This window comes from Lampetra fluviatilis, chromosome 7 (genome assembly GCF_964198595.1).
Source record: "Lampetra fluviatilis chromosome 7, kcLamFluv1.1, whole genome shotgun sequence".
In the NCBI taxonomy this organism is placed as follows: Eukaryota; Metazoa; Chordata; class Hyperoartia; order Petromyzontiformes; family Petromyzontidae; genus Lampetra; species Lampetra fluviatilis.
Genome location: NC_136281.1, coordinates 7,364,181 through 7,588,417, shown reverse-complemented (window position 1 = coordinate 7,588,417; position 224,237 = coordinate 7,364,181). Strand labels below are relative to the sequence as shown.

Genomic DNA, 224,237 nt, shown 5'->3' with positions numbered 1-224,237 from the left:
TTTGCTATGTACGTTGAACTTTTTTCGCACCGTACGTAGCCAACCGTGCCTAATCGGAGGTTGTGGAGGGAAAGACAATAAACTCTTACCTATCAAATTTCGATTTAAAGTTTTCGTGACTGCAGGGATTCATCTTTTTGGTTCTTTCGGCAAAGTCACGTAGAAGGGAAATAATAAAATAATAAAAATAAAACATTAGAAAATCTAATTCTCACGACGTTTCGGTCACAACGCAAGCAGCCGTCCTCAGGTGAAGAACAGGCTGTCAGACGCCGTCTTTCCGACAGCCCTGTTCTTCACCTGAGGACGGCTGCTTGCGTTGTGGCCGAAAGGTCGTGAGAATTGTATTTTATTACGTTTTATTGTATTATTTTATTATTTCCCTTCTACGTGACTTTACCGAAAGAACCAATAAGATGAACCTATCAAGCAAAACGCGGACTCAACCCTGCTCTAACATCCGAGATCTAACGAGATCGGTGGGATTCAAATCCGGGTGATTTGGTCACGGGCAAATGTTGTATTTGCTTGAAAATAAATCCTGCACCGCCGCCGTGGTTGGGACGATCGCTCCGTCTGTCCGCGTAGAACTCTGCATTGCGCAATCTTGACGCGGCGAAAGCACGTGTTTAGCACACGTCGGGGACAACGTTAGATGAAACACATACACACGGTGAAACATTCTTGCGAGACCACAAAATTGTACCAACGTGTTAAAAAAAAACGTTCTCACGTTGTTTTCACATTGCATAAACTCGACGTACGGGTATATATGTTTCCTATATGTTGCACACTATATATTCTTGGTTCTTTCGGTAAAGTCACGTAGGTAGAACATAAAAAATAATAAAATAAAAATTAAGAATCAATTGAAAATAAAAAAGCAAAAAACCACAATGAAAATTTGAAATAGTAAAATTAAATAAAAAAGAAATTCAAAATAATAAAAGCTAAAAAATGTTACACACTCTATCGATAACTGCGGTGCGATTGTCAATAGATGTGCGTGATAGTCTGTAGGTTGAGGATTACCGCTCAATTAATAGAACAAATGCAATACATGTACACGTGAATATATATCCGTTGTGATGAACATACATTGTACGTGTTCCATACGATGCCGTTTTCAATTTAAAAGCGAGCATCACACGATGAAGTAACGTTTGAACCACACACTAATCATAAGCACGGTTGGCTACGGAACGGTGCTAATTGAAGTTGAACATACTGTACATGTATTAAACTAACATCTAAGCGTGCTAATTACATAGTTTAACACGAATCGTCTGTTACTATCCTTCACGCTGTAATACAACAACAACATCTTCGAGCAGCAAATGTGACGCGTGTCTGTGGTGTATTCACAAATAAATTAACTGCAGTAATAGCCACGTCATCCCTATGACTGCAGAACGATTGTACAAGTGCATTGTACAACCGGCAGGCCTCGAACGCTGACAAATAAAACTCGACAAAACAAGCTCCCAGTTGTTTCAATTCAACACGACACAATTCACGTGGATGGCGACCATCTCCGCTATGTTGGGGCACATTTCAGAGTGGCCATCTTGAGACCAAGGACTGAAGATTGAACACCAAATCGCCGTATGATTTGGACATTCCCAAGCATCGCGCTTTTGAGAAGACAAAGAACAATTCTCGCGCTCGATCTTCGGGTACACTCGAATGTGCGTCAAGTCTCGACGCACATGCTGCGTCATTGTTTCTTTTAAAAACCATCTTCGCCTGACGTTTTCGTGCGTTGTCACTATCAAGCGGAATGTTTAACAAGCAACTCCAAATTGCCTACCTGGCGTATTAAGCCTCCAATGAACGTCATATAACATCGACAAAACCAAAGACGAATTCAGCTCGCCTCATTGATCCAGTTCACGTATTTCGCAAATAAATAAACAAATATTAAGTACGCATACCGGCGAACTTAATGTCTCCACGCGAACAATTTCGAAAATAAACTTCTAAATGAAATATTAATTTTAAACAATTCCTTAATCCCGCTGCTGCTGCTGCGCTATATGCATCCGTTGCATCGGCACCGTCCACGAAGCGAGACCTTGAAGATTCCTTCCACGCGTCTCGCCACAACCAAATTTGCGCCACCAGCAAACGGAGACACGTCCCTTTATAGCTGCAACACGGGGCCACGCGCACGACGCAGTGGCGGAATTCGCAGGCACGCAGCGGACACGTTACGATGCACGGCCATGCTCGAGCGCCGCGCATTGCAAGCACCGAGACTCCCGTGTGTGTGCGACGACGATGATGATGATGCATTGTGGGGAGCGGTGGCGCAGTGGTTAGCGCGCTGCGCTACGATCTCGGCCACCCGAGTTCGAATCCCGCTCGCGGCCAACACCAGCGGCACATATCTGAACCAGTCACTGGGCTTTCCCTAGGTCTACTCAGCCTCGAATGAGTACCTGGGGCGATGTGTAAACACCGCTATTAGGGAGACAAAGGCGGCCGGGCGTTGTACAGGCCACCCGCATCCCCTCGTGTGCCGTGCCGGCCTTCATAGGTGCTCGCTAACAACACTTTCCCCAACAGCTTCTTTGTCTTTTTGTCGGATGCATTGGGATTTCAGTGCACGCCCGACTCTCTGGGTTGGAACCGCCTCTCCAGCACGCGCAGGAATTTCTGTATGCGGACTGAACCACATGATGATGGTGGTGGTGATGATGAGAGCAAAACGCTCTTATTATTGCGAGAGCCACCATCAGGGAAAGGGTTAATCCTCACACTCCGCCCCACGCCCCCAAGCACGTCCATGGCGTTGCCGGCAGACGCACTCAGCAGCTTTCATCTGCTCGCCCGCTGAAGACGGCTTGCTTTCAGATTTGCAACGAGTGCAAAATATATTTACATATTTTTTTGTTCATTTATTTTCGTGTAAGGGATTGCTGTGGGTTAGTGTGGGTTTTTTTTATTTGAGAAAACATGGCCGGGAAAGAAATTGATCAAGGTAGCAGTCGTCTGCTGTTCGCACTCGGAGTGAACATTCTCTCGTTCCTGGCATGTGGTAAGAACTCTATTGTAATTTGCAGCGCGTGGTTTTGTGTGGTTTGTGTTATGCATATTGATGCAGCGTGCGCACCACCTGAATATCCAAACCTGTGTTTGCAGTGCAATGCACAGAGACGTGCACTCGTAGACTCGTGTTTGGTAGCGTTAGCTTCAAGGAATTCTGCTTGCCTTAATGAGAGAGGTGCAGATGATGCGTTTTAAAAGTATACTCGACTGAATATTAACAAAACTAAAAGTTGGCAGGTTATACTTTCGAATCAACAATTTAAAAACGCGCTGAGATAATTTGAATTTGATGGACTCAGCTCGTACAATTCTGTGGGGAAAAAAATATAACAAAGGTCTATGACTCTATGCCTTTCGGATTAGTTTTTTTTCCCGGTTGCACCGCGGTTTGTTTCGGCATGATGTCCAACGTTTCGCTCCGCGTGCTGGAAGCTTCTTTAGGAACTGTAATCAGTTCTCGAAAACACACCAACACTTCCGCAACAACAACAAAAAACTCATACGTAGCGTTCTAATACAATTCCCGTCTGTCTTTGTGTAGGATCCGGAGCGGAGGAAACTGAGAATCTGTCTGGGCTGGCTAAGATACCCGGCAAGGACATCTTTGCCGTGCGAGAAAACGAGACCACGTGCCTGATGGTGGAATTCGCCGCAAGGTTCCACATCCCTTACGATACCTGGGCGAGCAACTACGTGGATGTACGTGCTACCCCGGCGATTGTTTCTCACTCGAGATTTAGACGGAACGCTGCTAGGCTGCTTGGGAGTCCTGTCGTGATTATTGGCATATGGTACTATCACGAGAGAATTATGTACGCATTTTTTAAAAAATAATAATGATCCTGTATTCCTGCAATCGTACGAAGACGTTAATAGGATGTAGATTGACAAAATAAGGCGAAATGGATTCGGCGTGATAAAATACTAATTTCCCCGGAACAGCGTTCCAGACTGTTTCGGTTAAAATGAAGCGTGCTGTTGCCTTCAAGCACTGTCTATCCAGTTGAGGAGAACCCTTCAACTAGCTTCCCTCTGTCCCGCGACTAATTGCCGCAGTCCCATGTTAATTATGGCGCGGACCTAACGTTATGGCTGAGGATGAGAGGTGGGGCGGTGGTGCAGTAATTAGCACACTGCGCGATTAACCCAGCGATGTGAGTATTTGGATTCCTAGCCACGGATAACATCTGTGGCGAGTAAAATATCAAATTGTTTTTGTTGCCTCCCCCCCCTCCCAGCACGCACTTCACCAACCCACAATGACCATCGTGGTGAAATATGTTCGAACACAATTTCCATGACCGACACGGGGTGGGCGGCCTTTCTTCAGCGACGGATTGACAAAGGGCTGCACATATTCTCATGTTAATATTGCATAAAGCACGCCTGCATGCAGGTATACATTATCTCATGTTAATATTGCATAAAGCACGCCTGCATGCAGGTATACATTACTGGATTTATCTGGAATTTTCTATTAATCCGTTTTTTTTTTCCATTTGCGCACGACAAATTTTTTTATGATGCAACGTCAATATGACAGGAGGTCATGCAAAGTTTGGACAGCTAATCTGCGTGGGACACTGCAGCGAGTACATGTCTTTTATTGAATGAATTCCACTGCAAATTATGTAACCATTGCCTATGGCGAAGCCTGGGATGCTGCAGATATGCAATAGCAGTTATAGTTTTTTATTTATTTGCCTGATCTATGGGGGTTGCCCACTCGAGTACAAACCAGGATCAACCCGGTGAGCTTCCGAGATCTGGCGAGATCAATCGCATTTCTGGTGATTTGGAAGTATAATCCACCTCGCCGCTGACAGCGATCGAGCAGTAGGCGAGAAGCAACAGCACGATGAGGTGGACGTTATGGCCTTTTGATGTTCACCCTGAGCAAAAAAAATCACGATATATTTTTGTTTTCATGGGAAACTTACTCGGCGGAGATGCGAGTGGGACAACTCGTCGACCGTTTTCAGCTACCATCTCCAGCCGTGCACCCCGCGTGTGTCTCAGAGAGATGCGACAGTCACCTCTGAGTCTCGAGGTGTTGGTGGTATCAACAGGGAGTCGCGACCGTGATGACCTCTTGACCTTGACTCTGAATTTAGTAACAAACTGCGTGGCTCAGCGGAGATGCGAGTGTGACACCTCGAGCGCTCTAGCAAGCACCAACTCTGGCACCTCTGCGACTCTATATTGAGGTGTGGTCGCATCAACGGGGAGTCGCGGCCGTGTTGACCTCTTGACATTGGCCCCGAATAGAAATCTAACAAATGTTCTTGTTGTCATTATTGTTGTTGTTGTTGCAACCTTGGCACGGCTCAGCGGAGATGTGAGTGTGACACCTCCGCGGCTGCAGCTCCCACCTCCAGCCAACCGCACCGCACGCGTGTCACACCTCTGAGATGAGACCCGGTGGGTCCCGTGTGCGCGTGTGGGCGCGCAGCTGGTGACGGAGCAAGCCAGCGTGTCCATGCCTGGGAACGCGCAGGTGAAGGGCCGCTGTGCACGGGGGGCCACCGCACAGCCCGAGATAATCATCTCGTGGAGCGACGACTCCTACATACTCAAGCTCTACTTTGACAAGGTCTCCTACCGCGCGTTTGTCCCCGTGCTGCGTGCACAAATCCATAATCCATCCATCGGGATGTATTGATTCACGTGTGAGTGCGCAAACAAGCGTGCGGGCGAGATGCATGCGTGGAATTACATTGAGAGACGGTAAACGATGAACGCGTGGATGAGAGAACATACCCAGGTTAGTGACATCGTTCAAACTAGCTTGGGCAGGGCATGGCGCTAGATGGCGTGATGTGGACCTTTATTAAAGAATAATTTGTGGCGTGCGGGTGCGGGGTGAATTGTTACGTCGCAGGCTCGTGAGAGGTGGAAGCCTTCGTCCCCCGTCCCCCTTTTCCTGATGACGACCGCTTGTGTTGCAATCGAAACGTCGTGGTTTTTGTTTTTATTTTATTTTGTATTATTTGTATTCACTTTACTTTTATTATTATTTTTATATCTACGTGACTTTACCGAAAGAACCATAGAATATGAATTCCTGCAGTCACGAAAGCTTTAAGTCAAAATTTGACAACAGTGTTGTTCATTCGTATTCATGTTATGCGTCGCATTTCATTAAAAGTTTCTTTACATTCTACGAGCCAGGTGGGTCGGAAGAGTCGGGTGTCGATTTTCCAAAAAAGTCTATAACATACAGTATACATGCAGTGCAACTAAGATGAGAGACGTGAAACTAACTCAACTTTTAGGATGAATTTTCAAATAGCGTGCTAGTTTGAGCCGATTTTCAAACTAACGAATTCGCTTGCTTGGACAAAGGAAATCATCGACTCGCGAGGCTGGTTTACAGCTGAACAACCCAGTCGCGAGGTTGCGTTGAGAGCAGGGCTCGCCAACCTGCGTCTCCGGAGCCGCATGCGGCTCTTTGGCTTCGCCCATGCGGCTCTTTGGATGCCCCCATGCGGCTCTTTGGATGCCCCCTTGTGGCTATTTGGATGCCCCCATGTGGCTATTTGGATGCCCCCATGCGGCTCTTTGGATGCCCCCCATGCGGGTCTTTGGATGCTCCGTTGTGGCTCTTTGGATGCCCCCATGCGGCTCTTTTGATGCTCCCTTGCGGCTATTTGGCTGCCCCCATCGCGGGCAGCCGTTTTTTTATTTAACTTAAATTTTTAACATAATTTAACGTCAAGATAATTAATAAAATATGGCAGGGAATGGGTCACTATGGAATGTCTTGATGACAACAAAATGTACAGTCAACCTGTATTGTTAATGAATAACTCAGGAGGGCGGAAAAAAACGAAATAGACGCAGTTTATTCCATCACCTATTTTGGTGATTTAAGTCAGAATATGTTTGTCATCTGCCGTATATCTGCTTTGTTTGTGTACAAGTAGCTCTGCGTGTCTCGAACTATTTTGGTGGAAGACAAAAACAAACAAAGAATGCCTCTTCTTCTTCTTTGAAAGGTTGCCGACTCCTGGTTTCGAGTTTCGAGTCAGGCCCTCCATCGAGCGATCTGTTCTACTAAGCAAGGCTGACTCTGCTGATGGGACACTGAATGTCGAATCCGCTCCAGTGTATGCGTGCATTCAGCCAAGGCTGCCGACACAATGCCATTCCCCCAGTGAGGTCGTGTGGCCGATGGGTTGCTTGTAACCAAATACTAAAAATAAAACCGTGTACGTGGAGAGACGATCATGGCAAGGAATCGCATAGCGTGTGTAGTTATTGTGTTACATTGTTGACAACGACCCCCCCCCCCAATGACCCCCCCAATCATTGTTGTGCGCTTAGCGATTTGATGGCGCAGGTGACGGAGGTTGTGAACCCAGTTTGACGTGGCACACGAGGTTGGTAATTCCGCACGCTAAACTATTCTGGTACAAATCTTTATAGTAAGAACAGACAGATCGCACAATAATTCACCCTGACACTTAATAATGATACGGTAGTCAGTGCACGCAACGTTATAATTATGAATACGGTCAATATCCAAATACATGACATTAATTATTAGTTGCAAGGGCTGTAAGTGCCCGTTACCAATGGGAATTTACTAATATCCATGCAATCATGTTCTCCATTGTTTCACTTTCACGTTGGAAAGTAAAAAAATTGCGTTACAGTATCATTAACAAGCATTGGGTGAACGGTGGCGCAGTGGTTAGCGCACTGCTACGAACCCATTCAGTGATCTTAGCTCGATTATTGCGGCCACGGCCAACCTCAGTGGCGATATATAGGAACCGATTCTTGGTCCCGCCACCTTCACCGATGCGCACTAACCAGCGTGGTGAAGTATAGCCAAACAAATCCCTGCACCGATACGGCATAGGGAGAACCTTCATCCTTCAGTCGATTGACAACGGTCTGCAAATTATAGTGCGATTATTATTGTAAATGGATGCATAGACATTCCCGTTACGTGGAAACAATTATGGTTGCATTGTCGCAAGGACACCATGGTGTGTGTGCACGTTGTCACGGATGTGCTGTGTCGTTCGGCACGATGCCCGACGTTTCGCTGCACGTGCTGGGAGCTTCTTCAGGAATTGAATCCAGCTCGTGAGGACCACACATCGCAGAGCTCCGCACTGGAGAATTGTATTTTCTCGTTTGTTGTTCAAAAGCTGAGAAAAGAAATGGGCCCGGTGATGTTCTTTGTGCGTCGCGAGAATGCGTCTTTACGATGCTTTGATCTCTGGCGCGGTGAACTCAGCTCTCGCACGGGTTCAGAGCGCAGAGAAGACGCGATGGTATTTACTACTATAATGAGCCAAGGATGTCTGTGTGTCCCGCGCGTGACGTCACTCCACGTCGGCCTGCCCCCTTCATTAATAATAATGAACAGGTGACGTCACTCCACGTCGACACCCCCCCCCCCTCCATTCATAATAATTAGTGGCTGACGTCACTCCACATGGGGGGGGCGAGGCGCCTCCTCCCCCCTCCTCGGCGTCTACTCACAACCCTCACTACAAAGGCAGAACCCTCACGTCACACGATCTCCGTAACGCTGTTGAGACATCGAAGTAAAGAGGACGTCATGATGAACAAGGGATTATCACCTTCAAATGAAATAAGTCTGTGTCACCGCGCCCTTACAAATTGCACACGAATGGATGCAGTGAATATCACGTCGCGCTCTGCTTTTCGCTTGCAAGTTTCAGATTTACTGCAATACACCCGTCGTCCTTGGACGGGCAAACGGCTCGTGGCGAAGATGACCCCTCGTCGCTGCCCCCCCCCCCCCCGTAACACCGAGCGACTGTGTCACGCGCACACACAGGAGACCCGCAACGTGACGAAGAGACGGCAGCAGCATTTCTGGAAAGTCAGCAAAATTAAGTTCACCTATGACACCTCCGACAGCGCGCACTTCAAAGACGCCGTCAACGGTAAGAAACCGTGGATTCGCTCAATCGCAAAGCCTTCCAATTGGCTTCAAAAGGAGCCTCCTCTTTGATCTCGAACTGGTGCGCGAGGATTGCCCTGAAGGAGCGAGGGTAACGGGGGGGGGGGCGACGCCGCAGATGCTCAGTAGAATACGCGGACGTCTAAATCACGCGAACGCACGGACTTTTGTTGTGCTTTCAAAAATGCATTTGTCGTCGCAAGGATGAAAACGTTAATGATGAACGCGCGGACATAGCAGATGCATTTACGCTTTCGACCTTAAAACCCTTAGAGCCGAGGGGACAGGACGTGACGAAATGAACGCGCGAAACACGTGGGCATGAATGCCCTGGTCTCTGTGTTGTTTGTTCATATGTGACCCTCTCGGCGACACTTACTCCAAATGAGCGAAGCCGTTTTTTGTTCCCCTTAGAACCGCGCCTTTGCAAGTGTAACATCGATATTATGTTCAGGACAATGTGCGAATATCAATATATAATAATAGAAGTTGAAATTAAGCCAGTCGGCTTATACATACTCCCACGTCAATAGGAAATTATAGTGGGGGGCTAAGGTCTATTGTTTGTCCCCCCTCCCACGGACCAGTCTGCCAAGTCGGAGGGTTGAAATTGCCCTGCCTCCCCCTCCCTTTCCCCAATCCCTCTCCCCCCACTCCTTGCCAAACCCCCAACTTTGGTGCAGCCTGTGAGCGGGGGGTACCAGTGGGCAGGTGGAAAAACAACGTTTCGTTCCTTCCGTTGCGCGACGTTTCTGACGGGTTCTTATGCGGTATAATACATCCGTTGTTGATGATGACGACGACGACGACGACCACTGTCCTGCGTGTGTCTGAGCAGTCGGCAAGTTCACCGCCATCAGCAACCCACACATGGCGCTTTTCCTGACGCCCATGGGCCACTCGTACTCGTGCCTCACCACCGAGACGATCTCGCTCAGCGCGCACGACCGACAGAAAGTGGTCGTGTTCAAGATTTCCGAAGCCAAGATGCAGCCCTACGAGATCGCGGGTGACTTCCTCTACGGTCCAGGTATAATTCCACTCACGATGTCGATGGATGAATAGCAACGGTTTACCCTGATGACGTAAAGTATGTATTCCAAGGCCGTAATTATAATATATATTGGGGGGACACATCCCCCCAATATATATAAAAAATGCTCAAAATGTCCCCCCCAATATATTGCTATTAAGAAAAATTCCTATGCTATGTAAATAAAAACAACAATTTGCTAACCTTGGCCACAATATCTGGACTTGTCTTCATATAAATCAATGCATAGATTTCTGTTTATATGATTGTGGTTATGATTGTACTTTATTAATCCCTAATCTCTGCCATTACATACAATTAATCAAGTAATGTTAAAAAAGTAAATACAGAGCAATGTAGTACAACACACTATTAGACATTATTGTAAAAAATAAATAAAAAGTCCATCCCATGTGTTAGTGCATTTTTTAATAATTTAGACAGGAAATTCGTTTTCAAATTTAGATATTTTTCTGGGTTGGGACCCCCAGACACCCTGGAAGATTTGGTCCCCCTCGATGTTGACTTCATGGCCACGGCCTTGATGTATTCCCAAGGCCATCATACGGACACGTCGCAAATCAAAGTGTCTCACTTTATATGACAAAAAACCATAAATTAGCCACAGGGTTCTTTTTTCTCGCCGATGTTCCAGTGGAGAGATTGACCGAGCCCATTAAAAAGTGTTTGGCTTCATGTGGGAAGAAACAAAGTGCCCAGAGAAAACCCACGCATTTGAGTGGATATCCCAATACAGATAGATTCAATCTGTAGCGTGGATTACATCTCTCTGTCGACCAAACCCATTGTTTTACTGGCATCTCATACCTACCTCACAGCCCAAGCCTACAACATATGACACGCACTAAATTGCTCCTCCATTAATATTCTAACCATACTCAAATCAGCCTCGCTTCTGAGGTTCACGACATTAAATGCATATTAAGGGTGATTTAGTCGTACTCTCATTTTCTGTTTGTTGCCTTGAAGACAGCGGTGAAAATTCTGCATTACTATGGTGGGAACCAGTCTCTCCACGGCGCAACCATTGTTGATTTCCTACAACGTGACGCTCACTTATTCCACCCTGGAGCGTTAATAAGCTGAGTGGTCTCCTGAGCAGGCTTTGAACTCAGAACTTCGTGTGTTACGCATTTGAGCACTGTCGCATCGTGACTCAGCTATCATTATTAATTGTTAACATATGGTAAATGAGGAGATTACCAAAGGGACCTATGACGTACGATATTGCTCTTAACAAAATTTAACTGTGGGGTTTTTTTTTACCTGCAAACTAATTTACTGAAATAAATTGGTCTATTTTTTTTTCTGGAACAAACAATCAGGTTGACGTTTTCAATAGATAGCATCTTAATCGACTCTCACCATGTTCTAAGTATTGTAAGGAGATTCAATTAAAAAAAACAACCTGCCACGTTCGCTTATCGCAGCCTATACAACAATCCACTTGCTCCTACTCCCAAGTCATTTGGAGTGGGGTTGATGTATGAGACTGCACAATGCGATGGTGTTGATGTGTTTTTTTTATGCACTCACGACCAATTAAAATTATTTCCCCAACATTAAGAGTACATTTGTCCCGTTCGATTCATTCATTATAAATGTGATAGCAATCAAATTCAATTTGCAAAGAAAAGTTAAATACAAAAACATTTCACACAGGGGAGATGTAGACTTGTATTCATGGTTTAGAATTTAATGATACTCATGATTAACCAGCACACTACTTATAATTGCAATAATAATATTATTTATTTACCCAGGAAGGTCTGGGTTTTAAAAGTGCAGCCAGGATAATACATTTATTTGTATTGGCCTTAGCATTTGCCAACAACTTCATGATTTCCGCCTTCACCAACATTGACGGACCCGCGCGGTGAATTATGGTCGGATAACCCACACAACCCACCACAACATGCGGGAGACCTTTATACAACAATGCATTGACAAGTGGGCCATACATGTGTGCCGTATGTTAAAGATAAAACAAAGTAGTTACCAGCATACCTGTAACTTATGGGTTATGCAAAAGATGAGAAGCTATGCATCCAAACGGCATGGGAAATGCAACTGGAAACATTCTCCCGATGGGCTGTGCAACTATCCAGGTCATGGGGCGGGCAACGAAGTTCCTGACATTCCTCCGTGACCTCCTCGCTCACGAAGTCCCTGTTCTTCCCGTGCTTTCCACGATTGCATTCTCGAGAAGGATCAGCTGACATGCCTCGCTGTGGGAGTGCGTTTACGTTGACAAAGCCGCTCGGAGATCTGCACCGGCAGACAACGTCACGCCCAGTGCACCATGGAGCGAATATTTCGAGTTTAAATTTCGATTTAAAGCTTTCGTGACTGCAGGGATTCATCTTCTTGGTTCTTTCGGTAAAGTCACGTAGAAGGGAAATAATAAAATTATAAAAATCAAACATAATAAAATAATTCTCACATGACAATTATTTTTTATAATTCTCACATGAGAATTATTTTATTCTCACATGAGAATAATTTTATTATGTTTTATTTTTATTATTTTATTATTTCCCTTCTACGTGACTTTACCGAAAGAACCAAGAAGATTTCCAGTTTAGCCAGATATTTAACAGATATAATACTGTGAGGCCTATAAAAAAAATAATCTATTGCATAAAAGGTCAGAGCCTTGGCTTCGCGTTTATAAATTATGTGTAGGGCTGATGTCTAGAGGCTCGGCATAAAAGCGCAGTGTAATAGTGCTCTGTGCCGCGTGAAAGTGGGTCCGATTGGGCTCCCCCACGGTAATGTGAAAAATCCAACGGTGGCTCAGGATCGCCAGCGGTGGCACCCATCGCGACGTGGCCCTACGAGTGTTGCACCAGCATTGTCAAGACAAACAACGGGGCTACATTATGTCACACCAGTCGTGGCCTTTCCATATTTATGGGGGTTGAGTTCTCGAGCAGAATTCAAGGAAGAAAAAACACGTGAAATCATTACTCATTCTGTTTCGTGTTTTAACATTTTATTTAAAGATTGTTCACCACTGTGTCATGCCCCCGTGAGCTTTTGTAAGCAAGGTCATGCGCTACAGGGTTTCCCCTTCACCGAGGCTTCACTGGGGTAAACAAATAACTGACATAGTAATTGCTGAAAATGTAACATTTCGAACAGAACAGGGTCAACAATGATATCGTGTAATTCGTTCCGTTCTGCTGCGATGCTTGGTTCTCTTAATCGCCGCGAGCCCTATAATCGCGTGCCCCCCCCCCTCCCCCGACCCTGTGAGCAGAGAGCCAGTGCACGGTCGACCAGCGTGAGAGTCTCGAGGAGACCCTGCCGCTGGCTCTGGGGTTGGCCCTGGGCCTCATCATCGTCGTCATCATCGGCGTCTATCACCTGCAGCACCGGCTCAGCGGCTCCGCTCAGCCGCAGCAGGATCGCGCCAACTACAAGGAGATGTGAGCCCCGCGGCGGCTCCTGTGGTGCGGAAAGACGCCGGCATCCGTCGTAACGCCGACGTTGCATTATAGAGAGAGCTTATATGCTACGAACAACAACAACAAAATGTGCTGCTGTTGCTGCTGCTGAAACACCGTTTTTCATGGTTGCTATGATTACCACGCGAAAAATTTTATTCAGAAAAAAAATAGTTAAAGTATCCTGGTGAGGGCCAACTGCTGAACAGCGTTGAATCCACTATACATTGTTTTTTTTTCTTCTTGGTTCTTTCGGTAAAGTCACGTAGAAGGAAAATAATAAAATAATAAAAAAATATTGTATTATGTTTATTTTATTATTTTTATTTTTATTATTTTAATATTTTCCTTCTACGTGACTTTACCGAAAGAACCAATAAGATGAATCCCTGCAGTCATGAAAGCTTTAAATCGAAATATACATTGTTTCCTGCTGCGTGTAATGTTTTTGGCTGCGATTTGTTTATTCTCGAGAGAAAGTGTGAGGAAAAAATAGACGAAAGCCACTTGTTAGTCAATTTCAATACAACTGGATCACGTGGACGATAAATATAAATTGGTAAACTGACACCCCAGTCTTATCGTGTGGAAATGATGCATCGTTTATGCATCTACGCGACTGGCTGCCAATTTAACATTCTCACACCTTGTCATTTAGAAGTAAAGAAGAAAACTCTTCCGTTATAGATATAGATACAGTGCTATCGCTTAGTTGATAGGCAAGAAACGACAGTCTTATTGGACACAATGGCATTTTATATATATATTGGAGATTTCCCCCCTTATTTTTCAAGATGCTCATCTTACAAAATCCATTACAACCACTTCACAAAAAATGCTAATGTGGGAATACTGTATTATCTGATGCCACTGTTGTTCAGGAAAGATTCCATTCCACAGACCGTTAATTCATTTTTATCTCATCCGTGCATTAAGATGAACTCATGAATACATTAAATATGGGAATGCAACTGCCATGATTGTAATACCGTTGATAGTGATTTCTTCGAAATAATACTGTAGTCAGTGTGCAATTTGTTGTTGATGCCTGATTGTAAAGTGCTCCTAACTTAAATGCATTTGCGATATTTGCTTAATATGAACGTGGTTCCGTTATCATATCACATGTTTTCTACTTGCACAAATAATATGCGATTGAACTATATTGAAATGTAGCTACGGAATAATGAATCCGCTAGATTACGAGCAATGTGTGAGAATAGTGATCGTTGCTTCAGTGTTTTCAACTTGGATGCGAATATGTGTGCGCTAAGCCACTGAGACCAAAGCAAATCCATGCTGATGGCTACATTTCTTGTTGTATGGGAGTCTGGTGTTACATGGTTTATGTCATTTCAATTGGGCTATTGCTAATCGCTTATGTTTTGAATTTGTGATGCTGAAATGCAAACATTCATTGCTGCCGTTGAACGTGTGTGTCTGAGTCGACAGAAAGTGTTGAATAAATGACTAATCATTGACATCATTACTTTACTTTTTTTAAATCCCATTATAAATGCCTTACGTATGAAGGGCAAATAAATGAATATTGCTATCGAACATTTTGTACATTTTTGTCAGGGAAACAACACCAACGGATTTAAATTCCGATTTAAAGCTTTCGTGACTGCAGGGATTCATCTTCTTGGTTCTTTCGGTAAAGTCACGTAGAAGGGAAGTAATAAAATAATAAAAATAAAACATAATAAAATAATTCTCACGACGTTTCGGCCGCAACGCAAGCAGCCGTCCTCAGGTGAAGACCAGGTCTGTCGGGGAGACAGCGTCTGACAGACCTGGTCTTCACCTGAGGACGGCTGCTTGCGTTGCGGCCGAAACGTCGTGAGAATTATTTTATTATGTTTTATTTTTATTATTTTATTACTTCCCTTCTACGTGACTTTATCGAAAGAACCAAGAAGATGAATACCAACGGAGTTCTATTGAAGGAACTCAGCATAACACAGCAGGTAATTACTTTTACGTATAACACCTCATGCGCAAAGCGATTTCAGCAATATTATTTTTGCATATAAATAAGCGTCCCTTGCCTGTGGCAAGCCATGAACAGTTTCATTGCTGGCAAACTCGTCGTTGTTGTTGTTGTAGTTGTTGTTGTTGTCAGCCTCTTGGTAGCTCTTAATGATCTCTCTCCGTCATCACGTGGCAGTGCCGGTTAATGGAGCGTCAATCCATCCCCAGTCTGATGAAGACTGCAATGTTCTGGAACTGATCATCAAGAGTGTATATTTCCCCAACACCGCACCCGTCACGGCATACTAATGCATCGCAACCCAGACGATCTACTGTAAACGCCTCGGGGGAAATTTTTATTTTTACTGTAGCGTCATGTCTTTTTTAAAATTACGTCTAAACAGGCAATTATGGACAAAATCAAAGGCACGCAACTTTCTAGCATAACCCAATCTCATCAGTACAATTGTCGTACTCGCGTTGACAATACCCCAGTCAACCAGGCCAACGTTCCAAGCTCGCTGGGACGGTATATGTGATGACAAAACGTAAAAGTGGTCATTATTCAGCGGCGGAGGGAAGAAAAATTCCGATGAATTCGCGAAGTCTATGCTTCATCAACATTGAGCGGAATGCACTTCCTTCACCGATGTACATACGTACTACTTGCATACGCGCTCCACATGTCACCCAGCTCTTCACATTCATCGCTCTCAGTGGGCCATCCTGCACAAACCAACATCAATGCCCCCCCCCTCCCCCCACAGAAGGAGCACTGCGGCTACGATTCCGTGAAAAAGGTCGGAATATTGCCGCAGTGGAGCGTACTCCTCCTGAAGAGGCTTTTGCACCCGGCGAAATGTACGGGTAATGTGGCCCCATCTGTCTTCCCAACAGCAGCCAATAAATCTCTGTCCTCTGCTCAGCCGCTGTGAAAGGCGCTCGTGCTCCGCTGAAGGTTGTGCGCGTGTGTAGCCCTCGCCGATGAAAGCAAACTCTGAATTTCTAAGGAACTGCGAAACGGTGTTGTTGCTGCTCTTGGTATCGTTGTTGTTGTGGTTGCAGCTGTTGATTTTATGTTCGTTCCACTAACAAATGCTCGCACAATTCACTGCATCCTGCTAGGACGGCACATTACAGAAATGCACAACACGTTGGCATTTTTAAAATCATAATCTGTTATAAATTAACTATATTGTTGTTATTTGTCTTACGGGACAAACTCTCCTGGGATTATTCGCTAGCGGGTTTTAGATGACGTTAGGTATGCTGTGTAGTTGGGAGTAAACGTAGAGAGCCCCATCGTTTCGATGAAAGTGCTCTCTGCGATTACATCTGGTGATCCAACAGCATTGGTGAAACAAGTCCGAGTCTGCTGATGAGACTCAGAAGGTCAAAACCAGTCATGGGTTTGCTTGCTTAAGCAAATGCTGCGAGATAATATCGCTCTGGTAAGCCAATAGGCCGATGGAATACCCCACCCAAGCTCTGCGGTCCTCTATATATTCAGGCGTCATCAGCCAATTCAGAAGTGTTTACTTGGAACAGAGGTAGTCTCCATTCAGACTCTGTCTTTTCGACAGACCTGTTCTTCACCTGAGGACGGCTGCTTGCGTTGTGACCGAAACGTCGTGAGAATGATTTTATTATGTTTTATTTTTATTATTTTATTATTTCCATTCTACGTGACTTTACCAAAAGAACCAAGAAGAAAAAAAAAGTCTCCACGTTCTTCAAGCGAGTCCTTAACGCCCACGGGCAGGTAGTTTCACAACATGTCGCGTGACCCACCAACCCTCGCTGCCTCCGCAGTGCTGGATCGCAGGCGTGCGCCACCACCGTCCCGCTAAAGCACATGTTTACTTACATGTGGAGATAGAGGACAGAGTTGTGCTTATATATGCTTTGACTTATTATTAGTATTTTCTAATAAGTAGTAGCTCTGTAAAAGCTGATGTTTGTAAATAATTTTACAATTAATTTTAATAGGCTACGATAACGGCGAAGGTCACAATTTGTCGCTTCACGCGTCTAGAACTTCCCTGCCCCGATGTGATGGAAGAATACTTGCATTTCTGCACAACCCCGCTCTCCAAGGTTGGTGACATTCTGTAATTGAAATGCGACTGGCAGAAAAGAGGAGTTCACGTGTTTTCTCGGAAGGTCACGTGTGCAACGTCCTCGTTTGTGGCACCGCGTGCCAACATCAATTTTCTCTCCATTACACTGAAAGGCAGCAGCACCTCTGATCCAGCAAGCGGCAGTATGCGGTGGAGAGGCAGTGGGTCAGGATGCAACGCCTTGTCCACTGAGGCTTGAAATTGAGCCCATATCTGGCAGTTATTAATGACTGTAATTTCCCTCACCTTCTGCAATTGCTTTCCAGGTTGATGTAAACTTGTATTGTGGGCTTATGATAGCCAAAAATAATTACAAAATAAAAAAAATTGTTACATTTTTTTTAGGGGGAGGGGATGGGGGTGGGGAATTAACCCGGATGGTAGAAAAAGTATTCTCTCCCCAACGTTCAATTAATTCGTTATAAGATGTGTTCAATGTGATATGCCCAAAGTCACCCTGCCGTCTCGTGAAGCAAACGCACGAGGCAAATTGTCTACTTACAAAGCTCGTCTTGAAAATCATCAATTTTAAATTGACAAATGCTCATGATCGAGTTATTCAGTTCACCGTATTGGAGATTGCTATTACCACCGGGCCGTCATTACAAGATATTTACTGGAAGGAACAGGCCAGAGCAAGCGGAAGACGACTCTGCTAAATTCGATTTCTGATTTTACAGGCTCGGAGGGAGACAAGATTAATGGAGAAGAGATGTGCAGCTTCAGCGAAACTATCGGTTTCCTATTACACACCCTGTCGCATACTCCGCTGCCTCCAAACACCTGCATTTATCTCCTTTTCTATTAGGTGTTGTAATAAACACATAATTGAAATTCCATGGCACTTATGTCTAATGCCAGAGCAAAAGCCCTGTAAGGCCGCAAAATAGGATAATTGCTGTTATTACAGCGATCTTCTACCTACCCATTTTTCGTCTGTTGATTTTGCGGTCAGATGTCAGCTGCACTGTGCACATCTCTAAGGGTGTTTTTGTCATTTGATATTGTATCGCATAACCGTGTGGAATGATGCAACTAAAATAAAACCCGAGATAATTCTACTGAAAAAGGCGAAATTTTGCACACGGAAAAGGATGGCAAACACTTCAAAAAATGTCCTACGTTTAAAATGGACCTTTTTATAGTTATATAACAAAGTCAAAGATCCCCCATATAGCCTTAACAGACCGTTGGAGCAAGTGCTGTTAGCAAGTACCTATGAAGGGTGACCAACACCACGCCCGGCCGCCTTTGTATTTCCAGTGCTGACGTTTACACACCGCCACAGGCACTCATTCGAGGCTGAATCGACCGAGGAATGACCAGCACCGGTTCAAATATTCATCACGGTCATTGACCGTGAGCGGGTATACGAACTCATGTCGCCGGGTTTGTAGCGTACCACGCTAACTACTGCGCCATCACCCCCCACCTTCCCCACGTATATACATAGTACATAGTACACCATGTGAGACGCGTAGCTCAGCGCAATGCAATATAAAGCCAAGGACCTAAGTTCGATTCCCTACCATGGTTAACATGGGTGGTGAGATTTGAACTAGTCGGGGGTCCCCCATTCAATCACCCGCACTGATTCGGCGTGGTGAAGTACGGTCAATTAACCCTATGACCGACAACGCATGCATAGTAGGCCTTCATTCACCAGTGCACTGACACAGAGGTGTGAGTTATTCGTTCGTGTTAAATGTAGACATAATTTGATCCCTAGCACACCACAGGAAGGAGAGTAGAGTCGTGGATATAATGGATGGGAAAATAATCAGGAATGGGAAGAGAGAATAGGATGGCCGGGAAAAGGATGTTCGAACGGATGTCCCCAAAACGGACAAAGAGGGAGTCACTAAAGATGAGCAGGAAGAAGAAATAAGGAGCACCTGGTCGGAAGAGGAGAAGGAGGAGGAGGAGGGGGAGATGAAATTCCCAGGCCAATATGTTGGAGCTGAGAGGGTGATGGTGGGAGGGGAGGCAAGAGAGGTAGAGAAAGAGGGATGGGGTAAGGAGAGCAGAGCGTGAAATATTTTGTGAAATATTTCATTTAAAAGGGGGGAGGGCGGGTTAACATAAAGCAAAGCATTGAAAAAAACGAAATGATGAACGAAGCAAAGTGCCGACTACACCGAGCATCTTCTTGTTTCCTCTGATCTTAAACAAAGAGAGGGAGCGAGAAACAAGGCGCAAGTAGGAGGTGAGCTGCACGAAACAGCGTCTGTATTCACAGGGAGTGGGGAGAGGAGAGGGATTCAGCGTGGGGCTGGCCATACATAAGTCAAATGATTTGTGGGAGGCTTGAGCTGGAGATATGAGAGATGAGAACACATTCCTGCGGAGGGAGCTGGTAGGAGCGTTGGGTTGCTCGATCAATGGCCAGGGTCAACGGCGGTGTGGTGTATTTTGCAAATATGGCCGACTGTGAGGGCGGGCACAAGCCGGCGTGAGTAGGTTAAACGTTGAGTTTTATAAGGGCACCACGGGGTCACCAGCCCCTCCCCACCCAGCCCCACCCAGCCCCTCCCCACCCTCCCCTCCCCACCCAGCACCTACCCACCCTCCCCACCCAGCCTCTCCCCACCCTCCCCTCTCCACCCAGCCCCACCCCTCCCATTTTTGGATGCACGACGGACGAACGGACACAATAATCCCCTGTGGGCTGGTGTAACCAGGAGGTTCCTACCAGTATTAACGTTGTCCACTAAATACTACAGCGTGTGACTATGAAGTGGACGATACATCTATTCAAATAAAGTATATGGTGAAAGCGTAAGGAGGCCTTCATCCATCAAACAGTGGGTTGACAGATAATGTTATATTTTGTTTGTTGGTTATTGTCGCACATACACGAATGTGCAAGAAGGCGATAAAGATAATACGCTAATTGCCATCGTTCCTCTTCGTCCACTTTTTTTTATTTTGATTATCATTTCAGCCAAAAAAAGGGAAGAACGATTCACAACCACAAATATTTCAGACGACAATTTTCACCCGTTTTAAATATCATCCCAGGACCTAATCAAGGTGTAAAAAAAAGAGCAGGCGGCCAGGTGCACGGGAGAATGCAGGGGGCTGGCAATTGACACGACGCTGCAGGGGGGTTGGTTGTAGGATGGCCGCAGTGTGAGAGAGCGACGACGTTGCTCGCCGCTTATTGGTTTCCAGCCGCTGTGGTAGGAGTCGGTTGCTTTGGCGTCTGAGCGCGGACCGCCCAAGCCTGCTGCGGGGCCCTGCCAGTGGAGTAATGACGGGGTGAAATGAAGTGTGAAATTGAATTCTGGAGCGAGCGAGTGAGAGAGAGCACCGAGCCATCCGTCGCAAGCGCAACTCCGAAGGGCTGCAGCAATCAGCTGCTGCCCGCAGAGGCACGTGCGAACGTTCACTAAATTGTGGTAATTTACTAATTTAATTGAAAGCACGACTGATATGGATCAGAGAGCTCGGCGAAATGGACCACGCTGAATGCTTTATGTAAATTGAGCGCCGCCAAAAATGCAAATAAATGTTTCGAATAAAGCAGCAGCGCTGTTTTGTTCATTTAAAAAAAAAACGGTATAGTCCGAGATAAATTCGGAATTTTCTTAAAATTCTGCTAAGACCTTGCGAAACGCTTTGACAAATATAGTTTCATCATCAGCAGCCACTTCTGGATGAAGTCTGTGCATACAGTCTACCAATTACTGAATGTAATGTTGAACGCGGTAATACTGAAAATGTCTCATTTGCATGGATTTTGGCACCACTACAGTAATGTACTCATAATTACGAACAGTAGATACATCAGTTGTTATTTTAATTCGGAGCTTATAGAACATGTCGGCAACCTTCAATAATTTCAGTAGATAATCTATCAAACCTAAGATAATTTATCTCTCTCAGAATCATGCTTATCCTTTTCTGAAGAGAGTTATTAATACATAATGCGTGATTAATATTTTGTTATATCGCAGAAATTTAACAGTGGAGACACGAACATAAAATGACCTACCTGCAGAATAAACTATATATTCAACGATAGTGTTCATTTTTTAGATTTTAGTTTTACATTACAAGACTGATACTGAATTAAAGAATGATACACGATGGTCAAGAATAATTACCGAGTGGCAGCCAATGAGTGGAATGCGTCCGAAAGATGCGATAGGTTTATACTGGTAGGAACCTCCTGGTTACATCAGCCCACAGGGGATTATTGTGTCCGTCCGTTCGTCGTGCAGGGAGGGGCTGGGTGGGGAGGGGAGGGTAGGGAGGGGAGGGTGGGGAGGGGCTGGGTGGGGAGGGTGGGGCTGGGTGGGGAGGGTGGGGCTGGGCTTGTGCCCGCCCTCACAGTCGGGCATATTTGCGGAATACACCACGCCGCCGTTGACCCTGGCCATTGACCGAGCAACCCAACGTTCCTACCAGCTCCCTCCGCAGGAATGTGTTTATTACGTTCGCTGGACAATGAGAGATGGCCAAAGCTCATGCAGGCCTTTATCCAGCAGTGGATTGACCATGGCTGATGAGTATTGTAACGACTGTATATCAGGTCGCGACAGGAGGCTCGTGCCGAAGTGTACGTGTCGTGACAGATTTCGACTGGAATTTTCATTTTTTTTTAACGTGTTGCTAATTCTGTGTCCACCATGTTAATTATACGTAGAGCGAAATAAATTAAAAAGTCGCGGAAGGTTTGTGCAAAAAAATCGTCTTCTTTCCAGAAATGTTCTCCGACTTTATGAAGTAATGAAATGGTTAATAATAGCTGTTTATACTTACTGAGCACCAATGATGGAAAGGTCAGCGTCGTAAGGGGGCAAGGGAGACAGACAGCTGAACGCTTAAAATCGCGCACGCGGCACATTTACTCAAGCATTACGGCAGATTATTAGCATAATTACACGTGTGTTGCGTGCCCAGCGTAGATTGGATTGTTCACGTGTTACACAGAAGTGCGCTAAGTGCTCAGATTTGCACAGCTGTGCACGATTGCCAATTCTCCGTTCACTCTCTTCACCCTCAAATCTCAATCTGTGGAGGTGGAACAGCCATCTGCTTGCGAGAAATGCCCTCGGATGTCAACCAGGCACGGATTCGTCAACAAACAAAAATAATAACGGGGGAAAAAATGTGTAGAACACTGTGTAGAAGGGGGAATTTATATTAAAGTAAAGCGTTGTAAGCATATATATTATAATAGATGTTATAGCTTAATATTAATATTCTTTTTGGTACATTGCTCTGCTATGTTAAACCAAAATATCTTGTATTTTATACACATTACTATTTTAAGTGACGGCAATTCACGTGAATTTGATTTTACGCGAATCGCTCTGCGACGCATGCCTTTGTAATCTATGTTGCGCTATATGACCATTGATTGATTGGGAAAGGCGAGAGAAGGGGGGGAGGGGTGAAACAATCCAGTCCTGTTACATTTTATCTGCGATGTGATCTTAAATTTCCAAGGAGATCGATTGAACAGCTGTCATCGTGCGCCACGGTAGCCGGGGTTCAGGATCGGGGGTGACGACGAGGGAGAGGCCGTGGGCGACGGGGGGGGGGGTGGCTCGATGAGGGTTGGTAGGCACAGGAGCTGCACAAAAAGTGCCCAAGAAGAGCGGACTCAAGATAAATGTTTCCGCTTTGCTTTATTAGAGGTACAATGCTGGCAGGAGAATGGCTGTGTAGCGGGAGGGAGGTATGATAAAAACGGTGGCAGGCTCATCCATCTCGTCACCCTTTTTATGGAGCCTGCACCAGGCAGATAAGCCCCGAGTCCACACCACGAAATAAACGATTCCGGGGTATTAGTGCGGTGACTCTTGATTGCAGAGAAGAAGAAGAATAAGAAAACATCTTTGAAGACTTCTTTTGTGGTGAGCTACAGAGCGTCTCAATGCCTGGCATCTCTTATCTGGAAATATGCATGGTAATGCTCACAAAGAAAAAAGCATTGCTGCACACATGCATTTTTTTTCTTACTAATGACATTGATAACGTATAAAGGAAGTTTAGATTGTGGTTATTTTGAAGATAACCAGAAACAAACGTGGCAGTCCAACACAAAATTTAACATTGCTGCAGGTACACATTATAAATGATTATAATGTCTCATAACATTGAGCAATTAGTTTCACTTACTGATAGACCACAGTATTTGAAATGTTAACCTTGAATATCCTAAATACATTCACAATAGTAATCAGCCACATTACATTTCGAGTGTTTCAATGCCATTAAAAATAGTGCAATATTAATTCCATTACACTTTCTGGATTAATAATCCTAATGTTTGCAATTAAGATACTAAACCAATAACTTGGTACAATCTCTTTGCCATAATCTTATTGGCTTGTCTAGCATGCCTTTTTTCTGTAGTGTTGATATTTTACATGTCGAATGCTGTGTGATCTTGCAATAAAAGACGTATTGTAAAAAATATGAATTACTGTATTTGTAGTTTTACATTATTAACTGTTATTATTCAAGCTGCATTGTAATACAGAGGGCGTATGCACAAGCAGGGACTGCAAAAATATCTCGTAGCAATTTACTGTGAATTCGCTGTTAAGGAAATATTTATAAAGTTCTTTAGGTCTATTAAGCAAAGATATAGAATTGTGGGGAAATGGGGTCACAGTGCACAGTACGGCAGGTTAATCCAAGTTCTTGCGCTTACTCTGATTGCAATGTGAGAGGCCTTTTCATACCTTTAGACTCTTGGTCCAAGCAGGATGCGCGAAAATAAACGTTTATTTTCAGATTACTGTATATGAAAACAGATTCTGATTTTATATATACAAATAAAAAGCTTATTTTTATATGTATAGTTGAATGGGGGCATACTCGATGTTCTATTGCTGTGCCCTGACAGCCAAGTGAAACACTTACCCTACCTTCCACTATCGTCTATCCAGCTTGATGTGCAATATAAACAAACATTTAATTTATATATTCTTTATATTTTTTCCATGAAAAATACTAATCCAGCAAGCTTTTCAGGACACAATCTAATGACAGCCAGTAAAACCTAATTAAATTTTTGTTGTACTATTTAACCCCCCTCCCCCCCCACCTAAAAAAGTGCATGTATTATATTACTACAATACAGGCAATGTGCCTGTATTGTGACTGGTTCCTTGAAAAGAAATGCCATTTCAATTCTTTTTTTACCATGTGAAACATTGTTTTCAACCCTCTACAATAAATGTAAGGAACAAAAATATGCAGGCCGTGCCACTTTGCATGAACTGTATACCTTTTGACAGCTGATGCCCTTTGTGCCACAGCTTTGCGCATTGGGGGCAGACGGTCACAGGTGGAAGTGGGATTCGGCATCGAGACGTTGAGTTTCGAAGTAGGTCATCGCCTGGTGGATACAGCGGCAGCCTGCTCCTCCCAGTCTTGAAGGTCGATGTTTCCACGCTTCAAGGAGGACTTGAGGGTGTCTTTGAACTGCTTCCATTATCCTCCCCTCGTCAGCTACCCATTGGAGAGCTGGGAGAAAAGTATCCGGTGGGGAAGGTAGTTCTCAGGCACGTGAATTCAGTGGCCAGTCCATCTGAATTGTTTTTGTTTATAAGTATTGCTTCGATACTGGTGGTGTCAGCTTGGAGGACACTCGCATTGGTGCAGCGATCTTCCCACTTGATCCCCACGATTTGGCAGAGGCAGTGCTGATGGCGGCGCTCAAGCGCAGTGATATGGCACTGGTACGTTGTCCACGTTTCGCTGAAGTAAAGGAGTGTTGGGTTGACAACAGCCTGGTCAACTAGGAGCTTGTTGTTCTGCGGAGATGGTTGTGATCGAAGATGTGCTGGCGCAGTTTGTAGAAGGTGGTTCTGGTGCACAGGACTCCGTGTTGGATCTCCCCGTCGACGGTGGCCGTTTTGGAGAGATGACTACCGAGGTAAGGGAAATATTCCACGTATTCAAGGGCCTCTCCAACGATTATATCTAGTCGGGGGGATGCTTGACTGGTCCGATGGTGGTTGGTGGAGGACCTTGGTAGTATTAATGTTCAAGGTTAAGCCAAGTCTCTTACATGCAGAGTTGAATACAACGAGGGCCATCTGGATGTTCTGCGTGGAGTGAGCCACCACGCAGCAGTCGTCTGCAAACTGCAGGTCGTGGATGTCCTTCGTGAACAGCTTTTTCTTTGCCCAGAAACGTCCGAGGTTGAATAGCTTCCCGTCCTGACGGTACTGGATGCTGATGCCAGATGGAAGACGACCGTGGACGAAGAGGGTGACCACGACCAGATAGATGGTGAATAAAGTGGGGGCAATCACTCAGCCACAATTAACATCCGTTTCAGATCCCCCGCTCAGCACGGTGGCAGTCATGTCGTGCAGGAGCCGCAAGATGGTGACACACTTCTCTGGACAGCCAAGGCATTGGAGGACACTGCAAAGGTCTTCCCTGTTGAGGGAATCAAATGCCTTGGTTAGGTTGACGAATGCCAAGAACAGTTCTTGATGCTGCTCCCGACTCCTTTTCTTGAACCTGTCGGGCAACGAAGACCATATCTGCAGTGCCCCGGGATGGTCGGAATTCACACCACGTCTCCGGCAGGACCTCCTGGCTTAAGGTACTGGCATCAGCAAGATCGACAGGCAAAGTCAGGCACACAGAGGGAGCTCTAGGGAGAACCTGAGAAGGGTATCTGGTCTACCTTTATATGCTGGTCAGACATCTTGGAAGAAGTGGGAGTACCTACACTTTACCCCACCACACGCGACCTACCAATCGATTCATTCATACTCACATTTTACAGTACATTTAATTCCAGTTCATTCCGTTCAACTGCAAGGAAATGACTACATTCTTTGTTAACTGCTCTGGCTGGTATGGGAAAAGTATAGCTGAAATAAAAACTGCTAAGCACATAAGCTGATTTCCTTGTGTAAGTGATGACTGTCACTCAGATGTGGGTCTTATGAAATGCCAGCTGGAAAGCTCATTTTATTTGCCCTAAGCAGTGATCAAAATTACTGCGAAAAGATAAGCAGTGGCCTATTTACGACGAGGGCAACATCACGATTTGCTCCAAATATGGATGTTATAATTAAGATTAGAGTTGGAGTCCCATTGTGGAATCAATTCTAATTATCTGAAGCCAACACAAAACGTATCCGCACGTCCAGTAACTTGCAGCCCTTTGTCAATCCGCTGCTGGCTGGGGGAAGCAGGACACGGATCAGGTCTCACTCGCCACTAACGTCGTTAGTCATGGCTGGCAGTCTGATGAAAAACACTAATAAGTAAATAAATACGAATTCTCTTTCGTCGTAATTAGAGGTCATAAAGGTACGTGCGATGCCACAACTCACCGTGAAATATGTAAATATTTGCTTCCACGTGCCAACCAATCGAGAACTGGACGTCTCCTTCAGCTGTGAAACAACAAGCACGGCATGGAGGATCCTGTCTCTAAGAGGATTAGAAGAAGCCTTCGCGTTCTGTCTCTCACCTCTCCGCGCACGGATTAGTCGACGCAGTCGCTATGCTTTTCACAGTAACGCATTTAATTCATGCCTCGCCGAATGCAGCTTATCCCAATATTATTTCTGAATCATCCTGCGCAAATCAGCTCACATTTGCCTTGTTTGTATTAATGTATTGAAATGAATTGCGATATTTGGATATTTATACTGAATCACAAAGGATTTTTCTCCTTAATTTTAGCCAATAAATTTGGAATTATTTTCTACATTTAAATCAACATGGCTCAATAAATTAAGATCATGATGCCCATGTTTTCACGAAGAATCAGACTCGCACGCGTCTCTATCGTCTTGCCGCTGACGGCAGTCAACTATAAGAGGATTCTACTAAGACACCATTGTTGTGCCATATGCCTGCACCCTGTGCAACATGACAGGGAAAGAAAGAGAGATTTACCGAGGCAAGACATGTTAGTTTAATCAAGTGTTTACATGTACTACTCCTCAGCTGACTATAAATAGTTGGCAAAAGGTGCCAGACGGGCGAGCACCGCTCAGTTTTAACATGGAACGACCAACATCTGGCAATGTGAGTATGGGGTCACATGCATTATTAGTGATATTGCTTTGGATTAAACGTATTAACAGTGTGCAGATGTGAAAAACCGCTAACGTTTTTCAAACTCAAGACAGAGATACCATCATGTTTAAATATAATCAACCAGATGATGTAATTTAACACAATAATTCCATGTCCTTACACATTAATTATGCTTTGAATATTTAGTTTCAATCAAACTGTTTATTATTTATACTCACATCACCTACTTAACGTACAATTTACGTTACGGTGTATTACAATGTACCACGTATGCAATGTTATGCTATTCAAATTGATTACGATGAAAAAATATTTTATCTTCGTTTTTTTTAAAGCTAAGCATGAAAGTTGGGTCACAAAATATGATCAGCAAGGGTCACGCGTTGTTTTGAGGACGCCTTAACAAGCGGGTGTACGGACGCAAGATTGAGGTTTCAGGAATTAAGAACATGCCTGGTGCAGATGCTGAGATAAACAGTTCACAGTTCATAGAAGTCTGCCTGTTGGTACGCTGTTGAACTGAGTATCTCGACATCTGCCCTGTGCTCTGTCTACAACACCCAAGTGGTGAAGAAGATAACAAATATATCATTAAATTACATTCTGAAATGCAATTCGTTGCTTTACATAGGCCGCCAAATGAGAAATATTCTTAAATCCTCCACACCTCTTTACAGCAGTTAGTCATTCGGCAGGTCGCAAGATGTATTGCCAGCGTGGAAGAGTAGGTCAACATACCTTCTCTATAGAAACTCTAGATCTCTCTGAATTGAAGGTCCTTCTTCCAGCAGTCGTGTGAGCAAGCAATTGCATGGCTTCACCTTTACCTTTCAGATATATATGGTTTTGGTTCTTGCGTACAAGTGATTCAAGGCCGGCCTTTATACTGGTAAATTCATACATCTCCAAAAAGTGAGATGCAGTCATTTTCATATGTCCGTTCATAATATAAAAAATTTTGAACAAAATTTCCTTGATGCTGAGATTAATGATATACACATAGTATTTCGTATGGATATATATTTCAAGTACATACTGCCAAAAATGAAATGGTCTCTTCAATAATGTATCATAATCGTGACATCGCTGGAATGACTCATAACCTGAGTGTGTCTAGAACCATAGTTTAACTGTAAACCCTATCAATCAAAATTGTTGAACTATGTATCTGGATGCGTTCTTTATGATGAAGCAACAATGTTCATACTGCAAAATGACTACGCTCAATTTTGCATAGTGGTTTAAACCTTTGGTGTTACTCATTTACCTGAATCCCAAATTTGCACTCTTAATTTCATGTAATTAACTTTTTTGGTAAACGTTCAAGAAATCTGAGATGGTTACTATTTCTCAATTTTATCTGTGCCTTTTTTGCTATCCAATGTTTGTTAAACATATTGTCAATTGAATAGTTTTGGTAAAAGTGTGCTTTAAAGTCTGGCTCTCCGATCAAATATATTTTTGGAATGTATTCCTGCAACCTCCGTGGAGCTGTTCGATTTTTTTTTCCTAAATGTTTTTACTCAAGGCACGGTTCATGAGGTCTTGATGTCCACCGAGTAAAATGTCTTAAGTCCACGAAGGCAAGGTGAAATTGTAGCCTATGCATTCGTCTTTTTCTAGATCTGATAGTACTGTACCGTACGTATTCGAAAAATGTAAAAGTGTGCATGGAGCGGTGTACGCTCAGAATTACATATAAGACACATGGATCAGATAACATACGTGCGTTAGATACATCATATTGACTGTTTAAAAAAATTAAGTGAGGTTGAGGAGAACACATTGCTGTAGGGCATGGCTGTTGGTTGAGATGAATGATGAGAGTGGAGCCAAAGGAAGAACACGTCCCGGAGAATGACCACTGTCGAGATGGGAGCGATGAGATTGTTCTTGTGGAGGAATTTGGATAGATTTTTGCATCGAGACCACGTGGGATTGTGACAACTCTATCCACCAGCAGTGGAGAGATCATGGTTGATGAGTTCACGCATATTCCTTGACTCGTTTTCCAGCACAGTTGTCATTGGGAATTGGAGCATTTTAAATGCAGTTCTCAACAAAACATGTAAATTGTCAGCTTGAAATCAAAAGTTTGAAATGTTTAAATGTGTTTAAAATTACTATGTTCTGCAAAAAATAAAGCATGGGGAAATGTTGAAGTTTAACTACGATTTTTTTGTTTTTACAGAGTATAAATGCACCTTGCATTGTCTTATTTAATTAACGAGTTTACCAGCTGCTTTTACTTTAGGTCACTGTCTTTTTATTACCATATGCTGATGAGTACACGACAAGTGATCAGAAAGAACAACAGCCCATGGTCTAGCAGCAACAAGGTTAAGTGCAACTTTGCTTGAATCTGGAAGCTTTATTGGAAACACGTTCCAGCACAGCAAACCACTATGTGCTTCCATAAATACTTCCACTTATAAATGAAACAAGAGCATTCACATGCCCATGTCGTATTATCCTTAAAGAGAGATGCTAGGTGGTTGACTTTTATTTTTATGATGCTCAAAGCTTGCAAACCAGGCAAACAGTTTTATCATGTTACCGATTACGTTTTTTTTACCTTAGTGTTGAGCATGGTGGAAATCATACCAAATAAGTACATTTGTTGACAAGACAAAGCAATACTTTCCGACTTCAAATTACATTTTCCAAACATTTCTTCTCAGTACATAGTTATTTACTTTGAGGCCAATAATGGCCTAAATTTCACAATATCTTTAGATATTTCAGTAAATGTTGGTGTTACCTGCCCTACTAAAAACCCACATTCATAAGTATTTTTTTACAAAACAATGACATATTACGCAACAATAAGCGACCCACCACTTGCAGACATATTTAGTGATATGCACACTGATATTTTATACATTTGAGCAGACCAGAAGTAATATTCAAACGATACTGGGAAGCAGTCCTCCATTCAAATCAACACTCTCTGTCCTACATTTAAGCTATGTACTACAATGCAGTGTAGGACATTTTTAAATGTGCAAACATAAACAATATGAAAACACACAAGAAAATTAAACCAGCGGTAGCTGAAGCCATGTCGTAAACTGATATTCAGTAAATAAATATAACTGCCAAACTGATTAATTTTTTACTGCTACCAATAGATTTAAAGCATGTATTTGTTCATCTGTTACTGTGCTAGGACATTCAGATTGGCGAGCATAGATCTCCAACACAACCTCAATAAATCTATCTGCTTGAAAAGGCAATAAAAAAACAAGTCATACCACAACTCAAATTCAGCTGCATTATAAAAGTGGAGATATTGTTTTGCATATTAATGTGCAATGTATTACCATGTTAGAGTGTTGTTTCAGAAAATTTGTGACCATTAAAAAAATCTCACAAAACACAATGCATATATATAACTGCATTAAAATATTTTATCAAACAATGTTACATGTTGCTGTAAATGTACCTTCCTATTTAAAATAAAATGTACGTACAAATCGAAAATATAGATTTCCATTATTCCATTATGTTTTCACCCTTAAGTGTACAACATCATGAACAGCATTTTGTATTTTAAATCATACTGGCCAAGTTTGTTAAATAGGGCTGGGATGTTTTTAGATTGTACTGCGTGTTGTTTGGCATGATGTCCAACGTTTTGCTCCACATGCTGGGAGCTTCTTCAGGAAATGCTTAGAGCAGCTTGGTTTATCCATCAGCAATACTATATCATAGCTAGATAAATTGAGCTCGCAGTAAGTGGAGTGAAAAGTCAGATATTATGCTGAATAACATGCCATACAACCTCTAAGTGCTTTAGAAAACTGTAAAAACATACAGTAATTTTGCTATGTATTTTATTATGTGCACTATCCCATTCTGCAATCCGCACAAAGTAAAAGTTGACCGAGTTCCAGAATGAGAATTTTCAATCGATATTGATGTTTCAGAAATGTCTTAAGATTCAAATGTATGCAATAACTAGCACACAGCTCCAGTGCATTCAGCTTACATATTACACTGCAGATACAGAATGTTCAAGGCAAGCGCAAAACAAAATGTAGTTGATTAAAAAACATATAAACTTCCAGCAAGTCTTCCTTTTTTCTGTCATTCGAACTGACTGAGGTCCAACAATACACTTATTTTGCAAGTTTGCGAGTGAGAATGATAATGCAAAACAGAATTTAAGATACAAAACACTAAATACATCTTGTGTAAAAGATGCATGGCACTACATATATGAAGGCGCAATTAAAGTGAGTGTGCAGCATTTCACGCAGTCGCCATGGTTTGGTGTTCAGGTTCTTGATCAGAGGTCATCTAGCATCCCTACAAAGGGAAAAATAAGTCTTCTCGTCTTATCACACCTCACAAGAGAATGCAACCTATCTTAAAACAGTAAACATTTCATCTTGCAAAGCATTAAATGAAAGACATTTACAGTTGTTCATTTATGTACAAAAATGTCAGTGGTTGCCCAGTTCATGAGGAATGGGGGAGTACGTATCACAAGTTTACAGCTCTCTACAAATATAGTTAAATACTATAGCATGGGCAAGTCAAGCCATAGGATGACTGCTTACTTCCCACAAAGTGGTACTCAATTAAAGGACTCTAAAAGTAATAATGGCTGAGTGGACCCCTGAATGGGATTTGATCTCATCATCCTTCAAGATATGCAAGCCTTGTGCACTAATCACAGTGCTGCTTGCTATACTTTTTCCATCAATAATATATCTGCAGAAATGGTAGATGAAGAAACCAAGCAAGCCTTTTACAGGGAAATTAACGATTACCATTATGCATTTCAAAATAAATTTACATTTTTAAGTGACTTGAATAAAATTATGTTGAGCATGTGTAATCAGAAAACATACGTTTATCAACAAATAGCTTACCTGGGACTAAAATCAGTTATTTAATCGATAACCACAAGATTTTTTTTCATTAACAGTGTAACAATCACCCTGTTAAGAAAACAGAGGATGTGATAATATATGCAACATTAAAAGATAAATGTTCACAATAACCTTTCTGGCCCTGTGAGCTTTACTTCCAGCATGCCCACTGCTTGTCCTTGTCAGTGAGTGGCACGTAGATGACGCCCATCAGAGGGCAGTGTCGTACGGTACCGTCCTCCAGCTTGTCGTATTGTTCCATCGTCTGGTTTCCCCCTGCTGGCCCCACGGGCAAAATGAGCCGGCCGCCTGGCTTCAGCTGGTCTATCAACTGGGATACATGCCACGTTGCAACAAAAATAGAAAATAAGATCACATTACTGAAAAAAACCAAACAGCAGTTTCAAACATCCAATGGGACATTTTTTTTTAATAATAGCAATGAAAACAATCTTGTCATGGAATGCAAAGCTCACACCCAGGATTCTGCTAATGCTGCCCCGGTACTCTTGAAACATACAATACAGAAATGGCAATTGACTCCACTTTTTTGGTCCATTACTTGGGCCCTTTTAAAAATAATGGCTGTCCCCAGATTCTGCCACCCAAAACCCCCTACAAGCCATGCCCAGTAAGACATGGCAGATGATGCCAATAATATCAACTAGCCTTTTGCCCATCCAAGGACGGGTGTATTGCAGTACATCTGAAACTTGCAAGCGAAAAGCAGACCGTGACGTGATATTCTTTGCATTAATGCGTGTGCAATTTGTAAGGGCCCAGCGACACAGACCTATTTCATTTAAAGGTTATAATCCCTTGTTCATCACGACGTCCTTTTTACTTTGATGTCTCAATAACGTTACGGAGATCGCGTGACGTGAGGGTTCTGCCTTTGTAGTGAGGGTTGTAAGTTGACGCCGAGGAGGGGGGAGGAGGCGCCTCGGCCCCCCATGTGGAGTGACGTCACCCGCTAATTATTATTAATGGGGTGGGGGGTGTCCATTTGGAAGACGTCACTTGTTAATGATTAATGAGGGGGGCTGTTCAATAGAGTGACGTCACTTGTGCATGATTATTAGTGAGGGGGGGAATACTCCATATTGAGTGACGTCACCCGCTCATGATTATTAATGAGGGGTGGGGAGGTGTCCATTTGGAGGATATCACCTGCTCATGAATATTAATGAGGGGGGCTGGTCGATGAGAAGTGACGTCACGAACGTTAAGGACAGACATTCCTGGGTGATTATAGTAGGTATAAGCCTCCCTCATCATCTCCCATCCAGTTGCATAGGTGAGAGAATGTTTTTTCCAAGTGTTTTTATATTAACAGTTTAGTCAAGTGATCAAACTGAGAATAGGGAAGTAATAACCCAGCTCTAGTGCAATAGCCACACAAGCAGTCTGGCCAATGGACTTTTCATGCAAATAAACGTTGTGCATTGAGGCACTCATGGCTTGTTTACCGCCTGTGGAACTGTAGGTGCAGCAGCTCCCACATGGATGGCATCATAGGGAGCACCTTCTGTGTGCCCCTGCCTGCCATCACCAACTGCAAAGTAACAAACACCATTTAAAGTATGCAATAAATAGCAACTGCAATATGAGCTCTAAAGGACACTAAGTTTAACTATGTTATTTGATTTAAGCTAACATCGTACAACTAAGCATGTGTAAGTGTACATAAAAACCAGGGTAACAACGCAGGAAATAAGTTTTACTTTCAATGCGTATGGTAATGGCACTGTAAAACCAATGCATATATATAGTATCGGTAATGTCACTGCATATAGTATTTGCATATAGTAATATCACTGTCAAACCAATGCAGGCAATGGAAACCCACCTACAAGTGTCACTTGCCCCTTAGAGAGAAGAGACATGTCATCTCTGTTGACGTTTTTGACGGCTTCATCGACCAGCTCCTGGATGTGATCAATCCCAATGACCTTTCCTGAAGACCCCACCTACTCCAACAAATGCACATTCCCCACAAATCGTCATGTTTTTGTTGTCAAATATATGCCAAGTATTAAGTGACACTACGTATGTATGTTGAACTTCTTTCGCACTGTACGTAGCCTGCCGTGCTAATCGGAGGTGTGGGCGAAGGACGATACCCAAAAAGCAGTTTTAAAGTAGGCGTACTTTTAAAATATATTGATATATTATTTGGAAATTGTACTATTATGGTTAACCTACATACGCTCACATTTTTCAATAACACTGCTCTGGAAACAAACTTATCTTCGACTTGTGTTTCAATCAGTGACCCTTCTTCAGTAAAGAGAGGGCAGAAAAGAACTGACTTGTAGGAGGAGACTGCAATTTACACAGTAGGGCCCCTAAATAATTTTAAAACATTTCGCAAATTAACAGTATTTAATAGACCATACAAAAGTTTTCCATTCCAAAATACTGAGTATTAAATTCATAAAAACTTAACACTCTAATTTATAGGTGCGGCAATGTTTGCATAGTCAGCACATAAACGATTAATCAATTGCAATACATTATCATACAACAAATGCGTCAAACTGTGCAATAATGTATCATTTAAAAGACAGAAAATATGCAAATGACATGCACGTTTCCTTTAGACTAGTAAAGCAAAAGAAAACGGTGTCTAAAGTAGACTTTATATTGTTGTTTCACTAATAATTAAAAAAAAAACCTCTGTTAATCTCAGCTGTATTGCTGAGCATGTGCACATACCATTCTTGCAATGCAAGCAGTGAGATAGCCACTCCCAGAACCAACATCCAAGACTGAAGCCCCTTCAAACAAATGGTCTTGTAATATCTCCAGGGCATAGGCGTGCTGCAGACACGCACACCAAAATAACATCAGTGCATGTGCCAAAATAATTATGGCGGAGCTTCTTTTAACTCCACTCGTGCTTTGTTTTATTAAATGTGTAAACGTGGTGTTTGTAAACCTATATTATCAGCTGGTATGTGGAATACTTACCATGTGAGGTGCACTTATAGTTGCCTGATAACCTAAACAAACAAAACTAGTGTTAGAGTCATTCAATCTCTAAAGCCATAAAACACATGTAGGCGTTTTAACAATGCCCATTCGAATATCAACCACCACCAGCTTACCAATGGACTGTGGCGAGTCCATGTAGGCATTGTGCTTGGCGTATTTCCCTCTGTCCGTGGCAATCATTGCCTGGTAAACGCGGTCGGATTTAACGATGCCATTGCCTGAAAGACAAATCACCCACTCGATTAAGGTGCGTGTGCCTATAGTTGTCCCCCATACAGCGTTGTCCATACCCAGAGTCCTCACATTTCACTGTGAACGAACGCATGTCTCACCAAGTACCACCACGGTCAGATCATTGTATTCCTGATGAAAAACACAGGGGAAACACCCCTGTCACAGGAGTTCACATTAAAAATGTTCCCATTCTATTGCCCCCCCTTCTACGTACATAACACGTACTCCATTTATCACAATGATATCACTTTGCAGAGATAACCAGCAACGTCCACAGTTGTCCTGTAAAGCCTCGCTTTTCAATCCACGGGTCGTGGGGGGTTACTTGACCAGACTGAACCACGCTGGTCATTGCGGGTTGGTGAAGGGGGTGTTAGAAGTAGTGTACAACAATTGATGTTGCTGCAATGCCCTCTGCTGCCCACCACATGGCCACACAACGCACGAGTTCAAATTCAGTATTCATTGGCAATGCACAAATGCTGGAGATTGTACTGTATTTAAATTGCAACAGCATTGTACTGCAATAAGGCACGTTATATGGTAGTTCAACAATAGTTGACGGCTGTTTTCGTTGGGCATGTTTCAAGAATGTTCAATAAATTTGCCGATGCAGATTCAGGAAGGCGACGCCCAAATGCCTCATCACCGACAACAGCCACATTTGCAAAATCCCAAAATCCTTGCATTTAACGACTCGTCAACATCGTGCACCCCGCCCGAAACGGAAGAACACAAATGCATCAAATCCCCATAACATTTGCACGCTCAAAAATGCAGCCTTCTGCAGAGACACCCCCGGCTCGGAGCTAGGCCCCAGCGGTCTCGGATAGAAAGCCGGGCGGGAGAAGACGCGCTCAGCCCCGGCCAAGGGAGACGCGACGAAGGGGGTCGGGCTCGAGGCGGGAGTCGCCATCCCCCCACCCCGCACTCTTTTTCCATCAGGAGCGGTGGCTCCGTCCTCCTGTCCCCGCTCCTTCTCCTGCGGGGACACGGGGACGGGCGAAGGCGTGAGGTGCGGGCTCACTTCGCAGGTTTTTGACCAACTCGGCGTGGCTGCTGCCTCCGCACTTCCACGCCATGACGGCCTCGCGACGCGGGCTGCCTGCGAGCTGCGTCACGTGGGCTGATTCCTGACACCACCACCGGCATCATCATCACGCTCACTTAACAACAACGTCGTTGCCGTACCACACATGACGTCATGTCACCAATATCAAGGTGGCTCAAGAGCAATATACCAATATCATCATGCCACGAACAATAGACCACCATAACCGCACTGGCTCAATGGCATCATACCAACGTTAGCATACCACCAATATTACAATGGCTCAATAGCAGTATACCAATATCATCATCATACCGCATACGACTTACAACCACCAATATTTTAGCGGCTCAGTAATATTACACCAACATGATCATACCACAATCAATAAACCACCATAATCGCACTGGCTAAACGGCATCATATCAACAGCATACCACAAACGCCATACCACCAATATCACAATGGGTCAATATCAGTAGACCAATGTCATCATGCTGCATAGTCATACCACCAATATTAAAGTGGCTAACTAACATTTTACAGTACCAACATCATTCCACAAACAATACACAACCATAATCGCACTGGCTCAATAGCATCATATCAACATTATCATACCACAAACGTCATACAACCTATGTTACAATTGCTCAATATCATTATACCAACATCATCACAAAATTATACTGGCTCAACGTCATCATACCACCAACATGAGCACGTAGTACAATCATGCCAACATCATCAGTTTAACTTAAGACGTGAACATCTAACAACCCCATCCATAACCCAACATCAAATTAATCCACCGTCTCACTAACTCTAATAATCATTCAGCACATCAGTCCATGCAAGGCATGACTCGTCAGACCACAACATTTGTAACATCTTACATACGTTTATCAGTTTACCTCCCTGTGTATTTTAAGCAATGCAAAGCAAACAATCATCAACCATGGTCAATCAACTGCGCGACATAAGCCACTAAATTTTAAACTTAGTGGAGGCTTCTCAGAATCTCTGTTCGAATTTACAATGTATAAAGAACCTAAACCATTGAGTGCCCTTGCTATGAAGCATTGTGCTGTTCTGTGTGCATAAGCAAGTCCCATCCCGTCTGTGTAGAAGCAGAATAATACTCGGAAGTGCGTCAGCTCAGATGACTGGAGGCTGCACCCGGTGTCAACTCGCCACTCAGTGTGCATCTTGCCAGTTTCAGCAACATTTTCACACTTTGGGTCCATCACGGGTTCAACTTGTGGCTGGCCTTTGTTGAGCCACACACCGTTAACGATCCTTAAGAGAACGCATTTATTCCGAGATGGATGAGGAAATCAATCTTTTGAAAGAAGAAGACGACGAAAAGGTAACACAATAATGCGAACGTTGTTGGACTTTTGGTTACATTTTAATAGAATGTTGACTTTTAAAGGGATACCGTATGCCGAGGGCAGTGTTGGTGACCATGTTAAGCTGGATTTATGTACAATTGACAATACTTTTTCGTCAATTGCAGTTTTACATAGCAGTATTTCCATTAAATAGCTAAACAAATCCACCAACCTGTGTTATTTAAAATAACTTACAGTATTGTTAAGTGTTTTGGCCTATTGACCTTCCTATATTCATGTGAAACGACACGTGTATTTTAAGAAGCAAACACTGGACAGGTCTCGACTCTTAGGGTCTTACCAGTAGTAATGTTTACTCAATAAATATTGCTGGTCTACCAGATGTTATTGGCAGGAGCACTCCCTCTCAATATCCTGTGAGCGCAAGAAAAATACTTCTGTTGTCTACATGTATAGATTATTTGTTAACATAAGACAAAAAAGACAGATTTAAATATAGTCATACTGTTATTTACCATTACTTTGGGATGATGTAATTTTATTGTAGGGGACACGCATATAATTGGACTTCAAATGGCTATTGCTATATATATATTATTTGGTTATACTGCATGCAGTTGTGTACACCCTTAACTAATTGTTTCTGACAAACACTGCTGTGCTTTTCCACTTCCCGAATGCGTAATGTCCTAACAGAGTTCTAGAAACATAACTGAGTGTCAATTCCGTTAGGCTCGCTTAAAGGGTGACAGGTGATTGATTAACTCCTTGCACTAATACGAATCAGTGAGGTTCAGCAAGTTGCCCAGTATGTATAAGAGTAACGGCTTCATACCTGTGGTCATTGTGTTATCGCATCATCCGGATTATAAGACCCCTCTGGAAAGTAAGACGCATCCCCAAACTTGTGTCCGACGTCAATATAAATGATTCAAAGCTGGTCTCACACAAACCCACACCTATCGGATTATAAGTCGCATCCCAAACTTTTTTCTATTAATAACAGGAGGGAAATGTGCATCTTAGAAACCGTAGAATATGGTAAATGTGTGCAACAGTTTACAGGGTAGCTTAGGTCAGGGTTTTGAGCCGTTTTGTCCAATGCATTTTATAAAGAAACTCGTGAACGGACTTTGTCACATCACGGGACGAGTCTGTGTGTGTAACCACGTGTGTCAGGAGCGAGCCCACGTGCTTGTGTGCACGTGTAATGTGCCTCGAGTGAGTTCGTTCCTGCCCAGTGTGATGGTTATGTACACTACATCAGTATTGGGGCATACAAAAACGTCCGCACATGTTTCTGACCAGAAAGGTAAAACAATGAATGTCAAAATTCGGTCGGTCACGGCATGAGAACAATTGACGAGAGATTAGAGAGACGGAGGTAAGCACGGCATGGATACCGAGGGCAGGCAAAAGAAGCAGTGGTAGACATTGCAGCCGTTTGGTGAGACGAAATCCAATAATTCGGAGACCACTACGGTGCTTGACAGAAGACACGAAGGACAGGGATGGCATACACTGGGGGAAATTAATCAATTTGCCCGAGAGCGCGAAGTTACAGACTGACAAGAACAACAACAGACCCACATTGTGACCCATACTCTCACATGGAGACCCAGACACTCACTATGGAAAGGAAGGAATTGAAGGAAATGGGGGGGGAGGAGGCTTTTGCCCAGCAGTGGGAAGCTACAGGCTGACAACGACGACGGCCACTAGGCGCTCGCTACAAGCAATTGGCCCTCCCGTATCCCGCTCAACGGGAAATGCATCGAGTGTTGCTGATTGTGCTGTCAGGGCCGCTCTGTGAGCATCGACCTGCAGGGGGAGCCCGCGCTGCGTGTGTCGATCACGGACGCCGTGAGCGAGCGAGACCGGGTCCTCTTCACGGTGTGCACCAAGGTAACGTCACCTGCGCACGGGAGGCCACGTGCTAAAGTACCCACGTGTCAAACCCCATGTGTCACACGAATGTATAAAACCAATATGTCAAACTAAGGTAAAGGGAGGGGACACATCAGACCCACGTGTAACAAACTGTGGTTAGGTCCGATGTGTCAAAACCCATCTGTCAAATCCGCATGCATGGCAGCCCCACTAATGTAGGAATGTGTCAAACCAAGGTGTAATCGAAACACGGGGGCCACGTTAAAACCATGTGTCATATCCGGGTGTCAACGCCATGTGTCAAACCCATTTGTCAAACGAATATGTTAAATCAAAATGTCAAACCAATGTGTTAAACCAAGAGTCGGTAACCTGCGGCTAAAGAGTCGCGTGCAGCTCTTTGGCTTCCCCTTTGTTGGATCTTTGCATGCCCCCCTGTGGTCAGCCGTTTAAAAAAATAAATGTTAAACATAATTTAATGTAAAGTTAATTGATAAAATATGGCAGATATGGAATATCTTGGTGACAACAAAATGTAGTCAAACTTTCTTGTTAGAGTAAACTAAGGCGAAAAAAAAATAATAGTCGCAGTTTATTCCATCACCTATTTAGTTTATTTAAGTCAGATTTCGTTTGCCGTCTTCTGTCTACCTGCTGTTTTTCTGTATGTGTACAAGTAGCTCTGCGTGTGATGCAGCTCTTAAACTGTTTTGGTCAAACACAAAAACAAAAATGGCCCTTGTTCTTTGAAATGTTGTCGACCCCCGTGTGAAACCAATATTTCAAACCACCCATGTGTCAAAACCACATTTCACACCAAGATAACCCATGCAGAACTGCAACGTGTCAAATCCACTTGCCAAACACAGGTTTCAAACTACTGATAACAATCATCACATCACAATTGGCAATATCAAGGCATAGTGCTAGAAGGGATGTTGGCTGGTGGTTGGTTGGTTATGGCTAAACACAGAGTGGTAGCCAAAGGAGAGAACATCCCTGAGAGGACGTCCACTGCAGAGATGAAGCGATGAAATCAACTCGTGTGCAGGAGCTAGATGGATTGTTGCATCGCAAGACCATCGTTTTGAAGTGGTACACCTCGTGTGTCCGTGGGCCACTTTTACCCAAACCCCCAACAATACATTTACAAATGTTGTCTTGCTCTGAAATACAATGTTAGCAACTAAATGGTTCTGGTGACCCTATGACTACCAACATGTTCCTTCTATTGTGCCATCAATACTGTGCCGTATTGAGCAGATATCAAATATTACGCTTGTTTTCTGTTCTGCTATGGGGTTATTAGAGTAGCTTCTGGGTTCAAAATTATTTAACAATGTTTTCACAATTTGACAATAAAAATGTATGACCTTGCCAATTAAAATTGCATAGCATTGTACAATAAAGGCGAAAATGTGAGAGTTATTTTTATCGAGTGATGGCTTATAAAATCGTATTATTAAAATCTTAGAGAGGAACTGTTCCCATAATCTACCTCCGGTTGGCAGATGCACCCAGCATGTATGTGGGTACATAGGCACATTTTTCAAAGGTAAATCTAGGCCCATATTCTGCAGAGATCTATATATTGTATTTAAATTGCATGATTATACACCTGGTTCTGATTTAGATGTATCTGCTCTGTGGCTCTATGTTACACACAACTGCAAATGCACAAACAAACATGGCAGGTTTATTTGTCTAATTTCTTGGCAGCTGATATCATCTTGGCTCGAGTTGTCTTGCAAGAGTGGTTTTGTATCTTTTGATTAGCTTAAACATAGTTTTGATTTATTTAAGTATGACCATCGCATCGTGTTCCTTTCTCATTGTTTACCATGCATGCAAAACATACAAGGCCTCCGTTGGCCCTAAATCGAATGTTTTAAGCAATTGAAGCTCACCTGCCTGGGAAATCTTCAATTACATGCATCGCATGCAGCCTGCTGCTCATTCATTGCATGTTATTTATGTTATAAATTGCTCTAAACAAGAATACAGTAGTTTTCCATGCCTTTTAAGCAAACGGAACATTGTTAGCATGGTGGATGCTTTGCTAACTTGAATTTTGACTGCTGCCTTGGTCTTTAAATGCCTCACATACTTCATGTATATTAAAAAGGCTTAAAAGTTTGTGAAATGGCTTTGCACACTTCCATTTTGATTACTAATAAGCGGTCTGTAAATATTTAAACACATTTTCAGTAAATTAAAGTAATATATTCCTGTACTGCCATGGTTAGCACACTTAACTTTGAAATCCGGAGGGCACCGGTTCGATCTCCCAATCTCCCCACCTCTGACCACCAAGCAAGAAATGTGGGTACACCACAATTAGTCAAGTGTCAGGTCACGTGTGATGGTGTTGTGAAATGTGGACATTCCCACCTATTCCAAGAGGTCTGGTCGGTGTGATAGCGTAGGCCAAATACCCTCTATGTGGGTTGCCTTAGAGTACAGGCTTTTCTGCCAGTAGTGGCGTAAGCAGACAATTGCAGCGCTGCACCTCTACATTCATGTTATTCCTGTGCCGCAGACAATTTTGCCAGCCTTCAAGAACAGCAAGGTGTGTGTATCGCGCCAGTACGAAGACTTTGTGTGGCTGCATGACTCATACGTGGAGAACGGAACCTACGCGGGCTTCATTGTAAGTGCCGGATATGAAAATGCTCACTTGACTTTGAATGACTGATTTCTTTTTTTGCAAACCAACCGCACTTGATAATGTTAACCTAGATGATATATGCGCAATATGTACCATATGCAATTTGAGTGCAAGCTTCATAGCTTGTTGTGGTTATCGTTTAAATAATAATTGTTAAAGTGTGTATGTCCTGTGGTATGTGTGGCCCTGAGCTTTGCATGTTCCCTTGCTCTACGTTGCGTGTCCTCTGTGAAGATCCCCCCAGCGCCACTGCGACCCGATTTCTCAGCCTCGCGCGATAAGCTGCATAGGCTGGGTCAGTCCGAGGGAACGATGACAAAGGAAGAATTTTCCAGAATGAAACAAGAAGTGGAAGCGTGAGTTCTGTGTCCTGCAGATGTCATCGTCAGTTTTCAGGAATCATTTGGTGAAAAGTGTTACAAAATATTACTTGATGGTAATGCATATTTCACGTTTGGGAAACATTTTTTTATGCTCATCAACAGAATTAACTCTTATTCCATGTTGGCATTATTAAACATGTCATATAATTCTGCTGAAAAATATCAATATTTAAGCTGATAAGTAAATTTACATATAACATGATGTAAAAAATGTAAGCTGTCATTCCTTTACCACTGGATTGGCCATGGCTGATGGTGTAATATTTGAAATTAATCATACAAGTTTATGTAAAAATCTGCATGATTTTGCAGGTATCACTTAGTGTTGTGCTTTTGGCTTGTAGTGAGTATCTGGTGGTGTTTAAGAAGACTGTGGCCATGCATGAGGGCTTCTTGGTCCGGCTGGCTACACACCCTGTACTCAGCCAGGACTCCAACCTACAGGTCTTCCTCGAGTACACGCATGAGGTGTGACTCCAGTCTGCAGCTTTATCTGTCCATCTCGTCTATCCATCTCACCGTCTTATTGGCTTTTAGTTATAGAAAATGTCAGTATTGATGTGAGTAGCAGTTAAGGGTGAATCTGTCATAAAGTATTGCTTGGGTTCTAACAAACGGTTCAACTTAATCTTTTTAGTTTTCATGATACATGTTGGGTCAATGGAATCAGCTCATGTTGCAGGCGTTTGGTGGATTGTTATGGCGCAGGACATCAAGAAATTGTAATGACTTCGGGAGGCCTTCATCTACCAGTGTTTCGACAAAGAGCTGTAAATTATTATTTTAAATATTATTCTAAACAAAGACTGCTCCCCGCCATGGGAAGATGAATTTGAACCACTGGCTCAGAATTACTCACAGAGTCGAGCACTGCCCATCGCTTATTTGACAAACGTAGGCGCTTTGATGGTTAAAGTTAATGCATGCACATTACTTATGTTGAGCGCTCGGTAGGATAATCTTCAAATCAGATCTGCTTCCACAGAACAGTTGTGTTGTTCTTCTTTTATGACAGTTGAACGTGCGGGGCAAGAATAAGAAGGAGATGCTGGGAGGATTCTTCCGGAACGTGGTGAAGTCTGCAGACGAGCTGGTCGTCTCCGGAGTTGAGGTGTGTCACGCATCCTGTTATCGAAATTAGTTACTAGAAATATTCGTCGCCAAAAATGTGTTTTTTTGCCTATTTTAGTCCTTCGTCAACGATGACTACAAGTGGTATAACAATCATCAAGCATAAAGAAGACTATGACGACTCCCAATCAAAGACAAAAGCGCGACTGACTATGATGAGATTAACTTAAGGAGTCTAAATAAATACGTGCAGTCTAAGAACACATTCCTGCGGAGGGAGCTGGTAGGAACGTCGGGTTGCTCAGTCAATGGCCAGGATCAACGGCGGCGTGGTGTATTCCGCAAATATGCCCGACTGTGAGGGCGGGCACAAGCCGGCATGAGTAGGTTAAACGTTGAGTTTTATAAGGGCACCACGGGGTGACCAGCCCATCCCCACCCAGCCCCACCCAGCCCCACCCCTCCCACCCCCCCCCCAGCCCCACCCTCCCCACCCAGCCCCTCCCCACCCTCCCCACCCAGCCCCTCCCCACCCAGCCCCTCCCTCCCCACCAAGGCCCCTCCCTCCCCACCCAGCCCATCCCTGCACGACGGACGGACACAATAATCCCCTGTGGGCTGGTGTAACCAGGAGGTTCCTACCAGTATAATTTAGTGACGTTATTAGAAATTGTAGTGCGCTGAGGGAGACTAGAAATGGTACTTGACTATGTGCACATTCAAAAATATTTACTGAGTGAAGCGATTGGCTGACCTAATAATATAGAGGGTCGGTTGGAGGGTGGAATGGCAGTAAGAGTGGACTACATTTAAGGCTTCTTGAATCAACTAGCCTAAGAGACTGATTAAATACATTCCACAGACCAAGACTTAACGAACATTCCATGGGTTATCAAGTAGATTAAAACCATGACTAAAATAAATTAACACTAGTGCAAAAGAAACCCATATATACCCTTGTCTCTCAGCAACCGCACCCACCCACCATTAGCATAGTGCAACTATTTTAAAAACAGCACTGTGCAGAAATAGATTGAACCGTCTGTATTAGAAATGCAATGTTCAAAAACTATGCATGTATATTGTTGTTGGGGGAATGGTGGCGCATTAGTAATTCTACTGTGCTGTGTATGGCCCTGGTGAGCCGAGTTTGATTTCTGACCATGATTGGCATCAGTGGCAAGCGTTATCTGAAATGGTCCTGGGCCTCCCCTTTAGCAACCGCACAGACCAGCATGGTGAAGTATAGTCAAACCAACCCCCCTGACCGACACGGAATGTGGAGAATTTCACCAAGCAGTGGATTAACAAAGAGCTGAAAGTTATTCAATATGATTTTTGTTCAATAAAATTGTGCATAGCTTGCATGCAGTGCATGTATTGTTATAACTAACGAGCAAAAATGCAGTACAGTAAATGTATTTCCGGTATATATGGAATGAAAACACCGCCTATCACATCCTACTACACACCAAGCACATGACTTGTAGTTTGAATGCCACACGCACTTTGACCCGCACTTTTAGTGACGTATCAGGAGGAAGAAAGCAATAACAAAGTGCGGTGGCACCAGTGATGTTGGCTGTGATGACCTTTTGATCTTGACCTTTGAGTGGCTTTGGTAATATTCACTAATTATGGCATGGGGGGGGGGCTTGTTGACTCATCAGGGCGATCAATTGCAAATAACACTCCACGTGAATAAGGAACTCCGCGTAAATAACGAACTCCCCGTAAGCACGTGCATCGAACAAAATGGTGCTCCAACTGCTCTACCACTAGCACTCCCTCGCTTCCCCAGCCCCCTCTCTACCCCCCCCCCCCCCCATTATATTAGTTATCTTTCCCCTCATCTTTTCCTCCCCATATAAACTTTCATGTTCCCAATCGCGGTCCCCATTTGGGTGGGATAAAGAGCCAGAATGTCCCACCTCCTTAATAAGCCCTTGCACAGGTTTTTGCTCACAGAGTTTCTGTTCCCTCCTTGTACTGGACTCGTGTTGAGTCGCACTACAACAACAACAAAAATAGAACTGCCCATGCATTTACACGGGATGCATGGTCGTGGAGAGGGGTGGATGTGTAACGAACCCGGTTCACCGCTGTGGGATGCCGGTGAAGTAATCACGCATCGGCGTGCAGTGACGTCACATGGCAGTTAGCAAAACTATTATTCTCTAAGACTGTATAGTATGACATGTGGCAGAAAAAAACTCAACAAATACTTATATTCATGTTTGCTGCCGCTTTATTTTACAGGATATCGACGAGTTCATGGAGCATGAGAAAGTCTTCTTGGTGGATTATCATTCGCGAATCAAAGATGCCACCACCAAGGCTGACAAAATGACAAAAGCACACAAGAGTATGTGGACAACAACTGAGAACATTGTTCTAGATTTGAAGCTTTCGTGACTGCAAGGATTCATACTCTTAGTTATTTCGGTAAAGTCACGTAGGTAAAAAATTAAATTAATAAAAATAAAACAATAAAAATCACGACGTTTCGGAGGCAACACAAGTCTCCGTCATCAGGTGGGACCGTCACGGCCAGATTTGCTGCACCTTGATGCACTTGATGCAGCAAATCTGGCTGTGACGGTCCCACCTGATGACGGAGACTTGTGTTGCCTCCGAAACGTCGTGATTTTTATTGTTTTATTTTTATTAATTTCATTTTTTACCTACGTGACTTTACCGAAATAACTAAGAGTATGAGAACATTGTATTCTTTAAATTCACCCTTGATTGATTTTACTCTAGTCATTCCGGTTTCATTGTGTATTTATGTATTTTATTTTGTATAAATTATCATTGGAGCATAGCTGGCTTTACAGGAATGACAAAGACATATATCCAGTTCAGTCTACACAGACTTTGGGGCAAGTGCTGTGAGCAAGCACTCATTAAGGCCAGGACGGTGCTAGGTGGGGTGCTGTGGCAAGCACCACACCCAGTGCCAATGTTTATATACACCGCACCAGGGACCTCGGACCAGTTCTGATATTTGTCGCTGACGTTGGCCGTGAGTAAGTGGCCGGATTCTTAGCGCAGTTTTATAACCACTACACTCAACAAGTCTGCCACATCACAGAACCTGAACAACTGCATTGTGGCTCAGGAACAAGTGATGGGTTTTACATACTGCACACGGCTGGGGGCTTTTTGTACATGTTTCTTCGTGTTTATTTAAATTTAAGGTTTTATGGCCTGTACTGATTACAGTATGAAGTTATTATGTTTTTTTCCTCATAATTTACAACTTTATTACAGCAGAAAGTGTGAGATTATATTCATTTGAAACTGTAGTACTTTGAGAATAACCAATGGGAAAAGTTAAAAAAAATGAAAGAATAGTACAGTACTCCAGTTATAGTATCTTAACTTAGAATCTTGCAGCTATGATATTTTCTTCACGTATACTTTGAGGATTTCAGTGTTACAATCGTTTAACATCTTCCCTAGTAGGTGGCACTGCAGGCCTTGCTGTTGTTGAGGCACATTACCCTTGGTACTCTAAAGCTCCACACACTATCCACGAATGTATAAAGCAACTATTTAAGTATAAAAAAAATCGTTGAAACACTGTTCCAATATTGAAAGCACCTCCCAGCAATCATTGAGACAACAAAGGATGTTAAAATTGGTTCTGCACTTAATGTAGAAATATTCCTGCTCTGAGAATGAAATATAGGTTTGACAGTCATGTGGCAAAAACATTCCTCTCACATTGCAGAGTGGGTAGGAAGGGGCTGCCTTCTCTTGTGTGGACCAGAGGTCACTTGAAGAGGCTTTCAACTCCATGATATCCTCTTTCATTGGCGGTTCTCTAACATGAATGATTACACTGCTCTGCAGGAGATCCGACTGGCTAGTACGTCTTGTGATGCGATGCTTAAAGCAGAATTGGGATACATTTTGCAAGAGAAAAAAAGGACTTTATGAATTGACGTGATGTATTGGTTCTGGTACGTCTGTGTGTAGACATCGCAGAGGACTACCTCCACATCTCAGCCAGCTTCACCAGCCTGGCCACACAGGACTCCAGGAACTTTAGCAAGTAAACAAATTTTCCTGAATGGATTTGATTGCTTTACAAACACAGAGATGACAATTAACGAGTAACAAGTAAGCAATGCAACTGTTTTGTTCATCGTGAAAAGAAAGCACTGTGTGTCTTTCAGGTTATACCTTTGTATTGCTGATGTGCTGGAAAAAACAAGGGTAAGACTCTTCATTAGCATGGCAAATTATATTTATAGGAGTTTTGTATTTAATAATACGCAAGCCTATGTCAATAGACTACTGATTCAGGGCCTTTTGTTTGGCCAGACTTCACCACACAGGTCAATGCAGGTTGGTGAACGGGTGCCTAGGACCAGTTCAGATCTAACTCACCACTGGTGTTAACCATGGCCTGGAATGTTTAACTCAGGTTGCCAGGTTCAGAGTACAGTACGTGAATCACTGCGCCATTGCTCCACCCCTATTTTTCGTACCGTGTGTATCTTTTATTTCCCATTATAGCATTAAATCTGTAGATACATTCATGAGACTAAGCACCCTAACTCACAGTCTATTATGGTTTGTCGCACATCGGCCATTAGCATTCCATTGCTTGTGGTCAGTAAGCCTTGCTAACTTGTTAGGTTGTGCCATATCATATCCATAACATGCGAACAAGCCATTTTAATGTATCTCCTACGCACAACGCTTTTCTGTTAAAAGTAATAGCAACTGCAAAGGGATGTACATCACAGTGCGCTTGAATGCACGGCGTGGACAATTTTACACAGCCGCTTTGAATCCTCACGATGCTCAACTAGTGCACACTGAAGCTTTTTAAAGGTGCCGTATTTTTTTTTATGTTTTGCAAATAAAATTACAGTGCATAGTGTATCGTAATGCTATTGTTTACATTAATTCTCTTTATATGAAACACATTTTTAAAAAAATATGCCATAGTATTAAAAAAAATCACTTTCTTTTTTTTGGAAAAGATAAAATCACAGTGAAGTGCAATTTTTTGTTTTGTTCCTATGGCCTTGCCTCTAAGGCACACCATGACAGCTGTAACTCTTTCTCTGGTGTTTTTCGGGTTAGTGTTGGCACATGGAGTGAGATCACGCCAAACAACACGCAGAACGACCCAAAAAACTCACCTGAGAACAATACACCACGGCCGTGAAAACGTACGCAGTAGTGTGATATCACAGCCGATTTGCTGCACAACCAACGCAGTACTATGACATCACAGCAGATTTGCTACATATACTACAATGCGTATATCATTTCATCGATTGATATTATTTGTATGCTCACAATGCATGCACATTTTTTTGTTGTGGAATCGATTAGTAACATTGTATGAACATTGTTTGAAAATTATACAAGAGTGTTACATTTGGGTTGAGTGAACAAACCCCTATATAAGACACAAAAATAATACGAAACAATGCAAACGAAGGTAATGAATATATAGAAATATAACCTATTCTTGCGTCCAATCACAACCATGAATCATCACAATTCATTTAATCTTTGCTGGGAGTGAATGGTTATAAGTCCATTAACTACTACGCACAGGAAATGTGTTTACTGTCTTACAGAAACTAGAGGGACGGGTGGCTTCTGATCAAGATCTGAAGCTCTCAGACCTGTTTCGATATTACATGAAGGACTCGCAAGCTGCCAAGGTGACCAGTCATCACTTACACACATAACCACTGAAGGCACACTTACTTATGCTCCATAATTATCCTACCACCAGCCTGAGTGTGGTCATTGCCCATACATTTACATCACTGGCTGCCCACAGGACTTGCTGTACCGGCGGACCAGGGCTCTCGTAGATTACGAGAACGCCAACAAAGCGCTGGACCGCGCACGCACCCGCAACAAGGACGTTTCTGCAACCGAAAGCCAGCAACAGACCTCCCTCCAGCGCTTTGAAAAGCTGTCCTCTACTGGAAAGCAGGGTGAGCTATGTTCGTGTGTATGGCAATCTGGTTGTTCAGGAGCTAAATGGCAATGTTGAGGTCTGCTACGAACGAGAAGGTGGCTTCAGGAAAGTCAGCATAACTTTGCTAGAGTAGTTTCCTATGGGGTTCATAGTAGCAGGGTGAGTTATACCACTGACCTATGATGAAATCACGCTGCATATGCTCTATTTTGTCAGATTTTTGGATGCTTAGAAATTAAACAAGGTTTAGCCTGGTCGATACATACATGGGCCAGTTCCTTGCAACACTCGGTGGTTTAGGCGACCATAAGTACAGCAATGGATTTGAGAATCCATGTGTGGATCTTTGAATGTTACCGCCTCATATGCATGGGTTGTCTCCAGGTATTCTAGTTTTCTCCAACTTACCAAACATGCATTAATGAAACTAGCCAAACATCTAAATTCAGTACTGTCTTCAAAAATAATCTTCACAATCTTTGAGGTTTTCCTGCTTAAATATGTGTTTCTTAATTAAATATGGGCGATAGTGGTTAACGCAATGAAGTATGAACCTAGTGACCTGATTCAGGATTCAGTTTCACAGCTACAACTAACATGAGTGGCAAACGATAATTAAATCTGTCCTGGCCCCCTCCTATTACCAGCCCACAATTACTAGTGTGGTGAAGTATGGTTAAATCACCTCCATAACTAGCATTGGATCATAGTGGTTGTATGGATGCTATCAAAGATACAATGTGCCTACAATATACAAAGTGTTATGTTAATCTCGTTTTTACCCTATTTGTTTTTAATATTGTACACATTGAAAACGTGCTTTCCCATGCAGAATGTAATTTAGTATATGATCCTTATGGCAGTACCCCGGGGTACCAAATAATACAAAATGGCCGAGAAAATTAAATCTTTTATTTCTGGGACACTTTTTTCCAGGGGTGTACTTAACTCTGTGACTGGGGTACCAATCAATCCGAAATCAGTGCTACTCCGCGATGTCGAAACGCCAAACAGCATAAAAAATCCATTATCGAAAATTTCAACTTTGAATAGTGCATCGTGCACAGCTTGTCGAGATGACTCGATTGCCGCATCGTCGACCATCAACAGACTAAAAATGACTGCATCACGGACATTATGCGAGAGCCGGGTACTATGGTTCCCCAGGGTACCGCCATAAGGTTCATATAAAATAGCCTCTTGGAGCATCGGACTATTTGTATCATGGTATTTGTCGACACAGAGCTGAAGGATTTCAGGTGCAGGCGAGTGATGGCATTCCGCAAGGGGCTGGTGGAGCTCACAGAGCTTCAGCTCAAACATTGCAAGGTGAGCTGCCACCTTTAATAATCATCTAAGTTTGATAGAGTGCCCTTTATGGCAGGTAGTCTCAAGAGTGCTTTACACGTGGTAAGCGACTTACATCACTATTAGTTGGCAGTGCAGGAAAATGTTATTCTGCGAGTGGGCAGTAGTCTTCCAGTTGGGGGCAGTGACTGCTGTACGTAATCCCAATTGAGTGGTTTGCAGGAAATCTTTCGAATTTGGCATATTTGGACCACAATGGCATACGCGTTTCGAATGACGTCATGGTATCTATGTTTACATAAAGCAGACAATGCATCTTTATAGTAAATACACCCACAGTAATAACCATTGCTGCAGGAGTATCATTTTTGCATCCATTTTCACTTTCAACATTCAAAGGCTGTCAGAATTTATATATTTTTGTTATTATACTTTGCAAATCCCCAGTATGTAGTGATGCTGTATTTGGTGAGTTGCAAGTAGAGTTTGGTTGGTTTTGGAAAGCATTTTTCAATCACTTTACTCGTTGGCCCGTAGCCACACCTGCGGCTCTATTGGTATGCCAACTGCTGCACGTATTTTTTTTTCACGCTTTTACCTTAAATCAACAGGGACATTCAACTTCTCTAGGCCCTGGCCCTTCTTCTTTTGAATCCGGGCCTTCATCTTCAGGCCCTGTCTTTTCCCTATTTAAGCCCCTCCGACGTACTCTCTAGGCCCCCATCCCTTCCTGATGAGGCCACTGTCTCTTCCTCTTTGAGCCCTGCTCCTTTTCGGAACTGCCTCCTCTTCTTTAGGGCCCTGCCTCTTTCGTTTTAGGCCCTGCAACCTTCCTCTGGACTAATGCTTGGACTTGTTTGTGTAGTGGTGGGGGTTGTAGGGGGGGGGGGGGTTGTGGAGGGGATAGTGAGCAAGAGCTGCAATCGGTAGTCGTGGGAGGAGACCGTCGGCAGTAATATATAAAGGTACCTTTCTAAAAACCAAGGTAACCTTTACTTAAAATTATCCTCCATTAAAATGTTAAAACCATGCAATTAAAAAGTCATAGGTTTACCTGAAACCATACATTTAGTTACATTTATTATTTTATTTTATTATGTTTTAATTTTATTTTTATTTTATTTCCATTCTACGTGACTTTACCGAAAGAACCAAGAAGATACATTTATTTAGTTTTCGTCTGTGTAGTCATGCTGAGTAGAAATGTTCTGAGTTATTTTTTTTGTACTTTTGACAGTCAGGCATATAGTAACAACATCAACATCATCAGCCTTGGTTAATCCACTGTCAGATGAAGGCCTTCCAAAGCCACCACCATCTCTCACGACCATGCGGTGTAATAATCCAAATAACATCTGCAAATGAATGTGCTTAATTACTCCATCTCCTCGGTGCATGTCATCGGTTCGACGTTCCTTCGCTTGGCTGCCAATTCGTCACAATATGGAGTGTAGTGCATGCTTTACATATACCAATATCTTTTGTCATGAATGTATATATGATGCACAGGTGACAAACCTATAATCACAATTTCACAGTAGCATTATCAAGTTCTAAAATTGATTAATTGGTGGTTAAGTAAATACAGTATAGCCTATGACCAAATCACCCGAAATGCCTCTATCGTTAGATCTTGAAAGCTAAGCAGATGTAAGCCTGCATAGCACTGATTTGGGTGACCATCACCACTGGTGGTCATAGGGCTGCGGGGCGACATGATGGGCTGTAGAGGGCAGTGCAGCAAAATACTGTCCACTTGCTTTGGACTCCGATGCTTCGACTTCTCCCCCTCATCACTTTCAGCCTGCAGGAGACACTTTGGTGAAGTGTGGTCAAACAACCCCCATAACTCACTTGTGGTTGCAATTCATTTATTGTAGTAAATGTATTTTGTATGTTTAATTAAAGTAAAGTAATTATCGTTATTTATTTTAAATATCAGTATATGTAAAGTAGTATATGTTGGTAAGTATGTTCTAGGTTCTAATAATTAACCTGTGATGTATATTTTGTAATTTTAGGCAAATCTGCAAGTCCTACAAATCTGTCTGGGCCAGATACAAGATGCTAATTGACAGATGTCATCTTTGGGATAAATAAACGCATTCCAACATAAACTTTTAAAGTGCCGTCTTACTGCATCGGCATTAAAGTCTTCACCCAAAGACATGTTTAATTAAAAGAGGAAACATACATTTATATAAAATGCTCTCCATTGAAGTAACACCAACCCAGCTGTCGATCAAGATTGCGATAAAGGCCAGTACATTGCTCATATGTTTTAAACGCCCTTGAGAGTTATGCTTGATTACATACCGCATTGCCAGGCACCAAGGAGCACTCTATTGATAAGACATACATTCTGTTCTTTGGGACCCAGATAATGCCTGGACATCCGGTTTTTTAGCCATACAGCTGCATTCGTTATACTGTATAGCCAACCTATCCGTGCATTAAAGTCGTACACATTTAGATTTGTGCATATCCAATTTAATATTAACTTTCAATTTTTTTTTTACTAATAATGATCAATCCTTGAACTGCAATATTTCATTTATGTTATCAATTTAATTTTGTTTGCGTATACAGTATGGAATTTTTTTCAGTAGATTTACATGATTTGGTTTAATTCTACATTGACTATAAAAGGTATTAATAAAGACAAGAGACTATATGTTAAATTAATAAATAATTACGCGCTATTTCTTACGTGAAAACATACCATGTAGTACTATACTCCATTAGTTTTGAAGTAACAAAAACATTTTGGAAATAAGTCTGGAGTGATATTTGTCAAATAAAAACCGTGGAAACTACTTTCTGTTAAATTTTGTGATGAAGCTGCAGTTTGTGTTTGCTGAGTGCAGGGTGACCCAGGATGTGTGATCACGCTGCGACTGTTGTGAACAATACAAATGTTCTGCTAAAAATGGTCATGGTCCAATATATTGCAAGTGTAGAAAACCCTGCTGTGTAGGTTTTCACGGTTACGCTGCATAGCTCTCCCGTGTCTTTCGGCGGTGACATGGCCAGAGGTTCACGGCACGAATCCAGCAGCGGCCCTGATTACAACCACGGGTATAATAACATTCAGAGATTACTTTTGGCAGTTCCAATGCAATTTATTTTGAGAGTGAATTTTACTTTATTTCTTGAGGGAAGTAGTATACCTACAAAACAAGAGCTGCTCATTGCAAACATGTTGTGGGACGAAAATAGTTTTAGTATTTATAAAGTGTATTCGTGCAGAGATATATGCAGTGCTATAGTTAATATCCCCTTAGGGTATGTTGCACTTGAATGACTGTTACTAAGTGTAAAACAGCCACACCAATACAATGCAGTATTTTGCAATGAACTTCTCAATAATAGCACTCTTCCATAAACATCGCATCTAAAATAATGTAAATCATGCGTTTTGGATTAAGGAATGTGATTAAAAGCACATGTTTATCGTTCAAAGACAATGTTATAACTTTATCTGTTTATATGGTAGACGGTAAAGGCCCAGCCATGCAATTACTTGATCACACCACTGCTGGCAGAAAGCCCTCCGCTAGAGGGAACTCTAAAAGAGCCCATCTAGATGGCATTTAGCCTATTTTGTCGATTTCCTCGGCGAATGTCCTATTCTTGGACGGATTTGAAAAGGTGGTAGCAATCTGTAACCTTCCTCACTACGCGTGACCCACCGATCGATGAACTGTAGTGTCCCCATTTATACTCACTGGCTGGACAGAGGTGAGGGATTTAAGATACTTGTCCATTGTTTCAACTTTAGTGGCCACGTGCACTGGTGAAATTGGCCATGAAGTTACAGGACAAATAAGTTAAAATACATAGCCAAATAAGCAAGTACTGTACAGGACTGTATTTTACTTCAGTTAAGTTGCTGCTTGAAACATCAATAGGAATCTGTCAATACAATCCCAGCTGTGATTAATCCCATTACCAAGGGTCAAATGCGAACACAAGTGCAGACGGCATCTATGTTTATAAGAAGGATCATAGATTTGTTTGCAATGTATGCGTTCTGCATAGTTTACCAGCACTAACATGCCTCTTGTGTTTACATAGACTAAGTGCATCCTGGAATCATATTACATAAGTAACTTGGCTTAAAATATTTTGCAGCTAAACGAAAAGCCTGGTCTGGTCATCGTGAGCAGTTGGTAAAAAAATAACTTCATATTACATATATTTGGGCGAGTAGTGGCACAGATGTTGGTGCACTGTGCTATGAACTCAGCGACCTGAAAATTTGATTCCAGGCCACAGCTACCGTTAGTGACGAGTGATATCTGAACTGGTCTTGTTCCCCAACCCATCCCCACCCATCCCCACACCTTCACCAATCCACATCAGCATGGTAAAGTATGATCAAGCAATCTCCATTGCTGACACAGCATGTGTAGGCTTTCATCCAGCAGTTGATTGACAAAAGGGCTGAACGTTATTAGTAATTATAATCAATTATATTTGAGATATGACATTTTATGGTGTATGAAATAGATCAATGTTTAATGCATGACGTATAGCCAGTCAAATACAGTGGTGACTTGCTGGCACAGGATGGTTTGCATTTGCAGTTGTGCACGTGTCCTGTGATGTTATGCAAGGGAGAATTGCATAAAATAATTTTAGAAACAATCGCTTAAAATTCGTAAAAGTCATAGTAAAGCACCACTCTGACATTGTAAAGAGTGGAGAGCCGCCTTCTGAGCACCACTTGGTGAGAGGTTTGAGAGTGATAGTGCTTTGGATAGATTCGTCTCTGCCATAGAAACGTTTAATCTTACCATGAGAATCAATGCTACAGTACAGTACGAACAAAGATGAGCACCACTCACTGGCTGCACATGGGGAGAAATTCTTCCCCAAAATAAATTCAAGTATTAAAGTACATAAAATGTTCAACTTAAAGCACTGGCACAGTGGATAAGTGCACTGCACAGTGAACCCGAAGACCTGAGTTCAATTCCCGTCCACAGCTTACATCGGTGGCAAACTGGTCCAACATGCAATGAGCATCATCTAACCGTCATTGAGTATCGTGGTGAAGTATGGTCCAACAACCCCAATAACAGACATGACGTGGTTAGGGCTTTATCCAACCGGGGTTAAATCATTCTCATTATCTGTTATGTTAAACGAATTGGTTTTAATATATGACAACAGGAGTCAATGTATTTTTTTTATTTGGATTCTTCTTTAATCACACCGCTGGATGCAAAGTGCTCTTTAAACAATCTAGTATGCTATGTATTTAGCATAAATAATGTTTAACTTGGAAAGCATGACACATTTATGAGTGTGTAAGCAGTTAAACACGAATGTTTCATGGTTGCAACACCACTGGGAGTCTTGTGACGCTTGATTAATTGTATTAATGAAGTGTAATGTTAATTAACAGATTAATATCAAGCCCAAACATGCAGCCACAAGTATGCAGTGCCCACTACATTTAGCAGAAAATAATAGTTTTCAGCAAAAAATATTTGACCCCCTCAGAGATTAGGATGTTTGACAAAGTACAAAATGTATGCGATTCATATGGATCCATCAATGTCAATGAAAATGCATAATTCTTAGATCTTGAGGTCTTTGGAGATGCATTTATGAGGAATCATACACTTTAATGGCGTGAATAGTATTCACGAGCACACCTGTTCAGACGTGGGTGGCCCATAATGGTTGCCTGAAGTACGGCTTCAGTGATTACACCTGTTGACGAGTCAACAGGCATACAGATGTAATTTCAAGTGTGGATTTAAGAATACATGCTGTCGAGCCACAATTCTTAGTAGAAGAATCATTCTATTTTTAGGTCACAGGAGAATATTTATCTCCAAAAACGTGCTTTACATTAATATATATGGACGTTTTGTCAATCTACTACTGCATGAGGGCCTCCACATGTCATGTACGTCGTGTGGGTTATTTGAACATATTTCACCGTGCTGTTCAGTGCAGATTTGTGAAGGCAGGGATAATATATGCAGAAGTATATAAGTACCGCACAATGAAATTAATTACTCTACCCTCTGCTGCTCACAACGTTGCCCCACAGCCTATAACTGGAGCACCCAATTCCTACTTCACTGTATTGATATAATTAAATGTAAAGCAGTTAGGTTTATTGATGATCCAGCTTTCACCCATTCACTCCAGCCACTTGTTTGCCGGTGGTCAATCACCTCCTTATCACTCTTCTATAGCTACTATGTATGTTGAAAATTTTTCGCACCATACGTAGCCAACCGTGCTAATCGGAGGTACGGAGGAAGGACACAAAACTAAGCACAAAAAGGATACTGTTCCCATGAATCACTCCTTGATTCCGATGTTGAGGACTCGATCTATAAGGCTGTTTTGTCTCACCCATACTGTGTTCAACCACCGCACTACAGGTCAAAGTACTTCCTGTTGTGCTTCTTTGCTTGCACTGCTTGAGTTTGGAATTTCTTCACCTGCATGTGAAATTGTAGTTGTTGCTCTTATAACCGACTCTCCCTACCCTTCTCCTCTCGTGATCGTAACGAGGGGATAGGCCGGCTAATAAACACAATCATAGACGAGTTTGGAGGCTATGAGGGGATAGTCTGCGTTGTATTCTGCCGTCCTTCTGAGAATCGGATGACTCCACCAAGGGACACCAAAGGGTTGTGTAACCGCAACTCTTTATTTCAAAGGGTTTAAAAAAAAATTCTAGAAACGTGGTCCCAAAACAACCCCTGCCTGTCTCACTATTACAGCACATACACCTCCACATGCTGGAGGTCACTCGGCATTACAGTTCGGTGTCTATGGACACCATAAAAAGCGTATTATGTGTGAGGCTGAGTCCTGTAGAGAGATTACATACATATAATCCACTGCTGGATGAAGACCTTCCCCCATTGCGCGAGTCGTGGGGTGTTCTTTTACCATCCTTCACCAGCTGCTCGGTGCTGGTTGGTGAAGACGGGGAGCATAAACGTAGGTACACACATAGTACAGTACAATGTGTAATGACTGTACTAGTCACTGTATAGTGCCGGGGCTTGCGAAGCCACGGCCGGTAATGTGTTGTTATTACGGGCAGCCCGGGTTACGGGATGTAGTACCAGCCCTAGCGGGGCTTGGGTGAGTGCTGGTTAGCGCGGAGGCACCGCGAGCAGTGTGCGGTGCGGGCTCCCAGTGAGGGAGCGAGAGGGAGCGTCAGCCAGCCACGGTTACCTTGGGGCATGATACGCTGGTTGACCTGCTGTCACGTGACCGGATGATATTGGAGGGGGGCCACCGGTGGACAGGGGCCGTGGGGCGGTCACGTGGTCCAAAGGAGCTCTCGGGAACCTTCGAGAAGGAGCTCGAGAGACCTGGAAGGTGGGCGGGGCGTAGGGCGGAGCCAGCCCCAGCCCGGGGGCATTTAACGAGGGCCCCATGAGGAGCTCGAAGTTCTACGTGTGCTGGTGTTACGAAGATCCACGTCGGGGAGAAGAAGTCTCTAGCCACGTGGTCCAGGACCTTGTTTGTGGTCCGGACCGGGATAGCGAACCGTGTCTAGTTCTGCCGTAGCGTGGTTAGATGGGCATTCGAGACCCGAGTGTAGATCGTGTTGTGTTGCGTGTTAATGTGTAATAAATAGTGTTGCTCCCAAGATAACGTCTGCGACTCCGTTGGACCCACTACAAATGTATATACTGCACGGCCAATCAGCCGTAGCTCAAAAGTAGCCTACAACACACGTTATGCATGGTGCTCGCCCAAACACTATCCCGGCAACAATCTGCTGAGCTTCCGAGATCTGACGAGGTTGTGCGCATTCCAAAGGGCTTTGGTCAGAAGATGGATTATACGTTAATTATAGATGCAAGTGTTGGAATGTTGTGTATACAAATATATATCCAGAACTCCTCTTATCCGCAGTAGTAGTAGGGTCCATGAAAATTCACATGTTCCGCCGCCCTATCTCTTCCTATTATCCGCGAAGTTTTACTCTGCAGATAATAGGAACCGCAATATTTTGTTCCCCCACCACCGTAGCTGAGTTCTCTGTACGTGTACAACAACGTGGATACATTTGCAGAGGAGTAGTATGGAGACGTGACTTCATACGCGCTGTGAGGTGCGATGATGTCATGTCACCTCGGGGGTACTTAAGGGGGGCCCCGTGACGAAAGCGGGGTCGTTGTGGGAGCCCGGGATGGTGAGCGGTTGAAGAGAGCTTAAGAGACAGCCAGGGGTAGGAGATTCTAGATTTGAAGTTTTCGTGACTGCAAGGATTCCTACTCTTTGGTTTTTTCGGTAAAGTCACGGAGGTAAAATAAATAAATAAATAAAATCACGACGTTTCGGGCGCAACACTTAAGCGGTGTGCTTTCGCTAAGTTGTCCCCACCTGAACCAAAGGTAGGAGCTCAAGAAGTCTGTAGGAGCCGGCTGTACTTACGGGAGGTGCTGCTCTTCTCGGTCGGGCAGTGTTGGCTGAACCCCCGTCCTGACTCGAGTGAGAGAGCCCGAAGAGACAGCCCAGGCTAGCAGTAGATAGAGCCAAGGGTTCCACATGAAGGACCGAGTGTAGGACACTTACCCCAGGTGTTGACTTACCACCTTCATTGTTAATAAATCGCAAGCCCTTACCTAAAGACCTGCCTCCGCGTCGTCATTCACCACTAAACACATTTGCTGCACAATTAAACTGTGTATTTACACGATACGTTTCTAAACAATCTCAAGAGCTGTCAAAACCATACGGTTTACCCGTATTCTTGTATGGGGAAATGTGAGTTTTTAGGGCCATACAGCGTACTGCCGTTTCAATATGGGCAAACACATCGCAAAGCAACACTGCTGAAAGCGATCAGATTATTAAAACAATAAAAATACCATTTATCTCAGGAGTAACTGACAAATTAGCCCGTGTTTTGCAAAAGCAAAACATTACAGTAAGATTTGGTACAGTACACAAAATTCAACAACTAGTAACGTGCACTAAAGACGAATTACCTAAATTATCAACAGAAGGTGTATATCGGATTAATTGTGTATGTGGCAGATGCTATATTGGACAGACAGGGCGTAACGTTAGTGTAAGACTAAAAGAACACCAGAGAAATATTAAACTATCGCAAACACAACTGTCGGCAGTGGCAGAACATGCTTGCCAACAGGGACACTCAATTGATTTTGACAACGTTGAAGTGTTGTGTAAAACTAGTTACTACTGGCAAAGACTAATTAGAGAATCCATTGAGATTGAGAGAAACAAAAATAACTTCAATCGCTCAGACAGCTACAGGCTTAGTGCGGCCTGGAAGCGTATTATTAAATAAGATGCATTACAATTCCTTATAAGGGAAACAAGCACTAACTGATTATTAATGTAGCATAATCACAATAGAACACATTCCAAATGATTACTAATCTACAACTCACATCGTAACAATAGCCTTATTACTAATCAAGTATATAATTACAATAACCCCCCCTCAAATCTTTGCACCTGATGAGTTAATGAGTTAATGATGACGTCACCCTGCTGCTGCTCTATATAAGAACGGGAGACACAGCAGAGCCTCACCATTCTGGCGAATTGCCCGATGATGTTGGATGCAATTACCAGCGAAACGTCGTACTCAAATTGTAAATTTTGTGGTTTCACGCTTCAACACACCGATGGGCTAAAGCAGTGAACTATTTGTCTTTTGTCAATGTGACACTTTTTTTACTGATTGGCCGTGTCGGGTGGTGGAGGGTTACGACACATTTATAAATAACGCGATCTAAACCCAAAAATCGTTGATTATGAACAAACATTTCATGTCAATTTGTTTGTTTCTCCTTTGTGATGGGACTTTGTAGGATAAACGTTGAGATGTATAAGGGGCACTGGGTGATCAATCAGGTTTTACAACTAGTCTGTAATAAGGTAGGGAGGGCATTGATACGGAGTTGACAGGTATGAACTATTTACATGTAACTACTGTATATGTGTACAGTACATATATAACTAACATATAACAGGATAATTATGGCCAAGTGCTGTAAAGTACAGCATATATCACGATGTTGCACAGTACATAACTACAAGATGAAGACGCTGTACATATATGACAGTACAGCATATCTATTCTTGGTTCTTTCGGTAAAGTCACGTAGAAGGGAAATAATAAAAAATTCAACAAAAATTCTCACGTTTCGACTGCAACACAAGCAATCATCATCAGGTGTGAAATCCACAGCAAGAAAAACATTTTTCGTGAAAGCCACAGCAAGAAAATTTTCTTGCTGTGGATTTCACACCTGATGATTGCTTGTGTTGCAGTCGAAACGTCGTGAGAATTTGTATTGTTTTATATTTTTATTATTTTATTTCCCTTCTACGTGACTTTACCGAAAGAACCAAGAATATGAATCCCTGCAGTCACGAAAGCTTTAAATAAAAAATTAGTACAGCATATCTCAATTCATCATTATACATTGACGATGTACACGTGTATCTGCTGTTGTGCAGATGTTGCACATACATACACGATAGAAAGACTGGGCGCGTATTTGTAATTAAATATGAAAATTACGCTGGGCTGGCCCGCGGCCACGTGGCAGAGGGATCCACGTGGCAGTGATTGTAGAAGCGGGGCCAAGGCGACCCTGACTGTCAATCACTCCTGGAATTAAACTATCTTTAACTCAAAACAGGTCTTCCCACCTCCCCCTCTCACACACACACACCTAACAACGCGCATTTCTCATTCGCATACCGAGGCGTACACTTCGTATGCGTGCGTGCAGGTGAATTTTTTATTTTCTTTATTCCCGTCGAGAGCATCGATAAATAAATAATTAAAGCTCGCGGCGTGGTGACGTCACCGCGTAATTTGTACCGCCTCCTGTGGCTCCGACGTCACCGTGGAAGTTCGGGGGATGCAGCGCGCGCGGCTTTAAACTTTACGCGGTGACGTCACCGCGTAGTTTCCATCGCTCGCAAAGGCGGAACGAGGTGGTGCGCGCTGACGTCATCGCAAAGGTTCCGTAACCGTACGGGACGACGTCATCGAAACTGGTGGGAGGGCACGGGCGAAACGGTTACGCGCTGACGTCACCGCAGAGGTTTCAGGCATGAGAGGGGGCGTGGCTAAAAGGTACGCGCTTACGTCACCGCAGTGGTTGCAGACATGAGAGGGGGCGTGGCTAAAGGTACGCGCTGACGTCACCGCAGAGGTTGCGGACACCAGAGGGGGCGTGGCTAAAGGGTACGCGCTGACGTCACCGCAGAGGTTTCAGACTTGAGAGGGGGCGTGGCTAAAGGGTACGTGTTGACGTCACTGCAGAGGTTTCAGACACGAGAGGGGGCGTGGCTAAAGGGTACGTGCTGACGTCACCGCAGAGGTTTCAGACATGAGAGGGGGCGTGGCTAAAGGGTACGCGCTGACGTCACCGCAGAGGTTTCAGACATGAGAGGGGACGTGGCTAAAGGGTACGTGGTGACGTCACTGCAGAGGTTTCAGACATGAGAGGGGGCGTGGCTAAAGGGTACGTGCTGACGTCACTGCAGAGGTTTCAGACACGAGAGGGGGCGTGGCTAAAGGGTACTTGCTGACGTCACCACGGAGGTTTCAGACATGAGAGTGGACGTGGCTAAAGGTACGCGCTGACGTCACCGCAGATGTTTTAGACATGAGAGAGGACGTGGCTAAAGGGTACGTGCTGACGTCACCACGGAGGGATCAAACATGAGAGAGGACATACTCTTAGGCTTTTTCGGTAAAGTCACGTAGGTAAAAAAATGTAATATAATTAATAGAGGTAATAATAGAAGAAAAAAATCGTGATTTATTATTTTATTTCTATTACTACTTCTATTAATAACTTTTTTTACCTACATGACTTTACCGAAAAAGCCTAAGAGTATGAATCCTTGCAGTCACGAAAGTTTCAAATCTAGAATGAGAGGGGGCGTGGCTAAAGGGTACGTGCTGACGTCACCACGGAGGTCTCAAACGTGAGAGTGAACGTGGCTAAAGGGTACGTGCTGACGTCACCACGGACGTCTCAAACGCGAGAGTAGATGTGGCTAAAGTGTACGCGGTGACGTCACCACGGAGGTCTCAAACGCGAGAGTGGACGTGGCTAAGGTGTACGCGGTGACGTCATCACGGAGGTCTCAAACGCGAGAGTGGACGTGGATAAAGTGTACGCGGTGACGTCATCAGGGAGGTCTCAAACGCGAGAGTGGACGTGGCTAAAGTGTACGCGCTGACGTCATCACGGAGGTCTCAAACGCGAGAGTGGACGTGGCTAAAGGGTACGTGCTGACGTCACCACGAAGTTATCAAACGCGAGAGTGGACGTGGCTAAAGTGTACGTGCTGACGTCACCACGGAGGTCTCAAACGCGAGAGTGGACGTGGCTCAAGCGCGCGCGATGACGTCACCGCATAGGTTTCAGACAAGAGAGTGGACGTGGCAAAACGAGACGCGATGACGTCGCCGCACGCGAGTTGTTGGTGGTGGTGATGGGGGCGGGGCCGCGTGGGGGAAGGGGGCGTGGTCTCCGCTGAGTCTCCTCTCCGCGTCGGCGCGCGGAGTTTTGCACTGCGCGCCGCGGAGTCGTCCAGTGCCGAGGTAAATCCGCGATTCATCCCGCCCGCCTCTCTCTCTTTCTCGCTCAACAGCGACGGCCAAGCTCCCCCTCACTCTCGCCTAGCGTTCACGTGAGTGAGCGAGCGTGTGTCTGTGTGTGTGGACGGCGCGTTCGTTGTGAGCGGGCGGCTGCTTTGTGAGAGTTCCTGCAGGAAGTGCCGCTGCTGCTGCTTTGCTGCCCCGAGCTGCCCTCATCTCTCCTCTTCACCCCCCCACCCCCTGTCCTCCTTGGCTGCCCCCCCTCTGCCTTTTGCTCGTGGCCCACAACTTGGCCTGGTCTTTTATTCCATTGTCTTTCATCCAGCATGCCTGCACCCCCCCCCCCCATTTAACTGTTGCCTAATTACAACTTATTCAACAGTGCGGTTTGTTGCTGGCCACTTGGTGTTTTCCAGACTTTGGGCCCTGGGCTCAACAATCGCGATGTAAAAAAAATTAAAACCTTGCCTGCCTGCATATAATCCACGCCTGCACGTCTCCATTCCTGAGTTTTATTCCTTTGCCACTGCCCTCCCTTCTCTGCCCGTCTCTCTCTGTCCCCTACTTTCGTCTGCCCCTCTTATGTTAACCCATCTGATCGTATTTCACTTGAGCCCCCTACCCATCTCCCCTGCCCTGACACTGCCCCCCATTACCTGCCCTCCTGCCTGCCCCTTTAATGTTAACCCATCTGATCGTATTTTGCTTGAGCCCCCTACCCATCTCCCCTGCCCTGACACTGCCCCCCATTACCTGCCCTCCTGCCTGCCCCTGCCCTCCTCCTCGCCATCGCCTTCTTTACTCCTCCACACGCCACTATATAAACGCGGTTCGCTTTGCATGTAACGTACATCAATTACTCTTCGCAGAGCGGGACATCGGGGTTCGGATTACGCTTTGTAAAAGTTTGGACGTCGTGTAATTCGGTTTAAAGAGCGATCCTGAGATTCTCGATGTGTCCCCATCTGCGTAACAGGACAGTCTAAGCACTTATTCCATCCTCTCCTCCCTGTCTCAAGTCTCCACGCACTGTAATGGTGTTGAATTTTGGTGCTAAAGTTTACTTTTATCTGAGTTCATATGTAGATGGGGGACCCCCTTATTGTGTGACAAGTAAAGTGGGGGTGGGGGGGGCGAGTTTGGCGCTTGCCATTAACCGCACAGCACAAGTCAATGGTGTGGCAGGGGGACGCACACGCGCTCACACACGCAACTGTGAGTGTATATGTGGCACTGAGGCCATGAATGAGCTACGTGGACATTCGTGGAGTGGCTGGCTGGCTGGCTGCCTGCCTGCCCCCACCACCAACTTCCCCCTCTCCAACCCTACCCCACAAGTACCCATCCCTCCCTTCGTCTTGCCTAACCCAGACCTGCCCCTGCTGCAAACGCCTCTTGCGGGAAGGCTGCCCGGCTGCTTCCGCGCTGTTTGCATTGGGCGAATGCCAGCTTCTCTTTACGCTCCATGCTCTCTTGTGCTTCATGCACACATATACAGCCAATTAATTGATGGAGATTTGATTGGATAGTGTTCATACTGCATTAGTTGTAATCACAACCACATTGCTACGGCTGGCCCGTTATTTATTTTAAGTATGCCGTTTTCCTTGCCATTAAAATGATGTTCTATTTCAAGTCTTGTGATTTACTTTGCATTTTTCACATTCAACATACCTGTGGTGTGGCCAACAGTGCAAAATTCCACCGGCAGCAGCAGAAGTTTGGCACTCGAAATGGAATATTTATTCTTTTAAAACGTTTATACAGTAGAACGTCGAATTATAATTTGCGCTTAAACTTACGTGCAACTATTTTATAACTATCCACCTCCGTCCACAGAGCAGTATAAATTGGCATAACCAGAGTCGATCGTCAAATCCGCGCGTGCTGGGTGGGGTGAGGTGTTGAGTGCTGTTACCTATCCCAAGACGTCTTGGCCGGCCTGCAAGAGTAGGCCAAGTACCCTCCAGAAGGGCTCTCTCGAGTTCCCCCATCAGTAGTGGCGAGAGCAATTGTAGTGCTGCACACGTTAACTCTGTTTTCAATATGGGGCGAAGGTTATATAAACTGTGTACTTTGTTGGTCCTGTATTTTTTAATGTTATGTAAAACGGAAAAACTCTAATCTTGAACCTTTCATAATGGTTTTAAGATGCCAAAAATGTGTCGTAAAACCTCGAATAGTAAAAAAAATTGTACTGTACCTCTATGGAATAAAAACATAGATTGCACTGTTTTAATGACCACTTGTAGCCTAAATAAATGTACGTGTACTGCCCTTTTTTAAACCACTACTGGATGAGGTCCATGCCACACCGTGCAGGTCGTTGAGGTCACCACTCTGGTGAGTGTGGGATGGTGCAGCCGAGCATAGACGTGGGAGCATAATACAATACAAAATGGATGTAGCTGGACTGCCGTCTTATGTCTACAACATAAACCCCACAGCAGCTTGTATTATATTTATCATCAATACATGTTTCTTTTGGACCATTGCAGATTAATCTTTGCAGCAGTGATTTGAAGAGCTATCATCTTTGACAGAGAAGATGGACCTGTACGACCCACAAACCCTGGGCCTGGTAGTCTTTGGCGCATTCATGCTGGTGTCGGCGCTGGGAATATTTCTCGTCTCCACATTCTCAATGAAGGAGACCTCTTTTGAGGAGGCCCTTGCAGCCCAGAGGAAGCAAGACAAATCTCTTTTGTTTAAAGCTGGTGATAAGAAGAAAAAGGAGAAGGTGACGGACAAGCCCAAGAGGAAGAAGAAAGACGAGAAGCCAAATGGGCAGGTGGTGGATGGAGAGGCTGAAATGCTGGTGGTCGAAGTTGAGGAGGTCAAGTATGAGTCTGCACCCATTGTTTCCACACCACCGTCTCAAGACATGGGGGCCAAGGACAAGAAGAAGAAGCAAGCCGACAAGAAAGTTGGAAAGGCCGAGCAAGCTGCTGCTGAGGTTCCACCATCAGTGGGGCCTTCTGGAAAGGTTAATCACCAGACTGGACTAGCTCAAGGAAAGAAATCTGAAGGTACGTGTCAAATATGGTGAAAATATTAGTCTTTGGCAACATGATTTATTTTAGTGACGTACGCAACAGTTTTTTTATAATATCCATCTTGTAAATGTATATATTTTTTATCCATGAATGATTATACTAATTTAGCCTAAACTATTTGTCAAATTAAAAAAAAATGTTATCGTAAAGGTTGTATAGAAATACAACACTAAAATGCATTGGTTATTCTTTAATAGTGCCTCTGAAGAAGCAGGAAGTCGTGTCACAAGAAGCTCAAAAGAAGAGTCCTGACCTTGTCAACACCAAGAAGAAATCAGGTGCTGACAAAAAGGGAAAACCCGATAGTTCTGAACCCGCCCCTGTCATTCAAGCTAAATTGGCTTCCACTACGGCCTCGGCACCACCTTCGACCAAACCCCAGAACGCCTTCCCCCAGAATGTCACTCAATCTGCTGCACCGGCTAAGGTGCCACAGGTGGCGGAGAAGGCGCCGGTCGTGGCTCCCCAGCCAAAGTTGGAAAAGGTTGTGGCCCCCGTGACTAAAGCAGATGCACCACCAGCGCATGCCCCTGCTGTGGAGGAGATCAAGGTGGCCATCGAGGAAATCAAGGTGGCCGTGGAGGAAGCCAAGGCACCAATTGCCGCCGAACCTGCTGCGAAGAAAAAGTCGAGCAGCAAGAAGGGCAAGAATGAGACCGGTAAGGTTGATAGATTAATTCAAATCAAGACAGATTAATTAAGTTTTGATTTAAAGCTTTCGTGACTGCAGGGATTCATTCTTGGTTCTTTACCGAAAGAACCAAGAATATAGGTATAAAATAAATTATACCTACGTGTCTTTACCGAAAGAACCAAAGACTATGGATCCCTGCAGTCACAAAAACTTAAAATCTAGATTAAGGTTGTTAAATTGCCCACTGTGCAGTCTGGTTTTTTTGAAGACTGGGTTTGACTGGTGAATTGAGGTGATAAGTTTCTTGGATAATGACCGTACATTATAAAAGACATATTGGTCAAAAATTTGCAGTCTGATATCAAAGGCCAGCTTTGACGTGTAAGTCAGATCAGGATTCGAAACATTTAGTATTTAAATTTTGCGAGTATTAAATAAAGTGCTCACACTATCCGTTTGAGTATTTATTTTGAATGCGGTGGGAAGGTGGAACATCGACATAGCTATTATGGGAAGAAATGAATCAATCATTCATATTTCACGAATATATTGAAAGCCCAAAAGGACATTGCATGTAAACCTTAAATTGTGTAATTTAATGCTAACACTAACGTTACAGTAGGTTGGTTTGAGGTTTGGGTGTACATATTGGTTAGCCAGATGTGGCTTGTGCGTGCCATAGAATATCTTCCACATCCGCTTGTCTTGCCATACGGCATGCATCCAAATAGCTTTAGCTTATTGGACGCGACTACAATGGCCCCCAAGATTAAATAATACATTGTATTGGTTTGTTATGGTAGTGTATAGTGAATGTGATCAATATTTAAGAGAGAAAATAATACAACTGTACCAATGGTTTGTGACATTTTTTCTTGAATTCTGCTTAGAGTTTATATGCACACAGTACATTATATATAAAACTTGTATTTATATATCATTTTAATGCATCTGCATCTGAAATGCGTAAACGTATTGCTTATAATCGTTATTTGAAGCTTTCGTGATTACTTACATTACTTTTCTAACTCTTTACCAGTTTGTTGTTTAAACTTTTGCACAACTGTATATCGTGTTTGCGAAATATATTTTCATAATAATATAGCTAAAAGTAACTTGCTCATTTAATTCTTAAACCACGTGACATGTACTCGAGATGTTAAACGTACACGTAGTGGCCTTTAGGTGAAGGAGCTGCGGACATATGGAATAGATTCCGTACGAGCACTGACGTGGCACATTTGCACTCGTGGGACTGAGTGCAGACTCGCAGGGGAACACATGGTCAATGGAAAGAATGAGACCATTGCAAATAACTGGCATTTGTTTTAGCTTAGCTGTCTGGAAACATGTATTTTTTACGACAGTACTGCACTACACTATAAAATTATTTTTTACGTCTATTTGAATTTTAGATATTTGGAACAGCTACATGCATGGGTGCACTGTCATGTCATATAATGAACTGTGATTAAGAGCACATTTATATTTATGGCAAGCTTTTAAGAAAAGCATTCTTTCCCATTTATTTAAAATGTGTTAGCTTAGGCAAATATAGCCATGCCAGCCGGATCCATATGTTGCTATGAGACGGTGGATTGAGAGTGTCTGGATCCAGGATGTTTGCTCTTGGTGGTGAAATGTTTTGGCCTGCAAGCAGTGTGCATAAAATCCTCTTTATGCCACTCCATGGATTGCCTGTCACAAATTCTGCTCGCGGTACTTTTTTGTATTTTTTTTATTTCCCTTTGTGTGACATGAGGTCCGGTTTTCTTAGTTGCATTTCAAACCTGCCATGGTGAAAGATGCCAGTCTAAGTTCTTTGTTTTCCATTAAATGGTCACAACTCAATGGTGTCCTCACGTCACGAAATTGGTTTCTGCTGATGTCACGCTTTCCCGGAAAATGTTAATTAATTTCTCCACGTGGGTGCATGAGTTCAGCAGGCTGCATTGCACGATAATGTTTGCGTATTTGTACATTTCCTCAAGGGTAAGTGCATTTTTCTTGTAAGCCGTTTACATTTAGTTGCGTGGAAAGTTGTCTATTTTTTTTATTTCACTATTGCCTTTCGACGATAGGTCACTTTTTGAAATAGCGACCCTTAAGTACTGTAATTGATGTTCAAATATATTTACAAGCCATACATGAATGAGCGTGTCCAGTATTTTGTTGTATCAATGAGCTCTCAAGTTATGTGGCCACTAAGCCGGTGTCTCGCTTATGTGTTTGACAGTAATTAGTGGTGCAGGGCACTGGAAACAGGGTCACATGAGGAAGTTGATCAGGATACAGTACTACATAGTTGCAAAGCCTTGCCCTTTGTAAGCTCACATTTTTTTTTCAATGAATGGCTCTGTATAAGGGACGTAAGAAATGAAATGGCTTTTTTCAGATATAACCATACATTTATTTATCCTAATAAGTAACGTTTTGGCAAAAAGTGTTTAAAGCTATGAAGGATTAACCAATGCTTGGTCTACAAAGTGGATTAAGTGATAAGTATGTAGATTATACTATTAAAGTTCGTGTTTATGTGCTCCCATTATTAACAAATTCCAATCTATTTCATGCAGTGGGTTTCCTTATGTGTGAAAGCTAATTCAACACATTTATGCAACTTTTGAGAATGTAACAGTTGGCATTTACTGTTGGTCATATTCTGGCATCATTTGCATTTTTGGATCTGATTATCATCTAAATGAAATTTACGGTAATAGCCAAAATTTTTTTTTTCTCTTACATAGCTCCAACAAATATGTATTTTTCTTACGAAACTTTTTTAAAAGCGGTGATGGTTATCCATTATATTTGGGTTACATTTCCTCAATGCAAGCTATGTATATAGCTTATAAAAAGAAACCCCCCTCCGATATTACGTATTTAATCAGTGGTGGTTTGCTTTATTGTCTTTGGACAGTGTTTTATGATATCAGTTGCTAAAGTTAATGTTTAACGTAATGTACAAAGGTAAATGGAAGTAGGCTTACTTCAGCAGAAGATAAGGTACTGTATGTGGCGTGGCATGGCAAGAAGAATCCTTTCCCCAGTATGTTTGGCATGAGACAATTGAATTCAGCACTTAAAATCGCCACCACCATTGACCTTTTTCTTGCCATTTACAAGGAGACTATTTGACGTTTGGCATTTTAAATTGTATTTGTATGGTTGCAGTCAAATTTATAAATGTCTTGTTTAAAGTTTTGTGTGGACAGCCGAACCAGTTCTGTGAACACAATACATTTTACACGAGAGGTTTGTTTACTGAGATATGAAAAACTTGGGAGTGTTTTACAGCGTTAATCCCATTCTGTGTGCTTTGTATCACAGCAAACATTGACTGTGGCAAACATTGCCAAAATTCGTAGAAGTTTAAGCATAGTATTGCCACTGCTATCCTCATCTTTGACGAATGCAGTTGATGCATTTAAATGTGTTGAGCAGATACTATTAAACAGTACTCTTTGCTTTTTTATTTTTTAGTTAATACTATCCTGAGCATTTCCATGGTTGGTTACTCATTAAATCATAAACCCAATATTGTGGCCTGAGTTCCAGGTGATATGCCAACATTAACAAGTCATTTTGCCACGTAACTAAGCCTCGGATATAACGTATCGCTGAAAAAATGTAGTTTTGAATAAATTATGACGTAGCTTTGTCGAAGTTTTCCAATTTGACTGTATCATAGTTGGAAATCGGTTGCTTCATTGTGTAAATGTAATAAATTGGTATTACATTTGTAAGTTATCATTTAAACCAGTTGTCTCAACACAATTTCACCCATTTATGGCCCCTAGCTTATATATGGAAAGCATACCGTGAAGGGACTATTATTACAGTGTTAGCTACAGGTAATCTTCACTCGTGAAAATGATGCCGTAGTGAGTTTGACTACCACTTGACAGCACACGATGTGCTTTCTTAATAATGACGCTTTGTGAGCTTTGAGCCTTCAATCACAAGTAAAATATTTTACCCTTTACCGCCATCCACCCTAACCTACATCCACACATACTAACACTATCTTTATTATACCACGTATGTACAGATTTAACTGAAAGGGTATATACAAATGTATACCCGTACATGTCTGTGTTGTTAGGAATGCACATGTACATTATAGGCTCTGATGGAAGCTTCTGTTCTTTGTGGTCAGGAGAATGTATTGGCAGAGGAACCACGATTCTGTTGGTGTCCTTGATTCTTAGCCTGAATGTTGCATATTTAAAAAAAGCATAGTATCTGTGCTGGCCATACCCTGTCAATACTTGCTTGGAGAGGTTGGCTAGGTGACTCTTGAGGCCATTCTTGATTTGAAGCTTTCGTGACTGCAGGAATCCATACTCTTTGGTTCTTTCGGTAAAGTCACGTAGGTATAAGGCCATTGTTAAGCTGAAAATAGACGTTTAACAACTTGAATAGGGTGCATTGAAAAGAGGGTTCTTTCACACCAGTGTTCGAGACTGATGCTGAGGCCACTACACGCCTCACACTCCCATTTCCTCAATGGACCTGGCAAAATGTGCATATGTGTGTGTGAAATGTATTGTAGTTATGTTAGTGTTTGGTTGTGGTATGCTAGAAAAGGCAATAGAATGTATGGTATGGTAGACTGATGTTTTATTGTTGCCGTCTTTTGTGCAGTATAACGAGGAAGTGAAAAATAAGAATGCAACTTCAAACATTTCTTGAGCTGTGGCATTGGAGAATTGTCTTAAGTCACATGTACCTATTTCTAGTGTGTAGTTGTATGAACAGGGGCGTCCGTCCATTTCGGCGAACTAGGCATTCACTTATGGCGCCAAGTTAAGTGGGGTGCCAAATTCGAGGAAAAAAATACAAAGAAAAAATGCAAAGAAAATAACGACTGTTATTTCAATTCGCGTACAGGGGGAATATCAATTATAATATATTTCTCAAAATTTCTGAGAATTTATAGGTTGTACAGACGGACGGACAAACCGAATAATTATGTCTCGGTTTAAAAAAAATACGCTCAAAAACATAAAATGGAAAAGAGGGGCAAAATGTGTTCTAGTATACCAAAAACCTCAGCCGAGATCTGCTCTTGGGGTTTGGGGGTGGTGGGGGTGCCTATTGCACGGTTTCCTTAGGGCGCCAGTTACTGGACGCTAGTCTAGGGCCGCCCCTGTGTTTGAACTAATGTTTTCTAAAAAGTTTCCTAACCCCATCTTTATGGGTGAAGTTTAAGAATACCGACTCATGCCGATAATACATTTATTTCTAATTGGGTTCTTTTGGGTTCGATATTGTAGGTATACTGTAATACAAAATGTTTAACCAAATGCGCACCACATGATGAAGCCAATGAAATCAAGTTTTGGTGGTAGACTTCTGTGGCTTACTGCACTGTCCAGTTATCAACCCTCATTTACAATAATTCTGACACGACAGTTCTCTATATTTGGCAATTTGAATGTTACATGACTAATGCATGGTTTTGAATGAATCAGGACATCTTTTTTCTCAAAGAAACAACAAAGCACACCGGCTACATTCAGAAAGGCCGTGAACACTAATGGTTGTGTGTGCATTTTGATAGCACAACTGCCCTTTCATTGATGAATCATTCATTGAGAAATGCAGTTCATTAGCATGAACTCAAGGCCTTGGTTCTTAAGCAGTGTGACGTGCTTTAGTGTTAACCTTATTAATTTTAGAAAACCCAGCCCGTTCCTTAATAGTGTGGAGACAAGCTTTTGACGCATGCTATTGTGAATGAGGAACAGGAGCTTTATTGCCGTTGTTATTTTTAAGCAACTGTTAAAACCTTAAGCAACTCCTGCAGCTGTACTTTAATAAATACTGCGCAAAGTACAAATTCCAGTGTCGCCCCACGTTTATCTATTTAATACAAATGTATTTCAACAAGTATTGTATTAATTTTCTGTTGTGGAGTTGTATCCAAAAATACCACTGCCCTAAACATATACACTTTATGAGAATGTGTGTTTCCCTCCAGCGTTCTAAAGCTGAGTTTATTATTAGTACCTGGCGAGTGCACAGCTATGAAATAATCTACAGTAAATATTATCTACCACAGAAAGTTTAGTACGTAATGGTTATGTATACGGTAGTATGTTATCTGGTAACAAAAGGTCATATGCATTTATATATATAGTATTGTGCCAGTTAACATATAGAGTATGTATTCCTCTATGTGTACGTTTCCTCTGATTCTTCTTAACACATGTCGTATTACATTTATATATACGCAACAGTACTCCACTTAATGTATCATCATTAGTCAATATATAATCACTGCTGGATAAAGGCATCTCCACATTGTTGCCACCGATCGTGGCCTTCAGATACGAAAAGGGATAAAAAGACATTCACAAATTAACTTTGTAAAGCCATTTGAAAACGAATGAGAAAATTAATTGAAGAACACAACACAATATGATTAAACCTGTCATATTGTCTATGAATAACGTGTTTGCACTTAGTGGCAATATAGTAAGTAGTTGGTGGCTATATGTTTTAATTTGTGGTCAAAACTTGACGACAATTGCACTTCCTTAATACAGTATTATATAGAAATATATCTGTTAAGATTTTTTTAATCGACAAACCCATATATTTTGTTTGGTTACATATTTTAAATAAACTGCAGTGTATGGTTTGAATGTTTTACCTGCCAGAGAAAGGTCTAACAACCACCAACACGTGTAGATTCATATTTACAACCAGAGGTGTGGACTCGAGTCATGTGACTTGGACTCGAGTCAGACTCGAGTCATGAATTTGATGACTTGCGACTCGACTTGGACTTGCATAACAATGACTTTGTCCCACCTATGAGATGTGGACTCGAGTCATGTGACTTGGACTCGAGTCAGACTCGAGTCATGAATTTGATGACTTGCGACTCGACTTGGACTTGCATAACAATGACTTTGTCCCACCTCTGTTTACAACCCCTTAAACAAAAAGCCATTATAATGAGTCAACAGTCGGTTACATTGAGCAGTGTATGGGGGCTGTGCATTAGACAATTGTCAGTGTCTGAAGTGATGTCCTCTCACCTGGCTGTGCTCAGGTGCAGCAGAAGGCCATGTCGCCGTCCCGTACAGAACGCTGCTGGACATCGTGAGCGGGATGGTGTTCAGCCAGGGCGAGGCTGAAAGGCTCATGGAGGTGTTGACGGAGAAGACTGGAGGGCGGATGCAGGGCACCTGGCACATGGTAACATCAGCCGTAACAATAATAATAGCAATGTTTTTGTTGTTGTTTTCAGCCTACTGCTGGACAACTGCCGGACAAAGGCCTGTCCCAGTTTCTTTCATTTCCTTCATAAGTTGTGCCTGTCCAATAGTAGCCTCTGAATTATTTCATTTCATCTTGCCATTTTTTCAGCATTCTTCCTCTGCTTGTTTGCCTTATAATCCGTTTCCTGGTTCATTTTTTTCCCATCTTTTGTCAGTTGGACTCATGATGTGACCTGGCAATTTCCACCATTGGAGTGTTCTTTAACAAGTATCAATTTGGAGCTCTCGCATAACAATTCACACCCCATCCTGGTATGGCATAGCTAGCAGAAGGAAATATCATTGAATGACATCTGAAATGCTTCTTTGTTATCTTTTTTGTCTACACAATAGAGGGAACAATTAGCCGCATGCCCTGTTCTACAGAAATCTTTGTCACATATACATAAAAAACAATGTTTTAATTCTCAGCTCTTGAAATTAATCGGTGAAAAACCAAATTAGACATCGTAGCTTCTTGCAGTCGTTTAACTTGTTACACTTGAGAACCACTTAAATCACAGGTAGCCACGAGGATTTAAAGCCAGATCCTCAACAGTGCCAGCTCAGTATGTACTTATGTTGAGTTTAATTCGCACCGAACGTAGCCAACCATGCTTCTTTCGCTACCGCAGATGTGGAAAAATAATAATTTGGGATTGGCTTTGATAACATTTACCGCAGGAAGGTTTAACACTCCGAAGTCCTGTAGTTGACATGCTTTTGTCATTTAGCCTTAAAATTAAACGAGCAGCTGTGGGAATTGAACACATACACTGATCCTAAAACTTAATGAAAGTTAATAACAATGATGAAGATAGTGCTAATAGTTAAATACAAATATTTGTAACAAAGTACTGCGTGTACAAATACATGGAGCAGGCTCAGCACTGTAACACGAGTTGCTTACAGAATACACAACCGGTCAAGTGCTCTGAGCTGTTCCACTTTCTGTTCAAGTGCAAGTGACACATCAATTTCCCTTGCTTACTCATGCGAATGTATAAAAAGTTGCTTCTCACTCTTACTATAAATCTGACTGGTTGTCTTAAAAATGGTTACCGGTAAGGTGGCCTCCATAAACATTTCTGTACATTGTGTTTACTCTCCTGTGATCAGAGCCACTGTTGTATTCTACAGATGTAATGTATCTTGAACTCTAGTGTACATTGTGCTTCGATATACAGTGTTCTACTAGGTTGTGTAGAGACAAATGTTCAACACATGCACGGCTAAAAAAGAATCAACCACGATGAAGAAAATACACCTCCACTGCTCTTGTGTGACCACTGTGGTGTCAGAGGCACAAACGTATTGTTGTTTACTGAATTGGTTGAATTAATGTCATATAAAGTGGGTGTTTTATACTTGTGCTCGCAAACTGACAATGGAACCTTGCTATGCACACATACGCACAATGGTTTAGATTTATGGGAGGCCATTTAAATGTATTGTAAGGCGAGTCCTGCTGCCTCTGGTGACGTCAAACTGCTGTTATGTGCACGGCTGATTGTACTTCCCTTAAACATTTACTCACCTATTTTGCTTCGAATTCTATTCTCAAAATATATTTTAGTGTATGCTTTAATACATGTTAATATTATTGTTGTATATTTCCCAGTTCCTTTTTTTTGCACAAAGCTACCTTGGTAGATGTTGTTTGGGGTTACCATGGCCCTAAACTCCAAACAGTATTTAGTTGTAAGTAATTGTGCAGTTAATTGGCCCCTTGGGCACCTTGGGCTAATTTAAACCTTAGACTTTGGGCTGTACAGATACTATTCTCACCTTTGGACTGCGCAGGAACCAGCTTCTGCCTTCACCTGGTATTGTGGAGTATTATTAGACATGTGTCGTGTAGTAGAACGACACTACTGTATTGGCTCTGTATGGGGGCTGTATGTAAGCAGGTGTCACGGGGGTCGTGTCGGGCCGTGACACTGCATGAACCCAACAGGACACGTGACCGGATAAAGGGGGGCCAGGGGCCCCAGGGGGGTCACGTGGTTGGGGTTCAGGCCTTCCCGAAGGATCTGGAAGGGGGGCGTGGCGTGGGGCGGAGCCAGCCACGCCGGAGTGGTTGTCAGCGGGGCGTGGATGGAGAGCTGGGCTGTTCTGTGCTGTTCTGCTGGGTCATCTCAGGGATGAAGCTATCCTGGTCCAGTGATGTAGTACCCCCATGGGTTAGCTAAGTTAGGAACGGTGGCTACCACCTTAAGTCGTTATGTTAAGTGTTACCTGTTGTGTTAGCTAATAAATAGTGTTGCCTCCAAAGTCCAGTGTGCGCCTGAATTTAACCCACTACACATGTAACAATGCATCAATTAATCGATTTAAAGTATTTTACACTTTTTATGCATGGAATCATGAGTGTAGCAATAATGTATTTTAAATCATACATATAAGTCATGTGCAGTAAAAATTTGACCAAATGCAATCAATTCTGAAATTTTGTGACCCTAAATTATAGCAATTCATCAAATCATTGTGGAGGTTTTAGGAGTTTTAATCATTACATCTCTGATTATAGAGTTTAAGGTCTAGATTTTTTCAGATATAAAAATAATGCTTATTAATGTTGATTAAAAGGCTATGACTTTGGATGGTGGGTTAGCAGATGGGACCTCAACAAATACATATATATTTTCCTTAATAAAGACATGGTCTCCATGAACAAGCACCTGAATGTGCAGCGAACTACAGAATAAACCAGGTTGCATATGCGTGAGTACTGGGAATAGACAATTGTCATGTGTTACTTTCATGATGTTAAAGTATCTCATGTGTTTTGACTCTGACTCCCATGCTGACTGTGTGCGTAGGCTAGTGCCAAAGGAGACCCAGTGGCAGCTGTGAAGAAACAACTGGAGGAGAGGGAGAAGCAGCTGTCTACTGAGAAGGAGGAGGCAACTGCTGCCAAGGCCAGGCTGAAGCAGCTGACGCAGGTTAGCCACTAGACGTATGACGCAATTGTGTAATCGCGGTTTATTAGTGTGAGTTGATTATAAACTGTAGGTTATTATACTAATGCTTTCAGCTGTTTTTTTAAATTTCCTTAGTTACAAGGTAACTTACATTTTTCTTAGTGACATTTTGTGGTAATGCTCACAGTGGATTGTTCCAGTTCTATTCAATCATTTTGTAATTGCCAGCTATTGGGCATTGTTACCGTACAGAATGATGTAGTGTGCAGATATTTGATTTCATGCACTTTCATTCCACGTACCTTGACAGTGGGCCATTGTTGGTGCTTTTCATTTCTCAGGTGTCTTAATAGGTCCCAGTTCATGTCTAATGTTAGCTGGAAAATTGTGTCGGTGTGCGTCATTAGCGATCGCATGTGTTGCTTAATGGTTCTGCAGGAGATGACCACAGAGCGGGTGAAGTGGACGGCCCTGGAGACCAAGCTCCGTGAGCAGGCGAATGACAAGGAAAGTGAAGCCAAGGCCCTGCAGGCGCGCATGCAGGCCAGCTATGAGGATCACACGAAGGAGGAGCAGCAGCTGCAAACCAAGGTGTGACCCATACGGGGGGTGGGGCAGGTTGCTCTGCTTGCCAGTGCAACCTCACAGATGCATGTCTCCTCCTACAAGTGTCATGTGGCTGACCACACTGTTGTCTGAAGTTTCAAGTACAGCCGTGTAGCTTTTTGTAGAGCATGGTGGCACAGTGGTAACATTTGTGCCTCACAGCAAAAAGGGTCTGGGTTCGATTCCTGTGGAGCCTGAATGCTCTTCTCCTGGTGCTGTTTAGGTTTTCTACAGATTCTCCGGTTTCCTACTATTGCTAAAAGCATAGAATGCATCCCAAACGTAGGAGCCTCCTGAAAAGAGTCCCTTGGACTTAGAATGTCTCTCCTGGGTAATAAGTAATTATCGCAGGCAGCACATTAATTTTGCTTACTTGAATGTGTGTTTTGGCCTCAATACTTTAGATAACCAGTGTTTCAATTGTGTGCTGTGAATGTAGATGTAAAGGCAACTGAGTTTTCCTGGATATGTTCTGTCTGTGATGTCCTAGTAACATTCTAAACAAAATAATCCACTGTATTGATCAGCAGGTCGTGGGTGGTAAGGTAAAGCATAAGTACTTCCACCTCTTTCAAGATGTCTGGCCAGTGTGAAAGAGTAAGCTAACTACCCTCGAGAGGGACTCTCTAACTTTTTTGGAGACCCAGCAGTGACACGAGGAAGACAGTTCAGGGCTGCATCCATACCTTTATTCCTCATGGAAACCGTCAATATGAATGAGAATGTAATAGTATAATGTGGAGTTAATGTCTGTCACACTAGTAATATAAACACATTTTCTGTTGTTTTAGCACACCAATGAATATCAGTTCACATTTTTGTAGCTATATACTTTAGCATGTGGGATAGCCAATGCATAGCACAATTTCACATGCTGTACTGCACCATTAGATGTAAGTAACAGTGCTGTTTGCACCACAGTACATCTATTAGAAGGCTTGCAGTCACCTAAGTGATTGAAATGACAATTTAAGTGTTTTTGTGATGCAATGGGGAGCATTTAATGTTATTTATTTCCGAGCAAATTTCTGTCTGGCAACATTGAGCATTTCTCCTGCAGTCCATTTATGATTTTTGCACCAATTAATAGCTGTCGTTAAAACTTAATGTGCAAACAGTGCTGACGGTTTTGGTGAATAAAAATTGCAATAAAAAATAATTTCTTTATCTTAAAATATACACAATCGTTATCAATCCTGACCGTGCAACATCAGGGTATGGAAACAAACATCTACATCTATTCATCACTTCCAGCTATGTTCTTGGTCCATGTGGTTTCCTGTGTGCACCTTAGGGGGTATGTTGGTAAGCACAATGTTGCGATGTTCTTTCTTCAGAAGGACATGTTTAAAAGTGCTTTAGTACCTTGATGGATATGTCTATATTCACCATTCTATATTCATGCTAGACATGTTCTAGTGTTTATATACCACATGTTAGTGTCTGATCCTATTGTGTGAGTTTAGATGTGTTTGTGCAGTGTTGCATTCTCTAGGTTTAAAAGTTGGTGTTTGTATATAAGTGGTTGTAAACATGTATGTTGCTGTATAAATGTCTCCTGTGTCTGTTCTCAGAATGTCTTTGCAAATGACATGCGTGACATGCAGTCTCCTAGACAACCGTATCTGTTTATTAACATCAACAGGTTCCATAAACATGAGTCAAAGCACCCGTGCCCACATGCTATTGCTTTCTGCCATTTGCTGGTCCATCTTAATCAGGTATAACTTGACTTGCGAGAACGTGTTGGCTAACTAATAGTAATTTATTATTTTTTTAACAGGAGCTCTGGCTGTGATAGTAAAAATTGCACATTGATACTTATAATTATGGATGCAGCAGACCATGTTTAAAAGTTGACATTTAATTCAATAACACTGGTTTATATTTACCTTTTATAATCAGATAATATATATGGCACTAGTTGTGACTATTTTGACAATTATTTCAGTGACACGAAAATGGGCTGCAAAATTTATTTTTCATTTCAATAAATTAATTTTCCAGGGGTCATTAAACGTGATTGGCAGACATCTTTGGCGTAACTCACTGGCTCTTAGTCAATTTGGAAAGTCTGGCTCATTAAGTGATCCAAACATATTGTTTGTTCCCTTAAAAAGTACTTCCAAACACATGTATCTAGTGTATGTACACGTGTACACACATGGATAACTGTTGAGTGTTTTGTACTTGGCAAAATAAACTGCTTCCGTAGTGTTGTTCAAGCTAATGTGGTTGTAAGAGAAACTTAAAATCCTTCATTTCAAGTGGTATAAACTGGGAAGCAATAACGAGTGAAATACCTCACTGGAAATCGCAGGTGAATGAGGCGGGCCAAAGTGGCTGAGGAAAGGTAGTCGAGTGAGAAGAAAGCAAAAAGTCTGGACAAAAGCATCACAAACCTTGAGCAAAGAAAACAGCAATTTTTTCCTCTGGTGCCTCATTGTATGCGGCATGCATGATGTGCGACAGCTTGAGAATTACTCTCGCTAGCCACCCACAACACAGAGGGGGGACCTACAGTTGATGGACTTTTTCAGCACTGAAGCCATCATACTATGAAATGCACGGATGCCATTGATGATTGATGGTTGTGAAAAGGGTAGTGATCACGATGGTGTTGTGTATGTGTGTGTGTTGGGGAGCGGTAGTGTAGCAGTCAGTGTGCTGCGCTACGAACCTGGCGACCCGAGTTCGATTCCCGCTCACGGATAACACCAGTGACAATTATCTGAACCGGTCCTGGGCCTCCTCTAGGTCGACTCAAACTCAAATGAGTACCGGGCGTGGTGCTGGCCACTCACCCCCTCGTGTGATGTTCCGGCGTTCATAGATGTTTGCTAACAGCACTTGCCCTAACAGTCTGTTAAGCTTATAGGGGGATCTTTGTTTTTGTGTTGGGCTCTAGGTGCGAGAGCTGCAGGAGGAGCTGGATACGAGCTTAACCAACTTGCGCAAGGACAACACCATTCTGAGGGAGGCACTCACCAACTCGACCAGCCAATTGGATAGCAAGTAAGGCCTTCAGGCTATTGTACCATTGACTAAATTATGTGTACAGTCCTTTTCCTTAATATTAAGTTATTTGTGGAAGACGATATATACACACACTTATATATTACATATATATAGAAGAATCATATGTTTCATTCATACAATTGCATCTAAAAGTGCTGTACAATAATTACACAATTACATCAAAGAAGGGGATAATCCCAAAATAAGGAACTTATGAGCAAGGGTACTAAGTGTGGAAACCAACAAAATCATAAAAAGTCTTTAAAAAGTTTTCCGATTTAGCGGTGCCTTCTAAATGTTTAAACTCTTCACATCACTAGAATGTTCAATCATCATCAAGCCAGACAATAGTTTTCTTACAAGTGCTATACATACTCTCCTTTATTGTGTTGTCACATCCTTTAAACATAGCTACTTGAACCTTAAAGTATTTGAATTCATTAAATGAAAATTTTGTTTTAGATACTGTATGCCCATGCAGTCCACTAAGAACACTGTCCATCTGTCTATATCATCTATGTCACATAATATCGGTCGTTAGCATATAGTTGCTTGTGTGCATTGTAGGGCCAATGCAGAGCTGGCAAAGCTGCGGCAGGATTGCGCTCGGCTGACCAAGGAGCTGCATGACAAGACCATGAGCCAGCAGAAGGAGGACAAGCAGAAGGAAACCGTTGCTGGCTACGAGCAGCAGATCGCTCAGCTCAAGGTTTGTTTAATGGGCCACGTCTATGAGTCGTAGCTATGTGTGCCCCTTGCACCTACATTTATTTTACATCCAGTCTGTTTAGCCTTGAGGCTAGTGTCATGAAAGTTTCGTTGGCCTCTTGATTGTGTTTCCATTGATGCTGTTGAACCTTTTCTTATGTATCGTTTGTTTTTGTTATTTAGAAAATATGGTCAATTCACTTTCAAAATTGTCTATCACTTATTTATATTCATTCACAAATACTGATATGGATACTTTTCTTTACAATGTGTAGCACAATAAATTATCGTTGTATTTTAATTGAATGTAAGGTATGTAACAAAATTCCAACTTCCTGAAACTGCTTTTGTTTAAATACATTACGTACAGAGCGAAAGAAGTTCAACATACATAAATAGCGTAAATAATAATTTGTCCAGATCATCGACATTTTAACTCAAATTACAATTGTTGTGTGTGAGATACAAGTGTTGGCATTGTGATACATGCAGGAGTCAGAATTCGATTGGGATACTGGTTTCATCAATATTGGGTGTGTATCGGTTGAGACAGAAAGAACAGCAGGAGTCGGTGAGCACACTGAAGTCGCGTACGAGCGAAGTGGCGGCTGAGCTGCGCAAGGCCCAGCACAATGTGGACAGCCTGACTGATGACATCAAGAAGAGCAAGGCAGAGCTGCAATCTTCACTGCAGCAGTCCGGTGGTGGGTCACCCCACGTCTGTGTGCACACTCGATGACGCAGTGGTTATCGCACTGCGCTAAGAACCCAGTGACCCAAGTTCAATTCACAGCCACAACCAATAACAGTAGCTAATATTTGAACAGATTCTGAGCCTGTCATAGGTCAACTCAGCCTTAAATTAGTACCTGGTGCTGTGTGTAAACGTTGCCACTGGTGAGACAAAGGCGGCCGGGATTGGTGTTGGGCCACTCACCCCCTCGTGTGATGTGCTGACGTTCACAGATGTTCACTAAGAGCACTTGCCCCAACAGCCTGTTGAAGTCTACCAAGGGCTCTTTGTCTTTAAATAGAACATACAACAAACCATAGGTCCCCATCTGCTTGTGTACATGCATGCACACAACAGCCCATGGTCCTGCCTGTGAGTTTTATCTATACACACAGCAACCCACTCACAGGATGCACACTGTTTTCCCCTTCCCAGTCCCATACCAATAAGGGCTATTGGCGTTTTGTCATGAGATCCATTCGGCTTTCTCACAGCAGTGCAACCCTTTAATAATGGAGAATAATGGCCCACAGAAGCAGATATAACAGCGCTACCTCTCAGAAGATAAGTTTTAAGTAATGTTTCATCCTTGTTAGGAGTAATACTTTTCCACCTGCCCTGCCGCTGAGTAATGTTCACCTGATAGTCAAACTTATATTTTTAATTCAGAATTTTAGTTACATTAAGTGCAGAATCTTTATTTTGTGATGGAGTTTTTTTTCTGCCTTCATTTGTGACTAGGCTGAGACCATCAACTCACACAACTTGAGAACCTGGATTAACAAAGGCAGCTGCTTCCTGAATTAAAACTCAATATCTTTGTGATGCCAGCTCAGCACTCTGATCCACCCTCAGGGTGCACACTGCTCATCATATCTGTGATGTCACCTCATGACCTGCTGTGACCTTACAACCAGAGGTCTTGACTGACAACGTTGCTTTTTTTTGTCTTAATCGTCCCAATGGGTGCACCCTTACATGGATATATCTAAAGAGGCGTGGGTGCTGTTTGAGTAAGCTGCTTTGAATCATTTCCTTAGAAAGCATTTTTCAGTGCACTATTCATGTGCATACTTCATGGGTTAGGTCATGAGAAGACAATCATGGTATACATTATCTGAAATTGCTAGGAAAGATCCTGAAACATATTTCCTCGTCATAACATATAGAGGTATATATCTCTACATTAATATAAAATACTTTTTTTTTCTATTCGTTGGGAATATTGGTTGATTTGCTGCTTTCCAAACTAAAGCTTACATTGTTCTTGTCATGTATGTGAATGCTGTGATTTTGTTGGCTATGTTAACCACTAATATGTTTGAAATCTGCTACTCGGTATGGCTGCCAGGAATTCTAAAGTGTCGGTGCATGAAGACTTACTTTGTGCTCGGGACTTTGCCTGTGTGCGTTTCCCACTTTCGTGGCGACAGAGGTGCAGGGAAAGCTGTCGGCGGCGGAGCAGCAAGCGGAGCAGCAGAAGCGCGAGTTGGAGGGCCTGCGTGCAGAGCTGGCCAGCAGCCAGGGTGAGAAGGCGCAGCTGCAGGAGAGGATCTGCTCTGTGGAAGCCCTGCTGCAAGCCAATGCGAGCCAGGAGAAGGAGCCCAGCCAGAACGTTGACGCCAGTGTCATCAGTGAGCTTAAGGTCCGTGCCACTGCCATTTGTGTCCCCTCTGAGTGTTTTGAACCTGAGATTAATTATTGTTTTTTTTAAACTCTACTTTTTTCATAAATAATGATGAAGTTGATTTTTATTTTCAGTTGGATTCAATATTATCTTTATTTGTCCTTGTGAGAAACTGTGCTTGTTGTACATGTGATACATTTTCCCCTGGTAAACACCAACAATTTTGGGTCTTCACTAGAAAGTGGTGTTAACTACCTGGCCTGGTATACTGTAGGTCGTGGGTTCGATCCAAACCTTGATGCCTATGTTTGGAATTAGCATATTCTCCCTGTAAGAGTGTGGATTTTTATCCAGGTCCTCCGTTTTCTTTCTCCATATTTAGAAACATGCATTTAGAGTATTTGGCTGCTATAAATTTCCACATGATAAGCCAATTAATTGGGCTATAATTTGAGGCCAGGTCGTGTATAAAAAAGAGCGATGTAGCACAGTGGTCCTTACCATGTAAAAAACTAGTTTAACTTAAATAGTTTAATTATGGAACTCTGGTGGTACTGTCTATCCAATGTATAATTAATGTAAAATATTTTCGATTTGCTTACTTACAAACTAAGTTGTAATCCAAATAATTTTTGTATGCCGTGTACGTCATGTTATATATTTGACAAACCAAAAATGGTTGAGCATACTTACATGCGATTGATTGTTGCCCCCTTCAAAGAGGCTTATCATTTACTTGTAAGTGAAACGTTCAACACTATCATGTTAAATGTGAAATACTAAAATATAAATGCGATGCTGTTTCTCTTTGCCAAATACATTTATACACAAGGAGTTGCAGGAGGAGAATGATACCCTAAGAAATCTCTTAGAAACTCTACAAGAATCTCTGACTCCGTTTGCTGGACAGGTATCTGGAGCAGCTTTGGTAGAAGTGCTTTACCAAGGGATTTTCTGGTTCCATTGCTTCGTTGTAGAGTCTCATTCATTTCATCACGATTAGTAGTTGGTGACCCATCATACTTCTGCAAAACTATAGGCTTGCCTGTAATTGCGAATTCATCTTCTTTTTCATATAAATTAAGCTTTCTTATAGTGTTTAATAAAAAATACAATAACAGTTTGTATTCCATTTTTAGGAATCTCACATGGAAGAGATGCAGAAGCTGCAGACTCAGTAAGTAACAAGAAAGAACATTTTCAGCACATTTTTTTCTGTTTTAGAAGACTTGTATTTGTTTATTCAGCTCTTAGTTCTAATTAAAGCATTACATTAATGTGCTTATGAGTAACTGTAATATTGTTTTTCTTAATGGACGGTAACTTTTTTTTGTTTGGAAAGTATTGTAGCTGAAAAAGCATTAACTTAAACATTACATGCTGCCTAAAATGCTAAGAAAAGAATAAAACCTAATGATGTTTTCAACATCCTTTTAAAACAAATGTTAGAGAACAAGCAGAAGCATCACTGCACACAGGCCACTTGCACTTATAAAGGCTAAATGCAATCATTTAGTTGTACGTTGGTTGGAACTTTGAACCGTTCATGTTAGGAAAATATTCCATGTAAAGTGGGCAGTGATTCATTGCTGTGGGCTTGGGAGAGAGCTTCTAATGGAGGTGCGCTGAAACGAAACGTGACTGTGTGGCAGGGTGAAGGAGCGTGACGACCAGCTGGCCGCGTTCGAGAAGCAGGTGCTGTTGCTCAGTGAGAGTGTCGAGCAGCAGAAGCAGAAGAACAACGTAAGAGACTTGCCACTGCTTGGCAGAGATTTCACCTGAAAGGAACTCGGAGGGGGGGGGGGTAAACTCGTGGGAGGTCTCCTTTATTTAGTCATGTAGGTGACGTGGCCTAACAGGAGTGCGTTCACTTCTTGTAGCAGAGGTTCATGGTTCGGGTTTATTAGCCAAAAGGTCTCTCTGCTTCACAGTGGACGTTAAACGATCCCGTTGCACCATTTGTAAGTGTAGGCCATTTTCTGCCAGTAACATGGTGGTCCAAGTTTCCCAAATGTGAAAAATTCCCTGCAAATTAGTCAGTTGGATTATATATAGCAATCATTGCCCTCTACTGTGAAGACTTGGCAGGACCCTGAGTAAACAAGCATCGTAGTAATAATGGTAATGCTTGTCTGCTAAATGTTAACATGAGATTTTCTGAATTTGGGAAAGACGCATGAACTAATGTTCAGAATGTGTCCCCACCATCATTGGTCCTTTCATCAGGTGTGTAACGATTCGCCCCCCTCGGCAGCCAATTTGATGAATTGTCATCTTTCAAGGTCGCCATCTGATTCAAGAATTGGTTATTTCACGTTGTGGGGAATATCATGTCCTCTATCTGCTGCAAGGGTCTCTTGAACCCATGACATAAAGCACATACACATTTTAAAAAATATCGATTCTTACACTCAACAAATGCTTGTATCATGGGCTGAGTAATCTACATCGATCGATGCATTGGTTCCCGCCTCGGTTTAACGACAGCGTGCCACATTGTGTCTTGCATATTTTTGCTCTTCAGCACCCTCTGCCTACTGTTTTGTGCCTGTAATTTTAATTTAAGGCTAGTGCTACAAACAAATGCATTTTCCAATAATATTTGCCATTGGTGCGTACAGAACACATATAATTACTTTATACATTGTATTGCTACCTAGCTTGACTGTACTCTGGCAGTTATTCTGTATGCCTTGCATTCATATGCACCCTTGGCATGTTTTTTATTTAACGCTTCAAAAGTAAAAGTGTTTTTTCATTTAACCTTGGCGCAACCGCGTGCAATGCATGGCATTTGGAATGTGCTTATTTCTCTACAATAGTCGCAGATTGTGGCCTTCTCTAAAACAGGATCTGCGAGAGAAAAACTGGAAAGCGATGGAAGCTGTCAATTCAGCAGAACAGCTGAGCAGTGCAAGCTCGACTGCTAAGGTGGTTTTCTTGCCTGTGTAACTAATGAACCCTCATGCCCACCTCTCCAGACGTTGTCCTCGAATTTAGTTTTCCATAACAGTGTAGAAATTATGCTGCAATTGTGCAGATCGGTTTTTAAATAAATATAATTTGGCAAGTAAATGTAAATTAATGGACCACTATATTGTTTCTTCTCACGCTTTAATATATATATATTTTATATATTAAAATGGTGACTATGGCAATAATACTTACTATTTTCGATGTAATTTTTATTAAAGCTCACTATAAAGCAGTTTCGAGCATGTCTGTTTCATTTACTCAGAAGCCCATTCAAGAGTATATATTATGCACATTTTCACAACTTAAGATAAAAAAAAATACAGACATTATCTCTCCGTCCCCAATCTACCCTGCTTTCGTTGACTTTTACCATTATAAACACATTGCATGTTCCTTTGCTGCTTGTTATGCATAAAGCCTACGAGTAATGTATTAAGTGCTTGTGGTTTGTCATGAGAGTATGTAAGTCATGTGATTTGTCGTCTTGCACAGGAGGATCTGGAGAAGAAGATGGAGGAAATTGAGCGGCACACACGGGAGACACTTCAGAATCTCTTCCCCACCGTGCCAGTCCCTGCAGAGACGGTATAGCGCAGGGTTGTGGTGCATCATTGCACTGCCGCTGATGCCCTGTGTGGCACGTGTTTCCGTCGTCCTACCCATCCATGCACACTGCAAAATCTGGTGTCCCCGTCTTGAACAAGCACGAATTATAAAATTGTTAAAAACTAACATACCACCATGGAAAATCTCGATATTAATTATATATATTCTAACGTGTCTTTTTATGCAGTATATTTTGTATAAATCATGCATTCCAATTCAAGCATAATGGGATTTCACCTGATTATGTATATAGACCATTGCATTACAGGAAATTGATAACAGTTTGTATCTTGCACTTTAATGCACAATGTTCTACTTGAAGCAGTAACACTATGATGTGTCTATTTACACTCCTACACTTGGTTAAGCAAAGTAATATTGCAATGCTGAGTAATTGTCTGGGGTCAAAAAGGAACGTGCAATCTTTTGGAATACCTGCTGTAACGCCGGTGAATATGGTACTCTATTTTAGTGTGAAGTGGGTTTAGGGTTTGCATATCCATCATTCTGTGTCAGGAAGGGGACAATTTGTATTTAACTTACGTGTATATATTTACACGGATGTCCCCCTTTATTTACTGGAGGTGAAACGTTCCACAAAGAAAACAATATAGAGCTTATTGTTTTTTTATGACCAGTTGCTGCCATTGATTGGATGAAATTGGACTCTCTACGAGTTAAAATGATTTCAATATTTACTCAACCATTTATTTGCTAAGCATTTGTGTGACACATTGCATTGTGGAAAATTACAGATATCAAGAATGATGCATTGTTTGGTAATGGGAACAACATAATTGATAGGTTCACATTTTCCCTGTTGAAACACCTGGAAAGGCTGGTTTTTATGCCAGGTTATAAGTACATTATCTCCAGTAGTAGGGCATATTGCACAGGACATGAAAAAACATGCAATAGGGCGGCATATATTATTGTAATATCCAACCGCGTGTATCAGGCAGTCCGTCGCTTAGCAACGTGCATGTGAGGTTCTATTCTGAATGAAAAAGAACAGTCGTGATTCTTAGTTGATTATTAATTTGTCTATTTATACCAGTGCAATAATACTCAGTAGTGTAACCCAGTGCTAATCTGACTGCCATTTCATATTCATGAGCTATGAAGCACTACCTACTTGTGTTTAATTTTTAAATAACAAAAAAATTATCATGGTAATGATGTAGCACATAAATTCATGTTTCAGACGCCCATGTCAGTGTGGCCATGATTGCCATGGTATTCAAATGGCAGTGAAGTGTCCAGCTCTGTTATTCAATGTAAAATATATATTTTGTTGCTCATGAGCATGGGGTAGTGCTAATCTCATTTTCAGAGCTCGGTGACATTGTGGGAAATTCCACATTCTTATGACAGGGTGTTCTTATTGTTCAACTTATAAATACAGCAGAAATGCAAATAATTCCTATGAGAATAGCCCAGGAATACAAGGGAGTAATAGAGGAATTATTTGTTGACCAATGTGGCCCAAGCAAAATAGAGGGTAAATATTGTTTCATTTGATCCCCTCTAGAAGGTGCTAATGAATATCAACACCCTACAGAGGGAGACCTTTATCGTCAAAATGTATGAGAGCTTTAAAGTCAATGGTATGTGGTCGTGTGCCTCCTTGTAAACCATGTTGCTATTCATACCCGATGCTCTTCTTGACCTTGGAACAATGGAGAACTCAGCCTGCGTCTGTTTAACCCTTGGTGTGCATGCAGAAGCTGAAGCAGTGGCTGCAGGAGTTTGAGAAGCTCGCAGAGGAGAGCCTCAAGCAGCAAAAGGAAGCTGGGTCCTCGTCTGTGGTGCGATAACTGCAGTGGTGTCTCTCGATATTCATTTATAACTTGTCTCATAATGAATCCTTGCTTGCATATCATTTTAACCAATGGAATACTTCATACAGATTTCGTTACACAAATATTACATATTTTAAAAAATAATAAAGTAGCTATATGAAGAGGAAAATTCGTGAATGTTTAGTTTTTCATGAGTATCAGACTTGAGTCATTGCTCTACACATAATAACATTCTAACTGCCACAAAGCCTCAGTCGGGGTCTTGAAAAGGTGCATCATTAAACACGTAAAAATAAACATCTGCTTCTTTGGACGCCACTGCGGATTGCTTACGCTGAGGGGTAAGATTAATTTTGTCTGTGGGTGTCCTTCAGGAGCTAACGCAACAGCTCGAGGAAGCAGACCAGGCACGCAAACATGCGCAGTCCGAGTGTGACAAGTACAAAGCAGTGCTGGCTGACACGGTGAGTCTGGTCAGGTCCTGCACACTTGATACCCTTTCCACACAGGTCTAGGAACTGGGCTGTGATGCATTGATTTGGGTATATTATGTCGATATGTTAAAGTTTCACAGTTCACATTTAATAAATTACCTTTCACTGTAGCTGTCACTGTTATTTTAACATTAGATAAGTTTTCACCTGAGGACGGCTGCTTGCGTTGTGGCCGAAACGTCGTGAGAATTTTTTTTTTTTATTACTTCCCTTCTACGTGACTTTACCGAAAGAACCAAGAAGACACACCGCAGGGGTTGCACTTTGAAGCTTGGCTCTGTTTTTTTTCAGGAGGGCATCTTGAAGCAGCTGCAGGGAAGTGTGGAGGCGGAAGAGCAGCGATGGAGAAGTCAGATTGCCGAGGCCGAGTCCAGCCTTCAGCAGGTTTGAGCTCTTGGCTGACTCGCACACTAAAGCAGCGCCTTCAAGGGAATTCTCACGACATGTGCCACACTATATACCCTGCATATAAACTGATACTGGTAGGAACCTCCTGGTTACACCAGCCCACAGGGGATTATTGTGTCCGTCGTGCAGGGAGGGGCTGGGTAGGGAGGGGCTGGGTAGGTGGGGAGGGGCTGGTCACCCCGTGGTGCCCTTATAAATCTCAACGTTTAACCTACTCACGCCGGCTTGTGCCCGCCCTCACAGTCGGGCATATTTGCGGAATACACCACGCCGCCGTTGACCCTGGCCATTGACCGAGCAACCCAACGTTCCTACCAGCTCCCTCCGCAGGAATTTGTTTCGGGGTTTACTGGGGTTATTATTTACCATTATTATTGTTCTTGGTTATCCAGGAAAGCCGCCGCCTCACTGAGTTTCAAAACTCATTCGGGAGTGTCGTGCTAAGTTTTCGCAGGAGGGGCAAACATTGCTGTTTTCCAGTTATGTAGCTGATGAGGACATTTTAAAACGTGGAAAATTTTGACCATGATGCTGACACAAAGCAGTGCTTTATTTTTTCCAGTATGCATGGCTGTTTTGGTATTTGGTTAGCTTCTTTGCAACTGTGGAATGGAAAACATTGATGCACATAGCCAACTGCTGCCCATCACAACCAATGAATGGTGGCACCAAAGCAGTTTACAATCAATGCCGTTGAATGGCCAAGGAACGTAAACATCAATTTAATACCTTTCTTGCTATTCCAAAAAGCAATTGCTCATCTCTGCAACACACAATGCAAAAGAAGAATAAGCTTTTCACTAAAAATATTCCTGAATATACTTAAAAACTACTCGTTGTACTTGTAATGATGGATTGTGTCATGCTGTGCATTAGTCACAGGAGCGTGTCCAGGTTCTGGAGGAGTCATTGCACAAACTTCAAGGAGAATCCCAAAGTTCTGTGCAGGTACACCATCAATTTTATAACAGTTGCCATTTTGTCCCTTACAACTTTGGCTATGGTTGAATTGTTTTTATGTTTTGTCATTATTAACATTAGTGGCATATTTGTACTCTAATATACGACTTGTTTTTCTGTTGTAAAAGCACATATATGCATTACTCCATTATATGTCCACTTTTGAAACATGTATTATTAGTTCAGCCTATTGGCTTTCAGACCAAAGTATCCAGCAGCATTTGTTTAAGCTATAAAACTGGAGCGGTTTCTACCTTCTGGGTCTCATCAGCTGATTCAGGCTTGTTTAGCCAATACTGCTGGATTGTCAGATGTTATTGGCAACAGCACTCTATATAAACGATGGCACCCTGTTGAATGCAAAATGCAATATTCTTACAAACTCACTTTTTTGGGGGGGGCATTGAGATTAAACTCGCACAACAATACCTCGCCAACCACGGGGGTGATGTCCCTGAAAACAGCCATGGTTGGCAAAAACGCGGTTGGTAATAATAAGGCCTTTATGGGAAATAGAGGGTTCAGGCAACCGCAGCCACCGTCACTCGTCAAAGCCTAAGTTTCCGTTACTTCGTTAAACACAAATAAAATACACAATAACATACTAAAAAACAAATGTAAAAATAACAATTAAAAACAATGTTATTTACCTTTAATACTGAGGGTTCAAGTCCACGTTTATGATTTTGATAAGGATGAGGTAATGGCAAAGGTGGTTGTTAGAAGGAAGTGGGGCTTTGCCCCCCCCACCCTCTACTTCCACCCAGTGGTGGAAGGAGAGCAGTGGTGGGAGCTGGGCAAGGCGATGATGCACGGAGGGAATACAGATGCGGGTGATTTGAAATTACAAGTGCTGGTCGCTGTGCTAAACCGCAGATACACAAAACTCCATACCACGGTTATGAAATTGGTATGTCAAAGGAAAACCGTGGATACATAAATACCACGGATGCGAAAAACGCAGTTGGTGAGGGATTGTTGTGCAAGCAGAAATCTGTTCTTTGTCAGCACATGTAAGTAAAGTTTTAGTCCAATGACGGTATTGCCTTGGATGGTGTTTGGTGTAGCTTCAGGCCACGGTGAGCAAGCTGGAGACACAGTTGACAGAAGCTCAGGCCGAGAGCGAAAAGCAGTCGGCTCATACAGCAGAGGTGAGCCTCACATCCAGCCCTTATCCACTGTTAATTCTGAGTGAGAGATTGATACTTGAAAGTTGTGGATATCTAACTTTGTGTTGCAAATGTATTATGATGTATTTTGTTTGCTGTAAGAGCTGTTGGTTTCCTATTCGAGCCAAAACATGTTTTAATTGTGTTTGTAATTTGTGAATAATTTGTTTTTACTTTCAGCTGCAGCTATGTGTTACATCTTCTGTATTCTCTATTGCAGCTGAAGGGTAAACTTTCAGATTCTGACTGCAAATTCACAGCTGTAGATGCAGAGATGCAAAAACAGAGTGAAGAGCTTATTTCGGTAAGATTTGTAAATGTAACAGGATGGTGTGGCGTGGTGTTATGTGTTCTTGGTCCAATCTGTACTCATTAACTTGTTCCCAATTGATGTTTCTTGTCTCCAGCGGCTGAAGTTCAAAACTTATTTAACATTGTTATTTCATTGCAGCTGCTTTTAATGATGCCTTGTGTTGGATACGTAGTTTTATTTTTACTTTTATTTTTGCACTTACATTTATTTGGTAACCTTTTGTTACAAAATGTGCTGACATTTTTTGACTTTACAGACAGGCATATATGGCATAGGATTTTATTTTTAAATTGAGTGGGGCAGCCCATCCTATGGGTGAGATGGAATGACACGTGACTCACCAGTTATCAACTCGCCCGATTTGTCCCCACGCACCCGTTTATACAATATAGTGTAAAAGCTGTTGAAGTTTAAATGGCTCCCCTCACCCCTTAATGGCACATGCCTGTCCGTTATGATTTTTTACATGTTCCTATAGGGCTATCGTCATGCGCTACGCGATTGTAAATGATACAGCAATATATGCAGCGCCAGGACAGATGAGTTGAATGATTGTATTCAAGCTATTGTTTTCTCCCTTGTAATTTCAACCTCGCTTGCATAAATTGCCCACAATCTTTAAAATTTGCCTCATTCATTGAAATTAGTGGATCAGTCTAGGAGGAGTTCTTTGGATAAAGATACACCTATACAAAGATTCACAAAGATTAGCTACTTGTAATTAGGTCCTTAACCTGACAACATTAAATCGGAACACAACTTTACATGTATGCACCCTGCTAATGCCTGGACATTTGAAAATTGAAGTGACGTGGAAACGCTGCCTTTAAGAAGACTGGGCTTGCTCAGCTCGATGTGATGCTGTTTGCAGGTGAGGCAGCAGCTGAGCGAAATTCAGACCAGGTTGCTGGAGGCGGAATCTGCTTCCTCGTCCGACCAGGCAATCGTCCTTATGGACGATATAGAATTGGAAGGGGTGAGATTTTTGTGACACACCATTTCTCTTGCATGGGGGACCAGGATGAGAATGCTCTTTTCCTTCTTTCCGGCACTAACCCAACACTAACCCCAATTTTCTCATTTGTGCATGTGCAAGAGGACGTCTTTTTGATGCTTTCAGATTGTCGGTCTGTGGGGTTTGCGTATACATTAACCCTTCACTTTTCTCCAAATCAAAGACGGGCACTAATCCTGTTCCATTGCAGTTAACTCAATGCTTGCTGGTGACATCTTTTGACCCTTAGTGCAACTTAAATTTAAGCTAATATTTGAGCAAATTGTGAGCAACATTGGTCAATGTGTTTACAGCTGAGGGGGCAGATCAGCGAGATGATGGCGCGGCTGGAGGTGGAAGATCAGAAGCCTCATACTGAGAGGGTAAGCAAAGAAGTTGTTGTCGCCTAGTAACTTCCCACTACTGGACGAAGGCTCCCTCCATTACCTTACATTTCTTCCTTTCCTGAGTTGTCATCCAGTAGTGGTCTCTGGCTTATTTAATTTTAGTGGAAAAAGATGAAACATGCATTTTGAGTATTTGGCTGATATAAATTTCCACATAAGCCATTTCGTTCAGCTATCATTTGTGGCCAAATCGCTTATGAAAAATAGGTATATAGTTCTGAAAGAACCTGGGATTATATGAACAATGACAACAAACCTCATAACTGTAATAAACAGGACCGCCACAATCCTAAAATAAATTAAGCAAACCAGTCATCGCTATTCTGAAAAATGGAAAGACTCACCCTCCAACGTGCTATGCTTGTCAAGAATTTCCTCCAATGTCGACCCACAATTGCCTCCCGAACAAAACCGTCCATAGCTGCTGCAAATATTGTGTAGTCTTCGCCACCCTCAGAAGCTGGTGTTCAGTGTCAACAAAAAACTGGAACGATCATTGACTTCTCTGCTGTCCGACACCATTTCAACATCGTCGCCTGCTGCGCAAGTTGGCCAAAAATAATCAGATGTCGTTCTACTGTACACCTAATTGACACGACGCTTGGCAGCCGTACTTTCGGGGTACACCTCGCTGGTAAACACAGCTGCAAGAGAATTATGAAAATATGGCCTCCCTCAAGGCTTGGTCCTCGCACCGTCACTAATTCTCATATATATGTGACTTGCATTGCATATCGTCTTTCAAATTAATTTATGCAGATGACATAGCCCTTGCTGCACAGGCCACAAACCTCCAGAACATTGCCATTACTTACAGCTGATCAAACCTTATTCATGGCATATTTCTGTCGCTGGAGACCCTGACCAAATCCTTCCACTTGAACAGTCCATGCAGAAGATGCCACCCTTGTGTCCTGTGGCAGCCTATTTCGATAAGACCCCACTCCAAGATATCTAGGGTTTATTATAGATGCTTGACCTCAAGCTCCACGTCAAATCTGTGAAAAGACCAAATTGAGAATCGACCTGCTACCAAAACTTGCAGGAACGACCTGGGGTTCCTCATCTGATGTGCTGCAAACTCCCACCCTATCACAACTACTCCGTGGCAAATAATTGTTCTTCAGCCTGGTCTGGCAGCTCATACACACAGCTTCTAGATGCACAGTGAAATAATGCAATCCACATCATAACCAGAATACCGAAACTGACACCAATCCCCTGGCTTCGTCTGGCAAACGTTCTGCAACCAAATATCCAGACGTGCAAGCTTCACGTTTTCTTGACGACAACATACTCATCAACCAAGACATCAACAAATGTACCTCACCGCCAATTCAAGTTCTGATCCCCTTTCTGGGATCACATTACCACTATCTAAAATCTCACCCAGATCTGTAACAATGCTGGCGAACAGACTGGAATAACGTGGATCTCCATAATAAACCTAATTTGAGACCAAAACGTCACACCTCCTGGCTTTGACATTGCTCGAAAACCTGTTTTAGCAGTTGTAGCATAGCATCAACAGGACGATGTGCACATCTCCTTAATTGAAAATCCAGTGTGACTGGCCATGCAACCCAAACTATGGACTATATAGTAAACCACTGTAGTATGTGCTCCTTCAATGGAAGAGAACTCACACTCGCTTCTGAAGCCCTCTCGTAGCTTGCAGACCTCAACTTTCACATTTAGCTTCTGAAGTCATACATGGTAGAATATAAATGTATTTTGTTTAATGAAATGTCTGTGATGAATAGTTTCTGAATTGACAATTAATAAAATGGCCCTTAAGAATGTTACATTCTGTCTTCACGGCAATTTACAGGAACACTCGGAGCAGTTGAACGGTTCTGGGGACGGTGCCAGTGGCGATGCTGCAGAGACAACAAAACTAAAGGTGGGCAGTGTCTCTAAATGCAAACTTATGCCAGTGTTTATTTGACATGAACTGAATCACAGCCATATCAGCACTTGTTATTTTTACAAAGGTTTCGGTTTCTTGAACAAAAGGAGCTTTGTTTCAAAGTCGACTTGTAAAAATAAATGGCATTGTAAGTTGACAGCTTTGTCGTTACCGAGCTGCCATTTATTTAGCAATGGTTTTTATCGATGTTTCTCATGCACAGATGTGGTCAAATCCACGAAATATGTTGATGTTATTTAATATATGTAAGACTTAGTTTATTCATGGCTTATACCTAAATTCAGGAACGCTTGGAAAAAGAGAAGAAACTAACCAAGGACTTGGGGCAAGCAGCAATGAAACTGCAGCAGCTGTTGAAGGCCACCCAGGAGCAGCTGAACAAAGAGAGGGAGAATTCCAAGAAACTCTCCTCCAATTCTGCTGTTGTGCCACCTGTCAAGGATTTGGTCAGTGGATAAACAAAGTAATACATAAAAAGTATCATACTGCACTGGTCAATTCACAAACTCATCGCATTTTTGGGGATGCAGCAGTGGGTCAAAGTAGTAAATTCAATTAGAATTAAAAAAAATATCGTTGCAAGTTACCAAATTATCAGATGCACCTGAAAGATATTTTCACCGTGGATTATTTTTGTGCAAATGTTAACACTACTTTACCATTTATGTAACATACCTCTGAAATGTAACGCCTCCGGCAGTGTTATTCACGTCTCTTTTTTTTCCAGAAGGAAGATGAAACAGCTGATGGAACTTCCGTGCAATGAGGACCAAGTGAACTAAAATTTACCTGATGCCTTATCTGTTATTAAACAATTAATATGCTCTTTATTTTAGGTGCCAGACAACAATAATGAAAGTGATTTTGTAAACTCAAGTGTTATCGCTTAGGGAAATGTATGAAATGGAATTTTAGCAATCCAACGCAACATTCCTAAAAGCTTTTTAGAAACACGGGTCCAAGTTTATTTCACTTTGACCAACGAAATGCTGTACTTTGTAGTTAAAACACTATGCTGTTGCTTGCCTTTTACATTTATTGAAAGGGAAAATTCTGTTCAGTTTTAATGAAAAAACAAAGGAAACTCAAAGGCAAAAGTGCAATTTTATTTTGAAAAGCATACAGTATAGTTGTAGATGAGCCGGTATGATTTTCTGACCAATTGCCAGTGCCTTGTGCTGTGGAAGCTGGATGTGATGAAAGCGAATTGTTGGTTTGGCAGACAAAGTTCTGTTGTGAAGGTGGACAAGAATAAAGGCATACTACTTTTTGACCACAAATGGATTTGTGCCTTCATTGGATGGAATGTTTGACCAAAAGGTGACATTTTAAGTACCAGTGCCAAATACTTAATGTAAATCAGATAGTCGCGTTAATCAGTGATAGTTGAAGAGCAACTTGATGTAATGATCAACATAAATTAAGTCGATGCAAAATCACGTTTTAACCATCATGGAAGAAAACTGGTACTGCCAACAATCTTTGTGTAAGAGTACTTGCAACATTTATAACAGTGCATTTTTAAACATTTGTATGGTATTTAGGTTGAAGCCTGCAAAAAATTTGCATTTAATGTATTATGTAGTTTAATATACCAACAATACATCGTACTGTTACAACTTAAAAGCAAAGCATTGATCAGTTTGGTATTCTACACATCCAAAATATATGCATGTGCCAGTGGCTCTGCGTTTACACCATTAGTTTTACAAAGCAGTGACTCTTTGGCAACATCTTGGCCTCACTTATAACAACATCCAAACTGGGACAGCAGAGTTTGGAATTACTTTAAAGTAAAATAACTTAGCTGCTGCCTGTTGTTCATTTTGTAAGGCTCCAGTGTTTTGACAGGAAATTACTGCAAGGTTTGTGACTGATATGAAATTCCTTGAATTGTAAATGGATTTGTATTTAATTGCTTAATGCCTGTTTGTGTAAATGGAACTGCAAGTTTCACAGCAATGCTTAAATTCTTCATTAAAACCAGTGCTTGGCACAAACATGAGAACAATGTTTCTAAAAAAAGAGCATGCAATGTTAACGTATGTTACAGCTGAAGTACAAAATATGTGTATGAATTCACAAGATGTACTGAATGTAGTGTGAAAGATGTTTGATGGTTTGGCTTTATCAAACACTGTATGGTATGAAATCAATATCTATCTGCAGGGCCAGTACAGCTGCAAGAATAAAGGCTTTCAGCAATTTGTATGAAATAATTCTAGATTTGAAGCTTTCGTGACTGCAAGGATTCATATTCTTAGGTTTTTTAGGTAAAGTCACGTAGGTAAAACATCAAAATTAATAAAAATAAAATAAAGATCACGACGTTTCGGAGGCAACACAAGTCTCCGTCATCAGGTGGGACCGTCACAGCCAGATTAGCCTCACTTGATGCAGCTAATCTGGCTGTGACGGTCCCACCTGATGACGGAGACTTGTGTTGCCTCCGAAACGTCGTGATCTTTATTTTATTTTTATTAATTTTGATGTTTTACCTACGTGACTTTACCGAAAAAACCTAAGAATATTGTATGAAAGACATTTTTGGCACATCTTGAATGGAGTCAATGTTGCCTGTGTAGTTATAAGTGTTTCATAAAGCCAGCCCTTGCGCAGATGTACGATGAACCTGGCTTATAGACAGCCCTTCAAGAAGTAAAAATGTAACAGAAAATATAACTCGGACCTAGGTCCTTGGCAGCAAGAGTTATAAAGTCTGATTAATGAGAAATGTTGAAAACTTTCAACAAAAATGTAACATAACAAAACCCCAAAAGCTGCAAGTAAATGTCAGGAGATTGTCAGGAGGTAGTCAAAGATTTACATGGGTTTCCCCTCTAGCGTCACAACAATATTTCCCCCAAGCTTCTCTACTAAAGTGTAGTGGTCCTTGATGTCTTCCAGGCCGTTCACCTGCCATTCATGCTTGATACCTGAAAGAGGCATCACAGTGATTAACATTTACCGAACTTCATGCAAAGGTAAAAATGCAGTCCTAAAATATAGCTCGTGCAACTGCTGTCAAAGTGCCCCCACTTGAGGGAGCAACAGAGACTCTCTAAAAGGGTATTTTGGCTGAATGGTCCGTGCTGGTCAGGTACCTTGGAAGAGGTTACTACCTGTGAAATAACTCGTGCAATAAACAATATGAAATGTAGACGGGGAAAAATACGTGTGTGTGTGCTACAAATTACCTGTAAATTTCTTTTTAATAGCATCTTTGGAGCTGGCATAAATCATCTTGCTTTTGAGTGGTGCACTGTCTGGTGCCCTGGAATAAAAACACCTTATTACATGGAGTACGTACAGCTTGCATACACAACTATCATTTGCCTGAGCATTTGTATAAAAAAGTTTTCTGCATCCTATTTAAACGTTTACGAATGTTTCTAGTAAGCAACTTAAAAATTTCGATTTAAAGTTTTCGTGACTGCAGGGATTCATATTCTTGGTTCTTTCGGTAAAGTCACGTAGAAGGGAAATAATAAAATTAAAACTAAATTCTCACGACGTTTCGATTGCAACACAAGCAATCATCAGGTGCAAGAAAATGTTTACCACCTGATGATGATTGTGTTGCAATCGAAACGTGATAATTTTATTGTTATTTTATTATTTCCCTTCTACGTGACTTTACCGAAAGAACCAAGAACAATTACCAAAAATATATAATTTTCAGTTTTTTGTGTGAAAGTATAGATGTGTACATCGTATTGTGCATGTACAGCCCTTTGTCAGTCCACGACTGTATGAGGGTGTACTCGAAATGAGCCACGGGTTATTTTACGATACTTAATGCAGGCCAGTTATACTTCAACTATTTTATTTACCAGTTAGAGCTCACTGAGCTATTAGCTCTTTCAGAAGCGACCTGGCCACAAATAATAATTCAACTAAGTAGCTTTCATGTAGGAATTTATAGCAGCCAAATTATTTAAACGCATGTTTCTAACATGAGGGAAAAAACCAGAGGGCTCGGAAGGAAAAAAAACACGCCTATGGGGAGAACATGCAAACTCCAAATATACTGGCGTTAAGGTTTAAAGAATACAAAGTATAATGGAATTGTAGGCACAGACCCTCTGCTGCCGAATCGGAAGCCAGACAACAGCGCCTGTTATGAAAGACAGTAACCCAACCAAGCACTATACAGGCACAACTCTGCTTAACTTCCTAAATCTGATACGACTGGGAACATTTTAGGTTATTTGAGCAGACATTAAGGCAACAAATGTGACATTTGCTTTGTCCAAAGAATGCATCATCAGTCAATCGCCATCTCTCTTGATCCCACAATGTAATAATCCACCTAGTGCCTGCACACGACATGATTTTGCAACTGACAATCGAGCAATGGTTACTACTAACTGCAATACCAACTTAAATGCAGCTGCTTACCAAAACACAAAGACCAAGTCTTCTTTTTTGGACTCTCTGGTTTCATACGTGGCATCATAAAGTGCATAGCGACAGTCGTTTAGAGGCAACAGCTTCACGAAGGCACCGTATGGATCTTCCACCGTCTCTCCAATGTCCCCCACGAGTATCTGTCGGCTGGTCTCCACGATGATCTGTCGCTTGTCATCGCTCAGGCAGAAGAGCACGGCCTTCTTCCTCTTCTTGATCTCCTCCTGTGTCGAGGATTTCCTCACTTTCATGTCGTTGAACACCCTGATAACGTCATCGCTCACCGATACTCCAGAGGCCTGCGGGGAAGGGGACAGGCCCGAGAGAAAATGCTCGTGAGTTGTCCTCAACCGATGTTGTCACAAATTTAAAAATACGACAGCGCAGCGGATGCGTAATCTGCAGTGCGGTCGATAGAGGTCACGCAACAATGAGCCACCTAATGGGGGCATTATTACTTCCATTATAGTCCGCATCGCCCAATTCCAAATGCAATTCCCATTTGTTTTCCATCAATGATGTTAAGCATTTTTTTTATAGTTCAACAACAAATAGTAGCAGTAGTGTTACAGTAGGCAACTGAAATGTTTAAGAGTTGAATGAGTCAGGCCGACCATTTGGTTTGGGGATGAGAAAAGGTGCAAGTCACGCTTGCAAATGGCAAGGTCACAAATACGACTAAATTTGTTCCACTATTTCGCACTCCGAGTTAGATATTAATTCGGTGGGTGTTTGAAGAATTATCTGCGCAACTTAATGACTAAAGGTTTACAGTTGAATCAATTGCCGAGTTTTTAACATTCTGGATTGTGTCTACAATATGATTATGAAATTATAATTGTTTATTCCTCTTGACTGTGAACAAAAATTGAAAGCTCCACTTAACTATCAAGAAATAAATACAAAAGCTTGGCCAGATAATTTAACAGCGCAGTGGGCTACGTACGGTGCGGAAGAAATTCAACATACATGATCCACCTTTAAAAAAAAAATCACTTATAGGTCCATGTAAAAGAGCACATTTAAGGGTAATTCTGTAATGTATTTAATCAGATCACGAGGCCCAATATCTACAACACTTAAGAAAATGGGTCAATAACTGCAATGTAAAAAAGTTACGATTAATCCATTATTACACGCACAATACACAGAATCGACGGTATGCATGTTGATCTTACTTCGCACCTACGTTGCCAACAGTGTTGATCAGAATCTTACGCAACGAACTTATAGAAGGCTTCAGAAGCGGTTACAATTAAATGCAATATACATCATCTCATTGCGAATGGAGACGTGACCCCGAATCCTAACGAGTGAATCGAGTGGCTTTTGAGACCGATGACTCCACACACACACACACTTGCCTAACACACCACACACACGTGCCACACAGACACGTGCCACACACACACACAGACACGTGCCACACACACACACAGACACGTGCCACACACACACACAGACACGTGCCACACACACACCACACAGACACGTGCCACACACACACCACACAGACACGTGCCACACACACACCACACAGACACGTGCCACACACACACCACACACACACGTGCCACACACACACCACACACACACACCACACACACGTGCCACACACACGTGCCACACACACGTGCCACACACACGTGCCACACACACGTGCCACACACACGTGCCACACACACGTGCCACACACACGTGCCACACACACGTGCCACACACACGTGCCACACACACGTGCCACACACACGTGCCACACACACGTGCCACACACACGTGCCACACACACGTGCCACACACCACACACGTGTCACACACACACACCACACACACACACGCCACACACGTGCCACACACACACACGTGCCACACACACACGTGCCACACACACACACACGTGCCACACACACACACGTGCCACACACACACACGTGCCACGTACAAGTAAAAGCACGTGTATCAGCCCGGGTGAGTGCACGCACAATCAAACACAATCTAAAGCAGGTGAGAGATGCCATTGTCTGCGTATTCACGTGCATTGCGGCTCTTGAAATAGTGTGCGCAACTCTTAAAAATCTTGTACTGGATGAAGGCATCGGCACAGTATGTGTGTGTTAAGTGTGTGCACGTGTTTGTCTAGCATGCTCCTGTGAGTACACAAAGTAACCACTCTTCAAATCCCATTTTATATCTCATTGAATCCCTCTTCACTAACCCATCCATTCTCAACTCTTCCTAAAACCCCATTTCTTTACACCCCATCAATTCCCACCCAATACCGTCTCTTTAAAAAAAATCATATTCCTCTCTCACCCCGTTACCATCGAATCTCACCGCATTCGTGATCAGCTCGTCCTAGTCAATGTGTAAACAGGATCATCTCTCTCCATCCTTTCTCAAGCCGACGCGTTGGAACATTTCTCTCATCCCATTCATTCATTCACACTTTATATTCCGTTCATTCACATACAGTACCCCCCTATCCCATATATATTATCGTGTCCCATCACGGTCAATCTCTTTCCAAGCCAACCCCAATCAATCCCAGCTGTCGTGGCCACGTGAAACCCGGTAAGGCAACCCCCCCCCCCGTGCCACCCTCCTATTATTAGCGCCGCATACCGCGAGCCAAGCCTCTCCATCTCTCCCCGACCATCACCCACCACACACACATCCACTCATGTCCTCCTACAACAACCACCAAATCCTTCACAACCCTCGCGGCGCGCCTGCTCATCCCTCCTCGTCCCCAGGCGAGCGAGGAGAGAGACGGAGGAGCACGAGGCTCGTGCGGAGGAGCCCGCCCGGGTAGTCACACCGCCACCACCGCCGCCACTGCCCTCACCATGGCTCCTCCTGGGGCTCCTCCTGGGGCTGCTGCTGCTGCCGCTGCTGCTGCCGGTGCCGCGCGTTGCGGGAAGGAGGAGGGACGGGGGAGGGGCGGGGCGGTCCTCTATTTCCCCCCCTCCACCCCTCCCCTCTCCCCCCCCATCCCCCCCCCTCCATCCCCTCCTCCCCCCTCCATCCCCTCCTACCCCCCTCTCCTCTCCTCCCCCCTCTCCCCTCCTCCTACTATCCCCCCCTCCCTCCCCCCTCCTCTCTCCCCTCCCTCCCCTCTCCCCCCTCCCCTCTCCCCCCTCCCCTCTTCCCCCTCCCCCCTCCCCTCTTCCCCCTCCCCCCTCCCCTCTTCCCCCTCCCCTCTCCCCTCTCTCCCCTCTCCCCCCTCCCCTCTCTCCCCTCTCCCCCCTCCCCTCTCCCCCCTCCCCTCTCCCCCACCCTCCCCTCTCCCCCACCCTCCCCTCTCCCCCACCCTCCCCTCTCCCCCACCCTCCCCTCTCCCCCACCCTCCCCTCTCCCCTCTCCCCCACCCTCCCCTCTCCCCTCTCCCCCACCCTCCCCTCTCCCCCACCCTCCCCTCTCCCCTCCCCCACCCTCCCCCCTCCCCTCTTCCCCCTCCCTTCTCCCCTCTCCCCCCTCCCCTCTCCCCCCTCCCCCCTCCCCTCTCCCCCCTCCCCCCTCCCCTCTCCCCCACCCTCCCCTCTCCCCTCTCCCCCACCCTCCCCTCTCCCCTCTCCCCCACCCTCCCCTCTCCCCTCTCCCCCACCCTCCCCTCTCCCCTCTCCCCCACCCTCCCCTCTCCCCCACCCTCCCCTCTCCCCCACCCTCCCCTCTCCCCCACCCTCCCCTCTCCCCCACCCTCCCCTCTCCCCCACCCTCCCCTCTCCCCTCTCCCCCACCCCTCTCCCCTCCTCCCCCCTCTCCTCACCCCCTCTCACCTCGGTCCCGTTACTCAGAGCTAGCGGCGCGCCGCCGCCGCCTGATTGGTTCCCGCGAGCCGGTCACGTGGCGTCGCGCGGAGGGAGAGTGAGCGAGGCTGGGGTGGGGATTTGTTTAATTACGCGCTTCCTGATTGGACGAAAATCTCCTATTGAGACACGTGGTCGTGCACGGCCCGCCCCCGGTTTGAGAAGCGTCGTTAATCGTGCCTCGTGCACGGCGCCGTTTTTGATTGGTCCGGTGAGTGATCACGTGGTCGTGTCGACAGGCTCGCATTATTTATTTAAATTGTCCAATTGCACGCGTTTGATTGGTTTGGCGGTGATGGACGCGTGCTTGTGTTTGCATTGCAGGTCAAGATTGTTAAACCCCGACTTAAAACTTTCGTGACTGCAGGAATTCATTTTCTTAGGTTCTTTGCTTAAAGTCACGTAGATAGAAGAAAAGTAATACAAATAAAGTGAATAAAAAGAATATAAAATAAAAAAAACACTAATGTAGACTGGTCCACACCCGAGACAGCTTTTCTTAGAGCCTCGTCTCACATGGTGTTGGACCAGATGGCACCAAAAGGCGCACAACTCAAAGACAATGCACCATCAGCGTTTGAGAGCTCGGGGTAAGCATTTACACCATTGGAACCTCCACCAGCATTAACCCATATGCAGTTTTGCATCACTCGAAACAAATACTGCACAATTATTCTCGAGTCAATACATTTGTAATGACATGATGACACCGGCTGGTGAGAAAAGGGAAGCACGGGTACACGCACCGCTAAACAACATCCAATCTGAAAGGGAGAGGTATCTGGGGCAAAGGTAATGGGTGGGGTTGTCGAGATGCTCTGGGAACCTGCTGGAACGTTCCACGATAGGGCGTGGCCAGAGGCGGAGCCTAGCCACACCTGGGGTGATATTATTATTTGGTTCTTTCGGTTAAGTCACGTCTAAAGATAAAATAATAAATTAAATAATAGAATACGACGTTTCGATTGCAACACAAGCAATCATCATCAGGTATAATGAAATAGCGACATAAAATCTAACCAGAAAACCTGGGGTGATATAAGCGGGGGTGGAGGACTCGGGGGTTCGTGTGTGCAGTCTTGGGTCCGGACTGCATTGCTGCTCGCCGTCATCTCTCTCCGTCGTCCGGCCATGTGGAAGATCTCCTGCGGGCTTCCATCACCCTCCTTGGCACACCACCAACCAGCGACGTAGCCGAGTGTGGATGGTGGAACCGCGCTGAGTGATCGGCCGTGTGTGTAGCCACACGGAAGTCACTCATTCCACATATCAATCAACAGTGACATCCCCGATGTCACTCCAAATACTATAATTTTGTCACTCTGCACCCACGGTCCTCTTCACCCCTCCCCCCCATGTGTGCAGATACTGACTATTGTATGTCGGGCGTGTAGGCATATATGCCTACAAAATAAAACAATTTGGGGGGGGGGGCATGGGCTGGGGGGTGAAAACATTTTTGGGGGGGTCGACAACTTTTGGAAACATGTTGGATGAACTGCTTACCTCCACATCTGCTGGGGTCCACACTTTCGATAACTTTTTTTATTCAGGCCTTCTGAAGGGTTCTTATAATTTAGTTGACGGATAAACGGAACGCCGGGCTTTTATAGCAGGCCATCATCGTCTGGTAGAAAATGCTAATTTATGTAAATTACTGTAATCATGACCGTTATTTATAAACATCCAGCTGGGGACAGACAAGTTAATCCCATATGAACGCCCGGCGTTCGAACACTTGGACGTAGAAAGGTGCCACGTGTTTAAGCGAAAATAAAATGTCACTTGACAAGCACAAAAATTCATTTTCGTCAATAACACTGCCTTAAAATAAAAACTAAACAATACGTGTCAATGAATAACGACCCTTCTTTCATGAGCTTTGAAGGGCCATTGCCCAAAAGTCGCCTATTTTTCCGTGTGTTATTGACGAATACAAGTGGCCCACAAGTGGTGGCAATTTCTTGCTGTTATTGGAGCCTTTGGGCAGATAAAACTCCGAAATAGTTTAGGGCAATAAATGCATTCTCTATTATTATAATGGTTTGCATGATATAATTTTGCTTAATTTAGAAAAAATGACCTGCGTGTATTTGAGCTTTACAAAGTAAATGGGAATAAAATGCATGGAATAACAATAATTTTTGAAGAAATGCCACATCAAATTGGAGACAATGGACTTTACAAACCTCCATTCAAAACACATCAGAAACATGTCCTGCAGTCTCCTAGACATCTTGTTGCATTGTAAGGAGGTGTCACATGCTCTATTTATAAATGATCCACCAACCCTGCCCGAGTCACTGGATTACAAGCCACCGGCACTGCCACCCAGCTTCCATCATTACCATTGGTGTAAACTCCCAAGATATCAAACCAACACCAGCTCTTTAAAGTGTTTTTAATTTCACTTCAAAATACAGTACAGTATTACAAAAAGTAGAAGGTACTTCCTGAGTGCTTATTTAGCAAGTGAAGACAATAACATTTATAATCTTGGCGAAAGAGCTGAGGCGGAAAGCACGATTGTTAACGGGTTGACAGAATTCCACATCTAACACCAATGCTGGAATTATCCAAATATGCACATAAACATTGGAAGTATAATAAATATTAACTAAAGGCTATGAAAAATACTGTAAATTTGTATTGAAGATGCCACGTTATTTAAAATATTTGCGTCCTTGCATTTTCTATTGGTCGTGTTTGCACAGCTCTCAAAAGCACACAGAGGCCATTCCAGTTTGTAGCCCAGTGTGTTAAAATATCTCCCATTGCGCAGCTTAATGCAGATTTTCTTTTACTTCATAAACAGTGCCAAAGTTGACTTTATTTAGCCTGCATGACAACTGCTTTGTTCAAAGGTACAAAAATGTCGATCGGCTATCAAGTGTATCGTAAAGCTGTCCCAAGATCCTGGCCATAAAGACAAGCATTGAAGCTTAACATCAGTATCATATTGCTGTAAACGCCTTTGGAAAACGTGTTTTATTTTACAAACCAAAAAAATAAACTGTAATCCTTTGCATACCATTTTACAAAAGATTTTATTTAACCTGGTTAGTCTGAACATTTTGCCCACACAGTTGCCCGAGTGGTTAACCAATGAGACAGTGCTTATTCAACTGTCCTATCGCCGGGTACGTTTGTGGGGTAAGGCGTCCTGTGAGGCAGAAGTGAGACCAAGCGCAGCAGCTCGTTCAAAGAAATATGCCTGTAGCCTCTCACCAGCCTTGGCCTCGTTGGTGTGCTGAGGATTGTAGTCAAAACAGTTCCGAAATAGGAGATCCACATCTGACAAAAAGTCAGCTGTTGGTGACAAAAAATAGAAATACGCATCAGCTTTCAGGGCATCAAAGTTGTGGTTTATACAGAGGCAACAGTTTTCTTCTATCATAATGCTTAGCGGAATTATGTTGAATTGCATGGAAAATAACATTTGTATTTTGTATGTTGTGAAGCTGTTTTTGTCAGACTTACCAGAGGCGGCGTATTCCCAGCTGTTCAGCTTCTCACGTATCACATTCAAAGCAATGGGCTTTTTAACGATGTCATAATAATCTGGCACCTGTTTGAAAGTAAACGTGTCATTTTACAACAGTATGTTCACATATATTGGATATTGCAATACAAATGCTGTTGTGCGCAACTGTTGCTATGGTAGAAAAAATCAATATAAAGCATGGTTGCTATGTATTTACAGCTTTGACAGCACAACTCCAATTATAGTAACAATAGTTTTCACTTGTAATGCGCACAGTATTCACTCACACTTCATAAATATTCAGAGGCGTGAGGCACCACAGAAAAGGAGAAAAGGCAGCCAAGGTAGTTAGCCGGCACCCAATTACTCCCCAAACTCTGTGATCATATATATAAGGTGTTATCGGTCAATTGATCAGTGTTTATATGTGGGAAGAAACCAGAGCACCCGGATAAAACCCTCTTGTGCGAGGGGGCAAATCTATCTCATAGAGAGATGGAACAGATGGAGATTAGTTCACACTTGCTGTACGACCATCTCCTAGCGAGCAAGATAAAGTCAACCTCGATGCCCACAAGGTAGTTTCACGACATGTGTGTGTGATCCACCAACCCTCGCCTCCACAGTACAGGATTATCAGCGTGCGCCACCTTCGCCCAGAAAGTGGGGTCAGACACATGGGCACCACGTGTGCCATTTTTGGCCCCATTGTTTTTATTTTTGGACGTGGAACGTTGCTCTTGGCCAAGTGACATTACCTGACTGCGCTGGACCAGCTTGAGGAAGGGCCAGCTGTCAATGTGTCGGATCAGTTCGATCACTAGCTGCTCGCACGCTGTTAGCTCGTGCGTTCCCGAGTGCCGGCTTGAGCTTCGCCGGCTCGTAGATGCCTCACCACTGCCTTCTGCTGATAACACAAGAGCACAATGACACGGTGACGTGAAGATATACTCACTGGGATGTGTTGACTTCTGTAACACATTTCAATTGCAAGCTGTGGTAGTTCTCTTTACACATAATACATCAAAGTCTAAACAATTATTATACATTTTTATCATGACAAGACCTCTACACATGTGCAGCCCTTTAGTCAGTACAGTGCTGGATGGCCTCCCCACACCACGTGGGTCATTGGTGTTATTTGACCATACTATTAGCATAATAACAAGTCCGATATATAACATGCACAAAATGTGTGCGAGTCACTAACAAAAGTCAGAGGCCCGTCAGTGTGGATTGGTGAAGGTGGGGAGCATAAACATGCCAGCGTAGCACAGTATAACAAAGGATTCCGCTGGACTACCCTCTGCTGTCCAAAACATAGCCCTGCTGCAGCAACACATAACATCCGTTATGCATAGTGGTCGACCATTCATGTGTTATCCGGGCCCAGCCCTGTCTAGCTTCAGAGATGTGACACGATAAGATGGATTCCATGTGTGTTGGTCATAGACAAAACCCTACAAGGGTCGCGGGAATTATGTTTAACAGTGAATGGTCGACCCTACCGGCGTCGCTGATACGTTTGCTTGCTCGGCGTCCAGTTTCAGCTGTCCCTGGGGAGGTCTCCGAGCCACCTATGCGAACATTGGGGGGCCGCCCTCGGCTGCGTGTTGGTCCAGACACTTCCGCAGGTGAAGCTCCATTGCTGGGTGACCCGTTAGAGCGTGGTCGTGACGATGAACCTGGGCTTTTTTTGCGACCCTCCGACGCGGCCTTCTGCTTAGCTCCAGCCTTATCCAACGAGGCTAGGCTCTTCCCCGAGCCTGGGCTCTGCTTAGGAGTGCTTTTACCCGAACCTGGCAATGACTTTTGATCATTCTTGCTTGCAGAAGTGGATTGCTTGGGTCCGTTTGGTCGAGTACGTGAAGAAGCATCATTGGGAGTTTGTCTGGATTCCTGTTCAAAGTAGTTTTTACCCTGGCTGGCCACTTTACCTCGAAGCTTTACAGGCAATTTAACTCGCCCTCTCTGTGAAGACCTTTGACAGACAGACCAAGTAAACATGCATCATTTTTAATACATAGCTTAACTGAACACTAGATCATATTGATTCTATATACAAAATTGTGAGAATGCATATTAAATCAAATATACCAATACACATTGACAGATGAGCTAAAATATGTGCAAAGATGGAGGCTTTGTAATGTTCAAAGGTGAAATCAACCTATCATGGAGATCATACATTTCTACACTTGACTTAACACCAGTAAGTAATTCACAGATCATTCATTAGTGGCTTTAAATAGGGAGAAATTCATCAAGATAATTTACAGCAGGGTAAAATCAGCGTAATAGTTACCTCGCCTCTTCCTCCAATTCTTCTTCCTCATCATCTACCTCGTCCTCTGAAGTATCATCCGATTCATCTTCTTCTTGGCTCTCATCAGATTCGTCACTGTTATCATTATTCTCCTCCTCTTCTTGTTCCCCCTCCTCCTCTTCTTCCTCCTCCTCCTCCTCCTCTTCCTCCTCCTCCTCTTCCTCCTCCTCTTCACTCTCCACATATTTAGATCGTTTTCGTTCTGCTGGGCGATGCTTCCTGTTCTTGGGCCGGCAGTTCGGGCAGAACCAGTCTCCCTGTGGAATTGTCTGAAAGTAACAGCGACACACAACCAATGATAAAATAACTTCCATGACCCTCACAGCATGGGGAGGGCTCCAAGCCAGCAGAGAATTGAATAAAGTGCTGTACGTGTACAATGGCTGCTAAACCTGAATAACTCTAATTTCTTTAATATAGCACATCAACATAAGGGCATAAAATAAACTATTTATATACTGAGCGTACTAACAGCATTTATTTCCAAGGTAGAAACGATTGGAACCTACTTGCCATGCAAACTGCTGCTCACGCAGCCGTTTCACCCCGGCCCACTCCCGAGTATCCCCATTCCTCTCAGCTTTGTTATCCCCATTCCTATCTCTGCCCCACCCCCTCTCTCTCATCCACTCACTCTGGAGCCCTTATATAAGCAGCTACATTTGGAAGGTTGCCCCCTCTCTTTTCTCTCCACCCGAAGAAGACCGCTTGTGTTGCGATCGAAACATCGTGGGTTTTTTGCTTTCAATTTAGATTTTTGTTTTCTATCTACGTGACTTTACCGAAAGAACCAAGAATATGCGAACTGCGTCGATGCTAATGAGACTGTCTCAGAAACGCTTCCTGTATTTTACCTTCCAACCAAACTATGTAAATAAAAAAAGGGATCCCAAGACAGCTCGGTACAAACGCCGTACCTTGACCGGTGGCCGTAGACAGTAAGTGTGATGCCCTCGGTCACAGCCGTCGCACAGGAGCATGCACTCTGCGTCCCTCTTGCGCCGGCAAATGCGGCAGCGCGTGTTGAGCACGGAGCGCGCCCACACCACGCTGCCCTCCAGCGTGGCGAGGTGCACAAACACTTGAGACATACTGGTGCACACCATCAGCGACTCCTCCCAGCGCTCCAACAGCGTCCGATTTGCCCGAATTCCGCCACCTTCGCTGCTCTCCACTGCTGCACAAAGCATAGATTCACATGGGGGGTGGGGAAAGCTATGGCCCGTGACTTAATTCCATACGGCCCGTGGCCACTTGAGGCCTAGCAATTTAGCATGGCCCGTAAAAAGTGTTTGTACGTCACCGCAGGCATCTCAGCCCCGCTAATCGGGTACGAGAGAAAATATTTAGACCTGGAAATATTGTGTTGATATTAGCAAGCTCAGCCACTTGTCACTGCAAGGACCAATTGCAGCCACAGAAGTGATCAAGGTGACGACTTTGTGTGGTTGCCTGCCCAAGGTATTTGAAAGTCCAATTTGGCCGACGAAGACAAAAATTCCATTCTCCTACTTTTAAAGAATAATAACTAATGTAGTTCAAAAAGTAAAATAAAGCCATAATTTTGTGCTCTAACCATATTTATCATTGCAAATTCTGTTTTATCATCGCAAGTATTTCTTCTTCTCCTTGCTTTTTCTCGTGTCTGGTCTTCCATGTTTCTTGGCTTCCTCTACTGTTTAAGGACCAATGCCCTTCACACACATGTGCATTGATAAACATCTGGAGTGACTCATATGCTAATTCTACACACGTCCAGGTGTGTGTGTGTGTTTGTACGCATGTCAAACGTCGTACCAAGAGGCTCCTTAAGGAAGCGGCGGCCCAAGCCCTGCTCGATCTGCAGCAAGGCCATGGCCAGGTGACGAACTGGGAGGTTGGTTGCTTGGGGGGTACTGGTACCCAAACTCCCCCCACTGCGCCCCTCCAACTTGACATCTGAAAGTCTGCAGGAAAACACTTCATTGTAAATTACATTGCACCATTGCAGGTGTATGTTTAAAAACACGCACATACAAAATACAGCTACCTGTCCTTAGTGGAAGGCTTTTCTAGAGGTGTGCCCGTTTCCATGGCCTGTGCTGGGCCATCCTGCTCCGACTTGAGCTGTCCACTTTCTCGGAGCTTGCTGATCTTGAGGTTGCGCTCTCCCTGAGGTCCCCACACCAGCTCGTCACACATGGGGTCGTAGTGGCCGTTTTGCAAGGCTGTACGCCAGGCAAGCCGGTCTGCCACCTGCAGGCAGAATAGTGAAATGTTTTGGAAAAAGTTACATGGAACATCACGAGCATGTACTGGAAAAGCTCCAACTTCAGCTTCTGATTGAAGCAAAAGAAGCCCCCAAACTCTTTTGGCAAGCTGTGCATTGTTAAGTAACATGACAGTCTATTTTATACGCATAATCTTTATTGAAAATCTCATTGGGGTTCATGGTTAATTTCCCCAAGCTCTTAACTGGATATCGAAACATAGCGTCATATTGTAAAATGTTGTTGCTTCTCCAGAGGACATCATCACTGTCAAAACAAGGCACCTGAATGCCTCCAAGAGTTCCTTGCCAGATGCGGTCCTCCATGTCCAAAAGAAGGTCCTTCAAGCGTCCTTCCAGCTGCACTTCAGCGCTTGAAGGTGGCCCCTGACTGGACACTTTATCATCATCATTCTCCACAGGCTCTCGTTCTAGGTCGAACAATTCAAAGGCAAAATTAAGACACTATTAGTTAAGTTTGATGTTTCAAGTGAAATGGATGTAGCAGTTTGTTTCCTCTCTGAAAACTAAAGGATAAGACACCTGGTCATAGTTTCCAAGTTATTATGACATGATTATCTTGAATGCAGGATTCTCACAGTAAGCTCACGACAACAATCCCCCTCTCTGGCGAGATGAAATGTGATGCAAGGCACTCTTGCATTGCCGAGGCATTTGAGCACCCTATAAATGCACACCTTTATCCTTTACTTAGATATTGTACGTGTACACCCGCAACCCTTCTGTCAATCCACAGCCGAATGAGGATCTTCCCCACATGCGCATCGTGAGGGTAATCGACCGTATTTCCCATGCTGGTCAGTGCAGGTTAATGAAGGTAGGGAACATAGGTATTGGGAGCATATAAATAGTGAACCAATCGATTTTGCTGCATTTCCTTCTGCTGGTCACCACATAGCACATCCCTGTAGCTGCCTGTGACAACTTGGTATGTGTGGTGGCCGCCTATCCACGCACTATCCTGGCTCAACCCCACTTGGCTACCGAGATCTGACGAGATCCAGCACATTGCAGGTGATTTGACAAGAGGCAGTCAGATGCGATGACTTGCATGCTACTTCCATACCTGAGAGGTGAATGAGCTCAGTCTGTGCCAGCTGCAGGCTCTGGATGATCCGCTCCCGCTCCAGGATCAGGGCCTCACGGAGACTGCTCTCCCGTAACCCACGCAAGTTCAGGCTCTCCAAGAGCTCATCGAGTTGCTCAGGGCGATGGAAATAAAACCATCGGTTTGGGCGTTTCACCTCACAGCCCTCCTCAGTCGTCCTGTCACCACTTCCAGCAAGCTGTCCAGGCAGGGCAACAGAGAAGATATCGGTGAACACCAAAGTCACATGCTTTTAACAATTCCTCTGGATTGGAATTAAATTTTTCTTTAATACTCAATAAAATGACACTATGCGCACTCTTAACACTAGAGGTGTAACAACGGATCAGTTATTCAATTCTGAAGTTCACAATAATCCAGTATGTGTACATGTACAATATCTGAATTTTGGCATAAAACTATGTGGTCTAACCCAAAACCAAATATTGACCATTGTAACGGCAACAAAAACCTTAATTTTAAAGTTAAGCTCACAATACATGCAGTGAACTGCGTGGGAAAGAATTTAAGTTTTCCGATTTATGTTGTATGCTTTACGACTGACACAAGTGGACGCTGCAATTCAACACAATGTTAAATAAGCCATTCTTGAATCAAAATTGTGACCCTGAAACATCACCATTCATAGACTCACCAGATCATTAAACTTACACTTCATAACTTCACGCCATTTTATTTGTTTTGTTTCAAAATTAAATCTTATCACCATCACATCATCACTGCACACACGAGAAGCAGTTTCTTTAAATACCAGAGGTTCCAACTTGTGTGGGCTTGCTTTGCTGCCGTCCTCCATGCTAGTGGCCTTGTCTGGTGCCCCATGATCTCCCCTTCCAGAGGGTGGATGCAGCATGTCCTCTGTTAGCCCATGGTAGTCCTCCTCCATAAAGAGCCCCGGTATGGTGTTAAAAATCCAGTAGCGACGGTAAAATCGGTCGCGCCCCAGCGGCGCCACATTCGTACGAGCCACTGCAGAGAGGATTCTTTCAACGAGCTCCTTCTCGCGAAGCACCAAGATGTCCGCTTCCGAGATCTCTGCGCTGTTGTCATCTTTTCCCGACTTCTTTCCCTGCTTGCCTGTCAATGCGCCACAAGAATCGCAGCACTCGGCAATTATTAAATGCTTTGAGTAAACACCCTCAATCCAAGAAGAACCTGGAAGAGGTGAGCATGAAAATGTTGTGCAATGAAAGTTTAATCCCAATGCATCAATGCTGAAACCCGTGAGCATTATCTTACCTTTGCAAAAAGTGACTATTATTAGGAAATATTTGCGCGAAAAGAAAAAAACCTTTCACGTGTCACTACTGTTAAATCTGTCATGCCCTTGGAGTGTGCTGTGCTTTTGTACATTTACGAAAGTATTGCTTTAGAAAAGAAAACCTGTCGTGAAAAAACTGTAGTGTGTACAAGTACATGCCTTTTGTAAACCCACTGCTGGATGAAGGTTTCTCCACTCCGTGTTTGGTTGTGGGGGTTTCCTTGACTTACACTTCACTACGCTGATCAGTGCTGGTTGGTGAAGGTGGGGAGCATAATACAGTACAACAGCGTATTTTGCTGCACTGCCCTGTGCTGCTCACAACCTATCAACGGAGCAGCCTGTAACTAGTGTGTAGTTAGACAAAATATCATCTAAATAGACACGTTAAACACATAATTTTAACTGTTAAGAACAGTTAAGTTAGAATGGGCAGGACATGTTTCTCGGAGGGTTGATGGCCAGTGGCCGAGAATAACGAAGGGGTGGCAAGCCAAGAGTGTGAATGTGCCCGAGAGGACGTCCACGGTGGAGACTGTGCTAGCTGGGTCCTTACGTCACATGACTGTAAGAGATGGTTTGGTGAAACCTTCATCCATTCGTGATATAATTAATAGCCGATGATTATGATAATCTACGTAACAAGCTGAAGAATGTGCCCCCTTTACCCGACTTATTGCGCTCGGTGTTCTTGGGCCGGCCTCTGCGTGGCTTGCTGGAACCTGCCACTTGCTCGTCCTGGGCCGAGCCCCTGGCCGCACCATCAAGCCCCTCCGTGCTCGTGTCCATTCCAGAGTCGTCACTACGCAGTCATAACAGCGCTTCTTCTATCAACAACCGACTGTGCACAAATATCACCTTCAAATTTAATACAAATATACGAAGCCTGTCAAAAGGAGAGGCAATTAACAAGGTTAAGAGGGTTGACAAATGCTGATGGAAGAGCCAATGGGGGCAAATTGGCCAACAAAACTGTTACCCATTCCTGATGGGAAAGAAAAAAACCTGTCAGTCAAAATCATATTTAAAATTTTCACAATATTTCTACCCACACGTGATTGTTGTAGGTTTTTGAAAAATCTATTTTCAGCTGCTAAAAATGCACAAATTCACATACCCATCGACACCATTTTTGAGCGGTTCCTCCACAGGATTGCCCTGGATGAGCTTGCGTTCCTGCTCTTTAATTTTCTCCTCCTTGACCCTTCTGAGCCTGTTTGGCCGGCCAGCAACACAGGGCAAGTGTTAGGTGTCACGTCAAGATATATACGTCATTCTAGGCAGACAATTAAACATGTAAACAAAACGTACAAGTGTGCCAAATATAAATTTGAAAAGATGTTTACAAGTCAGAAGGTTAGGTTAAGGAATGTTAAAGCAAAATAAACAAAGTTAAAAAGTGCAGGACACAATGAGAACAATTAACTAGAGATTGACAAAATAAACTGCAGTTTGAATATCGAGAGAAGGGGGAAAAAAGGAAAAGGACGATGAAGGAAGAGTTGGAGAGACAAAATCTAAGTATTTTTGGGACACTACTGTACTGGTACAACCTTGGATAGGAAAGCGTGGAAGAGAAAGTGGGAGGCCTTTGCCCAGCAGTCAGAAGCACAGGCGGATGACAACAACAACATGGCAGCCACACAATGGGTCTTCCCTCACCTAGCGGCAGCCTCTTCGCGCTCACGCCGCAGCTTGGCATTTTTGAGCTCGCGGAAGTCCTGGCGCGCCTGCTTCAGCACATCGAAGTTGTCGTCGATGTAGTCGCGCGTCGTCACCAGTGTCAGCAGCTCCAAACTCAATGCTTTCACAATCATCAACTTCTCCGCTAAACACACAAGATGCCAGCAAACGAACGCAATGAGAAGTTGCAATTACACAAGCCATTGTTTCAGGTAATTCATCATGTAAAAAAGGGCACAACGACTTTTTTGGATATGCACAACACACAGATAATACTCACAAAATAATGGCACTGAAAGTGAGGGACGTTCAATCACTGTTCAGTGTCTATGTTGGCAGAGCTTGTGCTTACCTGGGGTGAGATCGTACGCCGAGACATTTGCCAGCCGCTTGAGGAGGCCGGGCTGGCTGAGCCGTAACTCCACACAGGGCCCATCCATGGTGTCAAAGCCACCACGCTGCTGATATCGGTACTTGGAGTTGGCAGGCATCACATCAGAGCCGGCCATGAGCACATGAAGGCGCAGGATTTCTGAGACCGAGCAGCTATCCATGTCCAGTTTGCGGAGGGAACGACCTGCACAATGTACACACACCAGGGACGTGTAACACACCCACTTTGCCACCTCTAAAGGGTTTGAGAGTCATCTTGCCTGAAGAAAACGTTTCCTGTAATGCTGCAGATAATATATATCATAAGGAGTACAAATTCACTCATGGTGTTTATGTATTTTACAATCCCATCGCAGGTCAGGATTTTCTACCATACCCTGGTGCAGCTGTGGCCAAGCTGCAGCCATCGCAGCCACAGCGCCGATGGCTGCCTTGGTGTTGTCCTGCTCCTCTTCAAGGGCCTCGGACAGCCCAGTCACTGCAGCCCATAGATGAGACAATCATCAGCTTCACTGCTTGCATGTTGTAACCATTTTGGGCATTTCATGAACAGAACATGCTTTTGTTTTTAAGTGAATTTTACATTATGTAGTGAAGCCAATCGCAAATAAGTCAAACTTAACTTGGTAAAAATACCTGTTGGAAGTTTTAAATAAAGACCCTTTCCACTTAAATGATATAAATTAACTATACAGACTCATTCAGACGCTGTCGCCTCGACAGACCTAGTTTTCACCTGAGGACGGCTGCTTGCGTTGTGGTCGAAACGTCGTGAGAATTGTTTTAGGTTTTATTTTTATTATTCTATTACTTCCCTTCTACGTGACTTTACCGAAAGAACCAAGAAGATGAATCCCTGCAGTCACGAAAGCTTTAAATCGAAATATACAGACTTATACAGATGCTCTTTATTTATAGACAGGTAAGAACCTATTTGAAATAAAACGTCTCTTTATATTGGGAAAAATTGGTTTAAATAGGTATAGCCAATGTAAACAAAAAAATCCCATGTGCGGAGATCACAATTCTAATAATTTAAAGCTAAACGATATTAAATTATACATTCAATACGAAGTGATATAAGTTTAACTTCATCATCAGCCAGTAAATACTAAGCATGCCTGGTAATACAGAACTAATACCCTCAAGCAGCTTGCTGGAAATCGACTCAAATGGAGCTGAAACTCTATTTTGCTGGTGTGATAAATTCTTCATACTTTTTGCATCAGCATCCGTGGGTTGTTCCCGCACGCCATCTTCCTCCTCAGCAGTCATTGTTTGGAAGATGGCAGAGAGGAAGAAGAAGAGTAACTCGCAGAGCGGGCCCTCTGGGTCATGGTCCACCATGGCCTCCTCCACCATGTCTACAATCACATCACAACACCAAAGAATATTACAATTTTTATTATTATTTATACCGAACCTACAATTCAGAATATCTTGAGGTGGAGGAACAAAGGGTATTTGAGATAACAAAAGAAGCACATGGTAAGAAAAGGCTGCGGACTAAATAACGTGGAAAAACAAGGCAGCATCTACATTCTCACACAGACATTCACGATTGTATAAACTTACATCACGGCTCATTACAAAAATGGCTCAGAACTGCACAATTAGAATGTTTTTTGTTCACAAGCCTCTACCCGTGTCATTTTAATGATGAATGGTTAAACAAACTATTATCCCCGCGAGTGTTTGAAAAAAATTTACCGAGCGTGATGCCATTCGGAAATTCATCCTTGAGGTCAAAGAAATCCCCAAATGCATGTAGGAACTCTAGCAGCATGAGGGCGTCGCCAAACAGCTCCGGAGGCAATCGTGTCCGCACTGCAAGGGGCTCAGGCAGAGCCTGAGAACACAGAGGGCAGTGGAAATCAGGGGAGATGCACACCCACATCATGAGCATATTTGCCCGATATTGACATTGTGTGTGAATAAGGGCATTGGCAAAATCATCAAAAAATTCCAAACGAATTCTCGTACTCACCTTCAAGTCTTCACATTCCATGTCATCTCGCAGTCGATTCCACTCCTTGATGTACTCTGCATATTTACGCTTCTCTTCACGCAATTTTTCACGCTCCTGGCAAACCGTGCGACATGCCAAAAGACTTGTGTAACCAGACATTCCACTTCGACTTTTTATCGAGATTTGCTAAACTGTATTATTACTCACATGGAGATGTGCAGGAGTTATTAGCGTTAGTAATTTTCCGATAAGCTTCCCATTCTTCCATGTGGTTATTATTTTACTATATTCCTTTTACTGGCAAAGGGTCCACTTAATAAAAATCTGTTCAAGGCACCATTCAATTTTAATTATGACATTGGCACAAATATATTTCTGACAACGACTAAAATCTGCAGAACCACATTTTACAGAGGGTAATAGTTTGATTTAGTCATTAGAAAAACAGAATATGTATAAACCAGGGCAATTTATGAAGGTCAATCAGGATCAACATTCTTAAAGAAAGCAGAAAACAATAACAGGATAGAGTTCTTTTGGAATATTTTATTTGAAAATAAAAAGCCAAATGTCAATGTTTCTTAAGAATAAAGTTTTAAAGCAGTACCTAGTACTCATGATGACAGATCATCAACAAGGACCCGACAAAGAAAATTAAGCAAAAACTGAAAACTATACAGATATCAAGGAGTGATGTGTACATACAAATAAAAAGAGAAACAGAAAAAGGAACAGGTGAATCAGGGACCTCGAATCAGATACATTGTTTCCTGTTAGGATAAGCAGGCGGCCTTGGACTGAACACGTCACTAAAATAGATGATGGCTAATGGTGGATGATTGTAACAAAATGGCAGTCAAAGGGCAGAAAGCAGCGTATAAGATTGACTAGTACAGAGATGACGTGATGACATCAGTTCATGTGTCATCAATGAACTGTGAAAAATGCAAATGGTGTGGAGGAGACCTTCGAACAATAAATAGCCGATTTTTAGAAAGGGCTAAGAAAAACAAAATATTAGAACACAAAGTAACTTATAGTGGGGGATTAAATTAAAAACCTTTTCTTTCATTTCCTTGAGCCGCTCTTTCTCCTTGAGTTTTTCCTGCCTTTGCGTCATCCTGGCCTCCAGCAGGTTCCTCCGGAGCTGCTGCTCCCGGGCATAAGCGCTCACGCTTGCACTCTCCTCATTCTGCCGGAGACCCGGAGCTTTGTTTTCTTTGGCATGGGCGGCTGCTGCACAACAGCAGACATTACAGAATCCATAATTAGCTTTCTATCAAATGCGTTTATGGCCATGTCATTACACTTCCAGATCTTGAGTGTTAACTGATATTTCTCCCAAGACAGTATTCGGAATGGAATGATGTGGAAATATATCTATGACAATCAATTGGGACCCAAACAATACTGTAGGTGCATTGCTTGCCCAAGAATATGTTTTTTTCTGAGTGATTTGTATGCAAATATTTTGATGACAAGAAATGTTTTATTCATGCCCACACCTGTACAGTTCAGATAGCTAAAATAAGTGTACAATATAGAAATAAAAATACTGTACAAGTGACAAAACCAATGCATGGACCAATTACAAAAAATAAGTATAGATGGGAGACTACAGAAAGATGGTACATAAGAGGGAACACGTTGCAAAGAAATCATGACAAAAGATGTCAGAGTACATACATATAGTACAGGAGAACCTTGAATATTGCGGGTTTGTTTGAGATTTTTACCTATCGCGGGCAACCTCTCAGTAAATCAATTTAGCTATAGCAGGGATTAGTTTTGGCCTTTCGCAGATATACTGGACACGGAAGCTGATACCGTGGTGTGGCGCGGGCAAGGAACGCAAGGCAAGTCAGTCACACCTCGACCTTTGCCGTATAAGCATCTCGCGGACAAAACAAAAAGAGAAAGATCTCCCATAGAGCCTTAACAGACTATTGGTGAAAGTGCTGTTAGCGAGCACCTATGAAGGCCGGCACAGCACACGAGGGGGTGGGTTGCCAGCACCACACCTGGCTGCCTTTGTCTCCCGGGTGGCTATGTTTACACATCGCATCAGGTACTCATTTGAGGCTGAGTTGACGTAGGGGAAAGCCCAGAACCAGTTAAGATTGTCATCAATAGTGTTGGCTGCGAGTGGAAATCTAACTCGGGTAGCCGGGTTCGTGGCAGAGCGCAAACCGTCGCGGACAAACACACGCGCTTTGGATCATCATCAGCAAGTACAGTATTTATTAAGCATTTAAACTATTTATTGTCTAGGAATGTTTTTTGTATGGGGTTTTTACGTGTTTATTCAAATTTTTTATTTAGTTCATTTGGCATACAGTATCGTCCCTATTTCAATTGTGATGTGTCTTTTCGGTTGCCAAGTACTTAACCCCATTATTTAGGTTAGGCTTAAGTATCGCGGTTTTGGCTTTCGCGACACTTTCCAAGAACGTAACCCCCCACCCCCCCACGATATTCGAGGGTCTCCTGTACAGTAAATCCCCATTTAACACTCGTTCGCACAACACATTTTTGCTTAAACGCTGTTTTTGTTATTTAGAACGTTTTTCGCTTAACGCGTACCATGCCCGCTTTAACGCGAGTCTCGCGCATGACAGACTACTTTTTTGAGTGGCGTGGGTCTAGGCAGCATTGTTCGGTGATGCTATGTAGAACTTCTTTCACACCATACATAGCCAGCCGTGCTCATCAGAGATACGGATGCAAGGAGCTGGTACTGTACTAATGCGTGCTGTGATACACGGCGGGTCTTTCTCTTCCTCCGTCTTTGCTCCAGCATCTTTGTGTGCCTTGTGTCATCCGACTTCCATATCTTTTTCACTCCCCATCTCTCTCACGCACTTTATATTTAAATAAAGGACTGTCACACACAGCATATGTACGGCACTGTCAAAAATTTACAGGCTGGAACGGCACCCCCACCGTTATCATTATTCCTGATGGGAAAATTACTCCCGTTTAACGAGGATTGGCTTTATACAGCGAGGACTTGCTGTATACAAAAGACAAAAATAGTACAGCACACCCTTAATGCGTTCCTGGAGAACGGCATGAATATAAAATCTACGACTTTTATTACTCAAAGCTTATGATGAAAATAGGGTGGGGGGGGCATAAGCATACATTATATTTAAACAGAACCATATAAATTGTATGCAAATACAGCAAAAGCTCTTGTCAAATATGCCCGTTGATCTGAGAGTTATACTTTTGGCTCACCAAATTTTCAAAGTACATAACACTTTTCAAGAAAGAAACGAAGTCTACATTTTAACTATGATATACCTAACAATCACCCAGGAATGTCCTTAACGCTCATGACGTCACTCCACATCGACCATCCCCCCTCATTAATATTCATAAGCAGGTGATGTCTTCCAAATGTACCCCCCCCCCACCCCTCATTCATAATCATGAGCTGGTGACGTCACTCCACATCGAATAGCCCCCCCTCATTACTAATGAGCGGGTGATGGCACTCCACATGGAGAACCCTCCCTCATTAATAATCATGAGCAGGTGACGTCACCATATCGAAACCATCCCCCCCTCTATTGATAATTATTAGCGGGTGACGTCACTCCACATGGGGGGGCGAGGTGCCTCCTCCCCCCTCCTCAGCGTCATAACCCTCACTACAAAGGCAGAACCCTCACGTCACGCGATCTCTGTAACGCTGTTGAGACATCAAAGTAAAAAGGACGTCATGATGAACAAGGGATTATAACCTTAAAATTAAATAGGTCTGTGTCCCCACGCCCTTACAAATTGCACACGCATTAATGCAATTAATATCACGTCGCAGTCTGCTTTTCGCTTGCAAGTTTCAGATTTACTGGAATACACCCATCCATGGACGGGCAAAAGGCTAGTAATAAATAATATACAATTTGACAAAGGTACTTACCAGTCAGTTGTATATCATTCTACATTAATTGCAGAAACGCAGTAGGGCCATTTAAACTACAGTATACAGTAGTACAGAATTCAGCTAGCGCCACCACTCGTTAGCGTCCTGAAGCTCCCATAAACAACAGATCTATGAAAAGTGTACGGCAAGATGCCACGTGGCTGTCGAAATTTTTCCGGATACGTGAAGGAAAATTTGTATCACTGTCTATGACAGATGTGAGTTAATAGAGCATTCCGGATGGTAAAGTGCCAGATAACAGAGCTTTTGCTGTATTAAAGAATACATTGTATAGTATTTGTGTTATTAAACTTACCTTTCACAATGAACATAAACATGTTTAAAAGTACAAATATCAATGAATAAATAAATTTACCTTTTACGGTATTATTTTAACTCACCTTTAATAGCACTTAATTTTTGTTTAGGGGGCCATGGTTCGCGGTAACAGTGCGTAGTTCCAAAAAATTAAGGTAATAGACTCGCGTGTAAAACAGTGTGACAAAGGCAGACTGAGAGGCAGAGCATCGCGTGGGTAACGTTCGCACACTCACCATGCACGCCGCTGCCATGTGTCAATACAATACTTCTTGTCGGATAGTAGTGTGCTAGGGCCGCGGATATTTAAAACACTACCCCGCGAATTTCAATAGCACTACAATAAATCTGTTGCGATTACGCAATGCCGCATTTGTAAAACCCGCTAATATTCAGGGTTTACTGTGCAGACAAAACACATAATACAGTATAAACAGTGCTAAGACAGGACAAAAGATGAGGCAGTAAAAGACAGTACAAACGCCGTGATTATTGTACAAAAGACAGTACGTAAAAAGCCTAAATTATTACATTCTATTCGAGTAGGCAAAATAAAAAATGAGTTTCATTTGCAGTGATGTCATTTTCTCTATCTCACCTGCTCTTCTCATTGCTTCTTTCTTCTCTCTCAATTTCTCCATTTCTCGCTCGGCTTTGTTGCTGTGATGCTGAGAACCATCTCTGTCCATGTCACCAGCAGCCTGAGAAACAGTTCACATTGTATACAATCAGCTACACTAAAATGTAATGTTCCCAACCAGTCCATCAAAATTATCAGTAATTATTGTTCTCTGAAGTTTATATGGGTTTTACTGTGTCATAAGAGTTTAGTAAACTTGCACATTGGCACAAATTCATGATTCATCAATGTTAAATAGTCATCTTGAACTTTGTCGTAACCTCTCACCATTGGCACCTGACTCTTAGGACGCACACGGCGTGACACAGAGTTGCTGTTAAACATCGGGGCTCCATCGGGAAACACTGCCCGGAAGTTGAACTCATTCAGCTTGTACTTGGCCACTGTGCTGGCCTGCAAAGGTAATGCATTATGGTTAATATGGTTCCAGCAGCTTCACCAACATACCATTTATAAGTAAGCATGCAGGTACAATTTATGACTGTCATTTTCAACATTCGAAGATTATTCTAAATTAAGCATACAATTGGGAAATTACTTAAATATAATTGAAATAACATACATACCTTTACTTTAATGACTCCATTTAAAACTTCTGTGTTCTGCTTCAAGAACATTTTAACTTTTTCCCTTGTGAAAAATCCTTTCCGGCGACTAATGGAAACACAAACAATAAACATTATTATTAGGTACAAAGTCAAAGTAAAAAAGTGTTTTATTAGTTTTACTACTATAATAAAACAGTACGCAAAATATGTACACTTACCCAATTACACTAGCCTCAATAATAAATGGCTGCCTTGATTCCATCTTGAGCAACTTTACTTTGTATCGGTATAGCGCAGGGTTTCGGACTCTGTGGGTTATTTTGGGAAGAGAGAAAAAATTAGCAAGTCAAAAAACTTCAATGACAACTGCAACGCCAAAGATGCATGAGCAATGTCACTCACATGAGTAATTTGAATGAGAAATAAATATATTTAAATTTATTTGTTATAAATATGGTCCAGAAAAGTAATTCTTACAGGCCTGAGCCACTGTCATCTTTATCTTCTTCTCCATCACTGTCGCTGATCACAATCACGTCAGCCTTTGCAGCATGCCCATTGGCCCTGCCGTTTTCCATTGGAGGCGATACCACTGCCATCACGCAGCAACTTTGTCTGTTAGGTTCACACGAAAGCACAAATGTTGAAATCAACACTCTGTAAAAGCATATACAAGTCAAACTGTCTTTACTGTGCGAAAGAAGTTCAACATACATACAGTAGAACCAGAGTAATACATACAGTATACCATATTCTCCAGATTATAAGATACACTCGATCCCCCCCCCTATATTTGAAAGCAAACGTTAAGGGTATGTTTTTTATTATCTAGTAAGGTGTGACCAGATTTGCATAAATGCATTGACACTGGTCATTTGTGGAGCACCTGATTATATGGAGCAGATTATAATCCGGAGAATATGGTAAATAAACTGATGCTTTAGTTAATTGGCTTTCCAGAACAATCTTGTACAGAATTTGTTTAAGCACCACGTAAACCAGGGGAGGCAAAGCGTCTAGAACCTAAGAGCTACTTACCGACATTTTCACGTGACCGAGAGCCACAAGATACGTGTGCGGTGGTCACATAAGGTCGGTTAGTGCTCACTGGTTGGTTGTGAGGAAATATATCTGCAAGAGCACTTCGGGAGTACTCATGTCTGGCTCCATTTCCAAGGGTGAGTGCCCTGGGTCGCTCTCACTTCCACAGACTTTTCCTCTTTTAAATAAAGTTCTTTAGACAAGTTACAAATTTGTTGTGTCTCTATCGAGCCGTGCTTTAACTCCCCGGGGAGGCACATTCGGCTCACGAGCCGCGGTTTGACCACCCGTGGTGTAAATTCTCGCACAACATACCTAGCACCGCTGGCATGCACCACCTCCACTTGCTCGCCGATTAAAAAGCGGTCTTTGAAGAAGGCGTACACATCCTCGCACAGATCCTGGAAGCGTGTGCGGGTTGTGCAAGCGGCCAGGTAGAGTAGCGGCGCGAGCAGCACTGATGGCAGCTTCTGGAGAGAGGCACGAGCTTTCTCCTCTGAATCGAGAGCCTCCTGGTAGGTGAAGCCAGACTTGCCCGTCACCGCACAGCTCCACACCAAGCTATTGCACAGGATGGTGCGCTCAAAAAACTCACTGAGAGTGAGCGAGAGAGAGCGATAACATAATGGGGAGAAAAGTATCATTCATTAGCTAGTGTTTGAAGCACTTAGAGGCATGTTGGCATGGATAAACAATAAACACTGGGCTTGATATCAGTTGGAGCTGTCTCTGGAAAATATTTTACTGGATTGGGTACCCCCGGAAAATATTCCAAGAAATTAAGCTCTGGTTAAATATCATAACCAGCTCCAAGTTAGGTATGGCATGAAATGCGCATAGTAAAGTTTTCAAGCATTTCAGTTATGTAACATGGCTAACATAAAAAAAAGGTATGCAAGTACTTAACATCTATGTTATTTCCAAAGCGGGCATTCTTTTTCAGTGCGCAATGGATCATAATTTAGGTCTCGAGTTTCGCACGAAGTCGCACGCCGAGTTTAATAGGGGGGGGGGGGGGGCGCACATGTAGAACACTTGATGAACTGCGGGCACCAGATATCGCCCAAAGTCAATGTGGCTTGGCTGTGGAGGCCACAAACCCTGCTGGACCCACGTGTCGCTCTCGTTGGCGATATGAGAGGCCAGCTCCAACTCTAACCCCCTCCTCGCCGTTAAGGAACCTGAACCTGGGTTTGGTTGCCACCTGTCCGGCTTTCCCACGATCGTCCTCTTATTGAGCCATCTGTCCTAGGAAATACGTACTATACGTCGTTACGGTTATGTCAGTTAAATGCAGTTACGCCCTCTTACTCCCCATACGTTCCGATTATTTGTACCCCAGGAGGTAGTAATTATAATCCTGGGATCGACCAACCCAACATTTGAAACAACAGGGGCGTTCGCCTGGGCAAGGGAGATCTCCAAGGGCTTTGGTATCTGTCCACATAACCACACGGAGCCATCCCTGATGCCAACCATGTGCTTGGCTGGTGGCGTGAGTGGCACGGATGATGGACAGGAGACAGCATCATCAGCAGCAGCACACGGAGTGTGGGCGAGCGGTTGGTTTTGTTTGTGCCGCGGTCTGCATGGGGAGCCATGAAAGATGGCGAATCGCGTCTCAAGGCAGCGACAATTAATGAGATGAATGACCCGGCCCCTCTCCAGCCGAGGCATTGAGCCCCTTTCACAATGCGCTCACGACAAGCCAGGCCCCGAGGAGAGTTCATTGCTCCTCCTTCCCCCCCCGCCCGCCCTCTCACGGCGCGATACCGAAACAAAAAAAGTACAATGTGTCCTTCCTGGTCCGCCACGAGGCCTTGGGCTCAATCATCAAAATCGCCATCATCATTATCACCGACACCACCGCTACGACCAATTATCATCACAACCACCACCACCCTGGCCGCCATAATCAATCATCGTGATCACCAAACATCACCACCAACACCACCACCTCGTCCATCTCGAACTGGCGAGATGACAGCGCCGACAAAACACAAAAACCTCGTCACTAATTCACACAAACGAGGCCCTCCGTGGCAATACAAAACGCCTCTCGGCACTCACTCGTAGTCCCGGAACGCCTCGTTGGTGACCTTGCAGAGGAAGAGGCCCTCGTCGGGCCTCAGCTGGGCCGGCGGGGCCTGCCGCAGGAACGGCTTGCGGTGCAACAGCGGCATCCTCCCGCTCTCGTCGCCCACCACCAACACCACCACCACCAACACGAACCACAAGACGGACCGACCGACCCGGCACTCCTCCCCCCACCACCCCGGGGCGTCTCACCCTCCTCAGACCCCTTTCACAACCCTCGGTCTTCTCTTCACAAACTCCTGTTCGTCTCCTCTCCGTCGCGCGTTCTTTCTCTCTCTTCCTTTGCTCCACCTACTCCCTCTTCCTCCACAACTTCTATTTCTCTCCTTCACAGCCTCTTTACGCCTCCTCGTTCTAAGCCCGCAACCGGTCTAAGATGGAATGAAAGCAGCAGCAGCCGCCAAGCGAGCGCCGCTCGATGGATTTGGAGGGAAAGGCCGCCGCCTTCTCCTCCCTCAGCTCCGCCTGTTCCTGGTCGGCCTCCTCCTCCTCCCCCACCACCACCACACCAACAGCAGCCACGCGGTGGCGGGGACAATGAACCGCCTTCCTCTGCCGATTACCACGATGCTTAGATGCTATCAAGATGAGATGGGGGGGGGAATAACAAAAAAGACGAGCTAATGTGCTCTCAAGCCACCAATTCTGGGATGTTGATGGACGCACGGCACTTGCGATCGAATGTTTGAACAATCTCCAGGCCACCCGTGCCCAACCCCGAGGTTTATTTTATTCCACACACGATAATAAAAAAGCAAAGATGAGGCAACTTTATTGTCTCAACAGACTGCTGGGGGAGGGTCTAACCGAAGATAAATGGGGTTTGGCCTCGTCCCCGGGCCCTCTCAAACCCAGTTAGCGTCTAAACCACCACCACCTCAACCTCCTCCTCCCCGTGTCTATCCTATGTGTGGTGTTGTTGTTGAACAGAGAACGCGAGAGCGAAAATAAAACCGAGAGGGGGGCACAGGAAGGAGGAGATGAATGAGGAAGCAGGGCCGGTCAGGGGGAGGTGGATTGATGGGGGGGGGGGCTCTGAGCCCTCATTGGCCCCGCCCCCTCCTGGCCGTGGGTCACGCCCCCGGTCGTGACGTGCAGGGGCTGGGGGTGGGGGGACCACCACAACGTGGTTTCATATTCTTGTTGTGGTTTTCACACCTGATGATGAGTGCTTGTTTCTAGATTTGAAGCTTTCGTGACTGCAAGGATTCATACTATTCTTTTTTTCGGTAAAGTCACGTAGGTAAAAAATGAAATTAAAATTAATAAAAATAAAATAATAAAAATCACGATTTTTGCACACAGCGTTGGTTTACGGTGCTTTTTCTGCAATATTTTGCTGTCTTTTCTTGGATTTTCTGTTTGCACATATTCACTTTAAGATGTTTTCTTGTTCATGTTTTTGTTTGTTTCGGTTGCACCCGAATCAAGAGCCGAATGGCTCACAGGGCTATACCTAATAAATGAACTTGAACTGAAAGAACCAAGAATATGAATCTCTTGCAGTCACGAAAGCTTTAAATCGACAACGTGGTTTGCTGTGGACACCGCCAGCAGCTGTGGAGACTCGGGAGTGTTGCACGCGTGTTCCACGTGACAGCCCTTTTTAGCTCGATCCATTGCTGGATGAGCAAAGAGAAACCACGGTAGTTTGAGCTAGTGCGGTGTGTAAACAGCTTTTTAAAATTGAAAGCTCGTTTATTTGGCACCTCCGATTAGCACGGTTGGCAACGTACGGCACGAAAGAAATTCAACATACAAATATCGTGGCCATTCAACACAAACTATGGACCACAATGGAACCACTACAGTCTGCGATGGGGAATAGAAAAACTACACGAACACTCATATTCTTGGTTCTTTCGGTAAAGTCACGTAGATAGAAAATAAAATAAAAATAAAAGCAAAAAACCACGACGTTTCGATCGCAACACATGCGGTCTTCATCAGGCAGAGAGAATATATTTTTTTAATGTTTTTATTTATTTTCTATCTTCGTGACTACCGAAAGAACCAATAATATGAATTACTGCAGTCACGAAAGTTTAAAGTCAAAATTGAACTCTCTCTCTCTCTCTCTTGAAGCCCTCTCGTCGTGGCTCGCAGACCTCGACATTGGCATTTAGCTGCCGAACATATTGCTGACATCATAAACTGCTGGATGAGGGCCTTGCTTTGTAGAAGCTGTGTGGGGTTGTGGGCCAAATCATCTAGAGTGCAACAGCTCCTGGGACGTTCATCTGTTTAGTCTGGTTAGTCAAGGTAGTTTGTGTCGGGTGTTATTCTTTTTTGGCTCGAAGTGATGTTCATTCTGGTTAAACATTAAAAATATTTTTCACCTTGAAAAAAAGTGGTCGTGCTGAATGGCAATTTTGTTAATCAATTTAGAGTGCAATGAATGTTCTGGGTTTGCAGTTGATCGTTTTCAGTTACGTTTTTTCCAGTAATTAGAGTATGTACTCGTAATTGCACTTATACGATATTTACTTAATGAATAAAATATTCCGCTCAAGAGCAGGACAAACACTGTTTATATATATTTTTTGAAAGAATCGGCCACTACTCCATAAAGGCCTCCCAATGTCATCTCATTTCACGGCTGCGACGCTTGAGTTGATATCTTTAATTCCTCCATCTCTGTGGTTATTTGTTCCCTGGCTATTTCCCCTTTATTCCTAATATAGTAAATGTAAAGTTATATGACAGTGAATAATATGTTCCTTTGGTCTTTCTGCTTAAACTGAGTGTTTATTCTGGTTTATATATATTTGTAATGCGATTCGGTACTTAAATTAGGCTTTAGAAGTGATATATTTGAATGAAGACGGGCATACTGTATTTAGAAGCCCTCTTAAAAGAAAAAAAGTAATGGGGCTTAGACTTGTCTTGTTGCTTGAATGTGACTTTTTATTCGATACCCCACTGATGTCTAATGGGAGTAAAAAAAACTCAACACATTCATCAATAACACTGCCTTCAAAAATAAAAAGTATAGTAAGAGGCAACATTTCTGGCAATGGCGCTTCACAAGACACAAGCCAGGAAGGTCAAAGTGACATTTTTTAAATCAACCTTTTCTGAAAAGGTTGATTGATGAATATCGTGAACACGATGGCGCCCGTATCTAACGGAAGAGGAGACTTTTAATTCATTGCATATGTATATTGAGATGAGTGTTCGACTCGTAGAGGATGTCAAATCGAGTATTGTTGTATTCACGTAATAATAATCCACCGGCGTGTTTGGGTATCTATTAACGGATCAGATTCGCTAGAACGGATAAGCGCCGCCGCCGACGTCTCGTCAGCGATTGGCCCGAAGCCGCGTTCAATGCGAGCCAAGCACCAATCAGCGGCGAAGAAATCTGGGACGCTGCGCACGCGGACTGGGAAATTGCAGCGGCGTTGGGAATGAGGCCCCGCGTCACCGCCGCCGCGTTACGCAATGGCAGCGTGGTAACCACATCCCTCTTCAAATGAAGGGAAAGAGAAGCTACTATCATTGATTATTCCCGGATAAAAAAAAACGACGACCCATACATGGTCACGCTGTTCAAGTCTGGGCTGTAAAAAGGAGGCCACGTGCGAAGCTAGTGTTGTAATCGATGCTTGCCTGCAAAGGGGGCTTTCTCGATAATGAGCCAGAGTGCCATCTGTTGCGATGGGTTTTTGTGGGGTCAGGTATTAAGCATGGATATTACATGTGGTTCTTCTATCTGCCAGCCAAAGGCAGCAGCCAAAAAGCCACCCAGTAGTTACGGTTGTGTAATAACTGCACATGTCCCTGTTGTGCTGTACAGTCCTTGTGTATGTTCCCACATATCTCTGCCGTCCACGAACCCACACCGACCAAGCGTTGGTGGTGTCATTATTAGCACGCACTTGACTTGCAAACCATCAGATGTCACCGGTTCGATGCTATCCCCCAGCCCGGCAGTTCAAACAATGCTGCAAGTGCCTTTATTTTTAGTTTTGGTCCAATCCAATTTCAGAAATGTCCCAACGTCGCCGTGGTTCCAGTAACTTACGACAGCGTAACCCGTTTGGGATATATTGTGTTTCCATTTCAGAGCAACTTCTTTCTGGATGTGCACCCGATTTTCGGAATACTTTAATGCCATTTTTTTTATTTTTTTTATAAAAAGGAAGTGTAATCACTGATATGATGTTACCTACAAGATATTTAATTAAATATGGAACATTGGGCCAACATTGGTACAACAGTTCCAACCACACATAAATGTTGACCCAACGTTGCATGTGTACTGGGATTGAGCTGTTAGATCATATTTTTCAATTTTGGCTTGTGATAGAGTGGATGACTACATACACTTCCACAAACTGAAATACCTATTATAGTCTTAAAATGTAAGGTGTAATGGCATATTATATTCACAATAACGTAACAACGTTTGTCAATAACACTACCCTAAAAGGAAACCATATGATCCTTCATAGCAGTGTCACCTGTGTTGAGTTTTTGTTATTTGTGCTCTTTAGAAATTAGGCCACAAATCTGATATCCCAAAAATTATCTGAAACGTATCCACGGGCACCATTGTTGATTTATGCTATGGATAAAATAATGCTTTTATAGACTGCTTCTCATACATCTCCATATATTAAACAGTAAAGTACCATACCTTGTTTGCCTGCACTGGTCATGATCATACATTCAATTGAATTATTGTGCATGACATTAGCCTTCACAGTTCATAATCATCTACACTATGCTTAATAAGGATTAATATAAACAGGGTGATTCAAGCAATAAAACATTGAAGGTGGCCTAATATATGGTTACTGGAAAATATCAATAGCTATACATGAACGAATTAATGTTTGAAATTGAAGTTAAAATACTTAATGGCTCATTGCTCATCTGAGAGTGGCCCAAACAATTAAATCAGCTATCACCATCATCAATAAGCACATCATTCTAATAGCTAAATGAATTATAACGCATCGATCCTACCGAGGTAGTATCTCCATTGATTACTAACAAAATAACATAACTTCCATTGCTCTCATCTATTGCTTGCTTTAATACATAAAACAGAACCCAGCACTTGTTACAGATTTTTGCTTAATTGACCTGTGCAAACATTTTACATTCTTTAGTGCCCTTTATTACTGCTGGGTAATCTAGTCTCCGAATTTCTAATTTTTTACAAATTGTTGGTCAGCCCTTTTGTCAATAAATTGCAGGATGAAGGCCTCCCCAGACCATGCAGGTTGGGGGTGGGAGTTATTTTCCCAAACTTCACGCTGTTTAGTGAAGGTGGAGAACATTAGACGGTGCATCATGGTTAGAGTAAAACAATGGATTTGTCTGTACTGCTATCCGTTCACAACGCAGCTCCACAGCTTCCGCCATCTGTTTTACGTAACATGGTTGCTCATTCAAGCACTATCCAGACAACAACCCAGCTTAGCTTCCGATATGTTGTGATGTCGAGCACATTCTAAGTGATATGATCGTAGTAACTTTCCCAATAGAGATTCAAACATAATGTATGAAATGTTCTGGATCGCTATGAGGCATGTATCCTGTTCATTTGCATTGCATGAGCACATTTGTTCTTAATGACCTTGAGAGGTCTGTCAAGTGTGTTTTATTTGAGCTGAGTCAGTGTTTGGATTCCCATAGCTGTATTGATCTGGTAATGACAATAATAAAATGTTCATTCTTCATTTTAGGTTTCTTGAGAGGCCCTTTTTGAGTAACAATTAAACATACAGTACATTGATATTTGTAGTTCTTATACATGTATTAATAAGTAACATGTGGATTTGCATGGGTTTAAAAATCGTACTGTATATTAACACATGTAAAAAATGTCATAAGCTTTTAATAACGAGATTGTCAGCATGTACATCATATGTCACATTCAGGTTAAGAACAGTGTGTGTGAATATTTTTACATATTTACAGTGCTCTGTGCTAATATTCTCACTGTACATCAAATCCATAAGACTGGTCATTAAAAACAGAGTTACTGTACCATGTACTGTACGAGATTGTGGAGGAATTTGTAATGCTGATTTGGTGCACAGCGTACAGCAGAGGGCAGCAACTCTCCATTTGCAGATAGATGCAACGTGCTCCATTTTTTTAGCAATTCGGATTAAACGTCGGTTTGGTTATTGAATTGCGATTCATAATTTCAGAGTTTCAAACACATTTTAATCATGCTGCACTGTGCAGTATCCAAACTGTGATACCCCATTTGCCTCTTAAGTTCAATATATGACTATACAACGCTTACAGTGAGGGGGGGGGGGTCTATGTTTTCTTCTAGGGATTGACTTATGGCTTCATTCCAAGTCTCATCCCCAGTCATGGAGAATACGGTCTGCTCCCCTATCGCCCATGGTTACCGTTCCTTGGGCATGTTGGAACTCCAGCTACACCCTGGAGGCAATGAGGGCACCTTAGCGCTCACTTAAACACGATTAAATTGAGTGAATATGCCTAGTTTATTCGTTATCGTGATTCTATCTGCCAGTAGTGACATGACTGCACACAAACTTGATGCCAGATGAATGTGTATGTGCCACATTGTCAAGCTTTATCGTTTTCTTTTGGACCATAGCTCAAGAAATTTAATCTGAAACTTAAAGGCCTTTATTCATCACTCATGTTTGTTTGGCTTTGTTTTAAACCATAACAAGTCCAGATATGGGTCTGATTCAAACAAACCGTGTGGCACTCGCGATTGATTTCGTGGAGAAGATTTATGGTTAGCTCAAATTGATGTTGATGGTCTTAAAAATTGCTTTCTCTTATTGCTGTCTGTGAAAAGAGTGACATATACAGAATGGATAGGAAGTACATCTACCCCTACTCACACTTATCCACCAGAGATTCACAGCATAAAAATGTAAATGGATTTTCGACATACCCTGCTGCATGGAAAAGAACAAAATGCTGTGCATGGCGCAGCTAATTTACAAGGATGCAGCATACTCTATTACCATGTACTAATACATTTTGCGCAGAAAAAAAGCATTGCAGAATTAATTTATTGAGCATGCCTAGTGTCAAATTGTTTAGCCTTGCACTACCATATTGGCCATTTTTTTGTTATAAAGTGTGCAAAAAAACATGGGAAAATGCATGCATTGGATTAGTTCAGAGACAGAAATAGGAACACATGGATTAGAAAATATGTGCAGGTTAAAGTCATTATTCCAACTGTTCAAAAAAGTACATGGGATGATTACTTATGGTCAATAATAATGCCAAAATGGCAGCCAATCGATAGAACTCATCTGAGGGCACAGCCAGAGAGGAGATGGAGTGATCCTAACAGTTCGTGTGTAGGTGCAAGGTCGATTGTTTCATGACCTAATTGTGGGAAATGGCGACGAATTGGAGAGATCTTCATCCAACAGTGAATTGATCATCGCTGATAATATAATTATTGTGCCTGGTTCTGGTTGTCTGAACCTTATGAATTTCAATGCAAACATGGAAGTTCCTGCAATAATGAGGATTACATGTAGAGGCAGTAAAATAAAATAAAATTTAGTTTGCTCAATTAATAACATACAGCCAGAATGGATTTGACAAGACACTTTCAATGTCTTTCCAGGAGCCTACGTTTGACAGACAGCTACTCTAATCCATCATTTCAAGTAAACATTGGTTGGCAGTAAATTTTCCTGCACAGACTATAAATGAGGAAATGTTAGTATGCAATAGAGTACTATATATCCCATTATATTTTCTCAGAGCCCTATCTTAAGAGTCGTTATTGTGTTCATGTAAGCCAAACAATGTGTATTACGTATACAGTGAGTTACATTATTTGCAAAAGAGCAAACCGTTTTCTTGAATATTGTGAACAAAATTGTGTTGTGATAATGTAACGCAGGACAATCCAAGTACATGTGAATGTGAGGTTTAACTGGAACAAGACTCACGTTATAGTTTTAATAATGTCTATGTATTACAGTACAGAATTCATAGAGTATTTTATATTATCCTAAATATCAAATTAAATAGAAGTCGATATGCATTGACCTAGAAGTGTATGTTTTTAAAGAGGTAAGATTAAAACATTTTTTACCGATTCATGGAAACTAATAGGGGTTGAATACAGCTGAGGGCATGTGCCTAAAGCACTTATCTCTATGTTTTAAAAGTGCCATTATAAAAGAGAAACATTTAGAAAAACATTGTAAAGTTGTCTACTTTGTGGAGGGGTTCTAAGCCTAATGATATGGTGACCTTGACTCAGGCATCGATGACTGAAAAATAAATTAACTGTATCATGGGACCTCCTTTGCCAGTACCAAACTAAGAGAATAGATTTTCTCCTTTTTTCTGGCAACAAAACAGGTGTTAAGACGTTAAAACACCAAACTGAAACCTTTTACAAGTAATCATGTCTGCATTAACCACAATACTTGTGGTCAGAATGCAAACAAAAAACACTGATAATATATGCATTGTCTTTGAAACTGATTGGTCCACACCAGAGACAGCTTTCTTTTGAGCCTAGTCTCAAAACGGTGTTAGACCAGAGGACGCCAAACACCGCTTGTGTTGCGATTGGAACGTCGTAGTTTTTTGTTATTTTCTTTGAACCTATCTACGTGACTTTATCGAAAGGCCTCAAAACTACCCAGAATGTGACCGATCTCGTCACATCTTGAAAGCTAAGTAGAGTTGAGACTGAAAGGCACTTGGATAGGTGACTACTACCATGTGTAGTGACATATAATGGGTCACTACGGCGCCTAGCACCATCTACCGACAAAGAGAGGAATTGCGTGTGTAGCCATCTGCCAGCAGCAGAGGTGGGACAAAGTCATTGTTATGCAAGTCCAAGTCGAGTCGCAAGTCATCAAATTCATGACTCGAGTCTGACTCGAGTCCAAGTCACATGACTCGAGTCCACATCTCATAGGTGGGACAAAGTCATTGTTATGCAAGTCCAAGTCGAGTCGCAAGTCATCAAATTCATGACTCGAGTCTGACTCGAGTCCAAGTCACATGACTCGAGTCCACACCTCTGGCCAGCAGAGTACACGATGTCATGGGAGAGGTCCCTAGGGGGCATGGTTATGGTGGCTGGCAGAGAGGGGGCATCTGAGGACGTAGCAGCCCGGTTGGCTGGCAAGGGCACGTGACAGGACAGGGTAAGGATGTGGGCCAAAGGTGACAGAAGGGACACGTGGTGTACAGCCCAGCATCTTCTGGGAAGTTCCAGAAGGGGGCGTGGCAGAGGGCGGAGCCAGGCCACGCTGGGGGGCATAAAAGGGAAGTCCCAATGAGGCTGTCTGCTGGAATGGAATTCGCCATGCTTCGTCTTCTCCTCGGTCTCCGGTCTTCACGCTCGGCATCGTGGGTCAGGCAGTGTGCCGACTGACCTGACCCGTTTATATAGTTACCTCGTGGTGGTTATCGGTTATGTAGTTACCCCGTTGTGGTCCTAGAATAAACGTGTTGCCTCCTGAATTTGTGTGTCTCTCAAGTGAACCGACTACACATGTATCAAGAAGGTGTTATTGGCTGCTGCAGTCCTAAGTGGGGTGCAGCAGAGGGCAGTATATAAAAATCCATTGGCGAACTGTGCTCTGCTCTCATGCGTGTGCACTCCTCCGCAACCAACCCTCATTGACCAACGCGGTGAAGTTTGGTCAAATAACCCTCATGACCCACACAGTACGTTGAGGCCCTCATCCAGTATTGAATTGCCAAAAAAGCTGCACATGTATATTCTTGGAAATATATTGTATCCCATATTTTTCCTGATTATAAATAAAGATGTGCATTTATCGATAATGATTGCACTTACTAAGACAAGTCGTGGTAGGACACAGGCAATTGAAAACCCAGTGTGGAGCTCCCAGATTGTGCACTGAAAGTGTTTTTCTGGATTAATTTTAATCTATATTTGTTTCTAAGAGTCATGCCTCGTGCAACTATGTTGCGTATTATTTACCTTTTGGTCTTTGTTTTGGGAATAATTATCGGTATAAAAAACCGAGGCTTATTAGATGCCAGGGAGCAGTGTTTATTGCACCGTGCTATAAACCCAATAACCTGAATTCCTGGCCACGACCTCAGTAGCATCACTGGCGAATGATATCTGAGCCGGTTCTGCCCCCCAGAACCCTTTACAAAACCTGCTCAGACCAGCACGGTGAGGTATGTTTACCCCCCTCCCCGCCCCATCCAGCAGTGGATTGACGAAGGCCTTATAATGTACAATTATTAGTAAACTATCCACTGCTGGATAAAGGGATACCCAAGTTGTGACTTTCTGTCACGGTTCTGTGTGGTGTAGCATTCCACCTCGTACCTGCAAATTTATAATATATGTTAAATTAAACATTTAAATAAATGTTGTTTAATGAAAACAACAAGTGTGTCTGAGAAGGTTCTGAAAGAATGATGCAAGTTTTCTGGGGCATTAAGGAGTTAACCTGAGCTCAGAGGTGATGCTGGTGAGTGATGGCCTACTTTCATGTCGTTTCAGGAAGATATTAACGTCCGCTTCCATTTTCAACTCTCGTCTTTCTGTAAGGCCTCCATATGAAAAAAGAACATGAAAAAAACGGGACTTTTAAGAAGCAAGCTGTTATATTCCTTTTGATTATTTTTTAAATGCAATTTATAGGAACGACCTGTATTTAAAGTAGAACCCACTACACATGTAGACGTCTCTTTTGCGTTTCCACATGGAAATAAAACATTAATCAGTCTTATGGATTGATTGATTGATAGAGGGTCCGCTTACTTAAACAAATCTGCTGGATGATATTTGTCTGGAAAGCCAATAGACAACAACTATTTTATAAATAAGTTAAACGCTAACATTCATGAAGCTACAGTTCTATATAGATGGCATGCTAATGCATTTGTGGAAAAATTCCCATCTGCTGATTTTCTGTTTGGTAAAGCCATCTGTAAACGATTTGCTTGGCAGTAAACATAACTCACAATCAGGTAAAAGGGATGTTTATCCTGAAAAGTGCGTCACTTCCTCCAATAAAGTTCAAATATTGAACCAAACAAAAACACATCCCTTCAAAATGGAATTCAGCCCTGCTATATTTCAGTAAAAAAAAACAGTCTATGATTGCAGCAAATCTTTTTTTGTAATGATAGATTTGTAGAAAAGTGGAAATAAAGGCAGAAAAATGAAAGCAGTTTTGTTTGTCTTGGCAGGTATCTTAACAATATGGCACTGCCATGAAATGCATTGCCATGATATGCTGTCGATTTTCTGTCAGAGTAGAAAAACTGACAATTCAATGCACTAAGGACACATGTTTTCAAGAAATTATTTCTATACTATTGTAACAATTCCTTCAATTCTTAGCTCAGCAGACATTTTATGTGCTTGGTTCCAATACCAATATGTTATGTTTATCCACATTTCAGCATGCTACACTGGCATTGTGACATTTGATGATACCATTTTGCTGTTGGGGTATTTGTATATACATATATAATGTACCTCTCTATATTCTGTAATACAACTTTAAAAGTACTGTTGTTTGCTGGCTTCTTTGTGTTTTGAGGATTTTGGCCTGTGCTCAGCAGCTTTGATAACAAAACAAAACCTTGTGTAGTAAAACCTACTCGCAATAAAACAAATAAAAAAATGTTCAGACAGGCATCCAGATGGAAAAGATATATAGGAAATTAGAATTTGAATGGAGGGTTTATTTTACATGTCTTCTGTTTGTGTGTCGTTTTTTACCTTGTCTAAAATTATAGGTTTGCTAATGTTTAATCATGTGTTGAAATGTAACATCACTTGCATGTACAGTATGTTTCGTAATATTGCTCAATGTTTCGTTTGTAAAAAATGTAAACAATTGTAGTTCATCATCTTAATAGATGCCATCTATGCTCTTGTGAAATTCCTTCATACATATTTATAAGCCAAGCATACTTTGAAAAATCTCTCGTGCTATGTACAGACATTTTTTCTGTTGAGGTGTAATATAATGTTGTACAAAGCACAAATCAAGGGGGCTCTGAATCATCGTAAACCCTTGTAATTATCCTGAATTGACACCTACTTCAAGGTAAGTCACATGTATCTTCCCTATTATCGTGTGCTTTGTACCAATTCTATTTACAGTTTATGGCAGCTGGCAAATGTCAAATGAACGACTTTAATCTGGCCTACATACAATTTAATCAATGGTTTGTGTGATAGATACTGAAAACGCAAGCAGAATTATGCAAGTATACCATAGAAATATAATATACGGCATCTAGAGAATGCATCTTAATGGACCAAAGCCTAGTTTACATTAGTACATTATTTTACGACATGGATTTAGATAGTAACCTGGATGAAGCATATTGTATTGGACTCTCCTTCCTCATCTGCCCATTAGAAATGCTCTTGCCTGCAAGTCTTTATTTGTATTTGGCAAAAAGGCAGCATGTTTGTTAAATAATGAGTTTATTAAAACTGTAAACATACGAGCAGATAATTTTCTAAATTATACTAGGTGATCCATTTATAGATATGCCACTAAGATATAACGGAAAATGTCGAGGAAACCAAAATTTGTATCCGCCTAAAATATGTTAACAATCTCTCGATACACTTTGCTCAACAATGCCAGCCTAATTTGTTTACAAAATGCAATTATGGTCAAGCTGAGGTCATTGATATTGTCTCGTACACTAAATCTTTCATCAGTGGGGTATCTATAAATGGATCCCCTTGAATGTTCATTTAATACGCTTAGAAATCTGGCATTGTTTTAAATGTACTTTTTTTCCAAATCATCTTCCAATTGTGCTAGCTGCAACATGCCATGCAATGAAGAAATGTCATTCCGAACTCTGCATCTAGCGGTAAGTATATCTCTCTGTACCAGAGTATGGTGCTGGAACTTTGCAAGAGTTGCACAGTCGGGTTTTTTACAATCGGGTTTAATTGTCTTTTTATATTAAACCCGATCATCTGAGATTGGGAGAAATCCGGTTTAATTGGTTTTAATTGCAGAACCGCACTTCTCAACGATGGGCTTCATCCATTCCAAGCTAAGGAACTCACTGGCGCTCACGATTGTGGAGGAGAAGCTCGTGTTCATCAAGACCAACCTGCCCGCCGCATTCTACGACCACCCCGTGCCCGACGGCCCCGAGTTCGATAGCAGCACCGACGAGGAAGCAGCCTAAGCCTTGGATCAGAGTTTCGTATTCATTAAACCAGGTTTTAATTCCCAGAAATCGGGTTTAATTGTATTAAAGAAAAAACCCGATGCCTGCCGCTGGAAAAATCGGGGTTTTTCCACCCATGGCTGGAAGATAACATGACAAACCTATTGTCTTCAGTAGGCCTCCCTATCTACATGAGGGGCACACATTTGCATGCCGTGCCAAGATTGTTTGTTGCATATCATTATAACCACCACGTGTACGTATCAACACTGAAGTAAGTAACAAAAATAAACGATGCTGTATACAATCAAACTATTACACTTCATAGTAAACGTTTTTGGGTTAGATCGCGTTATTTATAAATGTGTCGTAACCCTCCACCACCCGACACGGCTAATCAGAAAAAAAGTGTCACGTTGACAAAAGACAAATAGTTCACTGCTTTAGCCCACCGGTGTGTTGAAGAGTGAAACCACAACAACAACAAATGTTGTGGTTGACAAAAGACAAATAGTTCACTGCTTTAGCCCACCGGTGTGTTGAAGAGTGAAACTACAACAACAACAAATGTTGTGGGCTAAAGTAGTGAACTATTTGTCTTTTGTCAACGTGAAACTTTTTTGCTGATTGGCCGTGTCGGGTGGTGGAGGGTTACGACACATTTATAAATAACGCGATCTAACCCAAAAACGTTTATTATGAATAATATTGGTCGCGAAAGCGTACGTGTTAAACAAACTATTACAATTTTCATGATTGCTCTTGGCGTTTCGCTGATGTCACAAGTTTAAATGTTTCTGTGGGGGTCGCTAGCCCCCGAGATCCCTCCCTCGATAATACTAACGGCCGGACTAACATCATCAATCGCCCCCCCGCTGCTAAGCGAACCGCCGCTAAGCTCCTCACCCATGGTGTGGGAGCCGTCACCCGAGGATTCCCCTCCACCGCGGGTCCGCGTAGCAGGCATAGTTAACCACGTACGCGCACACCCACACACAGCTCTGCACGGCACTCACCCAACACTGACCACTCACGTTAGGATCGCGCACCTGTGTTACACACGTCGTGAACTTACGCAAGTAACGAGCACACGCAAGCGGGGCACACGCCGACACAACGACTCAAGCCGCCGCCGCCGTGCGCGCGAGACAAACCGTACAACAATGCGCAGCCGATTACGCGCTCGAGCCGTGGGGTCGGGGGTCAGGGGTCCACCACCGCGCCGCACTTTACGCAAGTAACGAGCACACGCAAGCGGGGCACACGCCGACACACAAAAGTGCTCTCCCCGGGCGTTAACGCACACACCCCCGTACCCGCACAATCGTACAGAGACCACGGCCTTTATGCATACGACCACACACTCGCGAATGCAGTGCACGCTAATACCACGTTCCAAAAACACCCAACAACACGGTTTTGTTACTACGCTCGAGATTTTATTAGCCCTTGCTAACCAACCGAGCCACCCGTGTGTGTGTGCGGGACAGCAAGGCGCTTCTAACCCACACTCTGGTGCCGTGTAGCCCTATTCTATGCTGCGCTCTCTGCTAAACCGCTTTCCTACTCGTCCTTACCCCGAACTAACCCTCTCCTACGGATCCTACCCTCCGCTCTGAGGTGTTGTAAGGCGCGCAACACGATACCGTCTGTAGTCCTTGGTGACCTTGCGGCGCTCAGATCGTCCTGCAGACAATCTAGCGGCTCGCCCGATGACTCCTTCGTCGCTGACCCCGTGTCCAAACTCCAGAAGAAGAGAGTTCCCTACTGCCCCTGCGTTTTCTTTTAAACTATTCACATCAAAGGCTAGGCGCCCCCGTCCCGACCGCCTTGGTCTCTCGACCAATCCTGAGCCTAGGATTTCCCGCTCTTTTGCGATCCCGCCGGCCTTTGAACTTTCGACCAATCAGTCGTCCCGGGTCCTGATCCCAGCTATCTGCCTTGCTGACCCGTGTTTGTGTTTGTATGCGTTTCTAACTGCGGGGCTCTCTGAGCTCGCCGTGGTCGTGCGATCTCAAATCCGCCCACGGCGCCGCAGTGTTACTTGGCCTGGGAAGGGTCCTGTCCAATTCCCTGGCCCTGAGAAACCGTGGGGTAACCCCCCTAGGGGGCCCTCGGGTGAAAACTCAGGGTAGGTGACCCGACCACGAGGCCCTACGTGGGTGCGGGTGCGTGTTTATGTGGGGGAGGTGATGGGGGGCAGTGCGGCGGTGGAAGCCGGGCGGCTCCCTGGCTCGGCCGAGCGGCCCCGTCGCTGTGGCACCACATAGCCCCCCGGGGTGCCAGTCCCCGTCCCGGGTTGACTGGAGCACCTCGCCTGGGTTGCCCCCACGAGGTATCGCCGCGGGGTCCGCGGGATTCGCCCGGCCCTTGTGGCTGGCCTCGGGGGTGGCGGCTCCGTCTCCTGGGGCTCCGGCGGTGGTCTCCTCCTCCATTCCAACGGCTCCCCTCGGTCTCCGGCACCTGCGGGCTGGGGGACAAACTCAGAGGCGGTGGGGTTTAAGGGTCGCCGTCCTCGTCGCCCCCGGCCCCGCCCGGGGCCCCTCGGAGCCCGGGGCTCCGTGGGGCCCATATACTGCGCGAGGCCCCCGGGCACGGGGGGTGGGGGGACCCCGGGGTTTCGGGGTACTTGGACGGCGGGGCTCCCCCCCTCGGGGGCTGCTCGCCACGGCTTCAGTCGGCGGATGTTGACCACCATCTCCCGGCCCCTCTCTCCTCCCTGAATCAGCACCGTCCATGGTGAGATCTGCCGTCTCACAATCCAGGGTCCTCGCCAGTAGGTGGTCAGCTTCCCCACCTGTCCGGCACCGACGCGGGGAGTGTACAGCCACACCTCGGAGCCCGCAGTGTAGAAGGGGGGCTCCATACGGGGTCGGGCGCCCTGCTCTTGCCGCTGGTGCGCGGCCTCTCCGTGCGGGTAGGCTCGGCCCCTGGCCTCTCGCAGGGTCTCCAGCAAGTGCTCCATGGGGTGGCTCCCTTCCTCCCGTTGCGGCGGAGGGACACCGAACAGCAGATCTGCGGGCAGGCGAGACTCGCGACCAAACATCATTAGGAACGGGGTCTGTCCTGTAGATGTGTGAACGGCGGTGGTGTAGGCGAACAGGGCATAGGGGAGGTGTTCGTCCCAGTCCTGTTGATTCGCGGCCGCCATGCGTTTAAGCTTCCCGGCCAGAGTCTGGTTCATCCTCTCTACCATCCCGTTCGCCTGGGGGTGATATGCCGTGGTTCGGTCCTTCTGGATCCCGAACTCTCGGCACAGCGCCTGGAATAGTTCGGCCTCGAATTCACTACCCTGGTCGGTAATGACTCGTTCGGGGATCCCGCACTTAAGTACGTAGTTTTCCACGAAGGCCCGGGCCACTACGAGGGCTGTTTTATCCGGGATAGCCACCGCCACGGGGTAGCGGGTGAAGTACTCCACCGCTACAAGAATATATCGGTTGCCCCGGTGGGATCGTGGAAAGGGCCCCTGCAGGTCGATTCCGACCAACTGATTCGTCCGACTGACTCGGAACGGCCTCAGGGGTACCTGGTACCTCGCCGGCTTTTGCCCACACTGCTGACAGGCCCGGCAGCCCTGCACCCAGGCGGCCACATCTTGCGCTAATTTAGGCCAGAGATACTGGCGACGCAGAGTCTCCCGGGTGCGCCGTTCCCCATCATGGCCCCCGAGCGGGTGGTCGTGTACCAGTCGTAGTAGTTGGGGCCGCACATGGGCGGGAACGCAGATGCACCCCGGCTGCCCAGCGTCGGCCAGTTCCCTCACCACCCCGTTTTCTACACACAACCGGGCATACAAACCGCTCCAGGGCCCTGGTAGTGCATCCTTCCTCTCTCGCAGTGCCGCCTCCACCGCCGCCAGATCCGGATCCCGCTGCTGGGTTTGTCGCAGCTGCTCGTCGTCCAAGCCCGGGAAGGCGCAGCCGACATCCTCTTGGATCCGCCCGGTTGGGGTGGGATGATCCGTCTGTCCCCGGGCTCCTTCTGCAGGGGTTCCTGCGGCGCACACTGCACTCTCTCTCGGGGGGGGGAGTTTAGTTTCCGCGCGCTCCTTGGGTTCTGCTGCCTGGCGGCAGCGTCCCCCCGTGAAGCACGGGCAGGCGTCTCCCTCCCTCGTCTCAGCGCGCACCGCGGGCCGTCTTGACAAGGCGTCCGCGTTCGCGTGTGTTCGCCCCGCTCGGTACTCGATCTGCAGGTTGTACTCCTGCAGCTGCGCCAGCCATCGAGCCATCTGCCCCCGCGGTTCCTTGAATGTAAGGAGGAACTGCAGTGCATAATGATCGGTGCGCACACGACATTTCCTGCCGTACAAGTACGGTCGGAACTGTTTACACGCGAAAATTACAGCATACAGTTCCTGACGGGTTACACAATAGTTCAGTTCGGCCCCGCTCAGGGTCCGACTGGCGTATGCGATGACCCGCTCCGTCCCACCCTGCACTTGCGACAGCACCGCGCCCAGCCCACTGCTGCAGGCGTCAGTGTCCAAAATAAAATCGGTGGTGAAATCTGGGAAAGCCAAGGTGGGGGTGTGGGTGAGGTGGTCTTTGAGTGTGGTGAAAGCCGTCTGGCAGGCCTCCGACCACTGATAGGGGTTCTTAGGGGAGGTGAGTTGGGTGAGGGGGCGTGCAATCTCACTGAATCCCTTTACAAATCGACGGTAATAAGTGGCGAGTCCCAAGAATGACCTGATCTCCGTCAGGTTCCTCGGCCGCGGCCAATCCACTACGGCACGCACCTTCTCGGGATCGGTGCTCACCCCTGCCTCGCTGACTCGGTGTCCGAGGTACCCCACCTCGCGTTGCGCAATGTAACACTTACGTGGCTTGAGCTTGAGATGGGCTGCTCGCAGTCGCTGGAATACTTCCCGCAGCCTGGACCAGTGTTCGGACAGCGACCTACTGAACACTATTACGTCGTCCAGGTAAATCAGGCACTGTTCCCACTGCAAGCCCCGCATCACCAACTCCATCAACCGCTGGAACGTCGCGGGCGCGTTAGTGAGTCCGAACGGCAACACTCGAAACTCAAACAGGCCCATCGGGGTGGTGAATGCTGTTTTTGGCCGATCCTCCTCCGTCATCTCCACCTGCCAGTAACCGGACGCCAGATCGAGGGTGGAAAAATACCGCGCTCCTGCGAGACTGTCGAAGGTGTCGTCGATGCGTGGGATGGGAAAAGCGTCGCCGAGGGTGACTGCGTTCAATTTTCGGTAATCAACGCAGAACCGAGTCGATCCGTCCTTTTTCGTTACCAGTACCACCGGGGCAGACCAAGGGCTCGCGGAGGGCTGGATTATGTTATCGCGTAGCATATCCGTGACTGCCTCTTTGATCTGGGTCCGTTCAGGCGCGCCCACTCGGTATGCGGGGAGTTTGATGGGTCGGGCTGCACCTGTGTCAATTTGGTGTTTGACCAGGTCGGTCCGGCCCACGTCCGAATCGTGCTCACTGAACACGTCGGCGTACTCCCGCAATAACCCGCGCAGCTGATCGGCCTCCCCCTTAGGTAAGGCTGCCCAAGGCACATGTAACGCATCCTGCAGGGGAACAATCTCGGCTCGGGGGGTCGGGCCGACCCGCCAGGCCAGATCCTGGCTGTCCTCGGGGCGGCCAGGGTCCTCCGCCCAGAGTGCGAACACCGAGTCGTTCGAGTGGCGAGCGTGCAGGGGGTGTACGGTGGCTACCGGGGTGCGTCGTCGTATCATTGCCGGGGTACTGTGTGGGTTAAACACACGTATAAACAGCCGGCCCCCATCTGCGTTTACCAGTGTGGCTGACCCTACCACCCCGTATCGCGATGCCAACTCTGGGTGAGGAGTCAGCATTACCTCGCCCGATGGTCGGTGGGTTGGGTCGGTGGAGAGGGTTGCCACTGGCACCAGCATCTCGGCGAGAGGCCCGATGGTGACGGCCGACACCAGCGTAGCGGCCACGGGTGTGAAGCGTGGGCGATTCGGCTCCTGTCCTAGGAACGGAATCCGCTCCCCGCTGCCCTCCACCGTAGCGCATCGTTGCCGGGGCTGTACGTTAAGTCCCAACTTTTCCAGGAGGTCCGTTCCTGCAATGCACTCGTGGCACAACACACTCGAAACGTAGAATTCCTGTGTGCACACCTGGTTTCCTAGACGGACCTCGAGGGAGACCTTCCCCAGCAACCCCATCCCGGCTCCGCTTGCCGTGTGCAGCGCGCGATCCGGGGCCTGCAGGCAGCCCACGTCCACCCCGAGCATGCTGCAGTGCGCGGCGCTCATGAGAGAGGCCACGGCGCCCGTGTCCAGCAGGATCCGGGTGCGCTGCCCGTTCACCTGGCCTTCCACCAGCGACGTGGCTCCCGTTATCCCTGCCACCAGCTCCCGCAGCCAATCGCCCGAGGTCCCCGCGCCCTTGGGTGTTGTTGTTGTAACCTGTTTATGGATCACTCGCTCGCCATTATTCTCATTACCGTCTATTTGTATCGGGACCGCGTCGATTGCACCCCTAGTTGGTCCGCTCACTAGGAGGCGTTGGAGTTTAACCCCCGCGCCTGCCTAGCTCGGGTGATTTCAGGACAGTCTCTCACTAGATGCCCTCGGCGATCACACATATAACATGCCCGGGGAGGGGGGGCGGCTCCGTAGTGGGCCCCCTGCCCACTCCCTCCCCCCCCATTACGCCGCTGTCCACCCTCCGCCTCTAGTCGGGCTACCCTCCCAGATAACCCTCCCACCGTGGCGCGTAGGTCCCCCATTTCGGATCGGATGGTCTCAACGGAGGATTGCAGTTTGGCCATATTTTTATTCGTTTCCTCACCTACTTGGTTTACCTTGTTGTCTATCTGGGTTACCTGGCCGGAGACATCCTTTATACCCGTTTGTATACCGGCAACCCATCCCGGGGTTGTCTCGCGGGACACTGGAGGCTCTCTTTCCCGGCCCCTTACCGTCCTCGCGAGCTCCTGTTCCTCCTCCTCGTCTTCCGAGAGCAGGCTCGCAATGGCGCGCTCTCGTCCCAGCCCCCGGAGCTGCGCGCGTTCGCTGTGAATTCTTTCACACTTACGTGCGCGCTCGACAAGGGTGTTAAAGGGAAGACGTGGGCAGCTCAGGTCTGGCTGCCACCACGCCGTGCGAGACAGGTATCGCTGGATTTTCTCGGCAGCCAGTTCCTCAATAACCTCCGTTGCGTACCCCGGGCGTGCGATCTTTGTTAACTCGCGCACATCCTCGGCGTAATCACGGAGATCTTCGCCAGGTTGGCGACGGCGCGCCTCTAAGGCCGATTTTGCTTCCTCCTCGTCACGCGTGCCAAAACGCTGATCGAGTCGGCGCATCAGCTCCTCTAGCTGTGTCTGTGCGCTCGCGGGTAACGCTTCTACAAAATCGGCTGCCCGCCCATCAAGATTCATATTAAGTTGACGTACTGCCTGCACGTCCGTCCATCCATTAATTTCCTTAGCCCCTAAGAGATTGCGGGCGAATGCCTTCCACGAAGGGGCCCCCCTGCCGGTAAATATTAGTCTTATTTTAGCGTGAGGTAACGCGGGGGTCCGTACCGCTTCTGACACCAATTTGTGGGGGTCGCTAGCCCCCGAGATCCCTCCCTCGATAATACTAACGGCCGGACTAACATCATCAATCGCCCCCCCGCTGCTAAGCGAACCGCCGCTAAGCTCCTCACCCATGGTGTGGGAGCCGTCACCCGAGGATTCCCCTCCACCGCGGGTCCGCGTAGCAGGCATAGTTAACCACGTACGCGCACACCCACACACAGCTCTGCACGGCACTCACCCAACACTGACCACTCACGTTAGGATCGCGCACCTGTGTTACACACGTCGTGAACTTACGCAAGTAACGAGCACACGCAAGCGGGGCACACGCCGACACAACGACTCAAGCCGCCGCCGCCGTGCGCGCGAGACAAACCGTACAACAATGCGCAGCCGATTACGCGCTCGAGCCGTGGGGTCGGGGGTCAGGGGTCCACCACCGCGCCGCACTTTACGCAAGTAACGAGCACACGCAAGCGGGGCACACGCCGACACACAAAAGTGCTCTCCCCGGGCGTTAACGCACACACCCCCGTACCCGCACAATCGTACAGAGACCACGGCCTTTATGCATACGACCACACACTCGCGAATGCAGTGCACGCTAATACCACGTTCCAAAAACACCCAACAACACGGTTTTGTTACTACGCTCGAGATTTTATTAGCCCTTGCTAACCAACCGAGCCACCCGTGTGTGTGTGCGGGACAGCAAGGCGCTTCTAACCCACACTCTGGTGCCGTGTAGCCCTATTCTATGCTGCGCTCTCTGCTAAACCGCTTTCCTACTCGTCCTTACCCCGAACTAACCCTCTCCTACGGATCCTACCCTCCGCTCTGAGGTGTTGTAAGGCGCGCAACACGATACCGTCTGTAGTCCTTGGTGACCTTGCGGCGCTCAGATCGTCCTGCAGACAATCTAGCGGCTCGCCCGATGACTCCTTCGTCGCTGACCCCGTGTCCAAACTCCAGAAGAAGAGAGTTCCCTACTGCCCCTGCGTTTTCTTTTAAACTATTCACATCAAAGGCTAGGCGCCCCCGTCCCGACCGCCTTGGTCTCTCGACCAATCCTGAGCCTAGGATTTCCCGCTCTTTTGCGATCCCGCCGGCCTTTGAACTTTCGACCAATCAGTCGTCCCGGGTCCTGATCCCAGCTATCTGCCTTGCTGACCCGTGTTTGTGTTTGTATGCGTTTCTAACTGCGGGGCTCTCTGAGCTCGCCGTGGTCGTGCGATCTCAAATCCGCCCACGGCGCCGCAGTGTTACTTGGCCTGGGAAGGGTCCTGTCCAATTCCCTGGCCCTGAGAAACCGTGGGGTAACCCCCCTAGGGGGCCCTCGGGTGAAAACTCAGGGTAGGTGACCCGACCACGAGGCCCTACGTGGGTGCGGGTGCGTGTTTATGTGGGGGAGGTGATGGGGGGCAGTGCGGCGGTGGAAGCCGGGCGGCTCCCTGGCTCGGCCGAGCGGCCCCGTCGCTGTGGCACCACATTTCCAGTCACCCCATCTACTTTGCTTTGTGTTTTTCTCCGTATAAAACATGCTCCAAATCGCTTTAAACTATTGTCATTGTAGTGCGTATTTAATGTGGCGCTGCACTCTGATATTGTAGGAGAAAACATTTATTAAAAAGTCTATTTAATTAAGGAGAACGTGTTGTCTATATTTATTTAAAGTTGCACATTTTGATGTGACGTCACATTTCTCAAACTCCCCTCCCCCCCTCGTCATACATCGTCAAAAATGTCTGACCCCCCCCCCCCCCAGGTGCGTGCCGTCATTTATGGACGGCTCCTAAATAACATACAGTATAATATTCTTAAATAAAGTGAGAGAAAAAAAAACAATTGAATGTGATGATTTCTGTTGTGTATGGAATCACTGGTGACGAGGCTTAGACCATCAACTCGCTACATCTGAGAACCCGACTTAAACACATTCCTGCTGAGGGAGCTGGTAGGAACGTTGGGTTGCTCGGTCAATGGCCAGGGTCAACGGCGGCGTGGTGTATTCCGCAAATATGCCCGACTGTAAGGGTGGGGCACAAGCCGGCGTGAGTAGGTTAAACGTTGAGTTTTATAAGGGCACCACGGGGTGACCAGCCCCTCCCCACCCAGCCCTAACTCTCCCACCCAGCCCCACCCTCCTCACCCAGCCCCTCCCCACCCTCCCCTCTCCACCCAGCCCCACCCCTCACATTTTTTGATGCACGACGGACGGACACAATAATCCCCTGTGGGCTGGTGGAACCAGGTGGTTCCTACCAGTATCATCGCTGCGTCTTACTCGATTCAAGCCAAAGATATCCTCACCAGTGCCAAGTTCGTCGCTCTGCCCCTGAGGCACGCACTCAACTGTATTTGAATATGAAATTTGGAAGTACAGTCCACTTAACGTTTAAAATTAGCACATAAAGCTCACACATTTGCTGCAGTACTTATTGCGCGTGACCCTTGTGTTAGCAATATTCGAATAGAGTCTTCCTTAGTCATTCATTAGCCAGATGCACTCTTGCTATTTGCATGGAAATTCCTTTGCAACACGGTAACGTAGACACTCCGCTGAGGGGGTGACGGGTTTCTTTTTTAATTCTTCTTCCTGTATGCCTCGGTGCCGTTCCGTCGTGATGTGCACCGATGCCTTCTTTATTGAGGGTGATATTAGCACGTAAAATACAAATGTATTGATTTATGAAGGTCCTTGGAATATATTTGTGTAATATAAAATGCAAGACATGATGTGTTAACATTCGTAAAATGTCTATGTAATTGCGTGTAATTTTGCAAGAACTAATACTAATCTTAGATGTAAATAATTATGAATGACTATGTTAATAATGCCTTCGTATATATCGTACACTATTACTGTTCTTTCATTTGCATACGTATTTAAACCAGAGTAAATGGCTTTGGCTACAGTTAGGAAGGTTATTTTGCAGGCGTATTTACAATCCTTATATCAGAAGAAAATATATCTATAATTCAGATTTTATTGCAGAAGAGGAAAATGCAATTCTGTAAGTTTCAGTTTATATTTTTATACAGCAGAGAATTTTTTTTTTTGAGATGATATATAGACAATATTCCTTCCAGGATAATTTTGCAAAGAAAATACAGCATTATAACAAAAGTAATGAAGCCACATTTTCACTCATATAGGAATTACAATCATGCCTGTTTGCGAAACGAGGCAATAGAGTTGGGCTTAAGGTAAATACTGTGAGCAAAATAAAAGTGCACTGCAGAGATGTAGAGATGAAATCAGCTTATGGGCATTTTCTGGACAGTGAGGGATGGTGATGACTTGGAGAGGCCTTCATACAAAAGTGGATTTATTATGGCTGGTGATGAACACGTGGATCAAGGAATAAGCACAAATCAGTGAAATAATATTGAAAATGTAAAAAAAAAGTTAATGAGCTTGGGCAGGATACATCGCTAGACAGATGGCTGATACATAAGACTGATGATAGAATGACAGCCAAATGAGAGAACGCATTCAAGAGGACGGACACCATAGTGACGGAGCGATGAGATCAGTTCGTGTGCAGGAGTGAGATGGATGGTAGCAGCACTGGACCATGAGTGATGGCAACAGTGTGGGGAGGAAACCTTCATCCAGCAGTGGGTAGGCATTGGATATTGATGATACAATCCTGTTCAGTACTATACTATACCATATGTATTCCCATGCATTGTATAATTAACATTGACAAAAAACCATTTCACCTATCGATGTGTATCGGTTTTTTTAAAAGTAGATATTATGATGAAAAAACGATTTCACTGGGAAGAACATGTACACAGGATGGCGGATGATTGCAGAGACAGGCATTGAAGTGGTCTTCCCGAGTCAATGGGAAGAACTTAAGACCAGATGGTGGGATGCTGTTTGGGCCGATCTTGGGGGTCGTGTGCCTACTGTGCAGCAGCTGAAAGGATCTGGCTGAAGATAGAAAGCGTTGATGAGGTGTGGTCGTATCAACGAATTTTTGGCCTAATTACATCTTGTCCATCAGCTATTAACAATCCACTGCCAGAGGAAGGCCTCCAAACCCATCGTCAATCCTCACGGTCCTGCGATGCAGAAAAAAACTCAGATAGAATGATACAAATGGTAAAAGCTACTTAATGTCACTCCAGTTTGTCAGCCATTCCTTTATCAAAATATGGCAGGACATATTTGACATGCAATCATGCTTGTCAAAAACTACGTCCATTTCAACTCCACTTGATGTCATGTGTTTTTGCAATTCCCAGATGCACGATATTAGAATCACATTGCAGTATATAAAGTGGTGTTATCTAATCACTGTTCAGTGCTCATAAATGTCACTTTTTAAATCAAAGCTCAGAATCTAGGTATTCAATCAAATAAAGTATTCGCATATGTATACCGGAGTGACATTAAATGTAAAGGCCACATTTAAATTAAGCTGGTGAGTTTGTGCTTAATGTTAGGCATATTTTTGCATAATGGTGTTTCAACGTTCCTATGAGGTAGGCTAAGTAATATACGTGTGATACAACAGCATGGGTTTTGATATAAAGCTTTCGTGACTGCAGGGATTCATATTCTTGGTTCTTTCGGTAAAGTTAGAAGGGAAATAATAATTCATAATCAACGTTTTTGGGTTTAGATAGCGTTATTTATAAATGTGTCGTAACCCTCCACCACCCGACACGGCCAATCAGTAAAAAAGTGTCACGTTGACAAAAGACAAATTAGTTCACTGCTTTAGCCCACCGGTGTGTTGAAGCACGAAACCACAACATTTACAATTTGAGTACGACGTTTCGCTGGTAATTGCATCCAGCATCATCGGGCAATTCGCCAGAATGGTGCCGGATGCAATTACCAGCGAAACGTCGTACTCAAATTGTAAATGTTGTGGTTTCGCGCTTCAACACACCGGTGGGCTAAAGCAGTGAACTAATTTGTCTTTTGTCAACGTGACACTTTTTTACTGATTGGCCGTGTCGGGTGGTGGAGGGTTACGACACATTTATAAATAACGCGATCTAAACCCAAAAACGTTGATTATGAATAATATTGGTCGCGAAAGCCTACGTGGGAAATAATAAAATATTTGTTTTCTTTAAGAAAAAAACCGCCACTTTTTTCAAAATTTCTTGCTGTGGATTTCACACCTGATGATGACTGCTTGTGTTGCAGTCGAAACGTTGTGAGAATTTTATTGTTTTTATATTTTTATTATTTTATTATTTGCCTTCTACGTGACATTACCGAAAGCACCAAGAATATAACAGTATGGGTTGTTTTTTAAATTGTCATTTATCAGCAGAGGTGTGGACTCGAGTCATGTGACTTGGACTCGAGTCAGACTCGAGTCATGAATTTGATGACTTGCGACTCGACTTGGACTTGCATAACAATGACTTTGTCCCACCTATGAGATGTGGACTCGAGTCATGTGACTTGGACTCGAGTCAGACTCGAGTCATGAATTTGATGACTTGCGACTCGACTTGGACTTGCATAACAATGACTTTGTCCCACCTCTGTTTATCAGCCACAATCTATTACTACTGGATAAAGGCCTCCCAAACTGTCACCAGGGAGACAGATTTAACCATAACACATGATAGAGATCGAGTCTTAAAATTAGCGGACGTGTTTAATGCAGATCTCTTTGGGAAAAAAATATCATACATCCCAGAATGTAAACTATTTCTCAGGTGAAACTGAGGACATTTCATATGTCCTGTACGTACTCAAAGAAGTGGGATCAGTTGTTGGAACAAACATAGTGGACCTGTAGACTAAATGTTTACACAGAAATTATATATCTCAGTCATTAAATGATGCATTCATTATTATTCAATTTGAAAATAGTAATGAATCTGACTTGATTTAAAGGCCAATGCCTATTATCACACGTTTATTAACTATTAACACATTCACAAAGAACATTGGGAATAGACAAACTGAAAATATAAAGGACAAAAAATGATTAAAGGCAGCAAAGAAGCTGCTGACGCATGAAAATATCAAAAAGGAGGTTGATGATTGGCAATTCACAATCCGTTGGAGAGAGATTGAACGCAGACATGCTGTACTATGCTATCAATCAGATTCTAGAAAAGACTCACAGATATTCCACGGGAGAACATCATCAATGTGAAACTTTCTAAATTTTGTGTTTTCAGTCCATGTGACCTGCATGTATGTTTTCTTGACAATCCTGTCACTGCTGCGCACGTGTGTGGCGAGCAATGCTAATGGAACTTAAATGCACTGTTAGTTCCAGGGAAGGGGGAGAGGTGTACACCATTAAGGGGCATGCTAGCAGCACTACAATGCTCAAGCAGGGCTATTTTTAGCATCTAACTTGTGAAGCTGTCTGATGTGTTTTCAGGTTGTACCGTGTGTTGTTCAGAATGATGTCTGAAGTTTATCCCGATATGTAGGGAGCTGTTTCAGTTCCTTCAGTTGGAGATCGAAGAGCTATACAGTACAACCGTGAACAACCTACACAGTAATATATTAGCTGAGTTGCGAATATGAAGGTTTTATGCCTGCACATCCCGTAATCTTGAAGATGGATAAGGTGTTATTATTTGGTTCTTTCGGTTAAGTCACGTCTAAAGATAAAATAATAAATTAAATTAAATAATAGAATACGACGTTTCGATTGCAACACAAGCAATCATCATCAGGTATAATGAAATAGCGACATAATATCTAACCAGAAAACTATAGACAGACATATTAGCAGACAGATATCACAAGATACATACATAGCGAGAGCAACACAGGTGACAGAGAGGGGTGATCGTCTCTGTGGGGTGGCCTTAAATAGACAGAGGGGGGGCGGAGGCAGAGAGAGGGAGGGGGGTTAGAAAAAATTAGCATATCAATGAGTGGTCCAAAAGAAAACGTGGTGCTGCGAGTACGATGGCACAGCAAGCAAGCCTGAAAATCAGGAGAAAGACACACTAAAATTAAATAACCTAGTAAAATATCGAAATGTAATGTAATACAACACAGAGGGTCGGTCAACACACAATTAACGCATAGCCTGGTTGATTACGTATTTCAAAGATTGCTAAGTTAGAATTTAAGTGTGAACATTCTAAAGAGGACACAGGCAGAGAAAACAAGTCGCCAGAGAGAGAGAAAAAAGATAAGCTTAAAACTTCCCCGTAGAAGTGGTTCAATCTTAATTTTAGAACTTTCGTGACTGCAGGAATTATTATTTGGTTCTTTCGGTTAAGTCACGTCTAAAGATAAAATAATAAATTAAATTAAATAATAGAATACGACGTTTCGATTGCAACACAAGCAATCATCATCAGGTATAATGAAATAGCGACATAATATCTAACCAGAAAACTATAGACAGACTTGTTTTCTCTGCCTGTGTCCTCTTTAGAATGTTCACACTTAAATTCTAACTTAGCAATCTTTGAAATACGTAATCAACCAGGCTATGCGTTAATTGTGTGTTGACCGACCCTCTGTGTTGTATTACATTACATTTCGATATTTTACTAGGTTATTTAATTTTAGTGTGTCTTTCTCCTGATTTTCAGGCTTGCTTGCTGTGCCATCGTACTCGCAGCACCACGTTTTCTTTTGGACCACTCATTGATATGCTAATTTTTTCTAACCCCCCTCCCTCTCTCTGCCTCCGCCCCCCCTCTGTCTATTTAAGGCCACCCCACAGAGACGATCACCCCTCTCTGTCACCTGTGTTGCTCTCGCTATGTATGTATCTTGTGATATCTGTCTGCTAATATGTCTGTCTATAGTTTTCTGGTTAGATATTATGTCGCTATTTCATTATACCTGATGATGATTGCTTGTGTTGCAATCGAAACGTCGTATTCTATTATTTAATTTAATTTATTATTTTATCTTTAGACGTGACTTAACCGAAAGAACCAAATAATAATTCCTGCAGTCACGAAAGTTCTAAAATTAAGATTGGATAAGGTGTTGTGAAAGTAAATCTGCAACTTCCTTAAGATACACACGAGTTACCGAATGATGGGAACCTTTGGTGTTCTTCCCAACATTCTTGCAACGTAATGCACGGTTATTATCGGCACAATTAATAGAAAGCAGCAGGTTTTGGTTAGCAGGTTGGGAAAATAAGCATTCTTTGGTTTGTGAATTCTCCATATACCACATGTGACCGTGGGTAGTGTTCTAGAAATGTCCATTTGGAGTGCCCTAATTACAGAGCGACATTAAAGTAATAGTTGCTGTGTTTCCCAGTACAGCATAGCATGACCAGGGGCCGTATAAAATTAAATCGCGGGCCAAATTCGGCCCACATGCTGGAAGGCTCCCCACTCTTGATCTAGGGATATAATTCCAATGGACAAGTGTACATCCAATCCAGAACACAAACACAGGTCACTCCAGGCAATGTTTCTTTAAGCAGGGGTGATACAGCACTGTGCGAGGCACACGAGTCACATGCGTATATTGCGTGTGTAGGTCATTGTGGCTCTTGTTCGTGTTTCTGTTATTGTCTATTAAAGAGAAATGTTCTTCATTAATTTCTGCACTGTACTAGATTGAGCACAGCAAATGGTAGATTGTTATTTTGTTAAATAGATTTTTGCTAAAAGTATTTTGCCTACACCCCAAACAGAAGGTGGTATTGCTGCAGGCTGCCTCTTTGTTTGCGCAAATCGACTCGGGCGTACACGCAATAGGTCGTGTGTGACCACAGTGTTCCATGGACATGGGCAGATAGCAAAATCTGCTGAGTCGAGGGGCAGCTGAGCACAAACGATAGTCTGGATTTCCATGGATTTATGTTTCCTTTGTCATGGGTGGATACAGAACTAGCAAGGAAATGAGTTAGGCTAAAGAAAGTTATGGTGATAGAAGATACATGACCCGCACCATGGCAGTTCTGCATATAGCCTTAAGCTGTCTATGACCGATGGAGCAGGACTGAACGTGATGATAAGATGACAAAGCTATTAAAGAAAAATGAACAAATGTTATCTTTATAATTGTGTTGCCCAAGGGCTATTAAAGCCGCCCGTCGAACTCCAGGTATGTGACATATAACTCAAAAGCATTGCAACAAATCATTAATGACTTCCACACGAACAAAGTGAAAAAAGTCTATCATATATGCAATGAATGTGGAATGTTATCAAGTAAGCGAAAATAAAATTTTAAAAAATTTGGAATTGAAATATAACCTAGGTTTATACAGCGTGTGAATATAGTTTTGGTCAATGCAATCTTCATATAAAATATACACAAAAATCACCTGCGTTGGGAAAAAAACCAGAGCCTCTCCCACTTATTATAATAACCATTGCAATTCTTGAAATACGTTTTTGCATTGTCAAACACTAAAATTTTATTATTGTTCCATAAAGTTGATCAAAAACAACTTAAAAGATGGTTACATTAATTCCATTTTTAACTACCCTCGAAAAAAACCTAATATTTGTTTGGGGAGAGCCTTTGAATGGATTGCCTTTGAAAACTATAATGCAGGTAATGTGCATTGCTCCCCTCCATCAGGAAACTCACACAACATACACGTGTTTGGGTCGTGTGAATCATCACATTGCTTCTATGATTCCGATACATGAAAGTAAATGCATTTGTAAGGAAACAAATTAACGTTTTCAGATGGAATTTGGTTTCTGCTGTGCACCGCAATTGCACTGGCCCTCTTGGTCACGTGCGTTGAACTGTGTTCGTACATGACCACAAACAGCAACAGCTCTTGCATCGATTACTGCTAATGCTGGCTGTACACGATTCCACTTTCTCTTAATTAAAATAATCAGTCAATACCTGAGTGGAATCTTAGAAGAGATACTATTGAAAACAGGTTCCCCAGTCATTATTTGTATTTCAATGAGTAAATCAATGATTGGATGCTCCTTTGGTGGCATGGTTCGCGTATTGAATTTGCATTCCAGAGGCCGCCATGTATGTATTATGTTGAGCTTCTTTCGCACTCTACGCAGCCAAAGGTGCTAATCAGATCTCCCTGCGCGGCAGTTGAAACAATGGTGCAAGTTTCTTAAATCCCCAACACCTCTGTCCACCCAGCAGTCTAAATGTTACTGCTAATCCTACATAATACACTAGCATAATATGACTTTGAGACCCCCCCACCGCCTACACATTCCACAAGGAGTGACTCACCCCATATCTGCATTTTTCATCAACATGCTACATTCCTATGTTGATATGTAAACTCCTTTGTCAAGGCGCTCTCCTCCTCCCACCCAGCTTAAAATACGCTGTCAAGCTTAGCAGTGTTCAGTAGGACGCTGTCTTTCCGACAGCTCTGTTTCTTCAGCTGACGACGGCTGCTTGCGTTGTGGCCGAAACGTCGTGATAATTTTATAATGTTTTATTTTTATTATTTTATAATTTCCCTTCTACGTGACTTTACCGAAAGAACCAAGAATAGGCAAGCCACAGTTAAGTTGATTGGCAGGTCACGTGTGCTGAGGTAAGATGTGGGTACTCCCACCTCTCCCTCAATGTCTGGTCAGCATGGAAGAGTAGGCCAAATACCATTTGGAGGAACTTTCTAAAACTCCCTCGAGAGGAGGCCCTTCTGTGGCCTGAGCATATAATTGTGAGGCTGCACCTTTAGCTTTTAAAGACATAGTTTTGAGTTGTAATAAGGATTTACCAGCCAAAGAGACATGCAGACGGTCAGTGCTGTATCCTCTGATGTGTGGGTGTACGTCCATTAGCTTTACTATATTACAGTAAAACAAAATGTCATCTATTAGTATTGAGTACTGTGTTTATTTGAAATGCTTCCTTTGCATTTATTTTAATTAGCTTGCTTTGGAAAGTAATTGCAAGGTAGTTTAAAATGAATACCAAAATTACTTTACCTCGAAATAAAGATTTTGATTCTGTGTAGAACAGCCCACCAACACATTCAATTTATGATTGGACACTTAGTGAATGCAAAAATGAAAAATGAGTCTTATAAATGTATTGAAGCAAACACTTATTAATGGGACAAAGACGATTAAGCATTTTTCAAGGTGAAACATGTTTTGCTTTTATATATTCAGGCTCTAGGATGATCAGATTCGAGTTACTTTAAAGTGAAACAAAAAGTTAGGAAGTAGCTGTGGAGTCATGTTAAGCTGCCTCTGTCCAGCCAGAGTATAAATGGGTACACCTACAGCTGGTCAACAGGTTGCATTTTGTGGGGTGAAGCGTGGGTAATCCCAGCTCTTTCTTCCAAGACATCTGAGAATCGTGAAAAAAGTATGCCAAATACCATTTAGAGGCGCTTACTTGAGCTCCTCTAGTGGAGGTCTTTTCACCAGCAGTGGCATGAAGGTCCACACTCATTACACACAAAGTGATCACCACAAGTTAACCACAATACCTTGCTGATCCTGTCAGGGAGCATAAACCATCATGCAAACTCCGGTAAATCCTCACAGCAACGGCTTTTGGCTAACCATTGAACAAAGATGGTCACTGCATTGCGCACTTTCAGATGCACTTCTGTGGCCTTCTGGAACGCTCTTTTGATATTAGAAAGCCACTGGGAGCTATGCGCTCTTAAATGTAGATTGAAAACTAATTTTTTTAGAACTGCTTTTTGTGTTTAGTTTGTTGTCCTTTCCCCGTACCTCCAATTTGCACTGTTAGTTATGTACAGTTCTAAAAGTTCAGGATACATACATACAAACCTTTACCTTTTATTAGAAAAAAGAGCATTGAAAAAAAAGAGTGAGGGATTGTCGAATACTGTATTCCACAGAAGCAGTGCTCTGCTTGCATTGCTATAGATTTTTTGGGGGGAAGGTTTGTGTTATTTTTCTTGCAACATCTACTTCCCCGCAAAAATAATACAGGAGTACATAAGCTGAAAATGTAACATATGCCTTGTATTATTGACTACATCATGAAAACATTACCTTTTGTAACGATTTTGAGTCTGGATCGTAAAAAAAAAAGTCAGCCTGTTATAATAGGAAATTCGTGTTGGGGATTGATGATAAATACATAGAACTGTACTTTGCTCTGAGCATACAGTGAAAATGTATGACCTGGTTAATGTCAGGCAATCCTGACATCTAGGAAAAAGAGACACGTTTAATCCCCCATTTAACTCAATAAGCAAATCAATTAAGTTGGCACATTTAAATTGCAGGAACGTCATTGTAACCATACAAATAGCGTTTGCGCTATCGATTGCTCGTACTGAAAATTCTGTTGCCACACCCTGCATCTGCCTGCACCCCACCTGCACCCCACCCTTGTCTGCCGATGAGTTATGTCCCAGCCATAGCATGTGGCCATCACAGGCCCAAAAAAAACAACAACAAAAAACATGCAGATTAAACCGTGCAAATTACAGGTAGCTGCATATCATTTTCTTCGACGTTAATGTGATGCATCCTATCATCGTGAACCAATTGCCTTCAGTCTTAAAGGGGTCTTTTCCGATGTGGTTACCAACGGCGCAATTGACAAGCAATTCTGACCACAGTACACCTCCGGAGGATAGATTACAAGATTTTTTTTATTTACATGGTTATAAGTTATCATTGAGTAGCTTCAAGTGGGATGTGCAGTACGCATGCCATACTATGTGTCGAGATGAATTCATATTGTGGCCACTGTAAGCATCCAGATGGCCGGCCTCATCACACCTGATCACACAGCGCCCGATTGCATCATACCTGCTCACACAGCGCCCGATTGCATCACACCTGATCACACAGCGCCTGATTGCATCACACCTGATCACACAGCGCCCGATTGCATCACACCTGATCACACGGCACCTGATTGCATCACACCTGCTCACACGGCGCCTGATTGCATCACACCTGATCACACAGCGCCTGATTGCATCACACCTGATCACACAGCGCCCGATTGCATCACACCTGATCACACGGCACCTGATTGCATCACACCTGCTCACACGGCGCCTGATTGCATCACACCTGATCACACAGCGCCTGATTGCATCACACCTGATCACACAGCGCCCGATTGCATCACACCTGATCACACAGCGCCTGATTGCATCACACCTGATCACACAGCGCCTGATTGCATCACACCTGATCACACAGCGCCCGATTGCATCACACCTGATCACACAGCGCCTGATTGCATCACACCTGATCACACAGCGCCCGATTGCATCACACCTGATCACACAGCGCCTGATTGCATCACACCTGATCACACAGCGCCTGATTGCATCACACCTGATCACAAAGCGCCTGATTGCATCACACCTGATCACACAGCGCCTGATTGCATCACACCTGATCACACAGCGCCTGGTTGCATCACACCTGATCACACAGCGCCTGATTGCATCACACCTGATCACACGGCGCCTGATTGCATCACACCTGATCACACGGCACCTGATTGCATCACACCTGATCACACAGCGCCTGATTGCATCACACCTGATCACACAGCGCCTGATTGCATCACACCTGATCACACGGCGCCTGATTGCATCACACCTGATCACACAGCGCCTGATTGCATCACACCTGATCACACAGCGCCTGATTGCATCACACCTGATCACACAGCGCCTGATTGCATCACACCTGATCACACGGCGCCTGATTGCATCACACCTGATCACACAGCGCCTGATTGCATCACACCTGATCACACGGCGCCTGATTGCATCACACCTGATCACACGGCGCCTGATTGCATCACACCTGATCACACGGCGCCTGATTGCATCACACCTGATAACACGGCGCCTGATTGCATCACACCTGATCACACGGCGCCTGATTGCATCACACCTGATCACACGGCACCTGATTGCATCACACCTGATCACACAGCACCTGATTGCATCACACCTGATCACACGGCGCCTGATTGCATCACACCTGATCACACAGCGCCTGATTGCATCACACCTGATCACACAGCACCTGATTGCATCACACCTGATCACACGGCGCCTGATTGCATCACACCTGATCACACGGCGCCTGATTGCATCACACCTGATCACACAGCGCCTGATTGCATCACACCTGATCACACAGCACCTGATTGCATCACACCTGATCACACGGCGCCTGATTGCATCACACCTGATCACACAGTGCCTGATTGCATCACACCTGATCACACGGCGCCTGATTGCATCACACCTGATCACACGGCGCCTGATTGCATCACACCTGATCACACGGCGCCTGATTGCATCACACCTGATAACACGGCGCCTGATTGCATCACACCTGATCACACGGCGCCTGATTGCATCACACCTGATCACACGGCACCTGATTGCATCACACCTGATCACACGGCACCTGATTGCATCACACCTGATCACACGGCACCTGATTGCATCAGACCTGATCACACGGCACCTGATTGCATCACACCTGCTCACACAGCGCCTGATTGCATCACACCTGATCACACGGCGCCTGATTGCATCACATCTGCTCACACAGCGCCTGATTGCATCACACCTAATCACACAGCGCCTGATTGCATCACACCTGATCACACGGCGCCTGATTGCATCACACCTGATCACACGGTGCCTGATTGCATCACACCTGATCACACGGCGCCTGATTGCATCACACCTGATAACACGGCGCCTGATTGCATCACACCTGATCACACGGCGCCTGATTGCATTACACCTGATCACACGGCACCTGATTGCATCACACCTGATCACACAGCACCTGATTGCATCACACCTGATCACACAGCGCCTGATTGCATCACACCTGATCACACAGCGCCCGATTGCATCACACCTGATCACACAGCGCCCGATTGCATCACACCTGCTCACACAGCGCCCGATTGCATCACACCTGATCACACAGCGCCTGATTGCATCACACCTGATCACACAGCGCCCGATTGCATCACACCTGCTCACACAGCGCCTGATTGCATCACACCTGATCACACGGCGCCTGATTGCATCACACCTGATCACACATGGTCTGATTGCATCACACCTGATCACACAGCGCCTGATTGCATCACACCTGATCACACGGCGCCCGATTGCATCACACCTGCTCACACAGCGCCTGATTGCATCACACCTGATCACATGGCGCCTGATTGTATCACACCTGATCACACGGCGCCCGATTGCATCACACCTGATCACACGGCGCCCGATTGCATCACACCTGCTCACACAGCGCCTGATTGCATCACACCTGCTCACACAGCGCCTGATTGCATCACACCTGATCACACGGCGGCTGATTGCATCACACCTGATCACACGGCGCCCAATTGCATCACACCTGATCACACAGCGCCTGATTGCATCACACCTGATCACACGGCGCCTGATTGCATCACACCTGCTCACACAGCGCCTGATTGCATCACACCTGATCACACGGCGCCTGATTGCATCACACCTGATCACACAGCGCCCGATTGCATCACACCTGATCACACAGCGCCTGATTGCATCACACCTGATCACACGGCGCCTGATTGCATCACACCTGATCACACAGCGCCTGATTGCATCACACCTGATCACACGGCACCTGATTGCATCACACCTGATCACACGGCACCTGATTGCATCACACCTGATCACACAGCGCGTGATTGCATCACACCTGATCACACGTCACCTGATTGCATCACACCTGCTCACACAGCACCTGATTGCATCACACCTGATCACACAGCGCCTGATTGCATCACACCTGATCACACGGCGCCTGCTTGCATCACACCTGCTCACACAGCACCTGATTGCATCACACCTGATCACACAGCACCTGATTGCATCACACCTGATCATACGGCGCCTGATTGCATCACACCTGATCACACGGCACCTGATTGCATCACACCTGATCACACGGCACCTGATTGCATCACACCTGATCACACAGCGCCTGATTGCATCACACCTGATCACACGGCACCTGATTGCATCACACCTGCTCACACAGCACCTGATTGCATCACACCTGATCACACAGTGCCTGATTGCATCACACCTGATCACACGGCGCCTGATTGCATCACACCTGCTCACACAGCACCTGATTGCATCACACCTGATCACACGGCGCCCGATTGCATCACACCCGGCCACATTTGATCAAGTTGAAGACAGGCATCTCTGCTGTGGAGGCAGAGACTCAGACTGCTTTGAGTGACTGGTAAGGATGCTACGACCCTTTGCCAGTGAAGTGCAATCGTATTCGCAGTGATCATATTTTACATAGACAAGACTCGTGATTTGTATATTAAACTAATGTCCTTTGGTGTAACTAGCTTCATCAATGCTTGTGTGTTGGAGGCGTCCAACCCTGATGGATAGTGCTCACTGGCCATTGCCTTGTTTATGATTGCAGGTGAAAGGGGATTTCTGTCAAGCTCGAACTTGTGATGCTGAGCGTACATCACTCCAGACTCCGCGCCTGTGCTTTGGCAGTGCTAAATCTCGTTGTTCTATATGCCCAGCATGTATAAGCACCCCCTCTGGCAGTAAAGGCGAGCCGATTTTTCTTTCCTTGGCTGTCGCTTGGAGAGCCTCCCGGAATAAAGACTGCTAAATCATCTCGTAATACCATCATCTTTGGCAGTTGTTTTTCTGAACCAATATATACTTGTGGCACTTTAAAAAGAGATTCACAAGTCGTAAAAAGCGAAGAGCTTCATTGCATGATAAAACAAGACGTCAGGGGCCAACTGAGTACTCAAGTGTAGAGGTTTAACGTGCCAAGTTCACCTTACTGTTGAAAGAAATGTAAAATTAAATTGTAGCAATTACTATTGCAGGACTATACATGTATCCGTTGAAAGTGCGGTAAAGTTTAACATTTTCAATCAGGATGATGCGATGATTTTCCTAACAATTGTCATTTGCATTATATTTCTAAAGTCCTATTGCTATGATATATGTGGGTTCGTTTCAGACTGTATAAATTTGTTTTGAGTATGGGCACGTAAAAAGCATTCATACATTATTGCACATTAGATATGTATTCTCTTTATTGTGCAGACGTGAAGAAGAAAAGCCCATAGCTTAAAACATTTATATTACTATGTATGTCTGTCCCTGTGAGTTTGCAGCAAGTGGTACGTAAAAAAATATTACAAATAAGCAATGATGGTTTAAAAGTATTTTTGGAAATGTTGGTAAATTTGTAGGTATTTGTGGCACGGAGTGATTTAATCTTTTAACTGAGCCACCTCAATGGGGAGTGGTGATGGTTTGTGCACCATGTTATGAACCCGGCAACCCCAGTTCGATGCCATCTTATCACCAATATCAGTATGACATATTTAAAGCGGTCCTGGATCTCGCCTAGGTCGACTCAGCCTCAAATTATTACCTGGTGTTGTGTGTAAATATCAGCAGTGGGGATACAAAGACGACTGGGCATGGTTTTGGCCACACCACCCCCTCGTGTGCCGTGCCAGCCTGAATAGGTGCTTAGTAACATCACTTGATCTTTGTATTTTTTCTCAATGTGAGCCTGTGCATGTGAAGGGATTCAGCAGATGCGGTGTTCAACCAGTCATACGGCAGGTAACACACGCTCCAGCAACTCCGCACTCAAAACTGCCCTCCTGCTCTTACTCTCCCCTCTTTCATTCCTTGGTCTCCCCTCCTTGCCTGTCGATCATTGCCCAGGGCTTTGCCCCAGATGGTGATTAACAGACAGGACGCCTCCATGTCTCCTACACATGTAAATACGGACTTCCAAAACCTATAGCATGTACTCTTAAAAAAACACACACTGGTGATACATGGCATATAAAACACATTGATTCGTGTAATTTTTTCATGAAATGAAACCACGACAAAAAAAATGCCACTCCTAGATATGATGCATAATCCATGCATAATTTACCAGCATAGATAAAAGCAAACGTTATGTTCAATGTCATGTAAAGTTTCATAGATTTGTATTTATGAGACCACATTAGACGTTGACCTGGGAATATAATTAGAAATCTGTCCCATCCCTTTCTGTAATAATTTTTTCCCATCCTATGCTGTCCCATAAGCTTTACAAAAATCACATTTCTGTCCCATCTCATCGCATCAGAATTTTCCCCATCTCATCCCATCCTGTGATCTTGACAAAATGTTAATTCTCATCCCCGTCCTTTCCCATCAGAATATTTCAGCTCTTCCCATTCCTTGCCACGATGTTGGAAATAAAACGCCCCATTCAAACTTGTCCCATGATCTTCTCAGAGAGTGAATGCAGGTATAATTTGAGAAAAACACCAGTATAAGCACAGATTACCGGAAAAAACCCAGTTGTGATGAAAACTAAGCCATGACATTAAGGGACTGCATTGGCAGTGGCATAAACATACGTGAAAGCCTCCCAACAGTCAGTAATAACAATGTCCTGTAACAAGGCATGTATATGGCAGGTTGATGTTTTGTGCAGCCGCCATTTTTCAGAGCACCGGGAGTAGAAAGAGGAGTTGCCTTTTAGTTGGAGATCACGCTGTACACTTTGAAGTCCTAAATAAATAGATATAACAACGTTCGAAATATAACGGTTTAAAATTGACACGTGAACAGATTTTCATATGGAATTTAATTTGTATTTAAGCTAAATTATATTTATTTTGGCACATGCATAATTTGATTTCCTGGCTTTGCTCAATCAGTGGCTACTCACGAAAAGTGGTTCATTTGCGTACATTGTTAAGATCCCGTTTTGTCAAGGCCACATTAAATTTGAATCTCTGACCGAAATGCCAATCGATTGTTCTACCCCTGCTCTCTTTATTCTGAAGAAGAGCCTATGCTTGAAGCGTTAGGCATATGCCAATAATTGTATTCCCCCATTCTTATGGTCCCATCCCATCCCACGGGCTTAGTTTCAAAAAGTATTTATACCATTCCTATATTTTCCTGTTAATATAATTGTCGCACTTGGCTGTTCCCATTTTTTCGTAGGTTCATTCCCATTCCCGCAGGATTTTTGCAGGGCCTGTTGGATCATTGTCATGATATAACTCTAGAAATCCTATGACTGGAGACATTTCCAAAAGAAGGGTTATTGGCTGTCCTGCCAATGTATAGTGCGGGACCAAAATTAGCATTAACAAAATTATGCTTACCACGTGGCTCCTCTGGAGGATCGTGGTAGGTTACTTGAAGCAAACAGCAAGTGGATTGAAATTAAATTTAATCAACTGGCTCCACTTTAGACTCACCAGCATGCCTGTAGAAAGAGAAGTGCCACTTTACATGTAAGTTATAATTTAATCATCCATTTACGCAGAGGTTTTCATACCGTTACGCCCTCCCCCCCTCCACCCCGAAAGCTACCTGGGGGATGCAAGCTGAAACATTGATACCGTGCAGTAAAACTGTATTGTGTGCAGGGAACATCAACCCCATGTTGTGGTGACACACTGATACACAACAGGAAACAAATGGCTTGTTGACGAGCGGCATGCACACGTGATCTCTGTACTGTGGCCTTAGTAACCTTAATTGTGTTTTGGGGCTGGGGTATGGAAGGGGGAGGCTCATGGAGGTTCCAAAAGATTAAGAATCACTGCATTAACGCTTAACACATGATAGCAAGTGTCAATCACTCATGTGATATACATTGCGTCTAGTTAGGAAGCAAATACACCATCAACCAAATTGATGAAATTGGCATTTGAAACATTAAATCTCATCAGTCTTACCCATCTTTATATGTTCTACCGTGCATCAAAATCAATATTACATACAGTATTACATCGATATGTATTGAAAATGATGCAATGATAATAAAACATAACTGGACTTGGGTGCACCATGAGCAAATACGGTGAGTTATACCACCAGATCACCTTGGTAACACTTCATTCACTGCCTTTCACTTCCACGAAATATCTATTTAGTCTACAACACGTGCCAATGCAGTTTAAATATATATATAAAGCGCACGTAATAACCCGGTGGCACTGCCTTCTCAACACTTTTCATCTCAAGCTCACGTGGATCTCACTTTTTTTTAAGCAACACACAGATCTCCACGCAACACTTTCGCTCAGTTCAATATGGCTGTTGAGTGTCTTGTCAAATTCAAAGAAAAAAAAATATGGGCACTCTCTGCAGTGGGCAGCAAAACATAACGTTGCCACAAGAGACACCAGGAACCAGAGATGGGTCAACAAGAGGGTCCACGATGGACAAGAGGACCAAGACTTTGTGCAATAAAGAGATAGCGGTGGCAACGGCAGCAAAGCATAACAGCCACATTCGCCACATGCTGCACATGTGCATTGCTCTTCTTGATGTGGGCTGTAGACAATGCGATTAAAGTATGTAGCCACGTGCTGCAAGATTATATCAACCAAAAAAGTAAAGATGAAGGTGCAGCCCTAGAATGTGCTTGCTCATGCCACTACTGCCGGAAGTGCCACTACGAGGGGAAGCTCCAAAGAGCCGACACTCTAGAGGGTTTGGGGCCGTCCATAAATGACGTCACGCGATTTTGGACGATTTTTGACCCCCCCCCCTTCTCCCATCGTCACACGGCGTCACAAAAAGTCAGACCCCCCCTCAAATATGACGTCATAAAAGCTCTGGCCCCCCCCTCCAAAAATAAAACATGCTTCAAATCGCTTTAAACTGTTGTCATTGTAGTGCGTATTTAATGTGCCGTTGCACTCTGATGTTGTAGGAGAAAACATTTATTAAAAAGTCTATTAAATTAAGTAGAACGCGTTGTCTATATTTATTTAAAGTTGCGCATTTTGATGTGACGTCACATTTCTCAAACCCCCCTCCCCCTCGTCATACATCGTCACAGATGTCTGACCCCCCCCCCACCCCCTAGGTGCGTGACGTCATTTATGGACGGCCCCTTTGACTTGTGCTTGCCTGGCATATTGGCAGAGGTGGGAGTGCCCACACTTTACCGCACCACCACGCGACATGCCGATCAACTAAGTAGGTGTGTGCCCATTAATACCGCTGGACAGAGGGCGGTGGGTTTTAAGAAGCGTGCTGCACAATTGTTTCATCTGCTGCGCAAAAAAAGGGGATTGAATCGAATTGATGACCTCTGCATTGCCAGTCCGGCTGTGCGAACCGTAACACTACGGCCATCCTTCACTGCGTCTATATCTGGCCATGTTATTTTTCAAGCTCGTGCACTAACCTTCCTGGTTCACGCGCGATGCGGGTATTTTGTATTCTGTGTTGCAGACCTGAGCAATGGCGATGGATTGATTGCAGATTCCAAAATAGAGCACATCACGCTGTCTACATTTAGCCAAGAACACATAAGTGTTGCCACATTCCATGGCACGTGAATCACAGTAATCGAAGGTTCTATGCTGAACAAGAAACATGTTGATGCTATTTATTTTTTGCTTTGCAGAAAATGCAGAGGACTTCTGGCTGAGGACCCAGACCCAAGGCTTTTGATTTACATTTAGGGGTTGTGACAAACAGTGCAATTGTCATGGATAATGTACGTGTGCATGTTGAACTTGTTTCACATCGTACGAAGCCAACCATGCTTTACGGAGGTGTGGGGGAAGGATAACAAACTGAACACAAAAATCAGTTCTAAAGAAATTAGTTTTCAATCTAGATTTAAAAAGTGCATATCTCCATTGGCTATGCACGGCCACAGAAGCGCATCTTAAAGCACGCAATGCAGTGACCGATTTAGTTCGATGGCCGGCCCAAAAGCCACCGCTGTAAGGATGACAGGAGTTCGCCTGATGGTTTATGCTCCATGACAAGATCAGCGTAATACAATTCGACAGCGATGCAAACATCAAGCACTGAGCTGATTGATGAAATATGGCATGGGGCTGATGCTGTTCATTTGCAACAGATTCTGCAAATATGTGGACGATGGCAGTATTCTCAGATCTTACTTGATACAGCTGTCGTGGCTGTGACGGTGGCTGTGACGGTTCCACCTGAAGACGGAGGCTTGTGATGCTTCCGAAACGTCGTGAATTTTTTAATTTGTTTTATTTTACTTTTATTAATTTAAATTTTTTAACTACGTGACTTTACCGAAAAAACCTAAGAATATGAATCCTTGCAGTCACGAAAGCTTCAAATCTAGAATTCTCAGATCTGCTGCCTCAAAAAATGTATGTAGTGGTGGCGCTGAGGTTAGCGCACTGCTCTCTGCAAACGGTGACCTGAGTTTGATTCTCATCCATGGCTAACGCCAGTGGCGGCTGATATCTGAAACAAGTCCTGGACCCCCGTGTCACCAATCCACATTGACCAGCATAAGAAAGTATGATCAAGCAAACCACATAACCAGCACAGTGAGGGGAGGCTGTCAACCAACAGTGAATTGACATTATGACGTTAGTTATTTGAAGTTTTTGTTACATTTGCTAAATTAAAGACTGAAAAAGAAAAATAGTACTGTACAATTATGATGAAATGAGGGTTGCCTCATTTTGAATTTGGTTCAACGTGATCATGTTTGTACAGTATTTCATTAACATGTCTAAAAACGGCTGTAATTATAATTTGCATCATTCTATGTTTATATATTTAATGTATCATAAGTACATATAATTACTGTAATATAAAGTGCTTAACACTTCTAAAGTTTTTTACGATAAACTCATTCACACTCGTTATGGTTCTGTATATTTACAAATAAGTTACAACTTAATTGTACATGCTACATAATCAATTTAAATATGTATAATTCACATTTATATTGGTTTGAATCAATTGATAATCAATATTTTAAATGAAACTGAAATAAAATAAATGAAATATAATTAAATACAAAATTTTTTTTACAAATACATTAAACTTACATTTTTGAAATTAATTTCTCAAGTATATGTCGGCGCTTACATAATGCTGCAGTGTTAAGGGGTTCGTTTTATAGCGATGTGAGCTTTGTAACATTTTAAACTGAAAATAAAGGAGACATTTTTGTTCCACTATGTGAGTGAAGAAACATCTGCAAAGGCAGGTGGACTAACCCAAGTGTAACATTATCACGATGAGTATCATGGCACAGTTTATTTTATGAATGTCATCATCAGCCATTGCTTATAATAAGGTAAGAACCCGCTGATTATCGATGTTTACTTTATCACAGACTACCTGGATCCAAGAACTGGGTAATATCGATGATAGTCACATTGTGACTTTTATAAACACGTTCATTGATCAGTTTAAACAAGATGTGCGACAAGAATGCAAATATGAGCTGTATTACATATAAACACACATTCATGTTCAGTTTAAGCCGCGTAGGAGCCTGCCCTCACGTCACTCCTGGACCCAATGCAGCGTGAACTCCCCTTGATTATGCTAAACGGATTCTGCACGATATGAATGATCACATTTCTCCTGGGACAATGGTGACCAACGCTTGCATCTGGGACATCTCTACATATTCAGATGACACTCACCTCGGTGCCGTCATCTGGTTAGGGTGCATGCTAAATGGCCCTGGCTTGCCTGACACTGTCGAGAACTAATCCCGGCCATGCAGAACCCTTCAGACTGTGCACTACATCACTCCGATTCGTAATCACACGAGACATCGGATACGCACTGAAGTTGTTGGAACCTTCATGAACAATAGGCATTTGTCATTGTCGTTCATCGTCTCCGCAACTATTGTCATCGTTAGATGTTACGGAGTGTTGTGTTTTGCCGATTATACCATCTATGTTGGTTTGCTGCGAATAACACAGCCATCTCAACCAAGTTGTAGAGATAAAAAAAATAGATGTTTAAATCATTTTATATTTCACAAGCGGCCCCTGCAACCCTACTGGCTCTGCTGGATCAATGTCTTCTTTATTTTCAGTGGAATTAAAATGGAAGTAATAAGACGTGATTTCATTACTTTTCATATCTGTTTCAATGCTAGGAGGAAAAAATATATATATTTTTGAAGCAATAATCTAAAATTAGAGATTTACATAATTGAATTGAATATGTTCTGCATTAACTCTTTCACATTGACTTCATAGATGCCACCGTATGATGCATTGCAATTTTTTTTATCCTGTGAGACATGGGCATAATATATTATCAACATGCACTGAATTTATATTTTACTAAATTACTTGCACAAACAGGTTATGATGCAGCTATTGTGTCATATGACTCATTATAAATATTACAAAAACACTTTCATCACCATTCAACGCACGGTCCAGCAAATTGCCATGAACGATGCCACAGAACGTCATAATTATGCCGGCAGTCAGCTCTTATTAATCACACATAGGACCAAGCCAGCTCATTATGATGTCGCACAAGAATTCTGCCTTAGAGAAGTAAAATTCGCGACGAAAATATGATATATGGCTTGACCACTCTCAATCTTCTGTAGCTATGCCCACTTGTAAAGTCGTGAGTATGGTAAACACATCACTCAGCGTCTGCGAAAAGCAACCTGGGGCCATTCACTACCGTTGGGTGGTCCCTTGTGGGAGCGACAGCGCCGACGCTGCTGTGTAATTGAGTTATATTTTAGATTTAATTGGCAGGTACCGGTGCTGCAGCACAGCTCTCAAACGAACCTTGCAACTACACAACGCTTGTCAAAGCGTTCACAAGTGTGCATTTCAACTGATTTGTGGATTTTCCACTTTCTTCACTCGTTTGCATACTAAGCATACAAAGTGTCCTGCTGACATTTGAATTCCGTTGAGTGGAATGGTATCAAATTAACCAATTGATAAACAAAGCGTCTTTTTGTGCAAGATGATGCTGGGTTTTTATATAAGGGATACCGCTCAAATTGCGATGAACCAATTTTCCAGGTGGACATTCGTACATAAGCTCGTGTAACTGCCTATATTTCACAACCCCTCCACAATGAACATGTTTGGCGCAGGGTCACATATTCTTAATGGTTGAACACCGCAGATGTCATTGGCATACACCATAAAAGTCACTCGTACCGGGAACCAGAGACTCGTTATGGGGTTGTCATGCAGGTGTACAGTGTCCTGAATGGATTTTTTTGGAAATGCATACGAAGCCAAAGAACACAGCAAGGAAAAACCTTTCTCGTTGTGTGTGCGTCCAGCTTCATGGTTGCGTGATGGTTCATGTAATTGATTGGGGTTGTGCAGAGGTTATCACAAAAGCATGTGCACGTGTACCTTGCCTGTTAATGCGTGCATGCTGATACTGTGATACGGGTGATGCACCAAAGGTTCCGTTAAAAGCACAGTATTTATGGGAGGTCAGCTGTAGGTCACTGCACCATTGACTGTGGCAAGATGCGTGAAGGGTTCAGCTCATGTGCCTGGATTTACGGTGGCAAATGATACACTCTGTGAGTGGCTGTGAAACTACGGCACACACTGCGTTATGAGACTTTATCTTGATAGTTGACACTAATTGTGCCGTAGTGCTTGCATGCTGTGTTGATGTATGCACGTAATTAAAAACGTACTTTGCCCCACGTGCAATTAAAAGGGAAAGCAGGTGTGTGTTTATTGCCCAGCATGCTCCACATCCACTCGTGATGTCATTAGGCCACACTATAATGTAACTCAACCCTTAATGTCTTCGCCTTTTTTAAAGATAGGTTATTTTTGCACAAGGTGCTTGAGTGAAAGTATAGTTGTTCTTGTTGGTGGTTGGTGGTGATGCACAACTATAACCCAGCACTGTGGAGGCAGCGGGGGTTGGTGCATCATGCACACATCTTGTGAAACTCCCTTCCAGTGGGCATCGAGGATATTCCATACCCTGGCTCACCAAAAGGCGGTACAGCAAGTGGACTAATCGCTCTGTTTCCATCTGTACGGGGATAGAGTGTTACCGCCTTGCGTGCAGGAGTTTTCCAAAATGCTTTGGTTTCCTCCCACTTGTATAATAAACACTCATCATTAATTTGTCTGAAAACATATTCTTTGGTTCTTTCGGTAAAGTCACGTAGATAGAAATATAATCATAAAGTGAAAATAAAAATAATAAAAATCTAATAAAAATAAAAACCACGACATTTCGATCGCAACACATGCAGTCGTCATCAGGAAAAGGGGGTTAGCCTCTAAAGGCAAACTGTTTATAAAGGTTTAAAATGGGCGTAGCCCAAGTGTCAGCAGCATGGACAGGGCAGTTAATGTTAATGAAAGTGATGGTAGTAGTGGGCAACGACGGCGATGGTGGTGGGTTTCCACCAATGAAAGGGCTGCCAAGTAAAGGTTTAACATGAGCGTAGCTCAGGTGTAGCTACGCCCATGTGAAAACTCACCACCATCGCCGTCGTTGCCCACTACTACCATCACTTACATTAACATGAGCTGCCCCGCCCATGCTGCTGACACTTGGGCTACGCCCATGCTAAACCTTTATAAACAGTTTGCCTTTAGAGGCTAACCCCCTTTTCCTGATGACGACCGCTTGTATTGCGATCGAAACGTCGTGGTTTATATATATATATATTTTTTACTTTATTCTTATATTTTTCTATCTACGTGACTTTACCGAAATAACCAAAGAATATGAATTCCTGCAGTCACAAAAGTTTAAAGTCAAAATTAGTCTGAAAACATAAAAAAACAGCTGCAAAACAGTCCTCCGACTCAAGTGTGGCTTTCCTGGATAAGTAAATTACTTAAATGAATTCAAAATTAAATCTTGACTTCAATTTAATGGTGACATGGCAGGGAGTAATAATTTCACTCACATTGATGTCAAAATATATCCTTGTAGCAATTACTGTGCTGTCTAGGCCCTCGGGAATGATGATGATGATGTTGATGATTACAAAATAAATCGCAGAGTATATTTCAAAAACACAGCCAACTATAGAAGTTTCTTCCCTGCGGGAAACATTTATCATTATTGAACATAAGAGTGAACAAAAATACCCTGAGTGAAATCAGCTAATGCAGCATTGCATTGATTAATGATAAATGCGTTAATGTAATGAGATACGCTAAACTGACACTACTCATAGATCATTGCAGTCATTTTATAATGATGAGTTATTTCTGGCTGAATGTACTCTAGTCCTAAGAATGTGAAATGGAAGACTGAATTAACGCAGACGTGCCATATGTTGACTTTCGGTGGCGGATTGTGCCTCTAGTTTTGGAGGGGGCAGGGAGTCGGTACTCCAGATTTCGCATTTAAATTGGAGGTGACACATGCAGGTGGCTTATTGATTAAGTGAGATGAGGAGGCAAGGCAACGTGCTGCACTGTGCACCAGTGCCGGGCCGTCACTCGACTACGTTGACTGGGAAGCTACATCGACGGAATTCTGAATAAAAAAAATACTGCGGTGAAGTGTATAGAGCTACAAGACAGTAACAATAAGTTATTATATTTGTTACCGTAGCGAGTGGTGGTGCAGTGTATAGCACACCCTGCTATGAAACTGGTGACCTGCTAAGTTGTATTTTTGAGCCCAAGCTGACATCAGTGGTGAGCGATATCTAAACCAGTCCTGGATACCTCCCCTCTGTCAACCTGCAATGACCGATGTGGTTATGTATGGTAAAACAACAGCTATGACTCGCATGGTAGAGGGGGGGGGGGGTTGACAAAAAATGGCTGTAAATTATTATGTTATTCTCGACTCGATGTTCTTCAATGAACCAAAATTTAATTACATAAGTACTCATTTAAGCTCTCGAAATGCCCTTCGACATGTAGTCTGCAACGTCAATTTATCAAAAATATATATTTATATCTGAGCATATGAATACAAGTTGAATCAACACATCTCAATAAACCGTATTGATAACTAAACATAAACTGCTAAAGACTGATAATTAATTTGGTTATAATGCTCATGGTAATCTTGTATTAACTTAATCATCAAGCCAGCAGTATTTTAATTGAAATGACATCATTTGGTCGAGCAGGGGGAGTTCTGACAAAAGTAAAACATAATGCAGGTCATCTCGGTCTGTAGAAGGCCCTCAGACTATATGTCACCGGGCCACTCCAAAGCTCGGTCCAATGGTTTCTTTGACACCCCAATTGCACCACTATCTATAATAAAGTGCCTGGGTTACTGATCAATGATTAGAAAACACCTCGGCTTAGAAAATTCGTGAACACATTCAATAAGGGTACATCAATTAATGTTATTATGCAGTTGTCGGCCTATAACTTCCCTCTGCTTGGCAAAGCCCACCGCAGACAACGAGACAAGAAGTCACAGCTTCTCGAGACGCTGGCCTTCCTCAATAGAGAGATGCCGAGATAACAAGGTAATACCCATCGCTTTCACACTCACATCCGCTGCTGTGTCCTCACCGAACTCTAAACAGATCTTATAAGTGTGCTGTACTTGGCCCTTCCCCCCTCTCCAACCATTATATAAACGGAGTGGTAGCTCCTGCAATCTCTCATTTACTTGATACAGCTGTCGTGGCTGTGACGGTTCCACCTGAAGACGGAGGCTTGTGTTGCCTCCGAAACGTCGTGATTTTTATTTTATTTTACTTTAATTAATTTTAATGTTTTTACCTACGTGACTTTACCGAAAAAACCTAAGAATATGAATACCCACCACCGTTATATTCCATTCATTTCCTTAGTTGTTCTGGGCTTGTAGTGTCTTCTGAATTTATTGAGATCATGTTATTTCATAATTACAGTTACAGATTACATTAAGAGATTTGTGTATGACAAGTCAACAACCCAAGCCGTCTTGGTGTTGCTGATGAGCCGTAGACAATGACTGTGGTGAGCAATCTTTTGTCAGATCGTTGTATACTTACAGATTTAATTGGAAATAGAAAACCAAATCTGCACAAGCTGAGCAAGTGCTCATCATGGCTTAACGCATGGGTTAATGCACCTCATGGCATGGCTAATGGCTCCATTATAGTACTTTAGTACCACATCATTTGTCCATTGGAAAGTACTGACAGCGTTTTTGAATTACACTGCTTGGACAGAGAGCGAAACACATGGATGAGAGAAATATGCACATTAGAAATATCATGTTGACTATTATGAAAAGCGAAAGTGGGTTTGGGCAGTGCTTGTCCATAGAAGGGATGATGACCAGTGGTCAAGACTCATAACGGAGTGACAGCCAAGGGAGAGAACATTACTGAGGGTAATTCGGCCATGGAGCTCGAGCGATAAATTCAGCTCTAGCGCAGGAGCTAGATGAATTGTTGCATCGCAAGGCCATGAAAGGTGGTAATGGCTTCGGAAAACCTTCATCCAACAGTGGATAGATCATGGCCAATAATGTTTTATGAACACGGTGGTGTATTTCTGTGCTAGCTGAAGATTTTTGGAATGTACAATTGTGCATTTTGTACAAACATATAGTGTAAACCTTTTTTCTCCAAAGGAAACGTATGAGTGTAAAGTTCGTTTTTTTTTCTCAAGCGTTAGAATTTCCCAGTGACAAACCTCCACCGTTGAGAACCCACCTTGATGTTCCCACCTTTTAAGCCGCTGGGCTCTCATCGCTCAGCACAGCTGCCAAACTCCCTTTCTACTCCCCTTCCCGCCCCCATCAGCCTTCTTCCCCAATGAGCCCCATCTGGGAGAGTAGTACCCAGCAATGGGAGGGGCGGGGGGGAAGAGCTGTGCGGGATGTGAACGTGACGTGCCGTGAAGTCACAGCAACGCGGCTGCTCAACGTGCCATGAAATTATACCAGCAACCCGTTGGAGCTGTGTACAATGCATATTGCCGACCGTGCCTGCTGGGCATGGCAACATCTGCTACGGCGCTATTCAACATAATTCAGCATTGCCACGCGTCCAAAAACCGATGCAGCACTTAAGTGTGTGGTGGGATGAAATAACTGGTGGTCGCGACGTGTGAAAAGTTACCCCGTTAAATTTCGATTTAAAGCTTTTGTGAACGCAGGGATTCATATTCTTGGTTCTTTCGGTAAAGTCACGTAGAAGGGAAATAATAAAAGAATAAAAATGTAACAAAATTTGTAAAACCGCCACTTTTTTCAAATTTTCTTGCTGTGGTTTTCACACCTGATGATGATTGCTTGTGTTGCAATCGAAACGTCGTGAGCATTTTATTGTTTCATTTTTATTTATATTATTTTATTATTTCTCTTCTACGTGACTTTATCGAAAGAACCAAGAATATAGTTACATTTCGATTTAAAGCTTTCGTGACTGCAGGGATTCATCTTCTTGGTTCTTTCGGTAAAGTCACGTAGAAGCGAAGTAATAAAATAATAAAAATAAAAATAAAACACAATAAAATATTTTATTGTGTTTTATTTTTTATTATTTTATTACTTCCCTTCTACGTGACTTTACCGAAAGAACCAAGAAGAAGAATATAGTTACCGCGTTGTTGTTTTTTGTATGTTGTGTGCTCTCAGGAACGCTCGTGTCGGAGGACATGTAGCGAACAGTCAGCCGTGGTGGAAAGCTGACGCCCGTAGGCGCCAGCAATTCATGGCACTTGGGCACTACCTGAGAATTCCATCCATTGCAGGCCATTTCTTTATTTAAGGGAAAAAGCTTTCACATCGCCTCTATTTCTAGACTTCAAAGATACACACCTCTACTCCTCACATGACCAGCATGGCTGTCGATGTGTTCAGTCAAAGTTATTTTAGCCTGCATTCATCTCGTTGTCATTGTCTGCCTGTAACTTCCCACTGCTGGGCAAAAGCCTCCTCCATTTTCTTCTATTCCTGTCCGGCAGTGGCCTCCGAGTTATTTGATTTGTCTCGCTGCTGCCGTCTCTATGTCTCTCTCTGCTTCTTCCCCCCTTCCCTCGGTATCCACTCCGTGATGAATGTTGTCCCTCGTCAGCTGTTTTCATGATGTGCGCCACGAATTTCCACTTGATTTATTTTGCTTTAATAACTACGCCGGTGACCCTTCACTTTGTTCGGCGATAATAATTTCCCCCATTAAGGACTTTTATATTTTATTTCCCAGGGATCTTAGAACTTTGACAGCTGCGGACTCTTGTTGTGCGTGGTTAATGAGCCACACTTGCAGGCAGAGAGCTGGATGTGCGTCACTGTCCCAACCGCACTGTGGTTTGTAATCAAGTATGCCCATTCCCCGCAACCATTGTCGCCACGGTTGATCGTGAATAATCCACTGAAATGTACATTCGTACACCGCGTCTGGCGTGGGTGCATTTGAAAAAGACGGGACCGGGTAACTCAATGAATTGGGGGGCCGCGGTGGCGAGATGTTATCTACCATGCCTGGTGTGCAGGAGGTCATGGGTTCAATTCCGACCCTGACGCCTGTATATTTGGAGTTTGCATGTTCTCCCCGTGGTCGCGTGAATTTTTCTCCGGGTACTCCGGGTTTTCCCTCCACATTTAGAAATATGCGTTTATAGTATTTGGCTGCAATACATTTCCACACGATAAGCCATTAAGTTGAGCTATCATTTGTGGCTAGGTCGCTTTTGTAAAATCACTTTATAGCTCAGTGGGCCTTACCTGGTAAAATAAAACTAGAATAGAACTCACTCCTCAAGATGGGAGTGTTAGGGTTGAGATGTCTTTTCCTTTGAGAGGTACTCACAATGTGATTGTGTACTGTATTTGTGTTCAACATGTATTCAGAGTGATTTTTCACGCAAAAATCAACACATTCGTCAATAACACCAGCTTAAAAGGAAAAGTGTATGACAGGTGAAATTCCAGGCAATGGTCATTCTAAAATGATGTTAAGAATTGCACAATATCTTCGATATCATCACCTGCCCCTTCTGTCAGCTCATTAGTGACGGTGTGGTTGAATGATTGTTCACCGTGGTTCATTTCTTGCTATTCTGCTAGGTATTCTACCCCTGAATCTCTAGTCACCTGGTTTCCTGTCTTCTCTTCGTATTGTCTTCTCTTTTTTATTTACTTTCTGCTTGTGTAAAGCATCGCCAAGTAAGAGATCCAGGATCCTGTCCGGGCTCAGTCTCACCACATGTCCAAACCGCCGTTGTCATCTTGGTCTGATAAGATTGTTTTCACTGCAAACATATATAGTCATATGAGCAGTTTTAATTTCCGTTGATTTTGTTGGCTTCATCTTTCCGTCAAAAGATGGCAATGCAATGTTTTTACAATAAGATGTTCCAATTCACAATGCAAATGTCAGCACAAATATAAGGTGATGGCATTGATGTAACACAGAAATTACAATGTACCGCACATTAGACTGGGGTCGATTTCAGTAAGCTACCTCTAACAATTATATATATTATACAATTAGAGAGGAGATAAATAGGCGGTGCGCACAGTTAAGCGGGTGCAATGGAGGGCAAACAGGTGCTCGCGTTGCAACATGAGGTTTACACAGGCAAACCGCGAGTAATTAAGGGGAAAAGCGGGTGCAACCGAGGTCAAACAGATGCTACGCTGTGACCGGAGGTTGGCGCCTAGGAGACGGGAGATGGGGGGTGATGATAAGAGATTAATGGGACAACTGGCGCCGGCCTGGCGGCAGCTTAAGTGGAAACAGGTGAGGACTCGGGATGAGCAGGGGGATAGAAGCGGGAGTGTGTGTGAGCGGGGAGTTGTTGCCGGGAACCAGGAGCGAAAACATCTCGCCGCTGCCGCTCCAGCAATCAACGGGACCTCAACCCTCACGACGTCGCAGGGCGGGTGTTGGCTGAACCCTCCGCCCGGGACTAACGGGTGAGCGGGTGTGATATGTTGCTGTGTGCAGAGCCGCTGAGTGCGAAGACGCTGAGTGTGCAGAGCCGCTGAGTGCGAAGACGCTGTGTGCGGAGTCGCTGGGTGCGAAGCTGCTGAGTGCAGGATAAGTGAGGTGCAGAATAGATAAGAGCGGGGAGAAGTTAAATATATGTGACTGTACAGATAGGAGTGTCTACAACTGGTGCAAGAATAGGTGAATAAAGTGTAAGCAGGTGACTTGTTACGTGTCGGTGTGAGTAATTTTGAACCGAAACAGAATTATTCCGAACATTACTTCTCAACATTATGGTACAACGTAGATAACAGGTCACCAGTCAATGTATGAGGGTTATCACCTGAAAAATATAGACATTAACATCATTAACATTAGCATCGACAGCTGCTGTCATCATGTGGTTAATAAATTTTCTCTCTGTGTTCATGCAATTAAGATTTAATAAAAATATCCAGAAAAGTTTTGACTGCAAAAAAGTATTGTAAATGAATGGCCATTAATTTGGGACAGAATGCCATTGTTAATTAATCTTCTGTTATCGGGGGTAATTGTTACGCTGTCCATATAAATAACAAGAAAAGATTATAACATAATTAAATTCATTTTTTCTAATGAATGGAATAATAACACTGCTTAAAAATTGTATGCATTAAATTCATTTTACTTTTCGCATAAAGCAGGGCCAGATTTTAATATGAACATTTGTATTGCCTTGTGAATTGTATCATTTAATAATACAGTACTAATAATAATGATTAATAATAATTATTCATAAGTAGTACTGTATTAAGTTAGATTATAATCATGATGTATTGTCCTTTGTCTTTCCAATGCTGGATGCAGGCCTCCCCACACGATGTCAACATCGCTATCATGTGCCACCGAGCTCTCTCAAGGTCTCCCGCCACACCTCTCCACCCTTTTCACTCCACTGACCACAGAAAACTGCCACGTCTGCTCATCGTACCCAGAACCAGGGCAGCCCTGGCTGAGCGGTGGCTTTCCACGGCTGCTCTGGTAGCCGTCTGGAACTCTCTCCCGCTGCTGCACATTAATAATAATAGTACAATTTTTAACGCGCGCAAATTTGCAGACGTAGTGGCCGCAACTCAGAGGCGCGGAGCCAAGCTCAGAGTCGCTCAAAAGCATGATTGTAGAGGTGAGTTTTTAAGTGTCTCTTGAAGGAGGCGATTGAGGTGATGCTGCGAATGTGCAGAGGGATATCGTTTCAGACTGTTGGGGCTGCCACATTCGCAGCAGCATCTAAGCACCATCATCCACCTTCAAGCAGGAGCTCTAGGCTCTCACCCGTTCAGCCTCTCACCCGTTCAGGCTGCTAACGAATGACTTTCATCTCTGGCTCTGCACTTCCAAGTTCTCGATCGAACATTTCATCCGATTGGTGAAATATGCGCTCTATGAATTGTGTTTATTACGATTATTCATCATGCGTGGGTTTTTTTCCGACTATTCTTCACCACACTGGTCAATGTTGGCTGATGTAGGGGAGGTGGCGAGGACTGTTTTAGAGATCACTTGCCACTGATGTTATCCATGGCCAGATAATACTACTCGGGTGGCCAGACTCATAGCGCATTGGGCAACCACTGCACTATCAACACAACACTCCCCTCCACCCTGCCCCCCGTGTTCTTTAATTTACCCGAAAAACAAGAAAACCTTGTGATATTCCATCCATTCATTATGATGTTGATGCAATCACATGTGTACAACTGCCTACGCAATTATCATTAGTGTTAATGCGCAAACAAACAGGCGCTAATGGAAAAATGTGACTCTTATTGCAATTATGGCTACATCTGCGCACGTCACGGTAGTGCTCTATAAAATAGTCAACTGAATTTTCACATCCAAAACAAATGCCCTAGTCTGAGTTGTACAGACTCAATTATTTTATTTTACAAACAGTGGGGTATGCGCAGCAGTCTGGTAGGTGTAGTTCTTCTGGGCTATGATTATTATTAGGTGGCAGGACAATGTACGTGGTGCTGTTTGCCTTCATCAGAATTTTGTTCCTTCAAATGGTCTTTTTAGTCATTTGTTAAAATAATAAATAAAAAAGGAATTGCTTAGTTGATATTGGAAATGCACTTCAGATGCATTATTGTTCATGAATTATTGAAGATTCTCTACTGCTTGGATTAAAATGGATATCGTATAAACAGTATTTAATGACAGTACTCGATTACTGTGCTTATGATAATGCTGCAACCCACCTTTTTTTTAATAACCTCATTCACGTTCAAACGTACGATTGAGATTGCGTGGCATTGCACCTTCCTTTTATGAAATCTCATGGCTGTTTCGTTGTTTGGGCTGTTTAGCAGTTTGATAAAATGTTCTGCTTTTCATCATTGTGACCTATACACTAGAAGTTCATCGAAATCCCAACAGTGAGTTGCTTTAACTTGGCAAATATAAAGATCCTCCGTATAGTCTTTAACAGACTGGTGGGGCAAGTGCTGTTAGCGAGCACCTATGAAGGCCGGTATGGCAGACGAGGGGATAGGTGGCAACACCACGCCCGGCTGCCTTTGTCTCCCCACTGCTGATACACACTGGTTTAGGTACTAATTTAAGGCTGAGGCGATTTAGAGGAGGCCCAGGACCAGTTCAACTATTTGGCGCTGATATTATTTGTCAATGAGTGGGAATCAAACTCGGGACAATGGGTTGATAGCGCAGTGCGCTAACCACCACCCTACCGCTCCCAACAGATCAACCACACAAATACAAAGTTTGAATTCGAATTTAACACTGACATTGAATCGCATAACAAGCCAGAGTAAATTCATTATTTTGTCAGCTCAATCACTTTTAAAACAAACACAATACTCTATGAGCATGAAAATATAATGGCCAAACTTCTAATATCTACAAGAATGTGTTATGCCACGGTTATATGCGCTTGAGGTCGCTATATTGTGAGAATACCAGGGTGGGGATGGGCTTCCATTGTTCCCAGGTGAAATTGCTATGACCTCCAGCACAGCAGGCCCACCGCTGTAACAGTGGGCTTCAGCCTTGCATCTTGTGAGTCGGAGTTAAAAGCGTGAGCTGGGAAAACTAGACATTCCAATGTTCTTGTATTGATAAAAACATAACTTCCATTGGACAGATTCCACGGATGAGCTACAACAATATTAAACAGAATCATGCTTGCATACTATTAAAGTGATGTTTTTTTCGTGTTTATTTACTATAATGGAATAACAGTTGGAATTCGATTAATGTGTTTCCCCGAGTGCTGGATGATGTCTTTGGAGAATGTACGTTGGCGATATATAACGGGCTCGGTCTTAAAACACAAATAAATATACGTTTTTTAGTCAAAGTTTCTTGGGCACAAATATATGCCAGTTCATATTGACACACTGACAAGTGCTTAGGCTCCTCTAGTAACCATCCGGCACCATGCTGTCACACTGGCACTGAAGAACAACATTAGAATTCAAATTGCAGCAGCACTTTCTGTGACTTTTTTCCTACCCCCCCCCCCCTAAGCTTTCTCGTAAATGAAAGCCCCACCCCCCCCCCCCCCCAAAAAAAAGAGGTGTCACTAAATTGCGTGCCACACGCAGAGTAAGCGGCATTGCCATTACGATAAAAGCTTTAATGTTTCTAGAGGGCCCATTGAGTGGAGAGATTTGGTGCATCTGTTACTCTCATCAAGCACGCTAATGGCTTGGAAGAAGCCCGGCCTCTGTGTTGTTAATGGTGTAGGGATGAACGATGTGAATAACACTGGGCCCTCTTTTACTGCTTGCTTTTCCCTAATGCTCATAGGATGCACCTAACAATCATATTAACGTAGACTGCATCCACCTGATATCTCTTTTACTAAAGGGCATACATAGTAAGTGTGTAATATATATATGGATTTGGTGGCAATCGACTCATCAAGTTTAGGTTTTTGGAAATGTACAAATATTATCGGATGGGTTTCTCCTGGCATTTTTTGTTACAGGATTTGTTATTATATTCTTGAATACAGTCTTGATCGTGTTATCTTCCTGATATAAGTTGCATTTACTCTCCCACTCACTCTTCTCCAGAAAACACATTCCGCTCTCTTAACCTCCCTTAAGCCTTGACATGATGGGAGGATATTCCCTCTCCTCCCCAATTTATGAAGCATAAATCGGGAATCTCATTATTCTTCATATATCCAACTCTCACTGTTTCCCTTGTGTTTAATTATGTTAGCATATTCTTTGTGGCTATACGATTCATGTTAGGCAGTCGCACAAATGCAGAAGTGCATGTCAAAAGCTTTAAAGATATGGGCAACCATTGGTGGAACCATGAAATTACTTTTTTATGGGCATAAGATGTCAACCATTTAGGACTGGAATTCAGATATAAATGATTTATCCACCGAAGTGGAGAATAGAAACATTTTCATAAAATACCCTTTCGCCAAACATATTATGATTAAAGACTTTTTCATCCACTCTTGGATGTTATGGTGCATTCAGTTCCATGCTAATCATTGACAATTACATAACCATATTTTCGAAATCTAGGGAACATTTTCTTAAAATGTATACTACACACGTGATGCTTTTTAAAATAAGATGACTTTAAAAAAATGTTGACTCAGGTCACCGAATTGGTGGAACTGCCCTTTCCTCGCTGGGCAGTGGTGACTGTCATTCCTCTAATCCAGCACTGTGGATAGCGTAAATGTCGTTTCCTGTGGGTGTCAAGGTGTCATACCCTGCCTCGCCAGAAGGCAGTGCAGCAAAAATGTGGACTCCATCTGTTCTATCTGTATGGGATATTGTTTCCACCTCGTACATCTCTTTATTCCAGCGTGCTCCAGTTTCCTACCACGTTTAAACACTCATTCATTGGCCGATAACACCTTACTATATAGAGGACTGCAAATGTTGGGCAATTGATGGCGCCGCCTCATCACGTGGCTGCCTTACTGCTTGTCCGTGGCTTCTTCTTGAGCCTCTGAGTCGTTCTTTCTCTACGACAGTGAGCAAATACTATGCACATTATAACTTTAAATTATTATTAAACCTAATTGAACCTTGCCTCGATTTTTTGGTCATTAGTTGCAACATATTACTAATGTGCATCTTCTGTTAATGCTAATTTTTCATCTTAACCATTCTGATTTGTAACTTTGCAGAACCTTAAGATGTCAATGTATTCTATACTTCAGTATATTGAACGGGTATAATTTATAAGCAAACGTAACAATCGTAAAACTCATCATTGAAGTAGCATCTTCCTCAACATATGATGCATCTCTGCGTACTTGGGCGCTTTTTTTGCCACCTAAAGAATCCGGCATGTTAAGTGCGTGAAAATAATTTCCCATAAATTTAATAAGATGCCATAATCTGCAAAAAAAAACAGTGGGGTAATTGCAATTCTGCTGCATTGTGTTAATGGGGAGGCTGTTTGGCTTTTGGCTTGTGCTGCTGCTACTGCAGACAGCAGGATGCCCTCGGCACACTGCTTTGTACTTTTTAAAGCAGATCTGGCAGCCTCCACCCAAGGTGCTGAAATCATGAGACATACACAACAACAACTCATTGCCATCTACTCTCAAAATACCAAACATAAATTGTGCAAAGCCATGACATCTAACATTTTTGGAGACAATTTACATGCTAATTGTGTCTCGGTGACCAATACAGTGTATTGTAATAGTGTAAAAACACAATAAAAAAAGGAATAAGAATTTTTTTCGTTCTACCATGTACAACCTATCTGAATTACTTTTCTTAGTTTTACATTAATGTTATTCTTTTCAAATTGAATTACATATATTAAATACTTTGTCCTGATGTGTACGCGTTAGAAATGTGTCTTCCACATGACAATACAGTACTCATGTTTCTGCCCAAATAGCTAAACCTAAATTTGGTTCCCGTAATTGTAATTATAGCTCCCATTAACACCCCGAAGCCAAATGTGTCACTGTGCTGACTTTCCACTTAATTGGCATTAAATTGCTTCGACAGTAGCAGTGACTTTAATTCGAATGGCTGAAATACACGTCTGGAATTTTAAAACAACAGTGTATACAGTACTACGGTATGTCAAATTCTAGATTTGAAGCTTTCGTGACTGCAAGGATTCATACTCTTAGGTTTTTTCGGTAAAAATCACGTAGCTGAAAAATAAATAAATAATAGAAATAATAATAGAAATACAATAATATGTATTATAATAAATATTCTTTTATTTCTATTATTATTTATATTATTTTTATTTATTTATTACCTACGTGACTTTACCGAAAAAACCTAAGAGTATGTCAAATACCGAGCATGTCGATTTTTATAATGATGGCTTGGCCACTTTTGTTGCAAATTAGGTTATTGTTTCAATGATATGATTCAAAAAGTGCCTACTATTGAAGTGGGTCTCTCCTGTTGAGCTCACAACAGCAGCGTAGCACGGCAGCATGGGCCCTGGCACAATAAATATTACTCTCGCCTCCCAGCTCACGTGTCCGTGGGCCGAGGGCATGTTTCACACGTGCCACGTGTCTACGACGAAGTCGCCTGTGATGCACTGACAGAGGTCGCAACCGGGTACCCGATACCCGTACCCTACCCGATACCCGGCTACCCGTACCCGGCCAGGTACGGATACGGGTACCCGTTTGCGACCCTGGTGCGGCCGGGTACAGGTAGGCCGTGAGTCACTGGTGAGTAACCGTTTGTCACTCATTTCGGGTGCGGCCGGGTACGGGTAAGGAATCAAAATCCGTTTGCGACTTCTGTGCACTTGTAATAACAGCCATAGAGGGTTCACGTGGGGATTGGCTTGCCGGTCCTGCTTTGTAGTTAATAAGGGTTGAGATAGGGAGCATGGCCCCGGCGTGATCACGGCATGTCATCAGGAGTGATTGGCCTAGCCATTCGGGGCCCCAGCTAATGGGGAGCCGGATGAAAGGCGTGGTCCCGGGATTGACAGGGAACCATCGAGAATGGTCAAGGCTGTCCATGGAGGATTGGCTGGGGGGACCACGTGACGAAGGGATTAAGAGAGAGTGAGAGAGAACGATGGGGAGCAGACTGGGAAACGACAAGAGCAGGGTCACGCGTGTACGGGGGCTCTGGGTGCCACGTGCGCGGTGGGGACTTAGTGTGAAGTCTGTCCTCTCTCCGTTGTCTGCCAGCAACGGAGAGTGAGTGAGTAAAAGTGTATTGTGGAAGTGGAAATAAAAAGGACTGATTCCGAAGCCGTCTCAAGAAAGGATTATTACACACTGATGAAAAATCGAGGATATACTCCCGCCCAAGAGTGGGGTCGCCTCGACCAGACAATGGAACGCATCGCGTCGCACTGCCAAGAACACGCGCTGGACGGAGACACGGCCAGTAACGCCACAACCCGCAGGAAATGACGCAATTCATTGGCTAACCAACCTCAAGTTGAACATTCAATTGTTTGCCCCATGGGGCCGTCCATAAGTGACGTCACGCACCTGGGGGGGGGGGGGGGTCAGACATTTGTGACGATGTGTGACGAGGGGGGTGGGGGTTTGAGAAGTGTGACGTTACATAAAAATGCGCAACTTTAAATAAATATTGACAACACGTTCTACTTAATTAAATATATCTTTTAATAAATGTTTTCTCCTACAACATCAGAGTGCAGCGCCACATTAAATACGTCCAAACTCGCGTGATGTTTTTAATGTGACGCTGCACTCTGATGTTGTAGGAGAAAACATTTATAAAAAAAAAGGTCTGCTTAATTAAGTAGAACGTGTTGTCTATATTTATTTAAAGTTGCGCATTTTGATGTGACGTCACATTTATCTACCCACCCCCCCCTTCATCACACATCGTCACAAATGTCTGACCCCCACCCCCCCTAGGTGCGTGACGTCATTTATGGACGGCCCCTTAATAGCCATGCCGTTGTCTTCCTGGTTGTCTCGGTAAAGTCACGTAGAAGGGAAATAAAATAGTAAAAAAAATAAAACATAATAAGACGAAATACTATATTATTTCCCTTCTACGTGACTTTACCGAAAGAACCAAGAAGATGACTCTCTGCAGTCACGAAAGCTTTAGATCTAAATTTAAGCCATGCCGTTGGTTCACAAGTGTCTCCCGAGAGCCGCCACGTGCACTTATTGGAATGATTGCAGACATGCTGAGACATGCTGAGACAGTAACAGCGCATGCCTTGTCACACACGTCAGTAATTTCATCCATCTTTTAATTTATTTGCCCCTATGGGCATTGGCTAATGCACATTATACCGCTTATTTCCTTCTGCCTGACATTACATTAAAAAAACCCCACTTAGCCTGCAAACAAAAGTTACGGAGTGAGCGATTTAGTTTTTAAAATGCCAAGCTTTCGTACGCCCTAAAGGATTTCCACCATGGAGATGGAGTGCTGAAACTGGCTCGTGTGCAGGTGCGAGGTGGATTCTTTTTTTTATCTCACAGACCCACGAGCGATGGTGACGACTTAGAGTCCCTCATCCAGCAGTGGATTGTTGACACAAATAGCTGTACTGTACGTGTGCACCTTTGTACTTATTGTCGCAGTGTTTCTTTATTATTATTACACGCTTTTCATTAACGCACTCTGTTGTATCCTCAAATCTTGTAACTCCATTTTCACCCACTTCCCAATGTGGTATCGACTGCAAACTTGGTATACTAATGTCATGCTGATGACAATACTATATTCTATTATAAAAAATAAAAACTATATATTTTTAAACAATATTGTTTATATGTTATATTTCGGCTTGGGTCTAATTGTCCACGCTCAACTGACGTTGGCCCCTTACGTTGTGGCAAGCTTCGGGGCCACTTCCTGGAGTCGTGGAGTTCTGCCATTACTCGTACGGTACATTTAATTAAAGCGTGTTTAAAAAAAAGTTTTTTTAAATATTATTTTCTTGTTGGTGCCAATAATCAGTTACATTACGATCTGCAGATGTCAATGATGTAGAGCCAATGTATGGCGTGTAAGTCTAGAACTGGCATTTCAATGCATACATAGCTTGGGTCTCTCGGCTCTTCACACTTCGGGAGCAGGACAACTGACAGACTCGTAATGAACTGGATAACGAGTTGCTACACTTTATAACACTAACATGTTTCCAGCTATAGCCCAGAGGAAATTAAAGCATTTAATAGAGGGCACTATGAGTTGCCTTACAAGTGGGTTCGGTCAATGACATGGACTCTTTTTCCCCCCCCATTTCGAGTTGACCAATCTCGATGCAGTGAACTCTGCATTAACAAGGACTCCACCAGAGGTACATTGACTTCATATTAGGCACTGTGAATGCATGCTGTGGAATTAAATTTAGAGGCAGAAAAATTTATAACTTTGACTGAGAGGCATTGACTCTTAATGAAAGTAAGTTCAAGGCTTGGGGCAGGAATTCGCTGGAAAGGAATGATGGTCGGTGGTCGGGACGAACAATGGAGTTGCACCCAAGGGAAGAGATGGCCACCATGGAGTTGCAGCGATGAAATCAGGTTGTGTGGCATATGCTGAGTTGATTTGTTACATTGGTGGTTTGTGAGAGATGGTGATGGCTTGGGGAGGCTTTCACCCGGCAGTGGATTTATCATGGCTGATGATGACATTTGATGATGAAATGCATTTCAATGCCATGCACCAGTATTCGCATGTCCGCTTCATCCGTGATGAAGGAAATTTAGTTTGGCTTTCTAAGGGGATTAGGGGCCGTCCATAAATGACGTCACGCGGTTTTGGACTATTTTTGACCCCCCGCCCCTTCGTCACACGGCGTCACAATAAGTCAGACCCCCCCCTCAAATATGACGTCACAAAGTTCTGCTCCCCCCCCCCCAAAAAAAACATGCTTCAAATCGCTTTAAAATATTGTCATTGTAGTGCGTATTTAATGTGGCGCTGCACTCTGATGTTGTAGGAGAAACATTTATTCAAAAGTATATTTAATTAAGTAGAACGTGTTGTCTATATTTATTTAAAGTTGCGCATTTTTATGTGACGTCACATTGCTCACCCCCCCCCCCCCTCGTCACACATCGTCACAAATGTCTGACCCCCCCCCCTAGGTGCGTGACGTAATTTATGGACGGCCCCTTAGTGATACTCGCTTAAGTGTGTTTCCGGTTCCGCAGTGACTTTAGAGATTTGTGCAAATTTCGCAATGTAAATTAGAACATTCAGAGCCTCATGAAAATGTACACAATACTTTCAAAATGTCACCATATAATGAGCGCCTTGCAGTCTTACACAAATGCATGTCAACACACCCTTCTAAAATCTATAATCGTCTGCGTTTATGCACATATAAGACTGCACAGACACACGCTTTTATTGTAATAGCTAGCAAGCTTTTGGTGTTCTTATTGATATAATCGTCATCCTTCATCTATCAACTGCTGGATCAGGATGAAGGCCTCCCAAAGCCACCCCCGTCTCGCATGGTCTCGTAATGCAACAATCCAGTCAAGCCCTTGTACGCAAGCTGATTTCATTGCTCCAGCTCTACAGTAGAGATTCTCTCAGGCATGTCTTCTCCTTTGGCATCACTTCATAGTTGATTTCGACCACCGGTCCTCATTCTTTCTTATGATATATTAAGCTCAAACAAATCGGTTTTACTTTTCTGAACAGGTCGATATGTTGGCCCTAGCTATGGGTACGTTATGTGAACGACGGGTTTCTCTCGCAGTCACTCAGGACAATTGCAAACATGCACGCTCCACTATTCTTCTTTGTGCACTTTTTAAGATTGTTTTCGTCCCCCCCCTCCCCTATTTTATTTGTCAATGTTCACGTTTACAATCCATGTCATAGCGGGTATGTTGGCTTGTCATTGATAGATTTTCCCACAGCATCTCCAATCTGCTCGAGGTCCACTTCTTTATTTCGTAATTTACATCCCAGTTGTGCCTACGATAACTGGCCTATAAGTTATAAAACTCTGCTGCGTTTTCCAGTTGTTTAGCGAAAATATATATTTGCATGTTACTTGTGATATCCTCATTCACATACCGACGCTGAGCACTGATGTAACACATTTTTCAATAAAACCGAGGCCGCAATTATAATATATATTGGGGGGGACACATCCCCACCAATATTCAAATATGCTCAAAATGTCCCCCCCAATATATTGCTATAAAATAGATTTCTGTTTATATTATTGTGGTTATGGTTGTACTTTATTAATTCCTAATCTCTGCCATTACATATTTAGGACTCGTACTGACGCGACAACTTCTTTGTCTTTCTCGTTCCTTTATTAACGCATATAGTTCACATCTCCTCCGACGGCATCACTCAATGTTCCTCCATACTCTTCAATGCACAACTCCCCATCAACCTCACTCAATGTCCCTCCGTTCGCTCGCTCTGCTGCTTCACTCGCTCTCACTCTCTCCACCAAGGTCCGTTACTCCGCTGCTTCCCTATGCTGTACTCACTCCGTCCTTGCTACTCTGTCCATACTCTCTCTATCCACTGCTACCGCATACTGTATTCTCTTTGTCCACTGCTACCTTATACTATACACTCTTGTCCACTGTTACCTTATACTATACACTCTTGTCCCAGGCACCAACTCCAACGCTAACTTCAACTGCAACTCCAACACTAACAACAACTCCCGTATCTCCATACGCTCTCTGCCTTTATCCCCGAACCAATTCGCCCCAATTAATTATGTTATCCCCCGCTTCGCTACTCGCCCCCAGGCCCCCAGCCTCACGTGATGCTGTTGTTGTAGACACCCCGGCGCCAGTCTCAACCACTCACCCTCTCGACCAATCACCCGCCTGCGTCCTCAGTTACCCCTAACACCTGCAGCGTCCCTTAATTACCTCACCCCCTTAATTGGCGCAACAACTGTATGGCGCGCCCCACTCCCTGTGTCCCCGTTCGCCCTCACTGTCCGCCGCACGTCCGTATCACAACCAAACATGTGACGCGTGTTATCTCAAGTCCTACACATACAATGAAACAAGAAAAGCTGAAAAAGAAAAAACAGAGAAATTTCATAAATACAATACACTTTTAGACATTATTGTAAAAAATAAATAAAAAGTCCATCGTATGTGTTAGTGAATTTTTTAAAAAATATTTTAGGCAGGAAATGAGTTTTCAAATTTAGATATTTTTTTTCTGGGGGGGGGACCCCCAGACCCCCTGGAAGATTTGGTCCCCCCGAATGTTGACTCCATGGCTACGGCCTTGTACAAAACTATTTGATAAAAATTAGTGGTGCAGTCTGCAGCTGGGTAGATGATTGTGCTCACTGATAGCAGCTATGAACTTTGCAGAAAATTATCACCCCAAGGCTACTAAGTTGTAATAAGATGTGAATGTTTAAAATGTCAGAATCAAGTTATCTTTAACATCACAAACTCACATTTGACAACATGTTACCAAATAAACATTCACAAGAGTAACACTGGTCCGAATGTGTAATCACACAGCGTGTTACGAGTAATAATGTCCTGCGGCTATTCATTTTTTTACACGCTGTTTTTTTTAAATCAATTAATGGAAAGTTTCCTGGGCTGCAACGTAATGAGGCATTAGGCACACTCCATTACTAAAGATAATAAAGCTACTCTTTGAAAATTACAATGCATACTTTTCTCTTTGATTATCTTGATAGCAGAGTGCAGTGACATTAAAATATAATGTCAGCTGCAGTTTAAATTACCATTCTATTCGTGATTTTGGACGGCCCTCATTATTAAACTACCAGAAATGAGACCTACCAAGCTGGCATTTATATCACATGTATGATAATGCAAAAAATGGTTGATATCATGTTAAGGCGCCAGATTACTTCACTCTTAATGAAAATATATTTCTAGCAATTTAGCATTTCATAACTCATCATGTGCGCATTTTCTCAGGGCATGCTTGAAATTAAATTCGCTAAATGCATAAAAATAGTATGCTAGATTAGTATAGACTTATTGGATATTGAAGGTCCCAGATGTGGTCATATGTTGTCCAGGATCCAATTGAGTCAGTTGGGTAGCCACAGCTTTCGTTTCTCTCGACAAGGCCTGATCCTCAAAAGTAACACGAATACCTATTTTCTACTCGACAACCGAGCCACTCCGGAGCCAACCCAGCATAACTGAACAGGCGCCATGTTGTTTTCAAACTGCTGTGCCTTGTCACTTGGCATCTTATACAGTGGACAGAACGCATGTAGATGGCACGGTGATGCTGTGTCACACGCAAATGAATGCGTCATAAGCCCCACCCCTGGCCCTGCTTGGCCACGTGCCAGATTCAGATGTCTTGTAAAACTGGCGCATTACGGGTTAGTTCCAGCTCCGCATGGACGAATGTATGTGGAGAAAAAGCCGTACCGTGATGGCCCCGTGCCGGCTGGGCTTGGAATTGCCAGTGGGAAAGGGAACAAAAAGAGAATGCAGCTGCATATACTCATCGACTAATTCATTGTTAATTATTTCGATTACGTTTAATTTACGTACGTCTTTGCTTTGAAATGTCAAATTTAAAGCTTGTGTTTAAATACATTTAGAATTTATTGATTTATGCGTGCTGCACAGCATGCATACATATTGCAAGTTTGCAACCATATGACATCTGCTATCAAATGTTTAAATTTTTATTTTGCCATGTTCCATTAAATCGTTGTACATTCAGTGGTGTAATTAAAAACACAACAAGGGCATAAAAGAGCAACGACAATTTTTGTTACATTTATTTGATAACTTAATAAAATAGTTTCTCACAGCATTTTTTCATTAAAATCCTAATTTATACTCTGTCTCCCATTTTGTTTCCCCTCGATATTTCAGTGAAGTTGTTTATCTCGCATGCATGTTATGCTGCAATGTTTTCTTCGACTGTAATGTTTCATTGAAAAACATCCCACTGCTGCTCAGAGAGCCCTATTAAATCCAGTTAAGCCACAGAGAGTGCGCCTAAAACAGAGCTCTTGGGGCGAAACGAAATTGCTTTAATTTTGGTTAAATTGCATCTTGTTGCTTCGCTGCCGTGAAAAACTTACGTGAGCACCTGGAGGTGGGCGGAAGCAACGGATATGTGATCACGCAGCACCGCGGGGAATGGGCGCGTGTGCGTCAGAAGCGCGGACTTACGACTCCACTCATCATTGTTGGCTGTATTCTATCCAATGTTGCACTTGAACATCACCCCACATCATCGCCACTACGCACGGTTCCGTGATGCCACAATCCATCTCGCGAATGAGCCAATTTCATCGCTTGATCTCCAAGGTGGCCATCCTCTCGGGAGCGTGGTTTCCTTTGGCTTTCACGCCATAATTAGTCGCAACCACCAGGTATCCATTTCTGGGACATCTGGCCAACATGGAAGAAGATTAGGCCGAAAGAATACCCTCTAGATGGGCTCTCTAGTGGAGGCTCATCCACCGGCAGAGGAGTGATTGGGCCATTGCAAGGCTGCACCGTTACCTTTTGCAAGCCATTATCCTTTCTAATATGTATGGCTAAATGTCATCAACCATGATCCACTGCTGGATGAGGATCTCCCCAAGCCATTCCCTTTTGTTATGGTCCTGTAATGTTTATTTTTTGCATTTTTACTCACAACTCTCCGCCTAGCATCTGCGCACAAGCTAATTTGATTGCTCCATTTTAATTTATTTCTACGTAAAGGTATGTGATTACCAAAATTACATTTTTATTCAAAGTAAAAACAGTTCTGCAAAGGTTTACCATGCACCGTTGAACGCGGCTCTCGTCAGGGGTAAAACATGAAATCGTATACCGTACGCAGAGCTCTGAAGTAAAACAAAGCAATGGAAGACAGATAAAATAGTTTCTGTTGTAAATGTGGTCATCGCTTTCGCTGGTGGGGGACACAAAAAAATTGTCCCTTCAAAAGGTGGCACATCTATTTTTTTCCCGTTTGCATTCAGAAGCATGATTTAGGGTCCTTGTACCCGAGGCTTGCCCGGCAATAGTATTTCATGAACGATTGTGTGAAGTGCGTTTCACATGCTCTTTTTCATGACCAAGACTACTGTAGCTTTTTATGGGATCAAGCACTGTACTTATTCGGTAAGAAAGTCAGTAGTTCAGAGAGAATCATTAATCATTGTTTTTTTTCACATCGGCTCAACAAGAAAATCATAATTCCATCATTACTGCATACAGTTTTCACTAGCAATGACGCCAGATAGTTGTGCCTGTCATAATGACAATCGTTATTTTGGAATTATTTAATCACATGGACATTAACCGATGTTTGAAAACAGGTCCCTGCGGGGTGGGCTGGTAGGAACGAACAAATGAATGGCTATAATAAAATGAAATGGCGGGGGTACGATAGGAAGGGAGAGTTTGAGGCCTAGTTCTAGGCTTTAGGCCTAGCTGTAGGCTTTAGGCCGCTGTGAGTTAATTTTTAATTTAAATGTTTTAATTAAAAACTATCTCAGGGAATTATTTAAAAACTATCTCAGGGAATTATAAGGGAATGTTACACTTGTTTAGCCAGGAAAGCCTCACTGAGTCTAAAGGTTTTTGTAGGGTCCTGCCAAGTGTTTGCAGTAGGGGGCGATGTTGCTCCACCTAATCGTGTTGCAAGAATCATCACTGGGGAGATAAAGGTGGTCGAGTGTGGGTCTGGCCACACCACCCTCTTGTTTTATAGCTTGTCTCTTTCAGTGCAAGGAAAGCTTCAATGATAACTTGAATTTATATTTGCACATGTATAAGTTTAAAACGGTATTAAAAGCCTTGACATATTTCATACAATTTAAGTACACAGGAATGTATTATTTCAACTCGAAGCAATGTTTCGTCACTACTGGCATGCAAGTTTCGTGAACAGTTTAATACAACTAGAGATGGTTAACCATTCGTGATCTTACCAATGACCCTTTGACATAACAGTAGTCGACTCCCAAATTCTCAGATCATTTCAAGCAGAACTTCTTTGCAGCATGGATGATATTGATTCACAGAAAGAGGAAATATATTGCATCTGCTAGTGGCTGGCAGAGGTGGGACAAAGTCATTGTTATGCAAGTCCAAGTCGAGTCGCAAGTCATCAAATTCATGACTCGAGTCTGACTCGAGTCCAAGTCACATGACTCGAGTCCACATCTCATAGGTGGGACAAAGTCATTGTTATGCAAGTCCAAGTCGAGTCGCAAGTCATCAAATTCATGACTCGAGTCTGACTCGAGTCCAAGTCACATGACTCGAGTCCACACCTCTGGTGGCTGGCCCATAGGGGTAGTACCCACAATTGAATTGCATTTGTCTTCCCGATCCAAGCCCACTTGTATGCCCAATATGCATGCCGTTTTCAAATGAAGTCATGTGGATACTCCACTCGAGCAGCAGGGCATCGCTGCTACATCGCTCGGCTCGAGAGTTTCTTGTTATTGTTTTGCCAGTCAGTTTATAGGGTCATATATACAGAATACTTTCACATCCGTCCTTGCAATGTGTGCCTACAATTTATCCATGTTATATTGCTATGCCGCTTTATATACCCACATGCCTAACACGGCTCAAATAATCCTCATATCTTGCTCTTCCGAATCCTTCAAGCTTCAGACGAAACTGACTTCGGGTGTATTATATTTCACGGAGCGCATATTATATGTGGGCTATAATTGTGAAGCACCCTGAGAAAGTGACCTGAAATTCCTCAAAGGCCATCTGTGGCCTGCATTTGTCTTCATGGGCCCACATCACCCGGGCTTTGCATGAGGCAGAGGGCTCAATATGAAACAGGAAATATGAACTGTGATGCAAATAGGACATGTATTGTTGCAAATTGCTCTGTGGGTACAATGTGGCAGCAGCCACCTGCCTGTCTGAAATAATTACACCCATTATATGTTTGAAGCGAATGCATGATCTTAATGAACATTTAACAACCCTGACCTATCTTATCTCCAAAAACAGCACTATTGTAAAAAATGAAGTGTATAATCTTTGTGCTGTTAATGTTTCCAAAAGCGTCGGGAACATATAATGGTTACACATGTCAGTTCATTTTCCAAAATAATTATACATTGACGATTGTCTGTATTTCTATGCTTAGTTTCGTACGTATATAGTCCGTTAAATATATATTAATAATATTAACAATCTTGTGTTGACTCATCACTATCGCAAAAGCGGGCACAAGCAGACCTTCCTGTGCTAATTGCCATTGATTGTATGTAATGTCAAAGAGGCCATAGAGTATATGGGTCTGAAGCTGTCACTCAGAATTTGTAATGACGTTTGAGTACACGCTGCTTGCAATGTACATTCAGAATAATATTCATAGTCCCGTGTTCTTCTTCGTAAATGTTAAACCAGAATTGCACTCTATTAGACTGCATTCAATTTCACTAAAAAAACTAAGTTTAACAATTGCATTTCCTAAACTTATCTACAACCGTTAGCAGGTGATGATACCGCTGTAGAATAATCTGCGTCTGTCAAAGTGGAAGACATTTTCATGTTGTGTTCAATGGCTAGTGAAATCATCTTTCCTTGCTTGCCATTCGCAATCACAGACAATGCATCGCTGAACTCTACAGCTGTAAACCGTGCCTGCAATAAGTGCCCGAGTACAATGAAAATCACTGTCTTATAGGAACACCCATTTTGAACATGTCCAAATAAAACGCTGCACGTTGGATGCATTGTGCCAGCCGTTATTCCCAAGGTTGGCATTTTGTAAGCGGAGTGGCGTGCTATTTTTTCCCCACAGGGAGAAGGGGCCACATCTCTCTTTCTGCAAAGCAATTGTTCAGCCCTCTCATAAAACAGCCTCTACAGGAATGTGAGATTCCAACGTGATTGCCTCGACATGCTTGTGTTTATCTTTCCTAGTTTCTGTTCCAATTCCTGTTCAGGCACTGATTGTTGTTTATTTATGTAATATATATATAGGTGCAAACACTGAACATTCTGCATTTGTATATATGTGTGTATGCGTGTTTTTTTCCAAGGGGACACATTTTTTAAAATGTCTCGCTTCTACGTTGTGGGGGTCCTTTTTTATACCCATGAACTAGCTTTTGTTCAGAATCACAATATGTATTTCTCCTGGAGAAATCCGATCAGCTCTGAAGCTTTTTTTTATAATCGATGTCCAGTAAATGGAGAATGTGTCAGGATGATTGCATGAAACAAAATAGCAAAGGCACTGTAGGAATTACGCACATCGGTATTACAATAAATATCATTTATAAATGTACAGCGAATATTAAACACAACAGGTTGTGTACGAGCTATGACGATACCATGGTTAACCGATCAGTTGTGTGCATTTGAGACTGTGAACTTAATTAGTAGGCAAATCACATCATCAGGTGCTGCTTGAGTAATGACAACACTAGTTAATGGTAATTGCTAATCATTATGCCATTATATATATGGTAAATTACCTCTGACGTTACATGAATAGTATTTCACCAACCCCCTTACTCCTATCAAAGACCATTTGTATTGATAAGTAGAGGCTTACAATACTAAATGGGTATTACAATTTCTCATATTAGCGTGTGATTTTGTGGTATAACATGTAGTTCTTTCAAAATATCTACTGTGCATACTTACTCGTCTGGTGTGATTAACAGTAAAAAAAAACATTTTTGGTGATGCTGCATTGGCAGTAGCACACAAGCACAATTAACTTAAAAATAAATAATATACATGAAGGCTCATTTCTACCTTTCTATGAGGGGAAGAATGTTCCGAATGCCATGTTTGTTACATGAATCAATCACATTCAATCCTTTCACCTCTTTCCCCCATCATGCAAAACAGTGCCATATGAACCATGAACAATAACCACTGTGGTATAATAAAGTAGAGCATCTACAAATGTTTATATTATTCAATATGGAGGAAAAAAATGCATTTGTATGATTTTTTTGTATTTTTTTCTTACAAATGAACACTGGAGCTCACAAACAACACTGCGCGGATACGGGAGAGGGGGCGGGTGTGAAACAAAAAAAATTACTCCCAGCAGAATATTTTCTGAAGGCGGTCTCTCCTTGCCAAGCTGTCGCAAAGCCCTGTTGGCAAGCGACATCAGACAGCAGTGGTCCCTGCGTGCATCACGTTGGGATTGGGCTAGCAGCATCAGCAGCAGCAGCCATGTCGTCTTATCAGCATTTGGCATGCGTTGGCGTGTAACCGTTAGCTACAGTGTTTAGCGTGGCTAATCCCGTTGTCGTCATGAGCTCTGCTGGTTAAGAACCCTTCATAGGACCCTCTGGACGGTCTCACATCCAAACATTAGACTGTGTGTCCCTGGGAGACAATGGTACGAGTGTGTAAATAGAAAATGGGGCTTTTACGTGGATTAGGTTGAGATGGGGGGGAAAACATCGGAATTCTCACGTACCACATCACATTATGCCTCGTGTCTTGTTTCACCTTCCTGTTAGAAAACAAAGTGAACAATATGTGTAAGCATGCATTTTGGTACGTAGTCGTTGTGCTATGTTTATTATAACATGCTCTGTTTAGATGAGCACCAACGTAATGGGATTAATAATAGATTTTTGGGTCAGATGGCATGAGTAAAATGTTTAACACGTAGGCTTTCGCGACCAATATTGTTCATAATCAACGATTTTTGGGTTTTTAGATCGCGTTATAAATAACGCGATCTAAACCCAAAAATCGTTGATTATGATGAGTAAAATGTGTTTCGTGCGCCCTCCTTCACCTGACACAGAAGAAAGTTGCCATGCAAACAAAAGTGTCTATTTATAACTGCTTCAGTATTCTGGTAATGGTGGAGATCAATCCACAACATTTTATGCGTGCGACTTTTCGATGGTAGTTACGAGTAGCAATCATCAGGCAGTTGCCAAAATTGAAAATCAATTATGAATCATGATATTGGCCGAGGAAAGCCTGCGTCTTAAATTTACATAGTGTATGACGGTTTAATATTTACCATATTATTTATTTAAAATTTCATTCAATATAAAATTTTTTTTAAATCGTCCTTTAAATACCAACCTGTAAATAATACTTTCAAATTAGTATGCTCATCAGTCTCACGAATTGGATATATTATATTTTGAATTAAAGCTTTCGTGACTGCAGGAATTCATATTCTTTGTGTCTTTTGGTAAAGCCACGTAGATTAAAAAAAATATTACCGAAAGACCCAAAGAATATGGATATATTATATAAAAAACGGGTATAATTGCACAGTGGGACCTAACGGAGGTTGAAATTTTCGTCAGCTGGTGCTGTTCAGGATGGTCTGAAGGAGGCTAACAAGCTTAAATGGTCAATGGACATCTCCTGAGACAAACACCTACATTCCATCTTTGTCCTGGGGGTTTTTTCTGGAATTTCACGAATACACATTGCCTGTTTTTTTTTCTATTTCCGTACAGTGATGGAATTTCCTACAGGCCTGATACAGCTGTGCCTGTGAACATTTGCAATCTAGAATTTGGTAAATCACATGTGGCCGCAAATAATATACTTTTAGTGGGAATATATCAGCACATCTTTGTAAACTGTACAGTTTGACGGACATCTTTGGAGACGTGTGTTTCGCATAAATGTCACGGTGAGTCATTTGTCCCCTAAAACCTAAACATAGAATACCATGCGGTGAGCATAGCATTGTATTCTTGGCCTGGTACCAATTACGTTTATGGTTCCAGACATGCGCTAACAATTTGAAAATGACCAAAATGAAAAAATATTCACACATCACCATAATTTGACAGTCGCAGTGGTAGGCTGTGCATCACATAAATTACATGAAAATGCTGTGATTATGAATACAATGTTATAAACTAAATAAAATAACTGTGCTCTGAATATGTATTCAGTAAGTGAATGTGACCCTTTGGGGTGTGCCAATTAAATATGTATGCTAATGAATTTAGCAAACTCCATCCATATGTTGTTTTATGTTTTGTTTGACATGTTATGGCCGCCAAACTAATGGTATGTAAACTCTATAAGCCAGTTGTCCTCAATGTTACCAACTCAGTTGTTTTGTCGCTCGATTTGGCCATTCTTTCCCGAGTCAAAGTGGCTCGCGATTTCCTGTGACTAGGACATGACAGCTTCCAGGCGTGTATTAAGAAACATGTATCAGGTAGTCGGGTTACAAAGTTACATATACATGAGGTTCGATTGCCAAATCTCTGCTTTAAAGCAGTTTGCAACACATCTCGTACACTGTTCAATTTTAACCCCAATATTCCCCCCCCCCCCACCCCCCCAGAAATTGTTTTCATAAAAAATGTACAGATAACCTCTAGTCACGAAGCAGGACAGTCAGGTCGAAAAAATAAAAAGTAAAGAAAAATGTAGTTGGCAATACGGAGTATCCTTGAGCATTGGGCAGTGATCCTCTGCTGTCGAGGCCCTGAGTGTGCAATGGAAGTTCAACATTCATTTGGTGATTTTCCACAAAGTGGTTATCATTTTACCATCCCCCAGAGTGATGATGGAAAAAATCGGACCCCTCATTTGGTATTTTAAGCTGCAGCTCTAACGTTGTGTTTGAGAGCTTAATAAGAATGACGTTTATATATTATTTATATTCATTTTGCAAGGCATAGCCTCTCAGCCATTTCTCTGTGCTTCTCTAGAGCCTTAGGTCAGTGTGAGGAGGAGAGCTTATCCCTAATGCTGACAACATTGAGATATGTCAAAGGACTGGCATTAAAATGTAAAAAAGCCACTTTGCTGAGGCAAAGAAATGGAAGCCCCAAAATGTTTATTCTGTTGAAAGCTTCATCAAATTAAAATGTTAACGGTAGTGCACTTTGAGCACTGGTGGCAGTTTTGCCTCTGTCGCTAATTTTTTTATTTACTGATTGACACTGACCATGACACGATGCTAAACTTTACCCTGACGATATGCGCATTATATTTAGACGCTGGGGCAAACTTGGCTCTTTCTGACAATCGCTTTAATCTCTGGTGAGCAATTACGTTCATTTTCAAAACTACCATTTTGATAATTGTCTTTTTACCCTTTAATCTGGCAACAAAACTGACACCTTTTTTACGAGGAGTCATGTTTGCATGGACCACAATACCTGCAGTCATAATGCAAACAAAAAACATAACTCTGATAATGTATGCACTGTCCTTGAAGTTGATTGGTCCACACCCAAGACAGCTTTCCTTAGAGCCTAGTCTCACATGGTGTTGGACCAGTTTTGTTGCCAGATAAAAGAGTAAAAAACCAATTATCATATTTTTCTACTGGCAAATGAGGTTCCAATGGTGAACTACCATTTTGTCAAGAGTGTGGGAATCATAACAAAAAAACAGCCATAGTAACTATGAAGAGACATGATTAGACAGCTGCAATTGTTCAGAATTGGCATAGGTTATAACATAAAAAACATATATTTCTGCTGTTTAGAAGTTGATTCTTCGGGTTTTCAAATATGTCTTCGTAAAAATTATTACTTCGATCCATCTCTTGCTTTTTGTGCTTGAAAAATGGCCACAGGGAGCAATACAGTATTCTTTTAGTCACGCCGGTCTCACCTTGGTCTGCACAAAGATGTGTGAGCCTGGTGAAGCAGCAGCAGCAGCAGGCATACTGAACGCTACGTGTCGTGTTGTCTTTTTCCGCCAATGGCTTGCATTGCGTTATCAAATAGATATTTGGTTAAAATGGAATATGGGTGTGATTTTCATTATTCAGATCCAGGCATTTGGGGCACAACATGGAAAGTGGAATGATTTGTTAAAAGGAAGACACCACTTACCCATCCTACTTAATTTACGCCACGTTGCATCACCTACCTCCGAAACACAATGGTACCTTACCCATTTATGTTTACACACATCCATCAGCAGCTATTATCTTCCCACTGCTGATTGAAGGCATCCCCACACCATCGTCATCCCTCACGGTTTTGCAATGCCACAATCAATCTCACTCCTGAACATGAATTGATCTCATTGCTCTGTCTTTGCAGTGGTCATTCTCTCTCAGGCACGTTCCCTCCTTTGGCCACGGTTCCATCACCAGTCTCACCTATTGGCCATCTACTCTTGCGACATGTCCTGTCCAAGCCCACTTGCGTTCCCTTAGCAGTCAATATGATGTTTCGGATGTTTGCATTTGTTCCATGAACAATGCACATTAAGTAAGTCTGAACATGTGTTATCGCCCACGCTTATGAGTCGTGACCATCGCGAATTCGCACTGAACACACATAGTGAGTTCTTTGGAAAAATAACACTTTTGTCTAAGTCTGTATACAGAAATCGGCTCAGACTCGAGGGTGAATGCAGAACATGTGCCGGTAACTGGTTCCAGCTCTTCGGGCCAGAGACCCCAAAATTGCACTTGCACAAGGTGTGTGCGTGGGTACAGCAGATCACAGTGCAGTATATTAAAATAACCCAATGATAAAAAAACATTTTCCATGAGTAATCGGGAGTCCTGTCTCTGAAAGAAAACAGTTCAGGCAGACCAGTACTGAAAGCACAATGCAGCCTGAAATAAAACCATATTTCAAATACCACATCCCAAGGTGTAACTGGAGGGCAACCTTGACAATGACCAAAGGGCACAGCAGTAGGCTTGCCTGCAATATCACCGCTTTCATTTCTCGGGTTGTGCTGAGCCACTGCACTGTTTGTCTGGACGGCTGGCATTTGGTAAAAGTCAAAAGGCAGCTGCTTATGCAGACTATTACTCGGAGACGAAAAAAAAAGGAAAATGCCATGACTATCACCCAAAATGAATCATAATACGTTTTTTTTTTATCTTGAGATCTTTTTTATTCCTTTCAACCAGATTCATGGTGGGAATGGATGGTTATAAAACCTTTTATTTGTGTCTACAATTATCATTGCCAAGCAATGGAACGTGTCCAAGAGTGCGTCTACAGAGGATATAGAGCAATGTGCAGGTTCTCGGTGGATTATTGCATTGCGTTGTTATGAGAGGTGGCAGCGGCCTGCGTAGGCCTTCATCCAGCAGTGAATTGATCTTAGCTGATGACGATGATTTTATTACTCTACGAGAGTTGCAACCACAGTATACACACATACAACACATTTTTGTTTCGTTACAAAAGAGAGCAAACTTGCACTTAGAGTGGCAATGACACACTGGTCTTCATAATTGCACTTGGATGCAGATGAAATCAATTTAAATGTAGCCGCGTTTTTGGCACTGTGCCTTATCCTTTATGCATGTGCATCTGCTCATACGCTGACTGCTTCTGCAAGCTGATCTCCGCTTTGGTGACCTAGCCAAATCATTAACATAACGAAAGCACTGTCCTCGACAACAAGGCCTTCCTGATTGAGTTGAGGTATCTGTTGGTTCAAGTTTTTTTTCCCTTCCTAAAATGATGTTTTCTGCTGAACCAAAAAATGTGGAAATAGTTAATCTGGAAATTTCCATTCCAGTCGGCTTTTCAATCGAGTATTTATTTTAATCTCGTTAACATACATGGGAATGTTTGTAACTACTATCAATAACATCTGCAGGATATGGCTGCCTTTTGCTTTGCTTAAAATTAGCCAATATAAATGGGTGATGTACAATCAGTTTTTTGTTCATGCAATTTTTTAATCACCTTTTGTCAATCTACTGCTGGATGAATGCCTTCCCAAACCACTGCCAACTCTTACTATCCTGCAATGTAATAATCCACACAGCACCTGCCCATGAACTGACCTCGCAATTTTGGCATTGCTGATAATTTACACTTTACAAACATCGGGATCTACGGATTAAATGTGCCTTATAAATGTAAAATGCTATTATTAGCTTCATTTCAAGACAAACATCGGGCATTGTTTCATTTGCATTTAAAAGCAGGTGCCTTTTACATGAAATCATTTGGATACTGCCCTTAAGCCTATGAGGCCAGCTGAGCGTCAACATCTGTCATCAAAACAAGCCACCATCAGAAAAACAGATTGCAGAGCACATAATCTGGAACAAAAAAAAACACATAAAACACGATGTATTATTTATCGTAGTTGTGTGTGCATGAGTGGTCTTTGTAAAAGTCTTCGTTGTGTATTTAAGCTCCATGTGGTCACAGGCAAGGGTCAAGGTTTACTGATGGACTGAGTGCTTGCTCCATGTAGGCATTTATTTTTCTGCACCTGTTGGGGATGTCTGCATTGCAGCTACAGCAGAAAGAAACGGTGTATACCCATGTCAGAAATGATACACACCATTCCACTTCAGTTTGCAGCACTGGAACTTAGTGACCTTGACGATTTCAAATTGGCAATGGTGTAAAATAATTAATGTAACTGTTCATTTCATTAACATTTCCATAGGAACCCATCAGCTAAATCACTTTGTGGGTTTCCTTAGGAATTGACTCGTCAAAAGCTCTTCATATATGGCATAAGGCTATTACTTCTATACAAGTACAATGAATCTAGGATGGTGCCGTGGTGCAATAGCTGGCACTCCGGACGTGCAATCCAGAGGTCACTAGTTCGATATCCTGGTGCGGTAATTGAAAGACGATACATTTTTTACACAGCCCCCAGCTGTCCACCCAGCAGTTCAACATGGATTCGCCACAGCCGATCAGCAGGTTGTGTGTGGTGAGGTGCAGTGTGGGTACTCCCACAACTTCCAAGATGTCTGCCCAGTGTGGAAGAGTCAGCCAAAATGCCCTCTAGTTGAGGACTTTCCTCCAGCAGTGGAATAAGCAAATAATTGCAGGGTTGCACCTTTTGCCTATTATACAATGAACAACCAAGAATATTGTTAGAAGGCATATTGCAATAAACAGAGAAGAAAACTCACATTGAATGAGAGTCCCATATGGTGAGTGTTGTAATCTGGCTAATTGTATTTCCAGACAAACCATTCACCTCTGTATGTCTCATAGAGCCTAACCGTGGCCTTTGAAAGAGTAAACAATCTCAACTCAATTATGAAAACTTCTCTCACCCACTCAACCCATCCTCAATTGAATGCATATTTTGGGAGGCTTGGTTGACGTAGGCCTAATTTAACCAAGATGGATCCCCCCCACCCGTTTCACCAAGTCCTGAACAGCGGTGGACAGCAGTCGGAATGAACTCACTAGTGACGGTACATAGTGTGGGTTCCTCGGGCATGGGGTGGCGCAAGGGGGAGGGAGGGGGGGTAGTGCCAACCAGGATGTTTAATGTCAACGGGCAGACTGCACCCACTGTGATGGATGTCAGTAACGCTTCAGCAGAAAAGGCTCAAGTCCGCGCCTGGAGCAGACTCAGTCGGAGGCATTAGTGCCCTGGCTTGCCTTTGTCAGAATGCATTAAGATGTCTCTCACTCCGTGTGAATTGAATATTACATTTTTATGTGCGTCCATGACAGTAAGAGCATGGCCATAAATTAAACATGTTACTTCATCTCAGGACAAGATGTAGGGAACACGCGCATCTTGTGGTGTAAAGTGACACGGCGATCAGCAATCACGTGTGCAGATATTTCTCGCAGCCATGTGCTTCGGGGGCGCCAAAAAGACCTGTGTAGATGTAAATGAGGCAAAGGCGCAGCTCTACAATTGCTTGCTCACGCCACCGCTGCCAGAAATGCCTCCACTGTATGGAGCTCTAGAGAGGCCCTCTAGCCCAGGGGTCCCCCCAACCCCTGAGCCGCGGACCGGTACCAGTCCGTGGCCTGTTAGGAACCGGGCCGCACAGCAGCAGGAGGTGAGAGCGGTGAGTCCGCGCGTGGAACCCGCCCCCATTGTTTTATTGACCACTTCCGTCCGTGCCTCTTTCCCGCACTGCACACTTGTCTCAGTCAGTTTTGGTAAGCCCACAAGCTAACCCCTAGCCAAAATGAGTAAAAAACAAACGTCGCTTGAGAGCTTCTTTAAAAAGGGGGAAAGACCCAATGATGATCCCCCCACCCCCGGTCCGTGAAAAAATTGTCTTCCACGAAATCGGTTCCTGGTGCCAAAAAGGTTGGGGACCGCTGCTCTAGACGGTGTTAAGGCGTTACTCGTCCATGCTGGCCAAACATCTTGGCAGAGGTGGGAGCACCCCACTTTAGCCCACCACACAACCTGCCCACCGACGAATCGCGGTGCATCCGTTTGTGCTGTTGGGTGGACGGCAGTTGTTGCAACTGCCACGCTGGTGATTGAAACAGTGACCTCGGGATTGCAAGTTCAGTATGAAAACCATTACACCAGCAGTATCCCTTGTGCAGGTGTAGCTACAATTATTGACGCATTGTTATATAACTGCAAAAACAGTTCCATAGGTGACATTCACCTCAACTGAGCAACATTTTTCCCCACCACCGCTTTATATCCATGTGATAGCAATGTCATGTCATGAGACGAATAATACTGGTAGGAACCTCCTGGTTACACCAGCCCACAGGGGATTATTGTGTCCGTCGTGCAGGGAGGGGCTGGGTGGGGAGGGAGGGGCTGGGTGGGGAGGGTGAGGAGGGGCTGGGTGGGGAGGGGAGGGTGGGGAGGGTGGGGCTAGGTGGGGGGTGGGAGGGTTGGGGCTGGGTGGGGGGGCTGGTCACCCCGTGGTGCCCCTATAGAACTCAACGTTTAACCTACTCACGCCGGCTTGTGCCTGCCCTCACAGTCGGGCATATTTGTGGAATACACCACGCCGCCGTTGACCCTGGCCATTGACCGAGCAACCCAACGTTCCTACCAGCTCCCTCCGCAGGAATGTGTTACATTTTCTCTTGCAGAACGGTGAAGCACTCTGTATTTGAACATGTTATGTGGAAGCAGATATCACGTAACTACCTCTGAGCGTATTTAAATACGAAACACAACGTAAACATTAATTCCAAAATATTAAAGGTCATTTCTAGATCATAAAATGGCATGATTATGACCATTGGATCGGTCCTCAGATCATGCCTGGAAGATCCCCTGGCAGTGCCATACTGCATGTTTAACACACACACACAGCCTCAATGTATTGCCGTTTTGCTTTTCCGTCTCATCATTTACAGAAATCTTTACAGATATTATGAATCGAAGATTGTTGACCACATAAATAAGTTGGAAGTGATTTAGAAAATTACCCATTCACAAATTGAGCTGAAGTGCGTTAAACGCAATAAACTATTAATTCCCTTGCTGTAGCGTCCACCAAATAAATCCCTCCAATATTCAGTATAACGTGCACAAATGTAAAGGATGCTTCACACATGAAGCACGTGTGCAGGCGAAACGTCATACTCAAATTGTAAAATATTGTGAGATTGCTCTCCAACACACCGGTGTGTTGGAGTAGTAACTCTATGGCACGTTTTGTTCACGAGACAACCCTTACTGATTGGCTATGTCGGAAGGAGGTGGATTTACTACACATTTATATTTATGCGATCTAACCCACAAAATGTTATTATTATGAGCATTGTTCCTGCTCATTGTCACTCAATGCTTGCAAATGCTCATGGCATTCTATTCTTGTTGAAGCAATTGGTCATAAAGCAGTCATCATTTTTTATTATATAAACCTCCCGTTCACATATATGTCCCTCCACGTATTGCACTGCTTTGCCCAGTGTAACACAGTACAGCACATCGGACAGCTGTACGGCACAATGGGGGGAAAAAACCCGGCGCAGTAGCAATTGTCGATGGATGGGTAGGTGCTAAAGGAAGAAGCGGTACAGGCAAGGTCAAGATGAAATGTGTGCGCATATGCCTTAGCATGGCTCCAAAGGAGATATGTGATAAGGCACTGGACTATGGGGACATTGGTGATTTAATTTTGCTCTTCATTCCTTATCGCATCATTCCATCCTTACCCTCCCCATCGCCGCTTTCCCTTGTGATGTGCTTGTGTTGTATTTTTGGCGTCGAAAACAAAGTCAAGGTCGACAATTGATTATGCTCGATACAAGTGAAAAACATGAAAAATGCATCATGGGAACTCCTTTGCCAGTACCAAAATATGAGAATAGGTTTTTCTCTTTTTTATGGCAAAAAACAGGTGTTAAGATGTTAAAATTATTCCTTGTAAAATATTTCAGTTTGGTCTTTTAACATCTTAACACCTGTTTTGTTGCCAGAAAAAAGGCAAAAACACTTTATTGCTTTTGTTAATATTTCTGTCCTACTTGTTTTTTTGTATTTATTCCAGAAGTTTATTGACAATGACGCATTGTACATTTGATTTGCTGTCCAAAGCAATGTAAGGGTACTTCGGTATAAGGTAATAATGTAGCATAATAGTACAACGACGTGACCAATTCCACAAACCGTCACCCAGTTCAAGAAATCATTAACCTGGCACAGTAATTATCTGCAGAACCTGCTCTCTTTTGGATTAAAAAAATACGTCTTATAGTCCTACTCACGTTCGCCATAATAATTGATGTTCACGTTCACATTACGCAGACGACATCAGGACACACACTTCCCCGAATGTTTGACTTTCAAAGCGGAGTGCGTGTGACATTTTCCGTGTATGTTTTGCTGTCAAACGTGCCATTGGCCCCCATTGCCGCACATTCTGACTGGTCCCGTCGCTCTAAAAATGTGTCTGTCCAATTAGAGGGAGCCATGAGGTCTCACGGGACACCAGACTTAAAGCTGAATGTTGCATCAACGGCCATTGTTTTGACAAGACGTTGTCGACTGTATATATATACATTTTTAATAAGCACAGTAGCCAAAAGGCCTTCCACGTTGGCCCAACGTTGGCGTGTTCACTGGGTTTTTTAGGTTATAAGATTCATAATTCGACTGCATATGTCTGAGATAGAAAGCGCAGTTTTGAGAGAGACTTGGTTATTGGATCGGATTGATTGAATAATGCAGCCGTGTGTTGTCGTGTTTGTTATCATTTGAGCAATAGAAGAAAAAAACATCGTGAAATTGTATTTTCTTTTCTTTAAATACTCAGGGAGATTATAAGTAACATTTGTTTCTCCCATAATGCAATTCTGCTCGTCTTTGAAATTGCTTATTGTACTTAGTTTGGTGTACTTCCCCCGCACCTCCGATTCGCACAGTTGGCTACGTACGATGTGAAATGGAGATGTGAGTAACTGGTCCCCTTTTAACAACCTGACACCACACAGTCCTGATTCTCTCTCCATCCGCGCCCTCTAACCACTGCAGAGACTCGCTGAGCGATAAGCCGCTCAGTTCGCTTCTGTTTAAAAAATCACAGTTTGCATTTAAGCGTCACCTATTCTTCCCTCTCAGCCGATAAAAGATGTCACACCATAATAATTCGGTGCGATTCATGTACCTGAATGACGGCTGCTTATCTCTGAACAATGCTTCATTGTTATTGGAAAGTCAAGCCCGTCTTGAGACCGCGTACGCAGGAGTGCCGCCTTGATTTAAACCTTGATAGCTCAGGCATCTGCTGTCAGTGCCTTGACAGCTGACGCAGGGCGATAAGGCTCATCAAATTGATGGCATCAAGCACAGAGATAATGAGACTGTCATGCCAACATTTATTTTCTTAATTAATACCAATATAAAATGACAGCAGTTACCATGTAATGTTTCAAAGAGCATGCAATATGGTGGTTTTTAGGATGTTTTTTTCTTTCTAGTTGCGGTGTGCTCATGCAGCTGAATATGGTCGTGCTGGTTGACTAAAGTCGAAATACAATAACATGTAAAAGTATAATATAACATCGATAATAGTGTAGACATTTATGAAGTCAGATTTTTGGAGCCATTTTGTTCAAATGTTATGCAATGTGTTTATGGTTTAGTGGTCGTTTGGAATTGTATGAAACATTTGCATAGCTAATTGATTTTATGGTTTAACATCTGCTGCTTCGCAAATAAATGCACGTTTTCAAATAGTTAACATTAATGATTGGGATGAAAGTGGCTCACGAGACAAATTTGTGTTTTATGTATTTTATATATTTTTTTTATTTACCTCCGAATATGTCAAGCCTCTATGTTATTTCCTCCTGCAATTACTAGCGTATATAGCACTGCATCTACTGCTATATTTAACACTCTATTTACCTTCTGTGGTACTGCATTAACAGAGTATTTACTACACTATGTGTATCTTAGAGTATTCGGTGACAACAACGGAAAGAACTCAGCGCAGCCGTATCCAGCTTGATCGTGTGTCCATACGAAGCTATTCTGTGTTCTGAAAGAGCAATTTTTGCAACCTACGTTTTATTATTATGGGGATTTGCTCTGTGGGTGTCTGTCAGAGGCGATAGCAATATTTTTTACATGATGAAAAGTAAACTGCAGTCAGGAAAAAAAAATATTGTAAATCCCGCTGCAGGCAAAAGCGATACAAGTGTTTTATACATCTTTATATATTTTAACAGACAATTGGCTTTTAAATTATCTTTAATTTCTTCGATTTCCATGCAGAAAAAAATCCACCGTGGTTATATTATCATACAAATTTGTATATTGCTTCATAGCTTGCTCATTGCAAGTCAATGAGACGCAAGCTATCACCTAACACATCAGATTCCCTTGTTCCAGAGTGTGAGTAGAGATTAACGAAAACTGCATGCGCAATCCGACACGCACAGGTGCACTGTGGCACAGTATATATCGTCTTGTGGCGGAAGAATTCGCATCTCGGTAGCAGAACAACTCCCCTTTTTAACCTTTGCTTTCTTCTTGCAGAGGACGCATCTGGGAATCTAGCAGAGCTAAAGAGCTCTCGTTTACCTCTTGCTGTGAGATAAATTCTGACAGACCAAATTAACACAAGGAAACCCTCTCTGTTGCAAATGCATGTGTGCGTTAGAGATTATCTAAGTGTTGATTCAGTGAACTCGCAGATGAAATAACACGTTAATTAGTAATATGAAAAGAAGAGGTTTTTGTTTCATGACGAACGCCAGTTGACCAAAAACCTCTATCTTCTTGGTTCTGTCGGTAAAGTCACGTAGAATTTAAATAATAAAATAATAAAACTAAAACATAATAAAATAATTCTCACGACGTTTCGGCCACAACGCAAGTAGCCGTCCTCAGGTGGAGAACAGGTCTATCGAGGAGACAGAGTCCTGTTCTCCACCTGAGGACGGCTACTTGCGTTGTGGCCGAAACGTCGTGAGAATTATTTTATTATGTTTTAGTTTTATTATTTTATTATTTCAATTCTACGTGACTTTACCGAAAGAACCAAGAAGATGAATCCCTGCAGTCACGAAAGCTTTAAATCGAAACAAAACCTCTAGTTATTATTATTCTATCAGTGACTGTAAAAAGTAAAAATAAATTTTAAACAGCCGGTCATTCCTAAAGAGGCAAGTGAAAGTAAATATATAGAATTTCATCTGAATGCAAGTTTGTGCATTAACTTATCTCATAATCACTCTTCTACTGTTCCCACAAACTTCACGCTTGGATTCCTCCACCCATGTTGAGGACTGCGTCTACCAGAACGGCTGTTTAGTTTTGTCCACACTACATTCCACCACCAGAGTACAGGCCACAACATTGCTCCTCATGCTTCTTCTCGCACACTGCTCGACTTGGGAATTCCCTGCCACCGTCTCTTTTCCCAAGTTCTTAAACTTTTGCAACTCAAGAAACGTATCTATTACACCTTCCATAGTGTTGTTTGTTGCTGACTGCCCGGTATTTTTGGCCTGTGGGCCCGTGTCAAGCGACTGTAATAAAAAGAAAAAGAAACATTCAGGCTTTACGTAAACAACAGTAGAATAGCACATTTCACAGGACTATGAAAATTGCTGCATGGAAATCTCATTAGTTGTATAACCAAAGCACTGCATGATTGAAATTTACATTGTAAGCAACGTTTTTTTTTTCAAATATAACCTACAGAGGACATTTTGCCAACAAAAAATACAGGCTGTCATTGCTACTTAGCAAATCCTTGACAGCACCTCTGATTAGCATGGTTGGCTACATACAATGAGATAGAAGTTCAACATACATTTATCCCTTGCACAGGCACTTGGCAAGGTACATTGCCAGTCTCTAGAGTCCCATGGCACCGTTAATTGCCACAGGATTAGCAAACAGCTCACGTCAATTGTGACCATAACAGTGGAATGGTTGTATACCATAGAATCAAATGAATACTCACAATATACATCAATACATACAGATGACTCTAACTGACTGAGTCATACATATTCTAATTGTGTTCTAGGAGGGATAATAAAGATGTTTTCCCCCCTTACAAGTGTAGTGAGTCCAACTGAGTCGCAGACGGTATTCTTCAGAGGCAACACATTTATTGTAACACGTCTATACAAAGGGGTAACTGCCCCTTTACCAGATACAGCCTGGGGTGGTGACCACCCAGCTAACTACACTATACTTAGGAATTACAGCTACGAAGGGTCGGACCCTCACTCGGGTCCCTGGCCACGTGTTGATGCCTCGTAGGACATAGAGCTTCCAGCTTGTTGGACGTGGAGCTTCCAGCTTGTTGGACGTGGAGCTTCCAGCTTGTAGACGTAGAGCTTCCAGCTTGTAGAACGAAGCGACCCCAGTCCCTCTCCGGGACCCACCTTATATCCCCCTGGGTCGGGGCCGGCTCCGCCCTTGGCCCCGCCCACCTTCTCCAGCGTTCTAGCTCCCCCTCGATCCCTCTCGAGAGCTCTCCCTGGACACGTGATCACCCCCTAGCCCCCCCCCCCACCTGGGGCCTTCTCTGTAGACACTCCAGATCACGTGTCTACGGGGTCAACCAGAGTGCCATGGCCCGGGAAAACCCTGTCCCTGATCTGACACTCTCTCGCTCCCCCTTGTGGGAGCCCGCACTGCGTGGTGCCCGCGCTATCCCAGCGCTCACCAAGCCCCGCTCGGGCTGGTACTACACCCGCCAACAGGGTGTACGCGATGACGGTGCATCGCACGCTGTGCTGTGCTAAAGCCGGCATCACACAGCAACCCACCTGGCGTAAGAACATCGCACGCCACAGCCCTCCCGGGCCGGCACCATACAGTGACATCCCCGATGTCACTACACAAGTATAATTGAGTCTATGCACAGAACTACAACAATTCTAAAATCCAAACTTAAAAATGTAAGCCCCCAAATTACTAAAAAGACACTGGTTGGTTGTACTTATACGGGCAGGGTCAGTCCCATTATCAACAAACCCAAAAATAATTTGCCTCCCGTGAAGTGTGGCAGGAAAGTCAATAGAGAGCAGGTGAAGTCCACTCCTGGTTGCAGTTTCCGAATATGATCATGGATGCAGCTGGCATAGGGAGTGTGCAAGAAAAGATTTCTTGCACCATACCACTCTTAAGCAGCAGCCTGCATCTACTAATAACAAGTCCAAGTGTTATTCAGAACTATATTAAATGATGATGAGATATCCAAAAGCGTATAATATCCAATTTCCTGAATGTCAGAGGCGATGAGTCAAGTATAAAGTTGTGCACACAGTGGTTATAACGCTTCCAAGCTCTTCAACCGTAATGGAGTTTTACTGACATCCTGTTTGTTTTACTTATATTTTTTTAGTGTATTTTTTTCCCGACATCATGTGCAAAATAGAGCCGCAGCGAATAAAGACTATTTAACATTCAACAGCAGAACTGATAAGTCCACCGGTCTATTTAATTTCCTTCTAAGATATGAATGCACGGTTGGACTAAGCTCGTGTGAAGTTGCCAACTCGAGTCACGTGATCTGTCCTGCCACGGGTCCACAGCTGCTGGAAACCACACGGATGTCATCCCAGGCTGAACCCAGTCTTCCGTGATCTCTGAACTCCAAAACATAATCTATCCCTGCTTCCACAAACATACGCATTATTAACATTACGGTTGGTCTATGATGAGATCACTCTGTATGCATCCATTCTCATTAGATCGTCGACGTCGAGCAGTATTGAACCTGCTGAGTACTTATGAGAACACCAGGGCTTGCCAGTTGTTGTGGGCATCAGGCTTCGAGGTGTGGCCACCTGTCACCTTCTCAAATGCATGGATTTTCTCTGGTTTCCTCCCACATGAGGAACACTCACGAAAGGAGTTTACCAAACGTGCCTCCTGAAAACCAGTCTCGGACCTGAATGAGGCGTCCTTGTGTAAATAAAAACATTGGCATCATTATAATCACTTAATTTATTACGTATTGCTTATTTGACCACTTTTTAGGATATATTTGTTAAATATTCTGTATAAGTCCTGTGATTGTTGTTGTGGAGGTTTTCTGTTTCGGTGAGCAGTCCTCGGGTATATGAAGAAAATGTGTCGAATGTTGTTGTGATAAGTGTTTATTCTTTGGCTTTGTTAATCCCTAGGCAGTGTTTACCCCGATTACTTTCCATGTCTTTAAATGCGCAACGTGCCGTGAAGCTTTAAAAATAAAGCAGGCAACGCAAATAGTTCCGCTGGTTGTGAAGATCAGCTTAGAGCAGCCGTTCTCTCCCGGGGATTTGAATGCGTCGGAGTGAAAATGAGGAAGATGTTGAGATCTTCATGCCCACCGTAAAAAAACATATACTGAGTATTGACGAGGAGCTGCGGATGGATTTCTTTTTAGTTCACGACTTGAAAATTCCCACGACGTCAAGCTGGTGGCGAATCGTGATAGACGTTATCTTCTATATAAATAATAAAGACATTTTAATCTGTATATATGTCTCAAAAACCTCTAGGGTACTTCCCAGCAAGGCAGAAAGTCGAAAAAGAAAAAAAATCCGAGTTTCTTAATTTTATGGCCCCCAAATCGAGATTTTAAGTGCTCCATAAACATGTTTGTGTGTATGTCATTCAGAAACCGTTCAAAGTATAACATTGTGGTTATTTTCGTTTGATAGAGCTTTAAAACGTGAACCATTGTTCTATCTATTATTGTTTTTAATATATTTCAAATTTAATCACTTGTGCCCTGGTCGTGGTCGCTTGTAACTTAAATTCCTTCTTTGATGCTTTCTTATCAGAATTTTAAATCACACGGTCTCATGTACCGAGAGAGAAACATGTTTGGTAATAAGCAACATTCATATGATACGATCATTTGACTCTCACCGAACACGTGTATGTAAGCTGGTCTCAACAAATTTACAAGGCAATGAAAGCCCTTTCTTAAGCACGCATGTCATGTTCATATTTCTCTGATGATCTCAAAATAGGATGGTTTGTTGCTTTGTGTCCTGATTTGCTTCTGGGGGTTCCCTGCCTTCGCTACGCTTGCTGCTGCGCTCACAATACTAGACACGTGCTGCAAGTCAGGAGAAGCAGTGGAATATCTGTGCGCATTTGCAGCTTTTGTGTATGTTTAGCGAACAGCATAATAGCCAACGATATCGACCCAAACAGTAGAATGCAGCTTACTGGCTTGTAATTTAACGCTGTTTTTTTTTATCAACGTCCAACTTCCTGTTGATTTGTGTTTGGTTAGTTTTACAGCGATGCTGGTGAGTGCAGTAGTTAGTGTGTAATGTGTTTGCCAGTAAAGCAGTTTCCATGGAATCCAAAATTAAATATCCCACAGCTGCGCTGTGATGTATAAGGGGTGTTACAAAACGGAAGCCATCCAATGTATAGTGGATTTTAAGACCCAATGGCATCATCGGTGTATCACAAGATCGTGAGTGAGAGCGGCACTTTGGGGAAGTCTTCATACAGCAGTGGATTAATCATGACCGATGATAATGATGGTACAATTTGCAAGCGTGGATGATTTTCTGTCAACAGCATAGCCTGAATCTCAATTTACCCAGCACTAAAATTAACTGAAGAAAAAATCCCATACGTAACTAAGATTGTATACACACTTTCATACGCAACAAATAATGAACATTGATTAGCTGTCACATAGTTAAAGAACACTGATTGATTGAACGATTGCAGTTATTTTTTTTGGATTTGTTGATTTTTTTTTTTACCGGAATGACAACGGCTGGTTGATGTGCAAAAAATTGATTCAACAGATGCGAAAAGCGTGAAAGGAGCACTTCTGTGGGAAGGGACAACAGTTGCCCGAAAATGTCTTGGCATGGGGACAATGCCATTGTCGTCCGAGCTGGGCTGTGTGCGTTCTGTGGCGAGGAGCGGCGGCCATCTGCACAACGTCAGCCTCAGGGACTCCTCGTTGGAGAGCAGAGCAGCTGCCACGCTGCCCCACAACTCCCGTGAAACCTTCCCCCGCGGCACCGGGAGAAAAATGACGTGCTGCATCCGATAAAGTTTATTTTCCAAGCACGCTATATTTTAAAATTACAAATGAGCACAGTAATAGAAGGAAAGAAAACACTAGATTGAGTGGAACACTCCCGCAAGGCTAAACCTGTGGGCGATGTTCATTCATATCGGCAACATGGGATGGGCTTTAACCTTTCAAGATGCACTTTATTTTCTTTAGAGCGTTGAGTCCAATTCATTGAGCTTTGCTGCATTAGCTTGGAGGACCATTTTCCCCCAATTAAGATCATTATCAATCTTTTTGAGGTACTGCGCAAATGTGATAAACTTCTGTTATGATTGTAATGACATCGTTTCATGGAGCTGCCGTAGTGAAAAAAAAAACGAAAATTGGAAACTCTTTTTTGCGCGATACAATCTCACAGCATGGAAACGTTTCGGTGATTTTTGACCGCTGAATTGTTGTTGATGAAAAAATGAATTCTACAACACTCCCTCGGGATAGTTTTTCTCGTAGTAAACTAAACAACTCTTTCATTTCAGAGGTTGTATGTTTCTACCGTAAACTTTGACAAAGATATGGATAGTTCTTACACTGAATATTAAACCGAGTGTTTACGGTAATACATTTGAATGCAGTAATGTGACGTAGAAAAGTATTCCCAAGGTGGCCGAGTGGTTCAGGGGCAAGAGCACTCAGCCTCCACCCACTGGAATATAGCTGGGTTTGAAACCAGGTTAAAGCTGCTAGGGATTAAACTGGGTTCTCAAGTACAGCGTGGTCACCAATTACTGCATACAGAAACGCCATTTATACTGTTACTACATTTGATTTTTTTCATTGGTAAAACATCTAAATCTGAGAATTAAAATGTTTTTTTTTAGTTTGGCAGTTTCACTGCCATTCAAAAATAATCTCTCTAAAAGGAGGGTTTGTATGGATACAAGGTCACTTGAAGGGATCTCTTCTGTGATATCTTCTTCTGTAGACCATTATCTAACAAGTGGTGATCTAACAAGCCTTTTCAAGAGTCCCAAATTTAAATATCTACATCTCACGATATAACACCATTAGTACAATTGTAATTAAACTGAGGATCAAGGACAAAAAAAAACATGTGTGTGCTATTAATTCCACGATAGCATTGATATCTCCCCACTATGGAAAAAGTTGTCACGAAATATGTGTACACTTTTAAAATCAACGTAACATTTAATATTTTACACCATACATTTCCGATATTTAAAGTCTGTGCCATGTATACATGCGCTATAAATTCATGAGGTGATGTATAGTTTCCCCAGTGCCTCCATAATCATATTTGAAAATATGATTATTGGATAAAAAAAATTCCTTTATCAAGTTGATAAGAATCTTCAGTTATTAATAAATCTCGTAATATAAAAATGTGCTACGGCAAAATATAAAAATCACACTTTCATCCCATTTTTACTAGTGTGTTCTTAACCAAACTCGGTATACCTATGCGTGTCCCATGCTAATTTGAGATACAACTTGGATTTGTTTATTTTCCTAACAGTTCACCATAGTTACCCACATACACCACAGTTAGCTGATTGGCAGCTTGCATCCAATGGGGTCAAGTGTGGGTACTCCCACGTCTTCCAAAGCATCTGACCAGTGTGGAAAAGTAGTCCAAATTCCATCTTTAGAGGGGCTCTCTATAGCTCCCTCAAGCGGAGGCACTTTCACCAGGAGTAGCATGAGTAATTGCAGGGCTGCACCATTACCTCTTACAAATGCAGTTCAGCCTCAACTTTGTTCACCAAAATGCGTAATTACTTCAGATACTTTACCAGCATCAATTGCAGTATCCATTGTTGCAACATTTCACAGATTATTTATAGAGTAAACATTTAAAGAAATGTTCCAGACATTTTCTTTACATCGTTTCGCAAAGGCCAGCACTTTATGGTAACCCCCTGGAGATATCACATTTCAAGCACTGCTTCTTGTTTTATGCTCTCATTATTTTAGGGATTGCTTTGAACCTGGAGGCGGTTGACAAACTGAAATATTTCATACTTAAAATTGTTGAGCTGAGACCAATGGTTGCATGTTCATGGAGATGCCTAATGAGGGCAGGCCTCCCTCTAGCATCCTCTGATCTTAGCACCGTGCGATGTTGTGTTCTTCTTGAGCATGCACGTAAGAAATCAACTTTATTTCTCCAGTATTCACACCTCATCTTTCCACCTCTTACGTACAAAAAAACTGGAACCTATCAATGGAAGAATAATCATTCACAATACCAGAAGAGAAGATCTACATGCAGATTTATTTTCTCGAGTGGTGTATTATTATTAAGCAACTGACAAAAATGGGGATTTTTTTCAAACATGGAGGGACTTCCCTGGCCCCCAGATCAGCTGCCTCGAAAAGAGGACATCTTGGGAACACAAGCACAGTATATAGGTGGCACCCATATTCCCAACACTCTCTTCTAGCTTTGAAACTACGAAGTCCTCCCTGTTAATCCACATTCCTTGCAAATGCCACTGGAGTATCCGGCCAGCCATGGGTTCATATGTATCGTAACATTATTTTTTTCTGGAAAATTCTGCAATCTATTTTTAAATTCAATCCAAGGAGAATTAACACCATTTGGGGGGGGGGGGGCGGCGGTGGGATTTTTGTCATACTTGCTCAGGTAACAAGGATTTGAATGTGTCAAAAGTCATGGTGTCATGCTTTTGAGTGGTCAGATACATAACAAGCAATCTGAGCAATATCGATAGACCATTGTTATATTAGCACTTTTCTATATGATGGCCATTATTGTATTGTATATGTGGCCTACAGCAGCAATTTAATGGAGCCACTGAGCTGCAAAGAACCTGAGGTTATTTTGACTGGGGACACATTTTTTTCTTTTAATATATTTCCATAATTTTATCCTGATTAGTCTATCGGTATCATGTCACGTCATATCACATAGTGTACTTTTGTATATCTCCCAAGGCAATGCAACACTTTATGTAACTAAATAGCTGCAGATATTACGAGGATGCTACTTCTGAAATCTCTTCAAATAGCCTCTGGTCCATACAGTAAGGGTCAGCACTTTCCCACTCACCCTGTTACCAAGCAAATCTACATTGCATGATCGCCAAAGCTGTGGGTTTTTTTATTCTAAGAGCAAAATATTGGCTAAATTTAGCACAAAACCAAATTTAACGTGATGATTTTTGTTGTTGTTGTGCAGTCATTGGTGACCTGGCTGAAACCATCAATTAACTCCACCTGAGAACCTGGTTTAACCCTAGGGCTTCCTGAATTCGAACTCAGAATCTCAGTGGTGGCAGCTCAGCGCTCTGACTTCTGAACCACTCAGTCACGTGATTATTTCCTTAAAAATATTTTACTGCAAACAAACCATGAAGAGGTTTACATATATAAAGTACAAACACATTGAAAAACTGCGTGTGTGTGTGTGTAAAATTAACTCAAAGTAACCAGCACTGTCGCAGAGAAATGTTGAGTCTTTCAGATAAAGACATCTCAGGGTTTTAAGAGGTTTTGAATTTAAAGAAAAATAAAATGGCAATCCATAGAAAAGTGGTGCTACTGCTTTAACAGTCCGAATGACGATGGCTCGAGGGGTCTATTGCATTAGAAATTTAAAACAGTGTTTTGCTCTGAGCTAAGGCCGAGAACCAGTGCGCAATTTGTGCCTCATACCCTTGGTAGTGTCATGTGAATGACATTATAACCTGCATCAACGAGGAAAGATGAGACTTTACAATGATGAATCGTGCATTTGGCTCAGCGCTGGAATTAACCTGTGCTCGTGTTGAAATGTCTAGCGGCATTGATTTCCACATCTTATATGGGTTTTTAAATTAATACAGAAATATATGTTGGAAAAACCTTTCAGTTTTTAATGAAACAAAATGGTAGATGCTACGCCGTATACCCAGACAGAGGGCTGCACGTATATATCTCAATTAATAGATTGGGTTTGAAAATAATCTCATTGAAGATAAAAATTACAGCCTCATAAAAATGTACCTGATCTTTTAATTGTAAAACAAATTAAACATGAACATCTATGGTTGGTAATTTGTGTGTGTGTGTGTGTGTAGCTCGGCCTCTCTGGATGAACATGCTTGAATTAAATTGCAAGATTTCATATCAGAGGTGGGAGTGGGGGGAACCATTTTCACTCCGTGTTGCATTTTGTCAACTTAAAACAAATGCTCAATCATATTGGGTCTTTCCATTGTATTTTTAAATGCTCCTGGTTTGATTATCTTAAAGATTTGAAAGTAATATATTGAAGTGATCAAACCGTTGCGTACAATGAGGTGATCATCTCCACCGTGCCCACAACTAAATTACCCTGGATGCTCCCAAAGTCTTCAGATGTTGTAAACAAATGCAGGTTTAAGCCTGGTTACAATTTCAGACTGCCTAGAAATACCCAGGTGCTGTAGACTTGGGCTACAAGGTGACTTGAAGGTGTTAGGACAAGCAGGGATCCTTGAATCTATCTCTGTGGAGCTTTTGAGCATTACCACATCTTATATTCTTATTGGGGGTTTCTCCCCACGTGCCAACTAACTATTCATTCATGGAACAACAATCCCAATGCAAGACCCTCGTAAACAAAAAAATGTCTGGAAGACTAAGCGAGGCTGTCCTGGATAAAGGGTATGGCTATTATTAGCCATTGCATGAGGCTGACGCTGCACATTGAGTGAACCTGTAAGAGGTCAACTTGTGTCCGTGGTGAGCACTACCATTTGCATATCAACCAATGCCACAGCTGTCACCACGGTTTACATCTTTTAGGTTAAATTTCGATTTAAAGCTTTCGTGACCGCAGGGATTCATATTCTTGGTTCTTTCGGTAGAGTGACGTAGAAGGGAAATAATACAATAATAAAAATAAAAGAATACAATTCTCACACCTGATGATGATTGCTTGTGTTGCAATCGAAACGTCGTGAGAATTTTATTGTTTTATTTTTATTATTTTATTATTTCTCTTTTAGGTTAGTTTAAAAAAAACACGTGAGTGGCTCTGCACTTCCCCCCCCCCCGGAGACGTGCAGGACAAGCACAGACCCAAAGGCTCAAAATGCCACGTGGCCAGCAACAAACAGCACTATTGAAGTTGACAAGGTAACAGCTTATCATAAATTGGGGGAATGAGATGATGGGAGGGAATTCTAAAGCAGAGCAGTGCGGCCAGAGGTGGAGAGAGGTGGAGCCATGCTGAAGCATGCCACTGTGCTGCTGTGTCCCCTTTGACAAGTGAAAAGCATCACACCCATGCATGCCGCTCATTAAAATGGTCAGAAAGCATGTTGTTTGTGGATGTGGTGAGTAAAAATATAATGCGTTGCAAGATTAATGATGGCCGGAGAATGTGCCATTTCCGAGCGTATGAAACAGATGCAGAAGCGTGTTTAATATTTGGCCAGTAAAAATTGACGCCGCTCGCATTATGATGAAACGTCAAAATGCCGCGTTGACATTAGATTTTAAATATTGATTCTTGTTTCTATTTTGGTGAAATTAGCGGCCTCTAGTTGGCAGCAGGGGTCACGTGAACCCATTACATGCGAGGCATACAATTCGAAAATCCTCAATTCATATACGCACGCTTGAGTGTATGTTCTGTGAGCATAATACACTTTAATCAATGAATCATTGCATTGTTACAGCCCTATTCAATATACAGCGCAATATCCTGTGTTTTATAACAAATGCTCGCTGCGCTAAAGCATAGCAGAGTGCACCTATAACAGCTGTTGAAGGCCGCCAGCTGGAGTGCTTATCAAGATGCCATAAATATGCCAACCGCATGATTTAATTGACTGTTTTGCTTTGTATCACCGTTTTAAAGGAAAGTACATTTTAAGTAGTGTTCACTTGTGGTGGGCCAATGTCTTTTGAGAATGAAATACTCACAAGTTACAGTCACCTACAAACAAGGAA

The 224,237-nt window shown here is 43.3% G+C and overlaps 6 protein-coding genes across 18 annotated transcripts; 3 read left to right on the top strand and 3 right to left on the bottom strand.

The window, feature by feature from the left end:
* Positions 1-2,669: 2,669 nt before the first annotated feature.
* On the top strand, positions 2,670-15,106 carry LAMP5 (lysosomal associated membrane protein family member 5). Its single transcript, XM_078858353.1, has 6 exons — positions 2,670-3,040; positions 3,593-3,750; positions 5,504-5,644; positions 8,873-8,981; positions 9,837-10,028; positions 13,315-15,106. Exons 1-6 carry the CDS (start codon positions 2,959-2,961, stop codon positions 13,485-13,487), a joined length of 855 nt encoding a protein of 284 aa, XP_078714479.1. The 5' UTR covers positions 2,670-2,958; the 3' UTR covers positions 13,488-15,106.
* Positions 15,107-29,887: 14,781 nt separating this feature from the next.
* Positions 29,888-36,874, bottom strand: LOC144933516 (protein-L-isoaspartate(D-aspartate) O-methyltransferase-like). 2 transcript variants are annotated; one of them, XM_078858352.1, is made up of 8 exons: positions 36,772-36,874; positions 35,624-35,728; positions 35,487-35,518; positions 35,232-35,336; positions 34,363-34,483; positions 33,983-34,068; positions 32,646-32,844; positions 29,888-31,964 (listed from the first exon to the last, which is right to left on the bottom strand). In XM_078858352.1, the coding sequence occupies exons 1-7, from the start codon at positions 36,824-36,826 to the stop codon at positions 32,665-32,667; spliced, it is 684 nt and encodes a 227-aa protein (XP_078714478.1). In that variant the 5' UTR covers positions 36,827-36,874; the 3' UTR covers positions 29,888-31,964; positions 32,646-32,664. The 2 variants fall into 2 exon arrangements, with proteins under 2 accessions (XP_078714478.1, XP_078714477.1); XM_078858351.1 differs by having other exon boundaries at positions 29,888-31,944.
* Positions 36,875-38,012: 1,138 nt separating this feature from the next.
* On the top strand, positions 38,013-54,303 carry LOC144933515 (sorting nexin-6-like). The gene is made up of 13 exons (XM_078858350.1): positions 38,013-38,164; positions 39,951-40,055; positions 42,580-42,690; positions 42,943-43,064; positions 43,436-43,559; positions 44,107-44,202; positions 46,422-46,527; positions 48,147-48,222; positions 48,347-48,386; positions 49,772-49,858; positions 49,981-50,140; positions 51,368-51,453; positions 53,454-54,303. The coding sequence occupies exons 1-13, from the start codon at positions 38,120-38,122 to the stop codon at positions 53,505-53,507; spliced, it is 1,212 nt and encodes a 403-aa protein (XP_078714476.1). The 5' UTR covers positions 38,013-38,119; the 3' UTR covers positions 53,508-54,303.
* A 9,644-nt stretch (positions 54,304-63,947) lies between these two features.
* RRBP1 (ribosome binding protein 1) lies at positions 63,948-97,953 on the top strand. 7 transcript variants are annotated; one of them, XM_078858358.1, is made up of 26 exons: positions 63,948-64,036; positions 66,532-67,062; positions 67,287-67,748; positions 74,790-74,935; positions 77,820-77,942; positions 78,360-78,512; positions 81,436-81,542; positions 82,113-82,254; positions 82,807-82,957; positions 84,420-84,631; positions 85,446-85,523; positions 85,753-85,790; positions 86,266-86,356; positions 87,464-87,544; positions 88,082-88,174; positions 89,920-90,003; positions 90,372-90,461; positions 90,783-90,875; positions 91,776-91,847; positions 92,927-93,010; positions 93,249-93,332; positions 94,213-94,317; positions 94,650-94,718; positions 96,574-96,645; positions 96,957-97,118; positions 97,400-97,953. In XM_078858358.1, the coding sequence occupies exons 2-26, from the start codon at positions 66,582-66,584 to the stop codon at positions 97,436-97,438; spliced, it is 3,312 nt and encodes a 1,103-aa protein (XP_078714484.1). In that variant the 5' UTR covers positions 63,948-64,036; positions 66,532-66,581; the 3' UTR covers positions 97,439-97,953. The 7 variants fall into 7 exon arrangements, with proteins under 7 accessions (XP_078714484.1, XP_078714482.1, XP_078714486.1 ...); XM_078858356.1 differs by having other exon boundaries at positions 97,373-97,953; XM_078858357.1 differs by having other exon boundaries at positions 63,994-64,125; positions 97,373-97,953.
* Positions 97,954-99,145: 1,192 nt separating this feature from the next.
* On the bottom strand, positions 99,146-104,062 carry CFL2 (cofilin 2). 4 transcript variants are annotated; one of them, XM_078857944.1, is made up of 4 exons: positions 103,812-103,917; positions 101,074-101,381; positions 99,870-99,946; positions 99,146-99,608 (listed from the first exon to the last, which is right to left on the bottom strand). In XM_078857944.1, exons 2-4 carry the CDS (start codon positions 101,331-101,333, stop codon positions 99,496-99,498), a joined length of 450 nt encoding a protein of 149 aa, XP_078714070.1. In that variant the 5' UTR covers positions 101,334-101,381; positions 103,812-103,917; the 3' UTR covers positions 99,146-99,495. The 4 variants fall into 4 exon arrangements, with proteins under 4 accessions (XP_078714070.1, XP_078714068.1, XP_078714069.1 ...); XM_078857942.1 differs by lacking the exon at positions 103,812-103,917 and adding an exon at positions 103,746-103,768; XM_078857943.1 differs by lacking the exon at positions 103,812-103,917 and adding an exon at positions 103,417-103,648.
* Positions 104,063-107,275: 3,213 nt separating this feature from the next.
* BAZ1A (bromodomain adjacent to zinc finger domain 1A) lies at positions 107,276-128,952 on the bottom strand. Of its 3 annotated transcripts, none has more exons than XM_078858347.1 (27): positions 127,930-128,952; positions 126,175-126,453; positions 125,296-125,433; positions 125,037-125,126; positions 124,837-124,924; positions 124,538-124,663; positions 124,229-124,331; positions 120,442-120,617; positions 119,400-119,495; positions 119,123-119,261; positions 118,630-118,776; positions 117,789-117,890; positions 117,372-117,596; positions 116,999-117,164; positions 116,454-116,549; positions 116,005-116,138; positions 114,827-115,152; positions 114,034-114,253; positions 113,232-113,377; positions 112,728-112,933; positions 112,496-112,644; positions 111,616-111,875; positions 110,678-110,967; positions 109,881-110,353; positions 109,131-109,279; positions 108,369-108,456; positions 107,276-108,197 (listed from the first exon to the last, which is right to left on the bottom strand). In XM_078858347.1, exons 1-27 carry the CDS (start codon positions 128,040-128,042, stop codon positions 108,019-108,021), a joined length of 4,704 nt encoding a protein of 1,567 aa, XP_078714473.1. In that variant the 5' UTR covers positions 128,043-128,952; the 3' UTR covers positions 107,276-108,018. The 3 variants fall into 3 exon arrangements, with proteins under 3 accessions (XP_078714473.1, XP_078714474.1, XP_078714475.1); XM_078858348.1 differs by having other exon boundaries at positions 109,131-109,276; XM_078858349.1 differs by having other exon boundaries at positions 111,616-111,872.
* Between the last annotated feature and the right edge of the window lie 95,285 nt (positions 128,953-224,237).

Excerpts from the sequence above, each read along its gene's own strand:
- LAMP5 (XM_078858353.1), top strand. The coding sequence starts at position 2,959 with ATGGCCGGGAAAGAAATTGATCAAGGTAGCAGTCGTCTGCTGTTCGCA. Across the intron at positions 5,645-8,872 it reads TCAAGCTCTACTTTGACAAG|GAGACCCGCAACGTGACGAA; the intron begins GTCTCCTACCGC and ends GCGCACACACAG. Across the intron at positions 8,982-9,836 it reads CTTCAAAGACGCCGTCAACG|TCGGCAAGTTCACCGCCATC; the intron begins GTAAGAAACCGT and ends GTGTCTGAGCAG.
- LOC144933516 (XM_078858352.1), bottom strand. The coding sequence starts at position 36,826 with ATGGCGTGGAAGTGCGGAGGCAGCAGCCACGCCGAGTTGGTCAAAAAC. Across the intron at positions 35,337-35,486 it reads CTATAAGTGCACCTCACATG|CACGCCTATGCCCTGGAGAT; the intron begins GTAAGTATTCCA and ends GCGTGTCTGCAG. Across the intron at positions 34,069-34,362 it reads GGGGCAAGTGACACTTGTAG|TTGGTGATGGCAGGCAGGGG; the intron begins GTGGGTTTCCAT and ends GTTACTTTGCAG.
- LOC144933515 (XM_078858350.1), top strand. The coding sequence starts at position 38,120 with ATGGATGAGGAAATCAATCTTTTGAAAGAAGAAGACGACGAAAAG. Across the intron at positions 40,056-42,579 it reads TCTTCACGGTGTGCACCAAG|ACAATTTTGCCAGCCTTCAA; the intron begins GTAACGTCACCT and ends CCTGTGCCGCAG. Across the intron at positions 46,528-48,146 it reads AATGACAAAAGCACACAAGA|ACATCGCAGAGGACTACCTC; the intron begins GTATGTGGACAA and ends GTCTGTGTGTAG.
- RRBP1 (XM_078858356.1), top strand. The coding sequence starts at position 66,582 with ATGGACCTGTACGACCCACAAACCCTGGGCCTGGTAGTCTTTGGCGCA. Across the intron at positions 82,255-82,806 it reads AGCAGATCGCTCAGCTCAAG|AAAGAACAGCAGGAGTCGGT; the intron begins GTTTGTTTAATG and ends CGGTTGAGACAG. Across the intron at positions 84,632-85,445 it reads GTGTCATCAGTGAGCTTAAG|GAGTTGCAGGAGGAGAATGA; the intron begins GTCCGTGCCACT and ends TTTATACACAAG.
- CFL2 (XM_078857941.1), bottom strand. Across the intron at positions 99,947-101,073 it reads GACTTGGTCTTTGTGTTTTG|GGCACCAGACAGTGCACCAC; the intron begins GTAAGCAGCTGC and ends TTTTTATTCCAG. Across the intron at positions 99,609-99,869 it reads TATTAAAAAGAAATTTACAG|GTATCAAGCATGAATGGCAG; the intron begins GTAATTTGTAGC and ends TGCCTCTTTCAG.
- BAZ1A (XM_078858347.1), bottom strand. The coding sequence starts at position 128,042 with ATGCCGCTGTTGCACCGCAAGCCGTTCCTGCGGCAGGCCCCGCCGGCC. Across the intron at positions 124,332-124,537 it reads CTAAGAGTCAGGTGCCAATG|GCTGCTGGTGACATGGACAG; the intron begins GTGAGAGGTTAC and ends ACTGTTTCTCAG. Across the intron at positions 117,891-118,629 it reads CACGGATGCTGATGCAAAAA|TGACTGGGCTGTCCGAGGCC; the intron begins GTATGAAGAATT and ends TATGGGCTGCAG.